The sequence below is a fragment of the Saccopteryx bilineata genome, chromosome 1, assembly GCF_036850765.1.
Source record: "Saccopteryx bilineata isolate mSacBil1 chromosome 1, mSacBil1_pri_phased_curated, whole genome shotgun sequence".
Lineage (NCBI taxonomy): Eukaryota > Metazoa > Chordata > Mammalia > Chiroptera > Emballonuridae > Saccopteryx > Saccopteryx bilineata.
The window spans coordinates 181,219,873-181,472,833 of NC_089490.1; the positions used below are offsets into that span (position 1 = coordinate 181,219,873).

The 252,961-nt window shown below is 42.0% G+C and overlaps 3 protein-coding genes across 11 annotated transcripts; 1 reads left to right on the plus strand and 2 right to left on the minus strand.

Moving 5' to 3' along the window:
* Nucleotides 1-27,699: 27,699 nt before the first annotated feature.
* FHDC1 (FH2 domain containing 1) lies at nucleotides 27,700-68,204 on the minus strand. 4 transcript variants are annotated; one of them, XM_066280519.1, is made up of 12 exons: nucleotides 67,944-68,204; nucleotides 60,968-61,596; nucleotides 52,007-52,068; nucleotides 51,235-51,337; nucleotides 44,654-44,739; nucleotides 44,466-44,566; nucleotides 42,429-42,499; nucleotides 42,212-42,319; nucleotides 40,374-40,444; nucleotides 37,795-37,912; nucleotides 34,027-34,191; nucleotides 27,700-32,303 (listed from the first exon to the last, which is right to left on the minus strand). In XM_066280519.1, the coding sequence occupies exons 2-12, from the start codon at nucleotides 61,454-61,456 to the stop codon at nucleotides 30,255-30,257; spliced, it is 3,423 nt and encodes a 1,140-aa protein (XP_066136616.1). In that variant the 5' UTR covers nucleotides 61,457-61,596; nucleotides 67,944-68,204; the 3' UTR covers nucleotides 27,700-30,254. The 4 variants fall into 4 exon arrangements, with proteins under 4 accessions (XP_066136616.1, XP_066136600.1, XP_066136625.1 ...); XM_066280503.1 differs by lacking the exon at nucleotides 67,944-68,204 and adding an exon at nucleotides 67,677-67,937; XM_066280528.1 differs by lacking the exon at nucleotides 67,944-68,204 and adding an exon at nucleotides 67,486-67,670.
* Nucleotides 68,205-82,551: 14,347 nt separating this feature from the next.
* ARFIP1 (ADP ribosylation factor interacting protein 1) lies at nucleotides 82,552-187,081 on the minus strand. 5 transcript variants are annotated; one of them, XM_066280554.1, is made up of 11 exons: nucleotides 186,825-187,081; nucleotides 171,100-171,179; nucleotides 156,674-156,775; nucleotides 143,951-144,059; nucleotides 140,095-140,190; nucleotides 138,292-138,404; nucleotides 134,333-134,554; nucleotides 124,296-124,453; nucleotides 118,331-118,505; nucleotides 102,827-102,944; nucleotides 84,264-84,397 (listed from the first exon to the last, which is right to left on the minus strand). In XM_066280554.1, the coding sequence occupies exons 2-11, from the start codon at nucleotides 171,175-171,177 to the stop codon at nucleotides 84,393-84,395; spliced, it is 1,176 nt and encodes a 391-aa protein (XP_066136651.1). In that variant the 5' UTR covers nucleotides 171,178-171,179; nucleotides 186,825-187,081; the 3' UTR covers nucleotides 84,264-84,392. The 5 variants fall into 5 exon arrangements, with proteins under 5 accessions (XP_066136640.1, XP_066136661.1, XP_066136672.1 ...); XM_066280543.1 differs by lacking the exon at nucleotides 102,827-102,944 and having other exon boundaries at nucleotides 82,552-84,397; nucleotides 186,825-187,079; XM_066280564.1 differs by lacking the exons at nucleotides 102,827-102,944; nucleotides 171,100-171,179 and having other exon boundaries at nucleotides 82,552-84,397; nucleotides 186,825-187,079.
* A 167-nt stretch (nucleotides 187,082-187,248) lies between these two features.
* Nucleotides 187,249-197,554, plus strand: TIGD4 (tigger transposable element derived 4). Of its 2 annotated transcripts, XM_066280592.1 has the most exons (3): nucleotides 187,249-187,475; nucleotides 194,903-194,991; nucleotides 195,165-197,554. In XM_066280592.1, exon 3 carries the CDS (start codon nucleotides 195,719-195,721, stop codon nucleotides 197,255-197,257), a length of 1,539 nt encoding a protein of 512 aa, XP_066136689.1. In that variant the 5' UTR covers nucleotides 187,249-187,475; nucleotides 194,903-194,991; nucleotides 195,165-195,718; the 3' UTR covers nucleotides 197,258-197,554. The 2 variants fall into 2 exon arrangements, with proteins under 2 accessions (XP_066136689.1, XP_066136698.1); XM_066280601.1 differs by lacking the exon at nucleotides 194,903-194,991.
* Nucleotides 197,555-252,961: the final 55,407 nt, after the last annotated feature.

Sequence of the window (252,961 nt, forward strand, 5' to 3'; positions counted from 1 at the left end):
GTTGGATATGATAGGTAAAAATAGCTAATACAGAATTATATATGTGAACAAACTAAATAAAAGATTTCTCTATTTCTCATTCCTATGTTATATAATTTCTATCAGGAGAAAAATGGAACCTATACAAATAGAAAGTGATGTGCAAAATTTTTTGAGATATGGTGAGCTGAGTAATTAAATTTTATTTATTTATTTATTTTTGTATTTTCTGAAGTTGGAAACAGGGAGGCAGTCAGATAGACTTCCACATGCTCCCGACCAGGATCCACCCGGCATGCCCACCAGGGGGTGATGCTCTGCCCATCTGGGGCATCGCTCTGTTGCGACCAGAGCCATTCTAGCACCTGAGGCAAAGGCCAAGGATCCATCCTCAGAGCCCGGGGCCAACTTTGCTCCAATGGAGTCTTGGCTGCAGGAGGGGAAGAGAGAGAGAGAGAGGAAGGAGAGGGGGAGAAGTGAAGAAGCAGATGGGTGCTTCTCCTGTGTGCCCTGGCCTGGAATTGAACCCAGGACTCCCACATGCCAGGCCAATGCTCTACCACTGAGCCAACCGGCCAGGGCCTGAGTAATTAAAATTTTATTTTTCATTAGCATTATCTTATTTTTTTTCCAGTAAGATGAATGAAGCTTTTAAAAGATAATCAATTTCAAAATGAACTCTTACAAACCAGCAGAGAAATAAATATTTCTTGAGCATCTTCAAAAGCATCATTCTAGGTTCTTGTGGTAAAGAATGAAGAAGCCAGACTGGGCACCTGCTCTTGAGTTGTTCACACTATCTAACTCCATTCTGTGGATGGAGTCTGCAAAGATGACCATTGCCTGCAAAGATGACTATCCCCAGTTCCTCTATTCCTGTGCACACTTTCCTTCATCAAGACACAGAGACTATTTTACCTCCTCTTAAATCTAGGCTAGCCCTATGACCTGCTTTGGCAATCGAAAGTGGTCACATAATATGATTTCTGGGCCTGGACCTGAAGAGCCTTCCTGATTCTGTTTTTATTTATTTGTTTGTTTGTTTCATTCATGGAAGCATAGTACCACATAAACAAATCCAACTATCCTGCTAGAGAGAGAAGTGCTGGGGGAGAGAGGCTTCAGTTCAGCCAGGCCCTGGCTGTTCCAGCTGTCCCAGCTCAGGTGCCAGATGTGTGAGTGAAGCTATTTTGTAGCCTCCAGCTCTGGTAAAGCCATTCAGCCAAAATTAGATGCAACAGAGACTGCACACTGCTCAAATGGCAGAACTCTACGCAAATAGGTGCTTGTTACTTTCAGTTACTAAGTTTGGGGGCATTTTGTTATGTGGCAGTAGCTAACTGAAACAACTCTGATCTTGAATAGACCGTATGGGAGTTGATGCTTCCTGCTCCTCCCTCCCTCCCTTGTCTCTCCCTCCTCTCTAAAATGAATAAATAAATAAGAAAAAAGAATAGACCGAAGGACTCTAGGATCAGAGCTGAGTTGCCCTGGCTTTTCATCCTCTCACTCTTAGCACAGAGCCTAGGACAGGAATATTAGTAGCTAAATTTTATCAAGCGCATCATAAATCCTTTCTACAAACTGACTCAGTTATTCCACATCAATACAGTTGAGGAACTGTGGCACAGAGAGGAAAACTCAGCCAAGGTCATCCAATGATATAATTGGGTTCAAATATAGGGAGTCCAGAGCCTGTGTATGCAATAATTTTTATATGAGCTCTCAGAATAATATGATGATGAAGATTAAGGAGTCTAAATGTTGCTTCTTGACAAGCCCCTTCCTGTGTAAGTACAGTGTGCCCATAAAGTCGTGGTGCACTTTTCACTGGTCCCAGGAAAGCAACAAAAGACGATAGAAATGTGAAATCTGCACCAAATGAAAGGAAAACCCTCCCAGTTTCTGTAGGATGATGTGGCAGCATGTGCGCATGCGCAGATGATGACTTAACACCATGTATACAGCTGAGCAGCCCGCGGCCACGCCAGTCGAGATGTGGATGGTACAGAGGAAAGTTCAGTGTGTTCTGTGGCTTGCTAAATTCGAATCCGTGACCAAAGTGCAATGTGAATATCGGCGTGTTTATAACGAAGTGCCACCACATAGGAATAACATGACTCGGTGGGATAAGCAGTTGAAGGAAACCGACAGTTTGGTGGAGAAACCCCGTTCTGGTAGGCCATCAGTCAGTGACGAGTCTGTAGAGGCTATACAGGATAGCTACCTAAGGAGCCCTAAAAAATCTGTGCATGAGCCCACATCGAACTGCACTGAATAGGTATGAAACTAGGAGAGTTTTCCTTTTATTTGGTGCAGATTTCACATTTCTATCATCTTTTGTTGCTTTCCTGTGACAGGTCAAAAGTGCATCATGACTTTACGGACACACTGTATAAGAAGCAGGACAGGAGCATTACCAGGTGAGATCACGTGGCTGATGATGTGGGGGGGCGGGGGCGGGGCCTGGTTTCAGTGAGTCCCAATTCCAATGCAATTCCGTCCCAAACTGCCCCAGAGCGGGCGGGCTCCTGCACCTGCAGCCTCACGAACACAGATTTCCGGAATTCAGGGGTTCTCACAGGCCCATAATAAAACTTTATTGGAACACAGCCACACTCAGTCATTTCCTTACCTGTACAGCTGCCTTCATACTACCATGACAGAACTACAGAGACTGTATGACCCAAACCCAAAAGTTATTGATCAGGTAGCCTTTTATAGGAAATGTTTGCCAACCCCTACTTTATATAATACCTCCTATATTGACATGATCTTAGACAGCCTGTTTTCTATATAATTATAAATAACTCAAAATGTTATGGTATTGACAAGGACTATAGGCAGATAAGCTAAATATGAAATACTAGAATGTTAAAGAGGTACTTTTCCTGGTACCAGGTTAAAGAGGTAGAGACAAGGGTTATAGGCAGTGCTGGGACACTGCTGTATGAACTTGGCTGTATCTTTCCACCTCCCTTAGCTTTATACTGTCTCTGTTTTTTGGTTAGCACAGGAGAAAGCAAACTAGTTACTAAAAGGAAAAATATTTCGGACCAGGTGAGAACTACCAACTACTCTCATTTGGTAGTTGTCTAAGCTCTCAGGGGGTTCATAGGCAGCCTTGGTCCTTCCCCCTCACAAATCTCTTCCCCCACTTCTCCCACCATCTCCCCAAGATTCAGCAACTAACGGGTTAACATTGGTGCTGCTGAGCTCTACAAGACCCTGCTCCTCAGTCCTCACTAGGGTCAGGGTCTGTGCCTTATGGATATTAAGTATTTTAAATATCACCTCTTTCAAGTGCCCCATGCAAACAAAATACTAAGTAGGATGTATCCATTTTCTTCTTAAAAACACATTTTTAATCTTTGGGCTTAAAATCTACCTTCTATAATAGCTGTAATCTTAATTTAAAGCTCTGATTTTTTTTTTTTTTTTTTTTTTTGGTCAGACCTCAGTTCCCAAGTGAGCAATTAAAATGAAAAAAAAAAAAAAAAATCACCTGGCCTGTGATGCACAGATCATCGACCTGGACTGCTCAAGTTGCAGGTTCAAGACCCTGGGCTTGCCCTGTCAGGGCACATACAAGAAGCAACTACAAGTTGAACTTCTTGCCCCCACCCTTTTCTATCTCTCTCTCTTCTCTCTCTAAAAATCAATAAATAAAATCTTTAAAAATAAATAAAATGGAAACAATCTTCCCAAAGTCAGTTATGGAAAGGAAAGCACAAGTGTGAATTGTTGTGGGCTCTGGCCTGTTGGGTTTTGTGCCACTCAGGCACCAGGCTGCGTGGAAAGAGCTGGTTGATCTGGTTGTCTGGTGAACATGATCGACTCTCACAGAAACCCGCGCCCCAGAATCCTCTCAGCTCCTCCAAATTGTGCTTGCCTTCCCCGCAAGGATTCCCACAGGAGCAGGAGTGAGAGGGCCCAAAGTGGTCTCATGCCTGTGGGGCAAGGCCAGCTGTGGCCTGCTAGATCTGGGCACACCCCCACCCTGAGCACCATGACAACGACACCTGGGTACCACCCGCAGACTCCCTCCTTCTGCAACTCAAACCTGCTCAGGAAAGGCTCCTCACCAGCTGCCTCTCTCAGGGACTCAATTTCCATTTGTTTGCATGCAGATAACCCCCTTTCCTGGACAGGTGTCCTAGCAACTCCACGTTGTCAGGAACTGAGATGAACCCCTCCCACTGCTGTTGTAACTCTCCTGGGTGGAAGGGCCTCAGGAAGCCAGGAGACCTGGGTTCAAATCCAGGTTCTGACACATCAGCTGGGGAAGGCACCTATCTCTAGAACAGAGTTCATGTTTATCCTGCGACCACAGGGGTCTGCCTTAAGGCTTAAATGAAATAAAGTGGGTAAAAGATTCTGGAAACACAGAGCCTTTGTGTTTTGTCTTTCACATCCCCTCTCTTAGGTTGTTCATTTGGCTCCTTGGGAAGCAAGTGAGATGGTTAGACCCTTTACAGGAAAAAGAGACAGGGAGGAAGGGGCTGCCCATCTCTCAGCTCCTTCTAAAAGGTGCCAACTCAGAGCTCTGATTAAAGTCCAGTGGAGGACCGGGAGGAAGCTAATAGCTCAGAAACCACAGTTAATCTTGTTTAACTTCTTAAATCTTTTTTTTTTAATTTGAAAAAAAAAAGTTTAGTCGTATTTAAAGGAATACAAATTAAAACTATAATAAAATACAATCTTCCTCCTTTGCTTATTCCTTCTCTGATGCTCTTTCTTTTCTTATGTAGATTCAAGGTAATCTATTATCAATCGTCTTGTCTCTAAAGAATTTCTTTGAACAGTTTTTGCAAAACAGGTTTAATGGCAACACATTCTTACTTGTCTGAGAAAGTCTATTTCTCCATCACTTTTGAAAGATAATTGCACAGAGTACAGAATTCTGGGTTGGTGTTTATTTCTCTCAACACTTCACTCTCCTTTTATTTGCATGGTTTCTGAGGAATAGTTAGTCGAATGTAATTTTTATCTTTGTTCTTCTGTAAGTACAGTGTTTTTCCCTCTGGCATCTTTTAGGATTTTATCTTTGTTTTTCTGTAGTTTGAAAATGATATGCCTAGGTGTGGTTTTTCGGTCATTTATGCTGCCTGGTGTTCTCTGAGCTTCCTGGACCTGTGGTTTGGTGTCTGACATTAATTTGGGGAAATTCTTCATCTTTATTGTTTCAGATATTTCTTCTTGTTCCTTTCTTTCTTTCTTTACCTCCTGATATTCCCATGATGCATGCTACGACGTGTACAGCTGACAACACTCCCTGGGTATTTGTTGTGTTCTTTACAGTCTGTTTTCTCTTTGTTTTTTGGTTTTGGAGGTTTCTGTTGAGATAGCCTTAAGCTTGGATAGTCTTCCCTCAACTGTGTCCAGTCTACTCATAAGCCTGTCAAAGGAGCTTTCTGTCCTCATCACTTTCTGGGTCCCCCACCTCCAGCCTCAGCCCCTCCAAGCCATCAGAAACCTTGCTGATATGTCACTCATTTGTGCAAAAAACTTCACTTCCCCATAGCCCTAGGAATATGACCTGAAATTCTTTGCAGATAAACAAATAGGGACTTCAAAGACCCCAAGAGTCTGACTTTCTCCTGCCTTTCCAGCCAGGTCCTCCCCAGCCTCTGGCCAGGCCCCAGCCCGAAGCTGCTGCTCCCCTTGGATCCTGACACTGCTCAGGGGCTTTCTTTGGAAGGAGAGGACTGTTAACTTGAGTTCTGCACTTATCTCATGGGTCTAGTTGCTGCCAAACCCTGGCACTCACCCTTTCTCCTCCTCCACTGTGTGTGAACTGTTATAAATCAGTGTCACAACTATTGTGAGATGAACCCACCCCCCCACCCCAGTGCAGTTGGGTGCTTTTGGAGGCGAGGTATTTGCAGCACAACAATGAGAGTCCCTCACCCCTCTGCCCTCCCATCTCCTGCTCCTCCCATTTATCTGCCTGAGGTAGGAATTAGGAAGTGACACTCCCTGGCTGTGCCTGCATGTTATTTTCAGCCACCATTTTCCATGCGTCCTGTCCCGGCCCCTTCCCAGAGCGCCACTGGCCAAGGCTTCTTTCTGTCTGGAGGCTGTGGATAGTACAGATAATGGAGAGCCCCAGGTAAAAAGTGAGCAGTTTGGGCGGCTAGGAAGCAGAGGGGCGCTGATGGAGGCTGACCTCCATCAGGACCATGAGACCCCAGCATCTGGAAATCCTGCCTCAGGCTGCCCTGAGGTCTCCCTGAGAGGGTCTGGCTCACACTGCTACTGTTGGACTTAAGCCAGGGAGCGAGGGCTGCTCCCCCCACCCCCGCCCCACCGTTCCCGGTGCCTGTGTTCCAGGCTCCACAGCAGAAGGGGTGGGAGTCCCCAGCTCCATCGCACCCCACACCCTGGCATCATTTACGGTGCCTGCAAACAGCACTAAAAGAGTTCCCCCGACACCCACAGAGCACCTGTAGCACATCCTGCCTTGAGCCAGGTGCTGAGCGGACCACCGAATCTCACTGTTCACGGGTGGAAACAGAGCCACAGAGAAGTGTAGTGATTTGTGTGCCAAGACCCAGGATGTAAGTCACTGTTCTGAAGACCAGAAGTCAGGGAAGAAAAATCAATTCTCTCTTGATATTCAGCAGGGCCTGGCATTCAGAGTTTCCAGGATGCTGAGGGAACTGAAGCTCTGAGACATGTACAGATCTGTCATTTGTCCGGGGCATGAATTTGACATGACTGGTGAGACTGAGGTTTGGAAGTCACGGAGCAGCAAGGAGGCCTAGCTGAGCATGGACCCAGCCTAAACACTTGGCGTGGCCTCCTGCCCCCTGTCCACACACTCCAGGGACAGGATCAAGGCCTTTGTGGGGAAGAATGGCCCATCAGAGATCTCGGTTTGGATTATCCAATGGAGTGGAGGGGAAGAGAAAGCTTTTTATTCAAATTGTATGCCCAGCTAGCCCTCGACAAAGCACCAGAGTTGACATGAGCATCTTATTAAATGTGACACAAAAGTCACATTGAAGGACACGAGAACGGTGGCATGTGGACGAGCCCAGAGAGAGCCAGCTAGACCAGGTCAGGGAGGAACTCGGGCTCAGAAGCTGAAAGTCTGAGAGAGAAAATGCTTGAAATGTGAAGGACCGTGGACATCTCAGAGGAGAACATTCTGGAACACCTGAACAAACAAGTATGTCCTTGCAACTTAGAAAAAGCAGAGAAGACAGTACAGCTTTTAGAGTAGATGGTGAACACCAGAAATTATTAGCCCAAGATATAATACAGTCTGAGGATGTTATCAATAGGTCTGAAGAGTTTAAAGCAGTAGACCCAACTGCAGAGTATAAGTTTAGCTAAGTGAGGGTAGCTGGGATTCACAGTGTCCAGGGGGAATGACTCTAACATCGCGCGTGCCGGCCATAAGCCCAGAGCCCTGTGCAGATCCATAGCATTCATAAGTGCAGTCCTAATTCGAAAAGGTCCCTTGACTCGCTTTTATCATCCTTATGTTGGTAACCCTATCGCATGATATCATGAAAAGAGGGGACAGGCTTGAGAACCAGAGGGTTAGTTAGGTCCTGGTCCTGCTTCTCCTGGGGGAAAATTTAGGTGAATTATTATACTGAACTTCATTCTGACCAAAGAGGGTACTATCAAACTAGACTTCTATAAATCAGTGAGATAATTTATGTGCTTGCCACACAGCAGACACTCAAGTCGAATTAGCTCCTTCCCCTTCTTCCCCTCCACCCCCCACCTCCATCAGGATTCTAGAAAGTGGCTTGTCCTGAGGCCGGACAGACAAGGCACAGAGAGATGCCAGCCAGATGGAGCGATAAAGAAAGTTTATCTAACTTTGCGCCTCTGCCTCACTTTCTGCTCCTCCTTTCCCCGATCTCGCTCCCCCTCTCCCGAACACGCACGAGACTTCCTTAGGAGCGGGAGGCCAGACAGGCCCCCCTCGTAACTCCTGCCTCTCCAGAGGGCCTGGACGGTGACCTACGGCTATGTTCCACGTGGCAGAAGGGCCTGACCGAATTCACAACTCTTAAGAAGAAACTTAGAAATGAAAAGGAAAATTATGTTTGATCATCTCCTGGCTCTCTCTCTGCCTGGCTTGTCCCTGCACACCACCCCGGGGACAAGCTGTCTTCTTTTTCTTCTGTATCCTCTCTGCACACAGAGTAACTGGCCCGGATCCAGGAGGCAGTGGGGCAAAGGGCAGACTCCCAGCCCCGTGAGAAGGAATAAAAGTTAATACGAAAAAACTGCCTTTTCCTTAAAACATTTAAGAGTTGCTCCTAGAGAACATAGTCAGTAACACTGTAACTAGGTACAGTGACAGTTGGTTACTAGATGTAACACGGTGATCACTTCGCAAGGTGTATAAATGGCCAATTACTGTGTTGTACCCCTGATACTAATATAATACTGTATGTTAGCTGTAATTGAATAAACATTTTTTTCCTGAGGCAGGGAGACAGCCCGGGGCAAGGAACCTGCCCAAACCTTCCCCTATGGTAAGGACGCAGTGGTGGAGGGCGCAGCAAGGAGAGGAAGGAGCGAAAGTGGGTGGAGAGCCAGCCAGGGAGCGAGGATTGATCTATGGGGAGCGGAAAGAACAGGGCCAGGTGGGGAGGGAGCGCATTCGGAGGACAGCAGCACAGTCCTGGCCTCGGGCCTGTCTGGCTGCAGACAAATCGTGTTCCTGGCAGGGAAAGGGCAGGACAAGCGGGCTTCCCTGAGGCTCTGCTCAGAAAAAGAGCTGTCTGTTCCCACCTGTGTGTGCTGCCCCCAGAAGATGTGTGGGATCCACTAATCCTCTGTCTCCCCACTGTGGGGGTCAAAACAGTTCTGTTTACCTTCCGGGAACCAGCTGACCAGAGGCACCTCTTTCCAAGGTGACCATTTGAATGAGAAAAGGGGGGGACAAAGAAGTACCCCGGGCAGGCCTCCTGATTCACAACCCCCCCCCCCCCCCAGCATTGCACCAAGAGGGCCAGAAACGATGTTTCTTTGTCCTGGGCAAGTGACTGACCCTCCTTAGGCCAAGTCCCCTGGTTCCCCCCATCCCCCAAAAAGGTGAAAGCTGCTAGGGTGACCAACTGGTCCAGTTTGCCTGGGACTGTTCTGTTTTTTGTTTTGTTTTGTTTTTTACAGAGACAGGGAGAGTCAGAGAGAGGGATAGAATAGATAGGGACAGACAGGAATGGAGAGGTGAGAAGCATCAATCATTAGTTTTTTGTTGCAGCACTTTAGTTGTTCATTGATTGCTTTCTCATATGTGCCTTGACCATAGGGCTACAGCAGACCGAGTGACCCCTTGCTCGAGTCAGTGACCTTGGGTCCAAGCTGGTGAGCTTTGCTCAAACCAGATGAGCCCGCGCTCAAGCTGGGGACCTTAGGGTCTTGAACCTGGGTCCTCCGCATCTCAATCCAATGCTCTGTCCACTGCACCACCGCCTGGTCAGGCGGAACTGTCCTGTTTTGATCACTGAAAGTCACACAACCTGGGAAACTCCTCAGTCCTGGGTCATTATGAAGCCCCTCCAGATTTGTAGTTTTTCTGCAGGCTCCCCTGGGCTCCCCGGGACACCCAACGCTCACCCCAGGTTCACCTCCCAGAGATTACCCATGCCCCTCCCCACTCCAGGGCGCCTCTGGGACTCTGCCAGGCCCCCACCTAGCCAGCCACCCTCCTGGGCACCCTGGCCCACAGGGCAGCGGTCGGGCTTTCCTTTGGGCTGTTACCACCAGACCCATGTGTCTGCTCACCTCATCCCTGACCAGCCTGAGGTCAGGAAGTGAGGACAATGAGCAGCCATCAGGCGAGCCCGAGTGAAACCCCAGGTCTGGCAAACTCCAGAGCCTATTCTGAAAAATAAGAAAAGAGGTGTGTGGGGTTTGGGGGACAGTAGCAAGTCATTACAGTTAGAAAGGAAGGCCTGAGAGTCTGCCTCCTCCCCCTCTCCACCCCAGAGGACCAGACTCTCCAGGTGGTCCTGACAAACCCCCGTCACCTCTGGAGGACCGTGGGGAAAGACCCTGCTCCTCAAAACGGACACGTGGGAAAGAGATGATACTGAGTTTTTACAAAAGCATTTAAGCCTCCACAAGATCTCTAAATCTCCCAGGAACATGGCTCCAGCTCCTGCGGAGTCCTGACTCCTTACTTCACATCCCTCCTCCCCAGGAGCGGGGAGGCTGGAAGGGGTCACCTTGGAAAAGAAACCAAGTCCAAGGCCCATAAGAAATCCCTGCGATCACTTCTCGACCCTTCGGCTAAGATCAAGTGTAGAAATCCCTGTGAGCCTTTAACAGTCTGAATACCTCCAGTGAAGTGGTACTTTCCTTGTCGTATTTGCCACCAGCAAAGGCTTAGAACATTGCTAGATGGTCCAGGACCTCGGGCCAAAATTTCCCAAGAATCTCTCTGAATCTCTTATAGGTACAAAACAAACACATCTCCCGTTCTTTCTAGAAGGCCCAGAAAAGTATTTCTTTAATGTTGCTAAGCCTCTTTTAGTTGTAAAATGGAGAAGTCTCTAGTCCTTTCTATAGTTCCGAGAAAGTACTTCCCCAGACTACTGAGTGAAGAAGAAGGCACTCTCCTGTTGGCTTGCTGTTGTCCCTACTACATGCCACCGCTAACCCTCATCAGCCGTTAATCCCCGTTAGTCTCCTGGGTCAGTTTTGGCCTCCAGACCCCAGGCCTTTAACTCAATAAATGAACATGGCCAAGCACTTACCTGCCAGGGGCCTTCCCATGCAAATGTGTTTCTTGAGGTCCATTCTCTATTTAATTTGATATTTGATTCCTTGGGTTAGACAGAGTGCCTGTCCTGTGGTCAGCATTCAATCATAGTGGTTTTTTTTTTTTTTTTTTTTATTGTGCTTCACATGATTTCACTTAACTTTCCTCCTAACCCTGAGATGGGTGTCTCTCCACTGAACAGGCGAGGCTCTGGAAGGGTCACTGACTCTCCCAGGGTCATGCCACCAGAAAGTGACACTGCAGGATCTCCAGGCTCTCAGTCAGCACTCCTTCCCCCGTGACCCCTGTGTTCACAGGTGAGCACATTTCCACACACCATAAGCATGCGTCGGTGCCCACTGACTGGTGTGCCAGGGACACAAAGACGTATGAGGCACTGACAGAGTACAAAAGGGACCTGTAAGGGAGCGTCTAACCTCTGAGTAACAGCGAGCAGGGAGTTGTGCTCTGCTGCTGGGAAGGGCAGCACAAAAGAGCAAGTGATCCTTGAAATGGGTCCAGAAAGGTGACTGGGATTTCCAAGCAGATGGCGGAGCAGGGGGGGGCTGGCGGGTCCCAGGCCGAGGGGTGGTTTGGTTTGGTTTGCCTGGAGACAAGATGGGGTTGGTGGGCATGGGGAGTTAATGCTGGAAAGGACCGAGCAGCATGAACGCCGGACGGGCGCAGGGGCAGAGGTTTCGGGCAGAATCAGGGAGGACTGAGTTTTCCAGCTTTTCACTGTGCCTGCCTGACGTAGCCCCAGGCAGAGTGGGGACTGGCCTCACAGGGCCCACCACCCGCCCCTTTGAGGTCCCTCCCACCTCTGGCCACAGGGCGAGTCTACAGACAGTTGAGATATGTCCCTGGAACTGTAGCCCTGACCAGCTGTCGGGATTCCACACCTGAAGGCTAAGCAGGTTTGGCTGAGGGTTTGGAGTTTTGCCATTGGTGGGGTCAGACAAATTCCCAAGATACCTGGCCTGGCCGGAAAATTGCGGAGGTTTGGAGGTCACTGCTTTCCCTTTCTCCCTTCCCCTACCAGCCACTCCCTAGAGGAGCACAGAACGGGAAGCTTCGCCCATGGCCTCCAAGTTAGGTGTCCTGCTCTTTGCAGACAGGCACCTCTGATCCAGGATGTTCCTCCAATGGCACATCTGAGGTTCAGAGCCCGAAGGTGGTACAGTTGGACACATCGAACCCCTTCATTTGTTTCAACCCACTCCCAACTGCCTCTGGCTCCAGCCGCCATGGCCTCTGGGAAGAGTTAGAAGCCTCTCTAGCATGAACAGTTGCATGTCACAGGCACAGTGATCTACGAGTCTGTTCAACCAGCTTGTTTTCTTGCACTAATATGTCATCCACGGTCCCTAAGCCAGCTGCACTGCGAATGGGTGTGAATCAGACAGCAGCAAGGTTTCCAGGGAGCCCTCCTGTATTCCCCCAAAGTAAAAGCACCCCCGAGGCTGTCTTCTCGGGTGCACGTCCCCTGGTCTGGCTGAGCCGGAAACCTGGCCATGGGTGGATGCTTGAAACCCTATACCTGTCGGAGTCCAAAGAGCCCAGGGTCTCAGACTCCCAGGCACTGTGTCTACTTTCTAATGGACATGTGAAGCTGCACATTTTAAAAAAAAATAGAGAGAGATAAAGGAAGAAAAAAGGAAGGAAGGAAGGAAGGAAGGAAGGAAGGAAGGAAGGAAGGAAGGAAGGAAGGAAGATTGTATGAGTCACTGTGCTTTGAGGGAGGGGAAGATAGAGTCCTCTCCACTCCTTCCTCCCACTCCTGGTCCTCAAGGGCTAAACTAGTCCATTCTGCAAAGCAGGATTTTCTTGGTGGTGCCTGAACTCAGGTCCCCTTTTGGGCTGGCCCTGAGAGTGCTCAGCAAACCGGACCTGCTCTCCCTGTTTGCAGTGGAGTCACGCCAAGGGGGATTTACTCGGTGGAGCTGGGACACGGCAAGTGGACTGGGTGCCTCTTCAGCCAGAGGATGTGATCTTTGGTCCACTGAGGGCTCTGGTTCCCAAGGGCCAGCGAAGCTTCTGCCACCCTCCATTTCAGAGTCATCTTCTACCCCCCACCCCCCCACCTCCGGGATCTCAGCCCTGCCCTGCCCATGGTTTATGGCTGTGCGAACCCCATGGCCCTTCCTTCCACCTGGGCGCCCAGCAAAGACCCAGAGCATGCAGAGCCACTTTGAACTTGTATGGAACGTATTGGTTTCAAGGCCAAGTTCCTTTCCCTGATGTTCTGTGTTCTCTGGGAATTAGGCCATATGTGATGAAGGACTATTTTTTCCAGAGTAGTCTTTTTTAAAATTTTATTTTATTTTATTTTGAGACACAGAGAGAGGGATAGATAGGGACAGACAGACATGAACGGAGAGAGATGAGAAGCATCAATCATTATTAGTTTTTCGTTGCAACACCTTAGTTGTTCATTGATTGCTTTCTCATATGTGCCTTGACCATGGGGCTACAGCAGACTGAGTGGCCCCTTGCTCAAGCCAGCGACCTTAAGTCCAAGCTGGTGAGCTTTGCTCAAACCAGATGAGCCCACACTCAAACTGGCGACCTCGGGGTCTCGAACCTGGGTTCTCCGCATCCCAATCCGACGCTCTATCCTCTGCGCCACCTTCTGGTCAGGCTGTGATGAAGGATTTTAACAAAGATCTCCCCTCCCAGAGGCTACAGCCACAATAGGGGACTCTGAGACTAGTAGCAGAGTATCATGCTTGAACCTTCTGTGTGCTTTCTATGGCTAGAAGGAGACAGGAGGTGACCAGGGCTAACATCTTCCCTGTGTAGTGGAGAAAGTGAAGTCCAAGCCACATAGTGGCATCTTGGCTGGGCCCGAGATGCCCCAAGCTCTGGTTCTCAGTCACCCTTCAAGGCACTGTCAGCTCACCCTCTCACATTTTCTGTGTGACAGTGACTAGTGCCTAAAATCCCTCTTGATCGCCATGACTCTCTCCAGTCTTGCCTCCACCCACACACCCACCAGCTCATGAGCTCCTGGGCCTGGGTTTCTCTTGGCTCTACTGCATCCCCATGCCTCGACAGTGACGTGTAGTAGGACCTCAGTAAACAGCTGTGGGTTGACTGATGGGCCCAGAGTCTGGGGCCCTTTCCAGGCCTCTGTCCTGCCTTTAGCAGCCCTTTCCCACCAGCGTTTAGAGCCCTCGATCCAGAGACTCACACAGGTGAATCAAGTGGCTTTTCCTTACTCGTCCCTTAACTGAAGGGGACTGGGCTAGTCGCAGACTGGGCAAATAAGGAGAACAACACTGCGAATCACTCTCTTGGCTCCTGCTTTGGCACCAGAGAGGTGACCTCACCCACTGCAAGGCAGGAAGAGCTGCTGGATGACTCACCTGTCAGAGAACTCGGAACTGGCTACAGCTTCTCCCAGAACGCGTGTGAGGCAGTGTTGGGACAATCTGCAGAGCAGGACCCCTGTGTACAATGCACACCTGTTCAGTTTGCATATAAGTGTGAAAAAGGGGGAGAGAGGTCTCGGACACCCACATATTCCAATGAGCACGGTGAACAGTGGGCACTCCAGAGGAAGGGAGCATCTTGGGGGATGGTAACTGGGGAGGGTGACTGACTTTGTACTGCATACATTTGTAGAGCATAAGTGTTTAAAATAAAAAAACTCCTATGAATAATTAAAAAATAAACGCATTCTCCTTAAGAATCTAAAATAGCTGTGCTGTCTGTCGCTTCTTCCTTCTCTCATCCTGTTCTACCTGGGCTGTGGGTAGAACTAAAACAACCTGGCCAAACCATAGCAAAAGAGTTGGATTCAAAGGTACAGAAGAAGGGCTAGGCTTTAAATGTTTAGACCCTTGAGGAATGAGGTCAAATGTTTCCTTGACCAATGGGGTCAAATAGCTCACTGGGTTCCATGGACACAAATTGCCCCTCCAACCCCATGCAACCGCCTCCTTTTTTTCCTATTCACTTTCCCAGGCCTTCACTGCTGGGAGACACAGGCTGAGATTTAACATCTAAACTACCCGGTCCTCTCCTAGTGCAAACATCGCACTAACAATATATGAAATGACAGCACTTTCCAAACCTTGGGTTGCAGCGAATCCCCAGGGAACTTTTGTTAGGGTTCGCACCCTACTGACACTGCCTGGTCTACCCACAGCCCAAGGAGGGGAGGAAGTGAGGGAGGAGAGAAGGAGGGAGGGGAGGGGAGGAATGGGATCAGCCTAGTGGTCACAGGTTGAATGTCTTTCTTTAAAACACCAGCTGAATTTGTCTCCTTTTTAATTGGAGAAAACAAAACAAAAAAGCAGCTCCTCGGTGACTGTGACATCTCCCTAACAGGAGATCCGTAGCTCTCTGTCACTCTAACCAGGCTGGGCTGCAACGTGTCCTCAAGTCTGTTCCCACCGAGACTGAGGAAGCTTGGGCCTCCTTCGAGCCGGGCGTGAAGGTGCTGCAGGGCCGCCGGAGGGAAGCGAGTGTCACCAACATTGAAATGACATCTGGCACCATTTCTAAGCATAGGGAGCTCACTTCTGCCAGGAAGCTGGATATAGCCCGGGGTCTTCCTGGTGGGACAGGGCTGTGCTGACCTGAGATGTCGCAGCCCTTTGGGGAATGGTGGCTGGCAAGGCTTTGCCTGCTGCTGCTGCCGCTGCTTCTGGAAGCCGGGGTGCTAGGGGAAGTTGGACAGCAGAGGTTTCTACCTTGGCCACCTGGCGCAGGATCTGAAGTCAGGGGACAAAGAAGAGATTCAAAGGAAACAAACCAGCTGGCATTTTGGGGGAGATGGGGGACAATGGGAGGAGGAAAATAAAGACCTGAAGGCGATGGTAACCCCCAAACTCTTTTCCAGAGAGCAGCCAAGCCTGAAAGTCCAGTTCAGTAAATGGGTGGAGAGGAAACAAAATCCCCCTCAGCCGACCAACTGAAGCAAGCAGAAGGATAATCACGTCTCCCTCGGTCACGAGCCTGCCTCGTGTGGGGTGGTCTAGGTGCTCCTGGCCTACGGGCTCCCTTTTAGGGCTTAGTTTCAGGAGAAGAGAAAGAAAAGCTTCCCCTATCATGGCTGGGGCACAGGTACAAAGCGAGGCCCCTCCCAGGGCTGTGCCCAGGTCCCCTCCCTCCTGAGAGCGGGGACAGCCTCTCCCAGGGCCCTGGTTGGACAGGAACGGGTCCTTCATCTTCCGGGCAGGGCTGACAGTTTTCCCAGCGGCCTTTCTCACTTCTAGAAGACGACTCTGCCAATAGTAGTTCATTTTACGGGGCTGCGGTCCCCTATATCACAGGAAAGGCAGCTCTGTGGCTCAAAGGGCTCTCTTCCCATTGGCCCCAGTGAGTTCTTACCACTGGCTTCCAGGGGCCTGCTGTTCTCCGGATACCCAGGGCCACGACTTCACACTCACTCACACAGATGTGCAACCTTCTTCCGGGCAGGCTCTTCCTGCTACCTGCTCTGCTTACAGCTCTCTGATAAATGGTGGCCCCGCTCCATGTGGCCCCTCTGAGCTGCACCCCCGTGGGCCCCTGTGCTCTCCCCCACATCCCTTCCCCCTGCATCCTCACCTCCCTGCTCCCGGACACAGTACCCTCCTCCCAGCCTTGAACCTCGTGCTCCAGAAACACTCGCCGACCACATTGTGTTGCTCTGACTCGAGCCTTTGCACAGGGGCCCCTGCTCAGACGCCCTTCACCCACTGCTTTCTTGACAAAATTTGACCCCAGCCGTCACCTCCTCCATGCTGCCAGGGCTAACCACCCACTCCGCTCTGCCTCCAGTGTGCTGGGTGGCAACTTTGTCCTTTTTTCTTTTTTAAACTTATCTCTATGCATTATAATGATTATTTTTCTGTCCTCCCCCCTACTGGACAGTGACCTTGAGAATGTCTGTGGGCTGGGTCCTAGCACTGGGTCCCCACACAGTGAGGCTCAGTGAAGGGAAAGGAAGGAATGGAGGAAGGAAAAAGGAGGAAGGAAAAGGGAGGAAGGAAAAGGGAGGAAGGAATGGAGGAAGGAAAAGGGAAGAAGGTGCCAAGATAGTTGCTAAATTGATGCCGAAATCTCCTCTGAGGCCCTCCCCTCCCTCACCTTAGTCCCGCTCTGCCGAGGCTTTCCTCGTGTTCCTCCCAGCCCAAGGTCACTCGCCGACCGGTAAATCCAGTGGCTGTTCACTGGACACCTACTGGATTCGCTCTGTCTTAGGCGTGCAGCATGAATGTTACAACTGAGTGAGAATAAATACCCCGTGCCTGCCTTCGGAGAACTTGCAGGCTAGGGAGGGGAGAAGACAGCAAGTAGGAAATCAAATTACATTAATTAGAAACCACTGTGTGGCCTGTAGCGGAAGGGGATACGTGGCTCTCCAAATCAGAGCTAATCAGTGAAAGATGTGCCTTCCCCAGAGAAAGGAATCTAGAGCCAGCGCCAGACGAGCCAGCCAAACAACGTTCCCGTGCAGCAGGCCCCTCTCCAGGCCCTGCCTCCCCAGCACTGTGCAGCTGTGTCCTCCGTCCCCACCCCAGAGCAGTCTGGCAGTGTCTAGTGACAGTGACTATACCTAAACTGTATGTGGCGGCGGTTCCTGGGAAACCCTCTCTATGGTCCTTAAGGGGACGTGTGGAAACGTTCACTGTGGTGCCGTGTGTGGTAACATTATCCATACCCTCCCATGCTCCCGTCAATAGTGGAATGCGTACGAACTTCGTGGGAGCCCCGTGCTCAGGAATTGTGTGCATCAGCGAGAATTAACAAGCTAGACGCACATCGTGGAGCAGACTGTAGAGTGGAGAAACAGAATGGGATTCATAGAGCGCTGTCACTTATGGAAGTTAAAACCCCTCCAAAACAAGACTGCATATTTTAAAAGGCTGTCTTTATATGCAGGCACACGCATACATCGAGTTATCAAATGCATTATGGTGGGTGCCTACTGAGGAGAAGGGGGATGGAAATGGAGATCAGACATGAGGGGGCAGAAAATAATACCCAGCAGGAAAGGGCTTTACACAGACGAAGGATAACTGTGTGCCAAGAACTGGGTGTGGTCAGCTCTATTCTCTGCTCCTGTGGTCCGGCACAGAATAAGACAGCACAAAACCAGCCAACCAACCAGGAAAAACCCCGAGGACGCGACACAGGGGCATGGTGATTTCATTTCATTTTTTCAGGGTCCATAGGAGTTCTTGCAACCCAACTCTTCACTTTAAGGTTGAGAGGCCCAAGGCCCAGAGAGGGCATGTGAATTGCTCCATTTGCACAGCACCTTGGTGACAAGATGCAGGTTCTAGCTCCTAGCTGGCGCTCTGCGTCCCACTCTCTGGTTCTATTTCCTGACCGCCCAACCCAACCTTCCCCCAGTGTTTGTGTAAAGGGCTTGGCCATGTTTATATTAGCGCATGGCGCCCAGTCTGAAATACCGCACTGGCATTAACCGGCCTTCCCTTCATACAGTTCAAGGTGAAAACCTTCACGTGAGCCAGGAGGCTCAGGTACTACTTTATCTTCATTGTTTAGTGTTTTTTCTCTTTCCAGGACAATGGCCTCAAAGCTCAGATGAGCTCATCAACTCACCTAGGCAGGTAAGTGCGGAACCTGGACAGGGCTTCCGTGGGAGTGCATCCTGTTGGGAGGAAGTGATGTCACGTGGTGCCTGCAAGGGCAGGAGGAGCTGGTTCTTAAAGGGCCTGTCTTTCCCACAGCCCACTCAGCATTCACTCTGCCCGTGGTGTGCTCGCAAGCCCCAGCACAGCGTGGGTACGATATGTGGATGGCAACAGTTTTGCTGGAACCCACAGACTCATAAAACCGCTGACAAGAAAATTGAACAGGGTATTATACACGTGGGCAGTTGGTGGAGGTTTATGTGAGTCATGTTCCTGAGAGACAGGAAGAACAGTAAGTGTGAGAGAGCCTCTTGTGGGAGTGGCCTTTGAGGTGGGCTTCTTTCACTAGTGGCCCCTCATACCCTGAGAATTCAAGACAATGTACATACACAGGGAGAACTGCATATATGATAAGGGTTCAACACACCCCTATAATCAATACCCTGAGCAAATTACAGAACATTCCCAGACCACAGGAGCCCTTTCAGGTCACTGACTTCCCTCCTCCAGAGGGTCGTCACTATGCTGGCTTCTGACAGTACAGATGAGCTGTGTGTCCCCTATTTTAACCTCATAAGCAACAGGGTCCATAGTTGATAAAAGCCCTTTTAAAATACTAGTTCCCGGGATCCCACTGTTTTCTAATGAGATAGGCAGGTGACGGGCAGTGTTCCCATCCCGGGGCTGCTGAGACACAAGGAAAACAAAGCGACTTGCATAGTCTCAGGGTCTCATAGTGTCAGCAGAGCCCAGGCTGTGGTCACCTTGCCCCGAGCCATTTGACATCTGTGGGCCTCATGGAGCCACCTGGGTCCTGCTGGGAGGGCGCAGGCTGGAGACGTGATGTGGGTGCCTGGTATAAGTTTTGGGTACTTTCCTCCAAGAGCCGTCAATGGTGACAAACCCCAGGGCCTGAAGGATGTACTGGCTTGTGCAAAACAGCCAAGCACTGTAGCCACATGAGAGACGCAGTGATCTGGTATGCTCATATCACTCCAGAGTTTCTCTTCTAGAAATTCCTTTGGAGCCATCTGATAAGCCATAGTTCTTTTACCTCCCGGCTTATCACATTGTGATGATCGCATTGCGATGAAAGGCAGGTAGAAACCTGTTTGACTGCCCACCATTTTTCTCACACATATGCCCATCAAAAAACAGAGCCCCGAACAGTTGTCGCCAAGCAAACATTCACAGAACAGACTTACCTCATACCTCATAATCCCAATTACCAGTGATTGACTACCTTCTATGCACGGGGATATATCTCCCATTTTAGTAACAACCCCAAAAGGTAGGCATAATTTTCCCCATTTTCCAGGTGAGAACCTGAGACTCAGATGAGGAGTCACTCCCCCCAGGTGACCCTGTTAGCAGAGCTGGGAGTTGAAACAGGTCTGTGTGGCGCCCAAGCCCATGCACCCACCCGTCTGTCTTTACCAGCCCTCAGAAAGAGCCTGCAGGGCAGTCCCACAGACCAGTGACAGGCGGGCCCCTCAGCCCCTTCGGAAGAGATGGGCGAGGCCGTTGGTGTAAGGTGCGAGCGAATGGAGCCGAAGGGGTGAACTACGATGTGGTCCCAACATCTCTAACACTCTTGCCAAGAATGCAAGAATTGTGTTATTAGGATCAGAGAATGTCAGCCCTGATAGCAACCTGGAGGGCCTGAAGCCCCACCGCCCTCGGAAGAATGAGGAAACAGACGTTTAGAAAGGATGTGTAATTGGCCCAGGGTCATCCAGCGCCAGGCAAGGAGGTCCCAGCTCCGTCCTCAATCCATGGTGGCCTCCTTTTTCTGTTTCGCCCTCCTTGCAGCCAGGGTGGCAGGGTTTATGTGGGCAGAAGGCACCTCCCCCTCAGGTGACCACAGGGAAGCAGGTGGTCCCATAGGGGAGTCAGGAAGCAGTATGCAGGGCTGTGGCGATAGCCTTCCGCTCCTCCTTGTGCAGGGCTGTTGACCTGCAGGGAGACTCCAGGCACAGTGTGTTCTCTTGGACTTTCCCTGAACCAACAGCCTGCTGCTGTGTCGAGAGCACCTTCCCTTCATATAAACATTGGGCAAACATTTTCCAGGAGAAGGGATGTCAGGAACCCCTTGTGGACTTCGGCCTTGAGGGTGAGATCATGGGCCTTCGAAGCAAATGCATTTTATAGATCCAATAAATTAGATACAACCTGGCTATTTATGCACTGTCTTGCCATGGAGCCCTGCCTTGCTTACTCTGCTGCAAGGAGAAGCAGAAATAGAGGCAAAACTGGGTTCAGCGACCTGTCCAAGGTCACACAGCCAGATAGAGACAGAGTCCAGGTGAGGAGCCACCGTGCTGAGTCAGCCAGCAGCTGTGGAGCATCCTGGCCTCCCTGCCTGGTGCACAGCGGTCTCTAAAGACTTCTTGGTGAGCAAGCCCACATCACTTGGTGCCCTGAGAAGCTGCCAGCTGGGGCTCTGACCTAGGAGGGTGATCACAGCAAATATTTACACTGTCTTAACATATGTAGTTGTTGAACCCTCAGAACCTTGGAAGTTACACAGGGCTATGATTCCCAGGTAATGATGTTAAGCACTTTGCCCAGGGTCACACGGCCAGTGGCACTGCAGGAAGTAGCCTAGCTGCCAGCTGAGGCCGAAGCCCACCCACCTCCCCAGCATTCCCTGGAGTGTGCTGGGGTCCTTTGCAAATCAGGGATGTGGGGGCCATGTCTGAAATGCCCAGGGGCTCCTCCCTGCTCTCAGTGCCCGAGGGTGTGGCTTAGCGTTCCCAGGGCAGATGAACGCAGCCCTGTGATGGGGGCTTTGGCCACCGCAGCAGAAGGAGCTGCCTTTCAGTGGGCTTAGGGTTTGTGAGGTGGCCATGAGGTTCCCATTTCTCTCACTGTAAATCATAGGCCTACTGCCTTCAGTTGGGAGCCCTGGGTGCCACCATCTTTATCTGCCAAGGCTGGACAGGGGCAGAGATCTGCCCGGGAGGGAGAGGCTATGGGCAGTGGTCCTCAATCACGTGTTCCCCTAGGACAGTGGTCCCCAACCCCCGGGCCATGGACCGGTACCGGTCCGTGGGCCATTTGGTACCTGTCTGCAGAGAAAGAATAAATAACTTACATTATTTCCGTTTTATTTATATTTAAGTCTAAATGATGTTTTATTTTTTTAAAAATTTATTTATTTATTTATTCATTTTTAGAGAGGAGAGAGAGAGAGAGAGAAGAGAGAGGAGAGAGAGACAGAGAGAAGGGGGGAGGAGCTGGAAGCATCAACTCCCATATGTGCCTTGACCAGGCAAGCCCAAGGTTTCGAACCCCGACCTCAGCATTTCCAGGTCGACGCTTTATCCACTGCTTATCCACTGCTTTATCCACTGCTTTATCCACTGCGCCACCACAGGTCAGGCTGATGTTTTATTTTTAAAAAATGACCAGATTCCCTCTGTTACATCCATCTAAGACTCATTCTTGATGCTTGTCTCAGTCACGTGATACATTTATCTGTCGGTTCGTGAAAATATTTTCTGACATTAAACCGGTCTGTGGCCCAAAAAAAGTTGGGGTCCACTGCCCTAGGACACAAGGCCTGAGTCTCCCCCCTCATCCAATCAGTTCCATCAGCCCAGATGTGCTGAGCATAACCTTAGTGCTGGCCCTCGTTGGGTCCCCCACCCCACCTATGCACCCTGAGGAGGTCACAGCCTGGTCCAGGGGTCAAGCAAACACTGTTCCACAGAGCAAATGGGGATCAGAGTTTATCTACTCTGAGAGTTCAGGGGATGGAAAGCTCAGTTCCCAAAGTGAAGGTCAAGGGGAGCGGGACGGAGGGAGGGAGGGAGGGAGGGAGGGAGGGAGGGAGGAAGGAAGGAAGGAAGGAAGGAAGGAAGGAAGGAAGGAAGGAAGGAAGGAAGGAAGGAAGGACTCAGTTGGACTTGGAGGATGGGTAGCCTCCTGAAGAGGCACTGGACACCTGTTTTAGGACCCTGGCCAGGCTCACAGCTTTCCAGAATCACAAACTTTTCTACAACTCCCACTGAGAACCTGTCATTAGCTGACTGTCCTTGTGCTCTAGAGCCCTGCCCTGTGGACAAATCCAAGAGGAGTAAACACATGCTGCCCATAGCAACAGCAGGCCTTGCAGCAAGGAGACGTTCAGCACGGGTGCTGATGACAAGGACTGTCATAAAGCTTCTCATAACTTCCCAAGGTGCAGCTGAGCCTCCCAGAAGGTGACCCCTACAGGGGAAAGTGGCCTTCAGGAGCTACTGGATCAATTCATCCAGAGTCTGGGCGGTCACTTCACAGGTTCAGAGTTGTCCAGGTGGAAGGGGCTTGGAGGCCTCCAGCCCAGGGAGGTAGACAAGTAGCTTTGGAGTGAACACCTCCTGTCCCTGGTGATTGAGTTCCATTTTGCTTTGGAACCACACAGAATAAGATTAATCCCATCACCAGGTTTGTGTTGTCCTTTTTCGGTTTAAACTGCCTTGGTGGCCTCATCCTCAAGCCACTTGTCCTCATGCATGGTACCAGACCTTGGCTGTCCCAGCCACTCTTCTCCTTCATGCTCCACCTCACCAGGGTGTGTCCTACAAGGTGTCCCCGGGCTGAGAACTGGGACAGATGTGGCCTGAGCAGCTGGACCTCATGCTGGGTGCTATCGCTCCACGAATGTGGCCAAAGTGGTACTTTGGGCAGCTATGGGAGACCGCCAGCTCACACACTTCCCCCTTTCCTCTCCTAGAGTGAATTCCTCCACTGAGATATGAAAATGGCAGGTTCTGGGTTACTGGGACGGCGGCCATGTGCTGAGTAACTGTCTGCAAAGCCATGAGCTTCTTGGGAGACAATACCAGCCAGAGTTCAACCCACTACAAGCTGACTGAGGAAAGCAGGGACTTGGGAAAGTGCTGAGAGCATTGGGCATCTTGTCCAGATGCTTATCTAGTGACTCTTATTTCTATTGTATTGGAGTCGAACTTGAACTTGGAAGTAGGAGGCCCTGTGGGAGTAGGGAGGCCACTGTACTGTCTGTCTCTCATCAGTGGCAAGAAGCCTGCCCTGGAGCAGCCCTCCTCTTCCCTCTCCTCCCTGGGGATGAGTCAGCTGGTGGGAGCCACCAGTGCCTTGGGAAAGAGGAAATTACAGCTGACCAGGGAGGCTGACGTCTCTGTTCAGCCAAAGCTGAATGGAGGCACTGTGTTGTTTTTTTTTCTGCCGGGCAACTTGCAGAGCCAAACGAACCATCGGTTGAATCAGAATATAGTTCAAACCCTTCTACTGCACCTGCCCAAACCGGCAGGATGGCTGTCCCTGAAAGTGGCAGGACTTGTCCAGATTCTTTCAGCACCTTTCTAGGTCTGATGAGGAGCAGTTTATGGCCTGAAAGTGGTGGGAGATAAATTCATCTATGCTGACAGCTCTGGAAAGTGCCGGGGCTCACTTCCACTCTCTGAAAAGAGGGCGGGGCGCGGGAGAGGGGTCCTTTCAGCATCCGTTCTTCTGCCTGCGTGCTGGAGGCAGCACGTGAGTGTGCACCAGGCTCCCCGGCCTGCACTGAGTCAGCACCCTGGAGAGCTGCGCCCCGCCCCCCTCCCCAGTGAGGTCAGCACAGATGCTGGCCTGCGGCCTCAGCACACGGCCGGCTGGAGAGGGAACCGCAGCCATGAGGCACAGCTCCCAAGAACTGAGTTGCATTCTTGCTCGTAAAGATCATGAAAAGCTCCAGAACCCAAGAGGCCCAGGGAACAGAGTTCCAAAGAGCAGCTCTGCTGACAAAATTCTCACCGTGGACACTCAGATGGGTGTGGCATTGTTCAGCACGTATCAGCACATTGCTTCACAGACACTGAATTACTATCTTCCTAAACGGTAGTCATTGTAAGGCTCATGAAGTGTCACTTCCTATGTTCCGCTGGGGCCACTGCTCCGAAAGCTCTGATGCTGTGTTACTGAGAGCTCAGGCCCAAAGGAGTGACCAAGCGCAGGGTTGGAGGTGCTTCTGTTTTAGGGTGCAAGTTAGACCCCCTGCTCAGGTTGCAGTGAGGCAGCTGTCCCTCTCCCCAGGCGGGCGCTGAGGTCAGAGCCGATGTCTCTGCATTTCTTGCCCAGGAGAAAACACACCTGTGTTGCCTGACAGGCTCAGAGAGGGTCTCGGGCCTGAGAATAGCTCATTAGCTCCACATCAGAACCCCAGCCTCTGGCCTCTCTCCAACCCACTGGTTCTCATTAGCAGGGTAAAAAAAAAAAAAAAAAAAAGTACTACTGAGCAGTTACGTAAAATGCAAATGTGGGGGCTTACCAGAAAGATTCTGATTTGGTGTCGTCCTGGGGCAGGGCTGGGAGTCACCCACGGCTGTGGGTGGTTCTGCTGTACTCCGGAGCACACCCTGTTGTGGGAAAGTGGAGGCTATTGCGCTCCCTTACTGTCAGAGGTCGGGGGGCACCTCGGAGAGCTGACTGACCACTCGCAGTGAACGTCCAGCCCCCACCGAAGTGGCCCGCTGACCCAGCTCCCAGCTGTCCTTGGCTCATGAGGCCATGGCCCTGGCTACTGGGCAGCTTCCGCACAATGCTGCCATCTTCTCACGGTTATCAGGAGGCTAAGGGAGTGTGGTTGGTCCAGCCTTCCTCCGGGAAAGGTAAAACAGAGGGTGTACACCTTTCTGTTGGGCCAGAGTGCTCTCTGTTAGGAAGGACATAGAGCAGTTGTTTCTGATGAAACAGCCTACATTCACTGAAGTTGGCCGAGGAGATGGGAGCCCGTGTTTGACCTCAAGGGTGGTGAGGCCATTTCTTGTCTAGCAGTGGACGGTGGACATGACTGGTGCTCAGGCTGTAGTCTGTAGCCTCTACCTAATGTCCCAAAGTAGGGGAGAAATGTTCCTGACACCCTGGTATTGTCCTCTAGAAACACTGCTACAGATGAAGTTCTCTTCAGGCTCCCAGTGGCTGAATGGATGAAACAGGCTCCCAGTAGGCTGTTCTGGAAACCTAGCTCTGATGCATGACATCATTGCTCTGGGAAAGTGCATTCTGAACTCCTCTATCCAATCGTGAGCAAACTCGGAGAGCATCATCTGCCTGTGAGTTGGGGACTGTTTGTGTGACTCAGCCCTTGAATGACTCTGAGGTTTGGGCAAAGCCCAGGTCCTGATTGCAAAGGTCGGGCCTGAATGCACCCATAGGGACCTCAAGCAGAGCTCTCACGGAAAGGCTCAGCCCTGTTCATTCCACAGGCTGACGGGCAGGTTCTGCCAGGCTCTTGGTGGGCTGTTGGCCCATGAATGAGAGTAGACTGCGAGGGCTGCTTGGGGCCCTGACCTCTCTTGCAGTGGGCTCCATTTTTCCTACCTACCAACCGAGAAGCCACAAGCCTCACTGCAGAGCTCGACCTGGAAGACAGAAACGCCATTATCTTCTGTAAGCACGTTACTTTTGTCTTCACTGAGGTGATCCCGAAGCCCTAGGACATTTTACTGGAAGATGTTTGCAGATGAACCCCCCACCCAGGGAAGAGGTTGCTCTGGGCTGTTTGTGCTCTGCCTCAGATTCAGTCCCCACTAAGCCGTGTTCCTTCATCGCTGGTGATTGCAGACCCACTGTCTCCCATTTTGTTTGCACTCAGGGCACAAACAATTTAAAGAAGTACTTATTTAACCAGATGCGACGTCCCTTACTCAAATTTGATGCTTGTGTTTGGGAACACATACCAACAACAAAACCTCTTTTTTGACAGGACTGGAGCATGTAGCAAAACTATTAAGAATTAAGAATAAAGTTTCAGCCTGACCAGGCGGTGGTGCAGTGGATAGAGCGTCGGACTGGGATGCAGAAGACCCAGGTTCGAGACCCCGAGGTTGCCAGCTTGAGTGCGGGCTCATCTGGTTTGAGCAAAAGCTCACCAGCTTGAGCCCAAGGTTGCTGGCTCAAGCAAGGGGTTACTCGGTCTGCTGAAGGCCCAGGGTCAAGGCACATATGAGAAAGCAATCAATGAACAACTAAGGTGTTACAACGTGCAACGAAAAACTAATGATTGATGCTTCTCATCTCTCCGTTCCTGTCTGTCCCTGTCTATCCCTCTCTCTGACTCTCTCTGTCTCTGTAAAGAAAAAAAAAAATAAAGTTTCAGTTTCAATAGAAAATCCTGTGAAATTGCAAAATGTCATCATTGCCAGATGGAAGATAAAGGGATTCTGCACCCTTAGAGGCAGAAGTTGCTCATCTGTACACCTTGGAAGGTTAAATTAAGAGTTCTACCTGCCTGAAAGGTGGTGGCACAGTAGACAGAGCATCAACCTGGTATGCTGAGGTCTGAGGTTCAAAACCCGGAGGTCGCCAGATTAAGCTCGGGGTCCCTGGCATAAGCCAGGTTGCTGGCTTGAGCCCAAGGTCATTGGCTTAAAACCAGGGTCACTGACTCAGCTGGAGACCCCCGGTCAAGGCACATATGAGAAAGCAATCAATGAATAAGTGAAGTGATGTAACTACGAGTTGATGTTTCTCATCTCTCTCCCTTCTTGTCTTTCAGTCACACACACACACAAAGTTCTACCAAACTATTGCAGAGCCTCTTGCCATAATACACAGAATATTCAAAATCTGGAAGCAACCAGGAGACTGTGTTCTCTTTAAACTCAACGCCTATCTGTGGGAGGAGGACTGGAACACAGGGTCCTTGTGAAAGCCATTAAATAAAAGGGTAAAAAGAGAACTACTTGCGACCCACTGTGAGAACAGAAGGACTTAACAGGCAAATGAGGTTTCAAATGTCATAGGGCAAGCAGTAGCTCACAAAGACGTCATCTATGCTCTCATCCACGGGTGCCTGGCCCAGGGCTATTCCCCTCACCCGTTTCCAGATAAAGCCGGGGAGGCACCAGCACAACCTGATATGGAACCCCAAGGTATGAGGTGGGTCTTACGCATGACCCCACCTTTCCCTTCGGAGCAGCATCAACCCTGCATTTGAAATAAAACCCCACCTTCCTCCCTCTCTGCTCATTCCTGAGGCAGCTCTGAGGTGAGCTGTGATTTCCCAACAGTGTCCTGAGCCAAAACACATGAGGACACACAGCGGCAGATCCAGACTTGCCGGCCCCGTGGAGATTACACAAAGCTTGGCCCCAAACATGGAATAACGTGAGCATGAACGAGGCGCTGAACGTTCCACGGCCTGCGTGTCCGGTGCCTGCCTGCCTGCCTCCCCACAGGGCTGGCGCAAAGCCCCTGGGGAAACGCAGTCTTTGTGCTACCACCACACCTGATTTTGGTTCGTGAACCTTTTGAGAACAAGACTGTTGTATTCCAGGCCTCCCCCACCTCCTGCATTCCGTCTTCCTCTCCTCACCAGAACCTCACACACTCACACAAGTCAAAGATAAAACACAATCCCATAAACAGGAACTTTATTCAACTAGGTGTTACGTAAAAGAACATATAAATGGACCTTTAAATACATTCAGTTCATCTTAGTTTTTTTTAATATAGAAACTTATTTACAGTTCTCCATTATATTCTTAAGTTATTTTTTTTCCAAGCTTACTACCGATAAAAGGTAATAGAATGATCACCTGCTCACACAGATGCAAACAGAGGTTGTCCACAGGGCTAAGGAAGATACAACACCGCTTCTCAGGAGACTCAGCTTGACTAGCTTTTCAAAGCAAAAGCTCACTGGAGGTGCTGTCGTCTGAGCAGGCTTGGATGTGAGACCTCTGCTGCAGAGAGGCTGGGGGTTGGTTCTGAGAAGCTGATCCCAGGGCAGAAATGGGTCCTTAGTTGTTTATGATGACTTGGGACGGCTGGAGCTAGAAGGACCCCTGGAGACCATCACAGAGGCCACGCCCCTGCTTCCGTAGTCTGGGCAACAGAGGCTTAGGGAGAGGGAGTGACTTGCCCAAATTACACAGTATCAGTGGTGGAAGAGGGGCTCGAACTCTGGTCCCTAGGATCCCACTTAGGAATCCTGACCTTGTCACCATCCACAAATCCACAAACTTTTGACTTCTTTCACCCATTTCCCACCTACTCATGGGCTCTATGTTTTGAACGTTGTCTACATGGTTAAATACAAGATTTCTCGGGCTTTTTGAGGTGAGAAACAGCTCAGGATTCCCATTAACCATCTCTGTGGAGCCCTGGAAATACCGACTCGGGGCTATTTTTTACAAGAGCTTCTGTGGTCAGGTGCCTTACTTCTTCAACCATAAAGTTTACCCTTTTAATACAGCGACTTTCTGAAGTTTTGAGTTTCCAACTAATTTGATTGGGAGGCAGCATTGTACAGGAGACTGTAATCCATCTCATTTGTCTAAATCTGTCTACCACCCTTGGATCTGAAATGAGGTTTCACGAATAAGTGACCAAAAAGGGCAATTTTAAAAAACAAAAGAGTTTCAAAAATTCCGGCATTTCCTAACTAGTCTCAGAGGGAAACAGTGAAGTGGGCACTGTGGAAAGTACCCCTGCCCCTTGTTTCAAACGAAGCCCTTTATTCCAAATCTTTCCTGATATACATTCTTCTAAAAGTAATTTTATTTTTTCAGTCTGTTTTTAAAATCTTGATTTGATTTTTCTCAAAATTTCAAAACCACTGTACCAAAGAATAGATGTCAGCATTTAAAAAGCATCACTGCTGAGAGAGAGAGATAGGGATGACATACCAATATACGTAGAGACACTCCAGGCTCCAGGCCGCAGCAGAAAAGAAAGCAGGGACAGGCCAAGAGAAGAGGGAGAAGACAGACTGGGAGGCGGAAAGGTTTATTCTCAGTGGTCCCCAACCCCCGGGCCGCAGATTGGTACCCGTCCGTGGGCCATTTGGTACCGGTCCGCAGAGAAAGAATAAATAACTTACATTATTTGTTTTATTTATATTTAAGTCTGAACGATGTTTTATTTTTTAAAAATGACCAGATTCCCTCTGTTACATCCATCTAAGACTCACTCTTGCTGCTTGTCTCGGTCATGTCATACATTTTATCCGTCCCACCCTAAAGGCCGGCCTGTGAAAATATTTTCTGACATTAAACCGGTCCGTGGCCCAAAAAAGGTTGGGGACCACTGGTTTATTCTCACCTGTAACCAGAGCGAACACATCATAGCAGCCTTCACCCAGTTGTACAACAGATAACACAAATGGGAAAAACATGGAACAGGGAAAGGTGTGATCAGCTCAACAGCCCCTGATGTCTTTCCATTAAAATATGGCACTTACAAATTCTGAAAGGTCCAGCGCCCTCCCAGGGGTTGCCACCGTCTGCAGGGAAGCTCACCCTGCTGCCATGCGGGCCCCCAAAGTGCACGTCCCACTGCCCACCTGCCCGCACTGAACACACAGGAGCAGCGATCTCTGTCTGCCAGTCTCACTTTCCCTCCTGCTCACACACAAACCCTCCCCCAAAGTTACGCAGGGCGAGGTGAGCATCCAGGACACGGAGCCAACCACAGAGCACCAAGGGCTTATGGAGAAGTCCAGTTCCCAGCAGTGGACGGTAGGTGGGCAGGTGGGACACATAAAGACCAGGGAACACAGGAAGATAAAAATATCTTCATGCAAAGCGGTTCTTCCTCTTTCTTTCCAGGTGTACACGATGTAAAAGGAACCAACTAAAACACTGAAAAATAAGCCTCTGATACATAAAAACTGGCCAAAAAAAAAATGTTGTTTTTTACTCGTTCCGTAAGAATGTCATCGTACAAGCCCGAGCCATTGTTTTGGGAGGGAGGGTTTGCGCACGTACACACCTCTGGGGAGTGTTCAGGAGGTGCCGGCCCATGCCAGGGGTGGACGGCGTCTCGACAGCAGCTGGCAGTCCACAGGCCCTCCAGATTGTGCCTTCAGTGATGTGAGCATTAGCAGGGGCACCAATGACTCGCTTGATGTGGAACAAGGACATTCGGTGTTGGTCCCGCACAGCCATCAGTCCTCACTGTGAACTCGGGTGAGAGAGGACAGGCACCCATCACTTCCACAGGGGAGTAAGGATTTTCCCCAGTGTGGTCCGACTGGAGTCTTTCTGTCTGAAGGAGACCCTTTCCCCAGACCCTCTGCCCTTCAGAAAGGCCTCTGTATTGGCACTGGGACCCTCAGCAGACTCTGAATACTTTTTTGGGACCCGGGTGCTGCTGGCCCGCCGGAGGGTGCCACCGTCCTTGGGGACCGCATCCTCATAACCACTCTTCACCCTCAGCTGCCGGTGGGAGACTGCCCGAGTAAGGCCGGGAGGTTTGGTCACAGGAAGAGAATCTGTCTTCATGTACCGAGAGGAGGAGGCCACTGTGTTTCGGGCAAAGCTTGGGACAGCAGGTGAGACCCGGGGGGTGCTGGGGGTCGGTGGAGGTGGCTTGGGTTCTTCTTCCGGGCTCTGGGTGTCCTGGGAGTTGGAGCGGCAGATCTTATTTTCCTCGGGTTTCTGTCTGGGGACGTTCCGGAGGGGCTTGGCGCTGGGCTTCTTGAGAGAGCCCCTGGACTGCAGGGGAGTTTCCTTCCCTGGCCGGGAGCTGCAGGAGCCAACCCTCCCTCGCGGTGGCTTCTGCTCCTCGGTCACTGCGGCTACCGCCCCAGCCCCCTTTGAGGACCTCCTGGGCGACGTGTCTGAGGGGCCCCTTGCAGAGTTCTGGCGTGACCATGGCTCATCTGTGTCAGCGGGGGGCTCCCGAGAGGGGTGCTTCCAGCCAGAGGAGCCCCTGCTGGCCCTGGAGATGGGCACGACTTTCCGCATGCTCTCACTCTCTGAGGAGGTCAGGGTCCGCACAGATTTGGGTGCCGCCCCCTGGCCCCGTGACACCGTCCCAGGCTTGGGGGCTCCCTGGGATGCCTCTTTGAGGGAGTTTCTCTTTGGTGCTATCCCATCCTTCCCTTTGGAGGATCTGTCCCTGGAAAGGCCACTCTTGTAACTGGGCTCGCTCTTTGCGGAGGCGGGAGCAGGGGTCTCCTCGGGGGGGCTGGAGACGGGGTTAGAGGACGCTTGGCTGCCACCCATCTCCCCTGCCCCAGAGGACACAGAGCCATCCCCTCCACCCCCCACCCCTGGCTCCCCACCGCCAGGCCTGGAGTCGGTTTCCTCTGAGCAGTCCAAGGTCACTGAGCAGTCGGTGGTATCCGAGATCCATAGCAGAGGCCCAGGGTCTTTGTTCTCAGAGTGGATGCTGGGCTCATCAGGGGCAGCCCCCTCCCCCTCCAGGGCCGGGCTGAGACTCTCCTGGGCACCTGTACCCACAGGCATCATGCTACCACTGCCAGTGCCAGCACTGAGGGGCTGCATGCTCCCATCCCCCGGAGACTCCAGCTCCCCTGGGCTGAAGTCGGTCAGGTTCAGCTGGGGCGCCTCCTCTGGGTCCTCGGGACTCGGAAGGTCGAACTGGGCCAGCCCGGTCACCAGCTCGTGCTCCTGAATCCCCAGAGCCAGCGGCGAGAGCGGAGGGGACCAGGCCTGCGCCAGGCCCACGGGCTCACTGTTCCTCTTGTGACGGGAGCTGGGCCCGCCGCGCCGAGTTCGGAGCAAAACGGGAGCGGGCTCCTCCATCTGGGGGGCCGGGAGCCGGCCACAGGAAGCGGAGGGTGGGTCGGGGGCCCCCTCCCGGCCGGGGCAGGCCTGAGGTCTGTGTGTGCGCTGGGAGCCCTGGGCCCTCGGCTCCCCTGACTCCATCCAGGCCATCCGGGGCCGGGCCTGCCGGGGGCTGCTCCAGGGCAGACTGTTGAATTTGTTGGGGTCCTCGGGGCTGCCCGTGGAGCTCTCCAGGAAGGTCAGCAGCTCCCGGTCGGCGGACATGCCCAGGGAGTGGCGAGAGCGGCGGGTGTTGGGGGGCCGGTTGGAGGGGCTGACCGGCCTGTGGCGCAGGAAAGGGGACAGGTCCTCCCCGCCCTTCTTGGTCAGCTGCTCCACGTCGTTCTCACTGCTGCTCCGGCCGAATCCCACCAGCTCCCCTGCCGCCCAGGAACGCCGCTTCTGCTCCCGCTCCTTTAGCCGCTGCAGCTGCCGCAGCTCCTGCACCTCCCGGTGGTGGTTGTCCTGAGTGGGAGGGTGGAGAACAGCCCGAAGACGGGTCAGACACGTGGGACCCGTATGCAATTCCAGAGCCACCTACCCTAAGACCCAGTGAGAGATACATGCGTGTGTGAGGGAGACATGGGTCATGGGCCCCACTGAGTGAGAGTACATGTGTTTACATGTGTGTGTGCGGGGAAGCATCTTCCAAAGCTATGTGGGGATGACCGGAGGCCCCAAAGTCTGTCTGGGCCCAATTCCCAGCTTTCCAGTCAAGGCACTGTCGCTCAGTGTAGGCTGTGGTTCCGTGTATGCCTGTGACCTCAAATCTGGGGAAACTCAATTTGGTTCTTGCATGGTACATCAACACACACACACACATTCCTGCATAGCACATTCTATCAAACAAGGGCACGGAGGCCTAACTGCACTCCCAAGATTATTAAGAGAGGCCTTTCAAATCTCTGTTCTGACTGTTCCCCAGTTAAAAACAGAACAAACACCAGAAATGCCAAGGTGGCCCTGTTCCTCGTGCCCCATGCCCTCCCCACAATCAGAGAAGAAGGGTTGCCTTACAGATCCTTCTACCTCCCACTCTGCTCCAAGTAACCAGCTCTCCACCAACAAAACATGAACCAGAACAAAAACACATGCCACCAGCACACTGTACTGCCTGGCTATGCCCTTCCAATACATATGTTTGTGTCGTGGAAATAAGTGACCTCATAACCCCACTCTGATATTGGTAGCACTTTTTAGTTGAAAATCAATTTTCTCAAACGGTGGACATTCCTGACCAAGTTACCGAGAGGCTCCGGCTCTGGCTGGCTGCCTGTGCGGAGGGTGGGGCCGGCTCTTGGCTCTCAGGCAGCTGGGCTGAGAAGTCAGACAGGTGGCTCGACGGCCTATAGAGTTCTAACAGGAGTGAGGGCCTTGGGAAGAGCCACTTTGGCATCAACCATCTACCACCGCCTTCCCCTGCTGAACTTACTGCTTGGACAAGGGAGAACTAACGTGGCCACAGGCTGAACCTCCTTTTAACTGGATAGAAGAGGGAGGAATCGAGAAATCAAGGAACTCTGGGCTACTTGCTTAAGGCTGGAGAGAAATTCAGCCAGTTAAGGAAATCCAGCTATGGACAAATCTGCTTTTGAAATAGAGAGCTTTCTGGCTTCTGCAATGAACTCAGAGATGCTGGAACTGATGGTTGAAGGGCACACTCCCTAAATATCTGAGAATTTCCAAGTCTGCTCTGGCCAAAGACACTGTGGTTCCCATGGTGCCAACCCCTGGTGATGGCTACAGTGCTGAAATCAGTGAGAAAGGGCCTCTGGTCACCCCACTGTGACAGAAGTCTCGTGGAGGAAGATGTTTTCTCCTGGGCTGGGGGCGAGAAAGACATTCAGGATCTTCAAAGAAACTTTTTAACATTACGACTGCCATCATAAATAAGCCTTACTAACAAAATGCTTTTAAGGGCATTAAAACAAGTGTTAGCACGAGCCTCAGAGGTGCAGAGGCAGCCAAACACTAGACTCCTGAGGACACGGAGGCACTCAGGGCTGGCACGGCAGAACCACTTCCCGCTAATGCCAAACGGCGGCCTGGCGACGCTTCCTGGGCCCGACTTCCCAGAAACCCTAGAAATGCTCAACCATCCTTCTTCCCTGGGCGGAGGGCTGGGTCTGGAAGAAGGAAAATCAGAGCCCAAACAGCCCCGAAAACACCAAGATGCCACCAGCCTTACCTTAACCGCTTTGCTGAACCGGCTACAAAAGTCTCGAAATATCTGAAGGCATTCGTCCAGTTTCATGGTTTCTCTGTCTTCGCAGAAAAAATCTATCAGGGTGTGGGCCTCCTCCTGGAGCTCCTGTTTCCAGCATTCCAGTTCCGTCAGCTTTTCCATGGCAAACTGTGGGAAAAACCAACAAGTATCCGCTGAAGTGGATGCCCAGAGGCAGCGGGCAGGCTGGTGCCTGGGGAAGGTGGGCTCCTGGGTCCGGTTTCGGGTCTCAGAAAAGGGAAGGCTTATAAGGAGTGTGATGTGCTCAGAGCCAATAGGAGAAGAATTCAACCCACACAAGACCTTTGGGGAAGCAAGGTGACCTCCTGTGTGAGGCCTGGGAGCCACAGAAGAGATTCAAGGGCCTTAACCTGTAGAATGCCACAAACAAAACGTTCACCTTTGCCTGACCTGTGGTGGTGGTGCAGTGGATAAAGCATCGACCTGGAAATGCTGAGGTCGCCGGTTGGAAACCCTGGGCTTGCCTGGTCAAGGCACATATGGGAGTTGATGCTTCCAGCTCCTCCCCACCTTCTCTCTCTCTCCCTCTCTCTCCCCTCTCTAAAAAAATGAATAAATAAAAAAAAACAAAAATGCTCACCTTCAATGTCACAAGAAAATGAACTGTTGGTTTTATCAGTTATTAACCTAAATATTAATATTTAGACTCTGTATCTGTTCCTCCTTCTCTTAAAACAGGGTCTTATACTGGACATTAGGGCCCCAGAAGTCACTTTTCCTACTGATGAGTTGTCCTGTTGACAGAGTTTAAATTCAATCCCAAATGAGCTATGTTCAGGGTCAGCGTCACCCCCTTGGGACTAAAGCCCACGTGCCTAGACAAAGGCCCCAGGCAAGGCTTCTTATCCAGGGGTGCTTATCTAAGTCAGCTGGGGCGCTCTGTCTACAGTCCATGTCATTTAGTAGCTTTGGGATGGACCCAGCATGGATCTCTTATTAAAACTCTTCAGGAAAATCATATAGGTACCCATGGTTAGGAATTACTGCCTTATATACATATTAATCTATTCTCTCTACTTCTTCAGCGTCTCCTAATTCTGCGAGGACAAAGTCTTCAAGGCTCCTATGGGTTCAGGTACTGACTCAGCAAAGCAATGGGAATGAATGCAGCTTGCTTTCCTCCAATGAACTCCAACCCTTTCAGGACGGGGGTCTGCGGGGGCCGAGGGGCACAAACACACGTCCCTGACGGCAGCTCCAGGACAGTGAATGCTGAGCTGACATGAGGAAGCGGCGCGGGTCCGGGAGCCACACAACCCCACCACGGGCACTGAACGCGGGGATCACACGAACCCTCTCGCTGCTTCCTTCTCCCCTGGCTTGCAAGGCTTCTAGGAAGAAGGAACGCACGGAGTGCTGTGTATCACGTGTGTTATGAAATCACGCGTATCGTATTTTTAAGAAGGCTTCTATTTGAGAAACTTCTTTTTGAGCCGAGGTGGGGGGGCGCACGGTGGCTGGCCTAGCTAAAGTTCCAGGTCGCCCACCCTCGAGGAGTCGAATTGCTGCTTGAACACGCTCGAAGAGCTACAGAACCTAAAGAGAAATGCCCAGAAGTCGCGTCACCTCCCACGCACTCTCCCCCTTAAAAGCCCTTTTCTTACACTCAACAGACTGCAGGAAACCAAAACGATTTAGGAAACCAAATACCAGGGAAAGTAACCATCTGAGTCAGTAGCCCAAGGCAGTGTGTGTGCATGCATGTTTGTATTTTTCTGTACGGAGAGAAGGGTATTAATGAAAGGATAAATCTCTGCCTGCCATTCTTCCACAGAAGGAAAGATGGATTCCAGCCAAGAACAACTCAACTGCTGGAAAAATAGGACTCTTGACAAGAATCTACACAGGCGCTCACTCACCTCGTCTGTCTCATTGTTCGAGTCCGTGGGGACAGAGTGAACCCCGGGAAGGAATGACTTAGATGTACTGCAGTCACCCTTAGGACTGGGGAAAGTGTTCTGAATACATATCTGACAGCTCGCCGTGCTCGCTGGGAGTTACCCTGAAGGAGTTATTGTTTGAACTCTGCCATATGATTAGGGTCAGGAACAAAAAAGTCCCAGGCTACACTGGCCAAACGTGAATGACAACAGGTTAGTAGTTGTATGGTAGCAAATTCAACTTTCCATCTCTAATCTGCCCACTTGGTATTTCTCACCCCAAATGTCAAAGGGCTGAAACTGATCTGCAAAATGGTGTTCCTGTCATTTTGGTGCTCAAAAACCTTCAGTGGTTCCCTGCAGCTTAGAGCACAGCGTCCAAAATTTTCAGACTGGGATTCAGGGCCCTTCCTGGCTTGACCCTAACCTACCTTAAACCATGGTATCTTCCCTACTTAAAGAAACTGAATTTAGAAAACTAAATAGCTGAGTGGAACATTTTATTTAGAGATGAAAATGACTCCCAGCAAGAAGCGTTTATAGTTAAAACAAACTTGCCTTTTGAAGAGTAGTCCCAGGGGTGCAGCTAAGCTACAGCTGCTTTTCATGATAAAACTTTCTATTCTAATACTTAGCACACGATCCTGATATTTACTGTAACAGCTGGGGGATGGACGAGGCATCCAGAATTCTCATGTTGGTGCGTGACAGGCCGCCTCCTTGGCTGCCTGGATTTGCTTGGTTTGTTTGAATGTGCTCACTGCTGAGTGTTTTCCTACCTACTGTTAGGTGTCTCTGTGCTGGTGTTTGTTTTGTGCTTGCACTTTGAGACAAATCCGTGCACTTTTAAGGGAAAAAATCAGAGTCTGGTTATGTTTTTAAGAAAACATAGCACCCATATTTAATCATAAAAATGAAACCCCAACATAGCCAGACAAAAATCTAGTGTCTGCTGCTCAAAGATGCAGCTCCCAGTATCTGTAGCTTAATTACGAGTAAACGTGTAAAGGCTCCGGCTGGATCAGCCTTTGGAGCACTCTGTTCCTTCCTAGCGCCAAGGGCAGCAGCTCCGCCACCCACATGTCACCTCGCTAATCTCAAAGCGCTGACATTTAAGGGGCACACCATTTTCTCTAAGATGGAAAGCATAAGAAGGTGCCATTTTTTTTTTTAAATAAGGAAGATAAAAGAAGTATGTCAGACTATGTGATTAGTGAGTCACACTGAGCCGTCACAAACAGGTCCGCTCTGCTGTTATTCGGAGCGGCTCCTGACACACCCTGTTGGGCTGATGTATTTCAGGTGGTGAGAGGCACAACAGCCGTGTTCTCCTGCTCTCATTATGAAACATGCCGAAACGCAGCCCGTGTCCTCGATAAAAAAAAAAACAAGGGAAGGAACAGCAGCCCAGGTTCTCAGGGGTCTTGACGATTTCTGTGGAATTTTGTTCTATTGCCCACAAGTCTGATTGGGAGATGGGAACTCCTAAGCCACAATTTTGAGTAGTCAGGCGTTAAGCTGCCCAGGGTAAGTAAGTAAGCACCATCAGCTGAGAGCAATTCAGTTCGGTGCAGCACAGTTGTGCAGTGATGGACGGAGGGCCACTCCCGAACGAATACCTTAGTAAGTTTAGACCATATTCAATATCTTCTGCTCAGAAACAATCCAGCCATGAATGGGCATTAAAATGTGAAGTTCCCTTTACTGACTGAGGAGGGATAATAAGAATGGGAACCTGCTGCTTCCCCAAACACACCCACGCAGATCTCACCAGCGGGGAGGAGCTGCAGGGAGAGAACGTTAGAGGGACTGACTTGAATCACCCACAGACCTGAAGGAACTCTTCCATCTGCTGACAGAGTTCATCGTCTCGCCGGATGTTTTCCTTCAGAGATCTTGTTCTGATGAACAGCGAGTGCAGCTCTGCCTCCGTGTTATCCAGAGATAATCTAGAAGAAGAAGGGAAACAGTGGGCAGTGGGCAATGGGGAAGCCGGGTGTCAGGTGGGTACAGCAAACAAGTCTAAACGCTGGTCATCCTTAAAAGCAGAAGGGGAGATACACCTGAAACTCATACAAAATGACTGAAGGTAAAAATAAATAAATCAAAACCACAAACTGACCATCATATATCGGTTTGAATGCAGAAGCAATTTAATTATAAGGGTCCAACTGTGTTCTATTAAGCTAAGTGAAGACATTAAATCAATTTGTAAACAAACAAACAAACAAAAAACAGAAGGGGAGAGAGCCTTGTAGTTACATTGACCTATCCCTGTATTTACTTTCCTTCTAGGTTGTTTTTTTAAGAGATTCCTTCCTAAAGATACCCATTGGTTCAAAGAGAACAGGCTGTATGGAAGTGTTCTCTCTGGTGTGATTACCAAAACCATGGGACTTGTCTAAACACCTTTATAAAATACGCATGACAAAAAAAAAAAAAAATACGCATGACAAACTAAAAGCTAGCAGGGCTCAGACACACTTTCCTCTGGCCACTAAGCAGAAAAGCTCTAACTCATGAAAAGCAAGGCAGCATATGCTGATAATCCTGACATGAAGGGTAATGAAGAAGAAACAAGATAATCATGTCGATTGCCACGGACAGCCAGAGTAAGCACTCTACAGAAAACTAATAATTCTGCAAAGGCTTTTGTTGTTTATATCCAGTTCAGGTCAGCAGTACATAAATAATATTTTTGTCACCCAATAAAGTGAACAGATGAACCCTAAAATCCAGGGGGGATTCAATGAGCAAATTCTATTAGGATGCTTTCACGCTGCTGTTTTAATTCTGACTTTTCTTTATGCAGTAAAGTCTGCCTGCAATGGTCATTGGTACCCATCTATGATCTGTTTGCACTTTGCCTTCCATTTCAAATAAACAATAAACAGACCTTACTGAATAGGGTTTTTTCTAAGACAATAGCTAGTGATACTTCCCCATTTAATTCTGACTGGAAATATCAGATCAAAAATGTTATGGCTGGCCCTGGCTGGTTAGCCCAGTTGGTTAGAGCCATCATCCCAATATGCCAGGTTGCAGGTTCAATCCCCAGTCAGGGCACATACAAAAATCAACCAAGGAATGAATAACTGAACAACAAATCAATGTTTCTCTCTCTCATATCAATTTTTAAAATGTAATGGTTATTTCCTTATTTCTCTCTCTTAATAACATTTCTATACTAGTCAGAGGAAAAAATATCCCCATACAAATTTATTTTAGTAATTGAAAATGAAAAATATAGTTTATATCTTATAAGAAAGATGCTCATTCTTTTGGGGAGAAAATCTGGCAATCTGTAAACACGGACTATGAACTGTTCACACCTTTGCACTGATAATCTCGCTTTGGGAAAGACACGTAATCTGTGGTTAGATGTTCATAGTCATAACATGGAGACACTGGCCAATGACAGGGCTTGGCTTCAAAAGCTATGGTTCATGTGCTTATGCATATGGTTCATGTCCCAACTGGATACAGTCACTCAGATAATAAGTATATGCAATAAAACCCATTGTGAATAAACCCATGAACTAGGTTGATGAAGTGGTGTGCTGAAGCCAGATCACAAGAGGTAACCGTGGGTACAGGTATCTCTTTCCAACTCCACTGCAGTAAAGCCACATTGGCAGCTTGAAATCAGCCACAGCAGCAGTATTTTACAACATAGAAATAAGCAAATAATACAAATCACAACCCTTTTCCCTCAAAACAGCAAGCTTTTGAACATTTATTGCTTTGAGGCAGGGATGTGTACTGTAAATTTAAAAACAGAACTTGAGATCGCACCTATACTCAGATCATAGCTACATTAAAAGACACATCTATATTAGGGTCAGAAACAAATTAGTGTTGTCAATAGAGCTTTGTGCTTGGTAGATAACTTTCTCTGTAAAGCTAGGTGACTAAATTAAAACAAATCCTTTCACAGCCCTTGGTGTGGTTCCAACTTCTTCTAATGTGATAGAAAATAAATGTACCATGTTAGATTCTACAGGAAACAGTGATGTATGGCGCTACAAATTTGATTGAAAATGTAGAGCTCCCAAGGTAATGGGCTGTGTTGTTTGAGCTCTATCTTTTGGGTGTGGAGGGATTTGAAGTTCTTAATCTGTATTTTTTTACACTGATGATATTCATTTGAAGAGATGCAACAGGTTTTTTTTTAGATTAAAACAAAGGATTAATTTTTGAAAACCCCCAAATTCCAAAGGTGTACACACATTTCTCTGTAAGCAAATGCAAGGAAGTTCTAAAAGTTCAAGAAGACAAAACTTTTTGAAGTTCACACTTGAATCCAGAAGTTATAAAATAGTCATCAGTGTTAAACAAGAAGGTAGTTTAAAGAAAAAAAAACAAAAACCCTTATATCTTCACAATTTGCCTTCAGTCTCCCTTGCTTACCTAGCAGCCTCCTGAACATGATTCAATTTTTCAGAAAAGTTTAGAAGAGTGGCATCATTCTTTTGGGCCTCCTGGAACAAAACCAGAATTTTCTCTCACTATATAGATTGAACCGAAAGGAAATAAATCATTTTCTCAGGGCTTAAGGGAACCTTAAAAATCACCGTTAGTACGCTTGATACATTCAGAGCAGTTCACTGAGATGGGAACTCTGATGTGCTTAGTAAGATTTACCAGAATGCCATGACTCTCAAGATGCATTCAACTTCCCAGAGCAACTGATGCTGACATGAAGTACAATTAAAGCACCTGAAAACTCAGGGGCAGTAGGTGGTGGCTGAACAAGGCCCATTTGTTTCTCAGAGAATCCAATATATCCTGTTTCAGTACCAGCCGTGCCCATGAGTATGCCTTTAGATGACCGAGATACCTTCAGCGGTTAAACCAGTTTGCAAACTGAGTTTAATCAGAAGGTGCACAAGCCGCGGAGAGGCTGGATTCTTAGTATGTTCACAAAGTACGAGGAAGGCAGGTCTAAAGGGACCAATTACTAGCTCTGGAAAGCTGCCCACTGGGGCAGCGACCAAGTGACACAGGCACACCTGGAAGCATGGGTCTAAAAGGGCTGCCGGAAGACTCCCTGCAAGGCACATGGGAGGAGGAACCTATTTTATGGTTGTGATGTCCTGAAAATTAGCCTTTACATTAGTCCTGAGGTCAACATGGCCTCCATCCTCTGAAGACTACAGTAACAATCGAATGCATTATTTATAGAGAACTTACTACACGCTGACTATAAAGATAAGCACTTTATGGAATTATCATTATCTTGGTTAGCCCTTTCTGTTACCTAGTTTTGAGGTATCACTCCCCTCCATCACTGGATGAAGAGATTCGGGGCCTTAGGTTTAAATAACTTGTCTGAGGATTTACAGCTAATAAATGACAAGTCACAATCTCTCAGGTTCTGCCTCGTTCTGAGGCTCACACTTGAAACAAGCCCATGACACAGCCTCCTCTCCAGGCTCAATCTGCCTCTCTGTACTTGCTGTCAAAACAACCAGGCAATCCAAGGAAAGAAAAACAAACCCAAACAATTCGTTACTTGAGATAACTAAACAACAAAGAGATAATTGTCCGTGGCTGATTTTTCCCTCCGTAACTAGTTCCTCCAGCATCACAGAGACCCAGTTCCTCCAGCATCACAGAGACCCAGTCAAAAACGGAAGTGACGGACGGGGTGCAGAGTCCAGCCCCCGGCTCTAGCCCACTAACCCATGCTTCACAAAGGAGAAAAGGGGAAGTGACCTTTTTCAATGGCTCTGACTATCTCACTCTTTACATGTAACTGGTCAAAACTCTAGTCAACATCAGAAATGTCCCCTACTCTCCGTCCCTGTGGCCACTGCTCTGATTCTCAACTCTCACCAAACAATGAATTAATGCCACCAGCCACCAAGAGGTGCCCCTATTTCTCGTTCTCTTTCCACTCCAGCCCACCCTCCACATTGCCTTATTTTCCTAACAACAAAAAAAAACCTAGTCATACCATGCAGCACACACACTTTGGATGGCTCCCCATTGCTCAAGCATGAAGTCCAATTTCCCCAGCTTGAGAATCTGACTCCATCAACCCTCTGCTTCATTGCCCCGACCCCGCCCCTCAGTCCTCTAACCCTACGCGCAGCTCAGCTCCCGAACTTGCTTCCACATAGAGAACCTTCCCAGAACCCACCATGCCCTTTCCTAACTCAGACGCCACCTTATTCCTCGGGAAAATTCCACAGCCTGCATGGGGATGTGCACACATTCTCCTTCCGTAGCAACCACTTCCATACCTGGGCAACAAAGTGCAGAAGGTTCATCCCAGGTTTGTTTGCTTTTGTGTCTGCCAGTTTGAGCAAAGAGGACAGTTTAAATCCTACTGCGTTGCCAGCATACCCTCCCTAAAAAAGACAAGTCAGAAAAAAATATATATATACATGTATCTTTAGACAGACCAATAAAGCTGGAAACACAACGTTTTGCCTTTTTTTTGTTTTGCATTTTACTTACTGCATTCATGATATTTCCTGCCTGTAGCACCAAGTGTAAAATCGCATGGAGCTCCTCACACGACATCAGCTCTGTCGAAAGGAACATACAATGAATGGCACCTTAGAGAAGCCTTCAGCTTAAATGCAGAAAAGGCAGCTACCAGCTCTCACAGCCAAGGTCAAGGGTATCTGAAGCAAACTGTGACTCTGGACTGCACACAAAGGCTGAGACAATCACATAAAGGGGCACATCGCACGGTATCGAAGGCAGCGTTTGCTACCGACAACCACATCCCAGCATTTCACTGGGAATCAACTGTGTATGACAGTTAAATAACACAGACTGCTTCAAATTATAAAATTTTTCAAGCAATGCAAAGTAAATACAAAAGCCTTATGAAAAGCGGCACATTGTGTCATGAGAATGCATGTGCTCTCAGCAGGGGGTGCTTCTGCCCTTACGCTAGCTGTGAGACAGTTTTTATGGAACATGAAAACTAGCAAGCAACATTTTGCTTAATCAATGAGCTATGAGGAGATAAAAAGTAAACAGGCAGACAGGACATGTAAATAAGTTGCAAAGCACCAATCCTTAGGGGCCAGACACCCAGAGAATCTTCCTATTTTATTCAAAACTATACATTTCATTTGAGCTGGTGTAAAGATTTAAAAAGGAACTGATCATTGTCATGTATTGGTAAGCCAGCTCTTGAACCACAGAATCTTTTGTACACACACCTACAAAAATAAACACTACTAAAAACTGTTCATGTATTTGGAAGGCTAAAAAAGTCTGATGACAGTCTATATGGAAAACAAAATGTCACCTATGGTATTTTTAAAGTTAATATTCTCCATTCAGCCTGGTATTACCTTCAAAAAATTACATTTGGATCACTGCCTATATCATGTTATCTAAGGAAGCCAGCTTGTGAAGGGTAACCAGATAAGAAATGTTTGCAACGTGCTCACAAATTTTCCCTGCTCAATATGAAAACATATTCTCCCATCTCTCTTTAGACAGGAGGAACAACCCTTCTAAAGTTGCTGCAATAGCCCTGGTATAGGAAGAAATTTTAAAAGGTCTCTAGATTGAAAGAAGGAAAACTCTTAATGCTTAGCCTCTTTAAAATGAAGAAACTGGGATAGACTGGAAAGAGAACTTGATCTCAACACAGGCCAGAACAACTACACGGGGACACTGAATAAGAATAAACAGTTCTGCACAATCACTAGAAATCCAGAAAGTGGCGGAGAGGAAAGCAGGGTGCCCGGAGGAAGGCTGGGAATGGCGAGGGTGGGGGAGGGGCAGGCACTGCCTAGAGAGGAGGAGGAGGCAGGCACTCTCAGGTTCCCTACTGGCAGAACGTCAGCTCCCACCCCTGAGAAGACATTAGAGCAACTCTGAGGAGTCTACCACGCTGGGTAAACACAAATTTAGCAAGTTGTTCAAAGAAATGAAAGTGACTGACTCGCTCCTCTCAAACATAGGGGGGTCCACCAGTTGTTAGACTCTGGATGAGGGGAGCAGAGGCCCCAGGAACCTGGACGAAAGAGTCACACCAGTGATGCCCGGGAGAAGTCAGAAGGAAAGGGGGTCTGCTTCTGGATGCAGGGTCCCACCAACAGAGGCCAGAGTATGGGAGCAGAGATGCAGCTGGTGCAGGGGTGAGCATGTGCACACACACGCGTGCACACAGACACACACACTGCACACACAAAGAGCTAACATATTAGAGGAACAAGAGTGAGTTCCAAGCATCAAGGGTTACTTTGAAGCTTGAGATGAAAGAAACTTTCTCTTATGGAAGGATAATATGCTAATTAATTAATCGATCATTCAGTCACTTAATTAACTCATTAATTAATTAGGGGGAAATAAATGTAAATAAAGCTTAAATGCCATGCCTGGTAACATCTCATTTCCCTTCTTAAGGTGTCTCAGAAATAGAACTTTGCATTTCTAATTTCAGTTGAATACCATATATATTTTTTAAATAAAGAGCTACTCAGAATAATAAAAACCAGTAACATGAAGCATCACACATTTACTTACCTTTTGTAGCAGTTCTCAGAATTGTTATAGCCGTGTACAGAGAGGAGCAAGAAGGTAAAAACTCCTTCTTGAGCACCATGGCTTCAATCCGAAGCGAATAGCTAGAAAGTAAAAAGGCACACTGTGGAATTTGCTGTCATTACATTAAAAACCTTACTCTGTAAAGAACAACGATCACTGATCCTTACTTTGGCACCTGAATTAAGCAGTGCAGAAAGGAGTCTGCCAGCGACAACTTGGAAACATCACCACTAAATGTTTTTAATTTCTTTATCTAAAAGACAAATGGGGAATGGGGGGTAGAGAAAAAAATAACATGATTAAAAGATAACACGATTTTAAATTTCATCTTAGAATTCCTGCAAGAAAACTGGATTTCAGTGCTAAATTCACACTAGTAAGAGCGGAGACCTGAGAAAAGACAGAAAAGAAAATCCTATCTAGTACTTTGGGTTTTTTTGAAAGCAGAAACACCAAACAAACAAAGCAAGTTAGAAAGGGAAGAGCCAGGACACCTGTGTTGGTATAAACAATCCCATTCAGACCAGAGAGTTGGAATCCTCAGGGAGTCACCAAACGGAGACTGAAAAAGGGTCATTTCTAAGGGTGAAAATTTTCAGTAACCTGGAAGGGAACTCTTCATGTGGAAGAAAGAAGAGACTGAGAGTCATTATGATACAGTCCTTAAGTCGTTCGTGTGTGGAAAAAAATCTTATTATTTGAGTATTTTGGATATAAAATACTTAGACTGGGTCATTATAATAAGGTCCTTTATAAGTGAAAAAAATCTTACTATGTTTGAGTACTTTGGATATAAAATACTTAGACTGGAAAGCTCTTCCTGTGGTCAAGTCCCTTTCACATACATTAACTGTATATGTTGAGGTGAGCATACTCTGCTCTCTAGCAGAAAGATAAAGAGGAAAATGGCTCTGAGAAAGATCAGTGTAATACATCCCCCTGTGAAAAAAATCAAGTAATAACAGAGTATGTATAATAGGGTCCCATTTCTATACTTTTTAGAGTACAAGTGCCAGCTCCCCCCGACCCTCCGTGTGCAGACTCCATGCGCGGGGAAAAGACGGAAAGGCTCACCTCCACTAGGTGACAGGCTTCCAGTGATTGTTATTTTCTTCTGCTACTTATTTTTATTTTCTAAAATGTCTACAATGGATATGTATTATTCTTGTAAAAATAATCAAACTGAAAGTTATTAAAGCACAAATACGCCTTCAGGTATAGGAAAGAACTAAGATTTCTGACATAGGAATGCAGGTAAACAGCTAGCAGGTGGGATGAAGGCAAGAGAAAGTTCTCTTCTACATCAGAGAGCTAGTCATGCCTTCCCCACAAAGAAAACTGCGCCAACCCCATGGCAAAAACACTTCTCTGTCACTGAGTCTTCCAACAACAACAGTGTATGGGCAGTGGGACCTTAAGATTACCAGTAAAGTAGACAGCCTATCTTGGTGGCTAATTGGTGCTGAGGTCACTACCTTTGATTATTCTTCAGAAAGCTTTCTCTCTTCCACCCCCCGGATGATGCTGGCTACCCACAAAAATATGATGATTTTTAAGCTTCTTGAAAACTAGAAAATGTTCAAAAACACAGCAGAGGGCCTGACCAGGCGGTGGCGCAGTGGATAGAGCGTTGAACTGAGAAGCAGAGGACTCAGGTTCAAAACCCCGAGGTTGCCAGCTTGAGCGCGGGCTCATCTGGTTTGAGCAAGGCTCACCAGCTTGAGTGAGGGGTCGCTGGCTTGAGTGTGGGATCATAGACAGGACCCCTAGTTGTTGGCTTGAGCCCAAAGGTTACTGGCTTGAGTAAGGGGTCACTTGCTCTACTGTAGCACCCTCCCCCCCCCTCGTCAAGGCACATATGAGAAAGCAATCAATGAATAACTTAAGGAGCCACAACAAAGACTTGATACTTTTCATCTCTTTCCCTTCCTGTCTGTCTGACACACACACACACACACACACACACACACACACACACACACACACATCCCCCAGAGGGAGTATAGTGCAAAGACCCATAAATTGAAATATCTATATTAATTCCCTTAAGATATAAAATGTAACAGTGCAGATGTATACCCTAGTATTGAGTCTGGTCCGTAAGACTACATTTTTTTTTCTTCCAATGGACAGAAAATTGCCATTTATAGAATTGCATTAGTTCCCCTACCTTTAGGGGCCTTATGATTCACTTCTTTTTTTCTTTAAGATATAAAATGTAACAGTGCAGATGTATACCCTAGTATTGAGTAGGGTAAAAAAAATATTTTTACCACTTTTTTAGCCTTACTAAATTAAAGGGCAGGCAGGACCTCTGGTTTAGCTAAGGCCAACTCAGAGCCTCGTTTCTGAACTGAGAAAGCTCTGAGATGAATTCTGACCCCTTCCAAGCTGGTCTCACAATTCACTATCTATGGGCAGGGGCAGAGTGAAGCTGTACTTTTTGGAAGACCATATATGTAGCATGTACAAAACTGCTGAAAATAACAGTTTTCTGTCTAAAGCAGAGGAACAGGTAGGGCATACTAGTAATCGTGGTAGATATCTCTACTAAACATGTGCTAAACTGTAAATGAACAGGATTAATCTCCTTCCCTTATGTAAGAGCTAAAAATGTTTAGATTTCAAGAGAATGGTGATGAAAAGGTAGTATTTGATTTAAATGTCATGTATATAGTTCTTAGTTCCATTTCAAAATGGGATTTATGTTCATAAAGAGGGATTACTGTACCTTCACAGTGGTAGGGAGGTAAAAAAAAGAAAGAAAAAAAGAAGTGAATCAACCCTATAATTATCATGCATTTTCATCATCATCAAAAAGCATTTATCAAACATTGTTAGGCATAATGTTGTTGGCTGAGCCAAGTGACTCTCATTATGACCTGCCAGCATGCTCCTAAGACTCACACATTCCCAAGGGCAGGCCTCCTTCATCCAAGCTAATTCCATTTACATGGCCTTAAAGTAGCAGGATTTCCCACCCACAGACAAGCAGAAGATTCTGGGGTTCCCCCATGGTCATTCCCCCCAGGACTAAACAAAAAAGGTACGAATGAGGTGATAAAATTCAATCTGCCCCTAGAGAAAATGTTTCTGTCACCTTCCAGCCCTGTATCCCTGATACCGTACCAGTGGTAGGGTCCCAGCCCCATTCCAGGGCAGGGAGGCAGAGACAGTCTCCAGCATGCACCCTGACCCGAATCCACTCGGCAAGCCCACTAGGGGGTAATGCTCTGCCGATCTGGGGCTGCTGCTCAGTAACCGAGCTCTTCTTAGTGCCTGAAGCAGAGGCCATGGAGTCATCCTAGGTGCCCAGGGCCAACTCACTCCAATGAGCCATGGCTGCAGGAGGGGAAGAGAGAGAGAGAGAGAGAGAGAGAGAGAGAGGCGAAAGGGGGAGGGGTGGAAAAGCAGATGGGCCCTTCTCCTGTGTGTCTTGATCAGGAATCAAACCTGGGACATCCAAACATTGGGCCGACACTCTACCCCTGAGCCTACCAGCCAGGCCTGGGGGTCCCTTTCATCACCTGCCTGGCTCCTACTCCAGCCTCCACTCAGGGTACTGGAATTCTTAGCAGGACAGAGAGCACACTCCAGTTCCTTCATGTATGGGTCTCCCTTCTTCCTCTGCAAGTTTTAACCACAAGTTTCAGGCAAGATGAACAAACATGTGAGATAAAAGATTTGTAGCAAAGGGCAGAGGAATCCTGTGCACAAATGACCCTGGAGTTGGCTTGTCAGCTGAGAACGGGGAAGAGAAAAGGGCTCTTTCCGTTCATATTTTTCCGTTTGCTGATAAGATCACAGTATTATTTGGGTGACACTTGCACCAGTACTCTGTGATAGCAGAGGTGATGAAAAGGCTGGGAGGGCCTCTGAGAACCTTTGGAGAGTTTTGAGGACCTCTGCCCTTCCTTCCTTCCTCCAAGTGCAGCAGAAGGAACTGCTCTGGGGTCAGATGAATCAGGGTTCAAATCCCGCTCCCTCCATGGCCTACCCACCATGTGACACTAGACAAGTTTGATCTAAACCATTTGAGCCTCAGTTTCTCACTTGTAAAAGGAGGACTATCTACGTCACAAGATTAAATGGAAAAAAAAATACATAAAATAATTATAGCAGTGACTTATTGACTTTCTATGTGCCAGATACTGGGCTGAGCCCTTGAAATCTACGATTGCACTTGGTCAAATTTTCCCCCGTCCAGTGGCTGCAATATAGGGGCCACTCAATAAACATTTAGTCCCTTTCTGTGCTAAAAATGAGCACAGAGCGCTATACCATAGGATCAGCAGCACACGGCTATGCGCACACTTATGCATTTATTAGCATGTTTCTGCCCATTCCTAAACCTCTTCACTTGGCCCTCCCTCCTCTTTGGCCTCATCTCCATCATCCTCCACCCTCCACCCAAGACTCGAGGGTCAGCCTGGGTCTGGGTGGTGCCAGCGGCCACCCAGCACTCACAACAAAGCCAATCTGTCCTTGCAGCGCGCATGGGTCATGAGGGGGCTCCGGCTTTCGCCGGGCCTTCCTCTGCCAGCCCAGAATCCCCCGAGTGCTCTAAGGAGGGGAGCCCAGTGGCTCCCGGGACTGTCAGGGTGTTCCTGCTGAAGGAAGCTCCCAGTTGAGTTTGGAGGGTGTGGCGAGCTGAAGCCAAGAGTCAGTAATGTAAACAAGGAGAAGGGTGTCCAAGCTTGTCAGACGTTCAGACTGAGGATGACCCTGCAGCAGGAGGGCGATGTGAAAAACAACCGGCCCTGGTTTGGGAGCTGAAGGGACCTAGGATCCCAGGGCCAGGCCAGAGGTCAGCCAATAGTCAGAGGCGAGAGAGCCTGGGGAACTCCGGAAAGCGCGTGGCTGGGTTGGTTTCACTCATCTTGCTTTTAATGCTCTTCCCTTTGAATTATATCCCACATACAACTCAGAAAAACAGAGAGGTTTGACAGCTAAGTCGCTTCTTTTAAAAAAAACCTTTAGTTTTCCATAGCCATTGCATTCTCAAATAGCCTTTGAATTTTATATTAGAAATGCAGATATTAAGAACACCGTATTTAACCTCCCACCTCTTCAAGGCATAGAGCTGGCAGCCTCCCTCCTGCCTAGCTGCTGGTTAGTGAGAAATCCAGCTTTTCCGGGCATTTCATCTGTGCTATCAGATCTGGCCCTCATCTAATACTGCTCACAAAAGTTAGGGGATATTTCATCACTTCGTATTCATTTTGAAATATCCCCTAATTTTTGAGAGCAGTATAGAAACAGTAGTGGGTTAGGAGTGCATACCAGAGCAGTCCTGAGGAGAAGTCCTGAAGAAAGCCCAAGCAGAAACAAGATTTTGAGAAAAACGACATCTTTTTTTAAAAACCCAAATCCATTCAACCATACTCATCCTAATTTAAAAATTTGGGAACTCCCATTCTTTTCCTAAAAGAAAAATTAAGGAGTATACAGTAAGGTAAGAGCTAGGTAAATTATAAGTTAATGTTCCTGTCCCTCAAAATTTTAAGACTCTTTTATTAACATTAATAAAGGCTACTAATTAATCTTGGCTAAAGTAGATGACACTTTGCAAACAGAAAACCCCAAATGGAGAGAGGCTAAGGTTATTAGATAAACCTAGAATATCTAGTTATACACTAAGCCCCTCAATTTGGCATTGTGAGTTTATCACTGATGTGAAAAGTATAAATATATTCCTCTTATTGTTATTAATGGTACTAAAGTCAGGTTCCATCAATCACATGTGGAAAGACAGTGGGGGGGAGGAGTATGTATAAAAGAGTAACCTATACTTTTTACTTTATAAGACTATTATTCAAATGTTTATAAACACAGATATTCATGTAATTTCTTATGTAATATTGTCAAAGGTCACTCCTTCATAAATAAAAGACAATATTACAATTTTGGAAGGTTTTGCAAAATTATTTTCTGTTTTATCCTATCAAGCTCCTAACCATTTAAAAATTCAGTGAATTTAACTGAAATAAGCCAGTTAGAGAAAGACAGGTACCATATGATCTCACTTATATGTGGAATCTAATGAACAAGATAAACTAACAGACAAAACTGAAACAGACTCACAGATACTGAGAACAGAAAGACAGCTGTAGAGGGGGGGTAGGGGCTGGGTGAGAAAGGTGAGGGGATTAAGCAAAGAAAGAAAAACTTACAGACACAGACAACAGTGTGGGGATTGCAGGAGGGAAGAGGGGGAGAGACAATGATGGAAGGAGACTGACTTGGGGCGGTGAACACACAGTGCAATATACAGATGATGGATTATATAACTGTATACCTGAAACCTATATAATTTGATTTATCAATGTCAACCCAGTAAGTTCAATAAAATTTTTTAAAAATATAAATTAATTAAAAAACTAAAAGCAAATTTATTGAGCCTCCTTGTGCCAAGTACCACGTAAAATACCTAACTACAGCTTAATTATCTTGACTATCCAATGAAGTAAGCATTATATCCTCACTTCAAAGGTAAGAAAACTAAAGTTCACAGAAGTTAGGAAACTTGCCCAAGTTTCTCAATTAAGGGTATAGGGCTCTAATATAAACCTAGACTCTCTAATTCCATAACTTACTCTTTCTACTGGGTCACTTCTTAATTTTATGTGAGAAAACTCTTGTTCTGGGTAGGAGAATTCCCTTCTCATGTGATTTTTTACATTCCTACAAATATTAAGCCTTGATCATCACTCCTAAACATCTCAAATTCACACGCCAAATTCCTTACCTCCTCTGACTCTGGCAAAAGTTTAAGAAATTCTCGCAGTGTCTCTGACCCATAATGCTCACTCTTCCCTTGGTGAATATCTTCTACAATGGACCGAGGAGACCTTGAAAAGACAATCAGATTCCATTGCACATTTGTGGGAGTGCTGAAGAAACACAAGCCAGTGGAAACAAAAACAAATCACCTCCAACCTTCTTTCTGCCCCGCCTTCCTGCCGGTCTCCCAGGCAGTGTTGTGTGAGTGACCACGGCAGATGGCTCCAGGGAAAGGGGGATCCTGAAACACGCCAAGGGCCCCTTCACCCAGAAAACCATCCCTGGGCATCCCAGAAAGGTCAGAGTGGCAAGGACCACTGGAGTTTTCTTTGGGAGAAGAAAACCCACCCCCTTTGGTCTCCTGGAGCTCCTGTAGAGCCCTTTCCTTTCCACTGTGGAACACTTGAACTTCACCACTGTTTAACTCACCAGTCCAACCTCTACTCAAGAGGCAACATGACGGATGAATTTATAAATCTCCTGACATGACAGGCTTGAATAAAAACCCTGAGGCAATTCTCCCTGTACTTCAAGCCCACCAGATTGGTTTTCATGAAGGAAAACAGCAGAGAGTGACACTTGATGGGCTTAGGAAAGCCTTGAGTGTAAGAAGGATTTGAAGACATGAGGAATGGCTTTCACTGCTATTAGAATCTGAATTTCAGCTCACACCCACAGATTCTAATGCTGATAGTATGAATATGACTGAAGTTCCAATTGTGTGTGAAAAATCTTACTTCTTAAATTGCTTAAGAAATATCCCAATGTTCATGCTCCGTTTTGCATCCAAGATAGTAATCTGAAAAAAAAGAGAGACACGTGAGATTATTCAAGTACAAATAAGAAGAGCTAGAGGAAAGGAGAGATTTAAAACCTATCAAAATCTAATACCAATTACCCCAATAAAAACAATAAAAAATTTTTTAATATAATTTTTAAAATATAAATTGAAATAATTCCCAATATGGAAATCTGGTGATTAATTGATATAGCTAATAATATAGTCTTACAAACAGTAAAATACTATCTCTCCAAACATTCTACAATGATATATTTCCTTAACTATAATAACTATACCTTATCTATTTTAATATTATACACTTATTAATAAATTATATATTTAATTTTTTAAATTTAGTAGTTTATTTTTAAAATAATACAGCCCACATTTAAAAGCCCTCATTTGGAAAACATGTCTTAGCATAGCAAGAATCACATGAGCTTTGAACTAAGAAAATAAAAAACAACTCTGAAGTGATTTTAGAGTGACTTCCAAACCTGATTTTGAGATACAAAAGAACCAAACTGCTATTTTCAGAAATGTAATAAAATTCTTAATTTTTTCCTAAAAGAAAAATTTATTTTTATTGAAAAAGAATATATAGCTCCAACAGCCCTTTTAGGAGGGGGTGACAGTGACCTACTTTTTATTTACTCAGAATTTAAACTCTTGTGCTACATTTCACCAAGTCAAAGGCATATACATACTTATGTTTATTTATTTATTATTTTATTTTTATTTTTTACATTCTAATATCTCTGAAATCAGTGTAATATATGACAGCTTTGATTTAATGAAATATGGTGGCTATTCCAATGTACCATCAAAACCCAGATTTGGGCTGCAATAGGTTTTAGCTCTTCAAAATTAAAAATTTGGAAGAGTTTTATCAGACTAGAAATTAGAACTTCTTCTTCTTTTTTTTTTTTTGGCAGGGTTATGAAAATACAGAAAGCCATTTCTTTCTCTGGAAGTAAATATCCCGGATGTGTGGAGAAAAGATAACCTTAAAACGGCTGCACCTTTTTCCACTTGTTTTTTTGGTAAAGGGAGACAGCTAAAATGGGAATGTTGTCATAATGCTCTTCCTTTCCAAATGTATGTGATTCATTGCGAACAGAAGGGAACTGGGTTTCAGATTGAATTCCTGATCTCTGGGCCTGCTCCTAAGTTTATAGGAAACAGAAAGACTGGCAACACTGTTAACCAAAGTTAATGGCACTTCCTAGCTATAAGGTTAAATTTTTACAAGAGTAGGGTTGCCTGCGTTTGAAGACTAATCTTAAACAATCACATTATTTACTATCCTAGGGGTTTATTTCATGTTAACACAATCACCTGCCAACCGTAAAATAAACTCCCAAGTTAAAAGGGCCAGCACCTTATTGGAATCCTACCCTGGGGTTGCAGTTCAAGTTCAGGGTGAAGGGGTGGGGGTGGGGGGTAAAGGAGGGGGAAGGAAAGAAGAGGGAGGAAAGGGGAGAGGGAAGAGTGGGTTAAAGAAAACCAACAGACCTATCAAAGTTATCACCCTTTAAGAGGAAAGCTCACACCAAAAAGAGGAATCTAAAGTTATTAAGACAGATAACTCTGTGTTCATTATAATTCATAAATTAACAAGTGAGAACACGTATACTGATACAGCTAGATACATATCAGAAGAACCTGTTCTACACTCACTTCTACCCAGAATAGGCAAATACCTTATTCTAGATTTCTTCTTACATTACCACCTCCTGCTATATTTAACCCTGATGCTAGCACTCTCCTGCGTCCCCAATACCCCAAACTCCACCCTCATCATCTTCAGCCTCTGAAACTCTGTAGGCTTGGCTGAAACTCGCAGCTACTGCTGCGGGAAAAGTGATGGAGAGACCTGCTCTCATTATCCCTGTCTGCCCTGTAAGGAAACGGAGCTTCATTTTTATAACTTCCCCAAAGCAATCCGAAGAACTGAAATGCTAGCCTGGGGATATGTGGCTCCTTTACTCTAGTTCAGGGGTCCCCAAACTGTGGCCCCTGAGGCCATTTATCCGGCCCTGCCGCAATTCCGGAAGGGGCACCTCTTTCATTGGTGGTCAGTGAGAGGAGCATAGTTCCCATTGAAATACTGGTCAGTTTGCTGATTTAAATTTACTTGTTCTTTATTTTAAATATTATATTTGTTCCCGTTTTGTTTTTTTACTTTAAAATAAGGTATGTGCAGTGTGCACAGGGATTTGTTCATAGTTTTCTTTATAGTCCGGCCCTCCAATGGTCTGAGGGACAGTGAACTGGCCCCCTGTGTAAAAAGTTTGGAGACCCCTGCTCTAGTTTAGCTGAGGTTTAATATCACCGAGATGCAGGAAAGTAGCAAAGTGGCCCACGTGCCCCCCGCCCCCAGCCTGGTATTTGTACTGGGATTTTTCTCCAGGAATGGGGGCAGATCTGAAGAAAGCCATCCACAGGGTTGGCCAAGTCCCTTGGTGACCCCAGAGTTGTATGTGTGGAATGATGGCCAGAAATCTCATCAGCAAAGACAGCCTCCAGGAACAAAAGTGCCGAGTTGCAGGGAGCAGCCCTTAACACTCAACACAGGGGTAGCCATAGCCTGGGACAGTAGTTGTCTCTACAGCTTCAGAAACAGGCCACCGAGAGGATTCAGCAATATTCTTAAGGCAACACCCGGGCAGGCCATGACTGAGCATCTACCAGGGAAAACAGCCCAGCACCTCATCCAAACAACAGGAAAACGAGACAACTGATAACATTCCAGGGACCGCCCCAGATTTGCCTAGTGCCTGAGCAGTCTCCTTCTCAGGTTATCTCAATCTAAAGGCGCATTATAAAAGTGTTTGTTAAAGTCCTTCAAAGAGGGTTATCACTACACATGTAAATGAGCTTATCTGACTTCCCAAATGCTTGCCAGTTCAAAAAGCCGAGCAGTGGAGAATGAATGAGAATGACTGTGTTGAGACCGCTGTGGCTTTGGAACCATTCAGAGCTGTGGGCTCTACCTGTGGGCTCCCTGTGAACTGGTGGGCTCCACAGGCTAAGACAAGAAAAGGCCTTGGTCCCTCCCTCGCCCCACAAGTTCCAGTCAGTCCCTATCTTCTTTCCCAGACACAGCAGCACCTGTAGGCAGGACACCGCTGAAATCAAGGCCTGCAACAGCAGGTACTGCCAGCAAGCTACAGAGCTCCTGAGCTTTCCCTCAAGCGCCCGGAGGAGTCACACCATCCCTGGCCAACTGGAGAGCTAAAACGTAAGGCAACGTGCTTAGTGCATCCCATTCGGAGGATTTCCCACCAGGATGTGAGGGGAACTGGCTATAAAGCAGTCTCCCCCCAGTTAGCTTGGGTGGCTGGGGTTGTTCTAACACCCTGGGAGGCACTGAGCCCAGAGTATGTACTATGTGCTCAATAAACGATGTGGACGGCTATCCCACCCCTTTTGTGAAAACCTAATAAGCTCCCCTAGTTTCTTCTCCTACAGTGTGTGTACTTTCACCCTGTATCACCCCACTACAAAACCTGCCTCCCATATTCTCTAAAGGAAGAAGAAACATTTGTTTTCTAGTTGTAGCAACATACACGTAACGATGTTTACCATTTTAAAATGTACAGTTCAGTGGCATGAAGTACATGCACATTGTGCAACCACCATCACCACACAACTATCACCACGCAACTATCATCAACATCCATCACAGAATCTTCTTGCGAAACTGAAACTCTGGACCCATTAAACCCAAACTGCCCCTCCCCCCCTCCCCCATGCCTACCCCTATCTGTCCCTAGGAATTTGACCACCCTGGGTACCTCATGTAAATGGAATCATACTATTTGTCCTTTTGTGACTGACTTATTTTGGTTAATATAATGTCTTCAGGTAATTTTAAACCACTTTTGTCTCAATATATCAAAGGGGCTTCCTCGCTTAAATAACACTAAGTAGTGGTTATTATAATTCTATGTCAAATTCTGAAAAGCAAAATTTAAAAAAATCTCTCTGTGCCCTCTGATACAGACTTAGCTTTTGGATTTTGATGGCTCTTTTTTTTTTTTTTTGTATTTTTCTGAAGCTGGAAACGGGGAGAGACAGTCAGACAGACTCTTGCATGCGCCCAACCGGGATCCACCTGGCACGCCCACTAGGGGCGATGCTCTGCCCCTCCGGAGCATTGCTCTGTTGGACCAGAGCCACTCTAGCGCCTGGGGCAGAGGCCAAGGAGCCATCCCCAGCGCCCGGGCCATCTTTGCTCCAATGGAGCCTTGGCTGCGGGAGGGGAAGAGAGACACAGAGGAAGGAGGGGGTGGGGGGTGGAGAAGCAGATGGGCGCTTCTCCTGTGTGCCCTGGCCGGGAATCGAACCCGGGACTTCTGCACGCCAGGCCAATGCTCTACCACTGAGCCAACCAGCCAGGGCTTTGATGGCTTTTTCTTTTCTTTTTCTTTTTGGTTGGCTGCCAATTGGGAAATGCTCCTCCCCCAACTTTGGGGGGGGGAGGGACATGAAAACTCAGTCGAAGCTTTGTTGTTTTTTCCCTTTCAAATATACACTGCTCACAGAAATTAGGGGATATTTCAAATATTAATATGAAGCGGTTAAAAATCCCTTAATTTTTGTGAGCAGTATATTTCAAACACTACTACCTGGTTCTGTAGTTCTGGACCGAGCATGTCCCAGAATTCTAGAATATACTGGGAATCTGACAAAAATTGAGAATGACTGATACCTGAATTACAGGGTGGGATCATAAAACATTACTTCTTACAAATTTAGAAAAACCAGTCTTCCTCCCCTCCTTCCTTTCTTTCTCTCTCTCCATTACTCTTTTGCTAATAAGAGACTTTAGTTAGGATCCCTAGCTAATGAGCATATCCATCACCTCCCACATTGATCTTTCTCTTTTCTTTTTTTGGTGAGAAGATTTAAGTTCTACTCTGTTAGCAAAGTTCAATTATACAAGGCAGTTTATCACCTGTAGCCACCATGTTTTTTACGCTAGCTCCTCAGACCTTATTCAGCTTATTGCGGTTTCTTTGTGAATCCCAACTTTGATCTACCATACTGACTGACACCTTGTAAGACAGTCCCTCTGCTCCCTTGGTTCAGTCCTGTCAGCTCAGTTATCCTCACCAAAGGCTAAGACTGTCCCTTCCTTAAGAGCATTTCAGGTCCCAGAGGGAGACAAGTGCAGACTCCAATGAAACAGTCTGAGGCTCTGAGGAGCACCTGTAACAGCCAGATGGGGGGGCTTCCCGGGGGGGGGGGGGGGAATCAGTGAACATGGTGGGGGGAGAAAGGTAGAGTTTGAGCCGAATCTTCTTCTTATCACCAGTTACATAAATTTGTTATTTTCAATTACTTTATTACAGCTTAATTACTATTGTAACATCTGTAGCCTCTTCAAATGTTAATGTTTTAGGTAACAAAGATACAAGGATAGTGATAGTTTATAACCTCTTCTTCCAATTTACTATTTTAAGTGTGATTCTTCCTAAACTCAGCAATTCCCAAACCCAGCTCCTCCCTATCTTCCAGCGACTTCTTCCTTTGGAGGATAATGGAACTTATTTGTAATGTTTTATAAGTCATTTAAAGTATGAGCCAACCACATAATGGCAGGCCGCTTCTGTGGGAGGTTATTACATTTCAAGGCGACATAATCTAGTCCTCGGCACGTCTGAACCTCCAGAATTATGGCCTGTGTGGTAACAGTTGGGATGCCATGTTTCCAGGCTCAGGATGGGTCTCTCTGCCACACATGCTATCGAGGGGACGCTGCAGTCCACACTCACAGGTAGTAAAGGACCAGGACCTTTCACCCTGCACTTCACTGACTACAGTGAACTGCAAGATTACTCCTGGCCCTTGTTAGACTATCACTCTGTTGAATTAAATTACCACTGCTTTAGAAGAAAATCTTGTGAAGGAAGAAAACAGCCTGTACTACTTGTATTCCTTACTGAAAAAAATAATTAATTCTGGATAACCCTGCTATGTGACACGATTACATAACATGCACTTAACTCCATCTACCTAAACAACCTACCCTGCCTGACTACTGAAGCATTGAAGAGTTACAGATTGTTTGATGACACAGTTTGAGTGATTTAATTTTTCCTTCTTGTCTGCTGTCTCTAAGATTAGGGCTTACACATGTGCAGACCCATGTTCCTAACAGCCTTATTCACAATAGCCAGAGGTGGAAGTAACCTAAGTGTCCATCGACGGATAACTGGATAAGCAAATGTGGTATACTGAAATTCTGACACGCTAAAATGTGGAGGAACCTTGAGGACATTATGCAAAGTAAAATAATCTAGTCGCAAAAAGACAAATACTGAGTGATTATACTTATATAAAATACCTAGCATAGTCAATTCATAGAGAAAGTGGAGAGTGGGAGGAGGGGGAAATAGAGTTGTTATTTAATGGGTCCAGAGCAAGGGTTCCCAAACTACGGCCCGCGGGCCGCATGCGGCCCGAGGCCATTTATCCAGCTCCCACCGCACTTCCAGAAGGGACACCTCTTTCATTGGTGGTCAGTGAGAGGAGCACTGTATGTGGCGGCCCTCCAATGGTCTGAGGAATAGTGAACTGGCCCCTGTGTAAAAAGTTTGGGGACCCCTGGTCCAGAGTTTCAGTTTGCCAGATGAGATTTCTACGGATGGATGCTGATGGTGGTTATACAACAACGTGGATGGCTTCAGTGCCCCTGAACTGTACACTTAAAAATGATTAAGGTGGTCAATATATATTTTACCACAATTTAAAAAATAATTATTCACTTTTTTTTAAGTTAAAGGGAAGAAAAAGTAAAGATGAGTCTAGGATACAGGGGTAGAGGGAGGGGAGGAGAAAGACGCTTACCCCCTCCCCACACACATACACCTGAATTTTAGATCTGACCTAGAAATGGACATTTCTGCTTCTGCCACAGTTGGGAAAAGATGCCACCCTCCCTTCCACTTCCTCCCCTCTCTGAGAAGTCCATAACTTCTCTTCAATTCATAAACATAGAGCAGTAAGCACCTCCCAGCCTGGTGAACTATCGGCATTTAGAGAAATAGAAGTCCCCAATGTACAAAAGCCAGCTGGGGGAGGCGTGGTGAGCCAAATCCCCTCCTGTTTGCTACAGGTGCTTTTCTGACACACACACACACACCCCCACGTGTCCATCCACTCTTCCCTTCAATATTATTCAAAGTCAGTAAGCAGAGCTCAGGAACAATGGTGAGAAGTGACCTACTGGACGAGAAGAAACCTCTGGTGGAAGTGCTGGCGAAGGCCATGGTACTTAGGAAATGACTTCTCGCTCCTTTCAACACCGAAAGGATCCGCTAAGACAGAGGTCCCCAAACTTTTTACACAGGGGCCAGTTCACTGTCCCTCAGACTGTTGGAGAGCCGGACTATAAAAAAAACTATGAACAAATCTCTATGTACACTGCACATATTTTAAAGTAAAAAACAAAATGGGAACAAATACAATATTTAAAATAAAGAACAAGTAAATTTAAATCAACAAACTGACCAGTATTTCAATGGAAACTATGGGCCTGCTTTTGGCTAATGAGATGGTCAATGTGCTCCTCTCACTGACCACCAATGAAAGAGGTGCCCCTTCTGGAAGTGCGGTGGGGGCCAGATAAATGGCCTCAGGGGGCTGCACCCGGGCCATAGTTTGGGGACCCCTGCGCTAAGAAGTAAAAGGACTTTGCCAAAAGCCAAGAGCAGGGGAAGCCTGTATTCAGCACTAAATATAATCCTGGAGACTTCCTCTCAAATTTATGTCACAGTTTACAGTGAATTCTAATCCCAGCGTTGTCCGCATTTTATAATGAACAGACTCTTGGCTATTGCAACAGGATCCCACAACACCGGCTTCCAGGGCCCTCCCAAGTCAGTTCGTGCAGTTAACATGTTCCTGAGCCAGAGAAAAGAGGTCAACGTTGTCAGCTCTAGAATTCAATAATGCAGGGAGCTGCTACTTCATTCCTGAGCCCTGCCTACTCTCTTATCTCACCAGCTCCATCTCTGACCTATTTTCTCAGCTCCTTTACAACAGATTAAAAAATGATGCATTTCTCTTACTTTTTTTTGGTGTGTGGGGGGGACCACATTCTCTCCTTTTAATCCCTGGTTTCTAGCAAGGAGGGGCTTTAAAATTTTTACTTTCGTGCTTCTACACGAAGAGTACATACAAATGCAATTTCGGACTCAGTTTCTAGAATATATAGTGATCTGTGACTCGGAGGCCACGCTTTCAGTCAACTTCTTATAACTTGCTAGCTTTATTTTTTCCTTAAAGTAACATATCAGGTGTCAACTGGAAATATGCTTCCTAGGAAGACTAGCTGACAATAGCTTCATGCTTTGGCTCTCTGGAAATCTCTGTTCCACAAACAGCCATAATTCAACTCAGAGATCGGAGGAATAAAGGCCATCGCCAAACAGCCGAGCAAGGAAAACTGGAGGTAAAAATAAGGGGAAAACCCTAAAGATGTGTATTAGTTAATGACGTTATTTAACAAAAGGCATTTTGTCTCGGAAAGTGCCAGTTGATCGCAGATGACTGAGTTCAGGGGATTAGTTGTTCGTTTGTTTGTATGACTGGAGACGAATAACCGTGGACTCCAGCAGAAGTGCTCCATCAAGGGAAACCACAGATGTGCAGAGAGAGGGCAGGGCCAGAGACGATGGCCCCAGATAGCATGTTCTCTGCATGAGGTCATAGTCCACCGAGGTGTCTGGGAGGGTCCAGCACACAAGCTCCTTCCACTTTGTTACTACTAGGCTCAAGCTCATCATCTAAGGCCCTTTCTATCACTCCCAGGGCACATTCCCTTGCACTGTTATTCCTTAGAGAGTCTAGCAAGTTTTGAAAGGTACGTACACCCCCTAACTCAAAGCAACCATCCTCTGCTTACCTCTTCTCTCGCTTCCCTGAAGGACGAATTTAAAGGTCCTCCTCTCCTGGAGAGGGAAGGCTTGGCGGCATCTTCCTGCTGCCCAAAGAGCTCCTCGATGCTCTTCGGATCGATCTGGTAGTGATGCTGCTGCTTGGCTGCCAAGGTCCAGATGTTGGTTTTGCCTCGCACTTGCTCTTCTGGAATGGTTTTCCAAAAAAAGCTTCTCACTCGCTTCTTCTTACTGAGGTGGCTGTAGCCATTCTTGTGAGAAGCTGGGGGCAGTCCTGGAGGGGGAGGAGGGAGCGGAGGCCCCTCGGAGAGTGGATGCGAGGGGGGAGGAGGAGAGGAAGGAAACTCTTCCTCTGAATATGGACATGGTGGAGGTGGAGGGGGTGGAGGAGGAGGAGGAGGGGGTGGTGGTGTTTGTTCAATCATGAATCCAGCTGCTGTGGCAATAGTCCCATTGTCTTTATCACCGACCAAGGAGACACAATTCATAACATGCATAGTACTGTTGCCCTTCGAGGAGATAATTTTTTGACCTTGGAGAAACAGACACAAACCTCAAACTTGTGTCATACTTTTTTGCCCACTAGTCTGCCGCCAGAGAAAAAGGCACCTGCGTTGTGTATCATCATCTTCTAAACCTACAAAGACAAAACAATTTTAAAATCAGTACAGGAAAACATTCTAATACAAACTATTCCCACCAAGGCTAATGCCAGCCCTCCTAGAGTAAGTGGATATTAAAATCAAGGGACAATACATTCAAAAGAACATTAAAAGGGACATACTTTTCTAAAGGTGAACCAAATTTTACGGAAATGTTGCCAAAACAGCAGCAATAAATGCGACTTAGAAACCTTCCATTAATTGATAAGACACATACTTGCTGAGAACCCACCATAAGTTCAGCAAGTATTGCTCACTTTATGAATATACTACTTGTTCATTACGTGGTTTGGTGTAACATATCAGGTGTCAATGGATACCCAACCCCTAGAGAAATTATACAAATGACTGAAGTGTTAGGCATTAGTGACCCTTTTGCCAGTCTGGACATGTCCCCTACCAATCACTTGGCATCTTCCACCTTGCATGAAATAGGCAGATTTGGAGGTGATAAAAGAATGGCTGAGCTCACCCCCCTGGAATCAGAGCCATGGTGTTCCTCTATTTTCTCCAAAAATAGGGAAAAAAACACCAAACACGAAGATGAAAGGTTCCAGCTCTAAATCAAGCTTTACTGCTTACCATTTTAGACAAGTCACTTCGCCTCACTAGACTTCAGTTTCTCGTTTGTAAAATTAGGAGGTTGGGATACATTACATGACCTCTACCACTGCTTCTGATACTATCACTGTGGATTCTAGTTAAGCCATTCTCTAAAAGCCATCAGACCCCCTCACCTGCCCCTTCTGCTTCTTCCGTGACACCATTAGCAAAGAAAACACAAACACAAGAAACTGCTGATGGTGTCACACCTGCTACAGGTTAATCCCTGATTTATACAGTCACTGACTTATTTTATTGGCTTGTATTTTTACCAATCTTTAAATGTTTCTTTTTGGTGTTGGACTGTTCTGGACCTGATGTGAAAACAAGGGTCAAAACAACTACATTTTTTCAAATATAAGGACAGGGAAGTGGGAATATGGAAGAAGGGACCCTGTGCAGGCTACAGAGTGAGCACCTGACTATGTGGGCATATGGAAAGGGGACTGTTTCCTGCAGGTCCTAAGGGCCAGATGGAAGGGCTTTTTAGACTGGACTTCTGAGTGCAATTGTCCTTCTATAGCATCACTGCCAAAGCTCACACTTACACACCCACACTGGTCAAACAATACTGGGTTACACAGGAGGCAACTGTCTTATATCACTAATTCAAATACTATGAAATGTTTTACACAGAACCACATATAAGAGGCAGGCTTGCCTTGGGAATAAGAGTGGAGATTCCAGAAATAGACTACTTTTCCTCAGATCCTAGATGTGCAACCTGAGGTGAGGTAGGTTATGAACCATACATTTCAACACCCTCTTCTATAACATAAGGATATACTGTTTCCCTGGCATGTATAACATATGTACAGTTCTTACCAAGATGCCTGTATATAATTAGCTATTATTAACAGCAATCAGTGTCACATATACATATGATTTCTCTTTGTTTTCCCAGGTATTACATTACATTTGCCTTAAAATATACATTGGGTTTATATATAAAATGCTCAGGCTGCTAGAACCCTTACTATGTCCATTCTTTGCTTTCTCAGTTACTAGATTTCTGAGATGTGTTCTTTTTAATACTCAGTGGTTGAATATTAAATTATCTCTATCAAGAACAAATGTTTTTATGAAATATTTGAATATTTAAGATCTGAAAATTATAGATGACTAGAAAATAGTATTTCTAACTATCAACTCAATAAAATTGTTTTTCCTTTTTAAATATTTTTAGAGGTGGGGGAGAGAGAGAGAATGATATAGAGAGAGAAGGGGGGAGAAACAGAAAGCATCCACTCCCATATGTCCCTTGACCAGGTAAGCCCAGGGCTTCAAACTGGCAACCTCAGTGTTCCGAGTCGACGGCTTATCCACTGTGCCACCATAGGTCAGGCCCAATAACATCTTTAAAAATCATTTTTTACCTTTTTTAAGTGACATTAAGTACATTCACAATATGGTGTAGCCATCACCACTGGATAATATTTTAGAAAGTAAAACTGAAATATTTACCCAAGCCAACTTGCAGCTCACTTGAGATGCAACTGGCTTTTAAGAGTTGTTTTCATAATTATCATTAGGGGCATAACTAGGCTGTTTTCACAGTTGGCACCCCTAAAGCAAATGACTCATTGTCAATTATAGTTTATAGTTATATTTGAACTCTTCTTTTTTTTTCAAGACTACACAGGTAATCTTGGCAGCTTATCTTTACATATTTTAAAATACTTCTGTACATGAAACATCTCATGTATAAGAAGAGTTCTAATCCGCCAATTCACTAATGATGTATAGAAGCTGCTAATCCTTCCCTTCCAAATATGCTGGCTTGTTTATAGATTACCCCTGTTAAGAATGGAAAGGTCTCCATCCTAGAAAGCATTAACTCATTCAGTGCAGAAGAAATACATGCACAGATGTGCCATTAAACCACACACAGCAAATGTAGAAATACTAAGAAAGACTGAGAAAGACTATATACTTGGAAGTTGAACAACAGCACTATCTTCCTACACCAAAGCTTCAAAGGATGCTCGTCTTTTTGACTATTACATGTAACACAGGGGAAGTACCAGATAAAAGCTTGTCAAAGTAATAAGTAACACCTGCTAGCTATGCAGTGACATGATTCTAACCACTGCCCCATCTTGAGGAAGAATGTTATTTGAAAAAGTTAAAGGTACAAAAGAAAATTTACAACATTGTTCCTAGTATACTGTCTGGTTAATTTTTTCCCAGGGTAACAAACAGGAATCTTGGGCCCCCAACTGCTTCTAATGAATAAGTTGTCCGGCAATGATTAGCTAAGATGCTAATGATTTTTCCACTGGCGTCAATAGGGCATCAGTGGGGCTTCCTTCTCGGCCCGGACTTCTCATGTCAGACGACTGAGGTCCAAAACAGGAAGTGCCGACAGACATTCTAACCCTGTCCACAGTCTCAGGAGACATTAACACAGAGAATGTACAAAGAACATTTAATTTACTATGGTACCATCCATGGTAAAGATGCAAATGAACGCCCTCCAAGTACTGGAAGAGAACTCAGGTGACCCAAAGGCGCTGGCCATTTCTCACAGCTGGCAATTGCGAGCAGGGACAATAGAACGAGCTGTGGCTATGTCTGGGAAATGTCAAGTATCCATCAATCTCTGCTGTGTAGACAGAGGTAGGCTTGTATTTAACATCTCACCAACAGGTTGGGGACCTCAGCAGCAGGGAGGGTGGCTGCTCAGGCTGACAAATGCCCCACTCTCCGTAAGATAAAGAGCTGTCATGGTAAGTCTCTGAAGATGAGAATGTCCCTTTGAGTCCCTTGAGTGCTAATCATGACCCAACACAAGTCTCTCTGTGTGATGGATGCTCCTGGGTTAGGTTATAGCTCAGCTGAGCATCTTTTAACTATGTGAATTCTTAATAAGGGGACATGGTGACCCTTTTCTTAGCCTTTAGCTGATCAGCAAGCAAAAACATCTTAGAATGAGAATATTCATGGGGTATCCAAAGTGCCCCATCCTAAACTCTCCTGCCTAAACAGCCTTATGACTTTGCTCTTGGTGTCAGAAACACAGCCAAAGTTCTAGTCTCTTAAAGGGAGGGGGTGGGAGGGGAGTAAAAAAGAGTATGTATGTTGTATTACAGTGAATTTAGGAGGAAAACGTGTTCCTGAAAGTCAGTTCAGAGCTCAAAGCTTTCCAGAAAGAGGGTTTAGAGGGGCCTTCTTGCTCAGCTGGTCACTCACCTCCTAGGTCAACAATCATTAAAAGTAAACGCCAAGGAAAACGCACACCAGAAAACCTTTCCGCCCGATTCCTGGCACGTGCTACAGATGAGGTGGGAGCAGAAAGGTCTGGCCCCACACCCTTCTGATGACAAACGGGGCAGAACAAGCCAGGTTTGGAGAGAAGAGGCAGAGGGATCTCAAAGCCCTGTTTAAGTTAGGAGAAAAGAAAGGCTTGGGAGAATTCCGGCAATTCTGAAATATGGAAGTTTTACTGTCCACTAACTCATTGGGTAAAGGTTTCTCCCCGCCCCCGACTATCATTCAATATCTTCATTAAACACAAAATGTCAACCACACAGTCGAACCAGAGCTGGCAACGAGGGCTGTTTCCAGCCAGCGTGTTTAATCTTCAGCACAACATAAACATTTCATAGATGCCTGGGAGCGCCAACACCCGGAGAGCAGAGAAAGAACGCCAGGTTTTGACTGTGCATTTTCAATTTCTCTCAATGTCCCAAAACCAAGAAAAAATAAATAAAAAAGCAAACGAGCGCCAAAAGATGCTCTAGAGAAAAGGAAGCTCAGGCTAGGCTACTCATTCCAGGCAGACAACTCTAATAAGTCAGTAGAGCGGGGTTCAGAGGCTGCCGAACAGTTTCTGAGCGAACAGATGTTTGAAACTGACTAGGTCCTGAAGAAATGAGACGCGAGGGACACAGGGAGCAACGATTTCTTTCAAAAGGTCTGGATCCATAGTAGTTTCCTAAATCTTTGCATTGGCTAGCGGTCCACCACGTCCTTCCGCCCCCAACCCCGCCCCAGCCACTCACCAAAAAGCCACCGGTTCGACCGCACAAAGGTTCCGAGGGCACCGCGAGCCCCTGGCCGGCGGAGCACGCAGCGGCGTCCGCCGGAATCCCCAGGGAGCCCGGCTCAGCGTCCGACTGCAACCGGAGCGCAGCGAGTGGGAGGTCCCCGCGGACAGCACGCGAGCCCTCAGCGGTGTCCTTATCTGGACCGCGACAGCGGGAGGGCGGGGTAGCCGGTGCGGGGCGGACAGACGCCCCCACGCGCCGCGCAGGCTCTGCGGCCGGGCGAGAGTGTGTGCGGGGTGGGCCGCCGCGGCCCGTGCGGGGACTAGCGGGACTGCAAGACCAACGCCCGCGAAGGGCTTATCTTCTGCCTGCTGGGAGCGTTTGCCTGATCACCGGCAGGAGCAACTGCAGCAGCCAGCCCGCCACCTCGTTCTTCTCCGCGCCTCTACCGCCGGCGGGTCGAGGCGGGACCGGGGGTCGCCAGACCCCGCCCCCTCCGCCCCGAGGGCCGGGGCTTTAGCGCCTTCCCCGCCCCGCAGACCCCTCCCCTTGCCCGCCCTCTCATCTGCACAAAGCTCCCGGAGGCGGGGGGAGGGGGCTAACTGGGGAAGGTGTCGGTGCCTGAATCGAAAGAGGAGATCTCGGGTTCGCGAACACGGGCTCCCCACCCCTTCTCGCACCTCGGCCGCGACACCTCAAGTCCGGGGTCGGAGTCTGGGCGCAGAGGGGGAAGCCTCATTGCCGCACTGCGGCTCAGCTAAAAGCAAAGGGAAAAGCCGGCGAGAAAACCTTAAAGGGAGACTCCTGGTGTTTGGTCTGAGGATTAAACCGAGAGCCCCGTGTCCCCAGGCTAGGGCATCGCAGCGGGCTGGAGATGACCTGCCAGCCCACCCGTTTCCTCCCCAAACTTACACAAGTGCAGGGCGCACCTTCTAACCTGAACTTCGCACGGCCAGAGCGAGAACCGCTTCTTCCTCGGTCCTCGCCAACCCCACACCCACTGTCAGGAGGGACAAGTCCAGTGTCCCCGCTGGTCAGGGACCCGGCGCGGCGCGCTTAGTTGCACGCTCTTGGGCGGGCGGGGATCAATCAAGTAGGAGCTGAATTTATCCAAAAGTCTTAGCAGCTAAAGTTAAATCAGACCCAGATCCAACCCGGAGGCAGTTCGCGACCCAGCCCGTTCTCTGGACGCGGGTCTACACCCGCACGTCTTCGCCTCTAGGGACCGATCGCTGTCCTCAGTGGCCCGGCAAGTACAGCCGCCAAAGTCACCTGGGTGGGTGTTGAAGGAGCTCAAATGTCCCCAGCCTTCTTAGTGAGGCTCGAAGGCAGCCAAGATTCAGCACCCCAGCCCAGCGTCCTGACTGATCTCCGTCCCCGGCCCTCTAGAGCCGGGAGTCGCCAGGTCCCGGTGGTCCCGGAGCAGCGATCGCCTCTGACTCCGCCGTACGCCTCGCACTCACCCGCAACCCGCGCTCCCGGCGCTCCCGGCGCGCGCTCCTAGCTCCGAGCGCCGCCGCTTCTTCACCGATTTTTGCAGCCCGGGCAGCCCCGGACCGCGAGAGGGCAGGACGGCGCGGGGCGGGGCGCAGCCGCTGCCTCAGGTAACAATGCTGCGGACTAAACTGCTCCCAGCGCCCGCCGCAAGGCTAGCACGCCCCTTCCTGCTTGGCCCCTTCCTCCGCCCACCTTCCCAATGCTATCGCCCGCGTGGCCTTGCTCATCTTCACCTGCGCGGGGCCCTGGGGGCCTGCGAGCCACCACCTGGCACGCTGCTCCCTACGCCCGAAGGCTGGCGCGGGGCCAGGTGGTCGGCCACCAAAGGGAGCAGGAATGGTGGGGGACAGAGATGTACAGACTGTTGAAAAGCCAGGTGTCCTCGTGGAACCAGCAAAGAAGAGGCGCCAAACTGGCTTCTGAACCGGCTAGAGCCTTCCACAAAGGAGCCTGTGCGGCAGCCTCCCCTGCACCCTCCCCTGTGCATACGCGCGCGCACACTCCTGCACGCACACACTCCGCGCGCACACCCAAAAGTGCGCCGGCCATCCTCTGCCCTACACTTGCTTCTCCCTGGAGCACTATGCAGCAATCAGGTGAACTGTCCCAGCCCGCGTAGCCAAATTCCAGCCGGGCTGGAGCTTTCCAAAGGTCAGCTCTTCTCTGGAGCCTGCCAACTCGTAAGCTTACTTTTTTTTTTTTTTTTTAATCCTCAATGCTGAGTATAACAAGAACCTTTTAGTTATATTTAAGTCTGATCGCATGAACAGACAGACGGTGTCTGGGAAAGGCTCCTCAGAGGAGAAAACGGGGCAACAGTTGAATCGCATCTTATTTCCAAGTGACGGGGACGCCAGGCGGTGGGAAAGTAGTAGTCCAAGAAAATCTATCCCGGGCAAACCGGCTGATCGGAAATCAGCTGCAGGGGCGGGGAGGCGCCCTGGGCAAGATGAAGTCATCGCTACCTTTGACTCCGTGTGCCTAGATAACAGGCCAGTGCTTTTCAGCAGCATGATGACTTCAGCCTCCCCACCCTGGTCCTCAGTCCCTGAACTCTCAGGACAGAATTTCCGACCTCCTTGTGGATAGAAATAGAGACGCTATTAGGGTCAAAATCAAAACAAAAAAAATTTATCCGAGCCAATAGCCCATTTTCTAGTGCTTGGTTAACCAGGCTTACATCAACCATGAGGAGAAATGGGTCCAACTAAGATCACAGAAAATCTCCAGGAGTGGGAAACGTAACAAAAGAGAAAGCCCCGTGCTCAGGGAGTTAATACTAATCCGAAAGGAAAACTGACTATAGAGGCCACAGTTAAATGTCAGAATATCTAAAGTGAGGGGTGAAATGGAATGACATCGTCTCCTTTTATGTCAGCCTCCTCAACTGAGGCGTCCACACCCATTGCACACTTCCCATTCCTCAATCCCCCTCCAACCTGGGCTCGCCCCCTCCACCCCATACTGAGTGTGTGCTCTAAAATCAGTCACTTTTCTGAGGGGTCAAGTCCAGTGACCCATCCTCAGCCCGTGTTCTTTTGATGTCCCTGCAGCATCCTGGCCTACAGGCCTGCTGGCTGCCTCTCTGGCCTCCTCTGCTGACCCATCTTGTCCTTTGGGGGCAGTAACTGGATTCTTTCAACCCTCTATCCCCCATTATCCCAGAGTACCTGCATTCTGACTTCAACCTGGATGGGTCCAGGTTTTGCGGGGCCTGAAGCCTGTGTAACTCTTAAGGGTGCTTTAAAAAAAAAAAAGATTAAAAAAAAAAAAAAGCTTTCAAACACAACCCTCAGTCTGTGTCCAGGGAAAGCGAGAGGCATGAAGACTTGAGCTGCAAGGCGTATCCACTTCTGAGTTCACATCTATGTCAGGGATTCTTGAATCTTTTGTCCCTGTAATATCTCAAATCCCAACTTAGTGTCCAAAATCAACTCATCTTTTCTCTCAAAATGAGTATTTTCATGCCTGCACCCCTAACTTGAGACCTGATTTTTAAAATTCAAAAACCCAGTGTTTTTACATTTATTTTTCTAAATCCCTTATTTCCAGGTGTGTGCCCAAGTTGCGCTCTTCCTCAAGTCGTACCTCTAACACCTGTACTTTATACCCACGGCTAGCACGCTAGCCCCAGAGGAAGAGGAAACTGACGTTTACTTGCTGCCAGCCGTGTGTCAGGCATTCCTCTTGGTTGTCACAATGATCCTAGAACCCCTACCTTCTGTATTTTCTAGCTTAGAGAAGTTCAAGGGAACTACTACCTTTCTCCTTCCATTCTCCCTGACTCTGCTATCAGGTCAGTGTTTTTAAAAAGCTGATTTCATCCCATTACCTACCTGTTCAAAACGTTGTAGAGGTTCACATACATGCCTACAGAAAACAGTGGACTTCTTCAGTCTAACACTTGGGCAGCATCCTACCTTCATCTCCCACAGTCTGAAGCCACCCGTTTCACCCACGCAGCATGCCTGCCAACCCTGAATGTGTCGTGTTTATTCTGACTTATTTTCTATGTTGAGCCTACTTGGTGACCAACAAGTATTCTACTTGAATAGCAGAGCAGAACACACCCTCAAATAGCCTTAGTGTCTCGATGGATTGCTCTGAGGCTGCAAATCTAGAGGACAATCTATTCATCTATTAATATGGGGATTGTTAACCACACCCTCAATTCACCGAAGTTAGTGCTTGGGAGTTCATCTGTTTCCCAGAAGTGTGCTAGCCACCCTGTCTGGGAGGAAGCCTCGAAAACCTTCTGAGTGTGCCCAAAGTCAGCATGGCCCCTGGTGTTCATGGCCTTGAGGTGGCTGCTGCTGCTGCTGCTGCTGCTACTGCAGGGCTCTTTAGCAGTGGTCAGTGTGGCCAGCTTGCAGCTTTCCTAGTCAGCCAAACCTCTCAGGGAGTGTGTTAGTAGCTTAGTGTGACCCCAGCAACGGGCCTCACAGGTGCCCTCTCCAAGCCCAACAGAAGAACTCTGTTTGTAGCTTGCTCTTCCCTCTCCCAGGCCGTCTTCTCCAAATTACTCCATTTCCTTTGCCCAATTCATTTTTTTTCTTTAAGCTTTATCTCCTCCGCCCTGGGAAGCTCTCAGTTTCCTACATCAAGTATTTTATTTTTTTATTTATTGGTTTTAGAGAGAGAGGAAGGGAGACAGAAAGAGAGAAACATTAATTTGTTGTGCCACTTATTTATGCACTTGTTGGTGGATTCTTGCTGTGCCCTGACCTGGGATCAAACCCCCAACCTTAGTGTATCTGGACGACACTAACCAACTGTGCTACCCAGTTACCCCACCAGGGCTGCATCAAGTATTTTGAATCTGTCATTAGGAACCACTAAACAAAGCCTCAAACAAGGCTTCCTGGGCCTTCTAGGGAACCATAGTGGGCATACTGAAATGAGTCTCACTGGCATAGGACTGAGGCATCAGACTGATTTTTAAATCTTTCTCTCTACCTCTCTCTTTCTCATATAGACTGAGATTTACTTAATCTTTATTTTTCTTAAAATACATCTGATGAGACCAGTTCTTCAAATTTAGATTATAGGTTGTGTCTTGGCTCTTAAATATGGAAACTATAGAAGAAACAAACTACCAACTCAGTGGTTAAAGAGACTTGCAGAGACTCACCAGCCATCTAGTAACAATTTCTAAGAGAAATTATGAGACGTTGTTTCCTTCAAGGGTTGGAAACTATAGAATAAATAAAATCAGTAGAATCCTTCCTATGAAAGCAAATTGGCATCAACTATCTTTGGCAACTTATAGGCAAAATGCAGACATTGTATTACTATAATTTTCCAAACTACTTTGAACTGACAAAATGATGTCTTATTTTTGCAGGCAAAGATATTTAAATAGTAAATTAACTTTAAATACAGTTTAAAAAATGACTAGGTTCTCATTAAGAAGGAGAAACTTTTTTTCTGGATACTAAGTAATAAGTTCTGAAAGTTTTAAATAGAAAATGCTTTCATATGTGATGCTGCTGTCTGGGACGGAATCAGTGGTATTTCCTTCACCAGAAGCCAATACAGATACTTTGTCAATCTTAGCTTCTGATTTGAGGATAGGAGGGATCACAGACAACCCTGACCCAACATATACGAATGAGCTAAGTAGACACCTGATGACCCTTGTCCCTTGCCTATGTCTTCGTAGAGCAAGTTGTCCGTTTTCTCCCTTTGAAGGTATGTGTGTGTGTGTGTGTGTGTGTGTGTGTGTGTGTGTGTGTTGAAGGCAGGAATGGAAGAGAAGACCAAGGAAAGAGAAATACAATTGACCCTTGAACAACACAGGAGTTAGGGATGCTGACCCCCATGCAGTTGAAAATCCATGTTTAACTTCTGACTCCCCAAACACTTCACTAATAGCCTCTGTTGACCATATAACATTGTCAATTAACATATATTTTGTAGAAGTATCATCTACTGTATTTTTACAATAAAGGAAGCTAGAGAAAAGAAAATGTTATTACAAAAATCATAAGAAAGAGAAAATATATTTACAGTATTTACTAGGAGGAAAAAATCCACATTTCAAACCCACATTGTATATATCACTGACCAAGAACACTTTCCCAGCTAGGCTGTTTTTTAGTTTACAAGTGGTATAGTGCTTGGAAAACTGATTGGTGTACATCATAAATGTAAGTTCTGTCTATTATTCAAATTTAGAGGTAACATAAAAGTGTATCACTTCTTTCTACTTCCTGTTGTCAAAAGAGTGTGAGTTTCAATGAAAGGAAGTTAGTTAAAGAGTATGTTAGATGCCGATTTCTTTTGCTATGGTTTTAACTTTTAAAATTGTTTGCCCTTCTAAGTTGGAAAAGCAAACAGTAATTTGAAATCATAACATAGTCAGTATAGGGCAGTCTGCAAACAGAAACCCAATGAATCAACAATGTTGGTATGTACTGCGGTATGGTGTGTTGTGGTGTGTGTGTGTGTGTGTGTGTCCCTGGGGGAATACTATGTGCACATCCTGTGCTAGATTTTGCAGAGCACAGGAAGGCAGGTGAAAGGACACGTTGGTGGCTTAGCAATCTGTAAAGCCCTTTGTATGCCCCCTGGGAATTGAGTTGTACTCATGAACAATCAATCCCTTTGCACTAAGCTATTTCTAATAAGAGGTTAAATGCTTTGAGTATGATAGCAAATAATAAAATGAGCCCCTAAAAATCAGCACCGTAAGATTTCTCAAGGCAAATTTATAGAAAGAATTAAAATGGACCATTTCTGGAGAAAGTGGGGAGGGTCATGAAAAAAATACCATTATTCAAATTTTGCCTAGCCTTGCCCACAAAGAGGATCCCTAGCTAAACACTCGGGTCACAGGTAGTTCATAGTCATACTCCTTTGTTGACCTGACCAGGCTAAAGCAGAAAGGGGGTGCGCTCAGGGAAACCCAGGACTTCTTCATTCCCACTTCTAACTTGCCGGCCCCTCTAGATAAATGAGGTCCCTGTACCTAACTCAGAGAGGTGGTATTAACTATTCAGCCATCTACAGTTGCAAATGGATGAAAAACTTGCCCTTTGCATATTTAAGTGCCTTTTATTTAGTGTTTTTGTGTCTATGATCAGCTTTTTTTGTGTGTGTTAAATTGTAGATTAGGCCTTAAAAGAGATTACAATTTCTGTCCAAAGCATTTTTTGATTGGGGGTGAGTTCTCAGGACCATGCTAGAGAAAAGAGCAAATGACTATGCTTTAAATTTTTCTTGAAATGTTCCTGGTTTTCTAAGTAAAATCCTGGGCATGCTTCCTACCACACCCTTTTGTTGAAGGCACATGTAAAGGAATTTCTGAATTTTGGGTGTTTAATTGTGCCTTTGTGCTTCCTGTGAGGTGACCGATGGGCAGGGTTGCTGGTCTATCTGACACAGGGAAGGAGGGGTGCAGGGCAAGCAAACAATTAACTGCCGGACTTGAACTTAAACTGAAGTTATTCTTCTCTGTACAATGGAATTTTTTTATGATAGAAATGGCTTCCCCAAAAAAGGTGGGGGGCAATTTCTCTTCCCAGGGACACTGAATACCCTCTCACAGTGGACTGCTATATATTTACCCCCAAGTTTGGGGTCACAAAGTCACATTATATTTGTAATTTAAGAGGAGTATAAATAAGGGGAAGCCAAGAATATGTTAGATGTTCACACATTTTTATTCCTCCCTCCCCCCACACTATCAAAGATTGGAACATATTTTCTAGCTTTGCATTCTTTCCTTTACAAGGGTGCCCTCTTTACAGTTTATCTCAATAAGCAGACTAATTTCCAAGGGCGCCTGCTAGCCTGCTGGGCATAATCAGGTTAGACCTTGTCTGAGGGAGGGGAAGGCAGAGGAAGGAATTCTGCCCCAGCAGCCCCACTGCACAGAGCTGCCTAAGAAAGGGGGCCCCTTGCCTGACCTGTGGTGGCGCAGTGGATAAAGCGTCGACCTGGAAATGCTGAGGTCGCCGGTTCGAAACCCTGGGCTTGCCTGGTCAAGGCACATATGGGAGTTGATGCTTCCAGCTCCTCCCCCCTTCTCTCTCTCTCCCTCTCTCTCTCTCCTCTCTAAAAATGAATAAATAAAATTAAAAAAAAAAAAAGTTAAAAAAAAAAAAAAAGAAAGGGGGCCCCTTGTGATTCCTGTGTTCACGGTACAGGGTCTACACAAGTCACCTGATGGTTACAAGACCTTTGTCCTGTGTGACAAGCTGGGTAGAGGCACCATAAAGACATCAGAGGGGCTAATTCAGAAGGCTGGAGCAGGAACAGGGTCATAGGGGGCAAAGGGAAGTTGTGGAGATTATGGCTCACCCTCCCCCCCCCCATTTTATCAACATGCAGATTTTTAACAAAAGTCACATGTTATTCTACTTTAGCCAAAGTTCTAGTGATAACCAATAACAGCCTTATTTTATTTTATTTTTTTGGCATGGTGTGTCTTTGTTGTCAAAATAAGCTGATTTCATGAGGCTGCAATAATCAAAACTGTGATAAAGGACTTTACAGGAATTGTTCCCAAATTCCAGAAAGTCACTTCTGCAGATCCTAAGGCTCCCCTGGGTGACCTTAAAACACTCCTGCAACCAGTCCTTGTGTGCCTAGTTATAACCCAGACACTTGAGCAGCTAGGTAACTAGTTATTAATTTCTTTTCATTCTCAGAAATGGGAGTACTCAGGTTGACCTTCAGAGGGAACTAAGGGCAAATATTAAACTGGCCAATAATTCTCCCCTGATGACCTAGAACAGGAGTCTCAAACTCGCGGCCCGCACATGCGGCCTGCCGAACAATTTTGTGCAGCCCGCAGACTAATCCACGAAGTTCAAAATATTTTGGATAAAATTAAGTAAGCCTAGGGGCCTACTTGTATTTTTCATTTCTCTAGCATCCTAGCTAGATATTAGCTTAGTTAACAGCAGTTGTGATGTGAACTACAGTTTCTGGTCGTTTTGTGACACTGAGTAAACTGCATGTACGATTGTGCTTGTTGCACTGATTTTTTTTTGTTTTCAACTGCAGTGAGAAAAGTGTTGTGTAACAGTTGCCTTTTGTAGACCTAGTGCAGCCCGCCGAACGGCTGTGATCTTGCTCTTGTGGCCCATATGCTGAGTTGAGTTTGAGACCCCTGACCTAGAAGCTATAGACAAATTCTGCCTCTTTGTTTCAATAGCTAGAGCTACTAGGTAAAAAGGAATCAAACGTTCTGTTAGACTGCTGACAAAGGGGAAAAATTAGGATTCAAAGCCTACAAATAAATAATGTTGTACTACATTTAAGATTTGGCTGAAATGAGACTGTTTGACAAATGGAAGGGACCATTTCCGCAGACTGAGCTGCCACGGTAGGATGGAAAAGTGCACCCTTCCCACTCCCGCACACACACAAACATGCACAAGACGATGTTCCAGTTTGGAGCCTGACTCTGGCTGCTTCCAACTCAACCACTAAGAGCATGTCCAGCATACTGGTCCCTCCTCTCCCCTCAATTATCATTCCCAGGATTTGCATAGCCTTTCTTCCCATTACCACAATGTTGGAGGGTGGCGCTAGCTTATTCATTCATCTTCCTATCTCAGTAGTATACTCCTGGGGCTCTGACACTAGTTGGTTAGTCACTGTGTCTGCCAACTGAACTTGGTCCTCGTCACCAGCGAGTGACACCAGTGGGCCCCCAGTCCTTCAGAGCCAGAGGCCTGAGCAATGGTAATCATCATGATTGCCATAACTGAATACCTTGCTACACAAGCACAGGAAGGGCTGAGAAATGTTCAAAACAGTTCTGCCCTCCAGAGGCATCTGTGATCCAGAAGGGAATCCACCCCGTGAGAGTCAAGCTCTCTGAAGCAGGACCTAAGAGCACGTGATAGGAAGAGCCAGATAGCACATTATGTGGCGTGCTCAGGCCAGTCGCGTGAAGCATTTCGGAAGACATGCCAATGCTCAACCCTGCGCCACGCAGCCTGGTGCTGGCCTGAAAAACACCTCCAGCTCTGACATGGTTTGGGAGGAAAACTGATTGGGATTGATTCTCTCTTCTGAAATATGATCCGGAGGCTGGAGAATCAGCCTGTCGCATAGATCCTTTACTTCTTTTAGGGCTACACCAAAGGGATGAGGAATCCTGATCTCAAAGACTAAGCATGCCTTCGGTCGGACAGTCATCTGGCTCTGCCGCTGCCTGGGTAAACTACTTCCATAGATTAGATGTACAAGATGCCAAAGAGGCTACTGTGAGGAAAAATGATACTAAAATAATGAAGAAGCCAGCACACTAGAAATGACATGAATCATGAATGAAGGGTTTCTTGAATGGTCTCAGTTCACGAGTGAACAGAAATTCATATTAAAATGAGTTAAAAGGGCTAAACAGGCACAGTTCTTCCTAGAATAAGTCAAGGTCAGTGTGGGGGTCACTGACATGGCATCTGGAGTGGCTGGCACTGAAGCTACTTGTGTCTTGAGGGGAAAAAAGACTTGTTTTCATTGCTCTAGTCATGAGCACAAATAGTGACTCTAAAAGCTTGAAAACCCAAAGGCGGCACAACGGTCTCTTATTATGTCACTGCGGTTTTTTTTATAAAGGACAAAGAGGCAAGTTAGGACCACAGCCTGCTACAAAGCTTTAATATACTTCGCCTTCCCTTCCCTTGTAAGTTTAGGAAAGGTCTCCTATTTAAAAAAAAAATCATTAGACTTACAGCTGTTCATTTGTAATTTCTAACTAATTTATTTTATAGTGGCTGGTTTTATTGTAAAAAAAAAAGCTAACTAAATTTCAAAGAAAATAGTGAGCCTTTTTAGAGAAACCAAGTTTAGATTACATAAAAGAGACAGATTAGTCTTTCAAAGACCATACCATACCATACCATAGGAAATCTACATGATGAATTCAAGGTCTGGCCTTCTCTGTTAAGCAACCACCAACTTAAAATAGACTGCTATAAACAAAGCTGGGTATATACGAAGCACATGGTAACCACAGCCAAAAATTTGCAAGAGATATACAAGAAATAAAGAGAAAGGAATGTAAACACAACATGGTAGAAAGTTGTCAACATACAAAAGAGAGCAAGAGAGTAAGAAAGGAACTGACAACTACAAAAACAACCAGAAAACAATAAAATAGCATACCTATCAATCATAACATATCTAAATGGATTAAATACTCCAGTCAGAAAAGGAATGCAGGGAAAGATGTGATACATACAACCAACTACTACTCAGACATAAAAAAGAATGAGATCTTACCATTTGTGACAACATGGATGGACCTAGAGGGAATTACTAAGTGAAAAAGTCAGACTTTGGGTGACGGCTATGCAACATAATCAAATATCGAAATAACCTGGAGATGTTTTCTCTGAACATATGTATCCGGACTTATCAATGCCATCCCATTAAAATTAATAATAATAATAAAAAAAAATAGGGGTCAGAAAAAAAAAAGTCAGAGAGAGGCAAATACCATATGATTTCACTTATATGAGGAATGTGCAAAAGGGAATAAAGCAACAAACAAAACAGAAATAAACTCATAGATATAGAGAAATAACTGTCAGCTGCCAGATGGGGGGTTGGGAGCTGGGTGAAAAAGGTGAAAGGATTGAGAAGTACACATTAGAAGTTACAAAGTAGTCACAGGAATGTAAAACACAGCTCAGGAAATAGTCAATAACATTTTAATAATTATATAAGGTGTCAGGTGGGTGGGTGTAAGACCTATTAGGAGAATCACTTCATAAGTTATATAAATGTCTAACCACTGTGCTGTACTGTACACTTGAAACTATTATAATATTGAATGTCAACTGTAACTGAAAAAAATTTTTTTTCTTAAAGGGTCTGCCTTTCCCGGTTGCCAACATCAATCCAAGAAGTTGTTAAACCCACTTCAGGACTATCTGAACCTCTTGAGGGTGTAGTGGGATCAGGTGATGAAAGTCAACACGGTAAACTGACCAGTCATTCAGCAAATACTCATGACCGTTTAAACTGAATTTTTTTTCCCAAGTCACTTGATAGTACCAGTGATTATATAGTAACCATTGCCATAGTAAAAACTCAATTCTCAAAACATGGTCTGGGCTTTTATTACTGCTTTTAGTATTGATGTAGTAAGAAAATTTTAATCCACTGGGCTTTCCTTATTTTGACCTAAGGTAGGGGTGAGGGCACAGGAAACAGAATTTGAGAACAATGTGAACATGCATTATTTGGTGGGGGGGGTTCTTTAAAGATTTAAGCTAATTTATTAAGTTAAGAAATGTGAATCAAGGAAAATTTGGCCAACTCATAAAATACCTTTTTAGAATGAGAATAACAGTTACTAAAAATTACCAATGTATAAATATATTTTAAGCAGTCTAAGTTATTATAAATGAAGTAATAAGCAGCTAATTTTTTTTTTCATGTTTCTCTTTATATTTATTGAGTGTTCCTGGTCTTTTAACATTTTTTTAAATTTATTCATTATAGAGAGGGAAGAGAAAGAGAGAGAGAGAGAGAAGGAGGGAGGAGCAGGAAGCATCAACTCCCATACGTGCCTTGACCAGGCAAGCCCAGGGTTTTGAACCGGCAACCTCAGCGTTTCCAGGTTGACACTTTATCCACTGCGCCACCACAGGTCAGGCTAAGCAGCTAATTTTTAAGAAATCTAGAGTAACAATATATTACATGCTTAATTATGAGAAGAGGGGGAAAAGAGATAGAAACCATCACAATTAAGGTAGAATAAAGTCAATGTTTTATTTTGGGGCTTAACTTCTCTCATAGCCTCAGTAGCTGAGGCGGAAAGGAGAGGGAAAAACCCAGTTTAGTGAATGCATGTTTTCCTGCATGACTTCTTTTTCCTAACCAGTCACATATCCTAAAGCTATTTCTGCTTTTTCAGTTGCCCTTTCTGCAATCTTTCATGAAACACAGAAAATCGTTGAACTTGACATGTACCTGAATTTCTGTGTTCCCGAGTACAAACTGATTTCTCTCATGTGCCCGAGAAGGGGAGTCCGAGAACTGCAGGAGTGAAGCTGTACCCCAAAAAGATCGGTTGTCACGCTGGTGCAGGAAGAAGAACTTAGCAGGACCCTATCTGTATTTCTGGATCAGATAGCCTAGTTTTTAAAGAAATTTATTGAATAGATTATAAAAACTTTCAAAGGACGACAAGTTAAAAGGCTAACTAACTAGTACAATGAAACCCCACACGTCCACCCTTCTACTTCATAATTGCCAACATGTCGCCATATTGACTATGACCTCGTTCTCCCCTTCCTTTCCTCTGCCAGCTTTCTCTCCGTATATGTATCAGTGGGTAGATTTTTGCTGAACCATTTAAAAGTAAATTGCAGATATCACCTGTAGGTTTTCCATAAAAAGCTTCCTAATATAGAATTAGAAATCATTTAGGAAAGGATAAAAATAAATTCACATAATACAAATAATTTGAGTACTTTATTATTCTAAAAACTTAAAATTTAAAACTTTTCAGCAAGGCCAACCTGATTAAAGTTGGCTTCCCTCTTCCTACTCCATGATACTATTTGGAAAAAAAAATGTTTACAGTGAGTTTTTTTGTGTGTGTGTGTATGTGTGGTCAAAGTTCAATAATCAAAGCTCCAAGATGCAGTGAAGACTAACATGGTTTACATTTCTCTTCCCGATGTGCCCCCACATCAGCAAGGTGTACATTTCACCCCTAAGGCACTGATAGACACATATACTTGCACCAGAAGCAGGCAGGATGGAAGTCATGGAAAGTTGCTTCTAAGAACAGCAAAATGGTGTCCTGTTCTTTTTCCATCTTCCTTATGAGTTAACAATCCATGACGAACCATAGTTGCAGAAAGATCATAGTCTTTGATGAAAGTTATTTAAGGCAAAGCCTAGCTTAGGCCCAAATAAAACAGACTGGAGTTTTGTTTATTTGTGGAAGTCTCATTGTAAAAATGTTATTGAAATTCCCGGCTGATAGTATATTATCCAATTAACAGCACAGAAATGGAGTGCCATCTCTCAGACTTGGTCTATTGTATTCTCCACATGATTAGTAGCCTCTTTCCATACCAGCATTAACACCAGAAAAACAAATAGTTCTCAATTTCTATAGCTACTAAGAATCAAACTTTGCTTCACAAAAACAAAGCTGGACTTCATAGTTTGATGTACACGAGGAGGACCACTTGGCAATTTATTATAAAGGCCCATTGATGCCAGGAAACCTGTTGAGCAGGAAACCTTCAAGTGGGAGCACAGAACAGAATTTAATGAGTCCTCAAAAGAGGAAAATTGTTTGCACTGTCATTCTATTTTAACAGGTCTTGCTATATTATAAAAATAGTAAAGGACCTGTGGCCCTTCAAGAAGCTTTGAAGAAAAGCAAAATATAACTGGCCTTTTGATCAGAAAATAGCCTATTCTCAGCTGGACAATCATTGCCAATATAATAATCTGTAATATTACAGAGGGTTTCAGGTTTTTTAGATGCCTAAATTCAGTGAAAATTGTGGCTAGAAAGAATATACCTCAACATAATAAACGTCACATGTGAAAGGCCAGCATCATGCTTGATGGTGAAAAGATGAAAGCTACTCCTCTAGTATCAGGAACAAGACAAGGATGACTGTTCTTTCTCACCGCTCCTATTCAACATAATCCTGGAAGGAAGTCCTAGGGAGAGCAATCAGGCAAGGAAAAAAAAGGCATGAAAATCAGAAAGGAACAGTGAAATTATCTTTTTGCAGATGAAATAATCTTATATATAATAAATCATAAAGATTCCACCAAAAACTGTTAGAATTAATCAAAAAATTCACAAAAGACGTAGGATACAAAATCAAGAAACAAAAAGTCAGTTATATGTCTGTATGCTTAAATCAAACTATGTGGAAAAGATATAATAAAATCAGTTCTATTCATGATAATACCAAAAACAATTAAGTACTTGAAAATAAATTTAACCAACAACAAAATGATCTGTATAATAAAAACTTTAAACTACTGATGAAAGAGCCTGACCTGTGGTGGTGCAGTGGATAAAGCGTCGACCTGGAAATGCTGAGGTCGCCGGTTCAAAACCCTGGGCTTGCCTGGTCAAGGCACATATGGGAGTTGATATTTCCAGCTCCTCCCCCCCTTCTCTCTCTCTCTCTCTCTCTCTCTGTCTCTCCCTCTCCTCTCTAAAATGAATAAATAAAAAATAAATTAAAAAAATACTGATGAAAGAAATTAAGAGAATAGAGAAATAAATGAAAATATATTCCATGGACTGTAAAAATTAACTGTTTTATTAGTTTTTATTGAATTTATTGGAGTGGCGCTGGTTAATAAAAATTATATAGGTTTCAAGCATACGATTCTATAACAGATGATCTGTATACTGTATTGTGTTTACCACCCCAATTTTTTTAATATGCCTGTTTATGTTTAGCAGAATGAATTAAATTTAACAGATTTGCTGTTTAGTGCAATTTTTCATGAATAATATTTATTTTAATAAGAGGAAACTTGGCTCTTTCTCTACCATATACCTCACAATTTCCCAAATCCTAATTGTTCAAGTCTTTATCTTCATGGCTGCTTTTCCGTTCCCATTTAAAACATTTATAAAGTGTTGTTCGGCTGATTATATATATTATGCTGTTTTTTTGCATACTGGCTTAAAAAATATGCTAAAGAGGAACATGTACATGTTGTTGGAGGTATAAAACGGCAAAATCTTTCCTGAATGTCAACTGGCAATACATAACCAAGTCTTAAGAGGGTACATATCCTTTGAGGGCTCATTTTCACTTCTAAGCATCCAACCGAAAGGAATAACCAGGTAAGACTACCAAGATGAATGTATGCATATTAAAGGATATTCAAACTAGAGTTTTAACATACATAATTATTAAAATATCTAAAATATCTAACTTTAGGGGAGTTGTTTCCATGTAGTTCTTGGCAAGTGATTTATCTTCAATTTTATTGAAATTAACTTCTAAATTTTTTTCTATAATGAATATGAATTACTTAAAGTAAATGTACCATTAGCTAATTGTAATTGTACTTATTTCTTTTGCACACATACCTATGACTCAGAATCACTAATATCTTTAGTTTATTCTGAAAAATCATCAACCCATGAAACTACTTAATTTCTTAGCTACTACAATTATTATTGAAATGTGGTAAGAGTGGATATGTTCTCCCAAGAGATTCCAGTTGAGGGGGGAAAAAATAACTTACTGAGAAAAACAATGACAAGGGACAGAAACACCATCTTTTGAAGTTCTAAAACAACAAATAAAATGTTCTCAGAATTTCCAAACAGTTGCTTCCTATTTTAAATGATGAGCCAGCAAAACAAAGTACTGCAGCAACACTTTTAATAAGAATACAAAATTCACACCAGAGGCACGTTCTGGGGAATGTAAATGAACTATTACAAGTAGTAATCCTGCTGGAAGAATAAAATAAGGCTCTCTCAGAGTACAAATATACAGGAGGGAATGATTCAAAATAGGTTTATGATTTATAGTCACATTACATTGTAGTAAGCTCTGAAAACAGGCATATTATTTAAAAAGCCAGCTAAAAGGTATTTGAACATATATAACAAATCTTACAGTCCACGAAATTCAGGTATAACATTAATTTTAAGTACTTAATTTCAACACACAAAAAATGAACAGGTGGAGGAATACCTTGCAAAATATTAATTTATGTCTACAACAAAAATCAAGAGAACGTATATTGAAAAACGATTATATTACTGATTGAGCCACACAGCAGACAGGCCAATCACACAACACAGAGCCAACCGTGCTGAACAACTAAAAGTGCTGGCCTCCACTCCCCCTCCTCCTTGTCACCGTCACACTCTCCCACATTGCCTTTCTATTACTCAAATGTAAAAACCCCTCTGTCTTCCCATTCCATCAGAGGAATGAAGAAAAACCAAACAGTATATTTGAAAGTTGATTTCACCTTAAACCCTAACCATGGTTTAACGAATACAAAGAAACCCAATATTTATACACAGTGCTCTTTCCAAGGAAGGAACAGACAGGTCAAACATTATCTGAAAGGAGTTTCCTTACGGATTATGTACACTGGTTGAATGAGAATTACTGTATCTGAGAAGGCACATATCTGTGATTTAAGGCTTAACCGGTATTGTTATATATGGAAGTCAATGAAAGCCACCTAGGAATTCACTTCTGTCAAAATGATTACCCCAAAACTAGCTTTCTGAGCACAGATTTCTACCCTAGAAACCATCAAGAATTTCAATTCCCAAGTCCCCCTGTCAAAAAAAATTCTCTTCAGCAGGTTTCATTATGAATCAAGATTGCTAACATAACCACCCTGACTTTGGATCATATTCATAAGCTCAAAAGCCTCATAGATATAACTGTGTGATTCCTGCACCTTAAAAAAAAGCCTAAACAAAATTACAATGGTACAGATTCATTTTTAAAAAGGTTATTTGCCAGAACTCTGAAAGCCAATCAGTCATTCATTAGTGCAGCTGCCTACGGTGGATGCTGCAGGAACATCAAATAATTTTACTCTGCAAAATAGTTTCTTTTTCTTTAAGACAATACACGAATCTCTTAAAGATGTTTAATATATTCATATAAAATATCTGATGTTGATACAAATCATGTAAATCTCCCTTTGGAAAAGTTACAACTGGCCCTCATTCCTAGGACCAAAAACCTTGAATTTTTATTTGGTCAGTGCAAATCTATATTAGATGTTTTCAAACTACAGAAATAGCCATCAACCCTTACAATACAAAAGGACTTCTTAAAAAGAAAATTATTGTGTTCAGATTATAGAAATTATGTTTACATTAAAACCACCCACATTCCCATCAAATTCAACAGTTCAATTGTTAAAGTGTGAAAAAGGGAAAAATTAAAGCTGTTCGTGTGAGAATCTCTACAATGGTTGTCACCCCATCTCTCTTCTCCCAACTCTGCTTAATTCTTACTAGGTCTGTTTAGAAATATACCACTGTGACTTTCCTTTTCTTTTGTTTCCAGTAGTGATTTTACTATTCTTCAAGCCAAGATGGGGCATCCACTCCAGGCGTTTTCAATTTGATATGAAACTGTTTGAGCGTCTGTTCAAGCTGCTTCTGGTTTCCAGCAAAGTAAGCCGCAATGGCATTGTGAAAAAGGACCAGTTGGTTGTGCAATACTTTAACCTGTGATCAGGGCAGAGTACAAGACCAAGCATTAATGCCATTGACAATGAAATATCAGGTGATTTATTACATGTCTTACATAGTGTCTCTCTCATCAGGAGAAGCTGTTTTAATAATGCAAAGTAGTTCACACACACAAACTGTACATAGTTTTGCAGGGTCATTGAGCTTTTGATGACTTAATTTCCCTAAAGGGGACAGTTTAGTTGAAGGAGTTAAATATGTACAGGCATAACTTGTTTTGCCTGTGAGCCTTGGTCAGCTTTATGGCACTTCACAGATGTTGTGTTTTTTAAAAACTGAAGGCAAGGCCCTCCACAAGCAAAAAGATTATGACCTGCTTTATTGCAGTGCCCTGTAACCGAACCTGCATTATCTCCGAGGCATGCCTGTACTCTGTTAACCATTTTCAGACTACTGAGAACATTAATAAAAAAAATCATTAAATACCCTCATGAACTAAGAATATTCAAAATCAACTACTATAGAGGGAAAATGATATATAAATAATTACTACATGATATATGTTCTATACCAAGTGTGGACATCATTAAGGTTAAATTTTATGCAAAACTGAGTAGACTAAATACTTTTAAATAGTGTAGTTCTCTGCAAAGAATCATGCAAGTGGCAGAAAGTATTGCCCAAAAAGCCAATTTAATTAAGGTTCAGATGACTCAGTTATTTTCAATTTCTTTCTTTTTTCTTGGTGATAGAGACAGAGAGGGACAGATGGGGACAGCAGACAGGAAGGGAGGGAGAGAGATGAGATGCATCAATTCTTCGTGTGGCTCCTTAGTTGTTCATTGTAAAGCCAGGAGCCAAGGCCAGGGCCACTATCAGAGGAGCCCAGCCCATGCAGGTTCGCATTGGATTCGGACAGTCGGTAAAGAAACCATGGAGCCAAAAACTGGTGGGCCATAGTCTTTAATCTAGCTTGCACCCGGCGGGCAAGTAAAAATACACACTGGGCTCCAAAACCCAGTCACATTCAGTGCTCACAAAGCTACTGATTTATCCGAGTTTCCTAGAATCAAAGGTTTCTAGCTCAACAGCCTTATTCTCCTCAGTTCCCCATTTCCTTCCTTATCCCAGATACAAACTCTGTACAAACTGGCATCTCACTCAGTACTCCGCCATCTTGGCTGCTTTTCCTGGCCTTCTCCACGTGGCCTCCTCCCGCTGCTGGCTCTATTCTCTCTGCTCTCTCATGCTAACCTCAGGAACCAAGAGAGCAAACTCCCGCTCCGTTCCCATTTTATAGTGTAGAAATCCAAACCCTTAATCCAATATACATAATGGGAAAGTCTCTAATACAAAATCACTTCTATGAGGCATGATAGGATTGTACCACCTCACACCAAAAAGGGTGGGACAGGCTTAATCCCAAAACCAAGCCTCAGGCTACAACAATTCTCAACACACATTAATATCACCTGGGCAACGGCCTCTTTAACAAAGTGAGCATAATACATTTTATCTGCCCAACATTCATTGATTGCTTTCTCATATGCGCCTTGACCAGGGGACTATAGCAGACCAAGTGACCCCTTGCTCAAGCCAGTGACCTTGGGCTCAAGCTGGTGAGCCTTGTTCAAATCAGATGAGGCCCCGCTCAAGCCAGCAACATCGGGGTTCAAACCTGGGTCCTCCGCGTCCCAGTCAAACGCTCTATCCATTGTGCCACTGCCTGGTCAGGCTCAATTTCTTATTACTTGTAATGATATCAGAAGTATGTTTTAACCAAGTAACACTACCTTAAAGAAATCATCAAAGCATCACAAAGACTTATGAGTAAAGTTTTCCTCGGGTCTGATTTATAACTGCAAAATGTTCAACAATAGAGAAAATACAAAATACACTCTGATTTACCCATGCAATGAAATATTCATTAAAACCAAACTTTAATAATTTTCTGTGATGTAAAAATGTCTGATATATGATACTATGTAGAAAGATATTACATTTTATAGGATATGACACCTGCATTTACTACATATATTATACACATCCATATAAACACACATATGCATAGTCTCTCTAGCCATTTCTTCATCCATCTACCTCTACAAAGAAAATAATACAACATATTTATATTGGAGAGTTTTGATTTGCAAAGTCTTTATTTTGAAAATTAAAATATAAAAATAATATGATACAGTTCTTACATCAGGCACTGTTCTAAGATATAAGCATACAAGGATAAGTAAAGCACACAGCAGCAGGAAATGATGATTAGTGTGGTTAATGGGTAGCAGAAATGCATTGGGTTAACTTAAAAAAAACAAAACAAAACCAAGGTACTTGTGAAAAGAATAGTTTTTTCAAGAAAGGTTGAAGAACATCGAGACAGGAGAGCTCTAACTGTCCTGCCCTCTGGTTCTGACATATGGTGGACACTTCAAACGATGGTGAACCTCAACCTAGGAACAATTACTAAGGAAACAGGATAATCACAGGAAAAGCAGATTTCTCGATGGCAATTTAGGAGATGAGTGAAGTGTTCTATTATAGTGGACTGTTATAATAATGGAACCTGTTGGGCAGATAAAATGTATTATGCTCACTTTGTTAAAGTGGCACTGCCCACGTGGAGGCCGTTGCCCAGGTGATATTAATGTGTCTCTGTGGGCAGGCAGAATCCTTGTAGCCTGGGGCTTGGTTTTGGGATTAAGCCTTTCCCACCCATTTTGATGTGGGGTGGTACAATCCAATCATGCCTCAGAGAAGTGACTTTGTATTAGAGACTTCCCTATTTTGTATATTGGATTAAGGGTTTGGATAGCTACAGTATAAAATAGGGGCATAACGGGAGCTTGCTCTCTTGGTTCCTGGATAATTAGCATGAGAGAGCAGAGGGAGCAGAGCAGAGAGCAGAAAGAGGCTATGTGGCCAAGAGAAGCAGCCAAGATGGCGGAGTCCTGAGTGAGATGCCAGTTTGTGCAGAGTTTGTATCTGGGATAAGGAAGGAGATGGGGAACTGAGGAGAATAAGGCTGGTGAGCTAGAAACCTTTGATTCTAGGAAACTCGGATAAGTCAGTGGCTTTGTGAGCACTGAATGTGAGTGGGTTTTGGAGCCCAGTGTATGTTTTTACTTGCCCACCAGGTGCAAGCTAGGATTAAAGATGATGGCCCACCAATTTGTGGCTCCGTTGTTTCTTTACCGACTGTCCGAATCCAATGCGAACCTGCATGGACCGGGCTGCTGTGATAGTGGGCCTGGCCCTGGCTCCTGGCTCTATAGAACCCGAGACTCATCCCTCTCAATATCTACACCCTTGGAGACTGTCCTACACAATGTATTAAAAAGAAAAACCATAGGTTGAAGATGGCTGCCACTTGTGCTAAAAGCGCAGGATACCAAACCTTTGTAATACCTAACCTAACTGCTGTTTCAGCCTCTCCCAGGAGTGGAATTTTAAACCCATCAGTCTGGAATTTCCTGATCCACACTAGTGAGGCAATCATCCTGATAAGACCCCTATCTTCCCCTCGGGGTAAGTGTCCTGGACTGAAATGATCCACTTCTCATTTCTCCGTCCCAAACCCTTTCTGCCTCTAACAAACCTTCCATTCTGTATAACCCTTTAGAGTGCTCTTCCGGTTGTTAGATAGGATGCTGCCCAATTCATGAATTGCTCAGTAAAGCCCATTAGATCTACAAATTTAATCAATTTTGTTTCTTAACAAATAAAAGTGAGCTTGGCCAAGTAACATTAGAAAACAAGGTCTGAGAAGCAAGTGCTGTCCTCTGGCCCACTGCTGCCACACTGTGAGGAAGCCCAGTCTGGCCTCATGGGGTGGGGGGGGTGCAGGGAGAGAGGACTAGTCATTCCAGCTGTGCCCCACCCAGCAGGCCTTCCAAATGAAAGTGCAAGCTCGGGACCCCACCTACCCAACCCTCTGAGTTGTGGCAAATAATATGTCACTGTTCTAGGCCAGTGGTCCCCAACCTGTTTTGGGCCACGGACCGGTTTAATGTCAGAAAATACTTTCACGGACTGGCCTTTAGGGTGGGACGGATAAGTGTATCACATGACCGAGACAAGCATCAAGAGTGAGTCTTAGACAGATGTAACAGAGGGAATCTGGTCATTTTTAAAAAATAAAACAGCGTTCAGACTTAAATATAAATAAAACGGAAATAATGTAAGTTAGTTATTCTTTCTCTGTGGACTGGTCTGCGGGCTGGGGGTTGGGGACCACTGTTCTAGGCTACTCAGTTTTGGATGTTTTATTATGCAGCAAAAGGTAAGTGGTACAGCTATGAAAAAGGTTAGGAATGCAGTTTCCTAGCAACAAATACTGTTTTAGACAACACAGAGAAAAGGAGGAAAACCAAAATGTAGAGGACAGGCTCTGAAAGGGAAGAGGCTACTGGGTGATAAAGTAAAAGAAAAGTCTGTACTTGGGGAGGGTAGGAGCTGGGTGGCTGTGATCTGTGAGACAAATTAAGAGAGAACGCAGTTAGGGAACAGAGATTCAGAGAGGCAAAGCTGCAACTGACCCAAACACTTTTATAATACTTCCAACTTTCTTGGAAGACATGTGTTAGGCATAGTTTGATACTGGTCACAGACTCCCCAAATCTGTACTTGTTATTTATCTAGGTCATTAGTAAAACATCCCCATTATCAGTATTCTTCCTTTACAGAAAAAGGACCAGAAAGAGCTTTGGAGTCAGGAGACAGGCATGTATGCCAAACTTAGTTGTACCACTTTCTAGTGTCTGTGGCACCAGGCACAGGTTACTTCTAACTTCATTGGTCAAGATTTTATCTGTTTATCGGGGATGCCATTACCAAACTGAATTTGTAGTGCTGTTGTAAGGGTTAAATGAAATGAAATACTACCAGGTACACAGTCTGACACAGAATCGTACTCATTCAATTTCAGTGGAATCTAAGTTTACTTATTTGACAGTCAAATATTCAAACAACGCTGACTTTCCTTAGTAAAATAAAATTTCATTTATTTAGAACCCACTGATTTGGAATTTGTAAGACGTAAGATTGTAATACTGTGATTTCTAATAAAGAAAATATATTTGATCTTTGTCTTCATTCCTCAAACAAAGCTCTTAAAACCCTTTTAATTTTCTAAATGATAAGAGGATGGGAACATCTTTTGTTATAATACCTGGTCTCTTGCCCTATTTCTGAAACAACTCTGGAACTATAATGGTGAAAGGAGTATTTTTCGTTATTCATAACGAGCTTTCTCAACCATATCCCTCATTATGTTAACAAGATTTTTGGAAAGCCCTTAGATAACCAGAGGATGGGGGTTGGTTGCCAGGGGAACTACATTGCGATTAGAAGGTGGGAATTTTCACCTCCACCTATGGAGGTGAGAAGTGCTTCAGGCTAAACTAATCACCAGTGGACAATGACTTAATCAATCATGCCCTTAAAGTAAGGGCTTTGGAGAGCTTCTGGGTTGGTAAACATGTCCACATGCCAGGATAGTGGTATGCTCCAAGCGCCAAGGGGACCATTTGCGCTCAGCCCCCTTCTAGACCTTGCCCTATGCACTCCTCTGGCTGTTTCTTTGCATCCTTTAATATCTGTAATAAACTGGTAATCTCTAGTAAGAAAACTGTTCTAAGTTCTGTGAGCAACTGTAACAAATGATCAAATTTGAGGAGGGGATTGTGGGAACTTTTGATTTATAGCCAGTTGGTCAGAAGAGCAAATGACAACCTGGACTTTCAATGGTGTCTGAAGGTGGTGATGGGGGTGGGGGTCCACAGTGTCAGAGCTGAATTAAGTTGTAGGACACACAGCTGGCATCCAGAGAATCATAAGTGGTCAGTGTGGAGAAAACAACCACAGGTCTGGTGTCAGAAGTGTTTGAGAAGTGTTGTGAGTATGAAAGAAGAAATACAGAGTTGTTTCCTTTGCAAAGACAGAAACCAGTGTGAAGTTTACCTCAACACAAGAAAAAAAGGGGCAGACGTGGAGGAGGGAAAAGTGGATAGGAAGAGCGCAACTGCAGATGCCTTTCAGGCATACCCATGGAAATATTGAATAGGTAGCTGTAAATTTTTGAGACTGAGTAGGGTTCCAGAAAGCAGTCTAGGTTGGAAATGTGAAGTGCGAATCAATACAATACACCAATATACATATGTTATTCAAACCTACATGATTAGATAAGCTCAAGAGAGTGGACAGAAAGAAAAGAGATCTAAGGATTGAGTCATGAAAAGTGAACTTTGACCCTTACACCTCAAAGCATCTCCAGAATCAAAGGCCTAAATGTCAGAGCTAAAAGCTCTAAAACTTCTATAAAAACACAAAGGAGAAAATCTTAATGATCTTGGCAATAAATTTTAAATAGTACACACAAAACAATTATAAAAGAAAACCTAATAAACTGGACTTCATCAAAATTAAAGTATTTTTCTCTTCAAAAGACAAAATGAAAAGGTGAGCCACATATTGGGAGATAATAGTTGCAAAATATGCATTAGACAAAGAACCTGAATATGTAAAGAATTCTTACAATTGAATAATAAAATGACAAACAATAAAGTGGGGAAAATATCTGAATAAGTATATCACCAAAGAAAATATAAAATGGCAAAGAAGCACTAAAATACATAGATACTCAACATCTTTAGTTACCAGTGAAATTTCAATTAAAACCACATGAGATGCCACTACACACTCACCAGAATGGTTAAGATTGAAAACTAACCCATATCTTATCAGCAAGGATGGGAGCAAATGAATCCCTCACACATTGATGGTGGGAATGATACAATAACCTTGGAAAAGTTTGCCAGTTTCTTCAAAAGTTAAACATGAACCTACTATTCTCATATGTATATATAAATACAATCCAGCTATTCCACTCTTAGGTACTGACCTGAAAGGAATGAATGAACGTGTGTGTCCACACAAAGACCTGTATGTTAATGTTCATAATAGCTGTAGCTGTTAATAGTCTACAACTGGAAACCACCCAAATGACTACCAGGTGAACAGATAAACTGTGGCATTTCCATACAATGGAATTTTACTCAGCAACAAAAAGAAATGAACTATTGATACACTTACTATATAAAACCCTTCCACGAAGACTGGGAGTCATAGCAGACCCTTCTAACACAGAAACAAACACAAAGAGGCATCAAAATGGGGAGACAGAGGAGCAGGTCCCAATGAAAGAACAAGAGAAATCTCCAAAAAAAAGAGTTAAATGAAATGGAGGCAAGCAATTTATCAGATATAGAGGTCAAAGTAATGGTTATAAGGATGCTCAACAGCGTTAAAAAGAACAACAACAACAAAAAAACCAAAACATAAAAAGAACCAGTCAAAAGGAAGAATAAAATCTCTGAAATGAATACACTGGGTAGAATATAGTAGGTTGGATGAAGCAGAGGACCAAATTAGTGATTTGAAATACAAGGTAGAAAAAACACCCAATCAAAGCAGCAAGAAGAAAAAAAAAAAATGAGGATAGTTTAAGGGACCTTAAGGACAGCATGAAGTGCCACAACATCTGCATCATAACAGTATCAGAACGAGAAGAGAAAGAACAAGGGATTGAGAACCTATTTGAAGAAATAATCACCAAAAAAAGTCATAACCTGGTAAAGAAAATATACACAGAAGTCTAGGATGCATAGACAGCCCCAAACAGGATGAATGCAAATGGGTCCAGACCAAGACACAGGATAATTAAAATGGCAAAGTTTAAATACAAGAGAGAATCTTAAAAGCTGCAAGAGAAAGACAGTATCAACAGGGGAACTCCCATAGGATTATCATCTGATTTCTTTTAACAGAAACATTTTAGGTCAGAAGGGATTGGCATAAAATATTCAAAATAATAAAAAGCAAGGACCTACAACCAAGACTACTTTACCCAGCAAGTCTACATTTAAAATTGAAGGAAAAATAAAGAGCTTCCCAGAAAAGAAAAAACAAGTTGAGTTTGTTACCATCAAAAAAGCATTATAAAAAATGTTAAAGGGCCAAGACAACGAAAGAAAAAAGAAAAAAAGGAGAAAAAAGAAAAAATGAAAAAAATAAGAATGTAAAGCCAGGAGCTGCCACCATGGCCATTCACATGCAGGTTCCCATTAGATTCGGACAGTCGGTAATGAAACAATGGAGCCAATAACTGGTGGGCCATTAGCTTTAATCCTGGCTTGCACCCGGCGGGTGAGTAAAACACACACTGGGCTCCAAAACCCACTCATCATTCAGTGCTCACAAAGCTACTGACTTATCCGAGTTTCCTAGAATCAAATATTTCTAGCTCACCAGACTTATTCACCTCTGTTCCCATTTCCTTCTCCCTGCACAAACTGCACAAACTGGCTTTTCCTTCAGCACTCCACCATCTTGGCTGCTTCTCCTGACCTCCTCCACGTGGCCTTTCTCTGCTCTCCTCTCCTCCATGTGGCCTTTCTCTGCTCTCTCCTCTAACACGAATCTCAGAAACCGAGAGAGGGCAAGCTCCCGGTCTGCCCCACTTTATAGTGTAGAAACCAAAACCTTTAATCCCATATACAAACAAGGAGTCTCTGATACAAAGTCACTTATCTGAGGCATAATGGGATTCCTCATGAGAGTGCACCACCCCACATCAAAAAGGATGGGAAAGGCTTAGTCCCAAAACCAAGCCCAAGGCTACAAGGATCCTGCCTGCCCACAGCCCGCCCACAACACACATTAATATAATCATGCCCATCCCAAGCAAGAAGGGCAACCAATACCATCACCTGGGCAACAGGCTTCCACGTGGGCAGCGCCATCTTTAACAAAGTGAGCATAATATATTTTATCTGCCCAACACAGAGGAACATAGTTAAAAGAATAAAATGGGCCTGACCAGGTGGTGGTGCACTGGATAGAGCGTCGGACTGGGATGCGGAAGACCCAGGTTCGAGACCCCGAGGTTGCCAGCTTGAGCGCAGGCTCATCTGGCTTGAGCAAAAAGCTCACCAGCTTGGACCCAAGGTTGCTGGCTCAAGCAAGGGGTCACTCGGTCTGCTGAAGGCCCGTGGTCAAGGCACATATGAGAAAGCAATCAATGAACAACTAAGGTGTCGCAACGAGAAACTGATGATTGATGTTTCTCATCTCTCTCCATTCCTGTCTGTCCCTATCTATCTCTCTCTCTGACTCTCTCTCTCTGTCCCTGTAAAAAAAAAAAAAAAAAGAAAAAAGAAAAAAGAATAAAATGGTACTTAATATGTACCTATCAATAATCACTATAAATGTAAATGGCTTAAATGCCCCAATCAAAAGACATAGGATAGTTGAATGAATAAGAAAATAAGATCCATATATATGCTATTTACAAGAGATATACCTCAGAATGAAAGATACACAGACTTTAAGTAAAGGGATAGAAAAAGATATTTCATGCAAATGGAAAAAAAAAGCTGGGATAGCAATACTATATATATATGACAAAATAGACTTTAGAACAAAGGACATTACATAATAAAGGAAGTATCCAACAAGAGGATATAACCCTTGTAAATATTTATGCACCCAACATAGGAGTACCTAAATATGTAAAGCAAATCTTGATGAACATAAAGGGAAAGACTGACAGTAACACAGTCATGTTAGGGGGATTTTAACACCCCACTGACATCAATAAATAGATCTTTCAATCAACAAGGAAACAATGGCCTTAAATGACATACTAGATCAGATGGATTTAGTAGATATCTTCAGTGCAATTAACTCCAAAGCATCAATATATACCTTACTTTCAAGAGCACATGAAACATTTTCTAGAATAGATCACATATTGGGACACAAAACAAGTCTCAATAAATTTAGGAAGACTGAAATCATATCAAGCATCTTCTCTGATCATAATGGTATAAAACTAAAAACCAATCACAAGAAAACAGGGACATGGAGATTAAATAACATGTTACTAAACAATGACTGGGTTAACAGTGTGATCAAGGAACAAATCAAAAGTTACCTTGAAACAAATAAAAATGAGAACACAACCCCAAATCTAAGGGACACGGCCAAAGCAGTCCTACGAGGGAAATTCACAGCATTACAGGCTTATCTCAAGGAACAACAAAAATCTCAAATTAACAATCTACCTTTACACTTAAAGGAACTTGAAATAGAACAAACAGGAAGGTGAAGGTAGGTAGAAGAGAGAAAATAAAGGACAAATGGTAATAGAAGGAGACTTGATGTGGGGAGGTAAACACACCACACAACAGGGGTCCCCAAACTACGGCCCGCGGGCTGCATGCAGCTCCCTGAGGCCATTTATCCAGCCCCCACCACACTTCCAGAAGAGGCACCTCTTTCATTGTGGTCAGTGTGAGGAGCATAGTTCCCATGGAAATACTGGTCAATTTGTTGATTTAAATTTACTTGTTTTTTATTTTAAATATTGTATTTGCTCCCGTATTGTTTTTTTACTTTAAAATAAGATATGTGCAGTGTGCATAGGGATTTGTTCATAGTTTTTTTAATAGTCCGGCCCTCCAACGGTCTGAGGGACAGTGAACTGGCCCCCTGTGTAAAAAGTTTGGGGACCCCTGCCATGCAATATACAGATGATATATTATAGAAATGTACATCTGAAACCTATATCATTTTATTAACCAATGTCACCCCAATAAATTCAATTTAAAAATAAATAAAAATAAAAGATACAGAAAAAAGAACAACAAACAAAGCCCAAAGTGAGTAGAAGGAAGGAAATAATGAAGATCAGAATAGAAAGAAATGAAAGAGAGTCTAAAAGTACAATACAAAAGATCAATGAAATCAAGAGCTGGTTCTTTGAAAAGAAACAAGATCAACAAACTTTTAACGAGACTCATCAAGAAAAAAAGAGGACCCATATTAATAAAATCAGAAATGAAAGAGCAGAAGTAACACTGACACCACAGAAATACAAAGGATTGTAAGAAAATATAAACAATTATATGCCAACAAATTGAACAATTTGGATGAAATGGATAAATTCCTAGAAACACACAATCTTCCAAAACTGAATCAGGAAGAATCAAAGAATCTCAATAGACATATTACAGCTAGTGAAATGGAAGCAGTAATAAAAAAAATCCCAAAAAATAAAAGTCCTGGACTTTTACTAAACATGCAAAGAAAAACTAATACCTCCAACTATTCCAAAAAAATTCAAGAGGAGGAAAGACTCCCAACTCAGTTTATGAGGCCAGCATTTTCCTAATTTCAAAACTAGATAAAGATACTGCAAAGAAAGGAAATTATTAGCCAATACCCCTGGTGAAAATAGATGCTAAAATCCTCAACAAAATATTAGCAAACCAGACTCAGCAACACATTAAAAAGATACACCATGTTCAAGTGGAATTTATTACAGGGATGCTAGGTAGGTTCAAAGTCTGCAAATCAATTAACATGATACACCACACAAACAAAATGTAGGATAAAAACCACACACTTATATTAATAGCTGGAGAAAAAGCATTTAATATAATCCAGTATCCATTTTTGATAAAAAAAAAAACCTCTCAGCAAAGTTTAAATAGAGGGAACATACCTCAATGTTAATAGAAGCCGTAAATGACAAGCCTAAAGCCAACATCATACTCAATGGGCAAAAACTACAAGCCTTTCCTTTAAGATTGGAAACAAGACAGGGATATCCACTTTCACCACTCTTATTCAACATAGCACTGGAACTCCTAGCCACAGCAATCAGACAATAAGAAGAAATAAAAAGCGTCCAGATTGGAAAGGAAGAAGTAAAACTGCCATCACTTGCAGATTGGATATCCACTTTCACCACTCTTATTTCAACATAGCACTGGAACTTCTAGCCATAGCAATCAGACAACAAGAAGAAATAAAAAGCATCCAGATTGGAAAGGAAGAAGTAAAACTGCCATCATATGTTATATAGAGAACACTACAGATTCCACCAAAAAACTATTAGAACTGATAAATGAATTCAGTAAAGTAGCAGGATACAAAATAAATACCCATAAATCAGCTGTATTTTTATATACCAATAATGAACATTCAGAAAGGGAAACTAAGAAAATCCCATTCACAATAGCTTCAAAAGAAATAAAATACTTAGGAATAAATTTAAGGATGTAAAAGATCTGTACTCAGACAGTTATCACACTGCAGAAAGAAACTGAAGAAGATATAAGTAAATGGAAGCATATACAGTATTCATGGATAGGAAGAATTAACATAATTAAAGTGCCCATACTACCAAAAGCAATCTATAAATTCAACACAATTCCTATCAAGATACCAATGGCATATTTCACAGAACTAGAACATATATTCCAAAAATTTATATGGGACCACAAAAGACCCTGAATAGCCAAAACAATCTTGAGAAAGGAACAAAGTTGGAGGAGTCATGCTACCTGATACCAAACTAAACTACAAGGCCACAGTAATCAAAACAGCATGGAATAAAACAGACAAATAGATCAATGAAACAGAAATGGAGAGCCCAGAAACCAACCCACACCTTTATAGTCAAATGGAGGCAAAACATACAATGGGGTGAAGATAGTCTATTCAATAAATGTTGGTAGCAATATTGGACAGATGTGTGCAAAATAATGAAACCAGACCACCTTCTTATACCATACACAACAATAAACTCAGAACAAATTTAAGACTTAAATGTTAGACTCACTACCATAAGAATCCTAGAAGAAAATACATACAGGCAGTAAAATTTCAGATATTTCTCATAGCACTATTTTTTCTGATACATCTACTCAAGCAAGGGAAACAATAAATAAACAATCAATCAAACGGGACTATAAAAAACTAAAAACTTTGTGCACAGCAAAGGAAACCATCAACAAAATGAAAAGAGAGCTCACTGAAAGGGGGAACACATTCTCTGATACATCTGATAAGGGGTTAATATGCAAAATTTATAAAGAACTTATAAAACTCAACAGCAAAAATCCAAACAATCTAATTAAAAATGGGCAAAGGACTTGAATAGACAGGTCTTTTCTAAATAGAGGTATCCATATATCTGGAAACCCAAAGAAAAACATTAGTCCTATTTATTTATTTTATTGGGGGAAGGGTATTTTCTGAAGTGAGAAGCTGGGAGGCAGAGAGACAGACACCTGCATGCGCCCGACTGGGATCCACTTGGCATGTCCACTAGGGGGCGATGCTCTGCCCATCTGGGGTGTTGCTCCGTTGCATCCTGAGCAATTCTAGCATCTGAGGCAGAAGCCATGAAGCCAACCTCAGTGCCTGGGCCTAACTTTGCTCCAATGGAGCGTTAGCTGCGGGAGGGGAAGAGAGAGAAAGGAGAAGGGGAAGGGTGGAGAAGCAGATGGGTGCTTCTCCTGTGTGCCCTGACCAGGAATCGAACCCAGGACATCCACAACCTGGGCCAATGCTTTACCACTAAGCCAACCAGCCAGGGCTGGTAGTCCTATTTATTTTTAAAGCTAGATACTAGCTCCTATTTTAGAGACTTAATAACTTCAACTGAAAGTTTGTGTACCAGTTTTTGAACCAACCCATTAATTCTGCACTTTAAAAGGCTTTCACACTAGTAGCCTACCTATATCACAAAGTAATATTCCACCTTGCTCCATTATTTGGCCTTTCTTGTTTTTCCATTTTGGATGATCCATGGCTCCTGGAGTTACTGAGCAATTCAGGGACTTCTGGATGTTTAGTGTGAAGCTCAAATTTTCTTTCTTTCTCTTTTTTTCTTAAGATTTTATTTATTTTAGAGAAGGGAGAGACAGAGAGAGAGAGAGAAGGGGGGAGGAGAAGGAAGCATCAATTCCCATATGTGCCTTGACCAGGCAAACCGAGGGTTTGCCTCAGCGTTCGAGGTCCATGCTTTAGCCACTGTGTCACCACAGGTGAGGCTCTAATTTTCAAAAATAGGTTCTAGACAATTACTTTATTGCTCATTGGGTCACAAAAATTCTTTAACTTGAATTTTAATCCCCATGTTTTAGAATTAGAGGAAACAATAAAAGCAGAGTAAAGGATTTGTTTAATGTACTGGATCTCCAGAGAGCTGTCATAACAGTCTAGAAAGTTAGAGAGTCAAAGAGAACAGGGGAAAGGCTTCCGACAATCTTCAGCTAACCCTACAAATGTCAACACAGTCAAGTTCCCTACTCCTTGGGCTAGCTGATGAACCAAACACAGAGACACACCTCTTCTTGTAGCTGAGGAAGGCTTGATAGCTCATTAACAAAGACTCAAATGAGGTGTGTTAGCTGTGTTTAAAATGGTCCTCCACTCCCCAATGAAACATAATCCCTGGGAAACCAAGGAAAGAGGGTGCTTTTAGGACTGACTTCCAGTTTGTACAACAAAATGATACAATACCCATTACACAAAAACATTCCCCCAGTAACTGTGAGAAGGTTGATGTGTTGTATTTTTTCTTTCTTTCTTTTTTTGAGAGGAAAGGGGAGGAAGAAAGGGGAGAAGGGAGAGAGAAAAGCATCAACTCGCTCCACTTGGTTGTGTCACTGATTGCTTCTCATATGTGTTCTCATCAGGGCTCAAACTGGCGACCTCAGGGGTTGAGCCAGCGCCCACAGGGCCTAGCCAACGACCAGCAACTCTGGTGCTCCAGGATGACACAATATCCACTGTGCGACTAGCCAGGGCGATGTGTCAAGTCTTTAAAAGTATACATACACTTCAAAGTAGCTCCCTTGAATAAAGAGAGCCTTTGGGGATTCACAGCTTTTCAACTATAACCATGACAATAAAGTATAAAATTTGTCACTTTAATTTCAGAAGCTATTTTATAGCAAAACAGATAACTTGCCTCACTTTTCTATTAGCACTGATTATGTGTTATCTTAGTACAAATTCTAGTTTTGGGAGTATGTCTTCAAAATCAGATACAAATTCAAATAAGAATGAAATTGATTCTTTTATCCAATCAAACCATTGCTAAATGAAAAATAAAGAAGAATTAAAATAAACTAATAAACCAATTTCTAATGTGAATATACTTTTCTAAATAAAATGAAGTAAAAAAAAAAAAGCTTGGCTATTTTTGATAAACTAAAAGATCCTGGTTTGAAAGCCCAGGTCACCAGCTTGAGCAAGGGCTCATCCGGCTTGAGCACAGGGTTGCTGGCTTAAGCGTTGGATCATAGACATGACCCCATGGTTGCTGGCTTGAACCCAAAGGTCACTGGCTTAAAGCCCAAGGTCGCTGGCTTGAGCATGGGGTCACTTGCTCTGCTGCAGCCCCCTGGGTCAATGCACGTATGAGAAAGCAATGGATGAACAACTAAGGTGCCGCAATGAAGAACTGATGATTGATGCTTCTCATTTCTCTCCCTTCCTGTCTGTCTGTACCTCTCTGTCCCTCTCTCTATCAAAAAAAATGTTTTGGTTATTAAATAAATACAAATAATTATCAATTAAAGGGTAATTTATATTAGAATTAATATTAGAAAAGCAGTTACAATATTAATTATTAGAATTAATATTAATACTAGAATTAATATTAGTAGAAAAGCAGTTACAATACAATTTTAAAGATAGGTAAATTTTGCAATTTTGGTAGTGACTGTGCTGTTGGCACTATATGTGAGCAGTTTTAACAAAACTTAAAAGTATTAAGTTATTTGGGTTGTTTATCAGGTTTACTTTACTAGGTCATTTGGTGTTGTAAAGGTCAGTCTAGGAAAGATTCTGGCTTCTCAAATAGAATTGGTTTAGGCAGAGAGGAAGAAAGTGAGGTGGGGAAAAGATCGAACTCACTTTTAAGGGAAGGGGGAAAAAACCCAAAATGAGGAAATATTTTAGGGTCATTACACTTTTGAAATTTACTTCTATACTTATACGATCTGATCACGGAAGTGATGCGCACACAGAATCAAAGAAACAGCCACGCACTTTCAGTTAACTACTGTGTGATGTAGTGGGTGACACTAACTTCTGTCAGGCACTTTCTACGTGGCAGATAGTATGTTGCCTGAACATCTACTCATACAGTCTTTTATTCTCTCCATGTCACAGTTAAAAAAAGCAGACTCACAAAGTTATGTAACTTGCCTAAGGTTAGACAGCCAGGAAGCAGCTGGGCTGGGATTTGGGGAACTCGGGCATGTATTACTGCATCTAAGACTTATTCCATGTTTTTTCACCTATTCTAATGTGCAATAAATTCCAATATTCATAAGGCAACAAACATTTTATAAAGTTTGGAACAAAAAAGGTATGCCAAACGTTTAAAAGAGGGGTAGAGATGTAGAAAAGATATATTTTAACCTCCTTCCTAATTTTGTCTCTGGCCCTGAAGTTACATTTAAACATCTTCAGAACAAGGATCTAACACAAGGGTTGGAGGAAATGAAAAAAAAAAAAAGTTAATTCTTTCTAAAATTATAAGATTAATGCAATTTTAAGCTTTCATATAATCTTTTCATGGTTACAGAGCAAGGGAAATAACTATAATGAACTATTTACTTATGCATGTCCCAAGTTAGAAAAAATTTAAAATGGCTGTAAGGATCAATAAACTACAACAGAAAAGCAGTGATTTAAAATAGGAGCAAAAGAAGACAGAGGTAACAATTGCAGGCAGAAACGGGATGATGACAAATTTGACAAATTTTCAAAACCTAACATCAGAAACAATTAGAGTAATTCAGAAATACACTAAATCATTGTGAACTCAATTACAAAGAACTTTCATAAAGATCTGCCAAACAATGAGCAACCCAGATCAGACCTCAGCAAAACCACTATAGCAGCATCTGGTGAATGACCTAAAATATAGCACACAATACTGTAATTGTTAAAGGGCAAAACAAACTTCAACAAGGCAGAGACAAGCTGGGGTTTAAAATAGAAACTGGGTAAGAGAAATTTAAGAGGAGGACTGATAGATGATGCCAATTGGATTACCCTGAAAACTTTCTCTTGCCTACACAGCACATATCAATAGAAGATAAATACCATTTCCAAAATGACTGACTGAAAACCCTGAAGAGAAGTATTACTTTGTAGGCATCAAAACCATAAAAATAGACTATTTTTTTCCAAGTGAAATTTACATTGCATGCCTTCTTATCAGAGATGCTGAAGTAATTAAGAAAAAGAGGTAATTTCTACTTAAAAGTTATTAGTTATAGTGTTCTTCAAATAAATTAGTGGCTCTGCCAACTACTAATTCCTCTCTTTACACTCAACTATTTAAAAATGTATAATTATGTGCTTTCTCTGCTTATCATTGATCTTTTCTCAGTAAGTAGCGATCAGAAGAGAACAAGCAGAAAAGTATACCTGTCTTAGTCTTTTATTGGGTGTGGGATTTTATTACCTTGTAATAGAGTTGGAAATGCTTGTCATGTCAAAGCAACTACCAGTTGAGAAAGAAAGGCACTATCAAAAATAAGGGTGTGGGCACTGGGAAGGGAGTGAAAAAAGGAAAGACAAATATGAACTACAAGTGGAGGTGGAAGAACAGATTTTATTTTTCTGACTCATTGGGATAGGTTTCAACAAATCACTGACAAGCAGGATAAAAAAAAAAAGCATCCTGCAAGGGAAAAAAGGGCTGTCCTCTTTTGAAAAGAAGATAACTGATGAAACATAATCTGTAAACTCCAGAAGGATAGGTCACAGAACTGTGATAATGTCTTATAAATCTCTATTCGACTGTACAGTAAAGGTTTCTTCCCCCTGAGTGAAATTTTCTCTTGCCCTTCTGTTCCACGGTTTACAAGGTTAGCTCCCTCTCCTTCCTCCCTTCTTTCTAAGAGACCTAAGTACACACGACCAATATGGCTTCTGTTATCTCCCATCTTCTTCCTCTGCTATTTTAAGAACCTTGGTGCCTGGCCGGTTTGCTCAGTGGATAGAACGTCAGCCCAGCATGCAGACATCCTGGGTTCGATACCCAGTCAGGGCACACACGAGAAGTGACCGTTTGCTCCTTTTCCTCTCCCTCTCCCCCTTCTTTCTCTCTTCCTCTCTCGCAGCCAGTGGCTTCGATGATCTGAGCATAATCTCAGGCATTGAGGATAGTTTTGCTGATTCTAGCTTTGGCCCCAGATGGGGGCTGCCAGGTGGATCTTGGTTGGGGTACATGTGGGAGTCTGTCTATCTCCCCTCCTATCACTTGGGGAAAAAAAGGAACCTATGTGGAGCAGCATTATAGCTTCATTTCACTTAACTAAAAGCAGGACTATGGAGTCAGATCTAGATTTGGTCTGGCTGGGCGACTTTGGGCGAGTTATTTAAGCTCTCTGAACCTCAGCATTTTCATCTGTACACCAGTATATGATCATCCAGATCACAGATTATATAGACATATATAGATGTTATATAAAGTACTTTTAGAGAGTTTCCTCCATATACACACAACTCAAAGATCAGCGTCTAGCAATCCATTTACTGTAAGAAGGGAGGCTCTACAGATGTATCCACAAAGCTTACCTCCAGTGGAAGAAACAGACCAGCAGGCATTCACAGCACAGATTATGAAATACGCTTTAAGTTGAGTAGGCACTGGGCATATAGTAATAAACAGAGGAGGAAAGAAACTTCCAAGTTGCTAGAGGAAATATTAAGTAAGATAAATCATTCAAGTTAGCATCTAGGCTCCTAATTCAAAATTAATTCAGGTACAGAAGAGTAATTAAGAAACTAGGTATTTTCTTTCATCAATTAGGTGACCCTGTTCTCACTAGCCTTTGTACATTGGACAACAGGGACTTACAGTTAAACCAATGGCCAATTCACACTCATCTTTTACATTCACAAAATAGCTTTCCTTCATAATTATGGTTTTCTGTATTATATCCTGGAAAACTAACATTTTAAGAACCCTATCTCTTATACAATTTACAACATTCTGGTCTTATGCATGTAACAACTATTTATAAACTTAATGGAAAAGTTTTATTAAAATTTATGATAAAGCCATTTTTCTTCTTTTATAAAATCCATAAACAGTATGCCCTGCTTTAAGATGAGAAAATTTAACAAAGTTTACAAATCATTTAAACATATGACCCTGAGTTTCTTTAAAAATGTTTTTTCCTGACTTTTAGCCACCCATGCTCATGTTACACATTCTTGTGTGGTCCTGCTTAAGTCATACTGCCACCTAGCCTAGCAGGTCCTTCTAGCCCACAATAATGTTAATCACATTCTGTTTTTCTTCTTTTTCATGCTTAATTCAGCATTTTGCATGTAATAGATTTTACTAAATGTTCTCCATTAGGCGTTAAGCTGCTTGTCAGCACAAAGTTTGTCATAATGTCTTTATACAGCATTTTTATTAATTTATTAAAAAAAGATTTTATTTATTCATTTTAGAGAGGAGAGAAGAAGAGAGAGAAGAGGAAGAGGAGCAGGAAGCATTAACTCCCTATGTGCCTTGGCCAGGCAAGCCCAGGGTTTCGAACTGGCGACTTCAGCGTTCCAGTTCAACACTTTATCCACTGTGCGACCACAGGTCAGACTACACAGCATTTTTAGAATTAGGAATTAAAATAGTCCAAACCAAGCACCTTAAAAACCATATTAAATTTTAGAAAAGTATCTTTTGAACACTCAAAGACAGAAATAACAACAGAAAATTAGAATGTTATAAGGTTTAAGAACAATAAAGGAGAAACCTAGTTATCAAATGATTTTTTTAATCTAACAAAGTGTAGATGAGTCATGGAAGGAATCTCAATCTCTCTCTATATATATATAATATACACACACAAACATATTTACGTGTATATATAGGCAACACGAAAGTGCTGAGTCATTACTGAGAGAACTTTAAGGAAAGGTTAAAAAAAATACAAAGTCAAATTCTTAAAACACTGCTAGTATCTTCTAAGATTTTATTCAGAAATATTAACTAAAGGTTTTATTTTTAAGTAAACTGAAGAAACTATAACTACCAAGAGCTAAAAAAAATAAAAAGTGCAGTAATGTTACTGTCACCAAAACCAATGCAGATTATTAGTGATTTGTTCAAGTTTTACAGTGGTCACTTAAAAACTCAGCTTTATTACAAAACCTGATAAACTGACTTGGGTCATACCCAAAGTTGCCAAAATATATATGTGGAATGTGGATCTGAGACAGGTATTAACCATTTTATAGAACAGATACATCACAGCAGTAATGGTTAAGAAGTAAATTTTTATGAGTGAATACTATTCACTCAAAGTAAAAGGACCAAATAATCCCCTCTCCTCTAACACATACAACAAAAAAATGAAACCCAAACCCTACCCTCCAAATGAATTAATTGCTCCTGACCAAAAAGGATCAGAAAATACAAGTACCTTATAATTGCAACAAAAAAAAAAAGAAACTAAGTCAGCCAGACCAGGCAGTGGCACAGTGGATAGAGCATTGGATTGGAATGCAAAGGACCCAGGTGCAAAATCCAAGGTCATAGGTTTGAGAGCAGGCTCACCAGCTTGAGCTTGGGGTTGCTGGCTTGAGAATGGGATCAAAGACATGACCCTGTGGTTGCTGGCTTGAGCCCAAGGTCACTAGCTTGAACAAGGGGTCACTTGTTCTGCTCTGCTGTACCCCCCTACCCTGGTCAAGGCACATATGAGAAATCAATCAATGAACAGCTAAGGAGATTAAGGAGCCACAACAAAGAATTGATGCTTCTCATCTTTCTCCCTTCCTGTCTGTCCCTGTCTGTCTCTCTCTCTAACACACACACACACACACACTCACACCCAAGTCAAATCTGTAAAAATAGCAATTCATGCTTATACAGCTATTTCTCATGGAAGGTTTTTACATCTTGTCTACAATATACCTCTCCACAAACACTGTATACTGAAAATCTTGGCACAACTGGGCAGACTATATGGATTAGCTAGGCATGTTCTCTCTCCCGCATACACTGGTCCACGACTGCATATTAATGAAATGATTCTGGATAACTAAGGGTTGGATCAGGGTTTTTCAACCAGTGTGCCATGAGACATGGTCAGGTGTGCTGTGGGGAAATTAAACATGGGTTCCCAAACTACGGCCCACGGAGGCTATTTATCCGGCCCATCCGAACATAAACATTCCCCTCACAATCCCTCCAGCTATCAGCGACAGGAAGAGTGGAGGCACAGGGGAACGCTCACTGACCAATCACCTTCTAGGATTCATCCCGATCACTAGCGATGAACCAATAGTAGGCCGCCTCTCATCCACACCCAGGAAGGTCCCCGCTTGGGCTGACGCGCACTTGTCTACTTGTCATTGTGTGGCCGCGGCAAGTAGTTGAAGCTGCTACTCCTCCCCAGGGTCCCGATCTCTAATCTTGGTCAGGAATGGAGGTAAATGTTGCCACCACTAGATGAAGCCTCAGCTGGTTATGTCTATCCTGATGGTGTATATAGATATTTGACCTTTTTCTTTTTAAAAGAGTCCCCCGCAGAGGGTGATATACAATGCATCACAATGTTATCTAACTTTAAAGCTAAAGTTTGCTGATCTTCCTTTGGACAGTTTTTGGTTATCTGTTGCCAAGGAGTTCCCCATTCTGGCCAATAAAGCTATTTTGACATTGCTCCCGTTTTCAACCACATATCTATGTGAGCTGGGCTTCTCAAGCTTGACTGCGATAAAAACTAAAAACAGAGAGAGACTGAGAACTGTTAAGGAAGAGCTTCGTGTGTGTCTTTCTACCATTCCTGCCAGGATATCCCTTTTGTGTTCATCGAAACAGGCCCAGGTTTCACACTAAGTGAGTATAAATACATTTAGAAACTTTATTATTAACTATATGTATAATATGTACTGTGTTAGAGTGTCATTTTGTGTCATTTTGGTAGGTGGTGTGCCCCAGGATTTTGTAAATGTAAAAAATGTGCCGCAGCTCAAAAAAGGTTGAAAATCACTGGCTTGGATGATGCAAATTTCAAAATCAACCCACAACACAATTCTTTCTGCCTGTTTTCTAAAGAGAGACAGAAGGCAATGCAGACCATGGGCAAATTTTTCCTCCTCTACAAGGGTTTAAAAAAATTTTTAAAGGGACCTATAAGCCAAACCACTGACAGCAGCAAACATGATAGCATACGTGCAAATATTTTCTCATATAAATGAAAGGTACTATATCACACCAGTTCAAATCTGTCACTTAAGAATGGAGGGAATTCATGTCCTAGCAAGTTAACTTTTTCTCCTCAGCACCACATAATTGATCATTTGTTTAAAGCTAAGAGAAAAGTTATAGGCTGTATAAACAAATATTAGACTATGATTTAAAAATAGAAATATAATTGTCTCATTTTGAAAAACGATAAGGCATACTATTTCAAAAACAAAAAAATTCCAGCTGTCTTTATATTCCTTTCTTTTTAGAATTAAATCTTATTCTTTGAATAGGTAGGATCAAAATTTAAAGGCTATAGCTATAAAAAGTATACAATGAGAAACATGTCTTATTTTCACTTCTGTCTCTAACTACTCTGTTCCTTTGATAGGTAACCAATTTTAACTAGTTAATTCTTCCAGTTTTTCTTTATGTCAGCACAAGAATATATATACATTCTTACTTCCTCTCTTACACAAAAGGTATTCTACCATATACACTGCTTTGCACCTTGCTCTTATTTAATAGTATGTTCTGAGGATCTTTCTATCAATAACATTCCTATTCTTTAAAAAAAAAAGATTTTATTTATTGATTTTACCGAAAGGAAACAAGAGGGGGAGGTGAGAAGTAGTTGCTTCACTCTCAATGTTTATTGGTTGCTTGTTGTATGTGCCTTGACCAGGCAAGCCCAGAGTTTCTGCGACCTCAGCGTTCCAGGTCAGTGCTCTAATCCCTCTATCCACTGCACCACTACAGGCTGGGCCCTATGCTTTTTTTTTTTTTTTTTAAACAGCTGTGAAGTATTCCATTATATTAGTGAACCACAGTTTACCAAACTAGTCCTTTACTGCTGAACTGTTGGGTTGTTTCTCATCTTTTGATAGCACAGGCGATGCTGCAATGAATAACCTTGTGCATGTGTCATTTTTTTTCTTGTGTAGGCCCTACCTATCTATGGCAGCTTTATCCACAGCTACTCTGCCCAGTCCTCAGGCTGTGGATTCAGTGGCCATCAGCTGGCTTTGGTATACTTTAGAGCAGGGGTAGTCAACCTTTTTATACCTACCGCCCACTTTTGTATCTCTGTTAGTAGTAAAATTTTCTAACTGCCCACCGGTTCCACAGTAATGGTGATTTATAAAGTAGGGAAGTAACTTTACTTTATAAAATTTATAAAGCAGAGTTACAGCAAGTTAAAGCATATAATAATAATTACTTACCAAGTACTTTATGTCAAATTTTTGCTGTTTGGCAGAATAAATCTTTATAAAACAACTTACTATAGTTAAATCTGTCTTTTTGAAAGATTTTTATTTATTTATTCATTTTAGAGAGGAGAGCGAGTGAGAGAGAGAAAGATGGGAGGAGCAGGAAGCATCAACTCCCGTATGTATCTTGACCAGACAAGTGCAGGGCTTCGAACAGGTGACCTCAGCGTTCCAGGTCGACACCCATCCACTGTGCTACCACAGGTCAGCCAAATCTATCTTTTTATTTATACTTTGGTTGCTCTGCTTCCACCCACCATGAAAGCTGCAATGTCCACTAGTGGGCAGTAGGGACCAGGTTGACTACCACTGCTCTAGAGATTTTCAACCAGTGTGCCACAAGAATTTTTAAAACATGCACTACCTGACAATTTAGTCAGGGCACTGACCTCTTTTTCCTTAGACTGTCAAAAAAAAAAAAAAAAAAAAAAAGACAATAGCCAACACAACAGTCGCCCCATGTGAATGAATCAAAATGATAACAATTTTTTTTGTCACAATGGCAAAAAACACATTTTTTGGTATGCCACAGGACTTCAGTAATTAGTTTTATGTGTGCCATGAGATGAAAAAGTTTGAAAATCACTGGCATACTCTATTCCCTCTATTTAGAATCTCCTTTCTCCACACATCTTTGGTTAACTTCTGTCCATCTTTTTGTATCTAAGCCCCACTGTCTTCCTCTAGCGAGCCTCCGACAATCCTCCACACCAAGCTGATTCCCCTTTGTATACTTACATGACCCTTCTATTTTCCCTTCACAATACATCACAGCTTGTATTCATTAATTATCTGGCTAATGCCTATTTCTCTTACTTGACTATAAACTCTTATAAGCTCTACGATGGCAAGACCATTATATTTGTTACCTAAGCCCGAGATTGGCACATAAAATGCAATCAATTCATATTTGCTGAATAAAGAAATAAAATGTCAAAGGTGCTAATTTGTTCTCAGTATTTTACATGTATGTGTTTTACCTTTAAAATATCTCTTCAAACCTTCAGTTCACTGTTTCTACCACCACCACGTTTATCCAAGCTTATTCAGTAGAACCTAAGAGGTTCTACTGAAATCTATGCTCCATATTTCAGTCCTATCATATGCCAAGAATTCTTTTAACGGTTTCCCACTGATATTAAAATTAACTTTTCCTGGACACAGTCTGTAAGGCTGCATGGTCTGGCCACATCTTACTTCCTAGTTTTCTCTCTATGCTCTAGCCCAGGGGTCCCCAAACTACAGCCACCAGGCCGCATGCGGCCCCCTGAGGCCATTTATCTGGCCCCCACCGCACTTCCAGAAGGGGCACCTCTTTCAATGATGGTCAGTGAGAGGAGCACAGGATGCATCTGCATCCTGTATGTGGTGGCGCCGCAAAGCGCAGCGTCGCTTACGTGGGACACACAACGTCATGACTCCGGAAGCACGTCATATCACTTGTTACGGCTAGCAGTGACAAATATGGAACCGGACATTGATCGTCTCACTAGCCAAAAGCAGGCCCATAGTTCCCAATGAAATACTGGTCAGTTTGTTGATTTAAATTTACTTGTTCTTTATTTTAAATATTGTATTTGTTCCTGTTTTGGTTTTTTACTTTAAAATAAGATATGTGCAGTGTTCATAGGGATTTGTTCATAGCTTTTTGGGGTTTTTTTTGTTTTTTTGTTTTTTTTTCTCCTGAAGTTGGAAACGGGGAGGCAGTCAGACAGACTCCCGCATACGCCTGACCGGGATCCACCCGGCATGCCCACCAGGGGGTGTTGCTCTGTTGCAACCAGAGCCATTCTGGCGCCTGAGGCAGAGGCCATGGAGCCATCCTCAGCGCCTGGGCCAACTTTGCTCCAATGGAGCCTCGGCTGCGGGAAGGGAAGAGACAGACAGAGAGGAAGGAGAGGGGAAGGGGTGGAGAAGCAGATGGGTGCTTCTCCTGTGTGCCCTGGCCAGGAATCGAACCCGGGACTCCCGCACACCAGGCCGACGCTCTACCACTGAGCCAACCAGCCAGGGCCTGTTCATAGTTTTTTTTATAGTCTGGCCCTCCAACGGTCTGAGGGACAGTGAACTGGCCCCCTGTGTAAAAAGTTTGGGGACCCCTGCTCTAGCCACATGTGCTCTATAAGCCCCCCCCCGCCCCACGGCCGTCGGGGGCTGTTACACATACAGTACTGTTTGTTCTTCCTACCTGGAATACACCGCTTCTCATTTGACCTAGTTAATGCCCAACATCACTTTCTCATGGAAGCTGGCCCTGACCACTTGTAACTGACCATGTACCCTCCCCTTGAAAGCACTGGTCAGAGCCAAAATTTTATTTATCATCTATATGATATAATATAAAAATATTTTTATATTTTATATATTTTTTTTTATTTGATCCATGTAGCATCTTTTACTAGCCTATAAGCTATTTGAGGGTAGAATTTGTGTTTAGTTTGCTCACTGTGTATCATCACCAATATCTAGAACACTTCCCGGTAAGGTGGGTGGGGACTAAAGTTCTGCCATACCAAATGTGCCTTTGGGGATATTGTTTTTAGGCTGGTTACTAAGTAACAAAAGACTCAGAAAGAAACTCTGACCCACCCACTTACCTGCCTAAAGAAATTCAAATAGAAAAACCTGCTTAAAAGGTGGGAGCATCACCTTACCATCCTAATTAATACAAGCTACATGTGGGAGACAGGGAGAAATCTAGCAAAGTTTGCTTGTTCGACTTCCCTCTGTGTCTCACTGTTTTGGGTGGCCCAGGTAAAAATCTATTTACCACATGTTTGCTGCTTCTCATCTACCTACAGGCTGCCTGCTTTCCCTTTGAAATCCCAGACCCCTGGCCCCCTTCTCCTTTGTCCAAAACGGCCTACAAATCTCAACTGCCCAATGCCCTTGGGTCTCATATTCTTATGAAATCCTGCACATACATCCATAATAAATTTTGGACATTTTCTCCTGTTAATTTGTCTCATGTTTTTGATTATTGGACGAGACAGAAGAACTTAGGTGGGAGGAAATTATTTCCCCCCTACTGGCACACAGTATATACTTGAAAAAAGGTTGGTTAAATAAATGGAAGAAAAAAAAAAGGACAATAACAACATTAAATTATATCAAATTACATAATGAAATATACTCAGGAATTAAGTCTAGAAGTAAAGTTGCATGGGTAAGGGAATGTTTCATAGGACCCAGATGTGGGTAATCTTATCTGGCACAGTGTTGAGGTTGCTTATTATGCATACACATTTCAATCCACAAATGTTTATTATTATTTTCTTTTATCTAGAGTAAAGAGTGGTTCTTACACCTATACAACTTAATTTCACTTACCTATAAACAAATACCAATTGTGCCTCCAGATGCAGAAATAACAAGTCACTGGAATGAATATTTTAAAGGTATCAAGAGTAAGAAGTTGGGGTTCTTTCTTTTGACAATGGGGATAAAGAAATTTCTAGAATGTATCTGCTTGTACAACTTAAGTACATTTAAGGAGGATTAACATATTCCTTAAAATTTGGCAACAAACATCCTTTTTTTCTCCAGAGGTTTATATTTTTTGCTCTCAAAGTTTTAGTCAACAAATAGCAGCTTTACCCTCAAGCTTTTCCAAATACAGTGTATTTTTAAAAAATGTACCGTGCTTTGAATATTTTCTACTTGTGTAAAGCCACCGAGTCGTCACAACTAGATACAGAGGGGTCTCATGTCACATGAGAAAGTGTATTCCATTGTAGGTGTTTTTGTTTTCTGTGTATTTTCCTTATTTTCCTGACTCACCACTTTATTCATTATATTTTTCTCTGAAAGTTAAATTAATAAGACATATAAAATAAATCTGTAATATATTAGAAATAACATCATAAAGTACAAGAATATTTTTGTATTATGATTATATATAAAACATAATGTGAGTGAAAACAAGTTTTTCTTCAACCTAAGAATCAGAATGACTAAGATTTTTTTTTTTTTTTTACAGAGAGAGAGAGTTGGAGAGAGGGATAGACAGGGACAGACAGACAGGAACAGAGATGAGAAGCATCAATCACTAGTTTTTCATTGCGCACTGCGACACCTTAGTTGTTCATTGATTGCTTTCTCATATGTGCCTTGACCACGGGCCTTCAGCAGACCGAGTAACCCCTTGCTGGAGCCAGCGACCTTGGGTCCAAGCTGGTGAGCTTTTGCTCAAACCAGATGAGCCCGCGCTCAAGCTGGTGACCTCGGGGTCTTGAACCTGGGTCCTCGGCATCCCAGTCCGACGCTCTATCCACTGCGCCACTGCCTGGTCAGGCATGACTATGATTTTTGAAAAAAACAAAACAAAACTTAAAATAATTAAGTCAATCAAATATGTGCCCAGGATAGATCCCAAGTCTGGTCCATCCTTTTATACCCCCCTGTCATCCTATAAGTCAATGAAATATAACAAGTGGGAAAAACACTGAAAAAAATGATTATAGCTAATTAACTGACATTACCTTAAAGTAAGAATATTTTTTTATTCTCCTTAAAATAAGAATAAAACTTTAGGATCCTTACTTTTTAATTAAACCCTAAAATGCTTTGTTAAATCTTTGACACATTGAGGGTTCTCTTTTTTTCCTACTACATTAATAACCCTGAAAATTTTATAGATTTAACATCCCCAAGTTAAATTATAGTCCTCTTAAGGAAAACGCTAAAGTAATCTTATTACTTTTTTCTCATGTTCTATGTGATTCCAAGCCATATAAAAAGTTGTTTTAAGCCTGACCAGGTGGTGGCGCAGTGGGCAGAGCGTCGGACTGGGATACAGAAGGACCCAGGTTCGAGACCCGAGGTCGCCAGCTTGAGTGCGGGCTCATCTGGCTTGAGCAAAAAGCTCACCAGCTTGGACCCAAGGTCGCTGGCTCCAGCAAGGGGTTACTCGGTCTGCTGAAGGCCCGCGGTCAAGGCACATATGAGAAAGCAATCAATGAACAACTAAGAAGTCACAACGAAAAACTAATGATTGATGCTTCTCATCTCTCTCCATTCCTGTCTGTCTGTCCCTGTCTATCTCTGCCTCTGTAAAAAAAAAAAAAAAAAAGTTGTTTTAAAATAATAAACATGGGTTTTCACAATGATATGCATATTTTTCTCTAAGTTTTTGCTTCCTCCTTCTGTGCAAACAGTACACACTGCAGACAACAGAAGCGTTTCTGAAAGTATGCTTCGCTTCCCTACAACAGAGAGTGAGGTCACTGGGACTTGCTCCCTTCTATGCCCTGCTGGTGGACTCTCATTCCCTCTCTCACATGCCTTCAGTGTACTTATAATCCTGGGAATAAACGTAAGCTTGCTAAATGACTACTATACATTTAACACCATTGCTAGGAGTCATGAATGCTGTAAAAGAAGGCATGGTACCTAATCTCACAAAGTCTACGGAAGCAACAGAAATGTCTATTTTTCTCTTTACACTAAAGTATCCTGTTTTGTTTTGAACCTTGAAAGGAACAATCAAAGGTAAATAAACTGCCTTAATCCACAAGATGGCTCAAGTTATATTATTTAAAGGTCTAGAAAAAGAGAAATATTGATAAAAGGAGAAACATTAGAAGAGCCTAATTAATTCTGTCCTTAATGCTATGCAACTCAATGTTGTTTAGTAAACAAAGAAAGGTTAAAGAAAAACAGTATATCAGGATGGGTGAATAGAGATACAGACTGTAAATAGTAAAATTTCATTCAATGTTTTCCATTAATGAAAAAACTATTTTTAAAAATAGTTAGAAATCTATAACAATTATAAGTATGTGCATATATATCATCAGCATTAATGCATGCACATACACAGGAATGCGTGCATTTTACATACCTCGTCCCTTAGCTTTGCCAGCAAAGGGAGGTTAGACTAACTGTATGTAAACGTCTCAATTTTCTAAAATATAGCTAAGGATCTACCTCCCAATCCCTCTCAAAAAAATTGTAAAAGTTCTAAGAACAAAACAAAAACATTCTCACAATGTTTGGCCGCTAACATTTATTACAATAGTTTAGGAATTGTCCTTAGTCTTTTACTCAGTGACTATTTGCTATTACTTTATGTATATTCTAGGTGTTTGGTTATTTGGCATTTATCTCATTTTAGAAGAGAAGTGTTGCTAAGGGAAGACACTCCAACAGCTATGACATGAGAACCAAAAGAAAGCCCCCTCTGCCTCCTTCAAAAAGCTACAAAAACAGCTTTTAAAAAAAGGAGTAACCTGCCTGACCAGGCGGTGGCGCAGTGGATACAGCGTTGGACTGGGATGCGGAAGGACCCAGGTTTGAGACCCCGAGGTCGCCAGCTTGAGCGCAGGTTCATCTAGTTTGAGCAAAAGCTCACCAGCTTGGACCCAAGGTCGCTGGCTTGAGCAAGGGGTTACTCGCTCTGCTGAAGGCCCGCGGTCAAGGCACATATGAGAAAGCAATCAATGAACTAAGGTGTCACCACGAAAAACTGATGATTGATGCCTCATCTCTCTCCGTTCCTGTCTGTCTGTCCCTTTCTATCCCTCTCTCTGACTCCCTCTCTCTGTTTCTGTTAAAAAAAAAAAAAGGAGTAACCTTTACGACATCATTACAATATAGCACACTCATTGATGTTTCAGATAACTTTTGGTTTTTAAAATTTCAATATACAATATTTAAGAAATAGAAAATGTTAAATTTTGTTAAAATTCAAGTACTAAGTAGATCACCTGGAAACTGACTAAAAAGAGATATTAAGGTACAAATTTGGCTGCAGTTTGGCAAAAGAACAACAAAGCCAGATTTGAGGCATTTCACACTGAGGAGAAGGCAAACACGGATGACAGACAGTTCTTTCGCCCAAAGGCTTGCTTTTTCCTCCCTTTGTCAGAGGTATAAAAAAAGGGGGGGGGGGGTTGAGGGGAACACAAGGGTGGGGGGGATGTACTCGGTGGGACACTTGAATCTATATAAACACAATAAATTAAAGTAAATAAATAAATTTTAAAAAATAATGATTCAAAAAAAATAGAAGGGTAAAGTTGCTCAACAGCAATAACAAAAATACAAAGAAAAGTTTTCTCATGGACCTATCTTCTTCTAAATTATAGTTATTTATTGCTTAAAATAACTGACTGAGACCAACATTATCTCTATAGTTTTGAAGAATTAAATAAAAAAGATCAGTTTCTTTATAGATTCTATTTTAGACATAGCTATTACTGAGTTCAAACTGAAACTTAGTGGAAAGCCAAAAACAAAGAATAATCTATAAGATATCCAAGAACATAAAATCCTTTATAGAATAAAGGCAATTTTATTTCTTTGTTTTATAGTAAGAAAGGTAAAAAAAAAAAAAAGTGACAAGGACATTATTTTCAAAGCAAAGACTTCCAAACCTTTATCTCTGAAGCCCTGGCCCTGTTTATCCGAACTACAAACCCACATCATTAACTTCCTACTGTTTCCATTTGAACATCTTGTCATCATCTCAAACTAAACACAGGGTTAAATAGGACACATTCCCAATCCTCTTCCCTCACAGCCTTCAAGCCAAACCAGCTCCCTATATCATTTCCCAATCCCTATCATGCAGTCCTGAAGTCACTGTATTCTTTCATTTCTGTGGCTATTGCAATGAAGGATGTTTCGAGAATGAAGTGAGAGAATATATGTAAAATAAGTATTATGGTAACTGACAAAAAGTGCTTTCCCCAATTCACGTCTAAATCTAGAGATCTACTGACAAGTTTCAAAAATAGTTACAGTAAGAGAAGCAGCGGTCAATGGCCATTGTTTATCCTCGGGTAATCTGCTCATTTTTTACGGGGGGGGGGGGTCATGTAAGCATAATTGGTTTAAAGGAACTGATTTTTTTTTTTGTATTTTTCTGAAGCTGGAAACGGGGAGAGACAGTCAGGCAGACTCCCGCATGCGCCCGACCGGGATCCACCCGGCACGCCCACTAGGGGCGACGCTCTGCCCACCAGGGGGCGATGCTCTGCCCCTCCGGGGCGTCACTCTGCCACGACCAGAGCCACTCCAGCGCCTGGGGCAGAGGCCAAGGAGCCATCCCCAGCGCCCGGGCCATCCTTGCTCCAATGGAGCCTCGGCTGCGGGAGGGGAAGAGAGAGACAGAGATGAAGGGGGGGGGGGGTGGAGAAGCAAATGGGCGCTTCTCCTATGTGCCCTGGCCGGGAATCGAACCAGGGTCCCCCACACGCCAGGCCAACGCTCCACCGCTGAGCCAACCAGCCAGGGCCAAGGAACTGATTTTTTAAAAATAACTTTCCTTTTTATGAAGGCAACACAACCTTTCATAGAAATTGTCTAAATTACAGAAAAATTTATAGAAAACAAAAATAACCCATCATTTCACTATCCAGAGAATAGCACAGAATACCATTAGATCCCAATGAAATGCAGTTGCCATTTCATAAATTCCCTAAAATCATTTTCTCTATTTGCAGAGGTCATGAATCCCTAAATTCTTACCCTTCAAATCAGCTTTGGATAGACTCCATAAAATTCTAGCATACTTCATTTAGCACTACACTGTCTAGTGCTGATCCATTATAGGGCAGTATGTCAAAAATAGTTTCATATTTAAAATATGTATCTATATCTAAGTACTAATATATTACTTATTCATCAAAATGTTAAACTGTAATTGATCTACTTATGAATAGATACATGAATGACTAATCTGATGCCATCTTATGTGCTCAGTTACTGAACGCTGACAGGCTGCACCGTGCTCTTGTTTGAATGATGCCAGGCAACCTGGCTGCCACTCTGCTGGCTTCCCTCACTGCCACTGTAATGTTCTCACATGAATGTTTTGCACCCATTATGGCTAAGAGAAAAAGGGGAGTGATAGTGCTGGACTTGGTAGGTCTCAAGGATATATATCATTTTGTAACTTTTATGGTAACCAGAAAGTCTTCTAAGGAAATGTTATGGCAAAAAAGAAGATATCACCAGCCAATTAGAACTGAAGATTAATTTTAAGAAGCTGCCTGGAAGAAAGCAGAGTTGAAGGCCTGTCATGACTTCAGAGGATGTGAAAAGCACAGGAGGGGACCAGAAGTGTGCAGTGCTCAGACCCCACTCCACAGACTGAGCTACACCTACTCTGTGCTGTGTTCTCACTGATTCTCTCATTTCAGAACTGCAACACCCCCTCACAGAACTGAAAATGGATATAATGGAAGATGAAAACTCAAGAGCCCTATTGTTACATGAATCCATCTCCAATGTAAAACCTGCAGCCGGACCACCCCCACTTTCACTGTCCTAGTCCTTGGATGCATTCATGTTACATGAAAATAATGCAGAAATTGATTTCTTGGCTATTTTCTTCTAGATTATGCCAAGGGCAGCCCTAACCTGAACTTTTTAGTCCTTTCTCATTTATCAGTTAAAATGTGAAGAATGTTCTTGTCTTCCTAAAATCTCTACCTACCATTAATAGAAAGGTTTCGCCCTGGCCGGTTGGCTCAGCGGTAGAGCGTCGGCCTAGCGTGCGAAGGACCCAGGTTCGATTCCCGGCCAGGGCACACAGGAGAAGCTCCCATTTGCTTCTCCACCCCTCCGCCACGCTTTCCTCTCTGTCTCTCTGTTCCCCTCCCGCAGCCAAGGCTCCATTGGAGCAAAGATGGCCCGGGCGCTGGGGATGGCTCTGTGGCCTCTGCCTCAGGCGCTGGAGTGGCTCTGGTCGCAACATGGCGACGCCCAGGATGGGCAGAGCATCGCCCCCTGGTGGGCAGAGCATCGCCCCTAGTGGGCGTGCCGGGTGGATCCTGGTCGGGCGCATGCGGGAGTCTGTCTGACTGTCTCTCCCTGTTTCCAGCTTCAGAAAAATGAAAAAATAAATAAATAAATAAAAAAAAGAAAGAAAGAAAGGTTTCAAAATATCCAGAGCAGAATCTATCAGGATATAACTTTTTTTTTTTTTTTTTTGTATTTTCTGAAGTTGGAAACGGGGAGGCAGTCAGACAGACTCCCGCATGCGCCCAACCAGGATCCACTCCCGCATGCCCACCAGGGGGAGATGCTCTGCCCATCTGGGGCATTGCTCTGTTGCAACCAGGGCCATTTTAACACCTGAGGCAGAGGCCATGGAGCCATCCTCAGCCCCCAGGCCAACTTTCCTCCAATGGAGCCTTGGCTACGGGAGGGGAAGAGGGAGACAGAGAGGAAGGAGAGGGGGAGGGGTGGAGAAGCAGATGGGTGCTTCTCCTGTGTGCCCTGGTGGGAAATCAAACCCGGGACTCCTGCACGCCAGGCCGATGCTCTACCACTGAGCCAACTGGCCAGGGCTCAGGATATAACTTTTTAAAGCACTGACACTAATACCACTCTTAAGATCAACAGCTGACCATCAAGTATTTTGTGCTGATTATTATATATGAAAGACTGGGACATAGAGTTGATGATGACTTTTATGACAAAAAGGTAAATATATTTTGTATACTTCTAAAAACTCAAAAAACTGATTACCGATGAAATTCCATTCTGCAACTGTAATGAAAGAGAATTAACAGAAAAAATATACTTTCTATTTATCTCTCTTTAGGTTTGGCTTAAGTCTGCAATAACATCGTAGAAGGTAAAGAATAAATTCACCTTGTTTTCTTCTAGAAATTTCAACTTGACAGAAACATCATTGCGCATTTTATCATATTTTTCCTTATGTGTTTGGAATAGATGCTGTGACTGCTCGATCTTTGGTAGAGTGTTTGCATCACGTGGTCCAAGATTCAGTTCTTCCAAATCAGTGCGATATGCATCATATTCAATCCTGGAAAGAAGAGAATGCATGAAGCACACTACAAAATAGAGTGAAATAAATTCAAAAGGTGAGCTAGAAACACAGTCTAGTCTCATATTATGCCTTAATAGATAATTTTTGTATATACTTTATACTTTAGGCTTTTAAAATGATGCATTCCTTCAATACAAAGAACTATTAATATAAACATTCAGGGAAAGAAGCTGCTCCTTAATCTCATTAATTATTCCTTCCAAAGTGCAATATTAACTGACAAGTGGAATTTCTGAAATGTAAAAACCACTTTAAAAAGACAGATATCAAAACCTAATGAACAAGAGTTGTGATCAACCTCCAAGTGAACTGGTTAATACTGATAAGGCAAAGCAGGTGAGGACAGACTTTAGAATGACACACTTAAATGAACTAATAAAAGAGGTTATACTGAGAGTCAGTAGTCCTTAAAGTACAGTCTAGGTCAGCAATGCACAACAGAAATATAATGCAAGCCACATATGTAACTTAAAGTTCTCTAGTAGTCACATTAAAACAATAAAAATTAATTTTACCCATTTTTTAATAATGTATTTTATAAAAAAATCCAAAATATTATCATTGCAACATGTAATCATTATAAAAATTGTTAATGAACTATTATTTTACTTTTGGAGGGACACTGAATCTATGAACTCCATTGTGTATTTTACACTTTTTTGTGTGTGTGTGACAGAAAGACAAATAGGGACAGACAGGGAGAGAGATGAGAAGCATCAATTCTTTGTTGTAGAACCTTAGTAGTTCATTGATTGCTTTCTTATATTCGCCTTGACGGGGGGAGGGGGAAGCTACAGCAGAGCGAACCTTGGGTTCAAGCTGGTGAGCTGTGCTCAAACCAGATGAGCCTGTGCTCAAGCCGGCAACCTCGGGGTTTTGAACCTGGGTCTTCTGCTTTCTAGTCCGACACTCTATCCACTGCGCCACTGCCTGGTCAGGCGTATTTTACACTTTTATCATCACTCAATTCAGGCTAGCCATATTTCAAGTGCTCAGTAGACACACATGCTTAGTAGCTACTGTATGACAAAGCACACCCTAGAAGGTTGTTTCCGTAACAATAATAATTCAGAATGTGACATGGCATCTATTATAGAGCAAGCACTTACAACCCTGTGTTTCCTGACAGGCCTCCCACTAGTATTCCCCCACCTGCCATTACTTCATGATCTCACAGTACCTCATAACTCCTCCATCACAGCACCTGTGTAAGTACAATAGTTTATTAAACAGTGACTTATCCAGCAGTCTCAATTACTCAGTACTCAGCTAAGAAGAAGCAAAGTGACCTCTAATGTAGTCAAATTCAGTCTTTCATACTAAGCCTAATTTATTCCTAACTTGTACTGAATTTAACAAACATGATTGTTCAGGGCCAAAAGATCATTTATTCATTCACAGATACATTGACTCATTCAAAAAATATTAAGTGAGCACATTCTATGTTCCAGGTACTGTGCTAGAAAGTAGAGCTATAAAGATGAACAAATACAAGTTTATCTTCCAGAAACTTACAGTCTAAAGCAGTGTTTTTAAACCTTTTTACACTTGGGGACTGGTGAAAATAGTAGAATTATTTCAGGGACTGCTAAGGCAGAAATCACCCTGAGCATAAGAATTTGACTAAGATCACTGGGTCTTCTATAACCACCAGGGTGGTTAATTATTTTGCGGATCAGCACAAAAGTTCTGGCAGACTGGCATGGTCCGAGGATTGGCTGTTAAAAAACACTGGTCTAGAGGGAGAGTTCTTATACAACTACAACAAAATGAGATATCATGGAAATTGCTACGGAAGAGGATAAGGTAGACTGGAAATCAAGAGGAAGAAACACATAATTAGATATTTGAAAAGCATCTACAGTACAATTAAAACACTAGAATTAAAACGTAAAGGATGGTAAAAGCTTATGAGGTAGACTGGAGCAGGAAGACTGATAGAACACTCCAGGAAGACAGAGGCATATTTGTTCATCATAAGATATCGTGAAACACTTGGAATGTAATTCAGTATGTTAGAACCTGAAGTTGGAACATAATAATGGAAGGAACTCAAGTCAAACAGGTAGGCAGGACTGACATGAAGCAGGGCTCTACAGGCTATGCTAAAGCGACCAGATTTAATCCATAGGACAAGTGATGGGAAGACACTGAAGAACTCTGATCTAGGAAGGAATATACTCTTTCTGTTCAGGATAGATAGAAGGCTATAGTGGTAGTGTAAGGAATGGAGGGTGAACTGGGGTTGAAGATTAAGAAATCAGAAGCAAGGAAACCAGTTAGAATACTATGGGCAAAAGAAAAATGAGTCATTGAGTCAGGACAATGGCAGCTGAGCTAAGAAGAAGAGACAGATACTAAAGATTTAGGAGGCAAAACTAACTTTGTAATGATAATAAGTTAGTTAAACTCCATGGGTTCTATCCAGCCATCTGAATGACCATTATGTCCTTCATTGGCCCTAATGTCTTCATTATTTTATCTCTTTCTGCTTCAGTTTTTCATCTGTAAACAGGAATAATAATCTCCACAAAACTTCATACGTATAAAGTATTTAGGACACCAGGTAATAACTAATTTCTTTAGAGTGCTTATTATTATGGCCAAATTAGAAGAGCAATAGCCAGAAGCAAACACAGTAAAAACAATAAAAAAAAATTAGAGAAAAAAGTAGAACAAAAAAAAATAGTAATATGTGATGGTTTAATGTGAAGAGAAATATCCTTTAATAGCTTTGGAGCACATTTTGAAATAACAGTGGTTAATTTAAATGCAAAGTTATAATACTGACCTTATATTCCCTTAATTATTACATCGAGTTTGTAGATGGTATCAAAGTAAAACTTTCCACAAGAGCCTCTCTAAAAGTGCTCATTACAACCAGAAAGAGAAGCACACTAAATTTTCAAAATGCAACTCTTCAAGGCTGCCATTCTGAATTGAGTCCATATCAATAAAGCTAGTGATAGTTGGTTACTTTATGGTATGTGTAAAACTTCTAGTGAACAGGTGTCCACATCTGAAAAGTCTTGACCACAATTGACTCCCTTGTTGGTGCTGCTGTGCAGAAGTGTTGAATGGGCTGTTACAAGATTTTCTATACATGAAGGCATCAGAGGGCTCAGAGGGCTAGGAAATAGTTGTACACAATGCACAAAGGGGAGCATTAAAAGGCCACCCGGACATTTGCCTAAATTGCCACTTTTTGTGCTGGATCAAATAGCTGACCCTTGCCCTAAACGTCAGTAAATTCTGGTTTTGACAGAGAGAAAATTCAGCTGAGAAACTTTTAATCTGGGATTCTTTTTGAATGTTATCCCTCAGTAGGTAATGTTTCAGTGTTACAACTAGTCAATTTCTCAGTTACTTCATAAAAAGCAAACAAAAGTCAAACCCTAAGCTAAACTTGAGAAATAAAATCATATATGGTAATTTCAATAAAAAGAACAAATTATGTGGAGGTCATTATTGATGTGGTTTCTAAAGCACATACAAAGGGTATCTAATCGTTTCCTGAGAACCAGTCACCAAGTACATATAAATTTATTTATAATTTTGTTCAAAAGTTTCAAACAAACCTATATATTGGATCAACTGAGATATTACATCACACTGTACTTTTGTCAGATTTCTCATTATTAGATATAAAAATTATTTTTTATAATAAGATGTGAAAATTTGAGATTAAAACAATCCAGTTCGAGCTTGAGGTCCAATGATCAAAAGGAGGAGGTAGAGAGCTCATGGATTTTTACTTTGGCTTTAAATGAGCTCTCCAAGTGAGCAAAGCACTAACCTCGAGAGGCTTTTCTCCTTTGTAAACTACATACAAAATGTCTGTGAATGAACAATGACTTAGCTAATAAATTCAACTTTCTTTAATATGAGTTAATAGTTTTAGAAGCATATTAGGAAAAAAAGGTTGAAGAGAAGGATATTACATGCTTAAACTACAATAAAATATATTGTATATTTTGAAAAATATTTTTTAGTAACTTGAAATATACTGCAGAATAGGTGGACAATTATAAAGAAGAGAAACAAAAACTAGATTTACATAATGTTTAACTAGGGGTATATTTGGAAAATAATTTTTATCTTCAAAACTCACAAATACTAGAACAAGAATGCTTAAAAGGATTAAAGAGATAAAAAGAAGAATATTCATTATGAACAAATTAGGTTATTATGAACAAGGAACAGACAGATTTGGGAAAAAAACCAAATAAAATTTATAGAAATGAATCTTTGAAACATACAGCCAATGCCACAAGAAGACTGAAATAGAAATTGGAGAACCACTTACTGAGAATGTTACTGAAGGGATTTCTACTGAAGGAGATCTTATTGACAAACTCCTTCAGTGTTACTGAGGCATAGCCTATTGATAGATTCCTTGTTTCTTCTTTTCCAACTTCTGATTTTAATACTTTTAGTAAATTATTCAAACAATAAAGAAAAAAAAAGTCCAAAACCTAAATAAGGCACACAGCCCCATCTCTGCCCTTCTTCCACCAGATAACCACAACTATTTGTCTTGACCTTCATTTCCAAGTCATTAAGAATCTCACATGTTAATACTAAACTGAAAATTATAAACATAGCACAGGACAGAAGCATCTCTTCTGTGGAAAGATCAAAGTTAACTTGCCAAGTGATTTAGGCTTTTAACTTATATTATATAAAGCATAAGAAAATACATACATACATAAGAATAAGCACTCAACTGTAAAAACAAGACTAGATGAAGTTAAGAGTTTTCGTAAGCATTTCACATCATTAAATTAGGGCAAGAGGCCTAAAGTAAAATTATACTTCTAGATGGTAAAGTTTGCACTTTAACTATGCTACATGAAGGATAACAGGAAATAAAGATTTCAAGGGGTCAGAAGAAAAAAACCCTCAAAGACTGGGATAAGTGGGGTAAAAAACTGGACCTGGATCCAAAGCTGAAAGATGCTATCATGGGTCTGGGATTTTTTAAACATTTATAAGTATTAATATGTACTTTGTTTACCTACCAGGATGGTAATGACATAGAGAAATTGTGTTTGTGTGTGTAAAATGTATGAAAGCACTGCATTATAAACAGCTATGGAAATATAAGGCAAATAATCTATGTAAAAGGTAAACTTTGAAAGGGTTTGAAGGCTGGTTATAATCTGGAAAAATGGAAGATCAGAGAATTTGTATCCACAACATGATCAAAATCATGGAGGCAGAAATGAGCTTGCAAATTCAAGAGAAATGGAAACTATGAGTCTGGCTGTTGGGGAAGCAGAGGTGGTAGGGTGACAAGGTAGGCTTAGGCCAGATTAGAGAGGGCACTGGGTCTCCACCGGGTAGAACACAAGGCCCCATCGGGAAGCTGCAGCTGGAGAGCCTTTACCTCTTATACTCTAGCAGGCACGGTTTGGGCACATGACCAAGACTCAATCAGACACTCGCAAGGCGATGAAGCCAAGTGTTCAGGGGCCTTTTGGAAATTATTTATGGTAGCTATAGCAGCCGCAAGTGCCAGAGGTCCCCAGCATCAGGATCCTAATTAGATTCTTCTGCAGCATTATCTTGGCTTTGATTCTTTCTGGCTTGTTTCTAGAGTCTGTTCTCCTGCCTCTCTGTTAGTTCCATAGGCTATCCTACAACCTAATACACTGATTTTCTACCCATACTTGCCAGAGTTAGTTTCTCTTATTTGCATCAAAAACCTGAAACTGAATTGCTTATATCTGTAAAACAGATAATACAGTGAAATTTTATACTGACCTGGCACTTTCATACTGTTTCACAGTCATTAATGTATCTTCAATTGTTTTATTCACCAAAGTGTTCACACTGGCGATGAAAAAATTAATGGCTCCAAGAAGAGTCTCTCCATTTTTGGCCAGCAGCTTCTGGGTGTCTGCGTTATAGCCAAATTCTTCCTAAAAAAAAAAGTCGCCTTCACTCATCTTGTAATACATTAGTAAATGTGACTTAAAGAAAAATCTCAAATATTACTACTAATGAGAAAATATTTGATTTAGAACTCTAGCTATAGAAGTTTTTTTCTTTCAATGTTTAAAAAGGAATCTAAATCACAATTAGCCATGTAATTACAAGAAAAGTCTAGTAAATCAAAATTGTCATCAGCTCAGATGTATAGCAAAATAAATATTAAAAAGTTAAACTACTTTGTACTAGAAAGGATATTTTCATTTCTCCATTGTGTTTCGATTATATTGTAAGCACAGCTGTTAGGAAGAAAAATACAGCAGATTATTAATCAGAGAAACTATAACTTTCACAACCAAATTAGGTAACAATTGGCTAAAACTTTCAGACATAAAATAGATTGCAATTTTTTGTGTTTTGACTAAATCTCCTCAAAGTATAAATATTAATAATACACATTTCTTTGCAAACTTAAGTGACCAGCTGACTACTCCCAAGCTCAGGTCTATCCATGCACACAGCTGAGGAAGGATCACTCAACACCAGTTTTAATGCTTTTCTCTGAATAAACTGAATCTTAGCCTTGCAAACACTCCTTCAGAAATGCAAGGCCTAACTCTAACTTTTCAGCAGTAATACTGGTTTCCCTTCAGATCATATAAATCTTTTTGCCTTTTTAAATTTTCAGCAGTGAAAGCTTTCCAGTCCAAGTTTGGTTAATTAACAGATTACCAGGAACACAGCTGACTAAATTAAAAATTTGACCATATAAGATGTATTACTCAATTTGAGAATTCTGAAATTTGTTATAGAGCAATTTTTGATTTAGCTGAAAAAATGTAACATTAAATTAGCTAGAATATTAGAAGATGCAAATTGAATGCTAGTGCCTATAGCTATAATTAAAGTTCTAGGTGATAAAATAATCAATAATAAATAGCAGGAAGCTAACATTACACTAAAAGCATTTTCCATTTAAGAGAGGTCCAGTAACTCTTCACTTTGGATTCAGGTGATCTATACAACCTAGAAGGCTGCTCTTTTACTAAACACAAACAAACAAAAACATAGACTTCAATAAGGTGAAACAGCAGCAGACTGAAATGTTATAGAGCAGAATTTGGAATCCTATATTTATAGATGAAAAAACAGGCCCAAATTCAAAGCAGATAGGAAGAATAAACTGACACTATTCTATTTCATGAATGTAAATCTCATCTATAATTCTGTGAAGAGAATGTGTATAAAACTTAAGATTTTAATGTTTAATTTGAAAACTTAACTGGCTAGAATAAAAAAGCATTTTTACAAGAGACATAGTAGTGAAAGGTATAAAACAGGATCCTAGGAAGAAATAAATCTACATATGCATATGAATTATAAATAAATACATAATTAATTAAATGTTTTGGCACTGGAAATGTAAAACATAATTCCTAAACTTCCTTTAGTTGATAAATTATGCTAGTATTCTCACTGAGATGGGGCATTTTACACATTACTCTAAATTGCCTTGGCTAGCCCTGGCCGGTTGGCTCAATGGTCAAGTGTCGGCCCGGCATGTGGAAGTTCCGGGTTCGATTCCTGGCCAGGGCACACAGGAGAAGCGCCCATCTGCTTCTCCACCCCTCCCGCTCTCCTTCCTCTCTATCTCTCTCTTCCCCTCCTGCAGCCAAGGCTCCATTGGAGCAAAGTGGGCCAAGGTGCTGAGGATGGCTCCATGACCTCCCCCTCAGGCGCTAAAATGGCTCCAGTCGTAACAGAGCAACACCCGACATGGGCAGAACATTGCCCGCTGGTGGGCATGCTGGGTGGATCCTGTTTGGGTGCATGCAAGAGTCTGTCTGACTGCCTCCACGCTTCTAACTTTGGAAAAATACAAATAAATAAATAAATAAATAAATAGCCTTAGCAATTACAAATCAACTAAACAAAATAATCAAGGGGTACATAATCAAGGACAGGGCTGTGGTGCAAATCTGCCACTGAAGAAGGGAAGCCAATCTAATTCTCTGATCTAAAAATTTGCTTGCTTCATGTATAGAGAGAACTGTTTCAACACATCTGAAAATTATATATTTACTCTTTAGCCCTACATCATTACAAGGCCTACCAGATGCAAATTTACTCGATGTAAATGACCACCACTTCCCATTAAAATTTACACATTAGGACCAAATAAAAGAAGCACTCATTGGTTTTAAAACATAAAGTTTTAATAATATAAATTACTATTATTATTTTTTTTACAGAGACAGAGAGAGAGTCAGAGAGGGATAGACAGGGACAGACAGACAGGAATGAAGAGATGAGAAGCATCAATCACTAGTTTTTCGTTGCGTGTTGCGACACCTTAGTTGTTCATTGACTGCTTTCTCATATGTGCCCTGATTGGGGGGGGGGGGGCGACAGCAGACTGAGTGACCCCTTGCTCGAGCCAGCGACCTTGGGTCCAAGCTGGTGAGCTTTTGCTCAAACCAGATGAGCCCACATGCAAGCTGGTGACCTCAGGGTCTCGAACCTGGGTCCTCAGCATCCCATTCCAATGCTCTATCCACTGTTCCACAGCCTGGTCAGGCTAATAATATAAATTATTACCTAATAGATATAAAATGGGTTATTTTAAACATTAATACAGAGCAGTAAAAAAAAGAGAATCACAGGTACTAATTGATAATTGACAGTAATATGCGTTTGTGTGAACTTTCCTAATCTTGATGTAGATGACAGCCTCTAAATTGAGAAAATACAATTTAATGAGGGGCCATGGTACAACAGAAATAGGAGTCAGAGGCATGTGATAAAATGGTAAAAATCTAGTGGGGAATTCAAACAACTTGGAAGTTCACATCTTAATTCTGCCACTGACTGGATTTGTGTCTTATGTGAATAATTCAAATTCTTTGTGCTTTAATTTCCTTACTAATAAAATAAAGATCATTCCATACAAAGTTGATAGGAAGTATAATAAGGTAAGCTGTATAAAGGGTCTCACAGGCCTGACCTGTGGTGGAGCAGTGGATAAAAGTGTCAACCTAGAATGCTGAGATCACCAGTTCAAACCCTGGGCTTGCCTGGTCAAGGCACATATGGCAGTTGATGCTTCCTGCTCATCCTTCCACCCTTCTCACTCTCCCTCCCCAACCTCTTTAAAATGAATAAATAAATTTTTTTTTAAAAGTCTGACCAGGCAGTGGCACAGTGGATAGAGCATCAGAACTGGCATGCGGAGGACCCAGGTTCGAGACCCCAAGGTCGCCAGCTTGAGCGTGGGCTCATCTGGTTTGAGCAAAACCTCACCAGCTTGGACCCAAGGTTGCTAGCTCTAGCAAGGGGTCACTCGGTCTGCTGTAGCCCCCCCCCCCCCAATCAGGGCACATATGAGAAAGCAAGCAATGAACAACTAAAGTGCCTTAAGAAACTGATGATTGATGCTTCTCATCTCTCTCTGTTCCTGTCTGTCTGTCCCTATCTATCCCTCTCTCTGACTCTCTGTCTCTATAAATAAATAAATAAATAAATAAATAAAATTTAAAAAATGATTCTCACAGATGCCTGACCTGTGGCGGCACAACGGTTAGAGCAACAACCTGGAATGCAGAGGTTGCCAGTTCGAAACCCTGGGCTTGCCTGGTCAAGGCATGTATGACAAATAATCAATCAATGAACAACTAAAGTGAAGCAACTATAAGTTGATACTTCTCGTTCCCTGTCCCTCTCTCATTTCTCTTTGTAAAACCAATAAATAAAATCTTAAGAAAAAGGTGTTAAAAATAATAAAGATTCTGACAGATGCTAGGTATTTGTTAAAATATCACTTTCAATCCCCTTCAGGGGATCTGCCTTTTTTACTGGTAGAGATACTGGTTATTTCTCTAAAAACAGGAAAGAACTGGACTAATCTGTGAATTCTCTTCAACTCCCAAATGCCATAATTCCAACAACAGCTATCACAACCATCCTAATTTATTCACTGCCACTATGTGCCAAGCCCTATACAAAGTATTTTCTATTGATCTCACTTAATACAGCAAAAGGTAGGAGGCAGTAGACACAAGCTCTTCCTCACTAAGTTTTTCATAAAGAATCAACAGGTAGAGCCTGACCAGGCAGAGGTGCATTGGATAGAGCATTGGACTGGGATGCAGAGGACCGAGGTTTGAAACCCCAAGGTTGCTAGCTTGAGCACGGGCTCATCTGGTTTGAGCACAGCTCACCAGCTTAAACCCAAGGTGGCTGACTTGAGCAAGGGGTCACTCAGTCTGCTGTAGCCCCCCAGTCAAGGTACATATGGGAAAGCAGTCAATGAACAACTAAGGTACCACAAAGAATTGATGCTTCTCATCTCTCTCCCTTCCTGTCTGTCTGTCCCTCTCTGTCTCTCTCGCTGTCTCTGTCACAAAAAAAAAAAAAAAAGAATCAACAGGCAAAGGGAGTTACTTTGCTAGCTGGCATGAGTTATGCTGATTACCAAGGGAAAACGAGACTGCTATTCTAAAAAGGAAGTAAGGAAGAGTGGGCTGAGGGCAAATGCAATATGGAACAGATATGACCATGTGACCATTTGCAGATAATATGAGGACTATAATTTTTATGAGTATTTCTTCCTTATTTTGTCATAAATGTTTGTGTGTGCATAAAATAAATACCTTTGATCTTTTCCTTCCCTCTCTTATTCCTTTATCATGTAACACAACATATATTACTTTTACATCATAGTATTTTAGTATTGTTAACTTTACATCACAGTATTTAAGTTACAGTATATCAAAGAAAAAAGTGAATACTATCCAAGGACTTTGCATCCTCTTATGGGGAAAGGGTTAGTATGTCTTTGATTTATGCAGGATAGTTGTATCACATTAGGTGGTTAGATTTCATTACTGTCTTTATTTGGAGATTAAGTATGGTTTAAGGAGATGTCTGCAAGAGCTAAATTGAAAGGGAGTACTGTGATGGTTAATTTTATGTGTCAACCTGTTTAGACTATGGTGTTCAGCTGTTTGGTCAAACACCAGTCTAGATGTTGCTATGAAGGTACAGATTTTGTTGATGTGAATAACATTTATGATAAACATTGTAGATGTGATTTAAAGTTGACTTTAAGGAGATTATCCTCTATAATGTGGGTGGCCTCATCCAAACAGTTGAAAGCCTAAGAACAAAAGACTGAGGTTTCCTGGAGAAGAAGGAATTCTGCTTAACACTATAACAGAAATCCTGCTGGAGTTTCCAGCCTGCTGGCCTAAACTACAGATTTCAGACTTGCCAAACCCCACAGCTGTGTGAGCAATTCCTTAAAATAAATTGTGTTTGTATGTGTGTGTGTGCACATGCGCGCGTGTGTCCTACCTATCTCCTATTGGATCCATTTCTCTGGAAAAACCTGTTTAAAAACACCCAAAATATTGATTCCAGATTTCAAATACATCTCTAATAGGTTCTAGTTTACCGTTATTTTTATATTTATGAACATCAATTAGAATGTTCAAGCCAATGAATTATCTATTTTCTTCAAGTCACTTTTGTATATACACTTGCCTTCAGTATTTGTTCACTAACAAATCATATTTAGTACATTTTGATGCATAAACATCATAAAAGAAGAATATACCATGTCTTTTAAGCAGAACAGGATGGTCCAGATTCTTGTCCAAAAATGATGCTTGATGTAGTCATTCCTGTTGAATGACTAACAAACGAAAATACCTGCAATGGCTAATTTTACGTGTTAACCTGGTGAGGCCAAGGTGTCCGTATATTTGATTGACATTACTCTGGGCGTTTTTGTAAAGGTGTTTTTAGATAAGATTAATATGTAAATTGGGACTGTTAGTAGATTGTCCTCCATAATGGGAGTGGATCTTGTCCAATTAGTTGAAGACCTTAATAAAACAAAACTAACCTCCCTGTGCAGAAAGGAATTCTGCTAGCAGACTGCCTTTGGACTCAAACTGAATCTCTCCCTCAGATCCCCAGCCTGCCAGTTTACCCTGCAGGTTCTGGATATACTGAAACTTGACAATTGCATCAACCAGTTTCGTTTCTTTTTTTTTTTTTTTTAATTTTTTTTTTATCTTTTAATTATAGTTGATAACTTTATTTATTTATTTATTCATTTTAGAGAGGAGAGGGAGAGACAGAGAGAGAGAGAGGAGAGACAGAGAGAGAGAGAAGGGGGGAGGAGCTGGAAGCATCAACTCCCATATGTGCCTTGACCAGGCAAGCCCAGGGTTTCGAACCGGTGACCTCAGCATTTCCAGGTTGACGCTTTATCCACTGCGCCACCACAGGTCAGGCACATCAACCAGTTTCTTAACTCTCTAGATACCCACACATCCTGCTAGTTCTATTTCAATGGAGAATCCTGAATAATACAATCTCATATTTCCTTTTTGTCCTTAATACTACATTGTTACACATGCCTTTTTTTTTTTTAAGAGATGAAAAGCATCAACTCATAGTTGCAGCATTTCAGTTGTTCAGATTGCTTTCTCATACGTGCCTTGACTGGGGGTTCATGAGCCGAACCAGTGACCCCTTGCTCAAGCCAGAGACACTGGGCTTATGTCTTTGATCCCACACTCAAGCTGGCAACCTCAGGGTTTCGAACCTGGGTCCTCAGTGTCCCAAGTTACTGCTCTATCCACTGTGCCACCACTTGGTCAGGCTCACACTGACTTTTGAACTTAGAATTTTCTTGGAGATCAGAAAATTAATAGACTAAGATTTCACTTATCAATTTTGCCATTATCATTAAGAGTCATTACTGTTGTATCTTTGTAGTCATCTTCTGATTTATCTAATAATTATGAAATACCTTCCTCTGGTATTATCTTCTCTCTGCCATTATGGGCAGAAAATGGAAAATTCTAAATTCTCAGTTGAGTTGCATGAACATTAAAAGAAAAATAAAAGACCATGGAAATGTTTTCTCCAGATTCCTTTCTTGCAACACAATCAAAAAGTATTTATCTCACTATTGTATCATTTCTCAAGGCAATGCTGTCTTTCTTTCATTTTTCTTTTATCTTAGTCATTTTTTTTTATTATTTATTGACTGATTTCAGAGGGACAGAGAGAAAAAGGGGGAGAGAGATGGAGAAAGGGGGAGGAGGATAGAGAGGGAGAGAGGGACAGAAGAAAGCAAAGAGGAAGGGAAGGAGAGAGACAGAGAGAGAGAAAGGGAGGGAGAAGAAAGGGAGAGAGAGGGGTGGGGCATTCATTTGTTGTTCCACTTAATTGTATATTCATTGGTTGCTTCCTGTATGTGCCCTGACTCGGGATGGAACCTGCAACCTTGTTGTTTCAGGGCGGTGCTCTAACTAACTGAACAAACCAGCCAGGGTCTTTATCTTAGTCATTTTTAACATGATTGGAAATAACTAATGAGTAATGATGAAATAATTCCCAAGATGATGAACTAGCAAAATGTTTTAAGATATAGGAAAATAAGATCATTAAGATCTCATACTGTGCCACTGATTTTTAATGAACTCATATGGTAGTTGCAAGATAAAAAGTTTTATTCTATTAAAAAAAATAAGTAAATTTTCTCATTGGAATACCTCAAAGAAAAAATAAAAGTCATGAAATATCAGTCCTTACAATGATTTAGAAATGTTCAAACAGGAAACTCAAAAATTAAAACTGGGCCCAATGAACTTGAATATTGAGGATCATTAACCCTCAGTTCTATTTAAAAAAGCATTTCAAATCTAAAAAGAAATATAATAAAAGTATTTATTAGCCAAGACCGAGCATTGAGTTAATTCATATATACGTCACTTAGCACTGTATCTGGCATACAGTAAGTCCCAACCCTTGTTAACTATTATAATTAATAGGGTTTACTGAGTGTAGCATCACTGACAACATTGCAGCAACACTTTCCCGATCTTATACCCTGGCTACCTCTTCCTATACTGTGTGGCAGACTCTCTAAAGCAGCGGTTCTCAACCTGTGGGTCGCGACCCCCGCGGGGGTGGAACGACCAAAACCCAGGGGTCGCCTAAAGCCATCGGAAATTTCCGCTGCTCTAAAGATTCTACTTAGTGAGGTGGTAAGAGATCATGGAGCAACACAGGCCAGGATATAAAGTCCAGTTCTACCTTTTATTTGTTTTGTGGTCTTATAAAAAATTACCTAGCCTCTCTTGGCTTTAAGTTTCCTCATCTATAAAATGGTATAACATTTCTTGCAGTGTTTTTAGATAAATTACATGATATAATGGCTATAAGGCACCCAGTCCATTACACTGGAATTGTGGACGCTCAATAATTTCAGCTGTTACAATTACTCTACTTTCTTTTTTAAATTTTATTTATTTATTTTTATTTAAGTGAGAGGAGGGGAGACAGTGAGACAGACTCCTGCATGTGCCCCAACCCAGTGACCCCCGCCTGGGGCCGATGCTCTGCCCATCTTGGGCCATGCTCGCAACCAAGCTAATTTTAATGCCTGAGGCAGGGGCTCCACAGAGCCATCCTCAGCACCGGGGGCCAATGTGCTCAAACCAACTAAGCCATGGCTGCAGGAGGGAAAGAGACAGAGAGAGAGAGAGAGAGAATGGGGAGGGGAGGAGAAGCAGATGGCCACTTCTCCTGTGTGCCCTGACCAGGAAGCAAATCTGCGACATCCACACATCAGGTAGATGCTCTATCGAGTCAACAAGCCAGGGACTCTACTTTCTAAATATTTAGTTCTTCCTTTTGTCTAGTGACTCAGTTAAAATTGAAGCTCAACATTTTTCTCTAGTATGACATATCTTGCCATCTCTAGCCAACTTTCTTTGTCCAAGTTTCTAGATATTACCAAATGATTTAATACTCTAACTTATCTAACTTTTCTAGTTAGAAGTCTGCAGGCAAGAGATTTCTGTACTCTTCTTTAGATGAGGGAAAAAAAAGACATAAAAGGAGTCACTTAAGATACTGCAAGAAATTGTTAGAAATGCTTTGCTGAATACTTTGAGAAAAATGCAGAAAAACAATTTCATTCTAAAATTCACAATTTATATTAATGATTTCAGTAAAAGTGTATCACAAATCTAGTCAAGTAAGTTACTACTTATTCAAGACATTTGGAGACCAAGTAAGAGTGAATTTTCCATAGGTTCCCGAAATTACTTTGTCCCTATATCAGGCATACATAGATCTGACTCCTTTCTAGGCTCAGGCTGAGTATTCTTTCCTTTCCTCTAATTAAGTTCCCCTCCCCTGAAGCCTCCAGCTGACATTTCTAGAGTACAACTGGTTCACCATATTGACAGAAGTCTGTTGGGCCTTCTTGAAAATTATATCAAATATTAAGATTCCAATCTCATTAAGTCTTCAGCTAGATAAATCAGAAGTAACAGAAATCAGAAATGTAACAAATTACCTCTTAAAAATACTCCTATTGGCCCTGGCCGGTTGGCTCAGCGGTAGAGCGTCGGCCTGGCGTGCGGGGGACCCGGGTTCGATTCCCGGCCAGGGCACACAGGAGAAGCGCCCATTTGCTTCTCCACCCCCACCCCCTCCTTCCTCTCTGTCTCTCTCTTCCCCTCCCGCAGCCAAGACTCCATTGGAGCAAAGATGGCCCGGGCGCTGGGGATGGCTCCTTGGCCTCTGCCCCAGGCGCTAGAGTGGCTCTGGTCGCGGCAGAGCGGTGCCCCGGAGGGGCAGAGCGTCGCCCCTGGTGGGCGTGCCGGGCGGATCCCGGTCGGGCGCATGCGGGAGTCTGTCTGACTGTCTCTCCCCATTTCCAGCTTCAGAAAAATACAAAAAAAAAAAAAAAAAAAAAAAAAAACTAAAAAAAAAAAAAAAAATACTCCTATTGCCACTCCCCTCCCACCTTCACCCCCCAACAGTTATTTAAATCATCTTACATGGAGTTCTAGTGACTTCAAACTCAGGTCAGCAAATGCATCTCCAAGTTGCCTTTGGGTATGCACCATCTGGAAAAGCTGGGTCGATAATGTCTGAGCCAGTCTTAGAATATTTTCATACTTTTTCTTGTTATCTCTTAATATATCAATTTGAGCTTCAAGTTCAAGGTCCACAGTTCTTGATCCACGGCCTAGCTTCTCAGAAATAATTTGTCGAGTGCACTAAAAGTGGAAAGATACACTTTGTTTAGGAAGAAAAAAAGGAACAAAAGAAAAAATAATATAGCAATCAAGTACGAATGCTAGAACATATGGCTTACACCATTTCTGGCTTCACACAGCTAGCCTGAAAAACTGAAAATTGTCAGTCCGCTTTTACAAGTTCATCAGGACTCAGAAAGTCAACTTAACCAGATGTGGCTAATAACTATTATTAATTAGAGAACATTTTAAGATTTATCTAGCTAATTTTTTTTTTTTTTTTTGTATTTTTCTGAAGTTGGAAACGGGGAGGCAGTCAGACTCCCGCATGTGCCCGACTGGGATCCACCCGGCACAACCACCAGGGGGCGATGCTCTGCCCATCTGGGGCGTTGCTCTGTTGCAACCAGAGCCATTCTAGCACCTGAGGCAGAGGCCATAGAGCCATCTTCAGCGTCTGGGCCAACTTTGCTCCAGTGGAGCCTTGGCTGCGGGAGGGGAAGAGAGAGACAGAGAGGAAGGAGAGGGGGAGGGGTGGAGAAGCAGATGGGCGCTTCTCCTGTGTGCCCTGGCCGGGAATTGAACCTGGGACTCCTACATCCCAGGCCGACGCTCTACCACTGAGCCAACCGGCCAGGGCTTATCTAGCTAATTTATATGCTGCCAGATGAGCTCTCTGTATTTAAGCTTAATACACTTGGTAGATTATATAAAACAACTGAGATACTTAGCATTGATTTAAGAACAGGATTGAACTGTTAATAACCACAGGAATAACAATTTCAAAATTATACTCTCCTGTTGGTTTCACATGCTTTTTCCCCTTTTATCTTCCCTTTAAATAACTGTATGTGTGTGTGTGAGTAGGAAGAATGAAGGGAAGAAGAAAAAAGAGAAAAGAAAAGGGGGTGGATAAGTGGGGAAATAAAGGTAAAGAGAAAGGGGAAGAGAGAGAGAGGTAGGGAGAGAGAAGAAGGGAGAGAGAGAAGAAGGGAGAGAGAGAAGGGAGAGAGGAGAAAGAGAACTTACAGATTTCTGATTTCTTTTATACTTTTGCTCAAATGGTATTAAATTATGCTATTCCATTCTGCCCTGGTAATAATGATAAAGGAATTTATAATTTTTTTAAGTGCCTAACTTCAGAGCACATGGAAACAAATTTTCTAGTATTTTTTGTTAGAAATAAGAAATACTAAGCAACTTCACTACTCAGTAATACATTTTATGAGTAACCCTAAAGGATATTAATATACTCATCATTTTAAGTTAGCAAAAAAGTTCTAAAGAAGTAATAAATAAGTATTACAATTTTTTAAATTGCAAATCTGCTCTTTTATCATCTTTCAAAATTTTGGTTAGAATAAATCTTTGTGTAAAAATTAAATAATAAAAATAATAAAAGTGAATTTATTCTTCCCTCCTTTAATCCTAATAAACAGTAGACAACTACTTTTAACAGTTTGATAGGTATTCTCCTTTAAACCTATATAAACATATATATTTTTTTAAAGTAAGCCTAAGACCATGTATGCTATCTATATTATCTAAACATTTCTATGAACGAATGTCTTGAGACTTTTCCTTGTCAATACACATAAATCTGTATCTATCCTTTTAGTGTTAGTATATTAAAGTCATACTCATATTTTTCCATTTAAAATCTAAATGAACTCTTACATATTCTCTATTCTCATCAATTAAGAATTTTTTTTGTGTGTGTTCTTTTTTAAATTTATTTATTTATTTATTTATTTATTTATTTACAGAGACAGAGAGATAGATAGGGACAGACAGACAGGAACGGAGAGAGATGAGAAGCATCAATCATCAGTTTTTCATTGCGACACCTTAGTTGTTCACTGATTGCTTTCTCATATGTGCCTTGGCCGTGGGCCTTCAGCAGACCAAGTAACCCCTTACTCAAGCCAGAGACCTTGGGTCCAAGCTGGTGAGCTTTGCTCAAACCAGATGAGCCCTCGCTCAAGCTGGCGACATCGAGGTCTCGAACCTGGGTTCTTCTGTATCCCAGTCCGACGCTCTATCCACTGCGCTATCGCCTGGTCAGGCTCAATTAAGAATTATTTTTTTAGGCCCTGGCTGGTTGGCTCAGTGGTAGAGTGCCGGCCTGGCGTGCAAGGGGTCCCGGGTTCAATTCCCGGCCAGGGCACACAGGAGAAGCGCCCATCTGCTTCTCCACCCCTCCCCCTCTCTTTCCTCTCTGTCTCTCTCTTTCCCTCCCGCAGCAAGGCTCCATTGGAGCAAAGATGGCCTGGGCGCTGGGGATGGCTCCTTGGCCTCTGCCCCAGGCGCTAGAGTGGCTCTGGTCACAACAGAGCGATGCCCCGGAGGGGCAGAGCATCGCCCCCTGGTGGGCGTGCCAGGTGGATCCCGGTCAGGCGTATGTGGGAGTCTGTCTGACTGTCTCTCCCCGTTTCCAGCTTCGGAAAAATACAAAAAAAAAAAAAAAAAGAATTAATTTTTTAAAAGCTTTTATTTATTGAATTTACAGAGAGAGGAGGGAAGGGGTGAGAAGTATTTGCTTGTCAGATGTGCCCCGACCAGGCAAGCCCCGAGTTTGGAGGTGGTGACCTCAGTATTCCAGGTCAGCGCTCTATCCACTGCAACACCACAGGCAAGGCAAGGATTTTTATAATAAAACATATTTTTAAAAGGAGTGTTTTTTTAAAAAGTAGAACAATTATCTATATAGAAAATGACAGAAAAGTTTAGAGGCCAAACTCACAAAAGAGAGATAAAACTATTTCTATGGAAAACATCCAAACAAACACTCCTAGTAGATGAAAAGCACATCAAGAGAAAAGTTTAACTGCAAACTTGGTGATTTTAATGAGAAAAATATCAACAAAAAATAATATATGATACGGTAACAAGATAAAGGAGCTATACCACTCCTATCCACTTTTCATTCATACCTGGGTTCTCCCCATGCAATATAATTAGACATTTACTCTAGTTGTAAGGCAAAGCATGTCCTATCTGCCATATCAACCCAGATATAATAGTCTGCTGGAAATCAAGAAGCCACAATTCATTGAAGGAGTTTGACAGAATAGGCAAAATGAAAGAAATGTCTACTGTTGTCTGAGTGGCCTTTCATTTTTTTCTAGAGAAATAATGGTTATAAGCAGACAGTCGAGTCCAAGGTTTAATGAGGAAATGTGTTTTTTTTGGTCTCCAGGAAGTTAAGACAGCGAGAATAGTAAGGCAATAGTGATTATGAAGCATATTCAGATAAATCTGGACACATGAAACAAGTTTTGAAACTGAACATACAGACTTGTATTCCAATATAGACAACTCTACACTCTTCAGTAAAATCTAAGTAATATGGAACTGAGAGTATTATAGATGGCCTACGTGGAACTCTGTTAAATTTGCTGAGAGAGAACATAAAGTTACTAGTTATTTTTCTACTCATCAGGGTCCCAGAGTAAGTTACACATATGATCACTAAAGAGCAGATTTTCTTTTAAATTGCCATACAAATAAAAATTCTTAGAGCTTGTTAGCCTCAGCCTGGCTTGTGGTGGCGCAGTGGATAGAGCTTCGATCTGGAACGTTGAGGTCACTGGTTTGAAATCCTGGCCTTACCCGATCAAGATACATACATATGACAAGTAATCAATGAACAACTATGAGCTTCCCCGCATCCCCACTCTCTCTGTAAAATCAATAATAAAATCTTAACAAAAAATTCTTAGAGCCAGTTAAGGTGGAAACATTAAGAAATTACAAACCTTATAGGTGTTTAAACTCCATTTTCTAACAAGTTCTAACTTCTCCATTGCAGGATTCTTTATTTCATCTGCTAAAATAACTGGCCCACTTTTCGTCTGTGTTCTCTGGCCACCTGCATGATCATAAACACAAAAGATAAATACACAAACCAGATAAAGACAAGTAGGGAAAGTAAACAAAACACTGGTGCTCTTCAAATTAAACTACTCATGCATTTAAAAAATGAAAAGATCCCCACCAAGTGAAGAACTACAACTTCCTAGAATCATAAAAAATAATTTCCTATCACCTAATACTCCATATAGTGTTCTCCTTTCACTGTACTATGTAGAGAACCAAACAACAACAGAATGTTACTACCATTTTGGAGGATTTAAAAATACAATTCAAATTTCAAACAATCTTTAAAAATATGAAAGGCTGAGTTAAATCAAGACCTATATTGTACCTTGTCTCTCTTGCGTAAGGGACCCCTGCCTCAAAAAAAAGCCATAATTAATAAAGGCATTAAGATGCACTTACATAAAAACAACTCTACAACTATAGTTCCTAACAGTAAAATATTTTTCATAGAAAATATTTAATAAACATTTATGATAATGACGTGGGACAGAAATTTTGTAATAATTTTAAAGAACAATGAAATAAAAAGAGAAAAAGTTGTAACAAATGGCTTAAAAAAGTTAGCAAAAATTTATTTCCTCACTAACTCCTATAGCCAGACCAGCTTTTACCTCAGCTTTAATATAATCTAAAACTAAAAACACATTTAAGAATTTATAAAATTCTCACAGGAACAAAATACAAAATGTTAATTATTTTATTTTCCTGAAGTGAAAAGCGGGGAGGCAGAGAGACAGACTCCAGCATGCTGCCAACCAGGATCCACCCAACAAGCCCACTAGGGGGCGGTGCTCTGCCCATCTGGGGCATTGCTCTGTTGTAACCAGAGCCATTCCAGTGCCTAAGGCAGAGGCCATAGAGCCATCCTCAGCGCCCGGGCCAACTTTGCTCCAGCGCAGCCTTAGCTGCGGGAGAAGAAAAGAGAGATAGAGAAAAAGGAAAGGGGGAAGGGTAGAGAAGCAGGTGGGCGCTTCTCCTGTCTGCCCTGGCTGGGAATCGAACCTGGGACTTCCACATGCCAGGTCGATGCTCTACTACTGCGCCAATCAGGCAGCGTCCAAAATGTTAACATTTCATATAAAAATATGGAGTCCAATTTATTTCCTCTTTTTATAGTCTAGCAATATTAAAGTGCAGAGCCAATTCAATGCAAAAAAATAGATTTTCCCAAGTATTTTCCACTGGTCATAACTGGTAAATTATATAGTTGTTTGTTATAGTCTGAAAACTATTTGTAAGTGAGGTTGAAAATAGGAAGACACAACCCTTTCCACATGGCCTGTTCCAAACAATGAACAACCCAACTGTTGAAGGCTCCTTTCTTGTTTAAACAGAGAGCAGAGCTGCAAAGCTGAGAGCTTAGTATTAAGTGAACCTACACTTCCCAGAACAAAGAAAAGATGATTTTAAATGAATCAAATTTTACAATGTTTTAAATTTTAAAGTGAATTACATTTCAGGTTTGAGATTCAGTTGATTACTTTTAAAAGCCAGAAAGACAGGAATGGCTAGAAAGATCATTTCTCGTATTGTTAAAAAAAAAAAAAAAAAGCAGCAGCCACTAAAAAAGTCAGAATAACACAGACCTAAGAATATAAAGCAAGTGATTATGAAATTGAGTGAATCAGGTTAGCTTCAGCAGTAGCGAGAAGGCCTTATCCAATCAGTGCAGTGAATACCTGCGGGAACATTTAAATCACTTCCTTGTTGAGCCAGTTGACTAGCTGCAACCCTGCTAGGAGACATAACAGATGGCAATGCTGGTGCTGAGGAACCTGAAAAGGGCAGACATTTAACTGTGAAAATCCTTCCTTCCTCCCCATGGCGTACATTTTGAAAATAAGTTTACTGACATTGCTTTAAAATATAGAAAAACTAGGATTAAAAGCCAGAATTAATGTATTTGCTTTCTTGCAAGAATAAATGGATGCTCCCAGGATGAATTCTTGTATAAATTTTTTTATCAAAATCTTAAGATAAACAAAACATAACTATAAGAACAAAGTTGGCAAGATCATGTCTAAACAGGACTTTACCTGGACTCTGTTATTTTAAAATCAATTACTAGAATGTGATTAAAGTCCCACAGTTGAATGATTTAAAGCTTAAGTAAATGTTTTATAGCCTGCTACTCTTACAGATGAAGGAAAACTCTTCAACTGGAAATAAAAGGGGCATGTAATATTGTATGAAATTTATAATTAAAATGTATAGCAATGTGAATATCCTTCATAGGACACCATAGCCAAAACTTTCAAATCATAAATCAAATGTCACATAGTGTAGATTATTGCTATTCATAGTATGGATTTAAGGTTACCTTGGAGCTCATTAGAAATGCGAAATCTCAGGCTCTGTCCCTTAATAAGGGGCTTAATAAGGCTCTGACACTTAATAATATGAAAGCCTTATTTTGGACTGGATCTAACATTTAAAATCCAAACATTCAACAGAGCTAAATACATTGATGCCACCATTCAAAGTGAGGGATACTTATCTCTTTAAGTTTGTTGAAGCATTCAATTTAAAGCTGAAAGTGATGAAGGAAATCAACTAGTCTGACATGAAATTATTAGAGAAACAAGGCCTAAAGAGGTTAAAACAGCTTCTTATTAGAAATTCAGATGTTCTGAATCCACACCATATCTTCACTATTAAACTGAATACAGAAAACACCAATCCATAATTTACTTTTTGAGTTGGAAGGCACTTGAATAGGTTATCCAGGCCAATCACCATTTTAAACAAAGACTGTGTCACTACTATCCAAGCACAAGGAGTTCTATTATATAGAAAGTGTTAAATGAGAAACAACTACTCCAGTTCCATTTCTTGATGACCCCAAGAACAGAGCTCTATTGTTCTTGTTATTACTGTTTATTAATATTCTAAAAGAAATAATCCCATGCTACAACACAAGATGTGTTTAATATAAGTATCAACTGATACAGAATTTTCCAAACTAAATAACAAAAAAAGACATGGTGTTGAGGTAAATGGGTACTTCTATTTCTTTTTGCTTTACTTTCAAGGGTAATTATTACTTCTCTGTATTTTCACCTCTTTAAATCACCAATTTAGACTAAATTAGTTACTAAACTCATTTAGTAATACTCAATAAAAAAAATTCTTAGAGGTCTAGGATCTTGACAATTGATTGAATTTGGGGTATCAGCACTGTTTCATCTCAACAAGAGAAATTTAGAAATATGAATATACAGGGTGAGGCAAGAGTATATTTACAATTGTTCGTATGGAAATAATACAATAATTAGTAAATATAAATACAAAAAAAACCTCTGGTTTCATGTAATAAACTGAAAATAAACTGAAAATTTACTTTTGTCTACCCTGTATGTATGCAATGATCAAAGCCTTCAGGTAACAAAGTACACTTCACTCTTAGGAACTTTGATTTATCTACTACTACTGATTCTGAAACCTATTTTTTAGAGGCAGATTTCAATATTTGTTTTTGTTAGGCTGAATTTAAATATAATTTCTTCTAAATTTGCTCTAGAGATGAAAAAGTAAATGGCTAAACACTCTTTTTGCAGTAACTGTTCACACAATGGAGTCATTACATTATCACTCAGCCGTCTTCCCAGAGAGCTAATATAGCCCCAACTCCTTTAACATATCTCCCGAAGACCTATTTCCTAAATTTTAATTATACTGCTTTCTCTCGTGTTCATTCCAATTTATCTCTGGATGTCTTAAAACTAAAGACACTTAAAACAACTACAATTTTCCAATAAATGCTTAACTAATCCAACTATGGAAGAATGATTATCTTTTGAATATACTAATTAACAATGCAGTATGTGTTAAAAAATGTTTTATAGTGAATTCAAAGACATTACTGCCATTATCATAAAACATATTTTATATTCCAATTTGAAGTATTAGGATGTATCTATAAGTAAGTGAAAATAATTGGCATTTCATGCTCATGCATAATAGTTTATAATGGCCAGTTGATTTCAATTACTGTATAATAATACTCTTCTACTTAAGGTGAAGAAAATTAAACTAAATACCAGCTAAATATTTCATTAAAAATACTTTTTTTTTTTTTGTATTTTTCTGAAGCTGGAAACGGGGAGAGACAGTCAGACAGACTCCCGCATGCGCCCACCAGGGGGCGACGCTCTGCCCACCAGGGGGCGATGCTCTGCCCCTCTGGGGCGTTGCTCTGCTGTGACCAGAGCCACTCTAGCGCCTGGGGCAGAGGCCAAGGAGCCATCCCCAGCGCCCGGGCCATCTTTGCTCCAATGGAGCCTCTGCTGCTGAAGGGGAAGAAAGAGACAGAGAGGAAGGAGAGAGGGAGGGGTGGAGAAGCAGATGGGTGCTTCTCCTGTGTGCCCTGGCCGGGAATCGAACCCGGGACTTCTACACGCCAGGCCGACGCTCTACCACTGAGCCAACCAGCCAGGGCCTCATTAAAAATACTTTAAATGTCTTAATAGTAAAAGTATTTTTAAATTTCTCACTGACATTTAAATTTGGAAACTGGTGACTGGTCCAAAAATGGTAGGGTCACATTATACAAACAAAGCCTTATATCTTTAAGCATTCATAATTTTAGGCACTCACATACAGAATACTATTATTTGCAAGAGGGCAAAGGATTGCCAAGGGATGGAAATAATCTCTTTCCATTTGTGAAATTATAGTATTAAAATAAATATACTTCATTACTATATAATCTATAGTTACTAAATAACTATAGCTCTGTCTAGAAAATCCATTTTTACATCTAAATATGTATTTATATGGCTTTAGTTTCTTTCACTCATAGGAAAATGAAAAACACTTTAAAAAGGTAGTTATAGGCAAGAACATTGAAAAAAAAAGGCAACTTTGTCCTTTATGTTACAAACAGGCCCTGGCTGGGTAAGCTCAGTTAGTTAGAGAGCTGTCCTATTATGCTCGACACTTTGAGGTCACTCGCTTGAATGCAGGGTCACCAGCTTGAGCATGGGGTCGCCAGCTTGAGCAAGGGGTTACTGGCTGGAGCCCACTGGTCAAGGCACGTACAAGAAGCAATCAAGGAACAACTGTGAGCTGATGCTTCTCATCTGTCTCCCTTCCTGTCTCTCTCTCTCTCTCTCAAAAAAGAAAAAAAAAACAAGAAAAACAAAAAACCCCCCCAAAAAAGTTTTATTTTTCTAATTGCATTGAAATAAAAAATATGTATTCATACAAATCAATATTGACACAGCTATAAATTTTGTGGTTATAAGCTAAAATAATTTAAATCTGTATTATGATGTAATTTTAAGTTTTTATTAACATATTTTAAAACCAATTACTATATAATAAATCAGTGAAATTATACATATTAACCTATTTATATGAAGACTACTAAAACAATTTCTAAATCATTTAAGTTAAAGAGAAAAAGGAGTATGTTTAGAATTGGTATTTTATCACTGAATTAAAGGGCTTAATTCTTATATGTTATTAATAAAGGCAGCACTTGATGAACTCCCATGCTCCATCCCAGCCATCTTTAAAAATATATGGGCTTACCTTGAAAAGCTCCTGCTTCAATAACCCCCTCTTTGGTACTGTCAAAGCCATGAGATGTAATTTGGGTTTCTGAGAGACCAAGTCCAGCTGGTAATGAACGCTTCAAATCCTTAGCAAGATTTGAATAAAAGAGAAAACCTTTGTAAAATAATCTCACATCACATTAACAGTTCAGGATAACTGTGTCCTTTTAATCACATCTAAATTTTTTCTCTCTACTCTGTAGTATTCCCTTAGGCTCTCACAGCACTCTGTAGTGATGAGTACCAGCAGCAAACTCATCAAGGTCTGCTATGAGCAGGTACAGTGAATGTCAAATACAAAATATTTTCATTAATCTAAGACTAAGCAGCAGGTAGATATTAAAATTCAATTTTCAAATTTCTAATTTATTAATACATCAGTAAAATCATTTTAAAGAACAGAATTAAGATAACTAAAAAGACATACCTAATGTTAAAAAAGAATTGACTGATAATGAGCTTGGCTAATGATCAGTATAAACAAGTCATCCACTTGTGATATTAACTTCTCTTTGATTTCAAGGTTAGCTCAGTAAACAGAGCTTCTTTGACTTCAATCAAGGTGGATAAAAGAAATTTCCTGCTCTTTAAATTTGTTAAGCAAATTAGCTTATTAACGGAACTTAACCTAATAAATATTCAACACTTTGCCTTATAGCTTAAAAAAAGTGAGGGGGGGGGCTCTCCCAGTGGCTCAGCGGATAAAACATCAGCTCAGCATATGGACATCCTGGATTCGATTCCCGGTCAGGGCACACAGGAGAAGCGACCATCTGCTCTCCCCCCCTCTCTATCTTCCTCTTCCCCTCCTACAGCCAGCAGCTCAATTGGTTCAGGTGTGACCTCGCATGCTGAGGATAGCTCCCTCAGAGCATGACAGCCTCAGACACTAAAAATAGCTCCATATTCAAGCACCATCCCCAGATGAGGTTGCTAGATGGATCCTGGTCAGGGCTCATGTGGGAGTCTGCCTCACTATTGCCCCCCCAACTAAAAAGAGAGAGAGAGAGAAAGAAACAAACAAGAAAGCCAGAAAACACAAACTTCCAATTAGAAGTCTTTTCTTTCCTTTGGCTTGGATATAAGGAATTATCTAATTTTCATAATCAGAGACTATGAGTAGATCCTATTGGTTTTCCACAATAATGACAAGTGATATACTAAAATATAAATGTCTTCAATATCCTTTCATAATACTCTATCCTACCACTTACAATGTATAGTTATAATGTGAAAACTCAGAACATTTTGAGTTTTCTAATTTGTAAATTCAAAGCTTAACAGATACATCTTTCATAATTGACAAGTGTTGAGAGGGTTCTTTTTGAGAAGCTCATTAATTGCCTAGGCAATTACTGGACTGGTACGGTAGACCCTAAATAACTAATGAAATCAATTCTCAACTTAGGCGATTTATCAAACAGCATCTGACACAAGTGATGTTCTCTCCTAGTTTCACTTGCAGCCCTCAGATTCAGGAGAGAGAGAGAGAGAGAGAGAGAGAGAGTGTGTGTGTGTGTGTGTGAAAGAGACAGAGAGAGACACAGATAGGAACAGAGAAGAAGGGAGAGAGATGAGAAGCATCAATTCTTCACTGCAGCTCCTTCATTGTTCACTGATTACTTTCTCATATGTATGTGCCTTGACTGGGGGGCTACAGCAGAGTGAGTGACCCCTTGCTCAAGCCAGTGACATTGGGGTCATGTCTATGATCCCATGCTCAAGCCAGAGACCCTGCACTCAAGCCAGATGAGCCCACGCACAAGCCAGCGACCTTGGGGTTTTGAACCTGGGTCCTCTGCATCCCAGTCTGACACTTTATCCACTGAGCCACTGCCTGGTCAGGCAGATTCAGGACACTATTGATCTTCCTGTGATGTCATCTGGTATGTCCCATTGGGTCCTTCACAGATTCCTCATCTCCCCAAACTCCAAATCCTGGAGTACTCCAGGGTTCAGAGAACTTTTCCACCTGTACTCATTTCTTGGGTGATTATCTTGATTCTTCTGGCTTTGAAAATCATCTATACATTGACAACTACCAAATGTATGTGTCTTACCTGGGCCTCTCTCTTTAATTCCAATATATCTAACTACAATATATATAAATACTTGTCATTTCTTCTTGGATTTCGGCTTGAGTGTAGGGTTGCTGGCTTGAGCATGGGACCATAGACATGACCAGATGGTCGCTGGCTTGAGCAAGGGGTCACTTGCTCTGCTGGAGCTCCCCCCCGCAAGACACATATGAGAAAGCAGTCAATGAACAACTAAGGTGCCACACGAAGAACTGATGCTTCTCATGTCTCTCCCTTCCTGTCTGTTTGTCCCTATCTGCCCCCTCTCTGTCTCTATCTCACACAAAAAAGTACAAAAGTTTTACAAGTTGATAAAGTCCAATTTATCTATTTTTTGGTTGTTGTGGCTTATGCTGTCATATCTAAGAAACCAAAGTGCCTAATCCAAGGTCATTAAAACTCACATCTATGTTTTTCTTCTCAGAGTTTTATTTATAGTATTAGTACTTAACATTTTAATCTTTGATCCATTTTGAGTTAATTTTTGAGTATGGTGTGAAGTCTGAGTCCATCCTCATTCATGGCATATGGATATCCAGTCGTCCCAGCACCATTTGTTGAAGACTATTCTTTCCACGTTGAAAATGGTCTCAGCACCCTTGTCAAAGCTCAACAGACCACTGATAGTGGGCTGGCAGCTAAGTGCCACACAAATGATATGTGCTATGTGAGAGGAATATATGACTTGTGAGATACCAGTATTTTATGAACTTGTTGACTATCGTTTGGAGAAAATATATATTCTCTAAGTAATATAATTTAGCCTCATGGTTCACAAAAACTTAAAATGTGACATTAACTCTTAAAATTTTTTAGAAGTATCTCAGTTATAAGGCTGTGCCTAGCTTAGTAATATTTTAAATATCTGTTACTGCATTCACTCCTATAGTTTCCTGAACACATTTGAAAGACAATGAGCCCATTTATAAGCAACCACATAAAATCCTTTATTTGCATTTTTATGTCACTGACATTCAACTCAAATTTAAAGACTTTGCAAAGCTGTGCTTAACCACTGTAATAAATGAAATAAACCTAAATTTAAATTTCTATTCAAGCTATGAGCATAATGTTGCAGTAGTTAATAGTTTTAAAAAATAAATTTTCAAATAATTAAGCTAAAACAAAATATAATGCTTTTGACAAAAAAGTTTCATACATATTTTAAGTCCTTTTCAAAGGTTACTAAATAACATTCATAGTAACAGCTTCCATAAAGCTGAGTGTTTACTTTCAATCAAAATAACCTGCCTCCATTTTGCGTATTTTAACTGAAGTTGAGGACAAGAATGAAGTTAAAAAGTTAGTGTAAGACCAACATATAAAGAACACAGAATATTCAGCAAATTTGCTTTAAAATACACATCCTTAAGAAGATGCATAAAACTACAACAGATAAGAAGAACTAGAGATTTTTAAATTAATGAACCCCTTTTAGAGTGAGGAGAGATCTTGAATAACGCAGTGATTCTCAAAACATACTATAAACACCAAATAATATAATCTGTAAGGATTCTCCAAGTAGTCTATAAATTATGCGAACTCTCTTCTCCCCTAGTTTTCTTACACTATATTCTCCGTTTTCCCCCATCTACATCTTTTAAAATAGCTTAGTGTTCTTTACTGGTTGTAGTTTCCGTTTGAGAACCAGTCTTACTTCCCTTCCTCCCTTGATGACCTAACTGATCTACCTGTCTCCCTTGTCTCTGGTCTTGTCACTCCTGAAATTTACTCTTTATACTGTAGGCAGACAACTTTCTACCATGCAAATCAGACTGAGACACTTCCATTTTTATGTTACCCATTGCCCTTTAGGTAAAGTTCAAATTTCTCAACATGGTTTTAGGGTCTCGCGGCTTACGTTGCTAGCCTCATTTCTCACACATCTGCCCCCATACATTCCACTCTAATAGTGAATTTTCAATTCTCTGGTCTCCCACCTTTCTCAGGGTTTTAGAGTTGCCTCTGATGGGAACATCTTTACCTTGCTTCATCTGACTAGCTCATCCTTCAGATTCAGCTTGGACAGCAATTCCTCTGGTGCTCTTTCCATGGTCCTCCTACCAGTTGTCACACCATGCTATCTGTCGCCTCGCTACCACTTCTTTTGCCATATTAAAATAAATTTGTCTATATCCTTTCTCCCTCCTGGCTATAAGTGCTCCTAAGACCAGGTTGCTATTGATCTTGTTCCCTTTAGTATTTCTAGCATCTAGGAGATATAATACTAATACTTCATTTATTAAGAAACTTTCTCAATTTAAACATTCTTTCACATTCTTCAAATGGATACCCCCCAAAGTATTTAATAATCTAATTATTAAACAAATTGAAAACACTATGTTAAATGTTCTATGAATTTTTATGATTAAAATTTTTCCTGTTGTTTTTATGGTTAGCTACCTATAAGGAATATCTGCCAGGAGCAAAGCTATTACTCAAACAGACCTCCACACCCTCAATTCTACTGTAAACATATTGCAACATCTTTAACCTCTTCGCAGTGGCCTCTTGGCCTCCTCTCCACAATTATCTTGAGTCGGAGCTGATCATTCTCCAACACTCTACTTATCAAGTGAGTAAAAGGCAGGGTCAGTATTTTCCAGCCCTCCACTGGTACTTCTAACCAACCAGTTCTTCTTAGCTGCCTGTCATGATGCACATTAACCCGTTGAGTAGTGAGTCTTTTTATGCTCACTGACCCCGGGAGTGAATGTTTTTTCAAAAAATGAAATTAGTTCCAATTACAGTTTTATTAACTTAAGATCATATTTGTCTGATAACCAATTTATGGAAACAAGAACATACGTTTGCCTTTTTTTTAATGTTGCCTTATACATTTTTAAAATAAAATTTTTGTACGATCGTATTCTGGATGGTCAGGAGGCATAAGGACGTACATGAACATTCGTACTACTCAAAGGGTTAAGTTGGAGTGTGGAGCCCAGGAACCAGAATTTCAAATAAGGCCAGAGATTCTGATGCAGGTAATCCTTTGTTTCTATTTTGAGGACTCAGTTGTAGAGAAATGCTTTCCTATCTTTGTGCAATACTGACCCTCAGGTCCTACTTCTTTGTGGGCCACACTACCTCCTGCCTTCTTTACCACCTTACCATTGTCATCTACCATATTTCCAGTCAATCCCAAACATTTATAGAGGGCTCTAGCATATCCAAGTCTTCTGTTCTATCTCCAGCTTTTACCATCAAACTAGGTGTTCCCAAACTTTTGCATGTTGTTGGGAACACTTTCAGGTAATAATTCTATTTATGTTCATGTGTAGTCCCTTCCAAACTTATAGATAAGGTATCTAAGCTGAGTTTTCACAGCTCATCAAAAACATAGTCTACTAATGGCACAGAATGTAGTTTGATTTTAAAAAAATAAAAATTATGAAATATTTAAAATGAAATAAAATCTATTGCATGAGCTGGCCTACCTATGTTGATATAGAATGACTGGTTGTAGTAATAACAATCTGTAAAAGCATATGATTATTTTCCCCTTCACATACATAATTTGGTGTTTTGGGTATACATAAATTTCTAGAGGAAAACGTCTACAGGTGGAAAAGCCTATGTGGATTTTAGTTTTGGGCCAACCACAAGAAGTTTCTTTTCAGCTACATTTACTAAGGTAATTTCTCTAACTCTGCCAAATATAACTTAATTCACAAGAAATCTCAACCATATGAAGATAATATCTGCTTCTTCTCTTTAACTCATGACACAATTGCACATTTCTAATCTAATATTTTGACCCACAGTATAATAATAAATTATAAATAATACGCAGGTTACTAGTCAGAGCAAGTTATATTCTTTAGATATGAACTTTACTAACCTTAAAAAATATGCATTACTTTTTACTTAGAAGCAAAAATGTTTTTGCTGTGAACAAACTACAATAATACTAAGATCATTAACCTATGCCCTTCATCTCAATAAAAAGAGTAATAAATCCCAAAACATTAACATATGTTCAACTGCTGCCAGAGGAGCCCTACAACAAGTTTTTCACTAAAATCTCTATATGAATGTGAGGAGTCTAACCAGAACCTCTCCTAGGACAAAGGGAAATCAAATAAAAAATGAAACATCTACAATGAGACACAAAAACATTTATAATTTCACTGCCTGTACCACAGTGACACCAACTGGCCAGTCAAGTTATGACAACTTAATAAACCACCATATTAACCATCTTCATTTTAAAGTGCATTATGCAGTGTGCATTAAATAAAAGCCATTATATAATTTCAAACAACAAATAGGTATAAAAGGAAACTGTATATAAGTAAAATACCCCAGAAAACTGGTTATGATCCAGTTTTACTAATGAGATTTTTCCTAGTCTATAAAATATAGTCTAACACTAAGAAATACATTTTAACACATGAACTTTTACCTGTATTAGAGTAAAAATATAGATTTGAGATTAAATGCAATTTCCCTTTTATTGCTCAGAAATACCAAAAGGAAAGTGTGCCAAAATTTAGGTAAATACAGGCTTGGGCAAAAGTAGGTTTACAGTTTTAAGTACACAAGAGTTTATTCTTGTATTATTATTTATTCATTATTATATTATTTTCCATACAAACAACAGTAAACCTACTTTTCCCCCAATCTGTACATGCCTAACAGATCTCGAGTATAAGTCAGTCAAAAGATGCTTTTGAAATACTGTTCTTTACTCATGGTAAAAGGGATCACACAGCCATTATTTTAATTTTAATAAATATGTAAGAAACTCTCATCATGCATATATTTTTCATAAGAGCAGGTACGAATGGAAACAAGCTTTATAATGCTGAATTTCTTTAGGGAAAGTGCTGGTTGAGGTGGATTATTGCTTCTAAGGAGCCTTTCTCACTGGTAAAGCTTTTCACATCCAATTCAGGAAGATCTCCAGGACAACATCTCCTTTTTTTTCTTCTCTATCTCTCAACAGAAAGTGAAGTAATACTGCAGAGAATGTCCAAAAAGAGAACTTGACATTGACCAGTGAGTAAATTTACAAAGCAGCAGGTTAACTGACTTTTAACTGTATATAGGCAAAGAAATCAGAGATGTATATTATAGTTTAATAAACTTCATTCTAGCTAGACTCTCAATTCAAAAGTTAAAATTTGACAAGAATAAAAAAAAAAATTATTCAGTGCTACCCAAAATGGTATCCAAAGGCAAATAAGATTCTTAACTAAAGATTCACAGACAGGTTTAAAGTACAAGGCAACCCTGAAGAAGAACAAAGGTAGAGGAATTTCGTACCAGGTATCAAGGCTAAGGCTAATATCTGTTCCAGACTTAATTATGATAGTAAACAAGAAAGAAAGATAGTACAGTTTTACTGCAAGAAAAGACAAAAGGAACAAGAAATAAAAAAGTCCAATAATAGGTCCACACATATATGATTACCTGATTAACAGCAAAGGCCGCTAGTGGAGAATGGAAAGTCTTTTCAATAAATAGTGACTATCAACTAGATATTTATAGGATTAAAAAAAACCTTGGCCTTTCTATCACATCATACCCAAATTATAATTCAAGAGGAATCACAGATTTAAGTACGAGAAGCAAAAAATTAAAACTTTTAGAAGAAAATAGTATCTTCATCATTCTGGGATAGGCAAAAATTTCCTAAAAGGGTCACAAAAATCACTAAAAGGAAACTGATAAACTGGACTTCATTAAAATTAACAACTTTTGTTCATCAAAAGATACCATTAAGAGAGTGCAAAGCAACTTAAAGACTGGAAGAAACTATCTGCCACAAGCATACCCAAATAAATGGCTCGTACCTGAAATACATAGAGCACTCCTACATACGACTTAGAAAGGCACAAACATAAAAAAAAAATGGTCAAAGCACTTGAAAAGGCACTTTATAAAAGATAACATCCAAATGATTGATATGAATATGAAAATATGTTCAACATCATTAATCATCAGAGAGTCATTAGAAAGATGCATATCAAAACCACAATGAGATATCATGCTTCCATCAAAATGTCTAAAATTAAAAGGTATGAAAATACCAAGAATTGGTAAGGGTGTGGAAAAACTAGAACTCTCATTGTTAGTACTGTCAATGATTCAACAACTTTGGAAAACTAGTTGACAATATCTACTAAACCCAAACATCATGTATCCATTACCTGGCAATTTCACTCTTAAGTACTATTCATGCCCAACAGAAATAGGTGATCATGTACATCAAAACACCTGTATAAGAATGAACAGAGCAGCTCCATTCACAACAGCCAGAGACTGGAAACTAAGATACCTATTAACTAAAGAATAAATATACAAATTGTGGTATGTTAACACAATGGAGAATTATATTACAATGGAAAAGAATTAAATACTACCACAAGCAACAGTATGAATTTCCCAGACATAATATTAAGTTAAAGACACTCAAAAAAGAGTACATACTGCTCACAAAAATTAGGAGATCAGGAAGCATGCAAATACTCCAGTACTTTCAGCCTTTTGTACAGTGCGTTTTTTCACCCATGAAATAAAAGTTGGTTTTGCATCTCATTTGCATAATTGAATAACTTTCTTTGACTTGTTGTTTGCTTTTCTAATGTTCGTTTAATAAAAAAAATCAAATGCTTCTTTTTTTAATCGCTTCATATTCATTTTGAAATATCCCCTGATTTCTGTGAGCAGTAGATATGATTCCATTTACATGTAGTTCAGGAACAGTCAAAAGCAATTTATGATGACAAGAGTCAGAACAGTGCTGATTGCCCTGGGAAGGAGGGAGGTGTATTGCCTAGAAGTGGGTACGAGAGACTCAGTTCAGGCCCTGAAAATGTTCTATATCTTGATGTAGGTGGTGATTCCACTGAGCTGTACATTTAACATTTGTGCCTTTTAGTTTATATAAGCTAAAGCTCAAAAAACAAAACAAACAGCAACAAGAAAAAGAAGAGGTTTAAAAAAGGAGGTGAACCTCCAAAATAATGCAGTATTTTGTATGTATGCAGTATTTTGTATGTATTTAGTTTTTATTTATTTATTTATTTATTTATTTTGTATTTTTCTGAAGCTAGAAACGGGGAGAGACAATCAGACAGACTCCCGCATGCGCCCGACCGGCACGCCCACCAGGGGGCAACGCTCTGCCGCAACCAGAGCCACTCTAGCGCCTGGGGCAGAGGCCAAGCAGCCATCCCCAGCGCCCGGGCCATCTTTGCTCCAATGGAGCCTCGGCTGCGGGAGGGGAAGTTGAAAGACAGAGAGGAAGGAGAGAGGGAGGGGTGGAGAAGCAGATGGGCGCTTCTCCTGCGTGCCCTGGCCGGGAATCGAACCCGGGACTTCTACACGCCAGGCCGACGCTCTACCACTGAGCCAACCGGCTAGGGCCGAGTTTTTCTTAAACAAAAGTCTTTAGCTTTCATTAAATGGTTTGTTAGATATCAACTCCCTGATGGCATGCATTTTTTTTTCCGCTTTTTTTTTTTTTTTTTTTTTAATTCGTTTTTTAGAGAAGAGAGAGAGAAAGAAGGGGGGGGAAGGAGCAAGCAGGAAGCATCAACTTCCATATATGCCTTGACCGGGCAGGCCCAGGGTTTTGAACCGGCAACCTCAGCATTCCAGGTCGACGCTTTATCCACTGTGCCACCACAGGTCAGGCTGATGGCATGCATTTTTATTCTCTATTATATTCCCAGTACCTGGTATACAGCATATAAAAAATATTTGCAGCATAAATTTTCAAAAGGAAGTTGTTACCAAAAATAAGACAAAACAATCATCTAAAATTTTGGTCTAATAGGTTGAGATAATAGGAGTGTATAAAGGAAAGATAGAGTCTAATGATGGTAACTTGAGTTTCCTTATTATGTAGGTATATCTTAGTGTGTTTTTTTTTTTTTCTTTTTTTTTTTTTTTGAAGCTGGAGACAGGGAGAGACAGTCAGACAGGCTCCCGCATGCACCCGACCGGGATCCACCCGGCACGCCCACCAGGGGGCGATGCTCTGTCCACCAGGGGGCGATGCTCTGCCCATCCTGGGTGTCGCCATGTTGCAACCATCCTGGGCGTCGCCATGTTGTGACCAGAGCCACTCTAGCGCCTGGGGCAGAGGCCACAGAGCCATCCCCAGCGCCCGGGCCATCTTTGCTCCAATGGAGCCTTGGCTGTGGGAGGGGAAGAGAGAGACAGAGATGAAAGCATGGCGGAGGGGTGGAGAAGGAAATGGGCGCTTCTCCTATGTGCCCTGGCCGGGAATCGGATCCGGGTCCTCTGCACGCTAGGCCGACACTCTACCGCTGAGCCAACCGGCCAGGGCTCTTAGTGTTTTTAAAACCTGAAATGAAATTTTCCTTTGTGTACTCAAAATGAAAGGCTCTCTTTTTTCTACGAGTCACTCCATGTTGGGCTATATGTGCTTAGAAAACAAGTTAAAGCACTTGCAATTAAAATAAACTTCAAACCTGAGGACATATTGGTTCCCTCCAAAAGACTGCGGAGGCAAAAATAAGTGAAATCAACTAAAACAATCTACCTAAAACATTGGTTCTCAGAGGCAAGTTTCGCCTCACTCCTGGGGACATCTGGCAACATCTGGAGATATTTTGGCTTGTCACAACTGGAGGGTGCTACAGGTATCTAGTAGAAAGAGGCCAGGGATGCTGCTAACCATTTGATATGCCCAGACCAACGCCCCACAATAAATTCCTTGTTGTGAACTTATCTGGTCCAAAATGTCAATAATGTAGAGATTGAGAAATTCTGATCTAAAATATTACCTTCTGTTAAACTAAAATACCTAGCCTGACCTGTGGTGGCGCAGTGGATAAAGCATCGACCTGGAATGCTGAGGTTGCCAGTTCAAAACCCTGGGCTTGCCTGGTCAAGGCACATATGGGAGTTGAAGCTTCCTGCTCCTCCCCCCCTTCTCTCTCTCTCCCCTCTAAAATGAATAAATAAAAAAAAATAATTAAAAAACAAAACAAAACAAACCCCTAAAATACCTAATTCTCCAACACATAAAGAGAACCCTATTTAAACTGTAAAATAATTTAACTATCTTTCAACCATTTTCAAGAATATGAAAACTATATTTTTTAAAATTGTACACATGTACCAAATATAAAAAGGCCTGTTTAATGAAAATATCTCCAGAAGTAATAATCATCACTATCACTTCTAGGACTGTATTCAACATATTACTTATTTTATCCCATTTAATATTAATAGCCCCATGAAAGTAAGATTCTCATTTATAGAGATTAGAAAATAAAAACTAGAAGAGTTAAATACCTATCCAAGGATAAAGCACTAGAAATTGCATAGCTGAAATTTGAGCCCAGAATATCTCCAAACATATGGTGTTTCTATTATGCATTAAATTCCCATTTCAAATGAGAGGCAGATCAAAATTTAAATCAGCCCTGTTTCATTTTTACTGAGTCAAATATGCTTTAGAAAGAGAACAGCAAAGTCAGGAGTAGTCTACTTAGGAATTGTGTACTAAGGACACATTAAAAAAAAAAAAGGCCCTGGCCGGTTGGCTCAGCGGTAGAGCGTCGGCCTAGCGTGCGGAGGACCCGGGTTCGATTCCCGGCCAGGGCACACAGGAGAAGCGCCCATTTGCTTCTCCACCCCTCCGCCGCACTTTCCTCTCTGTCTCTCTCTTCCCCTCCCGCAGCCAAGGCTCCACTGGAGCAAAGATGGCCCGGGCTCTGGGGATGGCTCTGTGGCCTCTGCCCCAGGCGCTAGAGTGGCTCTGGTCGCAACATGGCGACGCCCAGGATGGGCAGAGCATCGCCCCCTGGTGGGCAGAGCTTCGCCCCATGGTGGGCGTGCCGGGTAGATCCCGGTCGGGCGCATGCGGGAGTCTGTCTGACTGTCTCTCCCTGTTTCCAGCTTCAGAAAAATGGAAAAAAAAAAAAATTAAAAAAAAAAAAAAAAAAAAGGATAATTTACAGTTAATATTTTTTCTCATAACAAACAAAATTAAGTAGCTTTATATAGTTATATGACAAAATAGTCAGACACATTCTCGTTCTGGTTATACAACAGAATTACTGAAAATAACATTAGCCTAAATGCTTACTGGTCTGAGCTTAATCTTGATAAATCACTAATATGACCTGCCTAGTCATCTCTACAGAATAAATTAGATTCCTGGCATTTTGGTCAACCTAAGAAAATATTTCTGCCCTGGCTGGCTGGCTCAGTGGTAAAGCATCAGCCTAGCATGTGGATGTCTGGGGTTTGATTCCCAGTCAGGGCACAGAGGAGAAGTGACCATCTGCTTCTCCACCTGTCCCCCTTTCCCTTCTCTCTCTCTCTCTTCTCCTCCCGCAGCCATGGCTTGATTGATTCAAGTGCATGGGCCCTGGGTGCTGTGGAGTCTCTGCCTCAGGTGTTAAAAATAGCTCAGTTGTAAGCATAGCTCCAGATGGGCAGAGCATTGGCCCCAGATGGGGATTGCTGGGTGGAGCCCCAGTCGGGGCACATGCAGGAGTCATCTCCCCTCCTCTCACTTGGAAAAGAAGAAAAAAAAAAAAGAAAGAAAGAAAATATTCCTATATTACTTTAGTCTCACCATTTAGGCTTATTATGATTCTTTGAGTTGAGAAAAAGAAAAGTGTTCTTACCCTATTAAAGCCATGTTCATGAGAATCATCAACTTCTCCATTACTAGTTACTGGAATTTCTGCTGCTGAATTTTTGGGAGATTCTTGAGCCATGATAGACTCCTAAAAAAAAAAAAAAAGGAGGAAAGAAACAGTCATGAATAACACTAAATCATAAAAAACTACATTCATGTTTATGGTACTTAAAAGCCACCATTATAGCATTTTAAAAAATAATTATAACCTTCCTAATACTTATATAATAAACATAATATTAATAAAACAAAGATGCATCTGGCTTTAAAACTGCACTCAAATTTCTCAATTAAAACAAGTTACTTGTTGTAAGCACCAGGGGGCAATATCTTTGCCTTTCTAAGAGTGTTATGATAGACTACCACTTACAACTGGAAGGTATTACAAAAAACCACACTTGGCTATTAATTTAACTAAAGGAGCTCTATTTTTCCAATTGCATATAATGGGTTTCTATGTCAGCTTTTGTCTAAAGAGTTTCCCTGATATAACAAAAAATCTAAATCTCTATACTAGGAAAATGAAGTTTTTACACTCTGACTTTACTGTTCTAAAAGTCAAATGATGTTTAAAAATACATTCCTTAATTTTATAACCATAGAAAATATAATTTTTTTCAGAAACTAATATGGTTAATCAATAATAGAATATAAATTATGACTGGTAAAAATTTTTCTTTCTCGAATCATATGTGATGTAATAAAAAATGTGTGGCTACAAGTTAAAATGAGAATTTCATATTTGTAAAGAATCTTAAAAGTAATCTATTTTCCCTTACTTTAAAAATAAAAAAGCTTCAGAGTCAATAAGCTGAACAACTTATTCTACTTTTCACAGAAAACAGGTGCCCCTTTCTCCTCACAGACATTTAACAATAGTGACCACTAGAAGAAAGGTCTTGACAGAGGTATATGATAGGAACTGAATCAATACCTAACAACATATGTTCTCATGCTCAGACCTGAAGCTAGCTGCTGCTCCTGATACCACACTGCAAGAATTACAAAATCAGATCAAACAATAAGAGTGTGTATGTGTATTTAATCTACAGGCCTGAATCTGCTCCCAATAACATTATTTTAGAGAATTATTATAGGCTGTCATACTACTAAAAGCATGTGATAGTGCAAATAGTTTTGTGGTCTACTCTCTATTTCTATAAAATACAAAAAGGCTTATTACAATATATTTCAGACATAAGATTGAGCAAATGAAGCCACACTTAATGAGTACATACTGTATGATTCAATTAAAAAAGAAACCAAAGAGTTATGATGATGGTAAGCAGAACAGTGGTTACTGTGGGGTGGAGAAATACTAAGTCTTAACTTTGATGGCAGAACTTCTTGTTTCTATTTCTGAATGTAAGGAGCTTAGAAGTTGCCCCTCCATCCTAACAACAAATAAAAAGCTGAAAAGACTGAAAAATCACAACTCTTCTTGGATTCATAAGTGAGGGGAAGACACGGGGCAAACTGCTGCTCCCCAAACTGGAGAGACAGACAGGCAAACACAGGGAGTCGTGGGTTATGAGAGCGAAGCCTCACCAGTGGAAACCACCTTAGGAACCAGTGTTCGGGTAGGGACACCTGAACTGGAATTGATGGATGCTCAGTGTTATGACTGCGAGAGTGACAAACTCCAGGGAGAATAATGAGAACCTCATAATATTGTGAGTTTTACCTCCAGGAGCTGGACCAGTTTACCACAGTAAATACCGGAGTAAAATACCCTCATCCTTCCAGCGGGGGAGGAGAAATGGAACCATTCTGAAATGTACCAGAGCATGTTGTTCTTCTTAACAAGGACTACCCTCAGGAGAAACCAGAACCTAACCTACTTGGCTATACTCAGTGCCTTACTGACCCGAGGAATAAAAAAACCCAAATTCAGCACACTCTGGCCACCCTAACACACCTAGGAGGAAACAGAGAAAAAAACCTGAGAAACATTTGTGAGTGAAGTCCACAGTCCAGAGGTACAGGCTCACTTAAGACTGAAACCTAACTATAGAACTATAAATGCTCCCCTCCTCCCATACCTCACCAACACATTGCTAAAGGCCTATGTATAGCAGTTCCTTTTACCCAATATATCATGTCTGGCTTTCAAGAAAGAATTAGCGGGCCTGACCAGTGGTGGTGCAATGGATAGAGCATCAACCTGGGATGCTGAGGTCTCAAGTTCAAAGCCCTGAGGTCACCAGCTTGAGTGTGGGGTCACTGGCTTGAGCCCAGAGGTCACTGGCTTGGAGCACAAAGTAAATGTCTTGAGCAAGGGGTCCCTGGCATGGCTGGAACCCCTCCCCAAGTCCAGGCACATATGAGAAGCAATCAATGAACAATTAAAGTGTCACAACTACAAGTTCATGCTTCTCATCTCTCTCTCCCTTCCTGCCTCGAAAAAGTAAAAGAAAGAATTGGTGGGTGTTCCAAAGGAAACACACACACACACACACACACACACACACACGTAATTTGAAGACAGAGAGCAAGCGTTACAGCTAGACATGGCAAAGATGTTGACCTTATAAGACCAGAAATTTAAAATAATAATGTTTAATTTGCTAAGGGCTGCAACAGATAAAGTAGATATCATGCCAGATGGGCAATGTAAGCAGAGTTACAGAGATCCTAAGAAAGAACAATAAAGAAATGCCAGAGCTCAAAATCATTGTAACAGAAATAAAGAATGCCTGTGATGGGCTTATTAGTAAGACTCAATAATGATTCTAGGGCAGGCAAACATTTCTTAGATAGGACACAAAACACATAAATAAAAACATTGAGCCCTGGCCGGTTGGCTCAGGGGTAGAGCATCGGCCAGGCGTGCAGGAGTCCCGGGTTCAATTCCCGGCCAGGGCACACAGGAGAAGTGCCCATCTGCTTCTCCACCCCTCCCCCTCTCCTTCCTCTCTGTCTCTTTCTTCCCCTCCCGCAGCCAAGGCTCCATTGGAGCAAAGTTGGCCCAGGCGCTGAGGATGGCTCTGTGGCCTCTGCCTCAGGCGCTAGAATGGCTCTGGTTGCAACAGAGCAACGCCCCAGATAAGCAGAGCATCACCCCCTGGTGGGCGTGCCGGGTGGATCCTGGTCTGGCGCATGCGGAAGTCTGTCTGAATGCCTCCCCATATCCAACTCCAGAAAAATACAAAAAAAAAAAAACCCAAAAAACAAAACAACCAAAACATTGATAACCTAGACTTCATCAATATTAGAAACTTCTCTTTAAAAGACAATATTAGCCTGACCAGGCGGTGGCGCAGTGGATAGAGTGTTGGACTAGTATGCAGAAGGACCCAGGTTCAAGACCCCGAGGTTGCCAGCTTGAGTGCAGGTTCATCTGGCTTGAGCAAAATAAAAAATGCTCACCAGCTTAGACCCAAGGTCACTGGCTCAAGCAAGGGGTTACTCGGTCTGCTGAAGGCCCACGGTCAAGGCACATATGAGAAAGTAATCAATGAACAACTAAGGTGTCGCAACGAAAAACTGATGATTGATGCTTCTCATCTCTCTCCGTTCCTGTCTGTCCCTATCTATCCCCCTCTCTCTGTCCCTGTAAAGAAAAAAGGGTACCAGGGGGCAATATCTTTGCCTTTCTAAGAGTGTTATGATAGACTACCACTTACAACTGGAAGGTATTACAAAAAACCACACTTGGCTATTAATTTAACTAAAGGAGCTCTACTTTTTTCTTTACAGAGACTCTCTCTCTCTGTCCCTGTAAAGAAAAAAGTAAAATAAATAAATAAATAAATAAATAAATAAATAAATAAATAAATAAATAACAATATTAAAGAAATAAAAAGGTGCCTGACCAGGCAGTGGTACAGTGGATAGAGCGCCGGACTGGGACATGGGAGGACCATGTTCGAGACCCCGAGGTTGCCAGCTTGAGCGTGGACTCATCTGGTTTGAACAAGGCTCATCAGCTTGAGCCCAAGGTCGCTGGCTCGAGCAAGGGGTCACTCAGTCTGCTGTAGCCCCCTGGTCAAGGCACATATGAGAAATTAATCAATGAACAACTAAGGAACCGCAACAAAGAATTGATGATGTTTCTCATCTATCTCCCTTCCTGTCTGTCTGTCCCTCTCTCTGATTCTCTCTGTCTCTGCCACAAGAAAAAAAGAAAAAGAAATAAAAAGGCAAGCCACAGATTGGGAGAAAACAGATGTAATATGTGAATATATCTGACAAATGAATATTATTCCAAATATATAAATAAGTCTTGAATTTTAATAAGAAGACAACATAAATAAAATATGGCCAAAATTTTAACAGGCATGCCACAAAACAAAATGTATGAATTAGCAAGTAAATACATGAAAAGATGTTCAACATCACTGATCATCACAGAAATGCAATTTAACCACAATAAGGTACAACTATACACGCAGTACAATGGCTGAAGTTTAAAAAGACTGACAATACCAATTGTTGGTAAAGACTAACTGGAACTTGCATACACTGCTGGAGAGAATATAAATTGGAGAAGTGTTTAGCAATTTCTTAAAAAAGTAAATACACTTGACCATATGATATGACTCAGCCATTCTACACCTAAGCATTTACCAGAGAAATGAAAACTAATGTCCTGATGAGGCTTGTATATGTGTATTCACACCAGATTTATTCATAGAGCCCAAAACTAAAAAAATAAAAAATGTCCACCAAAAGGTTAATGGCTAAACAAATTGTGTAAAATAATATAATGGAAAAGGCTTCAGCCTTAAAAAGTAATGCACTGCACTGACGTTATTGCACTGACGTATGCAATAACTGTTGTTTAATCTCAAAACATTATGCTAAACTAAAAAAGCCAGACACAAGAGAATACAAACTATAGCATTCATACATACACAGAATTTTAGAACATACAAAACTAATCTATCATGACAGATCAGCTACTGCCTAGAGAGAGAGGTTAGGGAGGGGAGGATTCACCGAAGGGGTACAGAAACTTTAGAATGATGATAGCATACTGTATCTTGATTATGATCATGGTTTCCCATGTTTATTAATTTGTCAAAACTCACTGGAATGTGCAGTATTTAAAATGGGCAAATGCCAGCCCTGGCCAGTTGGCTCATATGTAGAGCTCGGCCCATGTGTTGATGTCCTGGATTTCATTCCAGGTCAGGGCACATGACCTGCTTCTCCACCCTTCCTTCTCTATTCTCCCTCCCTCCCTCTCTCTCTATCTTTATTCCCTTCCCACAGCCATGGCTCGATTGGTTTGAGTGAGTTGGCCTCAGGAGCTGAGGATGGCTCAGGTGGCCTATGCCTCAGGGGCTAAAAATAGCTTGGTTGTCAAGCAACAGAGCAATGCCACAGATGGGCTGGACATCCCTCTGTAGAGGATGTGCTGTGGATCCTGGTCAGGGCACATGTGGGAGTGTCCCTCTGTCTCCCCTCCTCTCAAATAAATAAATAAATAAATAAAATGAACACATCTTTTATCATGTAAATTTTACTTCAATAAAGTTGATTTTTTTTTTTGTAACAGAGACATAGTCAGAGAGAGGGACAGATAGGGACAGACAGGAAGGGAGAAAGATGCTAAGCATCAATTCTTCCTTGTGGCTCCTTAGTTGTTCACTGATTGCTTTCTCATGTGTCTTGACCAGGAATGGGGGGTACTACAGCAGAGCGAGTGACCTTTTGCTCAAGCCAGCAACCTTGGGCTCAAGCTGGTGAGCCACGTTCAAGCCAAATGAGACTGCTTTCAAGCCGGCGACCTCAGGCTTTCAAACCTGGGTCCTCTGCGTCCCAGTCCAACGCTGTATCTACTACGTCACCGCCTGGTCAGACAAACTGTTGATATTTTTTAAGGGTAAAATTCCATTCTGCCATCTTTAATGATAAAGAATCTATTTTTTCTATATGCCCCAATTCACCTACAGAGCACACCCTAGTCTGATGAGGGCAGGCATATGGCCCTGGTCATAGTGCCCACATACAAGGAGGAACCAACTTGTAGCTCTGTAACTTAGTGGCAAAGTTGTCATTTTCCAAATATGTCTCCATTGACAAAAATAAATTAGACCAATACCCTCTCACTATAAAAATTACAGCAGAGTCCTAAGTGATATTTACTGACATATTCCCTGTTTAATCCAGAGCCTGAAAATCATAAGCCTCTCCTCTACGAGAATATTTAGAGCATGGCAGAGCATCAAAACAAATAAACAAACAAACAAACAAAAATACCCCTCTGTTCCTCCTCCTCAATATTTTAAAACAGAAAAAAAAAATCCTCTTTTTTGTTTGCCCAGGAAGGCTTCAGCCAAGTGTTACATCTATTTATTTTTCTGGCTGCCCAGCTACACCCCCCTTGCAATGTTGGGGAAAGCCTCTACAAGATGAGGCTAGGGAAAGGGAGAGCCTATGTCTTATTATATAAAATCTCAAAATAGCCTGACCTGTGGTGGTGCAGTGGATAAAGCATCAACCTGGAATGCTGAGGTCGCTGGTTCGAAACCCTGGGCTTGCCTGGTCAAGGCACATAGGAGAGTTGATGCTTCCTGTTCCTCCCCCTCTTTTCTCTCTTTCTCTCTACTCTCTCTCTACAACTGAATTAAAATAATTTTTTAAGAAGGTGCAAAATACTAGATAATCAAGCAACTTTCTCAATACTATATATAATAGCTATAACATGGCTCTCAAATTGCTTACAATCTGATCCTACCTACTTCTCCACCTGCTTCTCATGCCATACTCTCCCCTAACTTTCTCCATCCTGGCCAATTAGGCAACCTCATGTCTACTAAACTTCAGCTTCAGAATGTACAATGACTCTTCTCCTTGTCAATCCAACTCCTGGTCTATAGCCTTTTTCTGTAGCTGTACAAGACTTCGGCTAAAAGAAAAAGGCTCATGCCCTGGACGGTTGGCTCAGGGGTAGAGCGTTGGCCTGGCATGCAGGAGTCCCGGGTTCAATTCCTGGCCAGGGCACACAGGAGAAGCACCCATCTGCTTCTCCACCCCTCCCCCTCTCCTTCCTCTTTGTCTCTCTCTTCCCTTCCCGCAGCCAAGGCTTCACTGGAGCAAAGTTTGCCCGGGCGCTGAGGATGGCTCTGTGGCCTCTGCCTCAGGCGCTAGAATGGCTCTGATTGCAGCAGAGTGATGCCCCAAGATGGGCAGAGCATCGCCCCCTGGTGGGCGTGCCAGGTGGATCCCAGTCGGGCGCATGCGGGAGTCTGTCTGACTGCCTCCCCGTTTCCAGCTTCGGAAAAACACAAAATAAATAAATATTAAAAATAAAAGAAAAAAAAAAAGAACAACTTTCTTCCTTAAAAAAAAAAAAAAGCTTGTAATTTTTTCTGGCACTACTTATGCTTTGCAAATCCTGAAATTATACCTTGACATAATATTTTAAAAGGCTTTTTGTTCGATAGTCAGCATTTATAGGTGAATACCCCATGGAAAATAACATGTAAAATTAACAAAATTCGATCCCAAGACTAAATATTTATCTTAACAATAATGCAAGAGAAGGTATATGGAAATATTAACAGTAAAACCCAATTTCTAAAATTCTTAGAAACAAGGTAGAAACTTTCTAGAAAGAATGTAAAAGAATGTCTTAGCCTTAATTAGACTTCCGAGATTGTACACAGCATTTTATCTTCTAAAGCACACATTTAACATTGTTCTTTAATTTACCACTGAACAAGCAAAAATAGTTTTCCCAATTGTTTCTTAAATCTACCCTTTTAAAAAGTTATTTGAAAATTCATTTAAAAATCCAGTGAAATGTTCCCAATCCTCAGTTCACTGACTGCTTGTATTCAATGGGTATTTTGTTCTGCTATCAAATAAGTTATGTATTCATCTAATTTTTTTTTTTTTTTTCTTTTTTCTGAAGCTGGAAACAGGGAGAGACAGTCAGACAGACTCCCGCATGCGCCCGACCGGGATCCACCCGGCACGCCCACCATGGGGCGACGCTCTGCCCACCAGGGGGCGATGCTCTGCCCATCCTGGGCGTCGCCACGTTGGCGACCAGAGCCACTCCAGCGCCTGAGGCAGAGGCCACAGAGCCATCCCCAGCGCCCGGGCCATCTTTGCTCCAATGGAGCCTTGGCTGCGGGAGGGGAACAGAGAGACAGAGAGGAAAGCACGGCGGAGGCGTGGAGAAGCAAATGGGCGCTTCTCCTGTGTGCCCTGGCCGGGAATCAAACCCGGGTCCTCCACACGCTAGGCCGACGCTCTACCGCTGAGCCAACCGGCCAGGGCTGTATTCATCTAATTTAAAGGACTAAATTCTTAATTTCAGTCAATTCTACACAAAAGAACAGTAAAGAAAGTAAACAATGTGGAAGAAGAAAAGAAAGAAGAGAAGCTGAAAATATTCAACCCTAATTCTTACAGTTATGGTTTCAGACAATGAAGGTCGCAGGTGCTTAAGTGGACTAATTGTGCATGTTAACAGAGGCCATCTTTTGTTCCAATATCAAAAAACACAAATGCCTTATGTGTCAGATGAAATTATTTAGATTTTTCTTTGCCTACAAAAAGAGAAAGCAAGTCTATTGAACTCCTAATTCAAATGGTGTTTGAAATTTCCTTCCATATTAGTAAAATATGACCTTCTTGAAAAATGGTTCATGTCAGCCCTGGCCTAGCTGGCTCAGTGGCAGAGCATCAGCCCGGTGTGTGGATGTCCCAGGTTTGATTCCCAGTGATAGCACACAGGAAAAGTGACCATCTGCTTCTCCACTCCCCTCTTCCCCTTCTGCAGCCAGCTGGATTGGTTCAAGTGCATTAGCCTAGACGCTGAGGATGGATGGCTCCATGGAGCCTCCGTCTCAGGTGCTAAAAATAGCTCAGTTGCAAGCATAGCCCCAGACGGGGGTTGCAAGGTGGATCCTGGTTGGATCCTGGTCGGGGTGTATGTGGGAGTCTGTCTCTCTATCTCCCCTTCTCTCACTTGAAAAAGGAAAAAAAAAAAAGGTTATTGTATTTATTGTAAAGTGTTAATTCAACATGGTTCAAAGTATTAGGTGAACAAGCTACTGTATGGAATCTGAGAACTAACCAAAGTATCAGAAGATGTGAATTTAAGGACCAGTTCTGACTCTATTTACAACTTTAAAGAAGTCACTTTACTTCCCTAAGTCTCAATTTCCACATTTGTAAAATAAGATTATTAACCTTACCTATATATTACACAGCTATTAGAAGAATCAAATGTGCAATTGCTTATAAAACTAAAGATATTATAATTACAGTACATTAATTTCAGCTCAGGACCAACAGGACAGATATTGGGTAGTTCTACCAATACCAGCATTTACTAGTACAGCTTCTCTTCCTAACTTTGTTACTAAGGGTGCCCTAACTACATTTTTCTAAAATACACCAATATCAAGACAGTTGAATTATGGTTACAAATGTTATCATTTGTAGCCTTGTTCTTCTTTTTCTTTGTTCTATCTATCTTGGCAATTTTATGGTTTTAAAAGGAAGATGACCCTTAAACTGCTGTATTATTAAGTAATAGACAAAGCAAATGTGCTAAAATCCAGAGGATTATTAAATCTGGATGATGAGTACATGGGAATTCATTTACTATTTAACTTTTATTTCAAGTTGCAGTTTTTTTGTAACAAATACTTTATTAATGTCAACACCTAATTTGTCTTATATTTTCAACCCCTGCTAACCGAATGCTACATTTCAAATCTCCCAACTTCATCTTCTGCCTGTCACTCTCATTTCCATGTTAAGCAACCCTAGCTGCCAGCTACCACTTGACCCCCATTTCCTCCCAGTCCTTCCTCACTGATATTTGGTTCCAGCCACAGACCCCTCACCCTGGCTCCTCAAACACCAATCTTATTTTTGCCCTTGCTGTTTCCTCTTTCTAGGAGGTTCTTACTCCCAGGTTTTCACATGACTCTCCCTCTCATGCCATTCAGGTTTCTGCTCAAACATCATCTAAGAAGGGAAGCCGGACCAACCGGTATAAATCAGCACCCTTCAAGATTCTTTAGCCCCTTATCTTGCTTTATAGTAGTAAGGACTACTTTATACTGAATTATAAAATAATTTATGCCCTGGCCGGTTGGCTCAGCGGTAGAGCGTCGGCCTAGCGTGCGGAGGACCCGGGTTCGATTCCCGGCCAGGGCACACAGGAGAAGCGCCCATTTGCTTCTCCACCCCTCCGCCGCGCCTTCCTCTGTGTCTCTCTCTTCCCCTCCCGCAGCCAAGGCTCCATTGGAGCAAAGATGGCCCGGGCGCTGGGGATGGCTCTGTGGCCTCTGCCCCAGGCGCTAGAGTGGCTCTGGTCGCAACATGGCGACACCCAGGATGGGCAGAGCATTGCCCCCCGGTGGGCAGAGCGTCGCCCCATGGTGGGCGTGCCGGGTGGATCCCGGTCGGGTGCATGCGGGAGTCTGTCTGACTGTCTCTCCCTGTTTCCAGCTTCAGAAATATAAAAAAAGAAAAAAATAATAATAATTATATATGTTTAACATGTCTTGTCTCCCTCCCCAGTATTTACAATGTAAAAGCCAACTTCTCCTGACACTCAAAACCCTTCCACGACATGACCTACCCTTGTACAGATTATATACTTCTTCAGATACTGTACTAAATCAAAATTAACTCCTCACACTTTCTTATACATGTCTCTCAATTTCCTTCCTCTGTGTCTTTGTTTTGGCAGTGATTGTCATCACGCACATGTTCAAATTCTACCCTCACTGTAAGACTCAGTTTAATGCCACCTTCACTAATGTTCCTAGCTGATACTCTGAACTGCTACAGTTCTTCATCTGTGCCACTCTAGAGGCATTATTCTAGATTTTATTTATTAAAAAATTTTCTACATTAATCAACATGCACCTTGAGTGCAAGATCTGCACCCAATTCACCTTTTTGGGCCTCTGAGTTACTTACATAAAAAAAGAATGCAAATATCTGTATATTTTTCTTGGATATTAGAAACTGATATATGTATTAGTGTTACTATATTGAAGGGCATACAGAAAGAATTCAGTCAATAATCTCAGGATACATTAATAAATACCTGACACAGTTAATTTACTTGCTTTCCTTTGTTGTTGTTTCAAATACAACTTACTTACCTGTTTCCCAAACTTTTCTATCTTTAAATAATTTTTTCCTAATTAGTCTCTTACATTTACTAATATTTTCTACTTTCTTTGGGTTCAAGTCAGAGCTCTATACCTCTTTAGTTATGTTAAACCTTCCAGGTCTTTACTGCCTAATCTATAACACAAGGTAGAAAACCTCAACTGCACACATGGTTACAGTTGCATTAAATGAGATAATATGTATAAAACCCAGCCTGGCACCAAATAGACTCTCAGTGAATAGTGCCTATTAGGCTATTATTTCCTCTATAGATATAGAAGCAGCAGTTCAAACACATTTCAAGGTATGAAGTTTGAATATTAAAAATACAAAGAACAAAATCTACCTTTATGTGTTTTAAACATAATTGGAATAAAGTACAAAGTAAGCCAAGCTCATGTTTTCTTCTCTTTTTTTTTTTTAATTCAAAAAGAAAACAACCCGATGTCACACACACATAAAAATCTATATGTAGAAGAAGAAAGCATTTTTATGGTCACCGATGAAACAGACATTTTAATGAAAACAGCATGTGATCAGCGTGTTCTGCAATTAACTAGCTAAGAGATCATGAGCAAGGAAATTGACTTTACAGAACCTTAATGAACTTTAAGTCTCTTCTTGTTCAGGACTGATAATGTTTCACTATGTTCAAAAAGCTGGACTTCTTGTTGTTGTTTTCTACTGCTTTTAAAGAAATGAAAATTATCACCAGGTCACCACAGTCTATTCCAAAAAATATATAATACCAGTAGTCAGAATTCATTAATTCATCCAATTGACCACCAGTATGTGCAAAGCTCTGCTAAGATTAGGATTAGGAAAATTCTTATGTATAGAACATTTAAAATTAAGAGAATGGCCAAAATATATTCAGAGGTACAAAATATTAAAAAGAAAAACTCTTGTAACTAAATTTGACCCCAAAAATGTTTTCATTATGAATTTTGCAAAAAAGCATTTTTATGTTAGTAGAATACTAATAAATAGAGAATTATAAGTCACAAAATATTCCTAAATCCTACTTCAGTTAACTGTAAACTTACATAATGCTTTTTAATTAGGTCACAAATTCATATTACACTCATACCTGGTGTGGTGTTTTTTTTAAAAAAAAACAGTATTTCCTGTGGATGGTGCACATTTGGGGATGGCTAAAAATGCAGGGAATGCCAAAGATGGATTTTATCATTAATTTATAGACTTTTATAGGAGGCAGATCTTTTACACTGCAGAATCTGCACAGCAGTGTGAGGCCTCTTTCAGTCTATTGGGGGTGGCGGATACCACCTTTGGAATTTTTCTGCTCTAGGAAAAGTTCTAGCATGGAAAAAATTCAGCAACATGCTCTATATTTGAGCGGAATCTGCTGCACCCTCCCACTGACTTGAATAGGAGAGGAAGAAATGTGTTGGAACTGTCATTTCTGCCATACAGGGGATCTCTCTTCTGCGAAATCCACGGGTCTCCCATTGAAGTAAATGAGATGTGGATTCCACCGCAGAAACCGCTGCTTTATAGTTTGAAAGAGCCCTGAAACATACCATGCTGTGCAGAAACTGCAGTGTATCATATGATGTAGTTCACACTGTTCTATACAGAAAACTTGCCACTAATCTGGAAAAAACAGATCCATTAGTTAAGCAGCTATTTACGAAATGGTAGCCCCAATACACTAGGTAAGGAGGCCCATTAGTAATAAATATTTCTCAATATATAATTAAATATTGTTTTTGTGATTAATCACTGTTTAAATTATGTTTGATTTGTAGCAATGAGAATACATAATGCATATCAGGTATTTACATTCCAAATCATAACTGTAGCAAAATTACAGTTATGAAGTAGCCACCAAAATTATTTTTTGGGCCTGACCTGTGGTGGCGCAGTGGATAAAGCGTTGACCTGGAAATGCTGAGGTCGCCGGTTCGAAACCCTGGGCTTGCCTGGTCAAGGCACATATGGGAGTTGATGCTTCCAGCTCCTCCCCCCTTTCTCTCTCTCTCTGTCTCTCTCTCTCTCTGTCTCTCCCTCTCCTCTCTAAAATGAATAAATAAAAAATTTTAAAAAAAAATTATTTTTTGGTTTGGGGTCACCGCAACATGAGGAACTGTATTGCGGGGTCACAGCATTAGAAAAGTTGAGAACCACTGCACTAAACTTTTTCTGATCATCATTCAACAGTACAGATTCAGAGATCTGATCATAAAGAAATCAAATCTACAAGTTAAGATAAATACAGTATCTCAGACCTAAATATAATTACAACACTGCTTTGAAAAATGGTCAAAGCCAAACTATTTTAAATTACAACAAATCCTGAATCCTCCAAAGATAATACATAATTTGCCAACCAGAACTCATCTTTGGCTGTTAAACTAAAAATAAACTATCTAGATCTAAATCCTATGTTAAAGCTTGTCACACAGATTCACAGTGTCTCGGTTTGACTGAAGAAAAGCTGTGCCTATTATGCCACATATACAAAGAGCAAACTGGTTCAGAACCATTGCAACTGGAGTCAGAATTCTAGCCTTGCCAATTCTAAACGTCAGTCACTACCTCTCTGAAGGTTAAATATGTTCAACAAATAAAGGGAGAAAATAATAATTATTCTACTTACCTAAATGCACTATAACAAATTGTCCCAAGGACCAAGGTGAGACAATATGAAAGTGCTACTCTGTAAGCACTCTAAGTATCTCAGGCATTATTAGGTATTCAAAAACTACCTAGTGACTTGATTTCAATATAAAATTAACCTCCTAATATATTTTCCTTTATTCTAATGAACTAGTACAGTGATTCTTAGGTGTTATATATTGGAATTACCTGTAGAACTTCCAAAAACAAAACAAAAAAACACACATGTCCCTGTATTTGTCACTGTATCACTGTATATTCTGGCTCAGGGAGTCTGAAATCCAGAACTCAGTATTTCAAGTAAAACAAAACAAAAACAACTCTACACTTGGATTCTGATGCATACTTAACTAAAGAACATATGAGAGTAGATGAACTAAAATGTGAAACTTAACTACTATTATTTCAACAGAAACCTCATTTCATATTTAAACTAGAAATACAGTTTGACCCCTACTTTTATGTTCACTTTTATGTGAAAAGGCAAAGGGCAACTTACTTCCGATTATGAAGACATCTCTCCCTTCCTACGCCTTTCCTGTGTCTAAGTGCGTAAAAGAGTTTCTTTAGAATGACACATGTTTAGACCAACTAACTTAGTTTGTAAAGTCTAAAACTTTGATTGAGATGGGCTGACTTTAATTAACAGTGTAAATGCCACCCAATCACCTCAGAATTAGACTTGACTTCTTCTCTGGCTGGTCTAGATGCACCACGAGTAGTAGTATCATTGCTGCAGTCAGACATGCCTAAAAATAAAATGTGTTAAATACACATTAAAAAATTAGTTAAAAGCTGTATCACCTCACCAACAGCCTTACAAATATTCCACAACACAACAAATTTACTTCAATCATAATTTGCTTTGCAAAACTACATACAATCATGTAAGTATCTATTGATTATAACAGGTGAACAAACAAAACCAAATATTCAGAAAATGTATGCAGAATGTAAGAATACATATCTCCATAATTAAAAAATAAATTCATAAAATCATTTTAGATGTGAAACAATTTAAAAGGTTAATATAGATGGTGTTCATAATTTTACATAAATACTGTTAATATAATTAGTAAAAGTTTTTCACAGGGTATTATACCCACACACACATATATGTATGTATATGTATAGGTTTCCTTGACTTTATTCATGGAGAGGGCTAGAAGCAGTGATAGTCAGTAGCATGAGTTAACCTGGTATTCCAACTTTGGCTCTACATGCCATTCTCCAATAAAAGGGACCAGAGTTCTTAAGGAGAAGTGGTTGATTCTAAGGCTGGAGCAAGAAATATACAAGATGAACCTGACATATATTTTTGTGTCAAAAGTAAGAAAAAAATTTTTAAAAAGAGAGGGGAACTTGTCAAAAGAACAAAGAAGGAGCCCCTCGTGGTCAAGGGTAGAACAAAGTGAGCAACAAAATAAATGATAGTACTGGATTTAAACCCACAGAATGAAGCAAATATTAGTGAGGTATACTGACATAAATAATCTAGTAAATAAGCAAATGGGAGCAAAAAGACAATTCTTTCTCACAACAGAATCTCAATTAATAAACAGAGAAAAATAAAGAGGAAAGCTATCACCATTCGATTAGACAATAAATGTTGCAGATGATATCCACTGATGAATACAAAAATCAGAGGGCAAAATTTGAGGACAAACAGGATTTATATAGTTTCCAAACATCTCCCACAAGCTACTTACCTACTGAAAAGGAAAGATAGTAAGTGAAGAAACTGAACAGATCTAACTTAACCAATTGATAAGTAATCATCAGTAGTAAGACATATCAACCTTGTAATGCCTTTGACACATGCACTGAGGGTGCATCATTTTTCTGACCTTGCCAAAAATGCATAAGCTCAGTCCAATCATGAGAAAACCTTGTACAAACCAAAATTAAGGTACATTCTGCAAAATAATTGATCAGTGCTCTTCAAATTGTCATGGTCATGAAAGATAAATATGAGGAAGTTATGGTTTAAAGGACACTATAGAGAAATAACTAAATTCAATGAGAGTTCCTAAATGAGATCCTAAAAAGGGTTAGTTGACAATTTGGTGAAATTCTAATAAAGTCTATAGCTTAGTTAATAATACTGTACAAATGTTTCCCATACTATATAACTGTTTTTTCCTACTCTTTTTCTTTCTTTCTTTTTTTGCAAGAGAAAGAGAGAGGGACAGACAGGGACATACAGGAAGGGAGAGAGATGAGATCAATTCTTCGTTTCAGCACCTTAGTTGTTCATTGATTGCTTTCTCATATGTGCCTTGACGGGGGGGGGGGGGGGGGGGGGGGGCTCCAGCTGAACCAGTGACCCCTTGCTCAAGCCAGTGACCTTGGGCTTCAAGCCAGCGACCTTTGGGCTCAAGCCTACAACCATGGAGTCATGTCTATCTATGATCCCATGCTCAAACCAGTGACCCCGCTGGTGAGCCTACACTCAAGCCAGATGAGCCCACACTCAAGCCAGATGAACCCGCGCTCAAGCCAGCAACTTCAGGGTTTCAAACCAAGGTCCTCAGCATCCCAGGCCGTCGCTCCATTCACTAAGCCACCACCTGGTCAGGCTATATTTCCTATCCTTCATAATTATATTATGGTTATATAAGGTATTACATTACGGGAGGAGGAGTGGGGACTATAAGGAAATTTTCTTTACAATTTTTTAAGTCTAAAATGAGATAAAAATAAAAGCTTTTTAAAAACAATAAGGAGCCCTGGCAGGGTAGCTCAGTTGGTTAAAGCATCATCCTAATACTCTAAGGTGGCAAAATTTGATCCCTGGTCAGGGCACATACAAGAATTAACCAATTAATGCATAAACAAGTAGAACAACAAAATCAGTATTTCTCTTTCTCTTCTTCTCTCTGTCCCTTGCCCTTTCTCTCTGAAATCAATAAATTAAAAATTAAAAAAAAATTTTTTTTAAATAGCCTGACTTGTGGTGGCACAGTGGATACAGTGTCATCCTGGAATGCTGAAGTCACCAGTTCAAACCCTGGGCTTGCCTGGTCAAGGCACATATGGGAGTTGATGCTTCATGCTCCTCCCCCCCTTCTCTCTTTATCTCTCTCCTCTCTAAAATGAATAAAAAATTTAAAAACAGTAAGGAATGGCCCTGGCCAGTTGGCTCAGTGGTAGAGCGTCGGCCTGGTGTGCAGGAGTCCCGGGTTCGATTCCTGGCCAGGGCACACAGGAGAGGCGCCCATCTGCTTCTCCACCCCTCCCCCCCTCCTTCCTCTCCGTCTCTCTCAGTCAAGGCTCCATTGGAGCAAAGTTGGCTCAGGCGCTGAGGTTGGTTCCATGGCCTCTGCTTCAGGCGCTAGAATGGCTCTGATTGCAGCAGAGCAACACCCTGGTGGGCGTGCCGGGTGGATCCCAGTCAGGCGCATGCGGGAGTCTGTCTGACTGCCTCCCCGTTTCCAACTTCAGAGAAATAAAAAAAAAAAAAAAAATGAAAGAAAAAAAAAACAGTAAGGAATTCTAGCAAAGATAGAGAAATTACCCTTAGATAGGAGGAGGAAATCGCTTCCACTGAGGTAATAAAAGGAGGAAGGAACTGTGGAGACATCCAAGAGTGAAACTGAAAATAAGTTAAGTCAGTTCATTTTTGCTACCTTGTACTTTCTTGTAAAATAGAAGTTATCATCTGCTCCCCTGTATTAAACAGCAGCACCAATTAGGAAAATATATCATTATCATCCAGTTCAAGAAAAGACCAAATAACCCCAGGCAGAGAAACAGGAAATCAAGTTTCTGAGAATTACAGAAATAAGTACTAAATCTGTGTTTAATTCATATTCTTGAAAGGTTTTGACCTTCTTCACATTTATTTTTTAAAAGTTTGTTCATAACTTTGATGGCTAACATACATGGGAAATGACAAGATTTTTTTTAATGTTTATTCTTATTGATTTCTGAGAAAGGGAGAGGGAGAGAGAGAGAGAAACACTGATCTGCTCCTGTATGTGCCCTGACCAGGAATCAAACCTGCAACCTCTACACTTGGGAACAACGCTCTAACCAACCAAATTATTAGTCCAAGGCTATGGGAAATAAAAAGATTAAAAAAATTAATAACGTAATTTGTATTGTTTAAAAAGTTTTCTTGTCTTTACATAAATTCACAGTTATCTTTTAAAAATGGTCTTCAAAATAGAATGATAATTACTATTACAAAACTACCATTAATGTTCAGACTTCATAGGTACATTTATACTGGAGGCCAAAGATGCCTATCTCTGGGGCTCTACTTCTTTAAATCAGCCAAAGGTATTCATTAACTAATGAGTGTAAGAACCAATTACCTATAAAGTTGAATTACTAATTAATATTTGTAAAAAAAAAAAAGCATAAATAATACCACCTGAAGTTTATTATAATTCACCCAACTGTTTGCAGTTGTTTTGATTTTATGATCAAAATCACATTTTGATTTCTATAAACTAAACAGACTAGATCTATCCAAAGGGAAACTATGATATATTAAGAACTTTAACCAGAATTTAATAAGTATTCTATACCCTCATACAATTAAATGCATTTAGGGTCTTCCTAGAACCCAGGAAAGAGAGGGCAGAAGGTACTAGATTTGCCAAGATCCTGGAAATTAAGAAAAAACAAAAAGACTCCATGAATACCAGAAAACATAAAAAAAATGGCATTAGAGTCTCCATGATGCCAATAAATTCAAGACTCAGGAGCTTAAAGGATCTACATAGAGAATGAGTGTTGCTGATCAGAAATCATGTCGTGAGGTTTTCAAATTAAGGCATTCACACACCCTGAAATAGTGTGAAATAGTATGCTTAAAATACTGAAAGGCAGATATAAACAAGGTGATATAAAAAGGATAAACACAGCATCATACTGGAATAAGAATTTATACTCCTTTTATTAAAGGAAGTATGATATTATAGAGCCTAAAGCAAAATCCATTTAAATAAAACAATACATATATGTCTTCTAAGAAATATGCTGAATTTTTGTGATAAAATATGAGTCTCCAAAGAAACATCTGAAGGGTTATTCTTTTGGGGGTACTTAAGTAAAAAGTTGGCAAAATGCTATAAATATTATATAATACATGGGACCAAGGAGTTCTGTCAAAGACAATGCTAAGTTGGTAAATATAGAAAACTCAGGGCAAAAGGTAGCAAAACAATTTTTTATGATGGTAATTTTTTTTTTTTTTGTATTTTTCTGAAGTTGGAAACGGGGAGGCAGTCAGACAAGACTCCCGCATGCGCTCGACTGGGATCCACCTGGCTTGCCCACCAGGGGGCGATGCACTACCCATCTGGGGCGTTGCTCTGTTGGAACCAGAGCCATTCTAGCACCTGAGGCAGAGGCCATGGAGCCATCCTCAGCGCCCGGGCCAACTTTGCTCCAATGGAGCCTCAGCTGCGGGAGGGGAAAAGAGAGACAGAGAGGAAGGAGAGGGGGAGGGGTGGAGAAGCAGATGGGCGCTTCTCCTGTGTGCCCTGGCCGGGAATTGAACCCGGTACTCCTGCACACCAGGCCGACGCTCTACGACTGAGCCAACTGACCAGGCCGGTAATTTTCTTAAAATAGGAAAAAAATCCTTCTCCCTGTCTAATGCGAATGACATTGAACTGAAAATGGTTAACCACATAATACGTTTAAAGGACATTACACTTCCTTTCAAAAGTAGAATACCCAAATAAAAAGAAACAAGATGATAAAAAAAAATCATTTACATTATGCTGCTGTCTTTATGTCAACAACTATTTGGTATCTGCAAAAGCTATTTTGCTAGACATCAACTATCTATAAGTTCTTTTAGATAGTGATAAATCAAGTTCCAGTTGCTCACTGAGTTAAACACATCAGTCTAGACAATTCAAAAGGAGAAAGCTTTAACAAAATGTAGATAATTCTCAATTACATCTAGTAATGGGAAAGAGTTTAAAAATCAACCTAACAGAAATTCAACTATTCCCATCCCCACCATCATTACCAATGTTTAACCAAGTAACTAAATTAACTGTTTGGAGAAGTCTTTTTATTTTTCCTACTCAGATTATGTTACAGAGAAACTAATGAGAAGTAAAATGATAAGACTCTCAAAACTAAATTACTCCCTGAAAGAAAACTAGCTGTAAATAAGCTCTAAATTATTTAGTGCATTGTGGCCTCATTCTTCATAGATGACTAGCTAAGTTCCAGAACATTAGCAATGAGGCTGACCAAGAACCAAGAGAACTGGAGAGTTACTTTACCTCTATTACTCAAGTTCTCAAAACCATCTAAAATAAACCCCTCACTATTCACAAGTAATTTTTTTCAATGGAAAAAAGCTCAGAGTAAATCATCTAAGAATACGGATTAATATAGACATAATTACATATAGAAATATTTATAGATACGTATATAATAAGTATGTATTTCCTAGAGGCAACCCCAACAATAATAAGAACATATACAGTAATGCCCAAATCTTGTTTTCTAGTATCATTCTTCCATAAATGGAACCAGCGCTCCTTAGAGATTTGGCTGAGTCTAGGACTGTAGCAGGAAATACACAAGATGAGCCTGGAGCATCTTGTAGTGTCAGAAAGTAAAAGGTGCTTTAAAAAACCCGCGTAACAGCAACAAAAAACTCACAATGATGGGGATATGTCAAAGGAATACAGCAGGGGTCGGGAACCTTTTTGGCTGAGAGAGCCATGAACACCACATATTTTAAAATGTAATTCCGTGAGAGCCATACAATGACCCATGTACCTTATGCATTATCCAATAAAAATTTGGTGTTGTCCCGGAGGACAGCTGTGATTGGCTCCTGCCACCTGCAACCATGAACATGAGCGGTAGGAAATGAATGGATTGTAATACATGAGAATGTTTTATATTTTTAACGTTATTATTTTTTTATTAAAGATTTGTCTGCGAGCCAGATGCAGCCATCAAAAGAGCCACATCTGGCTCGCAAGCCATTGGTTCCTGACCACTGGAATACAGGAACCAAATGAAAGAGCTCCTAATGGCCAAAGCTGGAACAATTTGTATTCCAGCAACAAAATAAGTAAGACTACTAGATTACAAATCAGAGTATATAATAAATATCCATGAGCCAATATTGATATACATATAAATGATTGAATAATAAGTGGTGGTGGGGGAGAGGCAAATACAGTACCCCCTGCAGAAGAATTCATCAAAGTTTACTGCTCCACAATTAAGTTTGTGTACTGCTCCACTGTTAAGTAGGTGAAACATAACTTCCCCACTTTTTAAGTGTGCGTTTCCTGTAGTGACTTTCTTGTAAGAAATACAATATGCCTAAAGAGGAGGGAAAAAAGTAACTTTACAATGGACAAACCTGATAAACTATCTCATGCCAGGTGACTAAGGTTAAATCAACAATGCTAAGGCATACTGACAGTATTTACTCTTTTTTTTAATGTTATTATAATTTTACTGATTTTAGAGAGAGGAAGGGAGAGAGCAGGAGAGAGACAGTAACATCTGTTGTTGTATGTGCCCTGACTGAGGATGGAACCAGCAACCTTTGTACTTTGGGGATGATGTTTTAATCAACTGAGCTATATGGCTAGGCCCTGATAGTATTTATTTTTGTTAAGTGTGAGGAAGGGAGACAGAGAGACAAACTCCCACATGTACCCTGACCAGGATCCACCAGGCAAGCCCCTTACCCATTTGGGATGCTCTGTCCATTTGGGGCGGTGGCTTGGCAACTGAGCTATTTTTAGCAGCCGGGCCAACTTGCTCCAACAGAGCCATGCTGTGGGAGGGGAAGAGAGAGATAAAGAGAAGATAGGGGTGGGGGGTGGGGTGAAGAAGCAGATGGTCACTTCTCTGTGCCCTGACCAGGAATCGAACCTGGGACATCCACACACCCAGCGATGCTCTACCACTGAGCCAACCAGCCAGGGAGTATTTACTCTTGATATGATATGATATGAGAAGGGCACTTTACCTCTGTCATCTTCCTCCCAAAAACACTCTGCCCAGTCTTACCATGAGAAAAGCCTCAGACAAATCCCAGTTGAGGGACAGTTTACAAAATACCTGTCCAATAATCCTCAAAAGTATCAATTTATCATCAAAAACAAGGTGTCTGAAAAACAAGCATCTCAAAAGTAAGAAGACACATGACTAAATGTAATGTGATATCCGGATAGGATCCTGAAATAGGAACATTAGGAGAAAACTGAAACAATCTGAACATGTTAGTTAATAATAATGTATAAATATTGCTTCAATTGTGACAAATGTCCCATACAATTTAGTATGTTAATAATAGGGAATACTGGACATGGGGTATAGGAATCTCTACACTATCTCTGTAATGATTCTGTAAATCTAAAACTGTTCTAAAATATGAGTTTATTATAAAATATTCTATGAATACTGTGCCATATTTTATAATGCCTAATGTTTTCAATAATTAATATTGTAAGTTTATATTATCAAAATACTAATTTGCTTTATGCATTTGAAAAAACAGTATAACTGGTGGTTTAACTACTCTTATATTAACTATTATATTTATAAGTATCAATATTCAAAATTCTATATTACAAAAATCCATGAACTGAAATCTTTAATCACATTGACTTGGAAATTCAATCAACATCTGGTGTCAAGCACTGAGCTAGGTTTTAGGGATTCAATAGTAACCCAGAAAAGAAATTAAGATGTGGTTCCCGCCTTCATAGGGTTTAGAGGCAATGGAGGAGAAAGACAATCATATAATCACAAAAGTAAATGTGAACTGAAACTGTGGTAAATGTATGCTGTTACTACCTAATCTGAAAGGTTAGAGTAGAGTATTACCTAAGGAAGCAAAACTCCAGTTGAGACGTTAAGGAAGGCGCCAACAAGTGAAGGAGAAGTAGAGAAAGCATGGTCCAGACAGGGAGAAAGGCATGTGCAAGGAAAAGCCTTCAAGACAAGTATAAGGACTAAAACAAGGCCAGCTTGCTTGAAGTGGAGAGTTAAGCAGAACACAGTAAAAGATGAGGCTAGACACTAAGCATAGTTAAAGAGTTTCATTTTTACCCTAGAAGCAATGGGAAACAATAAAAAGACTGAGGAAGAGGAGTGGAAAGTGACAATCAAATGTGTGTTTCAAAATAATTCACTGTGCCACCTGACCAGGCGGTGGTGCAGTGGATAGTGTCAGGCTGGGATGCGGAGGACCCAGGTTCAAGACCCTGAGGTTGCCAGCTTGAGAGCAGGCTCATCTGGTTTGAGTAGGGCTCACGAGCGTGGACCCAAGGTCGCTGGCTCGAGCAAGGGGTTACTTGGTCTTTCGTAGCGCCATGGTCAAGGCACATATGAGAAAGCAATCAATGAACAACTAAGGTGTCGCAACGAAAAACTGATGATTGATGCTTCTCCTCTTTCTCCCTTCCGGTCTGTCCCTATCTATCCCTCTCTCTGGCTCTCTCTCTGTTTCTGTAAAAAAAAAAAAAAAAAAATTCACTGTGCCTTTAGGATGGATAATAAATTAGGGGCCAAAATTGAAGTAGGTAGACAACAATGGAAGCTACTGTAGAAATTTCAGGCAAGGTGATGGTAATAAACAAGTGGGAGCAGTGAAAAAGGGAAGTAGACAGTTCAAGAAACAAATAAAAAGATTAATAAAACCTGACAGAATGGATAAATCAGGAAGAGTGAGTTATTAAGGATCACTCTTAGTTTTCTGGATTTTATAAGTGGAAAGATAATGGAGTCTATTCACTGAAATAAGGAACAAAGAAAGAGGACCAACATTTGGCATTCTCTGGGGGGCGGGGAGTGAGAGGGAAATCAGTTTAATTTTAGACATATTGTACTTGAGTACCTTTAATATATTCAAGAGGGGCCAACTAAAAAGCAAGATATGCAAGTCTAGAGCTCAAAGGGGATAAAAAAACACTCATGCTCTTAGAAAAGCTGACATCTTTATCCTAGAAAAATAGCTTAACTATAATTCCCAAATATCTAAGAAAAAACATTAGACTCTGACCATCTGCATTGAGTTAAAACAAAAAGCTGAGAGACAACATGGTGATATTTTATCAGCTAAAACAAAAACTGCTAGACACAGGTTTTTTAAATCTTGGTTCAATGGTATAGTCTTTATGTCACTAAAGTTTTACCAGGACTGGCCAATGTTACTGGATATGATTGATACCTGCACTGCCCAATAAAGTAGCCACTAGCTACATGGGGCTACTGAGCACTTGAAATGTGCCTGGTGTGACTAAGGAACTAAGTCTTTTAAATCCTATTTTTAACTAATTTAAATAGCTACATGTGGCTAGTGGCTATGATACTAGCAGGAGTATAGTACTTCCTCATATACAGTGTGTCTGTAAAGTCATGGTGCACTTTTGACCGGTCACAGGAAAGCAACAAAAGACAATAGAAATGTGAAATCTGCACCAAATAAAAGAAAAACCCTCTCAGTTTCTGAAGGATGATGTGGCAGCATGTGCGCATGCGCAGATGATGACATAACACCGTGTATACAGCGGAGCAGCCCACGGCCATGCCAGTCGAGATGTGGTTGGTACAGAGGAAAGTTCAGTGTGTTCTCTGGCTCACTAAATTCGAATCCATGACCAAAGTGCAACGTGAATATCGGCGCATTTATAACGAAGCGCCACCACATAGGAATAACATGACTCGGTGGGATAAGCAGTTGAAGGAAACTGGCAGTTTAGTGGAGAAACCCCGTTCTGGTAGGCCATCAGTCAGTGACGAGTCTGTAGAGGCTATATGGGATAGCTACTTAAAGAGCCCTAAAAAATCTGTGCGTGAGCCCACATCAAATTGCACTGAATAGCTATGAAACTGGGAGAGTTTTCCTTTTATTTGGTGCAGGTTTCACATTTCTATCATCTTTTGTTGCTTTCCGGTGGCCAGACAAAAGTGCACCATGACTTTACGGGCACACAGTATTTTATCGAATCCCTAGAACTACCTTGTGAATTAACCAAGAGTGGTTGTGGGGGATAGAGGTAGATTAGGGAAGTAGAAAATTTCATTCCATCTGCTTATTATATTATTTGACTTTTAAAAAAAAAGATTTTATTTATTTACTTTGGGGGGAAGGAGGAGAGAGAGAGAGAGAAGGGGGAGGAGCAGGAAGCATCGACTCCCATATGTGCCTTGACCAAGCAAGCCCAGGGTTTTGAACTGGTGACCTCAGTGTTCCAGGTTGCGGTCGACACTTTATCCACTGCGCCACCACAAGTCAGGCTTATTTGACTTTTTTATTTCAAGAATGTTACTTGTATAATATGTCATATATGAAAATTAGGAAATACAGAAAGAGAAAAATGAAAATAATCTGTAAACCTACCATGAATATTAGCCATATACGGAGGATCAACACTTTAACCCTTTAGTTAGTACTACCTTCAGCACCACTGACCCAAGAAACGCTTCAGCACATTTCTCTTCTACCCCATGCTCATCCTCAAACATCTTGGAAACCCTACTAGACAGCCATCATCTCTAGAAGTCTACCTCAAAATTGCTAAAAATAAACATTTAATAGTCTACTTGTCTATTTCCCTTTCACCATCACCCTCCTGTCACCAATGACACACACTTTAATTAGAATCCAATCTGTACCTTGCAATGTCCTGAAGTCGTTTAGTCACAATATAGTGAAAAGAGCACAAGCTTTGGAGTCTAGCAACTTTAGTTACAAGTCTGTGGTTCTCCTCCTTTTGCTACTTGGGTGATCTTGGACTAATTATTCCTGCTGGCTTCTATACCTGTTTCTTCATTTGTTATTAGAAAATAAGAATTCCTAATACACAGATAGCAATGGTGAAGCATAATGCGTAGCTAGAGTAGCACTCAATAGTTGACAACTATTATGGACTTCTATGTGCCTAGAACTGCCCTAGATGCTGAAGGCAGTACTTTGAAATAAAAAATAGGGTCTTGACCAGGGGTCCCCAAACTACGGCCCGCGGGCCACATGCGGCCCCCTGAGGCCATTTATCCGGCCCCCGCTGTACTTCCGGAAGGGGCACCTCTTTCATTGGTGGTCAATAAAAGGAGCACATTGACCATCTCATTAGCCAAAAGCAGGGCCATAGTTCCCATTGAAATACTGGTCAGTTTCTTGATTTAAATTTACTTGTTTTTTATTTTAAATATTGTATTTGTTCCCGTTTTGTTTTTTTACTTTAAAATGAGATATGTGCAGTGTGCATAGGGATTTGTTCAGTTTTTTTTATAGTCCGGCCCTCCAACGGTCTGAGGGACAGTGAACTGGCCCCCTGTGTAAAAAGTTTGGGGACCCCTGGTCTTGACCATCCTGGAGATCAGACTACTGCTTAACCCCCAAGGGCTCTTTTTCCGCCTAGGATTTGAATTCCTGACCCATCCCTTATTAGGTGTGTGTCCTTATAAAAAGTACTTAATCTAAAATCTCAATTTCTTCATTTCTAACATGATGGTATCTGCTTTACCCACTTGACATAACTGAAATAAAAATAAAATGAATATATGTGAAAGTTCTTTATAAATCATTATATGCTAAATAAACAGAAGGCATTAAACAAAGAGTAACATATGCCTCTAATCTAGAGCAAAGCTTTCCTTCCAACCAGTGTGTCAAGAATGGATTACAGATGTGCTGATATATATATTGATCCGCTCTCCCAACCCCTTTCAGCCTTCAGAGAGCCAGGAAGGCCCTGGCTATAGTCTGCCATACAAATATAATCATTTTCCATGTGTGTCATGATGCAGAAAATTTGGAAAGCTTGCTCTAAAATACTATCTCATGCTAGCAGAAATAAATTGGCCAATGTACTCCCTGGATGATTTAAGACTAACCATCAAGCTCTGCTGTTCTTATGATCCTGCTCCAAAGACAGTGTGTCAGTTTCCCAAAGGATAAAAGAGGATGAAGCCCGAATATCAAAGAGCTGCTAGCCCAATGCTATCATAAACAAAAGTAAAACAAAAACTTTTTCGTGAGAATAACGCAAAGATATTGCCATATTCTCATAAAAGATTTGTGCAATTTCCAGCAACACCTGCCTATAACCATTCTAAGACAAAGGTTTAGAAGTAATGGAGGAGAGGGGAATAACAGAGGAAAGGGAAAAGAAATGCAGGAAAGAAGATAACACACTTTTGTCTTGCAGAGAATAGCTGAGAATCTGCAAGAGCTATCCAGCAGCTTCCATGACTGCCTAAAACTAGTCAAAGATAAGACTATTTTCAGATTCTTTTGTTTTGTAGTACCAGTATGGAACTAATAATGCTGGTGCATATCTGACTTTTAGACTGTCATGGTTCCCTAAATCATCATCTTCCATATTATGCAAAACTACTCTTTCCAGTCTGTATATATATTGTTAGTTTTTCATCTATAGCCATATTATCTTAAATTCTCTGTTGAATTTACTCTTTCCTCCATCCTGAATTTATTCCATACTCTATCTCAAATTTATCATTCTGGAATATATAATATTTATATCTCCAGACTCTTCACAATGCTGAGTTTATTTATTACTTTAAATCTCTATTTTTACACTTCCTACTCTTCATAATACACACAAACATACATACAGATTTATATTCATCCCTATGGGGAAAGTTTATCAAATAACACTTCAAATTTATTACTTTTTGTCCTACTTTGTGGTATAACATTCAAACAGGTGTTCATCTACTGTAGATTAATAAAGGAAACGATCTTCTTTTCTTAATGTCTGACAGAAAATCTGGTGAGATACCCTCAACCCAGGCCAAAAAAGATGCAAAGAAAATATGGTGGAAGCAATCTAGAGCAGTAGGTAAGAGCGCACAAACTGAAGTCAGACAACCAAGGTTCAATCCTGGCTCAACCCACATAATTCTGAGCAGATTATTTAAGCTTCTGTTGATCTTTTAGTTTCATTAGTAATCATTTAGTTTCTTCGTCTACAAAAATGAGAATTTTAGCTACCTTATAAGGCTGCTGTGAGGATTAGATGGGATAATCATGTGAAGCACTTATAATGTGTAGTACACAGTAAGCAAATAAATGTTCATTATTTTTGTGGTGTTAGATATAACCTATCTTCTGCCTTTGTCATTGCATTAGAAGGAAACTAATTTACCCTTTATAAAGTTATGTTTTCTGCTCCCCCCAAGTTAGACAGAGGGGAAAATTACTTTATTTTGTGAGAAGAAAAAACCGGTCACTCTATATGGACTATGATGAACTAACTGTATAGGTCTCTCAAATTCTAACATTCTATGAAACAAGTGTCAAACATTTAGAACTTCAATCCTTGATCAACAAACACTTCACAACCAAATCAGTAAGTTGAAATATGTACTCTTAACTTACATTAAGTTTGGAAGGATATTAGAAGAGAACAGACATTAATATACTACCTGATAAAGAATGGTGGGAAAGGAATATGAAGATAAGCAGCAATATACTGAAAGCTTACAGACCACGCTACTGAAACATCTTATTTGCCTTTCCTAGCAAAGCCAAAACCCAAAGTAGATGCCTCAGTGAAAAACAAGAAAATGAAAGCAAAGTACAATCAGAATTTAAATTTTTTACACTGAACTGTATATAGCAGCTTGGTAATATTAATATGTATTTAAAAACTAATAAACACATTAATTTTATAAATACATAGGATCTCCACAGCATTAGCCACAAACAGCTATCCCTAAAAAGAAACCTCAAAACCGCAAATCAGGAACTAAAGCAGGCAATCCTACTTCCTTCTCTAGATATAGGAAGAAATTTAGAAACACTAACGTTTTGAAGTTGTTAAAGATTTCAGTATAAAGCTAGAATCTGTGCATTCTACTCTCCCCAAACAAGCTATTTACAATTCGAGAAATAACAGCCCCACAAAAAGTTTTTGTTAACTTCAACAAGACACTAAGACATGGGTATATATCTGGAGGTTACCGATCTCATATATATATTTTCACACACATTTTATAGACAGACACACACACATGTATGTATATACACATGTACACATAAACATACACACACTATCTGGAGCTTATATATCTCCTTGAGAATTTGATAAAAAGAATGGACTCTCCCTCACCCCAAAAATGCACTCAAAACTTGGCACATAATGTCAGAGTTGGGGTTGAGCCACAGACCCCATAAAATATGAACCCTTAGACATAACCCAGGATTAAAATAATTTATCATTTTGGAATAGAATAAAAATGAGGCAGAGATTTAATCCTGAAAATAAAATAAGATTGGAAATACTTTCTATTTCTCAGAATATGATTGTGAGACGTGGTGGTTGGGAGAAGATGTTGGTCATGTTGAGCAAGGAAAGCAAACAAGACAAATGGGGGAAAATGGAATTAAAACAATATAAAATATATAGCGTGTTGTAATCACTCTGAGATAGCGGGAATGGCCAATTCCTTAAGTCTTAACACAGAACTGATTTAAAGCAACCAAGTCTGCTGCACATTTTCACGCCAACAAAATTCATTAAATGGTAAACGTGAACACACCCTTGCAGGTGAAAACACAAGTTTACGAAAAGTCTTGCAAATCTTCCATTTTTCCTTATTAAATAACCCAGTTAGAGAAAGTATACTATTCTTCAGGCGGAAACTTAGGGAGGGGAACAGAAATCCTAAAGGGAAGTGGCTCAAAGATTTGCAGGAAGTGTCAACGACACACTTTCTGAGATCAAAGGACTCAGAGGGAGATAAGAACAAAACAAAGGAAGTAATAATAAAGTCAAAGAAAAAAGCATCTAGAAACTGTTCTTTAAAAATAAAAAAGAAAGAAAGTCTTTCCTTTTCCTAGACACGTAAACAGTAGTAACTTGGCAAAGACGAACGGACGAGAAGACGACAGCACAACTTCCTATCCAAACTCCAGCATTCCTTGGACGATCCCACCAGCAGTCAGGCTTGGGACTTTTCAACAGCAAGGCTCCTCCCCCCTGCACCACTGTCCAAAGAACCTCTCGAAGGGACTATCACTATCTCGCTTTCTCTCACGGCTGCAGAGAGGAAGTGGGGGATGCAGGGAGAGAATAGAAATAAAAGCTGGACAACAAACCCAAAGGTGGCCCACTCCGGGACGTAATCGAGAAAGACCTGGATCCGGCAACCCCTTTTCCTACCCAATGCATGTGAAGCCAAGAAGGTGCCGTCCTGAAGGGCCTGCCCTCCCTCTACACCCGGCTGTTCAAGGGGACACACCAAGGGAGACAGGAGGGACGAAGGGGCTGAAACCAAAGGCCGAATACTTGGGCAGACATGAGAAACACTAAGGATAGAAATACCCTGTGAAAGTCTGGAGCCCCAAAGGCAACGTGTCCGCCACAGCCAAACCTTCCCCAGCCTCTTTCCAGGCGGGCCAGCTCCGCCCTCACCTGTCTGCTGGGAAGCCGGCAGCTCTCACGTCGGGGAAGATCCCTGCTGCTCTCTGGAATCTTCTCAACCCTGGAAAGAAGTGAGCGGAAACGCGATCTGGACTTTTTCCTTCTTCCCCTACCCCCACGCACCACGGTTCCTCGGGGGCGGGGAGCTAATGCAGCTGTCACAGCCTCTCACTGACCAACCGCCGAGGACACAGACCCGTGGCCTTCCAACCCGGCCTACGACACCGACAACCAGAGAAACAGAGCCGGAAATGAGGAAACCGGAAGAAGCGCTGTCCTGGGCTCTGGACGGCCTCTCTCTCCCTCAATCTCGCCCGACCCAGCCACGTCTCTATGGTGCAAGCGCACCTCCCACCGTGCCCCCACCTCCCCTCTCCAGGAGACTGGCCCCGCCCCTCTCGCTGCGGCCTTAGCAACCACATCCGGGGCTCTGCCGCTGCGGTTGCCCGGGTAATTTTCTGGCTGCCGCGGGAGCACAGAGGGGAGTGTACGCAGCTCCGAAGCACCTGCCAGAACTGGGAGCTTGCGGAATCGCGCGCGGGCCTGATCTTGAGTGGTCGGAGGTCTCCAGGAGCCCTCAGCATCCCTTTTTTCTCACTCACACACCCCAGCCTCACGCGTTAGGCGTCCCCCCAACAGACGGTGAGCCGGTGGCGGGAGGGTGGAGGTGGATGTAGCTTACCCCTTCGCAAATCACCGGAGAGCCAAAGCTTCTTTCTCTGCGGGAGAGCACGGAGGTTGTTCCAGTCCCGCGGGGGGTGGGGGGTAGGGGTGGGAGTGGGAGGGTGGAGGGAAAGGGGGGTTAGGGAGCAGATGGGATGAGGGCTCCTTACCCCAGCGCCTGGAGAGCCCCTCCGGCTACGTCACTCACGCTCACCCCTGTCTGGACGACCAGACCCCCAGGCCGGGCAGTTGGAGTTCTTGTTACTCTCTCTGCCTTTGCTAACTTTCTATATCCCCCATACTTTTCTTTCCTGCTCCTCTTTCTTTATCTATACAACCGATTTCTGCTTTCTTTGCTCTCCCCGTTACTCCCCCACCCCCACCCCCACCCCGTTAGTTAAGTAGATCACTGCCCTGCTTACAGAAGCCGCTGAACAATCCCTTCTCTCAGAGCCTAAATTGAGGCCGCAAACTGTACTCCGGATACGCCCCCCTCCCAGCCCCCGACCACCCACCCAGCCCCAGCTCTGAATGGAGGGAATATATGGTTCCGCAGGGGTGCTGGCGGTACCTGAAGCTCATTTACATGCTGCACACACACGTTAATTCATCCACACCTGTCTCCCTTCAAGGTTCTGGACTGCTTTTCCTTTTGACAGCCCTGGCTGCTCATTTTTACCACCGTTTCACTTGCAGAAGTGTGAAGGGTAGCCAACAGCGCACTCCATGGGGTTTATCCCTCTTTAGACCATACTTCTCACCTGCCTTTCATTGTCACATTAATTAACAAGACATATGTAATAACTAAGTGCCCAAAGGCAGACTCTGCCTCCACAAGTTTCTAGGAAGTTTCAACACCGTGAACAGTATATCCCTGTACAAATGTCTTCCCCATATCTGTGAATAGTAAATACCCATGACACTCCAAATGTTTCAAAAGTATAATAACATTATTCTCTCAGATCTTCAGGACACCTCCTCTAACAAAAATAGTACTTAAATCCCAAAACATAAATTTGTGTATAAAGGTCCCTTATCTTCAATGGCTCTGCTCTTAAAAGATAAGAGCAATTATATATGCCAATTCACTCAAAATGTAACTTAAGTTCTACAGCTTACTGTGGACTTTTCTGTTTAAAGCCATCTTGTTAGTCTCAATGTTAAGAAAAGAATCCCCAATTAGAATAATTACTGCTCTTATTGTATAGGAACCGAGTGGAATTTAGTAGCAAAATACAAGTGTTCCTCGAATTCCAAAGGGTGACTAGGAGGAGGTGCATGGCAATTCTGGTGGTGCACGAATGATGGGTTCTTAATTGTTTGAGCTGGCTGGTGCCTTAAGGACTTCCGCAGGTGTCTTGAGTTTGGGGCTGATAGCTTTGTTACAGTTGGACTATTAGACTCAGAGGTCTTTCTTATATATTAGAAAGGTGAACACTTGCTTTAATTATTTGTCCTTAGCTGGATGGTCCTTGGAAGCTGCTGATGGTTTTGATAGAGATTCTGATAGACTTGGAATCACTGGAGCTAATGCTAACTTCTGCTTGGTGAAGGTGCTGTTAATCATACTAGGCACTTTTTAGTCTAGTGTGATTCTGTTACTGTGCATGATTAGCGCCCATACATAGTGCTATGCCGTGCAAGGCTATGTACAGAATTAATCTTCCCAATGATTTCTGCTACCCCAAGAAAAATTAGAATGCAAGTTGGCTTGAAGAGAAACTGGAAGCTACTTCAGTTGGTGATGGAAAACTGAAATTCTATGCACTTTTTTAAATGAAAATGAAGCAGTAATGGGAATTCTTTGGATTTGAGGGAAATTTTTTACTCTAACTAAAAGACCTTATTTTCAACTTAGGACTGCTTAGATGGAGATATTTTTTCCCTCCCTCCTTCCTTTATTTCTTTCTTACCTTCCTTCCTGTCTCCCTACCTTTTCTTCTTTCCTTCCCTCCTTCCTCCCTCTTTCCCTTCCTCCCTCCCTCCCTCCTTTCCCTCCTTTCCTTCCTTTCTTCCCTTCCCTTTCCTTCCTTCCTTCCTTCCTTTCTTCCTCCCTCCCTCCCTCCCTCCCTCCCTCCCTCCCTCCCTTCCTTCCTTCCTTTTTCTCCTTTTCCTCTCTCTCCCTTCCTCCTAGAGCTTGGGGAATTCTGCTTGCCTATTTTTAGAAAGAATAGATGATAACTACCTGACATATATGCTTATGATGGGGATTTTCTACTCATTTACCTTTGCCCTGTTATTAGCTATTATTCAGCTTTCAGAAAATTAGGTACCATTTATTCATTTGGCTTGTGAGGAACTCTGGCAGCCTATCTTTCATTTATTGACCAGAAGGAAAGGAGGCAACAGGCTAAAGTATATTGTTATCCTTTTCTGAATGAAGTTAGTGTGAATTTCACCTTTCCTCTTTGCTTTAGATGTTGAATATTGTATACTGCTTGTCAATATTATTTCCTCAACAGAAAGAAGAAGGTGCTACCTTTAGATCTCTTTTAGGGTAATTCTGGTAATATCACAATAATTTCATCACTCTTTATTAACAATTCTGTTATTATGGAGAGATATTTAGTTACTAATTGCACAGAATAATTCTTTGCTAGAGGATACTGATTAAGTGAACACTTAAAGAAACCTGTGAATAGTAGAGTGAGTAGAACATAAGAGTAGACATTGTTTTAACTACAAAGACAAAAAAACTGAACTTATTCATAAGTCCATTACATAGAGTTAACATTCAATATGTTGGTTAATGTCTTTCTTTTTTTTTTTTCTTTTTTTTTAAGACAACTCCCATATGTGCCTTGACCAGGCAAGCCCAGGGTTTTGAACCGGTGACCTCAGCATTCCAGGTCAACACTATCCACTGTACCACCACAGACCAGGCTATATATTTTTCTTCACTTATTTTATAAGTCATTGTTAAGAACCTTCTGTTTGCTAAACACTAAGCACTGTAGGCAACGTGGGCCTCTGGACTCATGTAACTTTAATTATATGTTGTAGTTGTTGGCATACAGTTTTATATTTTGCTTTTTTCACTCAATGTATTATGGAATTTTCCTCATATCATTCAGTATTCTCCTTTAGTGGCTCAGTAGTGTTTTAGTTTATAGATTTTTCTTAATTTATTTATCTAATCCTTTTGGTTGCATATTTGGTTATTTCCAATCTTGTCTATAATTATAAAACAATGTGAGGAATATTATAGTGTGATAGAATTCTAAGATGATTTTCAATGACCCTCACCATGTATAATTCCCTTCTCTGTGAACATGATAGCATCTCATTCCCATGATTATGTTATATTGCCTGCAAAAAGGATTTTGCAGATATAATTAAGGTTACTAATGAGTTGACTTTGAGTTCATCAAAAGGGAGATAATCTGGATAGACCTGAATGGATTACATGAGACTTTTAAGAGCAGAGAGTTTTTTTCCGTTGATGGCAGCAGAATAGTCAGAGAGATTGGAAGCATGAGAGAGATTTGACATGAGGAAGGTTCTCTGTTGCTGAAATGAAGAGGGCCACAGGCAAGCACCTGACATAGGCCTCCAGGAGCTGAGAGAAGTTTCTGCTGACAGCTCACAAAAAAACCAGAGACCTCAGTCCTACAGCCATAAGGAGTTGAATTCTGCAAATAACTTGAATGAGCTTGGAAGCCAGTTCTTCCCCAGAGCCTCCAGATAAGAGTAGCACATGACTGACATCTTGATTTCTGCCTTGTGAAACCCTGAGCAGAGGACTCAGTTGAGCCCACCTGGACTTTTGACCTACAGAACAATACGTGGCTGTTATTTTAAGCCATAGATGTATGGTAATTTTGTTATGTAGCAATAGAGAATGAATACTATTTTTAGGCTAGATTATTTTTACAATTATAATTATTTGGGGGTGCGGGGGATAAATCCTAGGTATGGGCTTACTGAATTAAAGTTATGCACATTATTAAGGTTTTTGTATCATACTGCTAATTTCCCTTCCATAAGCATTGTTCTAATTTATGTGCCTCCTAATAACCTCTTACAGCATCCTGGCCAACACTAGAAACTGACAAGCAAAAGCAAAAAGATATATTCTATTTTGAAAGAAGATTTACATTTTTATTATTACCAGTAGAATTGACCATGGGGGGGGGTCAGTTGGTAAGTTTTTTTTAGTGAATGCCCATTTTTATTCTTTAGTTAGCTTTATTGTTCTCATAGAGATAATAGTTCCTACTATAAAATATTTCTCTCCTGTAATATTTTCAAGAGCTAGAATGATTAATGGGCTTAACTGAAAGAATGAGTACTTCTGAAAAATATTAGCTTCTGCCATACTCCCATACTTACTATATGTAATATTATGGGAGAATGGAAAATGTTCACTTCATTGATTTGGCAGTAGGTACCTGGCTTATTTTCTAGGGAAAAAAAGTCTAGTTTGTCTGATTTAGCATTAGAAATGTGGTTATTTCAGTAATAAAGATATAGTGTATCTTACCAGGGAAAATTGTAGCTTTGACTAATGTTTTAGAAGGAAATATATACTATTACCTATCAGAAAAAAAGTAATATCTTCTTAAATAAACATAATCACTTTTCAACCTGATCAAGATAACCAGCAATCTCTGATTATGTATATTATATTGCTTTATTGGGGATGGGGTGAGGAAGGAAATTCAAGTTACTTTCTTTGTAATCCTTGTATTGAGATAATAGGGTTTCTTTCTGACAAATGAAAAAGACTGAAGGAAAAAGGAAGGACAAAAGAAAATAAGAAAAGGGGGAAAAAAGAGGAAGAAGTGAGAGAAAAGGTGGGAGATTGACAAGTAGTTTTGCATTTTAAAAAATTGGTTCTTACTACCTCAATTTATGAAGGCTGTTATCTTCCCAATAAGAGCAAGGTATTTTTTAACTTTATTTTGAAATAATTATAGATTTATAGGAAATTGCACAAAAACAAACAGGAGATCCTATATATGAGCAAATTATTTTTCTTTTAGTTGAATGGTCAAATCTTACTTAGAAAGAGTACCTTGGTTGCTGTTTGTGTTCACAGAATTCATAATGGCCTATTCTTCTGTGGAGGTCTGATGTTGGGTTTGTTTTTGCTTTTGTTTTTGTTTTTTTGGTCAGATTTGGATAGGCCTTGGAAATGCTGACGTGGCTTGGTGCTGGAGGCATAGAATGTATAACTTATCAGAGGAGGCCACACATCAGTGCGATTCAAGGACACTATTGTAGTGAAAAGAATGGTAGACATGACATTAGCAAACCTGGATTCTGGATTGCACTCAAACACATTATAACTGTATGAGCTTTGAAATCCAGTTTTACCTCCTCTGAGCTGTTTGGAATACAGGAAATAAAGCAGTGTGGAAACTAAAGTGTAAGCTGCTATAATTATTATTAAGATCTTCCCTTGCAATAACAGCAGCAGCAAACTCCTTTTACTGGTTATAATTTCTATGATAAAAATTACTTCTTTGATTTGGACAACAAAGTCAGAAGAATTTTGACAAGAAGTTTTTCAAACAATTTTGTGCAAAAAAAAAAAAAAATGCATGTGTCATCTTGAAACCTGGGAGGACAGAGAGCTAAACTAGAGGGATGAAGCGCTCACACTACTCCACACAGCAGTAACATCCACACATCATACTAGCTTGTTGTCTGGGCCTGCAGTAGGCCTAGAGCCAGTACATTCAGTACTGTTTGGTTAAAGCAACTTTGCTTTCAGTATTTACAGGGTTGTTTGTATGGGAAACAATAATGCAACTAAGTTGTACAATAATTAATAAATAACAATACAATGATAAACTGTAGCCTAACCAGGTGGTACCGCAGTGAATAGAGTTTCAGACTGGGACACGGAGGACTCAGGTTCGAAACCCCGAGGTCGCCAGCTTGAGCAAGGGCTCATTCAGCTTGAACGGGGACTGACCTACTTGAACACGGGGTTGCTGGCTTGACTGTGGGATCATAGATATGACCCCATGGTCGCTGGCTTGAGCCCAAGGTCACTGGCTGGAAGCCCAAGGTCGCCGGCTTGAAGCCCAAGTTTGCTGGCTTGTGCCCAAGGTCGCTGGCTTGAGCAAGGGGCCACTTACTCTGCTGTAGACCCCCTAGTCAGGCACATATGAGAAAGCAATCAATGAACAACTAAGGAACTGCAACAAAGAACTGATGCTTCTCATCTCTCTCCCTTCCTGCCTGTCTGTCCCTATCTGTCCCTCTTTCTCTGTCTCTGTCACAAAAATAATAATAACAATAAACTGTAAACTTATGTTTGCCAACCCCTGTAGTGTAAAATTTTTAAATTTTATAGACTGACACAACAAAAGGGACATTAGAGAGAAGAGTGATGAGATCATTACCAAACATTCACTGAACGCCTTATAAAATACTAAATATTCTGCTAGATGCTTAACACTCTCTGACTGCATCCCATTGAACATGCAGTACCCTATGAGGCAGGTGGTATATAGTTAACCCCCTAATTACAGGGTAGAAAGCCGAGGTCAAATGGTTAAGTAAACTAGTACTAAGTGTCAGGGTCACTTGTCAATACAGGTGTGTCTGGCACCAAATCTGATATCTTGCCACTATAAGCCCTTTATTTTACAGATAAGGAAGCGGAGAAGTTAGACCCATGGTCACTCTCATTATTAGTTTAGGTCATTATTTGCATTACATCTCTTTCTTTGGGAACAGAGACAGAGAGAGACAGAGGGAGGGACAGATAGGGACAGACAGACAGGAAGGGAGAGAGATGAAAAGCATCAATTCTTTGTTGCGACACCTTAGTTGTTCATTGATTGCTTTCTCATATGTGCCTTGACTGTGGGGCTACAGCAGACCAAGTAACCCCTTGCTCAAGCCAGTGACCTTGGGTCCAAACTGGTGAGCCTTGCTCAAACCAGATGAACCCGCACTCAAGCTGGTGACCTCGGGGTCTCGAACCTGGGTCCTCCGCCCCCCCTCCAATTCAATGCTCTATCCACTGCACCACTGCCTGGTCAGGCTGCATTAAATCCTCTTAATAATTTTTTTATCCTTATGCATTTTGTTAAGTATTTCTGTGCATCGGCTGATGTATCAAAGTGATGCAAAAGTTAGTAGGGTTTCATACAGATTGAATAAGATTTTGATTTTTAAACTAGGTAATAAAATCACATGATTTGATTTTTAGTGAAGCATTTTCTACCAGATTCCTGTAAAGGAGACACTGTCTCCCATGTGCTATTAAAAGTTGGACCTTGTGACTACTGTCTGACTCTGTTTTTCTTTTAGAGAAGTCAGAGGGGGCAGTCTGTGACTTCATGTTTAAAATAGCCACCAAAGTAATATCCAGCATCATTTTTAGTTCTTTAATTTTGGTAAGCCCACATTTTCAAAACAGATTAAATTTGTCTGGTTTATTTCAGAAGTATATATTACAAAGCATTCAAAAGCAAGTGAAAATTGAAACGCGCAGAGAAGAGCTAGAGAGCTTCTTACAGAGGCCCTTCAGACGGTAGGCATTTCTCCTGCTTTGGTTATTGTGTTTTCAGAAACATTGTTTCCATTCTTTTTTATTATTAAAAACATAGCTAATTAATATAAATATTCTTTTTTTAATATTCTTTTTGATATTCAATTGACATATCATTGTTAAAAATGTGTTTTTTTGTTTTTTACATTTTCAAGAGAGAGAAGATATACTGTCAAGACCTAGAAGGATTTACTGTTTTCTTCTCTACCCTAAAGAGACTTGGAAATTGATGGGTAACATTTTGCATGGAAATTTCTGAATGCGACTTGTTCTTATCTCTGAGGCCTTCTGTGGGGAATTAATAAGAGGTTGAATGCACGAATGGATAAAATGGATCGTCTTAAAGGATTGAAGTTCCAAAAATATATCGGCAGGACTGGACAGGTTTGACATAATGAGATTTCTATTTTAGCTTGACTTCTGGAACTCTGAATAAACTATAAACTGAGCTACACAAGGTCCTGAGAAGGAAGGTTCTCTTCTAAGCTATTCTACCTGCATATAACATTTTTCTTATTTAGAGCCTTTGAAAAATATATATTTAGTCATCAATTTCCTGAGGAATAAGACTATTTGAACAACTTTGTACCAACTTTGACTATATGAAGTGAGAGAGAAAGCAGCAATTTATGTCATACTGGAAAAAAAACTTTAATTAAAGAAACAGACACCAGGAAGAAGAGAAATCTCTATAGAAGCACTGGTTGAAATGGCAGAAGCTTCTGTAGATGCCTCAACTCTGCCTGTGACAGTGAAGAAAAAGAAAAGTCTATCCATTGAAGAAAAGATCGACATCATAAATGCAGTAGAAAGTGGCAAGAAAAAAGCAGAGATTGCAGCTGAATATGGAATAAAGAAAAATTCATTGTCTTCTATTATGAAGAATAAAGACAAAGTTCTAGAAGCCTTTGAGTCTCTGAGATTTGATCCAAAGAGAAAAAGACTGAGAACTGCTTTTTACACAGATCTGGAAGAAGCATTAATGAGGTGGTATCGAATTGCTCAATGTCTAAATGTACCAGTTAATGGTCCAATGTTGCGTCTAAAAGCTAATGATTTTGCCCAGAAACTGGGACATAATGACTTTAAGTGCAGTAATGGTTGGCTGGATCGCTTTAAATCCAGGTATGGTTTAGTATTCAGAGCTCAACCGGTAGAAGCTACAGGTCTATCAGTAGACCCTTCAACTGTTTGGCACCAAAACATACTTCCTTATTACTTAAATGACTATCATCCGAAAAATGTTTTTAATATAAAAGAGACTGGACTGCTTTATCGAATGTTACCTACCAATACATTTGCGTTTAAAGGAGAAACATGCTCAATTGGAAAGTTATGCAAAGACAGAATAACTCTGGTTGTTGGGACAAATATGGATGGTTCAGAGAAACTTCCTCTGCTTATCATTGGGAAAAACAGAAACCCACATTGTTTCAAAGGTATTAAATCATTGCCTGTGAATTATGAAGCTAACAGAATGGCGTGGATGACCTCAGATGTGTTTGAACAGTGGATGTGGAAGCTTGATGAGAAATTTCAAGCCCAGCAACGAAGAGTGGTGATATTTGTTGATTCTTATCCTGCACATCCAGAGGTAAAGAACCTGAAATCCATTGAGTTAGCATTTTTTCCATCATGTTTGTCTTCTAAATTTGTAGCTATGAAACAAGGTGTTATTAAAAGCCTTAAAATCAAGTATCGACATTGTCTTATTAAGAAATTCTTAAGTTCTGTTGAAGGCAGCAAAGAATTTACATTTTCCCTGCTAGATGCAGTTGATACACTGCATCTCTGCTGGAGGTCTGTGACCACAGAGACTATTGTTAAGAGCTATGAAGAGGCAGGATTCAAATCTCAACAGGGAGAAAGGGACAAGACAAATACAGAGACCGACGCTGGCCTCGACTTGGTTGCTCATGCCCAAGCAGCAGGAGTGGAATTTCCTGAAGGGTTATCTCTAGAAGAGTATGCTTCCCTGGATGATGATTTGGAGACATGCGAAGCAGCACCAAATGGTGATACAGTGTGGACCAAAGAGAGCAAATCAGATGAAACCGGATTTTATACTTCTGATGAAGAGGATGATGGCGGATCTCTGGGAACTGAACTTGCTTTACCATCAAAAGATGAGGCAATCACGGCTTTAGATACTCTTAAAATTTTCCTTAGAAGTCAAGATATGAATGAGGGGCTTCATAATTCTTTAGCAGACCTTGAAATTTTTATTAATGCCTTATCATCTAAGTAATTATTTATTATATAACATCTGAAGAGTAATAGCTTTCCCTGATATATTTTACTAAATGAAGAATGTAAAGGGACAATACCACTTAAACATGAAAAATTAGTAATCTTTGGTTTACTTGCAAATGTCTTTGGTCTGAATAGCTAAATTCCCTAGGTAGATTAAATAATGATTAAGAAAGTGAAAAACTTGAATTTCAATTTGGCAAGCTTTTGGAAAGTAGAAATGTATTTCAGAGGCCTTGTACTTGAAAAGTATGGTATAAATGTTAAAAATAAAAAACGCTCCAGCTATGATTTATATACAGGTTGAACTGATGATTGCTATTTTCTTCTTTTTTACTGTTCAGATCATGTTCCAGACTGTTTTAATCTATCTACCTCATTTAAGAAACAAAATATCTTATTAGATATTTATTTTTATAAATACATATATATGCCATATATATTCTAACTAGACTCTTAAGTATAAAGTATTAATTTTAAATTACTTAATTTTTTCATAACTAGCTAATCTTCCTAGTAAGAAATTATAAAAAAACTACTGAAAATAAAACCTGAACCAATTACACACCAAAATGATTAAAAATTTGTCTTAACTATTTTCAAATTATTTCTGCATAAAGTCAAACAAAAAACTTTGACCTTTACCAGATTTTTTGTCATCTATAACCAGAAGATGATATGAATTCTTCCTAAATATTTGTATGTACATGTGTGTGTCTAGTAGCAAAATACATGATTGAAACACTGATTAAACTCATGATATTTATATTTATTTTAGTAAGACTACTCTTTTTTTTTTTGTAAGACTACTCTTAAAAGTAAGTATGAAGATTATTTAATATGTTACTGGAAAAGACTAACATATGGTTCTTAGTTTTCTAATTTTAACAGCTGAAGCTTATAACCTATAATATTTAATTATTTTTTTGATTTTACTGAATTTTATTTTTAGGAAAAACTGAGTTTCCTTTTAGCATATTTTAACGTATTGAATCCCTACCCCACTCCCAATGGTAATATTTCAGATTAAATTTCTGTTTGGGGAAGTTTTGTCTACAGAATGTTTTTAATATTGTATCAAATTATTTACTCTTTATCCATAAAGTAGTTTTTAAACAGTAGAAATATAACAATGTGTCAGACTTTTCTATTGTGAAATTGTAAGTTGTATACTTATTTAACTTATTAGAGCTAATTTAGGGTCCCCTTTGAAAAATATTTTGAAAAAAATATAAAACATTATCCAGATTATTTTTATTATGAATTATTACAAATGTGCCAAGAAAAGACACATTTAGAAGGCAATATTTATAGAAAGTATTTTTATTATCCACTGGTGATTCACTCTGCTTTTGAGATTTTGTAATAGCAAGCCTTAAAAATATATTAAAATTAAGAGAATTTCTTTTAGAGTGAAATGTGGATTATTTAAATTTAATTAAAAGCATTTTATTAATGATTTGATTTTAATGTGGTAGAATCGTGGACCTAGAGTAGAGTAGCTAGCTCTTCAGAGCCCCAGGTAACTGCAGTACCAGCATATACTGAGTCCTCAACAGTTTTTCCACTTCAGATTTGATAGCAAGTATTTTTATTTTAATCATTCCAGATATTCTATGACATAAGAATTATTACCTTCATTTTTACAGATCAGGAAATTACAACCTGGCATTACTAAATTATTTGGTTAAAATCCCAGAGCCCAAACTAAAATGCAGTGGTTCCCTGTTATCTAGCCCTGTGTTATTCTAATCATTTACATTTATGCTTCTTTTGTGTACTCTATAAACGAAAATTTTATTATTTTCGGGCCTGAGTTTTAGGGGCCCGAGGACAAGGTATTTCAGAGAACATACTGAATCTATGCTGATAGCTCTATTCCCAGTACCTCTCCTAAGAACATTATTACTAATGAAACACTGAGAAATCTGATTTGGTACTGCTGTACCACTCATACACACATGTTCCAGTGAAGTTCTTTTGAAAGTATTTAAAACAACAACTTTAATATTTTCAAAGTGCTGAAAGCATCTACTCCTTTTCCCCCTATATGATATGGTTCAATTTTAAAAATTTTCTGGGGTTATAATAAATCTAAAGATGATCAAATATGAAGAATAAGAAAAAGATGCTTGTAGAGTTAAATTCAAAGGTGAACTTTAAGTTGTTAATGTTGTGCACTCTTCTGTTAAATAATAAGATATATAGATTTATAAATCAGAAAAAGTTAAGAACTGTATGATTTCACACATGGGTGGGATATAAAAATGAGACTCATGGACATAGATAAGAGTGAAGTGGTTACCAGGGGAAGGGGTGGGGGGAAGGAGAGTAAAGAGGGACAAATAAATGGTGATGGAAAATGATTGGACTTTGGTTGATAGGCACACAAATACAATCAATGGTTCGAATGGTATAGAAATATTTACCTGAAATCTATGTACTCTTAGTGATCAAGGTCACCCCATTAAATTTAATTTCTAAATAAAAAAAAAGATTATGTAGATTTAAAGAATTTTCAGAACAAAAAACCTAAATGTCACTTTCTAGAAATAGACAATCATACCTCATACCTTGCTCCTGATTTATAATCTTTACACAGGTAATACAAGTTGGGACTAAATACCACTTGTCCTTTCAAAAACCAACTTGTCTTAGAATTCACCTGTTTTTCAATCAAATGTGGCATTATTTTCATTGTTTCTTGACTTATAAATTCCTACTGTTTCAACAATGTTTTTGCTTCTTTCTACTTCATCAAGCAACAGAACTGTTGTTGAATTTGGGACACTCTTTTAGTACCAATGATACTGAACCACTCACTAGTGAAAGAGTTGGTTCAGGGTAAAGTAGGACAATGAGTAAATCAAGGTCTGTAGGTTTCATGTTGCCTGCCTGGCTTCTCATTTAGACCGAAGATCAAATGTTAAACATCCCTTTTACTATATACACAACAGAATAATTGGGAGGGGGAGGAAATCAGGGGAGAGAAGAGTTGAAGGAGAGCTTCCCAAGCAAACATCTCAGATTTCTAAAGAAGTCTTTTTCAATCACTGGCCCAGTAGGGGCTCCATAGAGACTGACAGAGAGATTTGCCCCTTATGAGAGGCAGCACCATTCATCTGCCTGCAGGTTCAGTCCAGTGGTAGGTTGGATCTTTGGAGCACCAAGAGCTATTTGAGCTAAAAACAGTTTAGCATAAGGCAGCAAAGAAGCTATACCAGCTGCTATGAAGATCCTACCACCACAAGAGATAAAGGTTTAGGTTGGGGCCATAGAATGCACACAATAAGTTCTCAGAAAATAATTTTATTCAGTGGAATAAATTAAAGTTAGCCCAAGTTTAATGCTATCTTACAAAAGACATTTTATTCTTCTGAACTGTTTGCTCCATCATAAAATGAGACACATCATTTGAATTTTCTTTTGAGGAAAGAAAATTTTGCATATGAATACATTTATCAAACTCTAAAATGTTCCACAACTATAAGGAATGACTAGAAAGTTGTTCTCATCACTACTCCCAGATATGCCCAAGTATTAACATTAACATTAAATATCAATGACCAATTTTCTTATTGGCATTCTTTTGTGCAATAAAATAGGCAAGCCAACATTCCTAGAAATATGTAATTTATCTGTAGAACTAAAATTTTATTTCCATTTTGAATAAAGGGAATAGGTGACTTAGAAATTTTATTTTTCCTGAATTGATCCTCAGGCAAAGCAATTCAATAAAGTAAGTACTCACCACAGAGTAGTCCTTTCTGTTTCCACATTAGTTCACTTAATTTTACTATTTTGAGGGACTGTGACATAAGTTAGGGCTTCAACATGAATTTTGAAAGAGACACAAACATCCCATCTATAACAACTACTTAGTAACAACAGTAAAGGTATTCACATATTAATTTAGTTTCTAATTTGCTATAAACTAAAAGGACATGTATATTTCAGAATGTGTTAATCAGCTATAGCTATTAGGAATAATTTTATTTTTTGTATTTTTTTTTGTATTTTTTTTTCTGAAGCTGGAAACGGGGAGAGACAGTCAGACAGACTCCCACATGCGCCCCACCGGGATCCACCCGGCACGCCCACCAGGGGCGACAGCTCTGCCCACCAAGGGGTGATGCTCTGCCCCTCCGGGGCGTCGCTCTGCGGCGACCAGAGCCACTCCAGCGCCTGGGGCAGAGGCCAAGGAGCCATCCCCAGCGCCCGGGCCATCTTTGCTCCAAGGGAGCCTTGGCTGCGGGAGGGGAAGAGAGAGACAGAGAGGAAGGAGAGGGGTGGGTGGAGAATCAAATGGGCGCTTCTCCTATGTGCCCTGGCCGGGAATCGAACCCGGGTCCCCCACACGCCAGGCCAACGCTCTACCGCTGAGCCAACCAGCCAGGGCCTATTAGGAATAATTTTAAAGTTTATGAAATTTAAGAAGCAATGTGGAAATATATTATTACATCTTTGAATAAATAGGAAGACTCGACCTTAAAATATACCATTATTCCAATTAATCCTAATCAAAACTCCAATGCAGATTTGTTGAAAATCTTACAAAACAATTTTGATTTTCACCTGGAAGAATAAATACCATGTATAAATATCTAAAAAAATTTTGAAAAAAACAACTATTTGATTTAACAGAAGTTTAAACAATATAGTGTAAGAAAAAGAGTAGGTCATGAAAGAAATAATATGTGAAGTCCAAAAAAAAGACAATAAATTTAGTATATGATAAAATGGTTTTTAATCAGTGGTTAAATATATAAATTATTTAATAATTGGTATTAAGATAACTAGATATAAAAGTTTTTTAAAAGTCATACATCAAAATGAATTCTAAAAATATTAGCGTTTTGCAAGAAAAGAAGAAAGGAAAGGAAGGAAAAAAGGAAGGAAGAAAAAAAAAGGAGAGAGAGGAAAGAAACTTGCAAATACTGGAAAAAATATAGTTAAATGTAAATATTTTAATAGGGCAGATCTTTTAAAAAGTGGCACTCAAGAGAAATTGTTGAAAATTAAAAATACTAAAACTGAAAATATTTTCATCACTAGAATCAAAGAATTGCAAGCAAAACAATGAGATATCTTTTGAGGGACTATCACAATAGACAAGGTTATAAAGAATCACAACAGGCAAGAATACAGAGATGGGCCCTGGCCGGTTGGCTCAGCGGTAGAGCGTCGGCCTAGCGTGTGGAGGACCCGGGTTCGATTCCCGGCCAGGGCACACAGGAGAAGCGCCCATTTGCTTCTCCACCCCTCCGCCGCGCTTTCCTCTCTCTCTCTTCCCCTCCTGCAGCCAAGGCTCCATTGGAGCAGAGATGGCCCGGGCGCTGGGGATGGCTCCTTGGCCTCTGCCTTAGGCGCTGGAGTGGCTCTGGTCGCAACATGGTGACGCCCAGGATGGGCAGAGCGTCGCCCCTGGTGGGCGTGCCGGGTGGATCCCGGTCGGGCGCATGCGGGAGTCTGTCTGACTGTCTCTCCCCGTTTCCAGCTTCAGAAAAATGAAAAAAAAAAAAAAAAAAAAAGAATACAGAGATGTAGGTGCACTATTGTTGGAAATATAAATTGGCACATTCTTATAGCTGACATGTATTCCATGCTTACTAATTACCATTGTCCTGACTGTTTTGCCTCACTTAATTCTCAGAATAGCTCCAACTGTTATTTCCATTTTGCTGCTGAGAAAATATAAGTAGAGGTATAGCTAGTAAGTGACAGAACCAGGATTCAAACCCAGAAAATCTGCCTTAAATATATTTTGTACATGATACAAATTTATCTTCACAATGCAAACACCAAGGACATCTGCAGTGAATACCTGTCTAATGTACTTTACACAGGACTCCGGGAGCACGTTTCAGAGTTCAGAATTTCTCAGACTTGAAAAAGATAATATATGTGTATACTCTGTATTATATAAAACTCCCTAGGGTAGCACTGCACAAACTTTAATGATTTTGCAGGAAAGTCAGATGTGTAAAGGTTATAAATCGCTTAATAGTTTCATAGGTTTGTTGCCAAATAAGTTCATGTCAGGTTAGATTTTGCCACCAAATGAATTACAGAAAGGTTTCAGAACTCTAATTTATGTTTTAGAATGCAGATAAAATTGCAATCCAATAATAGCTTAAAATAAAAAGACTGAAAAAATTAATGTTTTAGAGGATTGATTAATATACTTGTTTAAATTAAACAAAACATCAAGATCCAAACTTTTTTTTAACTTCATTTACTTAGGAGTCCATGTACATTTGCTTGTCTGAATTGAAGTGGATATTTCCTAAACTTGACTTGCAAATTCTGGAACTAAAATCTCCTCTTCCTGTGATTCTCTTTGCTGAACATTGTACTGTTACCACAAAGGCTACAAAATTTCTTGCCAACTAAAACAGGACTATAGTATAGTGTTGAATTGGTGAAAAACAAGACTTGCTGGTTTAACATGCCATAAATTACATGTTCATCTTCATGCATTAGCCTAATTTAAGTCCAGGAAAGACAGCGTCTTTAATCAGAAAACTTGGCCAGTGTGACAGGGAGAAAAGTAAAGAAGATAGGGGTCCCAATTCACTCTATTTTTATTTTTTCTTAGTTGTCAAATCCCAACAAGATCATGGGTTGTTTTTTTCTTAAAAGTAGAACTGTTGTATAATTACTTTATAGCTCCCCAGTAGTACCTATGAAATACAAGCAGGTTGTTGAGTATTTGCTCAGATAAAGAACTAAGTGAAAAGTTTTGTTCTTGTTTTGTGTATGAGGAATAAAGACCAGACATTTGTCCTCCCCTAACTTCCTCTTTGTGTGCCACTAAACTGTTCTTGTTGTGAATGCAAAGTCATTGCTTGTGTTTTTGGCTGGTACCACACCTAATCTTCAATATTGCAAAATAGATGTTAGCACGGACATATGAGTCATTTTCATGTCTTTACCTGCCCCATTGAGTTCCCCAAAAAGACCCAGAATGGCATCTCTCAACTCTTAGAGATATTTGCCCCAGCCCTACACTCTAAAATGAATATCTAAAAGAATTTCATACTGTTCATGTAATTACTAGTTATCAAAAAGTAAGAAAACAAAATAAAGCAAATAACAATAAAAAAGACTCAGGCCTAAGCACTGCAACCACATTAACTTCTTATCATTATTGTAAAATCAGCCAATGATAAACTTGGAAAAAGGAGACTCATTTATAATGGCACAAGAGAATAACCACTAATGTGACATACTCTCATTTTAAAATTTTAATTAAAAAGTATAGGCAATACAAATACTTACCAATTTACATAATTAATGTTGATATTATCGTATTTGTTTCAGATTACCACCATCTTTTATTTTCTTAATTCATTACTAAATATTTTATAGTTTAGTTGCTACTGCAAATGGAATATTTTCCCTGTATTTTTCTGATTACTTCTAGTATAGAGAAAAGTGAATGATACTTGACTGTTTTGTATCTAATCACATCAACAAAGTTTCTTGTTAATTGAAGTATGTTTTTTCTATCCAGATCATTTCACTGTCATTTACAGATAGTGATCATTTAAATCAGGGGTCTCAAACTCAACTCAGCATGTGGGCCGCAGAGCAAGATCACAGCTCTCGGCGGGCCGCACTAGGTCTACAAAAGGCAACTGTTATGCAACACTTTTCTCACTGCAGTTGAAAACAAAAAAAATCAGTACAACAAGCACAATCGTACATGCAGTTTACTCAGTGTCACAAAACGACCAGAAACTGTAGTTCGCATTACAACTGCTGTTAACTAAGCTAATATCTAGCTAGGATGCTAGAGAAATGAAAAATACAAGTAGGCCCCTAGGCTTACTTAATTTTATCCAAAATATTTTGAACTTCGTGGATTAGTCTGCGGGCCGCACAAAATTGTTCGGTGGGCCGCATGCGGCCTGTGGGCCGCAAGTTTGAGACCCCTGATTTAAATCTTTGTTTCTTTTATTTATACCATTTTCTTCTTGTCACTATCTGAAGGCCATGAAATAGTCTTCTGTATTTTCTTCTACTAGTTTCCTAGTTTTGTTTTCCTATTTAGATTTATTTTGTGTGTGGTATGAGGCAAGGTTACCTAATCTAATTTTTCCTATTGGGGAAGTAACCACCATATATTGACTAGTTGACTGTTCCATAATGACTTTTCTAGTTGTCACAAGTTCCTGCACCTGTACCTAGAGGTAATGATATGGGGAAAAGTTTAATTCCTACAGTGTCCAAATAGAATTGATTTAGGCCTAGTGACTCCGAAGATTGCAGTGAAGAAAAAATGACTGATTACTTCACAAGAGCCTATTACATTCATTATGCTAATCATGGAGGATGTAAGGCAAGAGTGAAGAAAGTCCCTGCCTTCATGGAACGGGCAGTCTAGTGGAGGCAGGCATTACTCTGTAACAACACAAAAAATACTCTGAAAGAGTAGTACCTGCTTCTATAAAATCATAATATGGAAATCTGACCTGGTCTCAAGGTTAGAAAAGGATTTGTTGAAGAAGTGTTAGGAGCTGAGACCTAAGATTTGAATGATAAATAGGAGTTAACCAGGTAAGGGAGACAAAAAGAGACCATTCTGGGCAAAGGCTCTGAGAGGGAAAGAACATGAATTGGTTAAGGAACAGAAAGAAAGCATAAAGTGAGGACCTGTGTGCTGAGGTCAGTGGAGGCCAGGCCCTGCAGGGAAGGCCTATAGTTCGGGCTAGGGAAGCATTAACTATCTTATTCATAAGAAAAACTATGTAGTTCGATTCCTGGCTAGGGCATATCAGAGAAGCGCTTCTCCATCTGCTCCACCCTTCCTCCTCTCCTTCCTCTCTGTCTCTCTCTTCCCCTCCAGCAGCCAAGGCCCCATTGGAGCAAAGTTGGCCTGGGCACTGAGGACGGCTCCATGGCCTCCACCTCAGGCGCTAGAATGGCTCTGATTGCAGTGGAGCAATACCCCAGAGGGGCCGAGCATCACCCCCTGCTGGGCATGGGGTAGGGGGGTGGATCCTGGTTGGGTGTATGCGGGAGTCTGTCTGTCTGCCTGCCTCTCCCTGGCTTCTTGCTTCAGAAAAATACAAAAAAAGAAAAGGAAGGAAAGAAAGAAAGAAAGAAAGAAAGAAAGAAAGAAAGAAAGAAAGAAAGAAAGAAAAAAGAAAAGAAAAGAAAAGAAAAGAAAAGAAAAGAAAAGAAAAGAAAAGAAAAGAAAAGAAAGAATCACAATGTAGGAAGAAAAGGAGAAGTCTTCCCATCTTTGTTTTCCAAAGCTGGGACCATGGCAGGATAATGGGACTTGGAACAGACAAAATGTTAGAAAGCTGAATTTGAGAAAAGTGGAGTGTCCTGCCCAGTGGGAAAACTTTTCCTCCAGGTGTGAAGAGAAGAGAGAAAAAGGTTCTGAGAACAGGGAACAAGGGCACCACACACTAATGAGAAAGATCACAACCAAGGTCACTGAGAGGGACAGTAGCTGAAGGTCTAAGAACTGCAGGAGTTGAGTTGGCTCTGCAGAGGGCTCAGTCCCCCCTGGAATGAGCACTGGAATGAACAGTGTCCACTGCCTGGGCTGGGCTGCACCAACCCATCCCCACCTCACAGCACCCCCAGGGATTCGTACTCTGACTGCAGCCACTTCTTTGCTTGGTGACTATCTTGCCGAAAAGATTCCAGTCTTAGTCCCACAACCCTGGCAGATCTTATCTGCTCCTTGGTGTAAGCAACACACCTTTTAACTGCACATGAGAAGGGAGAGGGTCGGATGGGCCCTAGACACCTTTTGAGTTGGTGGAATGGGGAAGAGAAATCTTCCCATTTCTGAACCTGAAATAGGACCTGAACTCAGCTCATTTAGTATCCCTGTAACTATCCCGCTTCTTCCCAACACCTACTGCCGTAGTGGTAAAACCATTTCCTTCATGCTAATAATAGAAGTTGTAACCTGGAAGGAAACTGTATATATGAAACAAAAGATAAGGTCATACTATAAAACATCTTTACAAAAACAAGATTTCAGGTCTCATATTGACATTCTTGATTTCCTTTCTACCACTTCTTAATAAATATGCGTGACTATAATGTGTAATAAGGAAGCACAGATTAAATAATTAACAGGGTTCTCTTACTCTATGTGATTTTTCATGGGGCAGCCTGAAGTATGTTAGGGCAATGCTCTCAAATTGCCTCATGGAGAATTAACATGAGTGTTAGAATAAAGTATTTCCAACACTATTGGAAAATAAATAACTAATTCACCTGAAAGCTATGTTTTTTTTAAGGTTCTGGCCTCAAAAGGAAGATTTAAAAACACAAGAAGAGGAAAAACATGACAAAAGGCAAAATAAACATTTATTTAAGAACAAATGATTCTCGGCCCTGGCCAGTTGGCTCAGTGGTAGAGCATCAGCCTGGCGTGTGGAAGTCCCAGGTTTGACCCCCAGTCAGGGCACACAGGAGAAGCTCACATCTGCTTCTCCACCCTTTTCCCTTTTCTTCCTCTCTTTCTCTTCCCTTCCCGCAGCCAAGGCTCCATTGGAGCAAAGTTGGCCTGGGAGCTGAGGATGGCTCCATGGCCTCTGCCTCAGGCGCTAGAATGGCTCCCACCACAGCAGAGCAGTGCCCCGGATGGGCTGAACATCACCCGTTGATGGGCATGCCAGGTGGATCTCGGTTGGGCGCATGGGGGAGTCTGTCTGTTGCCCCCCACTTCTCACTTTGGAAAAATACAAAAAAAAAAAAAGCAACAGGAAAAGTAAATATTAGGACATGTAAAGCACAACTGATAAAGTTCTTTAATTTTTTATTTTGTATATTTTCTTTGGCATTTTTTTTTGTGTGTGTGTGTATTTTTTCTGAAGCTGGAAATGGGGAGAGACAGTCAGACAGACTCCCACATGCGCCCGACCGGGATCCACCTGGCACGCCCACCAGGGGCGATGCTCTGCCCACCAGGGGGCGATGCTCTGCCCCTCCGGGGCGTCGCTCTGCCGCAACAGAGCCACTCTAGCCCCTGGGGCAGAGGCCAAGGAGCCATCCCCAGCGCCTGGGCCATCTTTGCTCCAATGGAGCCTTGGCTACGGGTGGGGAAGAGAGAGACAGAGAGGAAGGGAGGGTGGAGAAGCAAATGGGCGCTTCTCCTATGTGCCCTGGCCGGGAATCGAACCCGGGGCCCCCCCGCACGCCAGGCCGACGCTCTACCAATGAGCCAACCGGCCAGGGCCTTCTTTGGCATTTTAATCCTTCTCTGTAGCTATCTTGAGCATAAGAGATAGAAAATATATTTTTAGACTGATTTGCTTTCCTCTCCAAACGTCGCTGTTGTCCCTGGAGTGACCACTGCTCTCAGCTGGAGTGTCATGTACTGCTTTATGATGATCACAACAGCAGGAGCAAAATCTTCAAAATTACTTTCACTGAAACCTGTTTTTCCTCTCACACTGCTTCTCCTCCACACTACTTAGTTAACAAGCCTGAGTTCTTAGAAACTAACGTTGTGTCACACAATGTCCCTGGTTAGATGGTGGTTCTTTGGATTTTTTATTCTCTGTAAGAACTTTTCCTACAAGCTCAGGCGACTTCTTTGTGCTGTGGGTCAGAAGTGTAATGGACACACTGTGCTGAGTGGTTTGAAGACGACCTTTGAGTCTAGGCAAGGCACAGCTCCTAATTAACTGTCCATGAATGGTTTCACTGTGTGGGAATAAGTTAAATACTTCCAGTGGGTTTGGGCAGAACCGAGCACGTTGATACTGTGTTTTTAATCAAGCAAACTAAAATGCTGACACTTTTTAATGACTTAGCAGCCCCACTCCTATGAGGATTCCAGATGGTCAAAGCTCTTTAGAGCAATTTTGGAAATCCTTGTCAAGTTCCATAGACACTTGGGATCTTTATGTAAGTTTAGCCTTTGAATAAATATGACCTGCGTTTTTTTTTCTCTCTCCTTTTAAATTTTGAGACTGTTAGAGAGGATTTTTTTTGTTTTGTTTACTCTGAAATAAGTGAAAAATGCATTGCACCGCGAGATGGATCTGGACAAAAAATAATTTGGAAATGTCTCCATCTCTCCTGTTAAACTCAAAGTAGTGGGTAGGAAGAACACCTATGTTTTTACATCTCTCCTTACTGACAGCCCCCTTTGAAAATCCAAATAAAGCTTTGGATTTTCTCCAGAAACAGAACGTGTATATAAAATTTGCTTAAAAATTCAGGGGACTCACTATTAGGAAACCCTGCTTCCTCTTTTTACCATTTATAAAGTCTTCATTATTAAAAGCTAAACAAAATGTTAAGAACAAAGCCCTCAGCCTCTGAGGCAATTGAGCAACATCCCTCATCTGACTCTTCTTTTTTAATCACCTCCATGTTACCAGTAGATGCTTTAAACTTTTAAAATAGAATAAAAAAGAACAACTTGTATTTGAGTTGAGTAATTTGGTCTTCTTTTGCACATTATTTTTAACTTTCTTCTTTGAATGTTATTTTTAGTAGCTTGCTTGTGTATTTTTATAAGGAATTAACTCCCCCTGCCAAATCCAATTAATAAATAGAACTGTCTGAGGCCTTGTGCTCTCTACAATCTGAACAGAGTCTGGAATTAGTACCAGGCTGATTCTCTAGAACCAGGTCGAACTGACTGCAACTCTCGCTGATGTTATCCTCTAGAGCAGTGATTTTCAACCTTTTTTTTTTCATGGCACAAACACACACTAATTACTAAGGTCAGTGCCCCTGACTAAATACCACCATTTTTATCTCATGGCACAAATAAATTAGTTACTAAAGAAGAAAAGGTCAGGGCCCCTTTTTCTTTAGTAATTAGTTTATGAGTGCGTGAGAAACAAAGGTTGAAAATCACTGCTCTAGAGAAGCCTCAGGCACACAGTGTTTAAACTCTGAGCGTTACAGACTCCAAGCCAACCTCCCAGGAAGAACGCGTTTTCTGTTTTTGGAGAACAGAAAATAATGATTCAATCATACAATCATTAGTCAAACTCTTTCAGAACTAGGAAAACTGTCACCTCATGGTAAAATGTGATTTTCAGAGCCTTCTCTGCCAGTGCATTGTGTTAGGTAGTGAAGGGGTGGGGGACCCGGAGGAGTTAAAGAGCTGGTCTCTGCCTTGGAGTTTGCCATCTAGTTGGGAGACAGAATAAAACACCCCAGGTAACAGAGCCATTTTATGCTGTTTCAAATCAATGTAGCAGAATTCCGAGGCTGCAGAGCAGAGCTTGGTGTGAGGAAGGTTTCCTGCGGGGGGTCCTAGGTCTGGGCAAGCATGATTTCTAAAGGTTTTTTTTCCTTGATATGATATTCTCTGTCATATGTAAGAAAGAATGAGTGTACATATATAATAATGTTTACAAATGTTGACTGTAAAAGACTATGCATTGATTGAACTAGGGCTTGTGCCTGTTGTAGGGAAGTCCACAAAACTCCACCCTTGATTGTGTAAAGCTCCGAGAAAGTGACCTTTAATCCCAATTGTGCATGTAGTCTTCACAAAGAAACTTTAAAAAAAAGAGATTAAAATAGTAATTCTTGCCATAGATACGAAAGGAAAAGTTGACAGGCTGGAAGGATCAAGTAGGGAATTGCTGAGTCCAAAAGAGCACTGAGGTCAAGAACATTATTTTGGGAGCTGGACATTTACACCAAGCACATCAAAGAGTGGCTGGAAAGTAGGATGGTCCCTGTGACTTCTTGTTCCTGGCCCCGGCAGCAGCAAGGTGACTTCACAGAAGCACACTACCGACATGAGAGGGTTAGGAGAAAGCAAATCACCTCTCCATTAACTGACTATTTGGTTTACTTTCTAGTGGTTCAGTTTCACAGGAACTTTAACATTACCAATTTAAGTACAAAATTATTCTAAGGAGTATACTACTCAAAAATAAATTCTCACCCCTCCCCACCATATTCAAGCCATTAAAACTTAAAGTTCCAATTAAACCAGAGTTATGCTGTTATGGAAGTCTTACATAGGTGAAAATCTCTGAGTTAAAGGTATATTCTAAGCTAGCCAGGGCTAGCTCCATTCTTGGGTGGAATCGACTCGTTTTTTCATTGTCTCACAAGGGTCTGTTTCTGCTCTTCTATTTCTTTTATAGTAACAGTAATTCCAGCTCTCCACATTGGATGCTTATGATGTGCCTGGCACTGTGCTAAGAGTTTTATGTTCATTATTTCATATGATATCTGAATAGCAATAACCATGTGAGGCAGATATTATCCTGAGTTTACAGATGGGGAAACCAGTAAATGGCCAAGGTGGAATTCAAGCGCTTTGGGGGATGATTCTCACTCCATTCCCAGCTACATGTCTCCCTGGCTGCCTTTCCCATCTCACTCTGCCCATCCAAATTTAGTGATGGCCCAGCTTGAGTCCTCTGCAAATGCTTCTACTGCCTACACTGATTTCATCTCAGAACGAGTAAAGCATTTACTTACTGAACATAGAAGAACAGCACATTAGCAAACCATGGAGTGGTGGAGATTTCACAGCCTAATGAGAGTTAAAGCATATTGAGTGCTTACTGTGTATAAGGACTTGTTCTAAGAATTATATATGGATTAACTGATTTCACTCTCACAACAAAGCTGTGCAAACTGAGGCAGAAGGTAAATAACTTTCCTAAAGGCACAGGAGTTAATGTGTAGTACCTGGTACACAGAGTATTTAAGTGTTGCCTATTATTATTATTTCACTCTACTGCTTCTCCAAAAATTTTCTCTGTTTCTGATCAGTTGATTCATCTTCCCAGGAAGAAAATAATGTATCTTCAGTGAGCCAGATGTTAGGTTAGAATGTTTCATAATTGTCATTTCATTTTGTCCATTCAACAAATATTCACTGAGCATCTATCTTGTATCAGGTACTGTTCTAGGAGTCAGAACATTACAGTGAAATCAAACAAAATGTCTTTTTACAATAAGCCTGTAAAGGGCTTCATTATTATAGATAAAACTGAGGCTCATACTAGTCACCTGAAGGCTTGGGGTTTAAATGTAGACGGCTCAAACTTACAAGTTTTGGGTCTTTCTCCCAGAGGAGATAATGGTGCTTCTGTCTGTGATCCACCGGGTATAACATTTGCCCCTGTGGGACACAATGCATTTGGAAATTAGGAAGCTGCTACTTCTCTTTCTCATCCTCAGGTTGCAATTTCCTAATAATATCACCATCATCCCCAAACAGTATTTGAAAAATATATGTGTGCTATGTCATTGGTGGGGCTGCTCCCCCGTGCTGCCACTCTGCCCCTTCCCCACCCCCAAAAGTCTTCAAGCAAATGGACTATCCTAGGAAAAGTAGAGTTGCTCCTGTTCAGAGCATGGGATAGAGGTCAGTGGGCCTTGAGCCCTGGCTGTTTAACCTTTACCTCAAGTCCCTAAAGTGACCCCTAATCAACCCCCAAAGAACTCTACTGCTCCACAGGACATGAGAGAAACCATTGTGATTGAGGGAAAAGCCCGTTTTTTTTTTTGAATCAGAAAGCCTATTTTATTAACATCTTTCATTATTTTTTAATCAACACCCAATATATCATTTAACTCTGAGCCAGACACTGTTCAAATCACTACACACACACACACACACACACACACACACACACGTTTTATTTCTTTAGTGAGAAGCAGGGAGGCAGAGTGACAGACTCCTGCATGTGCCCCGACCAGAGCCACCTGGCAATCCCTCTGGGACAGGTGTGCTCTGCCCATCTGAAGCTCTTGCTCTATTGCTTGGCAATTGAGCTATTTTAGAGCCTGAGGCAAGGCCATGGAGCCATCCTTAGCACCCAGGGCCAACTTGCTCCAACCAAGCATGGCTGTGGGAGGAGAAGAGAGAGAGAGGGAGAGAGAAAGGGAGAGAGGGAAGAAGTGGGAGGGGTAGAGAAGCAGATGATCACTTCTCCTGTGTGCCCTGACCAGGAATTGAACCGGACATCCATACACCACGCTGATGCTCTACCACTGAGCCAACTGGCCAGGGATTCACTTCACAAATATTAACCTCTCTTAGATCTCAATTTGAGTCCCAGTTTGCTACCTACAAGTTGTGTGATTATGGTCAAGTCAGTTAACTTCTCTGAGCCTCAGTTTCTTCATCTGTTGAATAAGGATAATAAAATTTCATAGGTTGCAAGAATCAAATTAAATAAGCCAGTGCTTTGCAAATCAATGAATGTTAGTTATTGTCATTTTGGTAGTTCTACAAAACAAGCCATTTCTCCTCCTAGGAGGTCCTGATCTATGATGCCAGGAGTGGCCTATAGAGCCTGAGAGGTGGAGACTACATCTCAGGTTTCAGAGGAGCATGAAATAGAAAGATGTCAATATGGTGATTACAGGAGGAAAAGGGGGTTAGGGGAGGTAGCAGAGGGTAAACGGGGTATAAATCGTGATGGAATAAGACTTGACTTGGGGTGGTGAACACACAATACAATATACAGATGATGTTTTATAGAATTGCACACCTGTATATAATTTTATTAGCCAATGTCACCCCAATAAACTCAATTAAAAATATATAAAAAATAAGACATTCATTACAGTTAGTCTATAGTGGTGTGTGTGTGTGTGTGTGTGTGCATGTGCACTGATAAACCTAGCCTATGTTTAATCCACAAGAGAATTTGGATGTGGTCCCCTCACTATTCCCTTATCTAAATTCTACTCACTTTTCAGGTCTCAGCTTTGATATTGCTGCTTCTGGGAAGTCCTCCTGATTCCCAAGACCTGTGTAAGGGTTTTTTTTCCTTTGTGCTCCCACAGCATGTTATACTTCCCAGCCCCTTTCTTCATAATTTTGTTATCTAACTCCTCTAGTAGACCAGAAGCTCTGTGAGGAACTGAGCCACACCTATCTTTTTTCAGCATTGTAGCCTCAGCATTTAAAAGATATCCTGGCACTTAGTAGGCCCTCAATAAATAATTGTGTGAAAAAGTGATTCTGTATCTGGATTGAAGAGGATGGAGAACTTAGAGCCCTAGGATATTTATAGAGAATTTCCAGAAAGTTTCTATGCTAGGAATATGGATCTCTTCTTATTATCATAAAGCATTTAGTGAGCATGAGTTCCTACGGTGGCCCTTGGACCACCAGCCCAACATTGAAGGTCACACTCTAAGTGCTCAAAATATTTGTTGATCTAAATCCTAGATGACCTTTGCCTACTAGCCTATTGAAGACCTTCACATGATAGCTTGTTCCTGGTGACATGTATCTATATTGAAGGCTTAAGTCCAGTTCTGGGAGTCGAGTGCAAGTGGGACAAATGCCCCTTTATAGGAACTCAGCCTCTGAAGTGCAGGCTGGCTTGGAGAAGACTGGAAAGAAAGCCAGCGGCGTTGTAGTATAAATACTGATCGACTTACGACCTATGCAGCTTACGGCCATTCGACTTTATGACCATAATCGCTAGCCACGACTGCTCCGCGTCTGGCAGTGCAAGCGTTGCCCAGCTGGGCGTATGACAGTGCGGACCAGCTTCTGGCAGCACTACCGTCTCCACGTGCACCATTTCAACTGTTATCCCAGACTCGGTACAGCAATTTGTGTTTTGTGTCTTGGATATTTTTCATCAAAACCCTCCCAAGATGTCTACCAAGAGGAAATTGTCTTTGCAAATATTAAACCAATTGTACTGGTAATGCAGTGTTTTACTTAAACCTGACGAATGTAAAAATAAGAAACAAAATGGTGTAGAGATGATACAAATGGCATAAAATGAACAAAGGAAATTATGATATATAACAATAATGAAAGAAAATTATGATAAAATATGACTTAAAGATTTTTATAACATCATTTCACAGTACTGTACATATAGCCTACTCAACTTATGACCATTCGTGTTACGACCGGTCTGTCGGAACCAATTGTGGTCGTAAGTCGAGCACTAGCTGTGTTGAATGTGTCTGGGGCATACCAGTATCCTTGTCAGTTTCAGAAGGGTCAGTAAGTATCTTGTTTCCTGCAAAATTTCATGCATAGCAAGGAGATGAAATGATATTGAGAATGAAATGAAATGTCATCCACAGTGAAATGAAATGTCTGGGAAAAGGAAAAGGACGATAGAGGTGACAGTCAGGGGCAGACAGCTGTTTAGCATAAGTTAATGTACTGGCCAGCTCAGTCAAAACAGAAGCCTAGATCTGGCTTGCACCAGGATATATTAGACTCTAACCCAGTGGTAGAAGTGGAGGGAATAAAAAAAAGCAATTTCCAAGGCATAATATATTTTATGTATGAATTGCAGAAACACCAAAAAGACCAAGGAGTAACTGCTAAGTGTTTTTCATATATTTTAGATTCTTGTCATCCTTGTGTCTGTGCCAGTTTCTCTGGAATGCAGGACTCAAGTAGTTTGATGTGCCAAGTTAAGCTATGTGTCTCCACGGAGGCGCATAGGAGATTTTAGTGGGAACCGGCCAGAGATGTGCGTATACCCACACCCACACATGTAAGTACATGTTAACTGCCCATGAGCATCAATTAGAAGAAAGCAAGCCAGCCAGGGTCCTTACATATTTCTTACAATATAACATTTTACTGGATATTGCTAAGTAAGTCCTCCAATTATAATTTAAAGATATTTAAAATGCAATGACTAAGACCTCAGTTTCTAAAAGCTTGAAATATTTAGAAAGACTAGAAGAAGACAACTTGATTTAGTGTTTTTCTAATTATAAGCAGCTGACCAAAGCAAATCCTAGTAAGACATCTTAAAGTTTGCTTTCCCCCCTAGGTATACACGAAGCAAAGCACAGAGGCAATTACACAACCAAACATCAAGGATGTAATGAAGACAAAACACAATTAGATCATAACCCACTCCCCTGGGAGCACCTTGGACAGAGTAAATACTTAATGCTTCCTTTAAACGAGAGGGGTTAGAGCTTCGATCTGAAGAACACCAACACCACTGTCATAACCATCTAATGACCCAGCCATTACCATCAGTTTTTGTCATGTGGTGGGCAGTCACAGTAAAGCCCAGGGGAAAGAAAGCCAAAGTCTTGGGAAGAACAACTATGTCCAGGTGGGTATGGCTCCCACCTCTGCAGTCGTTTTACCTGTCTGGTCTCAAAGTGCTGGTGAGCAGTCAGGTGGGTCGGAGAGGTGAGTGCTGCAGCTGGAATAGCTTGCCTACCTGCAGCTGCCTCAGGGAAAAATAGGAGGTGTAATCTGATTTGCAAGGTGTCTATATTCTTGAAATTTTGAATTTAAATACAAAGTGAAATAATAATATTATAAATGCACATTAGTTTATTGCGTAAAGGACATCCCGATGTACCTTCTCTCAAGTGCAAACTCTCACTTCAAATCAAAACAATACAGATAATTTTTAAACCATTATATTCTTTAAGTTTGACTTTTAAATGGCAAACTTATGGTCAAATATCTCTTCTTATGGTAAAAATAATTTTGTGTTTCAAAGCAATAGATTAATAAATTGTTGTACAAGAAATATACTTAGCAAATTTTTAAAAGTACGGAACAAACAAAATGTAGCCCCCTTTGCATTTTTATGATTATTTCATAAAAGAAAAAGTAGTTTGACATCCAAAAAGTAAAAAGGGCACAGAATAAAGAACAGCTGGTAGTCTAACAACAAACACAGGTGAAATATGCTCACAAATATATACATAATATTTTAATTTAGAATTATAATATAAAATTTTATTTTACAATATGTATTACATTGTATACAATTGTTAGTGTGATATACATTTATCAGCTTGTGATTATATAGATTCAATAGGATACCACAAAGTGGAACATAAATGTTCAATTTACTCTCATATTTTACCTTTTTTTTTTTTTTTTTTTTTTTTAGAGAGGAGGGGAGAGATAGAGATAGAGAGAGAGAGAGAGAGAGAGAGAGAGAGAGAAGGGGGAGGAGCAGGAAGCATCAACTCCCATATGTGCCTTGACCAGGCAAGCCAGGGTTTTGAACTGGCAACCTCAATGTTTCCAGGTTGACGCTTTATCCACTGTACCACCACAGGTCAGGCGTATTTTACCTTTTTTATTCACTGTTAAGCTCTGTTTCTTGTTTGGACTTATTTGGAAGTAGGGTCTTTGCGGATGTAATTAGATATAATCAGTTAGGGATCTAGAGGTGTAATCATCCTGGATTTTGGGAGGGCTCTAAATACAATGACTAGTATTTTTCTAAAGAGAGGAAAGGACACACAGATGCATACATAGGGAAGAAGGCCACATGAAGACAGAGGCAGAGATTGAAGTTAAGCTGCCACAAGCCACGAAATGCCAGGAGCCACTAGAAGCTGGACGAAACAAGGATAGATAGTCCCTGAGAGTCTTCCCAGGGACCATGGCTCTGCTGACACCTTGAATCTGGACTTCTGGCTTCCAGCACAGTGAGGGAATAAATTTTTGTTGTTCAAAGTCACCAAATTATAGCAGCCCTAGGGAAGGAATACAAATGTCTTTTGCTTTTTATGGCTCAATTTCCTATCTTCTATATACTTTGCAAGATGAGATTTTTAAACTCAACAAGAGATTCTTTATAGAATCTCTTTGTTGACTAGATAACACTTTTTCACAAACTCCTTGCTAGCTTTCAGACTCCATCTTTCATCGTCTCAGCTGCTCAGCCTCTGCCATTTATCCTGCATTCGCTTCTGTTTGCTTCCTTGTGTCCCGAGAGGCACTAGCAGGAGTGTGTTTGGTGCCAATGGATAGGTGCCCGTCTACTGCCTTTTTTGTCCATGTGATGCTTAACAAGTCTCAGAACTAACTCAGTGGATTTATACTTGGAAGTGTCCGTTATACTCAAGTCTTTTCTAACACGGTCATGCCTCTACTATTCATTTTCTTACATCAGCATACAGGCATTTGCTATTGATATTTATAACTAGTGGCCCATTTCAGAGACTCTTTTTTTTTTTTTTACAGAAACAATGTCTCCTTATTTGGTAACCCCTCCCTGGCACCTGCATGTCTGTTTGGGAGCTATAGTAATCCCCTACTAAATTCAACGCTGGAAGCAGACTCTTACTGGTCTTTTATAAACAGCACACATCATAATTTAGTCAAGGAAGTACACAAATATTTATTAAGCACCAGGTAAAGGCCTGGCACCGCATCGAAGGTATTCGTGCATAAGTATTGTCATGTATCCACCAAATAGAAAGGAGAGAAGAATCCCTCAGTCTCCATTTCCAGCCCTCTGGCTCTCCCCAAATGCTGGTCTTTTCTCCTCTAAGTCCCTACTACCACAGACAGGGCTGCTTTCTTGCGTAGACACTAGAGTTTCTCTAGCTAATGTGAAAACAAAAGAGAAAATATATTCTCTGCCACTTCTGAATCCTAGTTCTGTCTTTTGGGTAGCAATGCAGAAAAGAAGTGAAACCAATTCTGCAGCAGACATCCTTTAAAGAATCCTGTCCTGGGCGGCCCTCTCTCCTGCATCTCCTTCCACAGCCCCGCATCCCACTCCTATCTCCCCAGTGCCAGTTCCCAAAGGGAGCCTGCCAGGGTTGGAGCCAGGGTCCCTGGAGCTACTGGGTTATAGAGAGATTGGAAGGCTTATAGGAGAGCGACTCAGGGGCATGAGTATTGGGAGCCCTTTGGGAGCTTGAGCCAACAGCCACTGACAATCTGTACATAAAAATTCACCATTTTTAACCACTAGTCTGGCCACACTGGTGGGTGCCAACCGATAGCAGCCTTGCCTCACTGTGTGACCAACATTGAATGACTTACCCAAACTGCTCATGCATCAAAGAAATCATATTTGTCCCACCTACCTTGCAGCATTATAATGGGCCATAGTCTGTAATGAACCCTCGCTGCTTAATAGCAGAATTTCAGTGGCTTTTATGTAAACTTTACCTTTATATTCATCAGGACTACTGTGTAACTTTAAGCAAATTATTTAAAGTATCTGTGCATTTTTCTTCCCTTGTAAAATGAGAGGGGGGAAGAAACTCCCACCCCATAGGGTTGTTATGAAGATCACATGAGTTGATAGGTGTAGGGAGGCTGGGCAGTGCCTGGTGCCATAATCATAATTAGGGGGCACTGAGCTGGCAGCTACCTAAGTCCTATACGTTGAAAGAGAGGATCTGGGCTCCAGTGACTAAAAAGAAAGCCCTGAGGATGTCCAGAAAGGAAGGCTGTACCTTAGTTCTGTTTGCTAGATATTTATATTATCAGCTGTTGGTAGCTCCCAAAACAAACAGAAAAGGCAAAAAGAGTTATTTTTCAACCCTCCTATACACCTCTTAAATATTTTCTCTTGATTTCCTGAGTCATCAAATACCATGCACCCCCTTCTCTTGACAATCTGTTACTTTTTCACTATTGTCTTATGGGAACTAGGGCAAATTGCTTCACTTCCTGGAAACCTCACTTTCTCTTCTCTTGAACAGGAACAAACACATGAGAATCTGGCAAAATAAGGCAAAGGAAGTCCTTTGAAAGTGAGAAATACTGTGAAAACATTATGGAGGAAGCCGTTTTTATGATTTATTAATTACATAAGCACAAACTGCTATTTGGGATTGAAAATGTTCCCATAAGATGCATTCAAGCCTCAAGATAGATAGACAAGACCTATGGAGATATTCAAAAGGATGGAGGGTGATGTATCTTGAAGGTAGACAGACCAGAAGGCCAGAGAGTGGCTTAATGACAGTGTTCACATATAGAATATGTTAGAGAAGATTATGTCCAACTGTTTTCCATCTTCACTGATAACAGAATAAAAGATGGGCATCAACAGGAGGGATTTGGAATAAATATGAAGAATTTTTCTGCCAGTAAGGATTTTTTAAAATGCATGAGTCAGTCTGCATGGGGTTTCTTCTCTGGAGGTCCATAGATTTGATATGTAATACGGACATGAGGACCAGTACATGGGGGCAGACGGGTTTGCTAGGATGGCAGAACTCTGGGTGAAAACATCCCAGACTTTCTCGAACTACCATGCCCATGTCCATATTTTTCTTGAACAAATTTCTGTTTTTAGTCTTTCCCAATTTACTGACTTGTGTGCATCCTATATCTAAATTAACATTCCCATTTATTAAAAGGCCGTTGTTTCTAGAGATGAAGAGCACAGACTTGAGAGTCAAAAAGCCTGGGTTCCAATCCTGCCTTTGCCCCCATTCGGCTGTCTGTCACCTTGGCTAATTCACCGATTGCTTCACCTTAGTTTCCTTCTCTGTAAATGGACAAAATAATGATTCGTACATTAGGGCTGGTTGTAAGCATACCTAGCAGGGAAAAGTAAATGCTCAAAAGTAGTAGTCAGAATTAGGTAGGCTGAAACAACCTCTCCATGGTTTCGGGGGGGGGGGGGGCGCTTAGATCTTGCCCCTGGAGATTTGTTTGTGCTGTTCAATGTTTTCTATGTGTCAACTTTCTAGTCTGTAGAGTATTCTTCTTCATTTAAAAAGGAAAAAAAAACCCTACACACAGGAAAATACATCTTCCTTATTTACTCTAGTCGTCATCCTCGGAATTTTCTCAAGCTCCATTACATCTGCCTTGAAGGGAAGTGACCTGGAATTGTTCAAGTGATGTCCTCCCTAAAGGCAGAAAGAGGAACCGAATCATTTATTAGGGTGCCTTGGGGCAATATGAATGTAAGCAGTGACGCTTAGGCTGAGAGAATTTCTTTTCTGTTTTCAGACTGCCTCATCGGTACACAAAGATCTCTTTCTACCACTAGAGGTCACTGTTAAAGCAGTTTTTCAAAAGCAGAAGCCTGACAACAGCAGCCAAGCTGAGAAAAGAATCCTTCCGGACGCGAGTGAGTGAAAAGATATCATACCGGTAGGCTGAGGGCAACAGCTGGGGTTTTATCAAGTTTCTAAATGGAAATCCATTTCTAATCTCTTCTTGTTTCTCACCCCTAGAAAACAATTCCATTCTCCCCGTGGCCGTAAGACCTCGACCAGGGGAAGGTTTGGGACTGGAAAGTCTGCTCTGGCTTGGACTGCTGACTTCCACGGCAGCCTCTCCAGCCCTGACATGTAAACCAAGCAGACCGCTGTATTCTGACAGTCTTTAACCCATTTGCATGTGTCAGTCTCTCACCACACGTACACACACACCTGCACCCTTAGTCAATTACACAAGACTTCTCTTCCCAGCGCGTTCTTCCCCTCCACTTTTATACCCAAATAGACTGCCTTCCTTCCTGGGGATTAAGACCAGATTCAGCCTGCAGTTTAAGGCCTCCTTTACCTAATTCTGTTGACTTTATATCCTAGTTGCTTTTTGAATGTATCTACTTCTGTAAAATCAGAATAACAACAGTACTCACTTCATAGCGTGGAGTCTAAACAAGACCACCATTCGGTAGTGTCCAACAGAGGGCCCTGCCCACTGTAGGACCACCTCTGTGCTGGATTCCACAGTTCTTCCAGCAGCCATCAAGGGGGATCCTCAGAACCTGCCCAACTCCTGTCAGGATTCCCAGATCCCTCCCGATCTGCCTGTGACCACCAGGACTAAGCCCATCATACGGCGATCTCTTCTGATGTCCATCCCTACTAGACCCAGGACTCTCGGGTCATCTCTCCTCCCCGAGAGCCTAATAACTACAGGGCTCTGCCCACCTCCTTTGCTGACCTCATCTAGAACCCTTCTCACGTCCTGAAACCCTCTCATCTGCCCGCTGGGACTTGTGTTAACCACCAGCAAAGTCCTCCTATTTCCCTCTGCCTCTTCTGAGTGTTCCCTTCGCCTCCCTCACTGACACTGGACTGGTCCACTAGGGACACCGCCTCCCTGGCAGCCTTGGCAGTGGGGGCCTGGATGCTTTCCGACAGGGCCTGGACGTGAATGGGGCTCCCTTTGCTCTCCCTTGCCGCCTTGACCATGCTTGCTCAGCTCTGATGATTTTATTGTCAAAGTATTACTTTTTTAATTTTCTTGATTACTTTTTGATTATTGTAATACCTGTCTCACCTTCACTCTATCCAATATTACTCCTGTCTTGAATCTTAGTAATTTCAAGTTACACACAGGTGATCTTTCCAGAACACCCAGGCCTCTCCTCCAATGATCTCGACCTCTAACCGACCTCACCCACTATTCCCATGGTCATAGTCTCTCAGCCAGGGGTGTCCAACAGGGCTTTCCATGATGATGGAAGTATTATATATCTGTCTGTAAGGCAGCTCCAGTCACATGTGGTTACTAGGCACTGGAAATGTGACTAGCATGACTGAGGGACTGAATTTTAAACTGCATTTAATGTTTAATTTAAATGTAGAGCTTCTATCTGTGCTTGTATTCTCTTTGTGTTCTCCTGTTTCTATACGAACTTAGCTCCTAATGGTCAACTCACCCCCTCGCGCTGCTAAAGAACTCCTCCCTCTTTTCTTCATCGGCTCATCTCTGCAATGTCCACAAGGTCATTAACACCCACCTACGAACATGCTGTTATTTCACCCATCTTAAGAAAGGCCTCTCTTGACCCCAGTTTCCTACCTGGCCCTGCTCTGTCCCCTCACTCCCTCCGGAGCCAAACTCCTTCAGATAATTCTCTAAACTCACAAACACCAATTTCTCTCCTCCTACTATTTTTTGAATCTCCATTCAAAAACTGCTCTTCACTGGGTACCAGTGACTCCATATCGATAAATCTAGTAATTATTCCCCAGTTCTCATCTAACTTGATCCGTTAGTAGCATTTTACAGTTGCTTGACTCTCTCCTCCTTGAAACATTTTTTCTTTCTTTCTTTTTTTTTTTTTTGAAACACTTTTTCACTCGGCTCCCAGGACAGCACATGTGCCTGGTTTTCCTCTCAGCTTTCTGGCTGCTCCGTCTTCATTCCTGTACTAGTTTCTCTTCCTCAGCTTCTAGACCTCTGAATGTCAGAATGCCCAGGGACTTTATCCCTGGACCAACCCCACCCCCTCCCCCTCCCTGCCCGTCCTCTTTGCTCCTGTTTATTCACTGCCTGGTTTATCTCATCTAGTCTCATAACTTTAAACATCACCTGTATGCTGATCATTTCTACATTCTTATCTCCTACGCAGACCACTCCCCTGAAGTCCAGGCCAATAGATCCAACTGCCAACTTGACATCTCTGATTTAACAGGTCCCAAACTGAACTGCTGATATCCACCTCCCTGCAAAAATAGCTTGCTCCTCCTACACTCTTCTCCATATCAGTTAAGGGCGATTCCCTTTTTTTCCAGCCACTCAGCCAAAAACCCTTAGACACATCCTTGGTTTCTTGCTCTCCCCCACCCATTACACACACACACACACACACACACACACACACACACACCCCACCCCACACACCACTCACACCCTGCCTGTTTTTTTAAAGCTAACGTTCAGTGAGCTTTTAATATGGGGTGAGCACTATGCTAAGGCTTTTACATGCTTTATCTTATTTAATTCTCATAAAAACCTAATGAAAAATGTAGCATCTGCCTTCTACACATGAAGGAAAAAAAAAACCACAAAAAGGTTAAATACTTTGCCCAAGGTCATACCACTTACTAAGTGCTAGAGGTAGGATTTAAACCTAGGGAATCTGATTCCAGGGTACCTACCCCACACTCATCAGGGTAACAGATTGTCTTATCCTCCTGAACTTAACTCTGTCTTCAAATCCTGTGCTCTCTGGAGAAAGAAAAGAAAGAAACAAACAATGGAAGGATGAAAGGAAGGGAGGAAGGAAGGAAGGAAGGAAGGAAGGAAGGAAGGAAGGAAGGAAGGAAGGAAGAAAGGAAGGAAGGAAGGAAGGGGGAGGGAGGGAGAGATCGAGGGAGGGAGGGAAGAAAGGAAAGGAGGAAGGAAGGAAGGAAAACAAACAAATCCTGTGCTCTCTGAAAGCTCAGTGCTCATGTCCTTCATGAAGCCTCACTGTCTACTCCAACACACGCTGAGGGGCTGAGGGTTCCTTTCTCAACTCCTATAGCACTCACTGTTGATGCCAAGTACTTCAACACTTGTCAACATACTGTGTTATTATTTTAACTTAATTTTTTTTTTCATTTTTCTGAAGCTGGAAACAGGGAGAGACAGTAAGACAGACTCCCGCATGCGCCCGACCGGGATCCACCCGGCATGCCCACCAGGGGCGATGCTCTGCCCACCAGGGGGTGATGCTCTGCCCATCCTGGGCGTTGCCACGTTGCGACCAGAGCCACTCTAGCGCCTGAGGCAGAGGCCACAGAGCCATCCCCAGCGCCCGGGCCATCTTTGCTCCAATGGAGTCTTGGCTGTGGGAGGGGAAGAGAGAGACAGAGAGGAAAGCGCGGCGGAGTGGTGGAGAAGCAAATGGGCGCTTCTCCTGTGTGCCCTGGCCGGGAATCGAACCCGGGTCCTCCGCACGCTAGGCCGACGCTCTACCGCTGAGCCAACTGGCCAGGGCCAACTTAATATTTTTTTTAAGTTAGAGGAGGGGAGATAGTGAGACAGACTCCTGCATGCACCCTGACTGGGATCCACCGGGCATCCCCCCTCCCCCGTCTGGGGCTGATGCTTGAATCAACTGGGCTATCCTCAGTGCCCATGGTTGATGCTTGACCAATTGAGCCACTGGCTGTGAGAGAGAAAAAGAGAGAGAAGGGGGAGAGGGAGGGGAAGAGAAGCAGATAATTGCTTTTCATGTGTGCACTGACCAAAGATCAAATTATGGACATCTGCATGCTGGGCCGATGCTCAATCCATTGAGCCAGGCGGCCAGGGCCTCAACTTAGTATTCTATGCTACAATATTAAGGTGACCAATTGTCCTCCTTTAGGGAGGACAGTCTTTTGTAAGTTCCCTCCTCCCTCGAAAAGTGTCCTACTACATTTGATATTGGAAGACTAATCTGTAAATGTCCGTATTCAATCAATGCAGAGTCGATCCATTGCGTGTGATGTGATGGATCTGTATCTAAATGAGTACTTTTTTCTTACAATTATTATTAAAAATTAATAGGCATGTAAGCATAATTATAATATAAAATATTACAAAAGTTTTTATTATGCATTTATTATATTATAGTGTATTATTGTTGCAACTAACAAAATGTTTCTTTTATTCATGATATTGTTTTCTTCCATTTATTTTTATCCTCCTTTTCATTGTAAAAAAGTTGGTCACCTTAACAATATATATGGTGCTCTTATTTAGTGATTTCATACATATTCATTTTTTCCTCTTCAATTCATTCCTACTCCCTTAGAACAATCTAATACTGTTTTCCCCATGAATAAGGCACACTTTTTTCCTGAAAATTTTGGGGTCTAGAAACAGAGTGCATCTTATACACTGATTGTAGAACTGTGGCATTTCAAATGCCATAGATGGGACTGAGGATGAGTCAATATATAAAGACAGTGATTTGTCATCAGACACAGATGAGGACAAGCTAATGGATGGGAGTTTTTGACAGTGATCAGGAGTTGTATGAATTTTATGATGAATAAAACTTAAGTTCAATAACTTTATGTAATACTTTTTTTTTTCAAATTTTGGGCCCCAAAATTAAGGTGTGTCTTATACATGGGAGTGTCATAACATGTGGAAATATGGTACTTCTTTTGTATGCTGCTTTAACAGCAGAATTAAGCTAGATGGGATACTGCATAGAGCTGTCCAGGGTATGGTAGGGCTTAACATAGACTAGGACTCGTGCTTTTGAGGCTCATTCTACTATACTCTTGCTGAATTTCCAGCTCTTACAGCACAAGTAACAGCACATAATCATTAGGGCCAGACTGACCAAGTTAATTCTAGTTCTGTCACTTAACCCAAACTAATAACCTGTTCATGGAGACTATTTCTTCACTTGTACAAATGGAGAAGATCCCTAAAACACGCGGTTGCGGTGAGCAGTGAAAGGTATTAATAAGTAAAATCTCAAGCGTTTAATAAGATTTCATGTTCTCCTCCCTTGTCCACTGCCCTCCTGCACCAAGATGGCTACAAGAGGCATCTGAGAATCATTACCCTTTTAACAAAATCAGATAAAGCAGGATTTCTCAACCTTGATAACCGTTGGTCGTGGGGGTGGTCCTGTGCCCTGCAGCACGGTTAGCAGCTCTCTGGTTCTGACCCTTGCCACATGCAGTAGCACACCGCACCCCCGATGTCTCCAGACATTGCCAAAGGTCCCCTGGAGGACAAAATCGCCCTGGTTAAGGAAAACCGAGATGAGGGATATGAAAGCATTCTGCAGGCCGTGCAACCTAAACAAATACAAGTTAGTAATTTATGTAAAAATCTTTTACAGCTGACATGACCTACTTGCAGCTTAGGTCATTAGACAAAACCTTGGGGATCAGGTAGGGGAAACAGAATTGATAAAGGAGACTTGGCTTCTCCTGGAGGAAAGAAATTCCCTAGCGGCCACCATTCTACTTTGTGTTTCTGTAAATTTGACTACTCTTTAAGTTCCCGCTATCCACAGTTTCTCTTCCCAAGTTTCAGTTACCTGTGATCAACTGCAATCCAAGGATATTAAATAAAAATCCCAGAAAGAAACCCAGAACTTTTATCTTTTTTTTTTTTTTCATTTTTCTGAAGCTGGAAACAGGGAGAGACAGTCAGACAGACTCCCGCATGCGCCCGACCGGGATCCACCCGGCCCGCCCACCAGGGGCGATGCTCTGCCCCCCAGGGGGCGATGCTCTGCCCATCCTGGGCGTCGCCATATTGCGACCAGAGCCACTCTAGCGCCTGAGGCAGAGGCCACAGAGCCATGCCCAGCGCCCGGGCCATCTCTGCTCCAATGGAGCCTTGGCTGCGGGAGGGGAAGAGAGAGACAGAGAGGAAAGCGCGGCGGAGGGGTGGAGAAGCAAATGGGCGCTTCTCCTGTGTGCCCTGGCCGGGAATCGAACCCGGGTCCTCCGCACGCTAGGCCGACGCTCTACCGCTGAGCCAACCGGCCAGGGCCAGAAACCCAGAGCTTTTAAATTTGCACACCATTCTGAGTAGCTTGATGAAATCTCGCGAGGTCCGCTCCATCCCACCTGGGACGTGTGCAACTCAGCGCTTTGTCAGGGTCTCCACGCTGCAGACGCTCCCCCAGTCCGGCACTTAGCAGCCGGCTTGGTTATCGGCTCTCCTGTCTCGGTAGGTATAGTGCTTGTGCTCCAAGTTACCCTTATTTAATTCAGTAGTGACCCAAAGCAGAAGAGTGGTGACGCTGGCAGTACAGATATGCCAAAGAGAAGCTTCAAAGTGTTTCTTTTAAACGGACAGGTGAAAGTTCTCGACTTAATAAAAAGAAAGAGAAAATCGTATGCTGAGGTTGCTAAGATCTACGGTAAGAAAAGAATCTTCTACCAGTGAAATTGTGATAAAGGAAAGAGACGTTTATGCTAGTTTTAGTGTTGCAGAAGTTACAGTCACAATGCTTAGTTGTGCTTAGTTAATTAAGGTGGGAAAGGCATTTAATTTGTGGGGAACAGACGTGAACAGGGATTGTACTCTGATTGACGGCAACATGTTGCACCAGGAAGTATTGAGCCTCTATGAAGATTCAGCAGGGGATCCCCTAAAGCAAGTGACTCTAAACCAGTCAGGGGAAGTAAGGGATGATTACACAGACTTAGAATTTCACCATCTCCCATCATCACAAGAAGAAGAAAACTGAGGACAATACAGTAAGAAGATATTTTGAGAGAAGGCACATTCGCATAACTTTTATTACCATGCATTGTTATATTTGTTCTATTTTATCATTAGTTGTTAATCTCTTACTGTGTCTAATTTGCAAATTAAACTTTATCATAGCGATGTGTGCGTAGGAAAATAGTGGTATATATAGGGTTCAGTATTATTTGAGGGTTCAGGTGTTCACTTTGGTCTTGGAACATACCCCTGCAGGTAAGTGGAGACTACTGAAGTTGCCCTGCTGTGACTGCCTTATTTCACTTAGCACATGTTGTAGCATGTACCTTCATTTCTTTCTGTTTTTATGCTTACATAATATTTCATTGAATGTATAAGGTCTACCAGAAAGTTCTGTCTGTTTCTATCACAAGTTTCGACACATAAACACATGTTTATTTGGCGCATGTGTGCCTCTATTTTTATCACTTAATGTATACATACTGACATAGCAAATTAACTAAAGCAAAGTTGATTCACGTTAGTCTTCTGTGTGAAGCGATAGTGTACCCATGGCTACTGATAAAGTTCATTTACGCCGCTGTAATTTTTACAAATTTCAATAAGGAAGAAATGCTACAGAAGCATGTCTGTCGCATCCACCATATTCCCCGGACTTAGCACCCTCCGACTATCACTTGTTTTTGTCCTTACAAAATTTTTTGAAGGGCAAAAAATTCAAAAATGAAGAAGATATTAAACAAGCACTGGTTCAATTTTTCGCATCAAAAGATAAAACATTTTTCAAAAATGGGATATACAGATTGCCCTCACGCTGGCAAGAAATCATTAATAATAATAGCAATTATATTATTTAATAAAGTTTATTGACGGTAAGAAAAATTTGTATTTTGTTTTATTCCAAAAACAGACAGAACTTTCCGGTAGACCTTATATGTACTACATTTTATTTATTCATTCATCCACTGATGAACATTTGGGTTGTTTTCACTTTTTGGCTATTGTGAATAGTGCTGCTTTAAACATGGGTGTACAAACATCTGTTTGAGTCCTTTTCAATTCTCTTGTGTATATATCCAGAAATGGAATTGCTAGATCATATGGTCATTCTATCTTTAATTTTTTGAAGATCTACCACACTGTTTTCCATAGTGGCCGCACCATTTCACATAGCCCCTAGCAGTGCACAGTGGTTCTAATTTCCACACATCCTCGCCAACACTTGTTATTTTCTTTTTTTTTTTAATTGTAATCATCCTAATGAGTATGAGGTGACATTTTCAATATATTTTAAAAAACAAATTTGTGATATATTTGTAAGCTTTTTGTTAATATATTACCTTAAAAAAATATAGCAGTGGGTTCAATACCATCCATAACTTCTAACTAGTAATGAGCCTGAACAGTATTTCAAGATATCTGTAACAATTGCCATATATCTGTGATTTCTATTAATGACAAAACACAGGTAATAAATACATAGTGCTACTGTGGCTTGTTGCCTACATTCACAATGGAAGGAAATGCCCATTTTCAGTTGAGGTTAGTGGAAATAAAACTCAATTTTCCCCCAAACAAGTTTATAGACCCCAGAAATTATCCTTGAACACCTTGGAGGTTGTTGACCCCAGGTTAAGAACTACTAATCTAGTTTCTTGCTCATTTTATAGGTGAGGATAGCAAAAGATAGGTTAAGTGACCTGCCAAGAGTCACAGAGTTGGTGACAAAGCCAAGGGTAGAACTCAAGTTTCCTGGCTCCTAATTCTGTGTTCCTTATCATAGGCATCCCATGCAAGATGATCCACATCTGAGCCAGCTTTAAATGTACCAAAACGTTTTGTTTATTTCTTTGCACATGGGAGGTCTCAGTAAATGGATAGAAGATGAATAGTGTATATTTTAGGCAAGAGAGACAAAGCTGAACACATGACCAGTCCTCTTTGCTGAGAATATCAGTGTTTTTTCTATTTAGCAGCAACAAAAAGCTAGAAATTATTATTTCATTTATATGAATAAAGTAAGAGGTAAAAAGTTAAAGGTGCTGTTTCGGTTCCAATATTCATCTGTAAAGTTTTTTTTTCCCAAGTGAATTCATGAAAGCCTGGTCTTTTAAAAAGTTATTTGACTGATACTCTTGCAAAGTATTTTTAAAATACTGTTATCATTTGCTATGTTTTATCCCTAGATGTGATCTTACCTGTTTAGTTTCTAAGACATTACCTGGATGCTAGGAAAACAATGGCCTCATTATGAAAGAAACAGAATAAAGACCCAAAGGAAAATAAGACAAATCCAGCATTTCCCAACATTTCCTAGGTCATCTTTGAATCCTTACTTACCATCTAAAGAAATTTGCTTAACTTTTCTAGTAGTTTTAAGTTTGTTTTTAAAACTCAAGATGACTTAAAAATGTAGATGACAAGTCTTCTAAAATAGATGTCTACATATTGTTAGATGTGTTCAGATTGGTTAAATTAGTCATTTGTGGCCCTGGTTGGTTGGCTCAGTGGTAGAGCGTTGGCCTGGCGTGCAGGAGTCCCGGGTTCGATTCCCGGCCAGGGCACACAGGAGAAGCGCCCATCTGATTCTCCATCCCTCCCCCTCTCCTTCCTCTCTGTCTCTCTCTTCCCCTCCCGCAGCCGAAGCTCCATTGGAGCAAAGTTGGCCCGGGCGCTGAGGATGGCTCCATGGCCTCTGCCTCAGGCGCTAGAATGGCTCTGGTCACAATAGAGGGATGCCCCAGATGGGCAGAGCATCTCCCCCTGGTGGGCATGCCAGGTGGATCCCAGTCGGGCGCATGCGGGAGTTTGTCTGACTGCCTCCCCGTTTCCAACTTCAGAAAAATACAAAAAAATACAAAAAAAAAAAAAGTCATTTGTATGATACAAGCTCTGCTGCAATCGAATATTTAATACCAGTTTTTCTAATCCATAATGGGCTGATTGATACAACTGACTTTCTGTTTCCTTGATTGTGAGGAAATTTCAAGCTATCTGTTTACTTCAGTTTTTTTTTCTTTTTTCTTTTTTCTGAAGTTAGAAGTGGGGAGTTAGACAGACTGGGATCCACCCAGCATGCCCACCAAGGAGCAATGCTCTACCCATCTGGGATATTGTTCTGTTGCTGCGGAGCCACTCTAGCGCCTGAGGCAGAGGCCATAGAGCCATCCCCAGCACCCGGGCCAACTTTGCTCCAATGGAGCCTTGGCTGCGGGAGGGGAAGAGAGAGACAGAGAGGAAGGAGAGGGGGAAGGGTGGAGAAACAGATGGACGCTTCTCCTGTGTGCCCTGGCTGGGAATCGAACCTGGGACTTCCACACGCCGGGCCGACACTCTACCACTGAGCCAGCCAGCCAGGGCTTGTTTGCTTCAGTTTTATCTGTCTGCCAACAGGATGCTTACCTATTCACTTGACAAATGGCTAGACTGATATTTCTTCCTGGAAGGGAATCACTTTCATTTCTGATATGTCTGTGGACTTGGCGTGTCTAACGTTTATCCAAGGCAAAGGGCCAAGTCTTTTAGGAAGTGTTACCTGTGTCAAGGCCAAGTGACTGTTGTTCTTTCATCTAAACAGATGGACAGTTTCCTAAAAAGATTAAAAGCTCAGTAGCAGAGAGAAATACTGAAATAAGTTGGCATCATTTTTATTTCATTTTCTTGGTTTTGGGGGATGAAATAAAAACCCTTTTAGAGTTTTTAAGCTGTTAGCTTTAGATGCCAGGCATTTGCACTGACATACAAGTCATACTTGGTCCATAAGTCCTATATATGTGACATGACAAGCCCTCTTTTTACTGTCTAATGTCTGACGATCTCAAGGTGTTCGAAGGTGAATAAATGCACACACTGTCACCAGGAGGGAAAGCGGCCTGCAGGTTCGCCCGTACCACCCGTGGGGCTGCACTCAGAGGCCTGCTGCTCCTCAAACATGTTCAACACGAGTGCTGAGCCTGTGGCACTTATCCAGCTCTGATGTTGAAGGTCCGGAATTATCACTATTTGATCTCCCAGACAGCTGTTTTCTTTTATTCTTGGCACAAGAAGAGGCCTGTCTGCTAAAAATGAAAAAATATAGCCGTGGTTCCCGCTGAAGTCTCCCAGATCATCAGCATTCTCAGCAGGTCGATGTAAATCTCCCTTCCCATCCAGCCTGCTACTGTTTGTGTATCTGCGGGTTGAAAAATCATCACAGTAAAGGCAGTCAGGGTGGGGGTGGGGTGGGCCCTAAACCTTACAAGATCTATTCCAACAGGTTTCGAAGCACACCAGGGAGCCTGGTGAGGGTCTGAGGGGTATTTTAACCCTCGGATCTTTGAATTTTTTGTTTCGGATAAGAGAGGGCTGCTTAGCAAAGATGTCATAACACCCAGCATCCTTCCTCCACCCTACACACACACACACACACACACACACACACACACATACTTTAGGAGGGTCCACAAAGGGAAAGGGAGGGTGGGGCCCAAACTCTGATGCTATGAAGGATTTGAAAAGCAAGCACGTTCCTCTCTTTATGCCTCCTTTTCTGCTCATCCCAACCATCTCTTCTATGGGTGGTTGTTGTTCTAATAATAGCACCATCTTCTCCCTTTGCTTTCTCTGCAATGGGGCATCTGAACAGTCCATGTGATGGACATCACTGGTTCCTTTCCATCCCTTGGGCCAGAGGTATGCTAGAGAACAAGGGAGAAATGGGTCCTGGAGGCATTCTTGAGTTAGCCGATCATTTTGACCACTTTTTCATACGTGGCCACTCAGTCTGGAAATAGTTATTAAATTCTGAGGCAGCGCTGGTCTCGGTGCTGGGATACAGTGGTATGGGGTGAATGGGAAACAAGGTTCCTTCTCTAAAGGGCACAATTCTTGTGGAGAGAGAAAGAAGCGACAGAGCAGGATACGTTCGTGGAGTGACAAACCCTGTGATGGAATAAAGTGGGATTTGCAAAGGGGTACCTATCTAGTTTTGGAACCCAAAATTTAGGTTTTTAGTTCTGCCGTGTTGGCTGCCTGGCTAGGGGACACTGCAAAGCTTTGCTCCTATGGTTTCCTGTTCTGGAATGTTCTTTCCCCAGATTTCCACATGGCATACCATTATAGAGGCCTTCCCTTACCACTGCATATATTTACTGCTCACAAAAATTAGGCGATATTTTAAAATGAATAATGAAGCGATAAAAAAAGAGAAGCATTTGATTTTTTTTATTAAACAAGAACATCAGAGAAGCAAACCACAATCAAAGAAAGTTGTTCGATTACGCAAATGAAATGCAAAACCAACTTTTATTTCATTGGTGAAAATGCACTGTACAAAAGGCTGAAAGTGCTGGAGAATCTGCACGGTCCCTGATCCCTAATTTTTGTGAGCAGTGTAGGTAGGATACATATAGTACATGCCCTCAACCATTTGAAAAAAATGTTGCAGGCATTTTGATTCTTCTTAAGCATGTATCTCCTAAGAATAACAGTTTCCTACATAACCACAACACTGGAGATAGGGCTCTTGGGGTCTGAACTCGCCTGGTGACGTGCAGTGTAACCAGCCGTGGAACAGTTCCAGAGTTCCCGGGCTGCGGAGCCAAGGCCGGCCAGACGCTGCCTCTGGGTCTCCGCCAGTCAGGTGAGGTGGCACTTGTGATGTGTCTGTGTCCAGTGGTGCTCCGTGAAGGACTCAGTGAGTCCTGGGGTTGGAGTGCTCTGTACTGGGGAGATACCTTTTCTTTTTCACATTTTTTTATTATTTTTTAAATTTTATTTATTCATTTTTGAGAGGAGAGAGAGAAACAGAGAGAGAGAAGGGGGAGGAGCTGGAAGCATCAACTTTCATATGTGCCTTGACCAGGCAAGCCCAGGGTTTCGAACCGGCGACCTCAGCATTTCCAGGTCAACGCTTTATCCACTGCACCACCACAGGTCAGGCCTGGGAGATACCTTTTCTTCTGCCTGGGAAGGGGTGGAAATAATGGGTCTATCTCCCTGTGTCCATCCTGAGGAGTATCACAGGGCAGGCTTCACGACTGTGCTCACACAGAGTTCTGTGTGGAAGAGCCCAGGGCTTGGTGTAAAGCTCTACCGTCGCCGTCTGAAAATTCTTAATATTGGACCAGGGACTCCATCACTCCACACCTAGGCTTCCCACCTACTATGTATCTGGTTCTGATCACTGGACACAGGAATTTTAATAGTTAAGAAACTTTTCACTTTTAACAAGCAGCTGCTTATCAAGTCCTTCAAAAACATTTAAAAATGAATAGAAGCAGGAGCTGGAGACCTATGTAGACTACTTTGAACTGAACTCTGTGGAGATTCTGAGCATGCCCAGTTAGCATGATACCAACCACACAGCTGGCTGGTGGGCCTCACATATATTTGAAAGAGAAGAAATTGAAAATGACTGAAAGCGGATATTTCATAAGTATGCTTCTCCTCAGTTTGAAGCTTTCTGGATAGAGAGAAGGAAGGAACAGGTTGCTGCTAACTTCAGACGTACTGCCAGTTTCCCCCGCGGTTACAGAGAGTTGGCAGGCCCGCGTCTTCTGGGGGCGTGGTGGGAGGCAGTCGCGAGAAAACTGTGTGATTAAGACAATAATATTGTTTTCTAAAAATTCAAGAAGATTGGGCCACTCCCTCCTCCTCTGTCTCAATGAAAGCTCCTCTTGTTTATATCTTTGCTATTATGAGAAAACACTTCTCTTGGAGAACACTCCGGAAAGACCTTGGTAATAATTATAATAAAGGGGGGAAAAGGGGTGAGTTTAGGGGAAGAAGATAAATTCTGCAGAGAAAACATTTTTCTTTACTTTTACTCAAAATGGGGAGGGTGAAATGTTGTCAGAATGGTGAAAGCATAGGCTCTTCATCGCCCCAAAGATTCACTCTACTTGACTGTCAGCGTCTTGTTCAGGCATGTGGGATGTATCTTATTCATTCCTCACCTGCTCAAGTTTATCTAGAAAGATACCCTGTGTCAACAGCATGTGACTCGCGTGTACGTGTTATCTTTTCTGCTCTCCACTGGCTGCTGAAGAAATGTGGCTCCATACTCTGACTTCCTGTGGCTGGGCAGGAACCCTCCGTGGGGCTTGGAAAACGACCTTACTGTTAGGATCACAGCCAGTACAAGTGGTCCCGGGCGGGCATCCTACAGGGACAAGGTTTATTGGGCATGTACAAAGGCAATGATCCTTTTTTTTTTTTTTTTTTTTTAAGAAAGGAACTGTTGGAGTTGTTGGACCAATTTGTCAATGTCTTTGGAAGCTCTAGGTTTTTGTTTTCCCTAAACATATTCTGTGGAGAAGCCCAGGGAGGAAAGAAAAGCGGTCCAAGTGTACACAGATGGTAAAACCGCAGCTCTCATCAACAGCAGCAAAGAAAAAAATCTTGCCTCAAGCAGGAAACCTTTGAGATAAGAAATGCAGCCTCTGGGGAAGGTGGAGAATGAAAGCCCCTGATCAGAATGATAGGGGCTCCCAGGAAACCCACGAAATGACGCTGAGTCCTGTCTTCCCCAAAGAGAGACATTTTTTAAATGGCAGCAATGTTGATGCTGAGCTGGCTTTTTCTTTTTCTTTTCTTTTTTTTTTTTTTTTGCTGTTTTTCTCACAAGATCATAAAATCATTAAATGATTTGTTTGGAGAGAATGGCTAGAAAATATAAATGAATGTTCATCTTCTCTTGAGGTAGGGAAATACTTTCTAAACTGATTAAAGATAGAACATAAGGGAAAAGATCAGTAAATTTGACAGAGTAAAAACTAAAAATGTCTGTACATTTAAAAAAGAACCACTCTAGGCCCTGGCCGGTTGGCTTGGTGGTAGAGCATCGGCCTGGCGTGCTGAAGTCCCGGGTTCGATTCCCAGCCAGGGCACACAGGAGAGGCGCCCATCTGCTTCTCCACCCCTCCCCCTCTCCTTCCTCTCTGTCTCTCTCTTCCCCTCCCGCAGCCGAGGCTCCATTGGAGCAAAAGATGGCCCGGGCACTGGGGATGGCTCCTTGGCCTCTGCCTCAGGCGCTAGAGTGACTCTGGTCGCGACAGAGCGACGCCCCGGATAGGCAGAGCATCGCCCCCTGGTGGGCGTGCCAGGTGGATCCCAGTCAGGCGCATGCAGGAGTCTGACTGCCTCCCCGTTTCCAGCTTCGGAAAAATACAAAAAAAAAAAAGAACCACTTTAAATAATATTAAAAAGCAAATGAGGCCCCGGCTGGATGGCTCAGTGGTAGAGCATCAGCCCCGCATGTGGAAGTCCCGGGCTTGATTCCCGGCCAGGGCACACAGAAGAGGCACCCATCTGCTTCTCCACCCCTCCCCCTCTCCTTCCTCTCCCCTCCCGCAGCCAAGACTCCATTGGAGCAAAGTTGGCCTGGTCACCTAGGATGGCTCTGTGGCCTCTGCCTCAGGCGCTAGAATGGCTCAGATTGCAGCAGAGCAATGCCCCAGTTGGGCAGAGCATTGGGCACATGCAGGAGTCTGTCCCTCTGCCTACCTGCTTCTCACTTCAGAAAAATACACAAAAAGGCAAATGACAACCTTGAATAATGTTTACAATATACATAGCAGACACAAGATTTAAAATCTTAATATATAAAAAACTTATAAATAAAATACCCTAATAAGAAAAAACATGCAAACAAGTAAATTGGCTATTTATATAAGAAAAATGTAAATAGCCAATGATTTCATGAAAAACTTTCTATAAAACTAGCAAGTAAGGCAATGCACATTGACAATCATGAGGAAACATTTTCACCCAATAAATTGCAAATAAAAATAAGTGGCATTGTTAAGCAGTCATAAAAAGTAGTAGCTCTACATAGGTAGAATATCATTTGGCATGTTTCTGAAATTTGGCAATATGTATCAAAGACCTTAAAAATCAGTTTTGCCTTTGGCCTGGGAATTATCATATAGAAATCACTAAGCATGTGTACAAAAGTGTGTATCAGGAGTGCTCAAGCCTGACCAGTTGTGGTGCAGTAGATAGAGCGTGGACCTAGGACGCTGAGGTCACCAGCTTGAGTGTGGGGTTGTTGACATGATCCTGAGGTTGCAACTGTGAGCCCAAGGTCACTGACTGGAACACAAGGTCACTGACTTGAGCCCAAGGTTGCTGGCTTGAACAAAGTGTCACTGGCTTGACATGAGCTCAAGGTTGCCTCTCTGATGCCCGTTCAAGGCACATACAAAAAGCAATCAATGCACAACTAAGTGGAGCAACAAACTAATGCCCCCCCCTTTTCTCTCCCTACCTGTCTCTCTAAAAAAGAAAAAAAGAGTGCTCACTGTTTATGATAGCAAAAAAGCTGGTGAGTTGCAATGATAACCCTCAATAGGGAATAAATTCAGTAAGTCACATTGCATTATGAGTAAGTGGCATGAGCATGCCCGCTGAGACTGCCGGGGTTCAAGTTCTGGCTCTCCACTTAATAGCTGTGCGTGTCTTTTGCACTTCAGTTTCCTCTGTTGTAAAATAAGGAAATTTTTACAGTATCTGCCTCATTAAGTTATTGTAAAGTTTAAATGAGTTACTGTATGTAAAGTGCCTGCTATATTCTCAGAATTGTTTATGCCATTATTATTGCTATTATTACTGTTATTACTATTATTCTAGCTGTTGTTATTATTACCATTCTTTCTGTGGATACAACATGGCCATTAAATATGTTGTAGAAAAAAATCTAAAAACATGAGGAAATGGGCATAATATATGAAGTGGGGAAAAATAGAGTACAAAAGGGTGTCTATGATACTGAAAACAACTTTGGAAATACATAATATGTATAAATATATAAAGAGGCAAAGAAAAAAAGAGTGGCAACAGACCAAAGGTTAACAGTGTTATTTCTGGGTGACTTTTATTTCTTCAGAATTCTTTTCAATGTTTTACAAAATTTCTACCATGACAACGTTTTTGCTTCAAATCAGAAATTTTAACACTACGAGTCTATTTTTAAACGTGCTTTATTTAGATTCCAGTCCATTGCGCGTCCCTATCTGACAGACGCAGATCGAGATGGCACAGCCTTCCCGCTCATTTGTTAGTCTTTGATTTTGTTCCGCCTTGTCATTGATATCCCTGCCTCCTCCTGTCCCCGGCCCAAGGCTGGGCTCCACACAGGTCGGGTTGTGGAGGAGCAGGTGAAGCTGGTGGGATTCTGAGTCCCGGGAATCCCATTTAGAAATGATGTGGAGTCAGAAGCAGGCATCCGCAGGGTGGGCTTGGGATGGGTGGGGGCCAGTGCCGGTCTCTGATTGCTAAGTAGTGGCAGGTTGAGAAGCCCTCAGTAATGGGGCTTCCGCCGGGGCAAGGCCTGGTGATAGATTTGGGTTTCAAATGTTATAAAATACCCATTTTCCTCTTGTCATGCTGAATAGAAAGAATTATTAGGCAGGTAGCCCTCACCCCACCTCCAGATTTGGCAATCTAGTTGAGGTCTTTAAATGAGTTGCCATCCTAGCCTTGCCTTATTGCCCAGAATGGCCAGATAATGGCTTTGCGCATGCCTCCTGGGGGAGAGCCAGAGGTGAGAGAGGCCTGAGATCCTAACTGGTTAAGGAAAGCCCCACCGAGATGTACGAATAAAACAGGTTTTTCTCTTTCTCCCTAGCTGACAGCAAGAGAGACTTTGGGTGTGTCTAGGTCTCTGAGTCACTGATGGTCTAGTTTCTGTCTTTCCTGAGGCTTTCTCGGTGTTTTTGTCTCTTCTTTCTGGAGCTTGACATATTGTGGGTACTTCCCAAATTTTGTGAACTGGCAAACAGATGAGTGATTGAGAAGATGAATAAATAAATGAATGGGTAAGTGGACAGCTGACGGGCTGGAATCAGAGGCAGATTAAGGTCAGTTGCCCCAGGCGCAGAAGAAAATATTGGGCTCCTTAAAAAAAAGGAGAGAGATGGGGAAAGTAAAAATACATTAACCCTACTTTTAAATAAATAAGAAATATTATGTACTATTAATGTTAAAGTTGCACATATGAAACCAAACTTGGTGTCATTAGAAAAAAGTGTAAAGTTGAGGTTTTGCAGGGCCCTTCAGAAGTTGGGGCCCAGGGCGTGCACCCAGGGTGCCCATTAAATCCGCCTCTGGCCGGAATGGAGCTCGAGGCTGACCTGCTAAAGCTCCCTAATCTCTCCCCTCCTTTCAAGCTCCCGGAAAGAAGGGTGTACCCCCAGCCACCTCTTGATCACAATTTCTCCTGTTCTCAGCATCGAAGCTGAGGCAGCAGCTGGATAAGCTAAACTGGGGAATGCTGAATGCTGGTTATTATTTGGTGTAAATAAGGCAGGTTATTTGATCACTGTTTTCTGTGTAAAGGCTCTTGGGAGAACATCAACTAGAAAAATTTCCAAACCAAGTCCCCAATCTTGGTGTCAAAAGCTGGGGTTTATAGACATCTAAGTGGAAAACTGCTTGGCACTTAACAGAGCTGTCATTGAATATCAAGGGATTCTGGTGTTCAGGACCAGGAAAACCAGTTTCTTGAGATCTTTGGGTTTGGTCAAGAGTTTATATACAGGTGAGAACACCAGGAAACTGGGCTTCCTGCAGCTGGTTCGCTTTTGAGAAATAGAGTCTAAGGAGAAATCACTGATCAAGGGCTGGTGGCTCCAGGAAAACTCAGGGTCAACCAGTCCTACTGACTGAGGGCCCTATTTTCCCCACCGGGAGCTGCAGCCCCAGGTGAGCAGCCCAGGAGAACATCCCACTTCCCTGGTGAATCTAGTTTGTTAATTCTCTCCTGGATATTTGAACATTCCCACTCCATTGGTTTCTTCTTTGAATACCTACATGCTCCAGGCTCTCTTATCTTTTAAAAAAAATCCTCACCTTCACTACCAAAACTCTCAAAACTCAGTGTTTCTCTGTTTCCTCCTAACCCTCTCATTCCTTAATTCCTTAGAATATGACTTTCTCTGGTGCTTTGTAATTGAGATTGCTACCAAAGGTCATCACGACTTCTAAGTCCCCTTATAAACAGTCATTTCCATCCACTTATTATCCTTCTTGACTTTTTGGTAGCATTTGACATGATTCCCTCTGTTATCACTTGAAATTATTCTCTTTCTGACTTCAGGGGCATCTCCATACCTTCATTTCCTACCCCTGAGACCTCACCCCCTTCATTTCCTTCTCCAGCTAATTTCTCTCCTCTTCTTACATGATGCAGACAGTGCTTAGTGGGACAGTGTGCACAGTGGTCACAAGTCTGTATTTTGCAGTGCATAGTACAGTGTCAGGCACATTGTAAGCACTCAAAAAACAGAAGTCCAAAACAGCCTTCCCCGCCCTGCCCGTGCCCCCTCTGTCCTCGCCCCCACCCCAGTGGTTCCTCTACCGTCAGCTGTGTTCCCATAGCCCCCACATGCCTCTACTGCAGACTTCCCACGGGCACTGGAATCGGCTACTATAGCACCCGTTTCCTCTACTAATCTGAGAACTGCACTAGGAGAGGACTCCGGCTTTCTCCCTTTTGTAGTCCCAGTGAGGATCATACTAGAGATTGTCGTGTTTTGTTTGCTTGTTGGTAGAAGGACCTCAGTGTGGGTGACTTAAATGTCTGTCTCCAGGAAGCCCTTGCTTTCAAAGCTGCAGAATTATTTTTCTAACTGCTTGCTGGACATTTTCATATACATGGCTCAGTTTTCTAAATCCAAACTCACGGTTTGGAACTGTCATTCTCCCAGAAAGATCCTGGAACTATCATTCTCCCAGAAAGATCCAAAATTGCAGCCTGATTCCTCTCCATCACCCCTGACATATAGCCACCCGATCCTAGGTTCTAGGACATCTCCCTTCCCCACTCCCTCATCCTGCCCACTTTGTCCACTCCCAGAATCCCATGCTGGCCAAGGCCCTCCCGCTGCTACAGTGGCTTCCTAACTGTTCTCCTTACCTCCCAATGTACCCAGGATTGTCCATCAAATCACACTGGCGCTGAATCAACTTGAAAGCACCATTTTGGTTTCATCAGTTTTGTCTCCTCAATTAGCCACCAAATATAGTTCAGGTAGAACCAGAGAACTCCCTTCACACCTTCTTGTTATATTTCTCCCCATGCAAAGCCTGGGTGACACCCTTTCCCCAGACAGCGGGTATTCCCACCTCTGTGCCTTTCTCTTGGAATACCCTCTCCCTACCTTTACTCCTAACCAGTTCCTAGTGCCACCTGCTCTAGGCTGCCTTCCTGATGACAATAGCTAGAAGTGACTTTTGTCTTCTCTGGTCTCTTGAAACATTTAGTTTGTTTCTCCCAATGTGAATGAGTATAGATGTATCAGTTTATGCCCTATCCTTCCTTTAGGGAAGGTACTGTGCCCACAGTGCTTTGTCTGATTCAGTGAATCACTTTATCAGAGCTTTGCAACCAGCGATCTGTGATTTCCAGCTCATTTTTACCCTAGATAGCTATATGACAGTTGGCCCCTACAGAAAAAGGTTCCATTAGAGTTTGGCTCTAAACAGCGTATATAGCCTGAAGAGTGAGCCAGATACATGCTGCTGTTCCTCATGCAGGGAGTTACTGAGGGCTAATGAGAAGAAGGGGAGGGCCATTTAATGGGACTAGTAGACTGGGTGAGGCTTACTTGGGAAGTTTTCCTGGGGAATCTAAGGGTGTTTTTTTTTTAATTTAGGAGTTCTGTATTTTAATTTTTAAATTACAGTTGATATACAGTATTATATCAATTTCAGGTATACAACATAGTGATTATACATTTATATAACTTACAAAGTGATAATAATACCAATAAGTCTTGTTCCCATCTAATACTACACATAGTTATTATAATATTACTGACTGTGTCCCCTATGCTGTACTTTCCGTCCCTGTGACTGTTTTCATAACCGGCAATTTGTACTTCTTTTCTTTTTTTTTTTTTTTGTACTTTTCTGAAGCTGGAAACGGGGAGAGACAGTCAGACAGACTCCCGCATGCGCCCGACCGGGATTCACCCGGCACGCCCACCAGGGGCGATGCTCTGCCCACCAGGGGGCGATGCTCTGCCCCTCCGGGGCGTAGCTCTGCCGCGACCAGAGCCACTCTAGCGCCTGGGGCAGAGGCCAAGGAGCCATCCTCAGCGCCCTGGCCATCTTTGCTCCAATGGAGCCTTGGCTGCGGGAGGGAAAGAGAGAGACAGAGAGGAAGGAGGGGGTGGGGGTGGAGAAGCAAATGGGCGCTTCTCCTATGTGCCCTGGCTGGGAATCGAACCCGGGTCCCCCGCACACCAGGCCGACGCTCTACCGCTGAGCCAACCGGCCAGGGCCCAATTTGTACTTCTTAATCCCTTTGTCATCTCTCCCACCCACTGTCCATCCATCTGGCAACCCTCCATTTGCCTGGGAGTCTAGGTTTTAGGTCTCAGATTCACCATCCATTCCTTGGGCCTCAAGTTGGATCAGCGCTGGGAACACAATTAGGAGTTCCTCCCCCCACCCCACCCCACCCCTTTTCTTACAGTCCCTTACCCTATCCCATAACTCATTTCTGCAGTCACAGTCTAGTTCCAGAACTTAATATTTCCCAGGAACTAAGGCATATGGCAGAAAGTAAGAGAAGCAGTCGGTATTTGCCAAGAAGAGGTACATTTCTTAACACTAAATTCTGACACCACTGGCCATAATGCCAGTTCTAGCTTCCAGGAAGCATTGGACGTATTTATCGACAGAGGTGCCCCTGACCACATCAGAATGGCTGTAGGGATCTCCAGGAGAGAGGAAGACTGGAATTAGCCTGTATAGATAGTGTTTAAATATTTGTTAAAAAGCAATTATTAAATGATCGAACACCTGTGACTGACCCTTCCAAGAGTGTGGTCTGAAGAACGGTATCATCAAATCATCTAGGATCTTGCTAGAAATCGGAATCTGGGGTCCTCATCTCAAGCTGATTGAATCAGAACCTGCAGTTTAGTAGGATCCTCCTTTGTGTCCACATCCAAGCTTCAGAAGCACCGCCATAGACATTCTGTATCGGTCCCTTACAAACATCTTCCAAGAGCCGGTATTATAAAAGCTGTCAGCAACCTACCTTTCTGCAGAGACTTGCCTTCTCTAAGGGCCAACAGTGGGAGTACATGTCACTGTTGAACTGTTCCATTTCTCCCTGTTCTCATGTGGTCACCTGCCTTCCTGGCTCAAGTCAAGGGGCACTATGATTTGAGAGACTGCTGGAATGAGGTTGTGGGGGAGGAAGGGGAGGTGGAGCGGTGTCTGAGACACCACGCGAGTTTTCCCCACAACCGTTTCTGTGCTCTGTGGAGTGTGATTCCTGCTGCTCCCACTGCAGTAGGTCAGGTGGGGTCAGAGCAAGAAGCCTCAGCAATGAGGAGCTCTGGTGTTTCCTACAGAAAAGTCAGCCAGGCTGGTTTAAGAGAAAGGCTGCCCTCAGCCTGGGAAGAACTGAAATGTTCAGAAAGAGATGAATGGATACACACATTGTGGTGTAGCCATATGCTGGAATACTACTCAGCAACAAAAGGAATGAATTACTGATACATGCAGCAACATGGATAAATACCAAAGTACTTTTTCTGAAAATAGCCAGCCCCCCCCAAAAGAAGAAAAAAACACTATATAATTGTATTTATAAGAAACTCTAGAAAATGGAAACTAATCTATAATGACAGCAGATCAGTGGGTCTTGCAAATGAGGGGCAAGAGAGGGCGGGAGTGAGGGGTTACCAAGGAGGCACAAGGAAACTTTTAGGGGTGTTGATGTATTCTTTTTCCAGATTCTGATGAGGGCTGCCTTGATGTATGTACATGTCAAAGTTTATTAAACTGTATGCATTAAAATGTGCAGCTTATCATATGTCAGTCACACCTCAAAAAGGCCGAGAAAGAGACAAGCCACCAGGCAGAGTAACCAAGAGTCAGGAAGGAACAATGAGAAGAAAAGGACAATGGAGAGAAGCCTGGAGCCAGGGCGGGGCAGAAACCAGAGGTGAGGTAGATTCCAACCCCCGTTGGCCTCACACTGCAGGAGTGTGGTCCAAAGATTCTTTTCAGAACCAGAGGTGGGCTGGAACATATGTCTTCTGAGATGGAGGGGAGCAACACTCCCAAACTGGCTCTGACATAGACCTTGCTTGTCAGAGAGACAAGGGACAATAGAGGCCTGTCCACTCTGAGCCATGCTGCGCTTTCTGTTTTCTAAGCCAAAGTCAGATGGCTTTCTGGTGGCAGAGTGAGTTGTTTCTGGGTGTGGGCAATTTTGAATAAAGCTATCATAAACATTCACATCAAGTTGTTTTGTGATGTTAGGAGAGGTTTTTATTTCAGTTAGGAGAGGGATTGTTGGGTCATATGGTAAACGTGTGTTTAACTTTATAAGAAGCTGCCAAGCTGTTGTTTTCCAGAGTGGTACCATTTTACATTCCGACCAGCAGTGCATGAGGGTTCCAGCTGCTTCACATCCTCACCAGCACTTGGTATTGTTAGTTTCGGTTGTGTTATTTTTTAGCCATACTAATAGGAGGTAGTACCTCACTGTAGTTTTAATTTGCGTTTTTCTAATGACAAATAATATTGAGCTTTTTCTCAATGGCTTATTTCCCGTCCATCTAGCTTTTTAGGTGACCTATTCAAATGCTTTGCTCTGTCTTCCTTTTTAGTAGCTGAGATTGAGTTTCTCCACCTGACAGGGCTGTGTCTCTTGTACCTGCCTACACAAGCTATCTAAGAAACAACGTAAGACAGTGCACCCTCAGAAATTGGTGGAGTGGGAGAGAGTGGATAACAGAGATCAGTGTGATGCTGCCAGAAGAAAGGGTGTCTGGTTAGAATGCAGAAAGGCAGAGCGAGTGCTTTCTCAGATGGATCGACAAGATGGAGGACAGGAAGGGAAAAGGACACCTGGTTCCACTGTAGGTGAGCAAAGGTATGGCACCTGTAGCATGCGGGAGATGCAAAACATTCTGCTATTCTAGAAAAGGTACTCAAGATGTTTCCTTGGGCCTTTTGGGAGAGGAAGGAGGCAAGTGATATTATGGAATGGCTAGGAGTTATAAATACAAAACGTGGAACTAAATGTTAGACTGAGGCTAAAAAGCCACTTTGTGCCTCATTGTATTTAGCTTCTTGTCAAGTTCCTAAAGAATCTTTCTAGGAGTTCTCTTCCCCTTTGTGGATCTGGGGTAGCAGTTTTGCATCTCCGCTGAAGCAGAGGCTTTAAACAAACACTGTGCATTTACTTCTGAACTTAGAGTGTTCAAGAAATGTTCTCAGTGCTGCTGGAGCCAGGGGCTCGGTGTGACAGCCATTCTACCGCTGTCCTGCCCGTCTTTCTGGAGCTTCACTCTGCATAGACCCTCTGAGTGCTCAGAAGTGGAGACGGAGCAAAGTATGGACAACCCTCCACATTGCTGAAGGCTTGGAGTGAAATGTGGATTTTGTTTACACCAGGAAGGCAGGCTGATGTGGGGAACAGAAGCCCTCAGATGCACCTGTGTTCCAACAATCACTTCAGATAGGAAATGAGTCTGGGATACAAATCAGTTCAACAAGGATAAGATTCAGAAGAAATACCTTCAGCAAGCACGCCCAGCGGAAATGTAGCAATGTGCCACCTTGCCCTTGGCCACCAGCTGCCCACCTGCAGGTAGTTACCATGCTCCCTAACCTGCAGGACAGGGTCTGGGAAGTCATTCTTTTTTTGCATACCCTTCTCCAACCCCCACTTCTAATGGTGACAAGATAGATGAGGCTCAGGAGAAGTGCCGAGAATGCCAGAGGCTGACTCTCGCATAAAAGTAATCGTGAATTACTTTTGCTCTCGCTGAGAACTCTTTAGAAAACAATCCTTCATCTAAGCAGCCAGCTTCAGGCCAGACCTGGAAGGCCTGGAGGAGGGGTGGCGCCTTTGTTTTCCTCAAGGGGGTTGTCTAGGTGATGCATTTAGGGGTTGGGCCCTGGGCCAGAAACTGCTTTCACTCTCCTGATTCTATCCTGAAGATTTATAGAATTTTATTTGTAAGCTTAGTGATGTTCTAGTTTCAAACATTCTATTTTGCTCAGCGACTGATTCCACACCCACATGCCCACATGCATATACACACTGATGCTTCCCAGAAACTTGTGTGAAGGAGACATATTCCTTCCCTTTATGGCTCCTCTGGCATTAGAGGTCAAAGGGGGTTCTCTTTGGGGCGGGGGACACAGGATAGCCACCCTCCCTTTACCTGGGTGGGTGATTTGCCTCAGGGCATTGGCTGTGACTGAGCGTGACCACCGCAGCCCAGGACATCTCCTGGCAGTTCCTGTCTCACTGGAGAAAGAGACTTGGACAGGAGACTTGTTTCTCCAGGGACCCTGGCTTCACCCTGCAGACTCTTCCTTTCTCGAAACTGCGCAGCTGTGAGTCCTCATTGTATTGGAGTCTCAAGCAGGCTCACTTGGGCAGAGAATTGCTAGACTTTATTGCCCTATTGAGGGCTTCAGATTTCAGCTATTAATTTTTTACTGTTTAGGTGCTGCTGCATGTTAAGTTTTGTTCATTGATTTCTATGGTATTTATTATGATATATTTCCTGTTGTTGTAAATCATTTATATTCACCATTGGTATATCCTGTTCTTACCTACACCCTGCAGAGCCCAAGAATGTTGAAGAAATCATTATTAAACATGTTCTGTGTTCAGATGCCCTGAAATAGTGCTGTCATCTGCACACAAAGTTTGAGTCCAAGGGCAGATGTGGTAGCTGCCTGTTTTCCGTGCACTGGGCATGGTGGGAGGCTGGTGTTTCCTTTCTGTACCCAAAGAACTCTTATTTTCTGACATAAAGAAGAACATGGAGCTAAATATATATTTAATTAGGAGAACAAACACCAGGAACACGCAAAGAAGTTAGTGTGAAGAGAGAAGGGGAAATTTTAAGGACAGGCACAGAAGGCCTTCTTGCATAAAATAATGTATAGTTGACCTTTGAATAACACAGGTTCAAATTGCACAGTGGATCTTTTTCAACGGTAGTGTTTTCGATCCATGGTTTGGAGTCCATTGATATAAAGGGCCAATTATATGCATTGATCTACACAGCTTTGTATAAGAGACTTAAGCGTCAGTGGATTTTGGTATATATGGGGTGGGGGTCCTGGAACCAGTCTCCTGTGGGTACTGAGGGACAACTAAGTTTTGGGGGAGTCAAATGTTATATGCAGAAAAGAGCAATTTTCTCAGGATAGTACCCAGCATGGTGTCACAATTAAATAAGTACTTTCCTTTTTCAGACCTTTGAAGGTGATGATCTTCATTCCAGAGTTAGCCAATGCCAATGACACTAGACACTCTGACAACACACCGTGACCTATCTTGATTCATTTGAATTTAGAATTATAGTAATAAACCTATTTGGGTTAGTGTCAGATGATAGCTACTCAGCCGAGTATTTGGGCTATGACTTCACTTACTATTTACTTAAATAGGCACCCAGAAGGGCAGCTGTGCATGATGCTATTTTTATCTGCCTCCTATTTCTGAGTAAAGTGTTTCCTCCAATTGTAGCAAAGTACTCAGTCCTCGATGGAAACCCACCAACATCAAATGTAATGCTTAAAGAGCAACCCATTTTATAATGTGGTCAGGAGGAATGAAAATTATTTAAAAGAAACATTCTTCGAGTATGTTTATTAAAACACCAGTTAAGTCATGTCCCTACTGCCCTTAAAAAGGTCCAGGGTTCCTCACTGCTGACAGAATCCAGTTCCAGTCATCAGTTGACCTCCAGGACCTTGTGAAGGATTTCCAGCCTCATTGCCCACCATACCTCTTTTTTTTTATAAATAAATTTTTATTAATTTTAATAGGGTGATATCAATAAATCAAGGTACATATATTCAAAGAAAACATGTCCAGGTTATCTTGTCATTCAATTCTGTTGCATACCCATCACCCAAAGTCAGACTGTCCTCTGTCACCTTCTATCTAGTTTTCTTTGTGCCCCTCCCCTTGCCCCTCCCCCCTTCCTCTTTCCCTCCCCCTGCCCCCCGTAACCACCACTCTCTTGTCCATGTCTCTTAGTCTCATCTTTATGTCCCACCAATGTATGGAATCCTGCAGTTCTTGTTTTTTTTCTAATTTACTTATTTCACTCTGTATAATGTTATCAAGATCCCACCATTTTGTTGTAAATGATCCGATGTCCTCATTTCTTATGGCTGAGTAGTATACCATAGTGTATATGTGTCACATCTTCTTTATCCAGTCTTCTATTTTTTTTTTTACAGTGATTAAAGCCTTTAAGCAAACTCTTGGCCAATACAGCAAGAATCCATAAAAGAGTCGTGTCCTTAACATGCTCACCAAGTCCAAGTTGGCCCCAACACCATTCCAAATCCCTGCAAATGCAACCCAACCCCAGTTCAGTCCGTTAGGAGCTATCACAAGGAGAAGTTCAGGAAAAATCCACATCCAGGAAAAGTCTGCATGGCACTGGAATTGTTGTCACAATTCTATACTTTGCAGCTCACGTCCAAGTCCCAATGACCGCTGCTTCTAGCTGGTAATGATTCAGGTAGACTGGAAAAACCATCTGCAGCATGTGTGGATATGGAGCTTCTGTTCTCCTCTGCCTGGAGAGATGAGACCAGGTTGCTTTTCCCTGGAGCTCTGCGACTGTGGCATGGTAAAGAGAACCTTGGGATATACTAAGCTGGGTGGCAAAGGTAGATTCATAATAGAAGTTGGCAAAAAGGGGAAAGAGAGCTCTAAATTAGGAGTAGGTCCCAGCCTGAAATATGAGTGGGGCATTGAGGTAGGAGGAATAAAGGAAATACTATATATTAAACAAAGCAGCAGAAAATAGGACTATCAACACCCACAACAGAAATCTTCGAGGCAAGAATACAAAACCTGACTATTCAGGCAAAACATAGTTAAGTGGCCCTTGTGCAAATGAGATCAGTTTACCTGCTTCTTGGAAGAAATACCCTAGGTTCGTCCACAGTGTCGTAGATGGGGCGATGGCCCTGGGCACCTTCAGCCTTCAGTGGCAAACCCCAGCATTCTGGGCAAGGTTAGGTCATAGGTGGCTGGAGCAGGGCTGGAAGAGACTGAACCCTCCCTTAGAGGAGCGAGGAGGAAGCCTATCTTCCAGTGTCCCTTTTTCCTCACAGCAGAGGCGTGTAAGCCTGGCAGGCTTTAGCTCAATGACCTTCCTTTCCACTATTGAAGCAGGACCCAGATGGCATCCTATGAGACCCCTTTGGGGTGTTGGAGCCTTTAAGGGTGTATCCTAAAAGCTGGTAGTTCTCCTGATCTCTATTGGGCTTTTTCTTGGTATCTTAAAAGCCATGCTCAGAAGATCTTGCTGAGAGGTTTGAGGATCTCCATCCGCCTATATAAATCTTTTTCATATATCTGGAGCTATTTGGAAAAAGGTAAAACAGTGTTATTAGCTGGATCAAATAAAGAAGGTAGTAGTTTGCAGGAGAAAAAGATTTGTTCATCAGCATTCAAAAGAAATTTAAAAAATTTTTAAGTGAAAAGCATGATATGGTAGACCCGTAGGAGTTCCAGGATATGACTCCCCCCTTTTAAATTTTTTTAAATTGACTTTAAAATATTTGCTGAGTACACTTTAATAATACCTTGACTTTAAAGATTGTAAGAAATACACATAATTCGAAAGGTTTGACAAAATACAGTAAATGCTTTTGCTCCATATGCAGGAGCATTGTCAGTTTAACCAGTTTAGGAAATCCAATAATAGAAAAATGCATACAGACAATGAGCTATAACATGCTTAGCAGCCTCTCCTGTTCTGACAGAGGTTACTATAAATCCAGAATATGTATCCACTGTAACGTGGACATAGGACTGTTTGCCAAATGAAAGTATATGAGTAACATCCATTTGCCAAAGTTGTCCTGGTAGGGGTCCTTGAGGGTTAACTCCAAATGAAGGGGCAAATTGTAGTATAGGACCCCTTGGACAGGATTTCCCAATCTGCCGTGCTGCTTCCCAAGAAAGTTGAAACTGTTTACACAGGGCTGCAGCGTTCTGGTGATGAATAGTATGAGACTGAATTGCTCGATCTGTCATGGTTGCTCCAAATAATTTTCTTTTGGGTAGCTTGATCAACAAGGGCATTCCTAGGCCCTGGCCAGTTGGCTCAGTGGTAGAGCGTTGGCCTGGCGTGCAGGGGTCCCGGGTTCGGTTCCCGGCCAGGGCACACAGGAGAAGCGCCCATGTGCTTCTCCACCCCTCCCCCTCTCCTTTCTCTCTGTCTCTCTCTTCCCCTCCCACAGCCAAGGCTCCATTGGAGCAAAGTTGGCCCGGGCACTGAGGATGGCTCTGTGGCCTCTGCCTCAGGTACTAGAATGGCTGTGGTTGCAACAGAGCAACACCCCAGATGGGCAGAGCACCTCCCCCTGGTGGGCATGCCGGGTGGATCCCAGTGGGGCGCATGCGGGAGTCTGACTGCCTCCCCATTTCCAACTTCAGAAAAATAAAAAAATAAAATGCCCACCATACCCCAAGCACTTTCAGATCTCTATATACCAAAAATCCTTCCTGTGGGTGTAGACAAAGTGCAACCACGAGCCACTACCAAAGAGAAAACTCAAGTTCTTCCATGACCCTTGAATAATTTTCCATCAGTCTCTTCCAATCACTGTACCCTAGAACTGGGATCTTTCTACTTTTGGCTTCAATGGCATCCCTTTTCCTTTCTGGATTATATCACATATTCACTCAACGATTTTGTTCAAAGATGACTTCAATGTGTTATGTGTGGTTCCACAAGAGAGTCGACATAGCATGGAGCTAGGGACAAAGACCCGGACTCCGAGGTGTGCGGCCTCGGGTCAGTCCCTGAACTCTCACTCCCTCAGCTGCCACAGGACAATGGGACGTATGCCCTGCTTACCTCAGGGTTTGGGATGAGAAGCAAATAGATGTTAAAACACCTTTAAACTCTAGAACATGCACAGTGTGAGGTCTTAACATCTCAGTAAATCTCACTATTCACTTTAGTTAGCACAGGGTTTCTTAGCCTTAGCACTGCGGACAGTTTAGGCTGGATAATTCTTTGTTGTGGGGGTTCAGGAGCTGGCCTGTGTGTTGTGGAATGTCTACCTACTAAATGCCAGTAGCACCAAGCTGTGACAACAAAAATGTCTCTAGACCTTGCTCAATGTCCCTTGGGAAGAAAATTGTCCCTGGCCAGACCCACTGGTTTAATAAGAGCTTTTTGAGTTGTATTCTGGTCACCCTTCCATCTCTTCCCTTGAACTCTGGCCCCCCAACCTTACCCATGGTCTTTTCTGGTCATCAAATAAATAAGTCTTTTAAAATTCCCCATTGAGAAGCTTTCCCCCATTCTCTGCCAGCCTTTTACAAAGATGTTTCTGCAGTTGTCCATGTGCAGACTTAGTAGCTTCTCTGGATTCTATCCATAGACTCTTCTGGAAAAAAATTTCATTTTCTGGACATTGAACTTAAAAATGCTTTCTCTTTCTCTCTCTCTCTACCTCTCTCTCTGAGTGAGTGAGAGAGGGGAGAGATGAGAAGCACCAGCTCATAGTTGTGGCATCTTAGTTGTTCATTGATTGCTTCTCATATGTGCCTTGACTGGAGGGCTCTAGCCCAGCCAATGACCCTTTGCTCAAGCCAGCAACCTTGGCCATCAAGTCAGAGACCTTTAGGCTCAAGTCAGCAACCATAGGGTCATGTCTATGCCCCGTGCTCAAGCCAGTGACCCCATGCTCAAGCTGGTGAGCCTGCACTCAAGCCAGCAACCTCAGGGTTTTAAACCAGGTGCCTCAGTGTCCCAGGTTGATGCTCTATCCACTGCACCACCACCAGTCAGGCTGGCTTGTATGCATTTTTAATTTGTCCATAATAAACATGCACTCTTTTTGGAATAAAAAAAATAGGTTATTTTTATTTTAAAGCAATCACTTTCTACATACTATTCTCCACTCCTCTCTTCCACCTGATACCTGTCTTCTCAACTTTCCCTTATTTTTGGCACTACTCCATCCCCTGCCACTGCAGTTGTTCCTCCTAACATCTTTCCTAATTCTATTACAACTCATTCTTTCCCTTAAATCTTTGTTCCTGCCTTTGTATTTTCTAGTTTCATTAATGTTGAGGATTTAGTGGATCAGGATACAATTGTGAATCTGGAAAGTGAAATTAAACAGAAAGAGAAATAAAAGAAATCACTGAGCCTGACCAGGTGGTGGCGCAGTGGATACAGCGTCAGACTAGAACACGGAGGATCCAGATTCAAAACCCCACAGTCGCCTGCTTGAGCGTGGGCTCATCCACTTAAGGATGGGCTCACCAGCTTGAGCATGGGGTCTCTGGCTGGAGCCCAAATGTTGCTGGCTTGAGCAAGGGGTCACTCATTCTGATGTAGCCCCCCAATCAAGGCACATATGAGAAAGTAATCAATGAACAACTAAGGCACTATAACAAAGAATTGATGCTTCTCATCTCTCTCCCTGCTTGTCTGTCTGTTCCTCTCTCTGACTCTCTGTCAAAAAAACAACAACAAACAAACAAAAAAACCACTGAGACCACACTAATCTGCCTTTATCATTCTGAAGTGAACTTTGGCATAGTTACTATATATTTATTAATGATGTTTGTCCTACTTCAAAAATACTTGAAAAAACTTTGAAAAAAGTAAGTTATCAAGATGGGATTTGATAAAAAATAAAACAGCAGTGAAAGGAAGTTTGGTTCCTTTTCACAGGTGTGGGAGGCCACAGGTGAGTGACAGGCAGTCATTCTTGGGGAGATGGGACCAGAGATTGTCTTGGTTTTCTCTGAGAGACACTTGGGGGTGGGGCGGGGGTGGAGGAAGGGCACTTAGTCCAGTCGAGGGACAGGAGGCTTCTGGAAAGTCTCCCTGGCAGAGATGGCTTCTGAACTAAGTCCTGAAAGGTGAGTAGAGTTTGCCAGGGCAAGGAATGGTCTGATAAGTGGAAAGGAAGCCTGGACTTCAGGACAAATAAGGCAAAGAGTGGAGGTATTATCTGTTATTTATTTCTTACTGTTTGAGAAAAGAGACATACCTTTCTAGGTGCTAAAAATGAAACTCTAGAATAATGGTTCTCACGTATTTTGTGTACAAAAATCCCCCAAACCTCACGGGACCTCAGCTCTAGAAATTCTGAGTCAAT

Bases quoted from the DNA above. Each gene is read 5' to 3' on its own strand.
- ARFIP1 (XM_066280543.1), bottom strand. From the start codon at position 171,177: ATGTCTGACTGCAGCAATGATACTACTACTCGTGGTGCATCTAGACCA. The intron at 140,191-143,950 runs GTAAGCCCATAT...TGCCCTTTTCAG, and splicing joins TGAAGCAGGAGCTTTTCAAG to GTTCCTCAGCACCAGCATTG. The intron at 134,555-138,291 runs GTTTGTAATTTC...TTCCACTTTTAG, and splicing joins GGAGTTTAAACACCTATAAG to TGCACTCGACAAATTATTTC.
- TIGD4 (XM_066280592.1), top strand. From the start codon at position 195,719: ATGGCAGAAGCTTCTGTAGATGCCTCAACTCTGCCTGTGACAGTGAAG.
- FHDC1 (XM_066280519.1), bottom strand. From the start codon at position 61,456: ATGCATGTTATGAATTGTGTCTCCTTGGTCGGTGATAAAGACAATGGG. The intron at 44,740-51,234 runs GTAAGGAATTTG...TTTGTCTTTTAG, and splicing joins TTTTGCCAGAGTCAGAGGAG to ATAAAGAAATTAAAAACATT. The intron at 34,192-37,794 runs GTCTGTGGGTGA...TTTTTCCCACAG, and splicing joins AGATGGAAGAGTTCCTTCAG to TTTGCCATGGAAAAGCTGAC.